The sequence below is a fragment of the Capricornis sumatraensis genome, chromosome 2 (assembly GCF_032405125.1).
Source record: "Capricornis sumatraensis isolate serow.1 chromosome 2, serow.2, whole genome shotgun sequence".
NCBI lineage: Eukaryota > Metazoa > Chordata > Mammalia > Artiodactyla > Bovidae > Capricornis > Capricornis sumatraensis.
The window spans coordinates 191781716-192027969 of NC_091070.1; the positions used below are offsets into that span (position 1 = coordinate 191781716).

General features: G+C 43.4%; 3 protein-coding genes and 1 non-coding gene across 4 annotated transcripts; 1 reads left to right on the forward strand and 3 right to left on the reverse strand.

Moving 5' to 3' along the window:
• Positions 1 to 13208: 13208 nt before the first annotated feature.
• Positions 13209 to 176706, forward strand: USP24 (ubiquitin specific peptidase 24). The gene is made up of 68 exons (XM_068966782.1): positions 13209 to 13529; positions 49517 to 49682; positions 53189 to 53256; positions 59730 to 59873; positions 60700 to 60822; positions 66027 to 66062; positions 66391 to 66456; positions 68850 to 68915; positions 71076 to 71150; positions 71730 to 71888; positions 73026 to 73140; positions 73381 to 73484; positions 73988 to 74095; positions 74279 to 74374; positions 74462 to 74623; positions 74827 to 74874; positions 79999 to 80106; positions 80767 to 80916; positions 81552 to 81683; positions 85859 to 85970; positions 87228 to 87304; positions 88272 to 88412; positions 88576 to 88629; positions 89680 to 89795; positions 91654 to 91720; positions 91844 to 91954; positions 92629 to 92727; positions 92822 to 92995; positions 98389 to 98474; positions 98646 to 98739; positions 99773 to 99928; positions 102687 to 102784; positions 106047 to 106142; positions 106259 to 106487; positions 107167 to 107326; positions 108188 to 108343; positions 110743 to 110813; positions 111685 to 111845; positions 129162 to 129223; positions 131361 to 131552; positions 132511 to 132628; positions 134785 to 134929; positions 137868 to 137987; positions 138613 to 138738; positions 139373 to 139471; positions 140437 to 140519; positions 140901 to 141042; positions 141257 to 141376; positions 141789 to 142009; positions 142486 to 142610; positions 143649 to 143790; positions 144217 to 144367; positions 145326 to 145421; positions 146297 to 146400; positions 146838 to 146951; positions 151278 to 151374; positions 153684 to 153800; positions 154186 to 154278; positions 156043 to 156145; positions 157266 to 157387; positions 158214 to 158327; positions 160245 to 160310; positions 163423 to 163489; positions 164912 to 164990; positions 172334 to 172409; positions 172822 to 172908; positions 173229 to 173339; positions 174248 to 176706. The coding sequence occupies exons 1-68, from the start codon at positions 13209 to 13211 to the stop codon at positions 174308 to 174310; spliced, it is 7860 nt and encodes a 2619-aa protein (XP_068822883.1). The 3' UTR covers positions 174311 to 176706.
• Positions 110075 to 110146, reverse strand: TRNAW-CCA (transfer RNA tryptophan (anticodon CCA)). Its single transcript has one exon. It is a non-coding gene; the product is annotated as a tRNA-Trp (tRNA).
• Positions 176707 to 202886: 26180 nt separating the features above from the next.
• Positions 202887 to 212667, reverse strand: BSND (barttin CLCNK type accessory subunit beta). The gene is made up of 4 exons (XM_068992094.1): positions 212491 to 212667; positions 206572 to 206672; positions 204179 to 204432; positions 202887 to 203347 (listed from the first exon to the last, which is right to left on the reverse strand). Exons 1-4 carry the CDS (start codon positions 212665 to 212667, stop codon positions 202887 to 202889), a joined length of 993 nt encoding a protein of 330 aa, XP_068848195.1.
• A 7810-nt stretch (positions 212668 to 220477) lies between these two features.
• Positions 220478 to 232971, reverse strand: TMEM61 (transmembrane protein 61). Its single transcript, XM_068991950.1, has 3 exons — positions 232957 to 232971; positions 226369 to 226712; positions 220478 to 220745 (listed from the first exon to the last, which is right to left on the reverse strand). The coding sequence occupies exons 1-3, from the start codon at positions 232969 to 232971 to the stop codon at positions 220478 to 220480; spliced, it is 627 nt and encodes a 208-aa protein (XP_068848051.1).
• Between the last annotated feature and the right edge of the window lie 13283 nt (positions 232972 to 246254).

Here is a 246254-nt window from a genome sequence, read left to right on the forward strand (position 1 = left end):
CTCTAAGAGCTGGAAATAGAATAAGAGGAAAGGCAACTGATAGGCCAAGCATGGTGCTGGCTGGTTTTCATACTTCATTCTCTTTAAGTTTCACAACAACACTATGAGAGATGACATTTATAAATATGTGTAATTTATCAGGGTTAGTCATACTTTAAAGGAAGTGTGTTTTAAAGGAAGATTTGACAAAGCCGTGGTCACGTGGACCTTGAAGAGTTAATTTCAGTGTGAATTTGCAAAGGTTTGAACACGTATTCTTCTTCAGTAAATGAAAAGTACATCACACAAACATTTCCTTTGGATTAATTAGATACAAACTGCCTGAGAGACATAGCATCCACACTACCTTCTGCCAAGTAACTAAGGACATTTGGTTTGACTAATAAAGAGTGGGGAACACTTTTCCTTTTATCAAAGCTGGCTTGGGTTTCAAGGAAATTTAGAAAAGATCTATCTCCCTTTTGACATCCATTAATGAAGAGGAGGAAGTGGTACTTTCTGTGGGGTGGACTGGTCAGAGGAGCTTTCCCCGGGGATCTAGAACTCTCTCAGTGAGAGTTAGGAGGGAAGTGGAGGTGAGCACTGCATTTCTACTGCTCCATCAATCAGCCAGGAGTTAGAAGTCCCTGTGCCTTCATAATGTACGAAGGAAACCCTGGGATGAGACAGGAGCACTGGGAAATTGCAGAAGGTGCCAAGGGAGAAAAATGAGGGTGGAGTGACAGAAACCACATCAGAAATTACTAAAAGAGCAGGGGATGTATTATTCCACCTCAAGGAATGGAATTCCTACTGTCCCGTCACTCGTTAGTCATTCAGAGGAGAGAGGTATTTACTGGGTTTCTCCAATGAGCTAGGTCCTGGGGATGGAGCAGTAAATTAATAAGTAAATGTAGCTTCTGCTGTCATGGAGTTCACGGTCTAGTCGAGAAAACAAAAGGTTAAAACAAGTTATAATAAAGTAGCAGGAGAGTTATAATTAGTGAATGCTGAGATTTATATTCATTGTCTTCCCTATTCATGGCGTGATTATGTGGTGACATGGAATGAGGAGAGAGCACTGGTGAGCTCTGTTTAGTTCAGTTCCAGATCTTCTCCAGCTGTGTGTCCTTCGGTAAATCTCTTTACCCTCTCCATCTTTCTTTTCCTTTAAAATGAAGTCAAATTAGTTGGTTATGATTCTATTATTTATACCAAAATATAGTAGCAGTAACTTTTTAAAAATTATTATTTATTTTTGGCTGCACTGGGTCTTCGTTGCTGCGTGTGGGCTTCCTCTAACTGTGGTGAGCAGGGGCTACTCAGCGGTATACTGCAGTGGTGCACTGCCTTCTCACTGCAGTGGCTTTTCTTATCGTTGGGCGTGGGCTCTAGAGCAAACAGTCTCAGCAGTTGTGGCACACAGGTGTAGCTGCTCCACGGCATGTGGGATCATCCCAGATCAGGGATTGAACTCATGTCTCCTATATTGGCAGACGGATTCTCTACTACAGAGCCACCTGGGAAGCCCTTTCACCCTGCTTGGGACAGGCCCTTCTCAACAAGTACTATTTATTTATTCTTCAATGTATTCAAAGGAGCACCAATTACACAGGCTGTTTCTAGGTTTTGAGTTAGAAAAAAATAATGAAATAATTTGAGAAGTGCTTGATTAAACAAAATTCTCTCCCACGAGACTTCCCAGAGTCTTCATATTTGCCTTATGAATTTCCAGCTGGGTAAAGTAACATGACCATAGGACCCTGTGTCAAGGAGCAACTGTGAAGACATCCTGGGAACTGCTCTCTGTCTGGCTGATTCGCCAGTTCACTGTGGCCAACACAGCTTCAGCGAGATTGTGACTATCATCATTGGTTCCTTTTCTAGCCGAGCAAATGTCTGCAAGGTGTTCACTTCACTTCTGACGACTACTGGCTGTGGGACTTGCAAAAGTCACGCCAGTTCTGAGTCTCAGCTTCTTCATCGGTAAGGTGATGATGTTAGACTCCATGACCTTTTGGAACCCATCCAATTGTTGAATTCTCTGCTTGCAGGACTGTACAAGGTTCTGGGAGACTGAATGTGGAGTATTTGGACACTGGGCCTGTGAAGGCCAGGAAAGGCCCAGGCTGGTGTGTGGGGAATGGGAGGGGAGCTGGGGCACTACAATCACGGTTCACGGCAGCCACTGGAATCACCTCCACTTTTTGGAGATTTTCTTCCAGCATTCTGGCATAACAATATCTGGATCATCTCATCTTTTTAAAATTAAGGTCTCTCATGCCACTAAACTCATCTACCTTTCAGATTTTGATGGAACAAAACTAGAGACTCAAAAACCAAAAGGTTAATGTAACTGAATGTTTGCCCTGTGGATCCTCAAATGCCAAGAAAACCTAACAGAAAGAGTGAAGACTGTATGACTCAAACTCTGGGATCCTGAGCAACAACTTTGTCCTCCTTATTCAAATTTAACCAAGACAGCTGTTAACGAGCTGTCAATCCCTTCTCTTGTGCTCTCCTCAAACTAACCAACAGGAAATCTTCTTAGGGGTGCTTAGAAAGTGTTAAATGAAATGACAAGAGAATGAAAGGAAACCTTTTGAAAACTGCAAATGCTCCACAAATATATTATTTTTATCATTATTCATAACGTTTATTGTAAAGTAATTAACCTCCAATTAAAATAAATAAATTTATATTAAAAAATTAACATGTCCAAATAGGGGAAAAAAATAAAAAAGAAGATATTCAGAAAAAAAAAAAAAGTATAATTTTGCTTTACCACAGACATTTCTTCAGGCAAGTAATTTATCAGCTCCACCCTCCACATAAAACGGATGTGGTAATAGATGGGAAAGGTTAACTAGAAAATGATGGTGGACGCCTTTGAAAATTGAGGGTCACTGTAATACTTCTTAATTAGTAGTAACCATACAATTGTGAAGTTATAAACAGATCTGCATCTGAGCAGACCCAGAGCCTCTGCTACTTTCTCACTTGTTGCCATTTTGATTTAGTCCATTAGTTCCACTAGCCTATAATTAGCACAACACCCTAGAAAATTAATCCACACTGGGGAGTCAGCATTAGGGAAATGAAACAAACTTCTAAATCGTGTTGAAATCCATGTTGAAATGATGCTAAAGCCTGACAGCCAGGTCCTCCTGGTTTCAGAGGAACTAAAAGCCTCAAATCCTGGGTTTTCACCTACAGAGAGGGGTGTCCATGTTTCTCTTTTGAACAACTGAGTTTCAACACTACTATCAAGGCAAACATGTTCCTTATTCAAAATTTTAATCAGAGAGCTGTAAGCTGTTATATAATGACTGTACGTTTTTCAGAAAATATAATTGAGATAAACTGCCCAATTCTTATCTCCTGATAGAAATTCTGGGGTCAGCCTGAGCAGGAGGGTTCTGAAGGGCTGAGCTAGCAGAGGAAGTCTTGTACTGGCAATTGTGAGATTACTGAAATCTGAACCCATGGACAGAGGGCTCCAACGTGCAGGAAGGGGTACTAAACATTACTGTGGTCAAGAGGCCACAGGTAGATTAGCCACAATATGGAAAGCTGGAGTACAGGACCCGCTAAGCAAGAATAGGGAGATGGAAATGAGGACCAGTAGGAGAAGGCGATGGCACCCACTCCAGTCCTCTTGCCTGGGAAATCCCACGGATGGAGGAGCCGCATAGGCTACTGTCCATGGGGTTGCTAAGAGTCGGACATGACTGAGCGACTTCACTTTCACTTTCCACTTTCCTGCATTGGAGAAGGAAATGGCAACCCACTCCAGTGTTCTTGCCTGGAGAATCCCAGGGACAGAGGAGCCTGGTGGGCTTCCATCTATGGGGTCGCACAGAGTCGGACACGACTGATGCGACTTAGCAGCAGCAGCAGCAGCAGCAGCAGAATAAAAATGGGAGGGTGTGCTTGGGGCACCTCTGCCTGAACAGGCTTTGCTTTCTTGAGCTGCCATGTAATGTCATGTGCAGGTGGGTATGCTGAGCTAAAGGCCAGGAACGAAGTCATCAGAGAAATAAATGACTCCTTTCATCTTTCTCTTTTTGTAAAATCTTTTAACTTTCCAAATTAAATAGCTCTAGTCTCCTTGCCCAGAGAAGGAAATGGCAACCCACTCCAGTACTCTTGCTTGGAAAATCCCATGGACGGAGGAGCCTGGTAGGCTGCAGTCCATGGGGTCGCTAGGAGTCAGACACGACTGAGCGACTTCACTATCATTTTCATGCATTGGAGAAGGAAATGGCAACCCACTCCAGTATTCTTGCCTAGAGAATCCCAGGGATGGAGGAGCCTGGTGGGCTGCTGTCTATGGGGTCGCACAGAGTCAGACACGACTGAAGCGACTTAGCAGCAGTCTCCTTGCCTTATAAAAGCTTATCAGCTGTAACTGCTTTATTCCCAATTGTATGCATGTGATATGATTGGTGAAGTCTGCGGCCAAACTTTCCTAATTAATTGTCAATTCATCTAAAGCCTAAGTTATCACCTACCCTTCTGGTTGAATCCTGACTTCAGATCATCCATTCTTAAAATCGAGGAGTCTTTTCTTGTTCCTGATTATAAAATCCAATTGCCAAATCTTAAAGACTCTATCTTCTACGTACTTCTTTTCATTCTCACCTCATAGCTGTTTATTTGATCTCTTACATTCAATACACTAATGCCAGTTTAATCTTAAAGTACATCTTCCATCACGTTATTCCCAGACTCACAATATTTAATAGCTGTTTAGTGCCTAACAAATTCAGGAGAAGGCAGTTTGGCAGTCAAAACCTTGGCCCTATCTCCCACTCAAACCACAATCCGATAGCATGCATTTCCTCATGCTGTGGACTGCTGGATTCCTAGCTCATCCCCTACAGGTGAAAAGCTTCCCAAAGAGAGGGCAGTGGAATCAATGTGCACACACAGGGGATACATCTGCCCATTAGTCATGGGGGCTCAGGAAAACCAATTGCTGCTGCTGGAAAACTATCCAAAAGCTAAGCTGGACTGCCATCAGGTCAGTTGCATCATCTTCTGGATGGAAAGACATCATATTAACTTTTCAATGACACCTCATTTGGAAATATACTTTCTTTACTAAAGGGTGGGAGGAAGCTTGAACTTAAAAATTACCTCTTCCTCTTTCTTCTTTTAGCTTTCTCCATTTTTACATACCGATTTTTTTTTTCAGGAAATAATCAGAATCTAGATTCCTCTAAGAGTTCCTCTAAAAGTAATTGCTCTTTTCCTCCAATATTGTGTTAGTTGCTCAGTTGTGTCTGACTCTTTGCAACTTCATGGACTATAGACTGTCAGGCTCCTCTATCCAAGGGATTCTCCAGGCAAGAATACTGAAGTGGGTAGCCATTCCCTCCTCCAGGGGATCTTCCCAACTCAGGGACTGAACCCTGGTCTCCTGCATTGCAGGCCGATTCTTTACTGTTTGAACCACCATCACTGTGTTGTTACACAAAATATTAGCAAACTAAATTCAGTTACATATATAAAGTAGTACCATCATGATTAAGTGGGATTTATCCCAGAATGCCAAGATTGGTGTAACATCTGAAAATCAATTAAGGCAATGCCCTAGATCAACAGAATAAAAAACAAACCACATAATTATCTCAAGATACAAAGAAGAAGTATTTGACAAAATCTAATACCCTTTTATGATAAAACACTCAACAAACTAGGAATAGAAGGAAACTATCTCAACGTAAATAAAAGCTATATATGAAAAAGCCACAGTGAATATCATACTTAACGGTGAAAGACTGCATGCTTTTCTCCTAAGATCAAGAACAGGACAAGGATGGCTGCTACTGCTATCTCTATTCGACACCGACTGACTAGAGGTTCTAGCCAGGGCAATTAGGCAAGAAAAATAAACAAAAGGCATCCATCTTCTGGAAAAGAAAGAAATTAAACTGTCTTTATTCACAGAAAACATGATCTTGTATATAAAAAGTCCTAAGACAAATGTTAGGAAACTGTGTAATTAATAAGTTCAGCAAGCAAGGTTGTAGTTTACAAGACTAACATACTAAATTCAATCGTATAATTGCATTCAAATAATCCAAAATGAAGTTAATAAAACAACTCCATTTATAGTAGCATCAAAAAAGAGTAAAACATTTAGGTATAAATCTGTCTAAAGGAGTATAAGACTTATACTCTGGAAAGTAGAAAACAGTGCTGAAAAAAATTAAAGATGATCTAAATAAATGAAAACAGTCTACGTTCATAGATTGAAACAGTGTCGTTAACATGGTGAAAGTGAAGTCACTCAGTTGCTCAGTCGTGTCCAACTCTGCGACCCCATGGACTATAGCCTACTAAGCTCCTCTGTCCATGGGATTTTCCAAGCAAGAGTAGTGGAGTGGGTTGCCATTTCCTTCTCCAGGGGATCTTCCTGACCCAGGGATTGAACCCAGGTCTTCCGCCTTGCAGGCAGACGCTTTACCATCTGAGCCACCAGGGAAGTTCCAGAAGTTCCAGTTAACATGGTAATACTCCCCAAATTTGTCTACAGATTCAGTGCACTCCCTATTATAATCCCAGCTGACTTTTTGTAGAAATTGACAAACTGATTCTAAAATTAATTTATAATTGCAGGGAACCTGGAATGGCCAAAATAATTTTGAAAAAGAAGAACCAGTTGGAGGACTCACACTTGATTATAAAATTTACTAGTTAGAAACAGTAATCAAGAGAGTGTAGTACAGGCATAAAGATAAACATATAGATCAATGGAATAGAAATGAGATTCCAGAAATAAACACATGTGTTTATGTTTGATTTTTGACAGGGATGCAATACCATTCAATGGGGAAAGAACAGTCTTTTCATCAAAGAGAATTGGGACTACTAGATACCCAAATGAAAAGAATGAAACTGGACCTTTACCTCACATCATAGATTAATACAAAAATTAAGTCAAAGACCTAAATGTAAGAGCCAAAAATATAAAATTCTTAGAAGAAAATATCAATGCAAAACTTCATAACATTGGATTTGGCAATGATTTCTTGGATATGAAATCAAAAGCATAGCAACAAAAGAAAAAATATAAACTGGACTTCATCAAAATTTAAAACTTGTGCTTCAAAGGATACTACCAAAAAAGTGAAAAGACATCCACAGAATGGGGAGAAAATACTTACAAATCATAAAGCTGGTAAGGGATTTAGATTTAGAATATAAAAGAACTCTTGCAACTTAATAATAAAGATAACTCGATTCAAAAAGGAACAAAGGACCTGGAATAGACCTTTCTCCAAAGAAGATATACAAATGCCAAATAAACCCATGAATAAATGCTCAGCATAATTAGTCATCAGGCAACAGCAAATTGAAACCATAACACTTCATGCCCACTAGGATGGCTATAATCAAACAGTCAGATTATAATAACTAGTAGAGAAAATGTGGAGAAATTGAACTCTCATATACTGCTGGTGAGACTATAAATTGGTTAGGCTACTTTGGAAACAATTTGGCAATTCCTCAAAAAGTTAAACACTAAGTTAACATTTGACCCAGAAATTCTGCTCTTAGGTATACACCCAAGAGAGATGAAAACGTCTGACCACACAAAAACTTTCACATAGGTGGTTACAGAAACATTATTCATAATACCCTAACAGTAGAAACAACTCAAATGTTCATTATGAAGGGATATACAAAATGTTGTATGTCCATATAATGAAATATTACTCAGCCATAAAAGGAACAAAGTACTAATGTATGCTATAAATACAGATAAAGCTTGAAAACACTAAACTAAGCAAAAGAAGCCAGACAAAAAAACCACATATTGTTAAGACTCCACTTACATGAATTTTATAGAATAGGTGAAATCTATAGAGAATGAAAGTCGATTTGTATTTGCTCAGCACTGGGGAAAATAAAGTGAGTGAAGTCGCTCAGTCATGTCCAACTCTTTGCAACCCCATGCACTGTAGCATACCAGGCTCCTCTGTCCATGGGATTTTCCAGGAAAGAGTACTGGAGTGGGTTGCCATTTCCTTCTCCAGGGGATCTTCCCAATCCAGCGATCAAACCTGGGTCTCCCGTATTGTAGGCAGATGCTTTACCATCTGAGCCACCAGGGAAGTCCTGGGGAGAATAAGGAGATATAATAAGGACAGCTAACGAACGGGTACAGTTTCTTTGTTATCATTGTTGGCTGTCACTAAGTCATGTCCAACTCTGCCACCCCATGGACTGTAGCATGCCAGGCTCCTCTGTCCTCCACCATCTCCCAGAGTTTGCTCAAATTCATGTTCATTGAGTCCCTGATGCTATCTAACCATCTCATCCTCTGCCGCCCCTTCTCCTTTTGCCTTCAATCTTTCCCAGCATCAGATTCTTTTTCAATGAGTCGGCTCTTTGCATGAAGTGGTCAAAGTATTGGAGCTTCAGCATCAGTCCTTCCAATGAATATTCAGCGTTGATTTCCTTTAGAATTGACTGGTTTGACCTCCTTGCTGTCCAAGAGACTCTCAAGAGTCTTCCTCCAGCACCACGATTCGAAAGCATCGATTCTTTGGCGCTCAGCCTTCCTTACGGTCCAACTCTCACATCTATACATGACTGCTGGAAAAACCATAGAGTTGCCTATATGGACCTTTGTCAGCAAACTGATGTCTCTGCTTTTGAATACACTGTCTAGGTGTGTAGCTGAAGAGAGAATTTGTGAACTAGAGGAAAGGACAGAAAAAAAAAATCTAGACTCAGGCACAGAGTTAAAAGAATAAAAAATACAGAAACAAGCAGAAGAGACAGATATGATTCAATGAAAAGAGCCTCGTGTTTATTTAACTGAAGTCCCAGGAGGAGAAGAGAGAGAAGGAAACAGAAGTAACATAAAGAAACAATAGCCAAGAATTTTCCAAGCTATGAAAGATCTCAGACCACATATTCAAAAATCCCTACAAACTCCACTGAAAACAAGTATAAAGAAAACCACCCCTCGACACAACCAAGAACAAAAAGATCAGTATCATAGATGGAATAAGAAAACTCTTACTTTTTCATTTCAAAGGTCACCTAGGAAGGCTAAATGGTCTTGTCTCCTAAATAAAATCCCCATCTTCACTCTTCCTCTCTTCTACACCATTCTCTACACTTCAGTTAGGTTGATCTTAAATTTTTAAATAGCATCCATCACCTCTCTTCTCTACATAAACATTTCAGTGACTTCTCACTCCCTCAGAATAAAGTTCAAACTCCTTGTCACAGCTTAGGTGGCCCTCTCAGATCTGGTGTCTGTTTACATTTGCTTCTAGATTCCTTTCTCACTGCTACCTCTCTAGAACTCTACACTCCAGCCACTTTCCACTGACTTTTTCTCATGCATGTGTGTGTGCTCAATCATGTGCAACTCTCTGCAACCCCATGGACTGCAGCCCACCAAGTTCCTCTGTCCATGGAATTCTCCAGGCAAGGATACTGGAGTGGGTTGCCGTTTTCTACTCCAGGGGATCTTCCTGATCCAGGGATTGAACCCTCGTCTCCTATGTTGCCTGCATTGGCAGGAGGATTCTTTATCACTGAGCCACCTGGAAAATCTCCACTCAAAAAAAAACAATTTTTTTTTTATTGAAGGATAATTGCTTTATAGAATTTTGTGGTTTACTGTCAAATCTCAACATGAATCAGCCATAGGTTCCCCCAAATTGTTTCCCTCTTAAGTACTCCAGGTCCTTTCCATATGCTGTTCCTATTCCTTTGAACTCTCTCATCTTACACTCCTTTTCCTGGCTTTCCTACTTTCTATCGCATTATTGTTCAAATAACATTTCCTTTGGAAAACTTTCTAGATTTCCTAGATTTGGTAATTTATGCCCATAGAGGGCAAGAAATTTGTTCCTTACTTTCTGAAATTCTCCAATCAAAGCACCTATCACATTTTATGATTACTGTTTCTCTCTCTGTAAAGCCTTTAAAGTTTGAAACAGGCAGAAACTATGTGTATTTGCTCACATCTGTCTCCCTAAGTCCTTGGCCTGGCTCAAAACTGACATTCAATAACTTTTTAAAAAATTACTTATTAATTATTACAAGAAACCTCTCATATATTATCTTCAAGACAGTCCATTATACTTCTCTTCCAGACCAAGCTATTTCTTTTTCTTCTAAAAGTTTCTAAATAAGGATAAATGTGAATTAAATATTTATCTTGGAGGGTCCTTTAACATTTTCAAGATATTACTGTAATAAAAATAAAAATGTAAGTGAAGGTATGAATATTCATACCACAGGTCCCTCTCCTCCTATCCTAATTCAACAGAGTTTAATGTTTTTACTTGCTTTCTTACATGCAAAAAAAGTGTGATTATACTACCAGCATCCTCAAATGACACTCCGGCTTTTCACTCACTCCAAAATTGGGTTCAAAAATGGCCTTCCTTGTTTCTCGTAGCCTGCTATGGCTTCTTTCCAGTTTCTATCAGACTTTTTCTCTGCTTCCTCTTCTCAGTTCGGCACAGCTTCCTCTGTCATGTTCTATAAACCTGCCACTGTTGATGAGTCTTTTTATGTGCCATCTGAATTGGTCGGCTCTGTCTCATTACCTCTTGAGTTCTATTTTGAATTTCAGTGGCAAACAATTTTTTTCTTTACCTGCTACTTTCTCTTCCGTTATAACTTATTTCTTAATTTGGTCATTGATTTAACTCTTTAAACATAGGGCAAAATTGAATATGATCCCCTTGCCATCTTCATATTTTATGTACTGTTTAAAACCAAGAACAGTACCTGCTGCTGCTGCTGCTAAGTCACTTCAGTCGTGTCCAACTCTGTGCAACCCCATAGACAACAGCCCACCGGACTCCCCCGTCCCTGGGATTCTCCAGGCAAGAACACTGGAGTGGGTTGCTATTTCCTTCTCCAATGCAGGAAAGTGAAAAGTGAAAGTGAAGTCGCTCAGTCATGTCTGACTCTTAGCAACCCCATGGACTGCAGGCTACCAGGCTCCTCTGTCCATGGGATTTTCCAGGCAAAAGTACTGGAGTGGGCTACCGTTGCCTTCTCCTAGCACCTGACAAATACTAAATATATATTTGTTGCAAAATTAAACACCTTTGGCAGGTACTCTATGACAGGTTGATTAGGTTGATTCAGATTACTTTTGTTCTTCATATACCACAGATAAATATCTAAAATGTCATTGAATACCTAGAAGTTGATAACACTTAATAACATTTTATTTCAATATACACATTGTGATCTGCTCCAATTATAAGCTTTCTTCCTTAGCAAGTTCTTTTTTGTTGTTGCTCAGAAATGGAAGAGAGTGTTATTTTCATTAACACATTTAGAAAACTTTACTTCCTTTGCATATCAGTCCTAGTCTTTGGTCTATAATCTAGTCTTTAACCAGTACAAGAAACACAGTTACTTCATTTACATGTTAACTAACAATGACAAATTCACCCTGTAAATCAATTTGCTGGTGTTTAAAAATGTAGACAGCAAGTAAGGCTCATGGTCCAGGGAAAAGGATACCAATAGACTGCAGAGAAAATTTCTGGGTACCACCCTTAATTTAAGATTTGGGGTAAATGGGGATTTTAGTGAGTGCCTGGGTTGGCAACAGAAGGATTTGATAGAAAGACAAAGGTTAGATAGACGATGGACTTCATGATTCAGGAAGAAACCAGGGTGAGGGTATTAGGAGATGGACTAATTTAGCACGTAATGAGATAAGGGGAAAGCATCAGGATCTTGGGAGAGGGTAGGGAAATAACTTAGGAGAAGCATGAATTAAAGGAAATTGAAGCGGGGAAATAGGAAGAACCAGGGCTTAGATGGTAAAGTCAGTGGCCCAAAGATATGCCCCCTGGGTAATAATGCTAAAAGTGGAAAGAGAGAGCAAAGGAAGCAGTCTCTGAAGGGGAAGGGGAATGCTCAAAGGTGGAAATCAACAGGGGTGCGGTTGCCTCCCGCAACGGATATAGAAAAGAGGGGACACAGCCCCCCCTCAAAAGGCAGAAACAGCCGGAATCCTGAGTTAGAGTGCAGTAAAACGTGGGTGGGTGGGTATCAGGAGGGGAACAGAGGTCCAAGGTGCTGGGGTGAGTCAGAGGAGGAAGGAAGGAGATGCAGTCTGGAGTTTTGGGAGGTTTACACAGAGAGCACTGGGATTTAGAGTTCGGATTGTAAAAATATGTTTCAGACTCTCAGGGGGCTCTGGCATGTGTTTGGTAGAGTCCACTCAGGTTAGCCGGGGGTACGTAGGTGGTGGTCAGTCAAGGATGGAAAGCAAATTCAACAAGCTCTGGGAATTCACTTAAACCAGTTAAGGGTGATTTCAGCGAAAGTTGGGAGGATTTAGGTCAAGAGTATGGTGCATTTCAGCCCGAGTGGGTCGATTTGCCCGGTTTGCGGCATGAATTAAAGTGGGCGCTGAAGGGTATTTCAGGCAGCGTGGCTGAAGGACTTCCTTCAGGACTGCGGTCCCTGTCAGACCGGGTTGGGGGTGGGTTACAGCAGCGGCCAAGCGCACTACGTTTAGGAAGGAGTGCGTTCCGGGCCGCGCCGGGGCGAGCGAGTCCGGGAGCGGGACTGCAGCGGGGACTCCGGGGAGGTTCGGAGGGAACAGCCGTCAGCGCAGGGCAAGATCGCCGGCTCGGGGATGTTCCGCGCCGCGAGCTGTGCTTCACTCCCGCCCCTCCCGATCCCGGGGGAACCTGTTGCTGGAGGAATGGGCGGGCGGCGGCGGCGGCGGCGGCGGCGAACCCTCCATCGCCTCCGCCTGGCCCTCATGGCGGCCCTTTCGACCTAGACGCTGCGCGGCGCGGCCCCTCCCTTGTTGCCTCTGTTTTTTAAATAAAAAAAAAAACGAACGAAAGAAAAATCAGCCCCCAACCCTCACCCGTGACCTGCGGGGCCCGCGGCGGCTCGTGCGGCTTCCGGGAGCGGAGGCGCGGCCCCGCGGGCCGGAGGAGGCGGAGGCGGAGGAGGAGGCCAACATGGCGGCGCGCAGGGCTGGGCCGGGCCGCCGCCGCTCCTGAGCGCCCCACTGCCGTAGCTCGGCTCGCGGTGCCCACGCCCGCGCCCAACCTGGCCCGGCGGCCGCGGAGCGCGCAGCCCAGGAGCGCAAGGGCCCGCCCGGGCGCGGGGACGGCGCAGAGGCAGCGCCGCTGGGCCCGCCAGGCCCCGGACCCGCAGCTTCGCTGCTCGCCGGCCGGCGGGGCCCGGAGGCCGGAGCCATGGAATCGGAGGAGGAGCAGCACATGACCACGCTTCTGTGCATGGGCTTCTCGGACCCCGCCACCATCCGCAAGGCCCTGCGCCTGGCCAAGAACGACATCAACGAAGCCGTGGCGCTGCTCACCAACGAGCGGCCGGGCCTCGACTACGGCGGCTACGAGCCGATGGACAGCGGTGGCGGCCCCAGCCCCGGGCCCGGCGGGGGCTCGCGGGGCGACGGCGGCGGCGGCGGCGGCGACGGCCCCTCCCGCGGCGGGAGCACCGGAGGCGGCGGCGGGTTCGACCCCCCGCCCGCGTACCACGAGGTGGTGGATGCCGAGGTGAGGAGGGGCGACCCGTGACCCCCGTGGGAGAGGCCAGCGGGCTGGAGTTCCGTGGGGAGGGGACACACCCCACTGGGCTTGAAGTGCGGAGGGCGTGTGGAGCAGGGGAGGCACGGAGAAAGGGCAAATGGAGCAACGGGTTCGTCAGGACGGAGGCCACCGGGCTGCGGTCAGGTGGGGAATGGAGTACATAGGGTAAGGGCTGATGAAATTGAATTGGGGATGCGGGGCAGGGCTGCGCGGCAGGGTGGGGAGGGGTCTCTCGGGCTTTGAGCTGAGGTCACCAACGGGGCAGGCCTGGGAAGGGGATGAGGAGGAGGGTCCAAAGCTGGCATCCCCGAGATGGGGGAAGATGACACATTGGCCTGGAGAGTGTGATGGGGGATGGCGCGTGTTATCAGGCGGTCAGAAATGGGGTACTAGTAGACCAGGCAAGGACCCGAGATTTCGTGGCCCAGGGTTTCAGTGAAGGAGTCGGGGAAGGCACCAGGTTCAGAGTCAGAGAAAAAGTGGGATGGGCCAGCGAGAGTAAAGGCCTTTGCTGGGTCAGAGGAGGACTTGAGGTTACGATGGGATTTGGGTTTTAGCCAAGGACCAGAAAAAAGAGATTGTTTGGGGTCTAAAATGAAGAGGGACTGGGCAGAGGCCAGGAATGACAATAATTAATATGAGATGTGGGTTGGGGCGTCATCGATAAAATCAGGTATTAAAGCCATGGGGATTAGACTGAGAAAGGTTAGAGATAAGAGGCCAGGACAGGAGTCAGAGCTGAGGAGGGGCTCGGCAGTGTTGGGACTGGAGTTGGAAGATGAAGCTGGGACCAAGTCTGGGTACTGGCCATCGATTAAGTCAGAAATGAGGGAAAGCTAGACTGGAGAAAGGGGTTGTAGCAATGAGGGTGCTCTGCAGAGGGACAGGGACAGGGTGGGAAATAAAGGGACTGGAGGAGTCTGTTAAGGAGAAAGGGCCGTCTTAGGTGAATGGCTTTGATCAGAGATCTCAAGTCTGGGTGGAGACGATTCCTTCTGTTTAGTTTGAGATGTGAGCAAAGAACATGAGGGAGAAAACAAACTTTACCTCTCATTTTGTTTTTTAAAAAAAAGGATCAACCAGAAGCAACAGTGTTGGTGAATAATTCCTTTGCAGAAAAATGACAGCTCATGATAGGGATTTTGGTCCGATTTGCTGCATAGTACATTTCAAAGGTCCAGTAGAGCAGGTTGGCTTACTCTAGTGGTTTGGGTTTTTAAGTAGAGATGTGAATTTCGATAATTCTTAATGAAGCTAAGCCTCCTGAAAGGATTTTTTCATAAATAATATTCTGTCTTTTTAGTCACATGCTTTGGCAGCATGGGGTGAAGTAGCTTGGGAAAGAAAGTAGCACTTCAAAAAACTAGATTTCTTCACAAGATCTCTTTGGTTTCCAGACTTCCGCACACTTGACTGATTGCCCTCTGTTACCCAGTAACTCAGCTGTATCACTGACTAGTGTATGGAAGTAAAGGTTGTAATTATTCCTACTTTGGGGGAAAGGTCCCATATAATTAAATAACTGTACTTAAATCACTTTAAGAAATGAGCTTCTGTTTGCAAGCCCCCATCACTCTTTTCCTTGTTCCTTTTAGTTTTGACCCAGTTTTGAAATCAAGAAGAAAGCCACTGCTTTTTCTGAAGCTGCTTTTATAGTTCTTCAAAGTTCAGTGTATCCTCATTTTGTGAAAAAATTTACTCTTAATTTTTCTTTTATCACACTTTTTAATTTCCTGGAATTGCAAAATCAAACTAAATTATAATGCTTGGTGGTACTTTAACATTAACTGTACTAATGTATGTTTAAATACTAACATTAGCTGCCCTGCCTGAATATTTAAACACTGAGAATTGGAACTGGCTTCCTTTCACATGAATGACAGGCTGAGGAGTTTGCTTTCACGTAAAATCTAGAGAATCTATGACTTTCTGAAGACCCGTGTTAAGTTTTCATTTCCTCTTGACTTGTGGATTTGGTTCTACCATTTAATTTTGCAGGGTCACACAGTGGGAGGTGGGGGGTGCTACTGGTGACTGAGGATGCTTTACCCAGAAGACTGACAAGGTTACAGGCACATGGGAACCTGGTGAGAATATTTAATCCAGTTGTTGCCTCTGTAGTTTTACAAATCTACTTGCCTGCCACTTGTGCAGCTTGTTGGTCATCCTTGTCGACAGTGGGAACCTGAGGCATTTGATCTTGGGAAATAGGGAGGAGCACTGATCATTTTTGAACATCTATACGGTGTCAGGTGCTGTTAGGTGCTTTATACATTGTACTTAATCCCCAGTGAGGTAGTTAATAACATCACTATTTTAGAGCTGTGCTTAGCTAGTGGCAAAATCTGAATTTGAAACTGGTCTCTCTGACTTCAAAGACAGTATGTTTTTCATTCTACTCAACTCATGGCTTAAGATTGAATTCATTTTAAGATAAAAAAGAAAAATAAAGAAAGAGACAAATTTGAGGTTCCTGTACAAGCTAGGAAAGCTGTGGCTTGCAAGGGCTGAATCAAGGCACTGGGAATAAGATAATAGAATGAAGGGAGAATACTACCTTTTTAAAGAAGACTTCAGAAATTAATGCTTAGTTTGTCTCCTTGGTTTTACATACACAAGCGGGCAAGCCCCAAAGGGGAAGTGACATGTCCCCACAGAGTCAGTTCATGAAAGAGATGGGACTAGGATCCAGGCCCACTCACTGCAAGTCCAGTGCTCTCTCTCCCTACCAGCTGCCTGCCTTTCAAATGAAAAAAGGACAGGACACAGTAGAACGTTGGAGAAAAGAAAGTGTCATAAACAAGGTGAAGATTGTCAGTTCTTGTATAATCTACTTGTTTTATTTTTTTAAAATGAGGTCCTGGTCTGAAATTACATAAATTTGTATTGGCCCAATAGGAAATTTCAGCTTCAGTGTCCTCTGAAAAATGTTTGGGAATATACAGATCAAAATCCAATTGTTAAAAAAGAAAAAAAATGATTGCATTTATTTTGTATTTGTCATTTGGTAACAGGAGCAGTCCTCTCATTTGGTAAGCATTTAATCCTTCCAGGTTCCGGGGCTGGGAACAGAATGTGGAGGTTACATTCTGGTGGATCTTAGTGCAAGCCTCTAGTTTTACAAGAAGTGACTTCCCAAGGTCATGCAGTTAGGTAAATCAGTTTAGTGATTTGGGCTCGTGCTATAATTAGGATTTGGTTTAAAAATTAAAATTTGGAAAGTAAAAGCAGTTAACTTCTGGTTCAGTAGCACCAAGGAGAATGCAGGTAGAAAAGACTCAGATATCTAGTAGAATACATAACACTGCACAGAAAGCCACTTTTTAAGATAATCTTCCAGTGACGTAAAGGTACTGCTTTGCAGAAAGTTGTGCTGGGTGTAGATGTGTTTTAATTCTCGGTGTCTTGGTCTGGATGGGATTTTGAAAAGTTCACCAGTTTTGATTTTGAATAGCTTTACTTCACAACCTTTCCACAGCAGGTAGGAGTCTGTTCTATTATTAAAGAGTGAGATCTCACAGCTGCTCCAAATAACTTATCCAGATGTTTAATACCCCCACTGTTAGAATTCTTCAGTGTTTCTTTTATGGTTAATGTCAGCCCCCTTGACCACTGTTCAGGGCGTGCCCCCTGGTTCTGCCCTCCTAGAGGTGGGACAGAGTTGGTCCTTTTAAGAACTGTGATCCTATCCAGAGAGTTAGAACTTAGAAGCAGGAACCCTTTTAGGCACATTTTAAAATTTAACACTTGTGCAATATACCTTACTTGTTAGTAAGTTTCCTTGTTTTGTCTTTAGAAAATACTAAAATGGAATTTTTTTTGCAAGGAGACTTTTAACAGAAATACCTTACTGTTGCGTTTCATGTTAATTCTTATCCCTAGAAGTGACATTTAATGCTCTGATCTCACTAATATTGTGAACTCCTTGTTTTGTTCCGTTTCATTGTGGATAGTCTTCTGGAAATACTTTGTCAGAAGTATTTGCATGATTTCATTGCTTTTTTGTTAAAGAGCCCCAAAGTTGGTCCTGCTAGACTATATATAAATCACATAAAAATCACATTAATTTGTAACTCCTTAACTTATTTTTGCCTTTTTTTTTTCTTTTGGTATTAAGTGGATAGTTATACATGAATTAAAATTATACATTATATATTACATAATATTCTAAGGTTTATATTAAAACTCGTGTCCTTTTTTTCCTCTAAAATACACAATCCTACCTCCTTTGAATGTGGTGTAAATACCTTATAAATAAATGTTAGTTATTTGTGATTTGAGTATATGATTTACAGTTTCTGATCTACTGTGACTTGTTAAATTAGAAAATGTGGAATCTATTTATAAGTTTTAGAGTTAAAAAACTAAAATAATTCGCAGGACTTCCGTGGCAATCCAGTGGTTAAGACTCTGTACCCCCAGTACAAGGGGCAGCAGTTCCATCCCTGGGCTGGGAACTAAGATTCTGCATACCACGGGGCAAGACCAAAAAAAGGGAAAAAAGAATTCCAAAATTCAGTTGAAAGTACGTGATAAATAGGGACTCTGAAAGATTAATTTTGAAATAAGAATTTCTTTATTATCTTGTATATATGTGTCTCCTTTGTGAACTAGGCATATGAGTTCATCTGACTTGTAATTACCTGACCATTTGCTATTAGAATGAATGTAATTTGGCATGAAAGAAGTACCTTTTGTGTATCAGTGAGGTGTATTCTAGTGAAATCATAGTAGGTAGGGACAGCTTTATGCAACATAATAATCCTGTTAGCTTAAAATTTGAAACCAGTAACAATATTAGAAAAGTAAATGTTGTTTTGATAATTTGAGGAAAGAATTTCAACCGTAATATAACCTAAATAGCAGACATCAAGGTATTCCAGAGCTTCATGCTTACTGCTCAAAAAGCATATAACGTGGATTTTATTTGAATTTGAGTGCAAAGATGAAAAATTGTTGCTTATAAGAATTAACATATTTAGGAAGATTTGGTTCAGTAATAATTTTCCTGTCTGTGGAGTTCAGTTTTCTCCAGAAGTTTTTCTTATTTGAAATACCAAAGAGAAATCAGAAGTAAAATATGTAAGATTAAACCATTTCAAAACACCCTCATATTCTGCATGCACTCAAGATCATGCGCTTCACTTGTTTATGTTTTAGTTTGTTTTTATTTTATTTGTTTAATTGCTTTTATTTTTGACTGTTCTGGGTCTTTTTTTGACCCAGAAAAGCTCATACTTTTCTCTAGTTGCGGCGAGTTGGGCTACTCTAAAGTTGCAGTACACTAGCTTCTCATTGCGGTGGCTTCTCCTGCTTTGTAGCTCGGGCTCTGGAGAATGAGGGCTTCAGTAGCTGAGGCGTGTGAGGTCAGTAGTTGTGGTTCACATGCTCTAGAGCACAGACTCAGTAAGTGGCGCATGGGCTTAGTTGCTCCGCAGCATGTGGGATCCTCCCGGATCAGAGGTCAAACCTGTGTCTCCTGCATTGGCAGGTGGATTCTCTACCACTGAGCCACCAGGGAAGTCCTAGCTGTTTTGTCTTTTTTTAAAAAAACATAGTTCAAATAAGCTTTAATATTAGGTTTCCTGTCAAATTAGAAGTGTTTTGCAGGAGTCCAGACATGAGGTGATGAGCTGCTGTAGGCAGACACAGTAGTGAGAAGTGACAAGTAGCTCAGGGCTGAAGGAGGGGACAGGAAGCTTTGAAAGCAAGGCAGTGTGTGTGGAGTGATGTACGGCAGCTCGGTGTGCTGCATGCCCCCGGGAGGCTGTTTCTACTGATGCCGCACTCTAGAAAAGGTTACAGTCTGTTCAGTTTGAGAAAGTTCTGGAGTGTGTAATACATTTTACCACGGTTTTGATTTCAAAAATAAGAAAATAAGAAGAAAGTTGGGTGTATAAAGAAGCAAGCATTCAGGTACCTGGAAAATTGAGATACAAGGGACATATCAGCCTGAGACTTTTGCATTGTGGAGGCATTGCTAAGAAAGTTGTACTTCACTTTCAAGAGTAGATGTTTTTTCTCACCTTCCTTCCAGGGAGTTTTAGTTTCTTTTCTAAGTTTGTATTTCTCATTCTCATTATTATAGTAGGAATTTTTATTATTCAGTATTGAAATATATTTCAGTCACAATTGAGTAGTAAAAATTTTTTCTTAAGCTCATATTAGTAGTAGGTGACATTAGATTCGGTGTATGCTTATTTGTTCTGAAGAAAAGAGCTAACACAATTAAGTTGGCATTTCATTTTGATAATCTTTACCAAAATTGAAATATTTTAGCCATGAAGTAGGAATCTTTAGCCATGAAGGTGAATCTTTTTCTGGGGCTAAGTTGAAAATTTTATTTTTCTTCTTGGAAATAAGTAATATATTCAGTGCCTACCAAAGTCTTCTCACTTCTTAAGTTCCAGTATAGTTTGCTTTCTTGTAGTATCTTAAGTTGTTTCAGTTATGTGCATTGTGAAATTCACTTGACAGCATTTGATATACTTTCACTTAAGATGTTTATGTTAGAAATATTTTATTAAAAAATAAATATGATACATTCTTTATCAGTAGGCTTCCAAAATGGTTTCTGAAGTTAAAATCTTTTCCAGAAAGATTTGTTAGTCGCTGTTGCCAGTGCTTTTCAATTTCTACTTTGTCTTCTTTTAGAATCTAGCTTTCATAAACAGATCAAAATTTTTAGGCTTTTTTTCCCTCTTCTTTCCATTCCTCACTCATATTGGCAGTTTTGGTTGAAAATTGAATTGCTTTCTGCAACTTACCATTAGAAGCCTACCGTGTAGCATTTTAGTAGCAATTTAAATTATAGCAATTTAAAATACAGATCCTAAAAAATATGAAGGTATTCCATACTGCCAGTGGCAACACCATCTGTCAATTATTTAATTTATTTAAGACTCCTTACTTGGTCTTCTTATCAAGTAGCCTGTTAATTCTAACCATAAATATCTCTCCTGCCCCCTCTGTTACTGCTCTGGTTTTGTTCATGTCCCTTTCTTACTGTTTCTCTGTGCCACTCATGGGTACCAGAATGATCTTTGTAAAATATAAATTTTAGTTATGAGATAACCTTTCTTAAAAATGTTTGGTGGCTCTTTAATTCCTGTAGGTAAAATCTGAACTCCTTTCTTCCAAGGTCTCCATCCTTCTCTACCCCACCATGCCTCCTGCCTTCCAGTGCTGTGTTCAGGGGCTGTCTGTCCCCTCACTCTCCTCCCCAAACCTCAGTAAGCATCTCTCTGGCTAACATGGATTTATTCTTCGAGATTACCTTAAATGCCGTTTCTCTTCAAGGCACTCTTGTCTCACGTGGCCACATTCTCCCAGTGGCATTTTGTAGGTACACCAAGTAAAGAAATGACCATATTTTAGCTAACAAAAAGGTGTATTTACGTGTATGTATCTGTATTTCCACTGGACTTGAGGAGCAGTAATATTTCTTTTTTATCTCTGTGTCCCTCAGACCCCTGGCTCACAGTGTTTGACTGGGTAAATAAATGAATGGAGAAGGAATACCTTAGGGAAATAAAAAATCAAATGGTGTTTGAAAGAATATTAAACCAGGAATTTGGGAGATAGTACATTTCTCTTCAGGGTTCTGTTGATTGCTAACTATTAAGTTTATTGGGCAAGTCAGTTTGCCTCTCTGAGCCTCAGTTTTCTCCTCCATGAAATGGGCATCTTACACTAAATCTATGGTTAATTTTCATTCTTTAATCTCTTTGAGAAGTTAAAAGCTATGAGGCCTTTGAGAAAATAGCATGTGTAAATATACGCACTTGGTTTTCTAAATACACTGATGCTAAACACTAATGGCTGTTATTTTGGGGTGATAGGGTACACAGGTAATTCTTTTCTGTTTTACTGAATTAAAAAAAGATTAAGTTTTTAAAAAGTACATAAACTCTGTTAAATGAAGACAAACCAAACTCTGGTGTCCATTAAAAATGAAAATAGCTTTAAAAAATGATTAAAGTATTTCATGATTCTTAGGAAAATTTTGCCTAGATTCTAAAATTGTTTTAAAACTTTGCAACTGAGGAAAGTTAAATATAGGAAGGTTTTGTGTTTTATGTAACTGAAAAACTGGAAAAAGTATATTACTTCCTAACATAAAATTGGGAACTTTTTTTTTTCAATCTAAATTTCATATTTGATTATATACTTACTAGATAGTTCCTAATTCTGGCTATAGGAAAACTGGCTCAGAAGATATGGTTCAGCAGGACTTTTCGAATTTGAGTCACATTTTGAGCTTTAATGGAGCTTCTGTTTAGTTGCTTTTCCTGCCTTTCTCCTTTTCTCCTTGTTCCCCCATTCCTCACCTAATATCTCCGAGCATTTTGCCTTGTTGACTGATTTTAGAACTTTGTTATCTATGACTCAGGTATGTTTGGACTCACCTTTAGATTAACCCACCAGAATTTAGAGACTCTCTGAGATCTATGACTCTGTCTTGGAAACAGCTGTTTTTAAAGCATAGATTTTTTTTGTTTAGCTTTGCATTGCCAAAGGGGTGGAATAGAGATGCATACCTGGCCAGCACGGCCTTCCCTGGTCACCTGTGATTTCTGGGACTTGTAGCACTGCTACAGGGAGGCCTGGTATGCTGTGGTCCATGGGCTTGCAGAGTCAGACACGACTGAGTAACTGAACTGAGCTGGGCACTGCTACTCCTGACTGTTGGGCTCTTGGTGGCTCCAGACTTAGCCTCATCTGCTGTTTTCAAGAAGACATGACTGACGTGACTTAGCAGCAGCAGCTGTTTTCGAGAAACAGTCCACTCACTTGACTCTTTTCGGTCATTTGTTCACCTTAATGTACTCTTTCACGTCTACTTACTTATTTCTAAGAGGGCAAGACTGCTGTTTCTGGAATTTTTATTAAAATACAGGAAAAAGGTAGAGAGTTCTTAGAAGAGTTCTCTGATTTACATTAAATAAAGATAGAAATCAAATTCCAATGATAAAAACAGGCATTATACCCAAAATGTCAGAGCAGCAAGACAGGTAATAGTCCATTCAATAAAACACTTAAATCTACCTTCATTCAGTAAGTTTTTATTGAGCACTGAATGTATGCTCGGCCCTAAGTAGATGTTGGGAATACAAGAGTGAACCAATCACAGAGTCCCTTCCCTGTTAGAGTTTCAAGGCTGATGGGTTTCCTCTGCTCTGTGTCCAATAAATTATAATGTTATAATTCAGAAAAGTAAGGCCTTGAAGAGTTGTGGGTTAAGTATGAAGAGATTAGATCTCTCCAAGGCATTTGAGTAGTGCCTCAAGAATTTTTTTGTGATGTAATTTGATCTATAGTGGTATCCATTGCCCGGAAACCAAGTGATACTATTTTTTCAAGTGATATTTCTTTTAGTGCCATGGAATGTACAGAATTTGTATTTATGTACTTGTTGCATGTTTAATATTAGGTTAATGATTCTCTCAACCAGCACCTCTTTTAAGAATGGTGCTAATTATTTCAGCTAAATGTCATTATGTTTTGTCCTAAAATCGTATTTGTGCATTTCTCCCCCCAGGAAAGAGAAATTGCTCTAGAAATTGGCCTTTTTTTAGGCTAAAAATCTCTTATAATTGTTGATAATACCCCCCAAAAAAGATTGTTTTTAAAGCTAAATGAAAAACTTGTCTGTTATTAATAACATTAGGAATTAGGAATCCTTAGTTTATTATTAACATTTGTGTGTGTGTGTGGGGGGGAGTGTTTAGTTTTATGTTGGAGTGTTTTATGTTTACTAAAATACTATAATACTTTAAAAATGTTAGTACTTTTCATTTTGTAAGATTTCCTTCTGCTTCATTTGAAATGTTTTTAAATGAAACATTTAAACAACAGTAGCAGCAGATCATCCTATATTTCACTAGTTTGTATATCATATTTGGTTTTGAGAAGATATCTGTTGTCTGTTGAGCAATCATTATTCAGTTATACCAGGCAAAAAATGTATGTGTGATATATAAAACTTGTACCATAAAAAACAATTGGTTCATGAGATGTGTGCAGACATACTGACATCTGTAGAGAATAACAAGCAAGTCCTGTTTGCTTTTCATTACTTTGGGGTTTTTATGGTTGGAGTATAAAACATGTCTGTGATAAAGAAGTTCCAAGTATTTGTTAAGGAGGATCAACTATCAGAATCCATGCTGAGTTACCTTGGATTCACCCAGTTCACAGTAATTTTAACATGGGAGAGAAATATCAAGAATACTTGGCAAGATACACTTTGTAAAACAAAGCAGTTATCTGTAGAAGTGAGAATATTTTCTGTCCTCTCCTCTCTCTGTTCCAATAAAAATGTTAAAAGTTATAAATTTAAAGATTAAGGTTGAAGATGTGTTTCAAAGCTGGAAGAGACCATCGGGGTCTTGTGATGTTATATCTCGTCAGTTTAGGGCTAAGGACCTTGACTCGGATCATTAGCAAAGTCAGGAAGGGAACTAGCTTTCCGCTTCTCAAGAAGCATTTTGTGTACTTGACCAAACTGTCTTTCTGACATGAGGAAGTCTTTCACTGTCTTATCTTTAGTATATCCTTCCTCATAAGCTTGCTGTATCTTCATCACCACCATTTCCTTTGTTAGATTCTAGTTTCAGTTAGGGGGCAAAAAGTTGACACTTGATTCACTTTTTTCCCCTTTGAAGATATTTATCTTGTTTACCTTGCTTTCTCATTCAGCACTTTCTAATGTCAGCAGCTGTTGGTAAGTTTATAAAAGGCGGTGAGGAGGGGCAACATAGGCGTAAGGGATTAAGAGGCATAAACTATTAGGTATAAAATAAGTTGCAAGGATATATTGTACAACATGGGAGTATAGCAGATATTTTATAATAACTATAAATGAAATATAACCTTTAAAAAAATCATATGATAAAGTACTAGGCCCCATATTAAGCACTTCAGATGTATCCTTGTGTTGGAAAAAAATACAGGATTGAATAAAAAATTATGCATTGCATTTGGTTATCATATCCCTTTAATATAGATTCTAGAATAGTCTTTATATTTTTTTAGTCATTTGATATTGACATTTTCACAAATAACCCAATTATCTTCTCATATTTTTAAAAGATTTTATAATTGAATCATTTTAAATATACAAGAAAGTTTTATCATTTTGGGGGGCTCCAGAATCACTGCAGATGGTGACTGCAGCCATGAAATTAAAAGACGCTTAAACTCCTTGGAAGAAAAGTTATGACCAACCTAGATAGCATATTCAAAAGCAGAGACATTACTTTGCCGACTAAGGTCCGTCTAGTCAACACTATGGTTTTTCCTGTGGTCGTGTATGGATATGAGAGTTGGACTGTGAAGAAGGCTGAGTGCTGAAGAATTGTTGCTTTTGAACTGTGGTGTTGGAGAAGACTCTTGAGAGTCCATTGGACTGCAAGGAGATCCAACCAGTCCATTCTGAAGGAGATCAGCCCTGGGATTTCTTTGGAAGGAATGATGCTTAAAGCTGAAATTCCAGTACTTTGGCCACCTCATGCAAAGAGTTGACTCACTGGAAAAGATTCTGATGCTGGGAGGGATTGGGGGCAGGAGGAGAAGGGGACGACAGAGGATGAGATGGCTGAATGGCATCACTGACTTGATGGAGGTGAATCTGAGTGAACTCTGGGAGTTGGTGATGGACAGGGAGGCCTGGCATACTGCGATTCATGGGGTCGCAAAGAGTCAGACACGACTGAGCGACTGAACTGAACTGATTAAGGTAATAAGGAAAACTGAACAAAAATATTAACTTCCTTCATGACATAACTTATTTCTCTTTAATAAGACTGCTGCTGCTGCTAAGTCACTTCAGTCGTGTCCGACTCTGTGCGACCCCATAGACGGCAGCCCACCAGGCTCCCCAGTCCCTGGGATTCTCCAGGCAAGAACACTGGAGTGGGTTGCCATTTCCTTCTCCAATGAATGAAAGTAAAAAGTGAAAGTGAAGTTGCACTTAACAGTCATCTTTGTTTTGATCTTTTATAGAATTTTAGCATTTTTAGAGCCAAAGAGGGATCTTAGATCTATGGGTAAATGCTTTCATTTCAAAGATGATCTAAAATTAAGTATGAAGATAACAAGTCTTACATAAGATTGTGGTTCCCAGCCAGGGGATACTTAGTAATGTCTGGAGACCTTTTTGGTTGTCACGAGAGGGGAACTACTGGCACATAGTGGGTAGAGGCCTGGGATATTGCATACATCCCACAATGCATAGAACAGCCCCCCTTAGCAAAGAATTATCCACCCGAAAATATCAGTAATGCCAGGGTTAAGAAACCCTGGTCTAAAATCATACAGCTAGTGGTGAGCTTAAACCAGTGTGTCTTTACCCTCAGTTCTGTGTTCTTTCCACACACAAAACATACAGTGCCTTACTTTCACTCCCTTTTGTTCTCCTTGGCTTCATTCTCCGTTTCTGCACTTTGAACCTTTTTTGTTAAGCCTAATGTATTTCTTTATGCCTGTAAGGATTAAGGTGAATTAGAGCATGTTACCAGAAGAACATGGAATATCTTTTTAAAAGAGAAATATAAAAGTGTTTTCAGTGGAGTTTTATTCCTGTAAGCAAAGGTGTGTGCAAAATAACCACAAAATAACCTTTTAAGAGCAGTTTAGATAACTATAACAGATCTTTACTTTATTTGATGTTTGCATTTACAGAGCATTTTTACATACATTACCTTAGTTAGTACTCACAAAGCCCATTTGTAGTTAGAAGCAAGCAAATGTCAGTCTCCTTTTCACAAGTGTAGAAATGAAAGGTGACAGAAAATACTATATCCTATCTGACTGTGGTCTGGTAGGTATTAGTTAAAATTACATGGAAAGAGATTTCAGTTGAACTTCTATCTGTGCGAAAAAAGGGACAGGCAGCCTTAAAGTGTCATAGGCTTTTGGTTCAGTTCAGTCAGTTCAGTTCAGTCGCTCAGTTGTGTCCGACTCTTTGCAACCCCATGAATCGCAGCATGCCAGGCCTCCCTGTCCATCACCAACTCCCAGAGTTCACTCAGACTCACGTCCATCGAGTCAGTGATGCCATCCAGCATCTCATCCCCTGTCGTCCCCTTCTCCTCCTGCCCCCAATCCCTCTCAACATCAGAGTCTTTTCCAGTGAGTCAACTCTTTGCATGAGGTGGCCAAAGTACTGGAGTTTCAGCTTTAGCATCATTCCTTCCAAAGAAATCCCAGGGCTGATCTCCTTCAGAATAGACTGGTTGCATCTCCTTCCAGTCCGAGGGACTCGCAAGAGTCTTCTCCAACACCACAGTTCAAAAGCATCAATTCTTCGGTGCTCAGCTTTCTTGAGAGTCCAACTCTCACATCCATACATGACCACAGGAAAAACCATAGCCTTGACTAGACGGACCTTAGTCGGCAAAGAAATGTCTCTGCTTTTGAATATGCTATCTAGTTTGGTCATAACTTTTCTTCCAAGGAGTAAGTGTCTTTTAATTTCATGGCTGTAGTCACCATCTGCAGTGATTTTGGAGCCCCCAAAAATAAAGCCTGACACTGTTTCCACTGTTTCTCCATCTATTTCCCAAGAAGTGATGGGACCGGATGCCATGATCTTAGTTTTCTGAATGTTGAGCTTTCAGCCAACTTTTTCACTTTCACTTTCATCAAGAGGCTTTTTAGTTCCTCTTCACTTTCTGCCATAAGGATGGTGTCATCTGCATATCTGAGGTTATTGATATTTCTCCTGGCAATCTTGATTCCAGCTTGTGCTTCTTTCAGCCCAGCGTTTCTCTGCATAGAAGTTAAATAAGCAGGGTGACAATATACAGCCTTGACGTACTCCTTTTCCTATTTGGAACCAGTCTGTTGTTCCATGTCCCGTTCTAACTGTTGCTTCCTGACCTGCATACAGATTTCTCAAGAGGCAGGTCAGGTGGTCTGGTATTCCCATCTCTTGAACAGTTTTCCACAGTTGATTGTGATCCACACAGTCAAAGGCTTTGGCATAGTCAATAAAGCAGAAATAGATGTTTTTCTGGAGCTCTCTTGCTTTTTCCATGATCCAGCAGATGTTGTCAATTTGATCTCTGGTTCCTCTGCCTTTTCTAAACAGCTTGAACATCAGGAAGTTCACGGTTCACGTACTGCTGAAGACTGGCTTGGAGAATTTTGAGCATTACTTTACTAGCAGGCAGAAGCTCTGGAACATTTCTGAGGCTGTGGAAGGCAGATTCTGTATTGTATGAGCCACCAGGGAAGCCCAATAATACTAGTGGGTAGCCTATCCATTCTCCAGGGGAGCTTCTGTACCCAGGAATTGAACCAGGGCTTCCTGCATTGCACCTAGATTCTTTACCAGCTGAGCTACAAGGAAGCCCCCAGCTTGTTGAGTAACACAGTCCAATTAGGGCCCCACAGCTGTAAAAAGGTAAAGTTTAATACAACTCAGTATTTGTTGTTATGGAGATAGAAGAATGTGCTTTAAATATGCCACACTCTCTCTGGTGGTAGACTCACACATACAATTCTCTAGGCCTAGAATCCTTTCCCCTTCTCTTTCATTTCCTAAGTATTTATTAGATGCTTAACATTCATTCATTCATTCACCAAATGTTTATTGAGCACCTGCTGTGTATCAAGGGCTGCTGATGCAACAGACAAAGCAAAAATTCTGCCCTGGAGGAGCTTATATTCTGGCCGAGGGAAGACAGACAGCAAACAATTAAGTATAGAATGTTAGATGGTGAGTGCTATAGAAGAAGATGAAGCAAGGAATGGGGCCTAGAGCATGCTGGCCTAGGGGGTGGGTATGCCTTTTAGATGAGATTCAGAAGTGAAGCAGAGGGCAGCTCCTCACTAGAGCCCTGGAGGCCACTGAAACGGCCTTTTGGTCAGAATGGAGTCGAGCATTGAGGGTTCTGAGCAGGGAGGTAATCTGATCTTACAGGAAAGATCCAGAGCTTGTTTTCAGATGTGTTTCTTTAAGATGCCTAGTAAATATTCCTAGTGTAGATGTCAGAGGAGGCATTGGATACGTGCCTGGTGTTTAGGAAGAGGTCCATGCTGGAGATAAACTGTAAGGGCCTTCAGCTTGGGGATAGTATTTAAGACCGTTACACTGTGCATTCTCAGCAGGGCCAGCAGCCCTCCAAAGGAGCAAAAATTGGTTTCTCAGGGTTGACAGATATCTTAGATATTAAACAGTGGTTTGGTCCAAAGCTCAGCCCTACCCAACACAGTCTTACTCTTTAGTATTTCAGTGAGACCACCCAGGCAGTGCGTCTGTCTAACGTAGATTTCTGAGGACTAGGTTCCTGGGAACTCTAGTGTTTAGGGACTGGGGTGACAAGAGAGGAACCAGCTGAGCAGAGTGAGGAGTGGCTAGTGAAGTAAGAGGACCCAGGGAGTGATCTCTCCTGGAAGCCACATGGAGGAGGTGTTTCAGGAATGATGGAGCAGTCAGCAGTGTGAACTGTGGCTGGAGGGTGAGCTCAGATGAGGACTGAGCAGTAAGCCTGTGCGCGAGGCTGAAGATGCTGGACTCTTACTTAGGCCTCAGCCTAAATGTCAGTTCATTGTTAGGCTCTCTTTGATCATGATAGGCTGGGTCCCCTTCTTATTCCTTTCTGTTTGAAAAGGATATTGAAATTATTCAATATGAAATTGAAAAATTATGAAAAACACAAAACATAAAATTTACCATCTTAGCCATTTTTGAGTGCATAATTATACTTACCTTTTGTGAAGCAGATCTCCAGAACTTTTTCATCTTGTAAAACTGAAACTGTATACCAGTTAAACTACAGTTCCTCTTTTTTCCCCTCACCCCAGCTCCTGCTAACCACCTTTCTTTTTGTTTCTATGAATTTGACTATCTCAGATACCTCATGTAAGTGGAATAGCGCAGTGTACTCAAGGTTCATTCATGTTATTGCATATAACAGGATTTCCTTCCTTTTTAAGGCGAAATAATATCCCACGGGTTCCTCTTATACACTTTCATAATACTCTGGTTATTATACCCGCTCCTTATAAGAAATTATAATCCCTTATGTAATTGTCTTTTCTGATAGGTAGTGTTCAAAGCCTCAAAGGCAGAATGTGTTTGTCTTATTCATTGATATATTCACAGCTGCTAGATAGTACTGAATGACAATTCAGTATAAAAACAGAAGACGGAATACCTTAGTCTGGTGGAATCTTGAAAAATTTATTAAAGAAATGATACTTGAACTGATTTTAAAGACTGTCTTAGTCTATTCAGGGTCCTTCAGTTCAGTTCAGTTCAGTCGCTCATTCGTATCTGACTCTTTGCGACCCCATGAATCACAGCACGCCAGGCGTCCCTGTCCATCACCAACTCCCGGAGTTCACTCAGACTCACGTCCATTGAGTCAGTGATACCATCCAGCCATCTCATCCTCTGTCGACCCCTTCTCCTCCTGCCCCCAATCCCTCCCAGCATCAGAGTCTTTTCCAATGAGTCAACTCTTTGCATGAGGTGGCCAAAGTACTGGAGTTTCAGCTTTAGCATCATTCCTTCCAAAGAAATCCCAGGGCTGATCTCCTTCAGAATGGACTGGTTGGATCACCTTGCAGTCCAGGGGACTCTCAAGAGTCTTCTCCAACACCACAGTTCAAAAGCATCAATTGTTCGGCGCTCAGCCTTCTTCACAGTCCAACTCTCATATCCATACATGACCACAGGAAAAACCATAGCCTTGACTAGACGAACCTTTGTTGGCAAAGTAATGTCTCTGCTTCTGAATGTACTATCTAGGTTGGTCATAACTTTTCTTCCAAGGAGTAAGTGTCTTTTAATTTCATGGCTGTAGTCACCATCTGCAGTGATTTTGGAGCCCCAAAAAATAAAGTCTGACACTGTTTCCACTGTTTCCCCATCTATTTCCCATGAAGTGATGGGACCAGATGCTGTGATCTTCGTCTTCTGAATGTTGAGCTTTAAGCCAACTTTTTCACTCTCGTCTTTCACTTTCATCAAGAGGCTTTTTAGTTCCTCTTCACTTTCTGCCATAAGGGTGGTGTCATCTGCATATCTGAGGTTATTGATATTTCTCCCGGCAATCTTAATTCCAGCTTGTGCTTCTTTCAGCCCAGCGTTTCTCTGCATAGAAGTTAAATAAGCAGGGTGACAATATACAGCCTTGACATACTCCTTTTCCTATTTGGAACCAGCCTGTTGTTCCATGTCCCGTTCTAACTGTTGCTTCCTGACCTGCATATAGGTTTCTCAAGAGGCAGGTCAGGTGGCCTGGTATTCCCATCTCTTGAACAGTTTTCCACAGCTTATTGTGATCCACACAGTCAAAGGCTTTGGCATAGTCAATAAAGCAGAAATAGATGTTTTTCTGGAACTCTCTTGCTTTTTCCATGATCCAGCAGATGTTGTCAATTTGATCTCTTGTTCCTCTGCCTTTTCTAAAACCAGCTTGAACATCAGGAAGTTCACGGTTCACATATTGCTGAAGCCTGGCTTGGAGAATTTTGAGCATTACTTTACTAGCATGGGAGATGAGTGCAATTGTGTGGTAGTTTGAGCATTCTTTGGCCTTGCCTTTGTTTGGGATTGGAATGAACACTGACCTTTTCCAGTCTTGTGGCCACTGCTGAGTTTTCCAAATTTGCTGGCATATTGAGTGCAGCACTTTCACAGCATCATCTTTTCAGGATTTGAAATAGCTCAACTGGAATTCCATCACCTCCACTAGCTTTGTTCGTAGTGATGCTTTCTAAGGCCCACTTGACTTCACATTCCAGGAGGTCTGGCTCTAGGTGAATGATCACACCATTATGATTATCTGGGTCATGAAGATCTTTTCTGTACAGTTCTTCTGTGTATTCCTGCCACCTCTTCTTAATATCTTCTGCTTCTGTTAGGTCCATACCATTTCTGTCCTTTATTGAGCCCATCTTTGCGTGAAATGTTCCCTTGATATCTCTAATTTTCTTGAAGAGATCTCTAGTCTTTCCCATTCTGTTGTTTTCCTCCATTTCTTTGCATTGATCGCTGAGGAAGGCTTTCTTATCTCTTCTTGCTATTCTTTGGAACTCTGCATTCAGATGCTTTTATCTTTCCTTTTCTCCTTTGCTTTTCGCTTCTCTTCTTTTCACAGCTATTTGTAAGGCCTCCCCAGACAGCCATTTTGCTTTTTTGCATTTCTTTTCCATGGATATGGTCTTGATCCCTGTCTCCTGTACAATGTCACGAACCTCCATCCATATTTCATCAGGTACTCTATCTATCAGATCTAGGCCCTTAAATCTATGTCTCACTTCCACTGTATAATCATAAGGGATTTGATTTAGGTCATACTTGAATGGTCTAGTGATTTTCCTTACTTTGTTCAATTTTAGTCTGAATTTGGCAATAAGGAGTTCATGATCTGAGCCACAGTCAGCTCCTGGTCTTGTTTTTGTTGACTGTATAGAGCTTCTCCGTCTTTGGCTGCAAGGAATATAATCAGTCTGATTTCGGTGTTGACCATCTGGTGATGTCCATGTGTAGAGTCTTCTCTTGTGTTGTTGGAAGAATGTGTTTGCTATGACCAGTGCATGTTCTTGGCAAAACTCTAATCTTTGCCCTGCTTCATTCCGTATTCCAAGGCCAAATTTGCCTGTTACTCCAGGTGTTTCTTGACTTCCTATTTAGGGTACTATATTAAAGTACTATAGAATGGATGGCTTTAAAGAACAGAAATTAATTTCTTATAGTTCTGGAGGTTGGGAAGTCCAGGGACAAGGTGCCCTCAGCTTTGGTGTCTGGTGAGGACCTGCTTCCAGATTCATGGACAACTGTCTCCTTGCTTTAACCTCACATGGTGAAAGGGCTGAGGGAACACCCTGTGGTCTCTTTGAAAAGAACAGAGCTCTCATGACTCTCTTCCTAAAGGCCCCATCTCCAAATACCATCACATCAGGGATTCAGTTTCAGCATATGAACTTTAAAGGGACACAAAGATGCAGCCTATAGCAAAATAAAAGTAGTAATTTATTGTGTTGGAGAAAAAGCACTCTAGGCAGAGGAAAGAGCTTCGAGGTAGCATGGCATCACGGCAAGTCCTGTGTGCTCAAGCGCCTAGGAGTTCAGTGTGGTTAGAGCAGAAGGGTTTAGGAAAGAAGCAGATGAGGTCTGTGTGTAGGTTGTGGTCAGCTGGTGAAGAGCTTCGCATGCCAGTCAGTGCTGGAGACCTGCTTTTACTTTCTAGGTACTTAAGGCAGCGGGGGTCTAAAGGAGGTTTATGAGCAAGTAAGTGATGGGATCAGATCCTTTTCTTGGTTCAGTTTAGTTTTTGTTTTGTTAAGAAAGATCACTGGCATTTTGAAGAGGACAGAAGAGTGGGGCTAGAGCAGCAGTAGGGACGCAGTCCTGATTATGAGTGTCGGCTGCAGTCCGAGCAGCGTGCAGCAAGGGCCTCAGCCACAGTGGTGGTCAGCCAGGGGAGACTATTGAGGAGAAGCTTCTGAGGAAGAATCACTGTGGTATGAGGACCGACTGGTTGGGAAGATGACACTAAGTTTCAGAGACTTGGAATAGTTTCTTCAGAGAAGAAACATATTCAAATTAGAACAGCTTCATGGAAGCTGAGGAACCTGACGGGTATAGAAACACTCATCTGAAGCTTGTAGAGCGGTCTGGGCCACTGGGTAGGATGTGCCTGTTTGTGGTAGTTGGTCTTCTATAAGGATGCTCTCCCATCTGCGTAATAATCCTGCAAGGCAGGCACTGTTCTTGCTTTCTCTTGAGAAAACTACGGCACATAGAGAGGTTAAGAAGCTTATTCAAGGTCACACAGCAAGCAGATGGTGGTGACAGAATCAGCATTTAGATCTGCCAGTTCAGTTCAGTCGCTCAGTCGTGTCTGACTCTTTGCGACCCCATGAATCGCAGTATGCCAGGCCTCCCTGTCCATCACCAACTCCAGGAGTTCACTCAGACTCAACGTCCATCAAGTCCGTGATGCCATCCAGCCATCTTATCCTGGGTCGTCCCCTTCTCCTCCTGCCCCCAATCCCTCCCAGCATCAGAGTCTTTTCCAATGAGTCAACTCTTCGCATGAGGTGGCCAAAGTACTGGAGCTTCAGCTTTAGCATCGTTCCTTCCAAAGAAATCCCAGGGCTAATCTCCTTCAGAATGGACTGGTTGGATCTCCTTGCAGTCCATGGGATTCTCAAGAGTCTTCTCCAACACCACAGTTCAAAAGCATCAATTGTTCGGCGCTCAGCCTTCTTCACAGTCCAACTCTCACATCCATACATGACCACAGGAAAAACCATAGCTTTGACTAGACGGACCTTAGTCGGCAAAGTAATGTCTCTGCTTTTGAATATACTATCTAGGCTGGTCATAACTTTTCTTCCAAGGAGTAAGTGTCTTTTAATTTCTTGGCTGCAGTCACCATCTGCAGTGATTCTGGAGCCCAAAAAAATAAAGTCTGACACTGTTTCTACTGTTTCACATCTATTTCCCATGAAGTGATGGGACCGGATGCCATGATCTTCGTTTTCTGAATGGTGAGCTTTAAGCCAACTTTTTCACTCTCGTCTTTCACTTTCATCAAGAGGCTTTTTAGCTCCTCTTCACTTTCTGCCCTAAGGGTGGTGTCATCTGCATATCTGAGGTTATTGATATTTCTCCCGGCAATCTTGATTCCACCTTGTGTTTCTTCCAGTCCAGCGTTTCTCATGATGTACTCTGCATAGAAGTTAAATAAGCAGGGTGACAATATACAGCCTTGACGTACTCCTTTTCCTATTTGGAACCAGTCTGTTGTTCCATGTCCAGTTCTAACTGTTGCTTCCTGACCTGCATACAGATTTCTCAAGAGGCAGGTCAGGTGGTCTGGTATTCCTATCTCTTTCAGAATTTTCCACAGTTTATTGTGATCCACACAGTCAAAGGCTTTGGCATAGTCAATAAAGCAGAAATAGATGTTTTTCTGGAACTGTCTTGCTTTTTCGATGATCGAGCGGATGTTGTCAATTTGATCTCTTGTTCCTCTGCCTTTTCTAAAACCAGCTTGAACATCAGGGAGTTCACGGTTCATGTATTGCTGAAGTCTGGCTTGGAGAATTTTGAGCATTACTTTACTAGCATGTGAGATGAGTGCAGTTGTGTGGTAGTTTGAGCATTCTTTGGCCTTGCCTTTCTTTGGGATTGGAATGAAAACTGACCTTTTCCAGTACTGTGGCCACTGCTGAGTTTTCCAAACTTGGATGGGAATATATAGTAAAGGAACTTTCAACAGAATTTAAGAATAAAAGGTACTTGTTTATCCTAGAAAACCTCTTACCTAAAACTTTAGGGATATCAGTGTATTAAGAAATATGAGTGCTTTGGGAGAAAAGCAGTTGAGAATCAATTCTCTTTTACCATGTCAACTCTTAGCTTAGGGTACATTATATAAAATTTTTGTTAGGTTGTTTTTTAATAACAATTTACCTCCGTTCTGGAGTGATGCCTTTAGGAACTGAGCCCTCCTACCAGTTTTAGGGGCAACTGGAATACCTCCAGAGTGCTCAGTCTAGGACACGAGATTTGGAGAAACCTTGATCTGAATTCTCATCCCATTCTGAGTCCATGAGTGACTGTTAGCATTAGGCAAGAGACCATAAGAAATAGATTTGAGTAACTTGTCTTATTTGAGCCTCAGTTTTGCCCGTGACAGATATTGGGCACAATGACAGGTTTTGCCTCGTTGGGTTGGGCACCATCCCTGACACAGAGTAGCTAAGTCGTCAGGAGACATGCTAGTTCTCCTTTGCCTCGCACTTATTTTTCTCTGCATATATCTAAATCCCCCTTTACCATCTCACTCCTTCTTCCTGCTGTCTGTTAAAACAAGATCTAACTACAGCTACCAGCTTTTTTGTTCCTGAGATCAACGACATATAAATCTCAGACCTTAAATCTAAAGGATAAAGGATAAATCCTATGTGTTGCTCAGTAGTATCCAACTCTTTGTGACCGCACAGACTGTAACTCAACCAAGCTCCTCTGTTCGTGGGATTCTCCAGGCAAGAATACTGGAGTAATTACCCATTGTCCACTCCAGGGGGATCTGTCTGACCGTGGGCTCAAACCCGGGTCTCCTGCATTGCAGGTGAATTCCTTACCATCTGAGCCGCCAGGGAAGCCCATATGTAAGATACCACCTTTGAATTCAAAGACAACTTCTCATGAAAACCTTGTTTCTATGTATTGAATCAACACCAAGGGTTATGAAGGAAAGGGACCCCGAGAAATGTCTGCTTTTGTAGAACAGTTAGGAAATTCTCTGCTGCTTATAATATGGAATGAAAATGAATTTTAAGAAAGCAGTTTGCTGACAGACAGGTATATTAGTGACTTGGGAACCGCCTGCACTTGTCCATCATCTCTTTCTTCAGTAAGCAGTATTTTAGGAAACATCTAGTCCAGAATAACAGATCATATTATTAGTAGATTTGCATAGAACTAACTCTGAATTGTTTTGAAAATATTAAATAAGACTGACGAGCCTGAGGTCTCAGCTTTCATTAGAAAGTTGTTTAAGTTAGTGATTTGGAATCAAATGTTCATGTTTTCATCTTTTTTTCCTTAAGCACTTGACACATATGGTGCTAATTATTGTTTATTTTAGGCAATGGACAAATGCGTTTTTAAAAATCATGGGAAAATGATTTGGCATCAGTTTGGCATCTTCATTTTTCTGTACATTAATCAAACATTTGGAAGTTCTTTTGACTACATTGTTGGCTAACAAAATAGTTCAGTAATCAAATTTAGCATTAGCATAAACTTAAAGCAATATTGGAGAAGGCAGTGACACCCCACTCCAGTACTCTTGCCTGGAAAATCCCATGGACGGAGGAGCCTGGTAGGCTGCAGTCCATGGGGTCGCCATGAGTCAGACATGACTGAGCAACTTCACTTTGACTTTTCACTTTCATACATTGGAGAGGGAAATGGCAGCCCACTCCAGTGTTCTTGCTTGGAGAATCCCAGGGACGGGGGAGCCTGGTGGGCTGCCGTCTATGAGGTCGCACAGAGTCGGACATGACTGAAGTGACTTAGCAGTAGCAAAGCAATATTGGCAATCTTCTATCCCTTAAGTTTTTTTTTTTTTTTTCTGTATTTATTGGGTTAGTGGCTATACCGGAGCAGAGCTTATGTCTGAACAGCAGGCGGTATTTACTCCAGTAAGTTCCACTTCTTTAATCAAAGAAGGTTTAAATTGAGTTTAAGAGCAGAAGGTTTGTTAATTTCTTTGAATTTGAAGATGGTTTTCTAAGTAAATATTAAAATGCTGTTATTAACCTTAATGCTTATACAATAATATTTTGCCAGTTGCAAAGGCTGAGTAAATCATACTGTTTTGTGTAGGCAGCCCTCATATAGTTAGCGCCTGTACAATGTTTATGTTGGTTCATCTGCATTTTTCAAACAGGCAAGTTTCTAGATATGGATAGTGACATATATGCTCATGTCTAACTGTAAATATAGAAGATTTCATGCAAAGAAATATTTTTGTCAAGATAATCTACATGTTAAATCTAAAGATCTCTACCTCTGTGGAGGTAGATTTACACTATGCAGAGACAGCATTTATCAATTCTGTGAAAAACTATTTCCAGTAGGTGCTAAGCCCATTTATAGATAAACAGTAAGCCTTATAATGAACCATTTACCAGTAATGAGGTTATAATCACAACTATATGAATTTCTAGTATGTTTATGACATTATCAAATATCATGGGAGTTACAGAGATGTTGTTTATACTTGTATTAATTTATATTTATGGGCATAAGTAAAATTACTTCTTTAGGAAATAGCCTAAATTATGTTTCTAGCAATTGTTTTGGTTCTAATCTTAAAATGTCTAGTTTAGGAATCATAATGTAGGGCATTAACTCATTTGTTATTTTTCTTGGATGACCAGATACACAAGATTCAATGTTATTAGAAATTTTTCAGGTTAAAAGTGATAATCAAGAATTTTTTGTGAGCTCATTTCTGCCTTAGTGACAGAATTGTGTATCCCTAACATGCTAAATTTACATAAATATTGTAAAGCATTTTCAAAACTTAAATGTCTTTCAATTTTAAATAAAATTGGTGGGCTATCATAATAAAAAGAAAAGACATTGCCTCAGATGGTCAAAAAAGCTGAAAATGTTGAAGTTTTATCACTTATTATACTTGAAAAATAAAGTAATACCAGTCTTGAAATATGAAAGCTCTGTAACCCTCTGCGTATAATACTGTTTCCCTTAAACATCAGCTGTTGGCATGCGTGTACACCGCCACCCACAGTGTGGTTTGCATCCAGCCTTTCTCTTCTTGCACATTGTCCTGGTCTCTGAAGATGAGGACTGTGTCTTCCTCTCTGTCCCCGAAGCTCAGCACCTTGTCTGGAACATAGTGAACTTTTGATGAGTGTAGTGGTAGTGGTTTAGTGGCTCAGTTGTGTCTGACCCTTGTGACCCTGTGGCCTGTAGCCTGCCAGGCTCCTCTGTCTGTGGAATTTCCCAGGCAAAAATATTGGAGTGGGTTGCCATTTCCTTCTTCAAGGTAAATTCCTCACCCAGGGATCGAACCCAGGTCTCCTGCATTGCAGGTGGATTCTTTCCCAACTGAGCCAGGGAAGCCCATTGACAAGTGTATTTATTATCAATTTAGGTTAAGTGCTCATTAACTGTTACTTGGGTATCACTTGCATTAGACATCTAATGAGAAAATAAGATATTACATTCCAGAGTTCTTATTAAAAGCCCTATACCTTATGTCTGTTGGGAGCTATTTTGCAATAGGACAATTCCAAGCTGCTTTGCATGTGTTCTCTTGTTTAGTATGTAATTTTTGCCAGGGACAGGCTCTACTCAAAATGATGACTCAGAATATTAAAGCAACCTAAATGTGGGTTCCTGTCACTGTTTCCTCCTCCTGTGATTCTGTCTCTCGTCTGTGTTGGTAGTACCCTCCTCAGAACACAGTGCTGCTCTGTATCGCTTGCTAACTCTGATGTGTACCTTGTATGTTCCCCCCTTTTAAAGACCAAGGATGTTAACTGCTTAGAAGGCAACGTGAGATTTTTCCACCTATTATGTCTTAAATATATTATTTTTAAAATTATTTTTAAAAACTAGCATATTTATTTTTATTATAGATCATTAGATACAGCTGGGTTTTGAAATTCTTAGATGAGATTTTAAGCTCATTTATATTTAATAACTATCATCTTTGAATTCGTATTTGTTAATCAAGTTTTTCAAATAGCAGCTTTATGAAGATATAATTCACACACGCCAAAGTTTACCCTTTTTTAGTGTACATTCTTAGAGTTGTACAGCCATCACCACTCTTTTAGAGAGTTTTCTCATCACCCCCAATAAGAAACCTTGCATGCATTTTTCCCCTTTGGTTATTTTTACGTTTTCTGTCATATTAGTGTAAGATTGAAGCAGATGGCTACAGCAACATTTGAGAATCCACAGAGAGAACTACTCTTTGTTGCTGTGCACAGGCTTCTCATTGCAGCAGCTCCTCTTGTGGAGCACAGGCCCTAGGGCACGCAAGCTCAGTGGTTGCTGGCACAACGGGCTCTAGTTGCTCGGTGGCGTGTAGAATCTTCCCAGACCAGGGACTGAACCCGTGTCCCCTGCATTGGCAGGCAGATGCCTATCAACTGTACCACCAGGGAAGTAAAAAAGGTTTTACTTTCGAGAAGTTCAAAATTTATCTTTTCTTTTTTGTCATTGTGGGTTTTTTGTGTCCTATTTAAGAAATATTATCTAAACCAAGATTATGTGGGTTCACTCCTGTGTTACATTTTAAGTTAATTTTTTTATATGGTGTGAAAGAGGGGTTCAGTTTTATTCTTTTGCCTGAGTCTTAACAGTTGTCTCAGTTTCATTTGTTAAAAAAGCTAACCTTCCTCCACTGAGTTGCTTTTATGCCTTTGTCAGAGATTCAATTGTATTCTCTCTCTTGTTGAGGGAGAATTGGCCACATATATAAGGGCTTATATATGGAATTTCAATTTTATTCCATTTTCTGTATGTGTGCCTTTTCATATTTTTGGCTGTGCCTTGTAGGATCTTAGCTCCCCAATCAGAGGTTGAACTTGCTCCATCAGCAGTGAAAGCATGGACTCCTAACTACTGGACCTCCAGGGAATTCCCTGTATGTGTATCTTTATGCCAGTACCACATGATCTTGATTACTGTAGCTTTATAGTAAATTTTGAAAGTTGAAAGTGTGAATCCTCAAACTTTATTCTTTTTCAAGATTATTTTGGTAATACAGGGTTCTTTGCATTCCTGTGTAAGTTTTAGAGTCAGCCTGTCAATTTTTGCAAAATAAGCTGAAATTTTGATGCTGACTGAGTTGAATCTGTAGACTAATTTGGGGATTATTGCCCTCTTAACAATATTAAATTTCAATCCATGAACATGAACTCTTTCCATTTATTTAATTCTTTAGTTTCTCTCCATAATGTTCTGTAGTTTTCAGTGTATAAATCTTGTACTTCTTAAGTATTTTGTTTCTTTCGATGTTATTGTAAATGGAATTGTTTTTTTAATTTTAAGATTGTTCATTAGTGTATAGAAATATAATTGAATTTTTGATACTGATGTTTTATTTTGCAACCTTGCTGAACTCAGTTATTGGTTCTAATGGTTTCTTTCTTCATGAATTCCTTAGAATTTTCTACCTACAGGATCATGTAATGAGTGAATAGAAATAGTTTTACTTCATCCTTTTCAATCTGAATGAATGCCTTTGATTTCTCGTCTTGCCTAATTGCCCTAGCTAGAATCTTAGAATCTCTAGTACAATGTTAAATGAAAGCTGGTGAACAGGCATCCTTGTTTCTGATTTTAGAGGAAAACATTCAGCCTTTCACAGTTAAGTATGATGTTAATTGTAGGGTTTTTGTAGATGCCTTTCATCAAGTTGAAGAAATTCCATTTTATTTATTTGTTGATTTTTTTTCTGTTAACTGTTATGACAAGGTGATGGATTTTGTGAATATTTTTTCTGCATTTATTGAAATGATTGTGTTTTTTTTAATCTTTATTCTGTGACTGTTTACAACATTGTTATTGGTTTACTATTGTATGCTGAACCAACCTCGTGTGCATACTTCATCATGGTGTACAATCCTTTTTATGATTCGGTTTGCTAGTTTATTATTAAGGATTTTTGTGTTTATATTCATAGGATCATTGGGCTATAGTTTTATTTTTCTTGGGATGTCTTTGTCCATTTTATATATATTATTTAATTTTCACATGTTTTTGGATTTTCTTCTGCTATTGATTTTTAAGTTCATTCCATTGTGGTCAGAGAACATATGTTGTATGATTTTAATCCCTCCAAATAGACTGAGACTTGTTTTATAACCTAACACGTACTCTATCCTAGAGAATGTTTCATGTGCACTTAAAATGAATGTACATCCTGCAGCTGTTATGGAGTGGAGCATTCTGTAAATGTCTTTTAGGTATACTTGGTTTGTAGTAGTATTTTTTTCGTTGACCTCTGCCTAGTTCTAGCTATTATTGAAAGTGAAAGTCTCCAACTCTCTTGTTGAATTGTGTATTTCGCTTGAGTTTGGTCAGTTTTTACTTCCTGAATTTGGGGTCTCTGTCATGAGATGCATATTTGTTTAGAACTGTTACGGCCATCCTTCCTTATCTTTAGTAATAAATTTTCACATAACTTCTATTTTTTTCCGATGTTAGTATAGTCACTTCAGCTCTCTTTTGGTTTCTGTTTTCATAGTGTGTCTTTTTCCATTCTTTTATCTCCTGTTCTTATTGACCTTTGTTTTTGTCATATGAAGTGTCCTTCTTTGTCTCTAGTAATATATTTCTTATCTTAACATCTGTAGGCGTACCTTGGAGATACTGTGGTTTTAGTTCCACACCACTGAAGTAAAGCAAATACCACAATAGAGTGAGTCACATGAACTTTTTGGTTTCCCAGTACCTAGAAAAGATGTTTATATTATACTGTCATCAGTAAATACACAGTAGCATTATGTCCAATACTCTGGCCACTTGATGTGAAGAACCACCCCTTTGAAAAAGATCCTGATGCTGGGAAAGATTGAAGGCAAAATGTGAAGGGGGCAGCAGGGGTTGAGATGGTTAGAGAGTATCATCAACTCAATGGACATGAATTTGAGCAAACTCAGGGATAGTGGAGGACAGAGGAGCCTGGCATGCTGTATATAATCCATGGGGTTGCAAAGATTCAGACACAACTTAGTGACTAACCAAGAACAACAGCATTATTCTAAAAAAATGTACATACCTCAGTTACAATACTGTATTGCTTGAAAATACTCACCATTATCTGAGCCTTCAGTAAGTTGTAATACATATATATAATTTTTTTTGCCTCCTTGTGAATAACTGCTTACTGATGAGGGTGGTGGTTATTGAAGGTAGGGGTAGCAGTGGCATTTTCTTAAAATAAGAACAATGAAGTTTGCTCCATCAGTTGACCCTGTGTTTCATGAATGGATTCTCTGTAACGTGCAGTGCTGATTGATAGCATTTTATTAGAACTTCTTGCAAAACTGGAATCAATCTTCTCAAACCCTGCCACTGCTTTTTTATCAAAGTTTATAAATATTCTGACTCTTGTTGACATCTCAACAGTCTTCACAGGATCTTTACCAGGAGCAGATTCCATCAAGAAACTATTCTCTTTGCTCATCCATTAGAAGTAACTCTTCATCTGTTCAGCTTTTATCATGAGATTGCAACAATTTAGTCACATCTTCAACTCAACTTCTAATTCTAGTTTCTCTTGCTATTTCCATCACATCTGCGATGACTTCCTCCACTGAAGTCTTGAACCCCTCAAAGTCATGCATGAGGGCTGAAGTCAACTTCTTCCTAACTCTTGTTAGTGTTGATATTTTGGCCTCTTCCCATGAATTATGAATGTTCTTAATGGCATGTAGAATGGTGAATCCTTCCCAAATGATTTTCAGTTTCTTTTGCCCAGATCTATCAGAGGAATCACTATCTATGGCACTAAAGCCTTACAGAAGGTATTTCTCAAATAAGATGACTTGAAAGGTAAGATTACTCCTTGATCCATGGGCTGCAGAATGGATACTCTATTCACAGGCATGAAAACAACATTAATCTCATTGTATATCTCCAGCAGAGCTTTTTGGTGACCAAGTGCCTTGTCGGTGAGCAGTAATATTTTGAAAGGAATTTTTTCCTGAGTAGTAGGTCTCAACAGTGGGTTTTAAATATTCAGTGAACCATGTTGTTAACAGATGTCCTGTCACTAGGCTTTGTTGTTCCATTGGTAGAGCGCAGACAGAGTAGATTTAGCATAATTCTTAAGGGCCCTGTGATCTTTGGAATCACAAATGAGCATTGGCTTCTATTTCACATCACCAGCTTCATTAGTCCCTCACAAGAGAGTCAGCTCATCTTTTCTTTTTTTTCTTTTTTTGGTGGTGGAAGAGAGGTATATTTGCTTGTTTAATTAACCATTAATTTTTTTTTCTTCTTTTTTGCTTTTATTTTTTTAATTATGAAAATATGATAACATGTTTACAGGAGACTTGGAAAATACAGAACAAGGTAACATATAGTTCCACTATATATTAGATTTTTTATCTTTTTAAATAGATGAATTTTTAGTAGATTTTTAGTTGGAATTTCAACATCAAGCTCTCAAAAATTAATAGACTATACAGAGAAGTAGAATGATATAGTAGACCTGAAAAGCCCTGTGACCCAATTCCACATAACTGAGATTTATACAGTCTTCCCACAACAGTAGGATACAGATTCTATTCAAGGTCACTTTTCATTTGCAGTTATTGGCTCTGTTCCCTGTGGTGTGCAGTACGTCTTTGAGCCAGTCTTTCACTCAGGAGTTTGTTCCTCACTCTCCGCACCCTTGCATTCTCTGTCCCCTACACCGGTAACCACTGCTTTGTTCTCTGTGTCTGTGAGGCAGTTTGTCTTTTGAAGCTCGAATGCCAGGCGTTGACTTCTCCTCTCTAGATCTCCTAGACTGACATCTGGCGTTGACATCTCCTCCTGGATGTCATCTTCTTCCGATATGCAGCTATTTTGTCTGCACTGAAAATCTGTTGTTTAGTGTAGCCACCTTCTTTAATTACCTTAGTTAGATATTCCGGATAGTTTGTTGTAGCTTCCACATCACCACTTGCTTCTTCACCTTTCACTTTCGTATTATGGGGATATGGCTTCTTTCCTTCAGCCTCACAAAGCAACCTCTGCTAGCCTCAAACTTCCACAGCTTTCTCATCTCTCTCAGCCTTTATAGAACTGAATAGAGTTAGGGCCTTGCTCTAGTTTAGGCTTTGGCTTACAGGAATGTTGTGGCCACTTTGATCTTCTACCTGGACTGCGGAAACTTTCTCCCTGTCAGCAATAAGGCTGTTTGGCTTTCTTAGCATTTGTGTGTGCACTGGAGTAACACTTTTAATTTCCTTCAACAACTTTTCCTTTGCATTCACAGCTTGGCTAACAGTTTGGTCCAAGACACCTAACTTTCAGCCTGTCTTGGCTTTCAACTTGCCTTCCTCACTCAGCTTAATCACTTCCAGCTTTTGATTTAAAGTGAGAGATGTGCTACTCACTCTTCTTTTCACTTGACCATGTGGAGGCCATTGCAGGGCTGTTAGTTGGCTTAATTTTAATACTCTTATATCTCAGGGAAAGGCTAGCCTGGGGAGTGGGAGAGAAACCAGAGATAACCAGTTGGTGAAGCAGGCAGAACACATACGTTTATTGTTTGCTATTCTAAATAGGCACAGTTCATGGTGCCCTAAAGCAATTACAATAGTAATATCAAAGGTAACTGATCACAGATCACCATAACAAATGTAACAGTAATGAAAAAGTTTGAAATATTGTGAGAGTTGCCAAAATGTCACAGGTGGTAAAGAACCTGCCTGCCAGTACAGAAGACATAAGAGACACTGGTTCGATCCCTGAGTTGGGAAGATCCCTGGAGGAGGAAATGGCAACCCCCTCCAGTGTGTTTGCCTGGAGAATCCCATGGACAGAGGAGCCTGGCGGGCTACAGTCCACGGGGTCTCGCAGAGTCAGTCACGACTGAAGCAGTAGCATGAACACAACACATGGATATGATTGAGCAGATGCTCTCGGGAGAACAGTGCTGATAGACTTGCTATCTGCAGGGTTGCCACAAACCTTCAATTTGTAAAAAGCGCAAAGTCTGCCAAGCACAACAAAGCAAAGCAGTGTAAAACAAGGTATGCCTAGATTCTGTCTGATACTAATACAGCCGCTTCAGCGCCTTTGTGTGTGCATATCTTTTTCCATCCTTTTATTTCAACCTCTTTGTGTCTTTAAATCTAAAGGGTATCTGTTGTAGACAGCATAGAGTTCAGTCCATTTTAAAAATCCATTCTGCAAATCTCTGCCTTTTGGCTCGAGCCTTTAGTCCATATTCGTTTAATATATTACTGGTAACTATAACTTAATATAATTATTTCATAAAACAAGGTTTACAGCTGCCATTTTGCTATTTGTCTTCTGTTTTATGCCTTTTTGATCCTCTAATCCTCCATTATCACTCTGTTTGGTGTTAAGTAGATATTTTCCAGTGTGCTGTTTTAATTCCCTTGTTTTTTCTTTCACTGTGTAATTTTTAAAGTTACTTTATCAGTGGTTGCCCCATAGATTACATTTAACATCTTAATCTATGACAGTGTAATTTGGGTTAATACCAACTTAATTTCTGTAGCATACAAAACATTCCTGCCATATAACTGTGTTCTCTCACCCCTCCTTTGTGCTGTTATTATCATATAGGTCACATGTAGTCATTATAAGCGCATTAACACAGTTTTGCAATTATTGCTTTATGCATCTATCTTTTGAATCAAGATAGAAGAAAGACTCCATTAATACTGTCTCTAATGAGAGGAGGATGATGGGCCATGGAGGTGATGAAAATAGAGTTAATTTCACATTTCTGAATTTTTAAGAAAAAAATCCATAAAGAAAAGGCTTTTACTGGAAAAATATTTATTAAAATGTCAGTGTGATTAATTTTTAAATGGTGAAATTAATGGTGGGTTTTGTTTTTTGCTACTCATATTTTCTGTATTTTCTGCAATGAATATATATTACTTATTTGGTAATTTAAGACAAAAGCCTAAAGGTATTTACAAACCAAATTATGTTACCAAGTGGAATGGAGTTCTTCGGTAGAACATACACCCATTTTTTTTTAACCCCTACAGGTGAATCCCTACCTCTCTAATTTATTAGGTTCTTCAAAAATCTGTATTTTAATAGATATCATAGTAAATTATTTTACTTCTAAAATAATTCCAGGCTTACAAAAATGTTGTAAGAATAGCACAAAACTATTTTTGCAACTTTTCTGTAAATCTTTATAAATAGCCATAATAAATCTGAAATTCTTATATAAACTTTATTCAAGTTCTTAAAATGTTAACATTTTATCACATTCTTTTTATTAGTCTTTCTTTTCTGTATATGTAAATACCCATGTATGTATAATGTACATGTGTATATCAAAGTATTAATATATGTGTTTTGTTGTTTTTTTCTGAAATGTTTGAGAGTAAAGACATTATACACCTTTACCCTTAAATACCTCAGTGTGTATTTCCTACAAATGGATATTCTGTTATGTGACCATAGTATATTATCAAAATCAGGATATTGACACTGATCAGGTACTAACATCCTTTAAACCCAAGAAGTAAAAACAAATGAAAATTCCTATTTCACAACCTAATCCAGGATCCCATGTTGTATTTCTCTAGTCTGCCTCAATCTTTAATGTCGTTGTCATTTTTGAAGAATACAGGCTAGTTATTTTTTAGACTGTTCCTCATTTTGAGTTTCCCTGAAAGTGAAAGAGGAGAGTGAAAAAGTTGGCTTAAAACTCAACATTCAGAAAAATAAGATCATGGCATCTGGTCCCATCGCTTCATGGCAAATAGATGGGGAAACAGTGGAAACAGTGGCTGACTTTATTTGAGGGGGCTCCAAAATGACTGCAGATGGTGATTGCAGCCATGAAATTATAAGATGCTTACTCCTTGGAAGAAAAGTTATGACCAACCTAGACAGCATATTAAAAAGCAGAGACATTACTTTGCCAACAAAGGTCGGTCTAGTCAAGGCTATGGTTTTTCCTGTGGTCAGGTATGGATGTGAGAGTTGGACTATAAAGAAAGCTGAACACTGAAGAATTGATGTTTTTGAACTGTGGTATTGTAGAAGACTCTTGAGAGTCCCTTGGATTGCAAGGAGATTCAACCAGTCCATCCCAAAGGAGATCAGTCCTGGGTGTTCAATGGAAGGACTGATGTTGAAGCTGAAACTCCAATACTTTGGCCACCTCATGCAAAGAGCTGACTCATTTGAAAAGACTCTGATTCTGGGAAAGATTGAGGGCAGGAGGAGAAGGGGACGACAGAGGATGAGATGGCTGGATGGCATCACCAACTCGATGGACATGAGTTTGAGTGCGCTCCAGGAGTTGGTGATGGACAGGGAGGCCTGGCATGCTGCGGTTCATGGGGTTGCAGAGAGTTGGATGCGACTGAACTGAACTGAACTGTGCCTCGAGTCAGGGGATGCATATTTGGCATTTCTGTCACAGAAATGATGCTGTGCTGTTTATAGTGTGTCCATTGAGGAGGTACACGATGTCTGTGTCGTTACTGCTGATGTTAAAGGTCTCCCTCCACCTTCACCTAAGGAAGCGCTTCGCTTAGGGTGGGTTTTGTTGTTTTATTGATTTGTAAACAACAGAAGTTTACTTTTCACAGTTCTTGAGGCTGGGAGTCTGAGATCAGGATCCCAGCATGGTTGAGTCCTAGTGTGGCCCTCCTCTGGGTCCCAGGCTGCTGTCTGACAGTGTGAAGAGCAGAGAGGGGATACAGGCTCCTCTGTATCACAGGGGCACTGATCCCATTTGGAAGCTCTTAGTTTTGATAGCTGCTAGGTACATCAGATACTTCATACATGATTTGATCTGGTAACTTCCTGTGGCAATTAATGGTAGACATCTCATAGTAATGACATATTCCCATCATCCAACTGAGTTCTGTTTTTACATACCTTAATCCTACTTTGATCTTAGGTTCATAAACTGAAGCATTCAACAAGTGTATAATTTTAATACTGTCTTAAACTCTTTATACATTTGGTCCTTCTCAATTCCTTTAAGTACAATTGGTTTATTTACAGAATTTATTAATTAAAAGTATTTCTTAAAGATGTTGTGCTTTAAAACCTGAATTATCCCCAGGTATCATAATTCTAAATTTACTTCATCCACCACCCCTCACTCTTCACCTCCAATTTATATCATCTTCTACTCCATTTTTATTTTTATCACCTTCCTGGTTTTTGTCTTGTTTTCATCCTAATTTAGCCTTGAACCTGAAAAAAAATTGTTACATTCCTTTAGATAGCATTTGTATGGGTTTGAAAATTCTTTTTTAATGTGCTTTTAAATCATTCTGTTTTATATTTATGCTCCTTTGCTTCATTGAGGCTCAAGGTGAATTTTTTAATGAAATTGTTTTATTTTTAATGATTCAGTTATAGAGTGGATTGTGAAAATGGATAGGTTTTCAAAGAAACTAGATACTGGGCCATTTGGGAGGAGATGTTCTGTTTGATTCATTACAGATTATCATAGTAAGAACTGATGAAAAGTCTGACAGTTACTCCATTGATAGTTTCAACTTTGTGTGAATTATTTTCCATTTAAAAATATGTTTTAAATACCTGCTTTGTGCTAGGCACTAGGTTTTAGAGATATAGAAATTGTCAGAAACAGGGTCTTTGTGCTTATGGCTCACTTGTTTTAATGGGGACAAACAGAATAAATCACAAATATTATAAATGTAAAATTGTATCTGTGAGTTATGTTATCAAGGATGGTAAGGTTATAAAAAAATTAATGGAATTTGGTGATGTTCAGTAATTCTTTAAAGGCTTTTCTCTGAAAGAGTTTAGAGTGTATAAGAGTTAAGTAGATTGCAAAGGACAGAAAGATGAGTTCAGAAATAGAAGCATCCCTATGGAGAAGGACGGATATAGATGGGTTTGAGAGAAATATAGGGAGTCTGATCACTTAGTCTTAGTGGTGGAGGTGGGAGACTAGGGTTTTAAGAATGTGATCCTGATTTCTGTCTGTGCTGCCAAATGAATATGGTACCTACCATTCACTGAGTGGAAAGAAGGGAGAGCAGCTCTGAGGTTTGAGAAACTCCAATGTTTGATGGCTAGGAAGGGGAGGATATACAAGAATAGGAGATAGCAGGAACAGCAGACCCCAGAGGAAAGGAAGGAAACAGGCTATCCTGGGAGGTTAGGGGAGTGAATCTGGCATACCAGGAAGAGGAAACCTGCAGGTCAGACACTCCTGCAAAGTGAGATGAGGACTGAAACATGTCCGTTGGACCGAATGGTACAGCATTCAGTGTGGTGACCTTAACAACTGCCACCTTGGGAGAGCAGGGACTCTGGAGTCTATATTGGTGTAATACCAGGAGTGAGTCAGTGTGAGGAGATGGAGATAGCAGGTGTAGATAATACCTCTAAGGAGAAATTTATGCCCTTGGTGAAAAAAGGGAAAGAAGAAATAGAATGGCTGTAGGTAAAGGTAGATTGGGTACTCTAGTGACATAAAGAGAGTTCATTTTTGAAGACTGAGATGAGTTCACTTTCTGAGGGAGTAAGGATTCCACATTGATAAAAGCTGAGAATATTCCAGGTAGTCTTGGTATAAGATGTGATGATGAGAGACAAATGTGGAATCCACACTCTTGGCATTAATGGCTACCATCAAGGGTCTACTTTGTGTTAAACTGGAAAAATTTTAAGTAGTCACTAATTAGTTTGTTTTTTTCTTTAAACCATAATCCCTTTTTGTCAGAAGAATGATGAAAATGGAAACTGCTCAGGGGAAAGAATTGAATTCCCTACAACAAATTTATATGAACTGGAAAGCCGCGTTTTGACAGATCACTGGTCCATACCTTACAAGCGGGAAGAGTCACTAGGCAAATGCTTGTTGGCGTCTACCTACCTAGCAAGACTTGGTAAGTTCATACCCCAGGACACAGGGGGAGATTTCTGTTTTGAAAGGAGGCCCGGCTTTAATCTTAGCGCCTGTTGTTGCCCATCTCTATTATCTTAGATTGTGCATTCTCTTAGTCTTTCTTAGTGAAAGCGTTAGTTGCTCAATCGAGTCTGACTCTTTACTATTGGACTGTAGCCTGCCAAGTTCCTTTGTCCATGGGATTTTCCAGGCCCAAATACTGGAGTGGGTTGCCATTTCTTTCTCCAGGGGTCTTCCTGATCCAGGGATTGAACCTAGGTCTCCCACATTGCAGGCAGATTCTTTACCATCTGAGCCACGAGGGAACCCCTGTGAAATAAAAATGTTGTATGAAATCAGCTGCTTTCTTCTAGCTCCAATAGAGTATAAGATTAATTAAATATACTTGAAAATTGATATTATGGAAATTGAAATTAACGTATTCTAAAGAGGAGTTCAGCAATACGTGAACCATGAACTTCCTGATGTTCAAGCTGGTTTTAGAAAAGGCAGAGGAACCAGAGATCAAATTGACAACATCCACTGGATCATCGAAAAAGCAAGAGAATTCCAGAAAAACATCTATTTCTGCTTTATTGACTATGCCAAAGCCTTTGACTGTGTGGATCACAATAAACTGTGGAAAATTCTGCAAGAGATGGGAGTACCTGACCACCTGACCTGCCTCTTGAGAAATCTGTATGCAGGTCAGGAAGCAACAGTTAGAACTGGACATGGAACAACAGACTGGTTCCAAATAGGAAAAGGAGTACGTCAAGGCTGTGTATTGTCACCCTGCTTATTTAACTTATAGGCAGAGTATATCATGAGAAACGCTGGGCTGGAAGAAACACAAGATGGAATCAAGATTGCCAGGAGAAATATCAATAACCTCAGATATGCAGGTGACACCACCTTTATGGCAGAAAGTGAAGAGGAACTAAAAACCCTCTTGATGAAAGTGAAAGTGGAGAGTGAAAAAGTTGGCTTAAAGCTCAACATTCAGAAAACGAAGATCATGGCATCCGGTCCCATCACTTCATGGGAAATAGATGGGGAAACAGTGGAAACAGTGTCAGACTTTAATTTGGGGGGCTGCAAAATCACTGCAGGTGGTGACTGCAGCCATGAAATTAAAAGACACTTACTCCTTGGAAGAAAAGTTATGACCAACCTAGATAGCATATTCAAAAGCAGAGACATTACCTTGCCAACAAAGGTCCGTTTAGTCAAGGCTATGGTTTTTCCAGTAGTCATGTATGGATGTGAGAGTTGGACTGTGAAGAAGGCTGAGCGCCGAAGAATTGATGCTTTTGAACTGTGGTGTTGGAGAAGACTCTTGAGAGTCCCTTGGACTGCAAGGAGATGCAACCAGTCCATTCTGAAGGAGATCAGCCCTGGGATTTCTTTGGAAGGAATGATGCTAAAGCTGAAACTCCAGTACTTTGGCCACCTCGTGTGAAGAGTTGACTCATTGGAAAAGACTCTGATGCTAGGAGGGATTGGGGGCAGGAGGAGATGGGGACGGCAGAGGATGAGATGGCTGGATGGCATCACTGAATCGATGGACGTGAGTGTGAGTGAACTCTGGGAGTTGGTGATGGACAGGGAGGCCTGGCTTGCTGTGATTCATGGGGTCGCAAAGAGTCGGACATGACTGAGCGACTGAACTGAACTGAAAGAGGAGAAAGTACTGCTTATTTAACACCCATTTTATGCTTATTAAGTGCTTAGCACCGTCTTAGGTGCTTTGTGGTGGTTGTTCAGTCACCCAGTCGTGTCCTACTCTTTGTAACCCCATGGACTGCAGCATGCCAGGCTTCCCCTGTCCCTCACCATCTCCTGAAGTTTGCCCACTTTCATGTCCATTGCATCGGTGATGCCACCCTCTCATCCGCTGATGCCCTCTTCTCCCTCTGCCCTCAATCATTCCAAACATCAGAGTCTTTTGCAATGAGTCAGCTGTTCACATCAGATGACCGAAATAACTGGAGCTTCAGGATCAGTCCTTCCAACAAGTATTCAGGGTTGACTTCCCTTAAGATCGACTGTTTGATCTCCTTGCTGTCCAGGGGACCTTCAGGAGTCTTCTCCAGCACCACAGTTCAAAGGCATCAACTCTTCGGTGTTCTGCCTTCTTTACAGTCCAGCTCTCATAACGATTTGTGACCACTGGAAGACCATAGCCTTGACTATATGGACCTTTGCCTGCAGAGTAATATCTTCGCTTTTCAACACACTGTCTAGGTTTGTCATAGTTTTCCTGCCAAGAAGCAATTGTCTTCTGATTTCATGGCTGCAGTCACCATCACAGTGATTTTAGAGCCCAAGAAAAGGAAATCTTGTCACACTTCCTCCTTTAAATTATATTATTAAATAAAATATCGCTAGGTTGGAGAATATGTATCATCATAAGGAGGCTTCTATACTGTGAATATATTATATATTAAAGAGAAAAGGGGCTTCCCTGGTGTCTCGGATGGTAAAGAATCTGCCTGCAATACAGGAGACCTGGGTTTGATCTCTGAGTCAGGAAGATTCCCTGGAGAAGGAAAGTGCTACCCACTCCAGTATTCTTGCCTGGGGAATTCCATGGACAGAGGAGTCTGGTGAGCTACAATCCATAAAGTCACAAAGAGTTGGGCTCAAGTGAGCAACTGACACTTTCACTAAAGAGAAAATGATTTGTTTTTCATATTGAATTCAGTTATAAATAGAATTGGGCTGTTTTGTGAATTATTTTTTTCCTCCTTTAAAGTGCATAGTTTACCATTTTGATTAAGTAGAGGCACATCAAAAGGAAATATTTTGGCCAGCTTCCATGGTGTATTTATGACTGGCTTCTCTGCAGCAGCATTTATTGAGTGCCTGAGAGAATGCAGGTACTATGTAAATACCGGGCCTGAAAAAAGAAAATGTATGCAGCAGTCTCCCCACTGATAAGCAAAATCTGTTACTGAGGTTTTTTAAAGTGTATTCTGAAGGATAATTTTACAGTGGATTCATTCACTCACTTACCAAGTATTTATCACTGTGCCAGGCACAGCTCTGTGTGTTTTACTGCACAGAGTTCAGCTTGTTTTAGGGAAGAAGAGTGATCTTGGCATTTATTGAGAATAGTTCTGTTTTTAGTAGAGATGTTTAGAAAAATAATGACAGCTAATAAGTAGCTGCTGTCGCTGCTTGATTAGCTGTTTTGTCAGATTATTGGCATTTCCTCTGACATGGAAGCGTAAGTCCAACCATTTCAATTATAATTAGTGTTTATTATACTTAAGTAAATATATATTAATAATATAAATATATCCTGCTATTAGTAAATAATGCTGTAACTATTTCTCAGTCTGTTCCTTTATCAGAATGTATATCTTCTGCTTTTAATAATCCCTTAAGAATCAAGGTTTCTATGATAAGTAGTTCCATATGTATGAATTTGGAATGATATCTGTGATTTCTACAGCTACCTAAAATCTCAATAAAGAGTATTGTTTCATTTCCTTTACTAAGGTTTTTCCGAGTCTGATGAGAATTGTAAAAGATTTATGGATAGGTGTATGCCTGAAGCATTTAAAAAGGTAAGAAAAATGCTGGGCTGATTTTTTTTTTTTTTTTTTTTGGTGGGGGTGAAGCTGAACAGGCTTTTTATTTCAGTTTTAGCTTTTCATATGTGAGCCCAGTTTATGACTCCTGTTCAACTGAGGAATGCTCTAATATGAAAAAAGTAGCTCTGAATTTGGGGCTCAGAAATTATTTGTTTCTTCTATATTTATTGTTTGCTCATTGCTTCATTTAATATCACTTTTACTGTCTTCTATTTAACTGCTAAAGAGTAGGTTAAGGTTTATACTAGGAAATTAGACATCTTACTAAACTATGGATTGTGGCACTTAGATAATATTTATTTATGAAAATATAGGTTGTTTTGTACTCACTATTCTACTGAGACAGAAGTGGATGTTTAAACTACAGAAAGTTTAACTGGATTGAATATTGTATCTGGCAAAACGTCATGCAGACGGCAGCATCTCTTTTGGACCTAGACTGATATGCTTGCCCCCATTCTGGTCACATCTCTTATAAAGCAGTTTTTCTTAATAGTGAGAATAGAAGATCACAGGACTTGTGTTTCTGAAAGCAGTCTAACTCAGCAAGGCTGCCTTTGCAGGACCTGAGTCCTGAATCCCAGCAAGAGCAGAAACGATGTCACAGACACTGTTGTTTTTCCCAGCATATAGCCAGTGCCAAGAACAGAGAAAGAGCTCAGTAAATCTTTGTTGAATGAATAAATGAGTCTCCTGCAGTCTCAGTAGTTCTGGGTTTTGACATCTATTTTTGTCTCAAATGCAAGTAAGTTACTAAAACTACAGATGGATGAAGTTTGTATTTATCATAAAACCCAGTAAAATAAACTGTTCATTTGCAAACTATTATTCCCATCTGCATTTTGACAGAATCTCCATTGATTCAAGGCTTAAGGGAGAACAAAACTTAATTTTAGGATTGAAAACAGCTTCATCTTTGTAAAAAGGGAAAACTCTTAAAATTGTCATTTAGGCCGGGATTGTATAGAATCAGGATTTCTCTTCATTTTGGATGAATTCATCTACCATTTTGTAGTTTTGCAGTTGTAACTTTTTAAAGAATTTTGTTAAGAATTATAGTAGCTGTTAAAAATAGCAGCACTTTTATAATGTAGCACACTGGTCACAGGAGACACCCTCTCCCAACAACACGAGATGACCACCCTACACATGGGCATCACCACATGGTCAGTACCAAAGTCAGATTGATTATATTCTGTGCAGCTAAAGATGGAGAGACTATCCAATCAGCAAAAACAAGACTGGGAGCTGACTGTGGCTCAGATCATTAACTCCTTATTCAAAATTTGGGTGTAAATTGAAGACAGTAGGGAAAACCACTAGACCATTCAGGTATGACCTAAATCAAATTCCTTACAGTTATACAGTAGAGGTGACAAATAGATTTAAGGAATTAGATCTGGTAGACAAGAGTGCCTGAAGAACTTTGAATGGAGGTTTGTAATATTGTACAGGAGTCAGTGACCAAAACCATCCCCAAGAAAAAGAAATGCAAGAAGGCAAAGTGGTTGTCTGAGACAGCCTTACAAATAGCTAAGAAAAGAAGAGAAGCAAAAGGCAAAGGAGAACGGGAAAGATATACCCATATGAAAACAGAATTCCAGAGAATAGCAAGGAGAGATAAGAAGGTCTTTTTAAATGAACAATGCAAAGAAATAGAGGATAACAATAGAATGGTAAAGTCTAGAGATCTCATCAGGAAAATTGGAGATATCAAATGAACATTTTATGCCAAGATACCAGAGCACCTGACCTGCCTCTTGAGAAACCTATATGCAGGTCAGGAAGCAACAGTTAGAACTGGACATGGAGTAACAGACTTGTTCCAAATTGGGAAAGGAGTACGTCAAGGCTGTATATTGTCACCCTGCTTATTTAACTTCTATGCAGAGTACATCATGAGAAACGCTGGGCTGGATGAAGCACAAGCTGGAATCAAGATTGCTGGGAGAAATATCAATAACCTCAGATATGCAGATGACACCAACTTTATGGCAGAAAGTGAAGAGGAACTAAAAAGCCTCTTGATGAAAGTGAAAGTGGAGAGTGAAAAAGTTGGCTTAAAGCTCAACATTCAGAAAACGAAGATCATGGCATCTGGTCCCATCACTTCATGGGAAATAGATGGGGAAACAGTGGAAACAGTGTCAGACTTTAATTTGGGGGGCTGCAAAATCACTGCATATGGTGACTGCAGCCATGAAATTAAAAGACGCTTACTCCTTGGAAGAAGAGTTATGACCAACCTAGACAGCATATTCAAAAGCAGAGACATTACTTTCCCAACAAAGGTCCGTCTAGTCAAGGCTATGGTTTTTCCAGTGGTCATGTATGGATGTGAGAGTTGGACTGTGAAGAAGGCTGAGCGCTGAAGAATTGATGCTTTTGACCTGTGGTGTTGGAGAAGACTCTTGAGAGTCCCTTGGACTGCAAGGAGATCCAGCCAATCCATTCTGAAGGAGATCAGCCCTGGGATTTCTTTGGAAGGAATGATGCTAAAGCTGAAACTCCAGTACTTTGGCCACCTCATGTGAAGAGTTGACTCATTGGGAAAGACTCTGATGCTGGGAGGGACTGGGGGCAAGAGGAGATGGGGACGACCGAGGATGAGATGGCTGGATGGCATCACTGACTCGATGGACGTGAGTCTGAGTGAACTCCGGGTGTTGGTGATGGACAGGGAGGCCTGGCATGCTGCGATTCATGGGGTCACAAAGAGTCGAACACGACTGAGCAACTGAATTGAACTGTGCACAATAAAGGACAGAAATGGCAAGGACCTGACAGAAGCGGAAGAGCTTAAGAAGAGGTGGCAAGAATACACAGACCTATATAAAAAAGTCTTAATGACTCAGATAACCACAATGTTGTTACCCAATCACTCACCTAGAGCCAAGACATCCTGGAATGCAAAGTCAAATGGGTATTAGGAAGCCCTACAATAATCAAAGCTAGCAGAGGTGATGCAAGTCTAGTTGAGCTATTTCAAATCCTAAAAGATTATGCTGTTAAAGTGCTACACTCAATATGCCAACAAATTTGCAAAACTCAAAACAGTGGCTATAGAACTGGAAAAGGTCAGTTTTCATTCCATTCCCAAAGAAAGACAATGACAAACAATGTTCCAACTACCATATGATTGCACTCATTTCATATGCTAGAATGGTAATGCTCAAAACCTTCAAGGTAGGCTTCAGCAGTATGTAAACTGAGTACTTCCAGATTCACAAACTGGATTTAGAAAAGGCAGAGAAACCAGAGATCAAAGTGCCAACATCCATTGGACCATAGAAAAAGCACGGGAATTATAGAAAAACATCCATTGCTGCTTCATTGACTACACTAAAGCCTTTGACTGTGTGGATCACAACAAACTATGGAAAACTGTTTAAAGAGATGGAAATATCAGAGTCTCTTACCTGACTCCTAAGAAACCTCTATGCAGGTCAAGAAGCAACAGTTAGAACCAGACTGGTTCAAAATGGGGAAAAGAGTGCATCAAGTCTTTATATTGTCACTCTGCTTATTTATATCCAGAGTACATCATGTGAAACGCTGGGCTGAATGAATCACAAGCTGGAGTCCAGATTGCTGGGAGAAATAACAACCTGAGATATGCAGGTGATACCATTGTAAAGGTAGAAAATCAAAGGGAACTAAAGAGCTTCTTGGTGAGGGTGATAGAAAAGTGAAAAAGCTGGTTTAAAACTCAAAAAACTAAGTTTCAAAAAGCTAAGATCATGGCATCCAGTCCCATCACTTCATGGCAAATAGATGGGGAAAAATGAAAACAGTGGCAGATTTTATTTTCTTGGGCTCCATATTCACTGTGGTTGGTTACTGCAGCCACAAAATTAAAAGACACTTGCTCCTTGGAAGAAAAGCTATGACAAACCTAGACAGTGTATTAAAAAGCAGAGACATTATTTTGCTGACAAAAGTCCATATAGTCAACTGTGGTTTTTCCAGTAGTCATGTATGGGCGTCATAGTTGGACCAGAAAGAAAACTGAACACCAAAGAATTGATGCTTTCAAATTGTGGTGCTGGAAAAGACTCTTGAGAGTCCCTTGGGTAGCACAGAGATCAAACTAGTCAATTCTAAAGGAAGTCAACCCTGAATATTCATTGGAAGCACTGATGCTGAAGCTGCAATACTTTGGCCACCTAATGCAAGGAGCTGACTCATTGGGAAAGACCCTGATGCTAGAAAAGATTGAGGGCAGGAAGAGAAGGAGGTGACAGGGAATGAGATGGTTAGATAGCGTCACCAACTCAGTGCACTTGAATTTGAACAAATCCAGGGAGACAGTGAAGGACAGGGAAGCCTTGCATGTGGAGTCCATGGAATCCCAAAGAGTTGGACATGACTTAGTGAGTGAACGGCAACGACAGTGGCAAACTGTAATAGTGTAACAAATGGTCAAGTGGTTGTTGGGAGTTGTTTCCTATAAAACTCTGAGCACAAAAGTACCTTGCATTGTGTTCATTGTCATTCGATTCTTAGAATTTAGAGCTATTAAAAAGATTTCTCTACACCAGAAGAGCTACAGAATTCCATGTTTGTTTAGACCTGTGTTTCCTGATATGATAAATCTCTCCCTGCCCTCTTCCCTGGGCTTTTCTTACAAGCTGCCTGATTTTTAAAAGCAGAAAAAAAAAAAAAAAGAATTAAGAGTATAAATAATAAGCAGTTGTGTGAGTCAGGTGCAGAAAAGGAGTTCTGTTGTCATTTCTACTTACTTCACCTTTCACCTTCAGGCTAGCCTAGATTCTAGTGTATTCAGGCAGGTACAAGCATGTAAATCTGGTCATAGTGCATAGTAATGTTTAAACCTTGTATACCTTTTCCCCGCTCAGTGCTGCTTGTCTTGCCCCCCTTTCTCTGGAAGGTAGCAAAACTGAACAAATGAGATGGCAACAGAGGGAGTGGTGCTTAGCTTACATAAATTTTATTTTGTTACATGTGCTTAGTTGTTCAGTCCCTTAGTTGTTCAGCCCTGTCAAACTCTTTGCAACCCCATGGACTGTAGCCTGCCAGGCTCCTCTGTCTGTGGGCATTTTTGTTGTTACGTGGAGCTTCTTAAATCTTAATCTCTGCTTTATTTTGCTTTATTATATACATTTTAAGTACAAGAAGGATAGATAGGCAGGCAAAAGAATTCTGGCAAAAAAATTAACTCATTGGCTTATATAAAATCAGTCTTAACGGTTATTGTTCATTTGAGCAAGTGGTGCAGCTAATTGCTGTATAGAAAGTCTGAAGCTGAGGTTTTCCTTTGATGCTAAAGAAGTTTGGATTATTTCAGGATCTTAACCCTCTTGTTAAGCAGTTCTCGGTGTGGCCAAGGTGAAATTTTTATAGCGCAGTATTTTCCCTCTCAATGGAAATCTTACAAAAACATGAAACCACTGTATCCATTTGCTAGTATTTTATTAAGTGGAATCCTGTGATTTCTCATTCCCTGTTCTGGTGGTTATTCCTGAGTTAGACTTCCCTAAGTACTTAGATCAAAATTTGGGAAACTCCAAAGATGAAGATTTTAGATTCATATTTGCCTTTTCCTTCCTTCCTTTTTTTTTTTTAATCTAAGATACTGATTATAAGATGTACCATTATGTTATACTCTGTGTTATATATTTCAGAAAAATAACTGCAAAGTAAACAGTGTTATAATGCCTTATCACTTAGAGCTATTTTTGATTTACTTAAACTTTAAAAAAAATTGAATATTAACTTTTATGCACACCAGAAAGGAAAACACAATCAAAATGAATTGGCAAGGTATTCCTAAAAAATTTTTTCCCACTCAGAGCCCTGCTGCCATCTGGTCAACAGGTGGGAAGATCCATTTCTGTTTCTGAGGTATAAATAATATGAAGAGAATGTGCATGTTCAAATCATGAAATACAGCATCCATTTCTTAGATTCCAGGAATGTTGATTAATAGTGACAAAACACACCATAAAACCTTGCTAATACTTTTGCATTCATTATACCTTTTGATATTAATATTTGTAACATCTCTGTTAAGTGGGTAGGAGTTATGCCCGTTTTGAGGCAGGAGAACTGAGTCTCTGAGAATTCAGGTAAATTTGTCCAAGGCCACGCAGCCAGGAAGTAGTACCAGAAGTGAGCTCAGGTTCTTTTTTGCTCTTCACCATTTCACTTCCGCTAGTAATAATGAAAGGTAGAGAAACAATAAACATTCTCTTTAAACAAACTGTTTTAATATAAGGGAATTAAAGTTCAGAAAGCTAAGTGTTGACTGAAATAAATGAACAAGTAAATGGACTGCAGCTATGGGTCTGTTAAAGCAAGTCATCTGCATAAAAGTATTTTAATAATAATCACTTGATTATTATAAAGATTGCACTCATAACTGCAGACGTTTTTCTTTCTTTCTTTCCAAATAAGACTCTGAACTGCCCTTCCTGTTTTTATAGCTCCTGACATCAAGTGCTGTTCACAAGTGGGGTACTGAAATTCATGAAGGGATCTACAACATGCTGATGCTGCTAATAGAACTGGTTGCAGAGAGAATGAAACAAGATCCGATCCCCACTGGGCTGCTGGCTGTGCTTACAATGGTACAGGATGTCTAAAATGAAGCGCTTTGCGTTTTGGTTTTGTTTAACATACCTACTACCTTCTGACTAGTAATTAGTAATGAGTCATAGTGATATTATCATTAAAGACATTCTTCCATTTTATTTTTAAAGTAGAGCAGCCAATCTGTGCTTTCAGTTTTAAAGAAATATACAAAATAGAATGAATAAAATGATTAAATTGCTTAATGATTGATTAGAATGGTTAAATCGCTTTCCCTTTTGTCTCCCTTATTATTCACATCACAAATACCATCATATAGGGTGCGGATGTAGTTTGGTTTCCAGGCTTTCCTCTGATTAGTAACAGTAGCTGCAAGAGGAAGCGGGGCTCGTGTATTCCCTCCTAACTTGTTTTGCTGGGGCCGTCTCATGCAGCATCCAAGATCTTAGTTCCACAATCAGGTACACAGCCCATGCCCCTTGGACTGGGAGCGTGGAGTCTTAACCACTGGACTGCCGGAAGTCCCTGCCTCCTAACTTCTGTCTTCACTGCCTTATTGCCCATCTCCACTGGTGGCGGCCCTAGGACATTTGCAGCGTTGGCTTCACCTCGCCTTGGCTCAGACCTCTGGTCCTAAGCCCTCCTTCTCTTTCCCCATAGCAAACATTGAGCGAAGCAGGAGAGTAGTACTTTGGCCATTTGCTCCTCAGCACTTGCTAAGGAGTATGTTTTGTTGAGATACTTGAAAGATTCCATTAATGAGGAAGTCCAAGGTGATATTTTTATCTTCTTTTCTAATGCTAATATGTGTTGCTATAGAAATAGATAATAATAATGTTTCTCTGTTCTGTTTGAATCTAATAGGCTTTCAATCCTGATAATGAATACCATTTTAAAAACAGAATGAAAGTGTCTCAAAGGAATTGGGCAGAAGTATTTGGAGAGGGGAATATGTTTGCTATTTCACCTGTATCTACTTTCCAAAAGGTAAACATAGTTTTGTTTCATAATTTTATGTATTGAAAAAGATTTGTCTACCACAAAAATGACAGTTTACATGGAAAGATTAAAATAGCCCATGAAAAATGGCAAATACTCCATGTAGCTCTTAAAATAGCTCAATATTTCAACAGTCTTTTCAGCTATAGCGTATTTTTCCATAGCTGTTATTTAACTTCATGAGGAACTTTATAGATTTGAAATGTTTGGTGAATAAGAAATAACTGCATGACATGAAAAGTGCCCTATTTATTGAATTACCAGAACCCCTGTTTAATGGGTGTCCCAGTTTCTTAGAGACATTTGAGAAGCTAGAGCATTTGAAATTATTTGAAATGACTAGTTATTGCTAGAAAAAATAATAATTAATCTCACGTATAATTTTCTTCTAAACTCCACAAGCTTTAGAGCTTTTGTTTTTTTTCAAGCACAGGCCAATATCTTCATTTTATATTTAAAAGTCTACAATGTGCCAATAACATACCCACAAAGAGCACGTAATTCAGACAGTTTGTTGATGAAACACTGTTTTGGTTTTGGAGAAATATTTGAAAGAAGTCAACATAGTAGATAAGAAACTTGTCCATTGAGTAGAATCAGAGGTTTAGTTCCGTGATCGTTCATTGAACATTTGCTGTGTGTCTGGCATTATTCTAGATTTTGGACATATAAATAGTTCTTGCATAGATAGTTCTTGCCCTTAGTATAGAGTAATAAGACATGGTTTCTAACTTACAGCATAGTGGAGGAAATAGGAAATAAAAAAAATCACAGTGTAACAAACAACAGGTGCAATTGTAATAATAATGTGCTATTCATGGGATATAGGGAAAGGAGTTGCCACCTTGGAGGGTCAGGCAGTACTCCAGGGAGGAGGTGAGAGCTGAGTGGAAAGGACAGTGAGTATATCCTGTGAAATTTAACCTCCACAGCAACTCTGTGAGTTAGGTATTATTTTTACCCCATTCTGTAGATGAGAAATTTGAGGCACGCAGAGGTTAACTGCTTGTCCAAATTCACAAGCCTAGTTATAGCAGGGACCTATGTGAGTTAGCTCCATAGTCTGAATTCTGAATATAGCCTTGCCTCTCAAGATATGAAAATCTCATCTTCAATATGGTCATGACTATGAAATGACAAATGTATACAAAAACACTGAACACAGTGGGTCACTTTAGTAAGTACTCAGCAAATGTTCTTTCTCTCCCCTGCCCAGTTTATATATGCAGCAACAGACACCCAGAAACGTTCAGTCTCTAATTTCCTCTCATTGTCGTGAAAGGAATTCTCTCTCGTGCAAAGGCCCTGTGTACCCTCTCCTCTCCAGTGGCCTTCTCAAGCATTTTACACCTTAGCATTTCTGTTCTTTCTTTGGTATGCTCAGTTTTTCTCTTTATCAGTTACTCCCATTGTGTCTTTCATGGTCTAGTATTTTCCCGTTTTTAAAAATCCTGGCTTTGACACTGCATCCACCTCTAGCTTCAGCATTGTGCTGTGTCCCTCTTCACAACCAACCAGATGAAAGCTTCCATGTCCTTCCCTCTCAGTTACTCTTTTAGTGATTACTGTGACGTTTTAACTTATAGCCTAAACAAAGCATGCGTTTCATCACTACCCTTACCTTCCTCTGAGCAGTACATGAAGACCTTAGTATGTTCTGTGTGCCCATTCCTCACCTGACTCCTCCTTTTGTCTTTATTATGCGTTGTCCTGGTCCTCTCCTGTCTCGTTTTATTCCCCTCTAATAGGCGCCGTCCACCTGATTTTAGGCAGTGCCTTGACTCAGCCCCGTCTGCATGCTGTCTCTCTGTGTACCATTTCGTCTGTATTTCAGGCCTTCCATTGGGATAATTTTCCTTCTTCCTGGAGTACATCCTGTGAATTGTCCTCTCATAAGGGGTCCATTGGCGGCTGAGTCTTTGTTTTTGATGGCCTAACGTTGATTTTATTTCCTGTTACTTGAAGAACATTTTTTCTGGGTTTTAAATTCTAGATTGACATATGTTTTGTGTCAGAATATCACAGATATCATTTCAGTGTCTTCTGGCCTTGAGTATTGCTTTTGAAAGTCGGCTGATGGTCTGACTATTGTTTGTTTTTAAGAAGTCTCTTTTCATGGCTATTTTTTGAGATCTGTTTCTCTTAGATATTTGGCAGTTTGACTCTCACTACAGTTAACTGAGATATTCTTTTTGTTTATTTTGCCTCGGAAAAATTTCCAAAACTAAGGATGTATATCTTGTATCAGTTCTGGAAAATTCTCAGCCATTACCTTTTAAAATACTGCCTTTTCCCCAGTAGTCTCTTCTAGAACTATGGCTACATGTTCAACCTTCTCATTCTGTCCTTATGTCCCTTAACCTCTTTCATATATTTTATCTGTTTGTTTTCCTGTGCAGTGTTTGAGATGACGTTTTTCAGATCTGTGGTTCAGTTCGACTCTGCTCGTTTCTAATTATCTCATATTCTTGAGTCATATTTTCAGTCTCCTCCTTGTTTAATGCTTAACTTATATGCTATGTCTGATATCTAAAAGCTGGTCTGATTCTGCCAACTTTTACTCACTTGTTTGTTTATGTGTGTGTAGAAAAACATATTTATACTTGTTTCTTTAATTTTCTATGAACTTATGTTTCTTGGAATTTAGGGACATTTTTTGAGGCCTGAGTTGCAAGTTCTTTCCTCCAAAAAGGATTTACTTCTTCTGGGTGCCTGGGAATACTATGATTTGGGACCATTTTAGAATAAATATTCAACTCAAGGTTTTTCAGACCATAAAATCAATTTGAATTAGAGCAGCAAAGCCATGTGAGGACAATTAGATGTTTATAAATTCCTGGAGAATTTTTTTCTCCTCGCCATCCACTATCAGAGTCAAGGTAGGCTTGTTGTTTCCATTCCACAGTAAGTTTATTTCAGTTCACTCTACATTCAGGCTGTAGCGCTTTGGGTTCTTGCTTTCTGTGACAACCTCTTCTCAGTCTCTGAGCCCCATCCTGGCGTTGTGTCCTGCTTCTGAGCCACCGTAAGGCTAGGAAAACGGAAGCTAGGGATCCCCTCAGTTCCATAGATGCCTGCAGCATGATAGTTGGCCTCACGGTTTGTTTACTTCACAGGATTTCTGCTTTCTCTCTTTTTTTTTTTGGTTACACTTCTGAGGACGTTTTGCCAACTCAGTTCTATGTTTTAAAAGATTTTTTTTTAATTTAAAATTTTTTTGAAGCTGCAGTGGCTCTTTGTTGCTGTGAGCAGGCTCTCTCTAGCTACAGTGAGTGGGGACTGCTCTGCAGGCGCAGTGTGGTGGCGTCTCTTGTGGGGCACAGCTTCTAGGCGTGCAGGCTGCAGCATTTGCACACGTGGGCTCAGTAGTTGTGGTGCATGGGCTGAGTTGCTCCGCAGCATGTGGTATCTTCCTAGACCAGGGATTGAACTGGAGTCCCTTGCATCGCAAGGGAGATTCTTAACTACCGGACCACCAGGGAAGCCCTTAAATGTTTGATGTTAGTTGTTTTCAGTTGGAGAGATGTTTGAGGCAGCTAGACTGAAGTCTCCATTAGATCTTCTAGGCATTCCATTCCTCCTCCTTTTGCCACCAGTTCACTGAAACTGCTGTCATTAAGGTACTGTGCTTCTGGATCCAGAGACACCATCTCTTGCCCCAGTCAGCATCAATGGTCACAGTTTCTTCTTTCTTGAAACTTCCTTCCTACAGTCTCCTGCTTTCTGCGTGCCCCCTCAGCTACCTCTCCTTTCTTGACTCATCCAGAGCCTTCTTCTCTTCGTTCACCATACTCTCTGTAAGAAATAGCTTCCATTCTTACAGATCTAAATGTCATCTTTGTGCTGATGGCCCTCTACTTTATATCTCTGTGGCCCAGACCTCTTTTCTGAGCACAGCAGACTTGAAGAGCCAGCTGTCTCCACTTGGTTACCACAGAGACATCTCAGACTGTGCCTGAAGCAGAACTTCATTATTTTTCCCCAGCCTTCATTCTCTACCCTTTCAGTAAATGGCATCACCATCTACCTAGACACCCAAGCTGAAAACATAGGAATCTGCCATGATTCATATTCATATCCAAAGCATAAACAGGCCCTTTGATTCAGTCTCACGTAGATCTTCGGTTGGCGTCTCTGTGTCTTCTGCCACCATCCCACTCCAACACCGTCGCGTCCTGCCCAGTTACTACACTAGTCTTCCCTCTGGTATCTCTGCTCGTCACTCTTCCATTCATCCTTTCCTTTCCATTCTCCACATAATTGTAAGAGTCCCCTTAAAACATAAAATGTATCATTTTCTTGCTTTAAACACCTCTGTTGCTTTCTTTCTAATCACAATCTACAAATTTCTGCATGTTCCAGCTTTTCTTCTCTCTACAGTTTAATCTGTGCCATTCTCCCCTGCTCACCACCTCCCAGTTGGGAGAGTTGCCTCTCCGTTTTTCAAATGAAGGTAGGCTTTTCTGCCTTCCCCAAACAGGAGCTTTTCCATTTTAGCCTCTCTGCCTGGACTGTTCTTTGAATGGCTAAATCTGTCTCATCCTTTAAGTTCTAGATTAAAGACCGCCTTTTCAAAGAGATTTTCTCTGACCACCACTCTGAACAGAGTGGGCTCTTATTTCTCATTTGAGGGCCTTTTGTGGAAATGCGCAACCTGAATGAATTATGTGTTGGTTTACTTGTCTTTATCAACCCTGCTGGAATATGAATCCCATGAAAGCACGTAGCGCATCTCTTCTTCATCACTGTTCTGTATCAAGCCACTGGAACATTATGCAGCTTCTAGAACAGTGAATGCCTGAGAGAGGAAACAAAGGAAGAAAAGGAGGAGAAAAGAAGTGCTTACTCTAGCACACTAATTAATGGTACAGCTGGGACTACATCTTTAATCTCTTGATTTGCTGCTCTGAGTTAATAATTAGTTATCCTGTACCTCAGAAAGCTTAAACAACTGATCTCACCTACCCAAAATGCATAAATGCTTTGTATTGTAGCAATCCCATCAACATACAGACTTAATTCTAAAATTGTTTTCAGTAATGTCAAAGATTCACATTAAGAAACATTTGGGAAAACCTTTTGAAATAATGTTAAATTGTTTTCCAACTTTCTGATTTAGGATAAAAGAAATACGAGAGTTAGTAGGGAAGTTTTTGTATTGCCATTTCAGTTTCTGTTTTCTTTTCTCATAGGAGCCTCATGGATGGCTTGTGGATTTGGTAAATAAGGTATACAGCTTTTATTAATATGGGCATGTTTTTCATTTTCTAATGAGCTTTCCTAGAGTTTCAGGTAGATGACAGCTACAGAGAATAATCAAATATGTTTTATCATTTCTCCCTCTTTTTTATATGTGCTGTTTAAACAGATAAACATCAGCTTTAGGACTTGGTGCATCCCCTGTAGTGTATCACAGGAGCATTAGAATCATCTTTGTGGTGACTCTGAAGACCAGGGTTATTAGCACATTGATAAACTAGCATGTGAGCTGTAGTTGCTTGCTAAATTATTAAAGTATAGTATTTTAAAATTAATGTATACCTTTTTTCTTCTCAGTTTGGAGAATTAGGTGGATTTGCAGTAATCCAAGCCAAGCTCCATTCAGAAGATATAGAACTTGGGGTAAGTTAAACCGCTGTATGTACACAGTGTGGAAGTTCACTTCATTGAGCTTGCTGTGTAACCCCCGGGACATTGTCTGGACACATTAAATTAAATGTTAAAACTCAAGTTAATCTTTATAGGAGTAGCTCCCATGGTTCTGATAAGTGCAGAAATGTTTACTCTTTCTTAATCATAATAACCAAATTTTAGGGTAGAGCGTTTGGTTGTGTTTTGTTGTTTTTGTTTTTCTACCACATTCATTTCTCTTTGTAATGTTTTTCTCTTAACTCCTTACTTGTAGTGGTTATATGAAATTATCTTGCTGTTTAGGGATAATTGCTGCGTGTGGCAAGTATATATGTACATAGCAATCTTATGCCTCAGTTAAGTCACAATTTATTTATAGTACCAGAAGCAAATAAAATATTTTAAGATTGTTCAGTCAGCTTTTTGGTATTACAGAGATTCGTAGGTAATAAAGGGCTGTAACTGGAGCTTAGAATCACCACTTAGGTACAGTTACCAGTATGTTTTCATGTCAACTTCACTTTCTCAAAAAATTTAACCTTATGGTAAGGGGAATAACTTCATCTTTAATTTTTCACAGACTACTTGTTTGTAACTGAAAGCACTTCATTCTGTTCTCTAATCATTCAATTAGAAACTACTTATTATGTACTTGCCATGTAGAAGACACTGTGCCAGCTACTGCAATTGACCAGAGTAGAAAACCATGTTGTAAAATAATGTGCCTAATTGATACAAATTGTGCTTAGAGTAATACCTGTTATTTCTGTGGGACCGTGGCTGTTCAGCTAACCCCGATCGTCCATCTTTGCATGAGAGCAGTAACAGCAATCAAGGAGAGAGACTGGCGCTCTGCTTGTTAATAGACTATTGCTTGCTGCCTGCTGCTTACTCCTGAAGACCAGAGGTCAAGCAGATCATGAATACTTCTAGTGACACTGATCAGAGGCCTCTTCTCCCTCCCTGAACCTTGACTAGGTTGTTAGGCTGACGTTTTGATCCCCATTAAATGGATCAAGTATGTTAGAGAGGACTTTATTGACCTAGAAGATAATAGGTAGTGACTGGAAAAGCAAGACAAAACCTATTCAGATAGAGGGTTTTATCCAGCTTGCTTATTTCTTAAGAACTGCCTATGTAGGTCACTGGGCAATAATAGAAATAGACTTCATTTTTTTTAAAGGTTAAATGAAACACCCACTAATTTCCTGCAAAGTGTATTCAAACAAACAGAGAAGCTCGAAGTTTCTCCGCTACTTGGATGAAAATTGGCTAATGGTGGATATATAAAAATCTAGGCTTGTCCTCGTTATCAGATGTCTTGAGGCTAAAGATTTCTCTAAGATTTTTCTCTTCTTTTTTCATTTCTGCTGATGGTGTCTTTTTGTGTCAGTTTTTCCCTAATGGCTTAAAATTTTTCTAATTTGCTTGAGGGATGTTCTCGTTGCCATCTCAAAGTTTATAAAAGTACTCATTTCATTTTATACTCAAAACAATTTCATTTTTTAAACTTAGTTCTTGAGTTCATTTAGAATTTGTTTATATATGTCACATAAGATAGAAATCCAGTTTTATTTTCTTCCAAAAGGGTAACTAATTATTTTAAGATCTTCTGAAGAACATTCCTTTTTTTCCCCGACAAGGTTGTTTTTTTTTTTTTTCTCACTATTTTGATTTGTTGACTTTATAAAGTGTCTGAGTGTGTGTATACGTTATATGTGAATTGTTCCTGGACTTCTGTTGTTCACTCACTCGGTCACTGCCATTTTGATACTGTTTCTCCACTATTTTCATTCTTGGTAGTGCCAGCTTTGCTCAGCATCTTCCTTTTATCAGATTTTCTTGATCGTTCTCATGTTTCTATTTTTCTAAATATAGGCAATGTGTCAGGATCTCCTGCAGAAAGTGCCACCAAGATCATGTGTGGAATTGTGTTCTGTTTGTAGGTGTAGAGAATTGACATGTTTATAATACTAGTCCTTTCCCTTCAAGAACATGATCTTTCCTCATTTATTTGGACCATTTGTGTGTTTCTGTAAAGTTTTATAGATTTCTTAATGAAAGTCTTAAATGTTTTCTTTGTTAAAGGCACATTTCATTCCTTTCCCAACTATTCTCTCGTTTTTCAAATAAAAATTTTTATTACTCTACAATGTGAACTTTAGAATCATCTCATCCAAGCCTTGAAAGAAGTTTTATTGGCATAGTATGATTTAAGTTTACATTAAATTTCTATAATAATTTAAATGAATTGACATCTTTATATCAGCTTTTCCTGCCCAAGAGTATAAAATGTTCTCTGACATATAAAAAAGGATTTGTTTAATGTTGAAAGGAAAGAACTTGCTCACAGTTATTTCTCACATTTGCTGTCTTTTCTTCAGGCAGTCTCAGCACTAGTGCAGCCCTTAGGGGTGTGTGCAGAGTACCTCAATTCCTCAGTGGTACAGGTAAGATAAACCATTTTACGCTTATTTCAAAAGTGATCTAAGGCATACAAACAGTAAAAATTATCTTTTTATCAGGTTGTTCAGAATTGTGCCAATCAGAATAACTGCTTTTTATTAGCTATCCTTGTAGTGAAAATTTTATCAGAAGATAAATAAAAGTGATTAAAAAGTTATAGGTAACGTCTAAACATTTAAGGTTACTTTATCTTTTCAATTTACCATTTTATCACATATAATTACAGATTATAGCTTTCAACACCGCCCCCCCCCCCAACTTTCTTCCCCCTTCACAGGGTTATTTAAGGATTCAGCATTTCGTTAAACAGTGTTGAGTGGCCTGCTGGGCTCCCTCTAGCCAAGTCACTGAGAATCTGAGTAACAGTTTGACAGCACATCTTGTCTGCACGTCAGCAGGTCATAGGATAGTCAGAGCTGTGAGTGTTGAGCTTTCTGATGTTTAGGGCCCATTGCACTTTCGGGTTGCCTTTCCATTTCAGTTAACAAATTTTACTGAATAAAATGTCATGTTGAAATACCTCCATTTATTATTTTCTTTATAAAAATATGTCTGTGAAACTTAGCTGTCACAGAGATTTTTTTAAAAATCACCATGAATAGTTTTGAAAGCTTAGTGTCTTTTGGGAGCAAATAGTATGCACTGTTCCTCATTTCTAATGTCTAGGGTACATAAGGCCATTTTAACAAGGGAGATGGGATTTTTTTCCTTTAGTAGGTTCTGGAAATTTCTGTTATTTCTAAGTTTTAAGTGCCTTCTTTAGATTTCAGAGTAATTCTTCAAAATTATTTAAATGAAGCAGAGTGACTAAGTATTTCTTCATTCTGATATTAAAGTCTTTAGAGACATCTAGTGTTCTCTCACTTATAAGCATATGAATATAATCATTTGTTTTGTAGTGAAACACTGAAACATAAAGAGGCAAAATGATTTAACTTAATAATTTAATCTATATTAGCAATTTAATAATTGGCTTTGTAATAATCAAAGCCAGGATTGAATTTTTAAATGCATACTCTTTATCCATGCATTGCTCCATGGAAAGAGATTTAGTGCAAATATTCCAACTGCTACTTAATACTAAGTTCTTTAGAATTCCAGGTTTTATATATAAGACAGTGTTCTTTTAAAAAAAAGTTTATGAATTTCCAACCAAAGTATGCTTAACTTCCTGCAGTAGCAACTGAAACAGCAACACATCCAACCTTAAATTCACTTGGCAATAAATTCATGCTGTAGTTATGTACATTAATACTGTCTCTAACGCTTGCTCCTTTAGAAGACTAAAGTGACCCCTGGGACTTGGCTTCCCTATTTATCTGTAAAGTAGTAGTAATACCCATACCTGTCCCACAGAGTTGTGGTAAAAGCTAAGTAAGGCTGGCACATGCTTGACAAGAGCTATGCGACTTGCCTCTTATCCTGACAAACCTGTTTTCACTATACAGTTGGCATAAGTGTAAATAAGGGAATTCTATGTGGATGATTGCATGATGGCATTTTAATTCATTGCTGATGTGTTCTTGCTTTGACAGCCAAATATTTTCTAGTCACCAGATAAGTTTAAAACTTATTTTACTTAAAAAAAATTATTTTACTTGAAGACAAGTGATCATTTAGACCTTGCTAATTTTTCACTACTTCTCATATATTACTTAGAGTTAGTTATCTGGCTATGCTACCATTCAGGAACAAACAGTATGTTGTATGAGTCTTATCTGTAGGCCTCATTTACATATCAGCTAACAAAAGTAAGTGCATAAAGCATCATATTTTTGTGGTTTGTGCTTCTGTTTATTCTTTAAAAATCAAATGCAAAATACTTTATTCCAAATGATACATACTCATGTTTAATACTTTAAGTCAGTCTGTGTGTCTTTGGTTGTCTTTGGCTGCCCTTCAAAGGACCCTTATAAGAAAGTAAAGAGGAACTGCACCCATATGATAGTAAAGAAGCTGAGGCTCAGAATCAGTTAAAAGGGTTTACTTGGGATGGTGTTAATTAGTTAGTGGAAGTCTGATACTAGATTCAGATCTTTGCGTTGTACCTTCTCCTTTGTGAAATGTGAATGAAGAAGGATCCCCTCTCTAGTTTAAGGACAGATTCAAGGGTCCTTATTAACTTTAGCACTTTTTTCCTACAGCCCATGCTAGATCCAGTCATCCTTAATACAATCCAGGATGTGCGGAGTGTGGAGGAAAAGGACCTCAAAGACAAGGTAATGCATCCCCAGTCTCGGGATTGCAGCACATGTTGGTCCACAGAAGCAGAACCAGGACTTGGGGCAAGGTTCACATGTCATTGCTCTTTGGATTCTGGTCACATACAGCTCACATGAAATTAATTTTACATTTCCTGACCAAAAAAATGTTATTTTCTGAAGTACCAAATGGTTGGTGTTAACTTCAGTCAATAAAATGAATGGAGGGTTCTCAGTAAGTTACACCATTAAGAATTTAACTAACATGCTGGTTTTGATAGTAGTACCATTGGTATAGCATTGAAGAAGCTTTAAAATAATTTGGTACTAAAAGCTAGCCAGAGTTGTTCTAACATGATTCATTTTGTCTGCCTTGACTTTCTCTCAGACCCCTTCTCTTTTCTTTGCTCAGTCACGCACTGATTTTTGGTTAAAAGCAGAATGGAGTTCATCAACCGTGTGAAGCACCACTAGATCATGGTCACTGAATATGTCCTTTATTCCTGTGTGTGGAAGAATTGGTATCACAATGTTTTATCGGTTCCTTTTTGTTTTCTCTGTGTATGTGTGTGTGTGTGTTTTCTTTTTAAATGAAAGAGATTGGTTAGCATCCCTGAGCTCTTGTCTGCCATCAAGTTACTTTGCATGCGCTTCCAGCCGGATCTGGTGACCGTCGTGGACGACCTTCGACTAGACATCCTGCTGCGCATGCTGAAATCACCACATTTCAGTGCCAAAATGAATTCCCTCAAAGAAGTAAGTTTTGCACTTGTTTCTAGAAGACTTAAAGTATAGATACTCTTAAGTTCTTCCAAAAGTTGTTATTAATGTAAAAATGTTGGGAAATGAATAATAATTTCTTGTAATCCCACAAAAAGAGATAACAGTGATTATATATTAAATGGTCTGTGTTTACAGTTGTCTGTTAATAAAGTAATACTTTCATATGTATTATGTTCAGAATTCATCCTATGAAGTATTCAGTGTTTTAGTGAGATTTTTCTGAAACACAATTCCTCGGAATATGAAGTTTAAGGTTTACTTTTTACCCCAAGGGTATAATTACTTTTATTATATTTCAGATATGCCCTTACTTAAACCAAATCTTTTAACTGGGGTTCGGGCAAAATTTTGTTTTGTTTACAACTGGAGTGGTCTAAGCAAAATGATGGAAATAAGATCTTGCAGCTTCCTAAACTTTCCATGAGCATAGTTGGTTTTGGTGAGTGATAGGTGGGGCCAATAGAGTTCAGCCATAATTCCAATTATTTTCCTTCAGTTTTATACTAATTAGGATCCTTGGGTACAAGTAACTCTTGATTCTTGAGTGAATCACTTGATCATTTGAGTGATTCTTGAATTATTTTAAATTAAAAGAAGAATTTAATAAAAGAAGGCTGGGCTATCTCATAAAAATAGCCAAACCTCGTAAGGTCAGAGACACGGGTGGGCAACAGGACCAACAAGAATCCAAGACCAAACCACGGCCAGGACTCTGTCCAGGTCTTATCTCTGCTTTTCTTTGTTCTCTCTCTCCATGTAGAGTGGCATCTTCATAAGGTAGACATGGCCACGGATAGTTCTCATGACCGGGGAAGGACTGATGCTTTCTCTCGGGTCCCAAGTATAGAACTTGGAGACACTCTCTGATTGAAGTTTGGGTCGGATGTGCTTCCCTGAGCCAGTCAGCAGTGGCCCAGGGAATGTGAGCTCTGTGTTCTTTTTAAAGACATTAAAAATAGGTAGTCTATTAACTTCTAATAACTGGCCTTTGATACATTTAGGCTAATTATCAGACTACATTGTAATACTGTAAAAGTCACAAGATATATGTGAAGATTTTGATTATGAATATTTGCATTAGATTAAATCACAATAATCCTGTCTTTTTAGGTAACCAAACTCATAGAAGATAGCACTTTATCCAAATCTGTGAAGAATGCTATAGATACAGACAGATTGTTAGATTGGCTAGTTGAAAACTCAGTTCTGTCAATCGCATTGGAAGGTAAGTTAACTTACCTTTAAAAAATTACCTAACTCATAATAATATACTTTTGTGTTAAAAATGTATGAAATTGTTGCTTTGACTATATTAGCCTTTATTTATTTTTTCTATTGTCATCTTTATTTTGTACTAACCTTTAAATAATCTTATAGCAAGTTCCTGTTGCTTTGAATTAATAGAATCATGTTTAGAAAGTCAGCGTTCATTATCTGTCTGCCTCTCTGGTGTTTCTTCTCTTAGGCAACATAGACCAAGCACAATACTGTGATCGTATAAAGGGAATTATTGAACTCTTGGGCAGTAAACTGTCATTAGATGAGCTCACTAAAATTTGGAAGATACAGGTAAGTTGATCAGAATTGCTTTTGCCCTTTTCTGACATTTTTTAATCAGAGAAGGAGAAGGATAGTGACTTACTGTCCATGGATAAATAAGTATTAATTGAACTCAAAATATCTATGGGCAAAGCCCTCAAGATCGTTTATAAAATGTGAAAGATTAGTATGTATTTCTTATAAACTTAATCAGTATAAATTGTTTTTAAGCCAGTTGAAAATATTTTGTTCTCCTCTTAAAATGAATATGTCAGATTGAGAACTTGGTTCTCATCTTTTTTTCTTTTTAGAGATTTAATGCTTCAAGAAATTAAAATAAGGCCAACTGATAGCCACTAATAATGGTTGCTTCGTGTAGTCTTACCAGTTTTATCATGCAAGTGTATGCTGATAGTCTAGAATCAGTTTATTTTTGTTACTGTTTTACTTTTGCTTCTGTATGTCTCTGGGGAAAGACTTGTGTTTTTCCAGGTTCCAAGACTTAACTTTTTCCCCAATGTCTTCTTTTCTAGTCAGGACAATCCTCTACTGTGATTGAGAACATTCATACTATTATTGCTGCAGCAGCTGTCAAGTTTAATTCAGATCAGCTTAATCATTTGTTTGTTCTTATTCAGAAGGTATGTGCTCAAATGTGCTTTTGAATTTCTCTAGAATGAGGTCTCCTTCCTCTAGATTAGCAATATTTAACCATACTCTTCTTAAACTTTTTTAGCCCAAGTTTAAAGTTTCTGCATTTTTTGCCAGTGTGATCAAAACGGACTGGGGAGCAATTCTTATGTCTTGTCTTTTTCGTTCTACAGAGCTGGGAGACTGAGAGCGATAGAGTGAGACAGAAGCTATTGAGCCTTATTGGACGAATAGGCCGGGAAGCTCGCTTTGAGACCACTTCTGGAAAGGCAGGAGAATCCAATTTTTCCAGCTCTAAGCGCTTAAAACAGCTTTATTTGCATATGGGCTGGCTCACCACATGTGGTTTACCGTAGGTGCTGGATGTGCTCTGGGAACTGGCTCATCTCCCCACGCTGCCCAGTAGCCTTATTCAACAAGCTCTGGAGGAGCACCTGACAATCCTTAGTGACGCGTATGCAGTGAAAGAAGCAATCAAGAGGAGCTACATAATTAAATGCATAGAAGATATTAAAAGGGTTGGTTTTACCTTTGGTCTAGTTTTGTTGTCAGAGTAATAGTATTGTCTGAGTAATTAGAACCAAATAACTTTCCTCCCCTGTTGTTTAAATTAAGCTAAATGTCCTGTGTGGAATCTCTTTAATCTTAGAGTCCAAAATTGGGAAATTATAGGTACTGCTTTTACCAAGTCACTTACATTTCTATTAAAATTAATTTTCAGCCTGGAGAATGGTCAGGTCTGGATAAAAACAAGAAGGATGGATTCAAGGTAAGAATTTGCAGATGAGGTATAAGTAAAAGGTATACTAATTTAATAATTCTATTTAATAAATTGAGTTATAATTTTAAGATAATAGTAAATTATTATCGTGTTTTTTCAAGTAGTATTCAGATACAGACTGCTGTTTGAATATTTTCTTATGACCTGTGCTTTATTATTTAAAGCTTGGGGAATTATTGACTCACAAAGGGAAAAAAACCCAGAGTCCCATTCAAACAGTAGTTTTACTATATTATTTTCATAAGATGATAAGACCTTCAACTTAGTTTTTCTTTTTAAAATTAAATCCAAAATATGCACAAGTTTAATAAATACCATGCCCATTTTTCTCCCGTAAGAGAGAAATGGAGGAATTCCCAAGAGTCAGAAGAGAGAAAGAAGGGGAGAAGGAGGCTCATTCAGTGCTGGCATGTAGTCATTTTTGGATGCTTGGTTCAGACGTGGTCCTAAAGTGCTTCCTCAGAAGAGTGATTGTTCCGTGAGCACCTGCTGCTGGGACTGCATAGGGAGCCCTCCCCTCCAGGGCTTTGACCTCCAGGTGGCTGGAGGCTTCACGTCTGTCCTTGGTAAGGGGGGGCTGCAGAACCGCCAGTGATGGCTGTAGCTCTCCTGTCGGTGCGGTCCTTAAACATCAAGGCTCTCCTTAGAGAGGGCTGACCTCAGTGGCCACTCCCTGGAGCCTGCCTCCGTGGTTTCAGCAGCCCTGATTAGAGCACGTCTTCCTCCTCCACGCAGGCCCTCAGGTTGCTCAGATGAAACATGAAACCTCACAGCAAGCGGGGTTTCATTTCACTGTTGACTTAAGAAAAGACTTTAGTAAATAGCTAACCGCTTAACAGTTCTGTTGGTAAACTGTATTTCTTGATTTTCCCCATAAGTATTTGTTTAAAGGATTTTGAATACTGCTAATTTACACTGGTAAATTCAGAGACTCATGTTAAGTGCCCTAGGTAACTCATAGGCTTTTATTCTCCTGAATTATGCTTGGTCATAAAGTTCAGTTGGGGGCATTTAAGAACTTTGTGGGTTATATTTCTGACATTGAAATTTGATCAAGTGAATTTTCTACATTAAAATTATTCATAAACTGGAGCTGGTACCTCAGATTATGATTAAATTATTCCTTTAATTCAACAACATTGCTCTCTTTCTACTCAGATACAATGTGAATTTTTCCAGTTTTCTCAGCTCAGCGATTCAGATAATTTAGCACCCTCTGTCTTTATGATTGAAACTCATCCAGAGCTATTTAAGCAGTTTAAATCTTTTGATACTAATAGTAAGAAAGAAAAGGTATCTGTAGAAAATGGTCTTTTCTTCACTGTAACAGATACATTTCTTTATAGGTCTGAAGGTCAAAGCTGAAGGGACTTTTTCTTCCCTCCAGGGAAATGACTTTTGAAACCAGAAAATTCTTCCTGACCCCTGTTCCTTCCTTGTTACAGCTGAGCATTACTTTAGCCTTTCTAGCCAGTAGCATCGCTGCATCTTTATTGCTTCTCTTTGCAGTCACTTCACTCATGTCTGATGTTTTACAACAAAACTCAAAAAGTAACAGGGAGAATTTTGGAGTCATTAAGAAATATTCTTCATTTTTTATATCCCACTGCTCCCAGTAAGGAAATTCTGATGTACCATTCCTTCATTGCGAATAATAACAACTTGCATTTACATAGCACTTCTCCATTGACTGAGTGCTTTTGCAATACTCTCTTAGAGTACCCGTGGCTGAAGGGGGGCAGTGGGAAGATCAAAGCCCCCGACATGACTCCAGGCAGGGGGGTGAGTTATATACTGCCACTAAAGGTGTTTTTCTATGCTATGCCCTTTCCTGCCAGGCAGCAAGGTGGGCTGACTGGGAATTATGTCTCCCTGCCAGGCTACACAGAAACTAAGCAAAGGGTAAGACAAGATCACCCACCTCTTACTCCCCTCCCACCCCCAGCTACCTCTACTCCTCCAACTGATTGCCTTTCCCTCTGCTTTTGACACTCTTAAAATTCCAAGTTCCATTGTTGTGTTCAGAAATTCTGACCTTTATTTCTTAACTTCATTTCTGTAGATTCTGCCAGGATACCCTTGGCTTCCTTGGTCCTCTTTTCCTTTGCTTCCTTTATACCTTCCACTGTCTGCCCCCAACCCTTTCCCTCTTATTTCACTCTTTTTTACTTTAAAATTAAAAAGTTTAAATGTACGCATCCAAAAAATATTACTAAACAACAACAAAAAATCATTTTTACTTGATCAGTGGTGTTTGCATATCCTTAAGTCATTATATGAAGTCCCCTTAGCACAGTGCCCAGCAGCCTTTCAGTAAATGTTGGTTCCCTTCCTCTTACTTCCTCTGCTTCACCTGTGAAGACACTAAAATCATTTACACATACCTGAATGACCCCCACTTGACAAAATACGTAACTGAAAGCCAAAATAGCAAGGTGCCCTCAGTACAGTCTCACAATGATGTGATTGATTAGCACAGGAGGAAATATTTTTAAAAAGTGTCCACCCTTGTAAAAATTTTTACTTTGGTTCTAGATAAATGGCTAGGTCTGGAAAAACAAGGCAGATGAAGAATTGGGATATTCAGCTCTGAGAAGTGAGAATTCAAGAAAGAATGTGAAAGCTTTCTTTTAGATACTTTTAGGATTGTTAGAGACGTTTAATTCAACTTAGTTTTTATGTCTCATAAGCAGTTATGGTAAAGGCATGTTTCAGTATCATAGATCACTGAACTTTCTGGGAAGACAGTCTGACACAGAATGCACTGTCTCCTGAGTTTCTCATCACTGGAAACACCAGAAGACAACTCTTTAACAGAAATGAATAAGGAGAGTTTAGGCACAGGTTTGCAGGCTAAACTAGTTGACCTCTACAGCTTCAGCTAACGTTCAGTCTTAATTTGGATATACCATTAACTGCTACTTATGAAACCTCAGCTTCGTTATCAGACATTATCAAATATTTTTGTTTTAATTGTTCACCGTATTCTCTTGCCCCTTTTGTAAATGGAAAAGAGTAATTTAAAAATTTTATTATAGCTTAGCAGCATAATGTCATAGCATAGATATGATGGAATAAATAACATCTGTCTTGTTTGCTGAACTCTAGAAAGGCTATGTCAGAAATACCTTTCAGATTCCAAAGGATAATTTTCAGTGTCAAAAAAATAATCTAACCATAATTGACTCATAATGATACTTTCTAATATACCTGATTATTTACCAAAAGGTTTATATTTATATCCCAATGTTTATAATCCTTTCAGAAGGTATCAGTTTGGACTTAAGCCTCAGAATTTTAGTTTCTGTCATTTTGCAACTTTTATGTCTTAGCAGAAATATCCTAGCTAGTCTTGCAAGTAGTTGCCCTTTAATGTATGCCTTATTTCTCTGATTCTAAGATGCCAGTGATTGCACCATGCATCACAGGGTTAATCCCGTATGTACAGCCTCACTGTGGCATGCTGCTTTCCATTATGCAGTGTAGTGCGTTGGACTTCTTTGAGATCTTTAAGAGTATAGAATTTTGAGGCATGTTGAGAAATACGGAGTTTTGTGTCCTTGTCTTTTTTGTAAAACTCAAGCTGCTTTTTTCCTTCATTAAGTTGTTTATACTACAAGTTAAATAGTTCCTCTTGAATTAAGCTGTAACTTTGGACAGAGAGACGTTTAATGACAAATGATGTAACCCTTCACAGAGTATGAGTCTGTCACACCAGATTCTCCTGGCTTTGGAAAATGCTTTAGTCTTAAGACCACTGGCAGTTTTATTTGCTTTTAATTGAATTGATAGACATGATAGGCTAGTCAATACCACGTCATAGTATTATCCTTTGATAGCATTCAAGAAACAAATCAGTGATCTACATTTAAATTAAAAACCCATCCTTGTTTGGTGCTAACTATGCCATGTAAGAACAGAAATGATGGGTAGATGAACAGATACCTTTTTAACAGTCAAATGTGCACATCCCACATAAGGATAGCAGTATCTAAACTTACTCCTATGCCTAATGGCCAGAAAGTTTCTTTTATATAATTGTTAAGAAGTATCACTATCAGAAATGTTAAATTTTATAAAATTTGTATCTTAGAATCCAGGAAATATGGTATTTGCTGATTGATTGGCTAATCTCTAGGAAAGCCAATATTATTTTGGCAGTAGCTGTCTCACATTTACGTATTTGGTAGTACAACCGTTTTCTGCAAATGACATCAAAAGTATTTTTCTCCCCTATAGGCATCTTTATCTTACAGAAAGACTTGAAGAAGCAAGAAGGCTTTTTTAAAAAAATAAAGGTTTTAAAGTAAATGCTAACTGTTATTCAGTTTTTAGAGAGTTACTTGATCAGTTGATTAATAGTGTTAATATGACATTCTTAATGTAATCTCATAGTTTGAAAGATGTCATTTATTAAAAAGCAGTTCTTTTTTTAAAGAGTAGTGCATGAACATCAGACTTTTCAGATATGTATGTGAAGATCTGGATTGTCATGCACCAGTTTCAGAAATAACATATTTTAAAGTGTTTTGAAAAATATAAACTATAAAGTGGCTGTAATAATTAATAAAACCAGAATTCTCTCTTCTAAAATTGTTTTAACTAGGAAATACAAGCAGATCATGGATATTTTCTTTAATACTTAGACCACTGTTAGTATCTTGATCATATCATTGGTATCTTGATCATGTCATTTTAGAAAATCATATTTTTATACCATTTTACTTATCAGCCACGTCTGTATTATCCAAGTTAAGCCTGTGCCAGTGATTTATTTGATTATGTCAGCATATCCTAGCAGCCTGTGCTACTTATAATCTGTCCTCTGAAGTTGCTAATTCCTTGTTGCTGTTTTTGCTGATGTACCCCTGTACATTTACTGTCACTTCATATCCACTCCTGTTTGCAGTTCTTGGCTTTAGGATTGCATGCAGAGTAAGAAGTTGGAGACTGAATTATGAGTGCATGGAGATAAACTATAAATGAGCAATGTGAAGAGAAAAATAATAGAATGTGTAACAGTAAAACCTAATTGACTTGGAACTTTTTTATAGCTAATAAATTTAATCTGCCATTTATTTCTAAATTAATGTAACTTCTTTTTAACTCTAGTCGTCTCAGATTAATAATCCCCAGTTTGTATGGGTGGTACCAGCTTTGCGTCAGCTACATGAAATCACCCGCTCGTTCATAAAACAAACCTATCAGAAGCAAGACAAGGTAAGAGGATTGCTATACTTGATTATTATGCAGTTACTTTTGTAATGACTAAACATCAAAAGATTGCTAAGTTTTATAGTGACTGTTACAGTTTTATGGTTATTATATAATTCATTTATATTATTTAATAGTCTTGAATTTAAGCATCATTCTGCTTTCACATCTGTAGAGCTTTTCTTTTGATATATCCCTAACTCATTTATATTTTATTTCCTTAATTTACTGAAGTAAGCCAATTTTTAAAAGTTAGAATAGTATTGTAGGAATTTGAAAAGATTCGCAAGACTTGTTTTATATTGTGAAAAAACATCAGTTCACTTAAGGAACTAGAGGCTCCTCAATGTAAGAGACTTCGGAAGAAAGATCTGGAAAAGTATGCAAGAAGTGAGATAGTGCTTTTGAAAGACTTATTTTAAAAAAAAAAAATAAAACAAAAAATTCCTTTAGAACCAGAAATTTACCAGGGAAGTTTGTTAATTCTGTAGTAATTCCCAAGTAAATGTACATATCAGATTGTTTTCATTTACTTTTATGTAGGAAATGTGAGTGAAAAATTTTTATGTTTGCTGTTCTTCAACAGTATGCTCAAATAGAAGCTTGTATTAAATTGACAAAGTAGCTGCACATTCTCATACCTTTTTTTTGTTTGTTTTCACCAAGAGCATTATTCAAGACTTGAAGAAAAATTTTGAAATAGTAAAACTGGTAACAGGAAGCTTGATAGCTTGTCATCGGCTTGCAGCAGCCGTGGCTGGACCTGGAGGCTTAACTGGTTCAACACTAGTGGATGGCCGATATACCTACCGGGAGGTACCTGGCATTGTGCTGTTGTTTCATGACTTACAGCATCCATTTGACCTTTTTGCATTTGAACTATAAAAGTAATATTTATTGGAAGGAACTCTAAAGAGGAAGCATGAGGTGTCTTTGTCATGATGGAACAGTTTTTAATCTTTAATAAAACCACCTTGAAGTAAAAGGTTAGAAAATTGATATTTGTGGATATATCTTTCAGTAAATCACCTAACATAACTGCATATGATATGGTATTAAAAATAAATATCTTTTGTCTTTGATCAAAAATATAATTGTCAGTTCTGTGGCTCATGGCTTTTTGTTTCTCAAGGCTGTCAGTAATATTGTTTTCCAAAAAATAGAAAAATATCTTCACTCATCAGTTGTGTTCTGGTGTTTTACTCTGAGATTGCTTGGCATCTAAAGTCACCTGAATTTGTAATAGACACGTAGTTTCTGCTACATTGTATTGTCACCTCATAAACGGATTTTTCACATTTGCTTTACCCTAAATTACAAGAGAAAGCATTAGGTAAACTACTTTTTACTTAAAGGTAAAACTACTTTTTAATTTCAGTTGTTTTTGGTTTTTTTTTGCTTTTACGTATAAATGCCTGAAGTTGACTAATTAACATTATTTCTTTTTCCAGTATTTAGAGGCCCATCTTAAATTCCTGGCATTTTTCTTGCAAGAAGCTACTCTGTATTTGGGTTGGAATCGTGCCAAGGAAATCTGGGAGTGTCTTGTGACTGGCCCGGATGTTTGTGAATTAGATAGAGAGGTAAGAAGACGGCGTTATGGATGAAGTGAGACAAAAGTGTGACTTAATAAATAGTATTTTGCTTTATCTTGTGTATCTCACATTTTTGTGCATGTCTCATATCTTCAATTCTAAACACTTTTCAGTTTACTAAGCATACATTTATAATAAGCCAGGAGCTGAGAGTGTTGAAAAGATATTTTATATATATGTGATATACACAAGCATATGAGATCTTTGGTAATTTTGGTAACCGTTCTACATAAAACCAATTTCAGCTAAGTGAGTATAGCGAACTTAGTGTATTCTTTAGTTTTTTTTTTTTTCCCCCTCCCATGAAACTAATTTTAAGTTAACCAGCAGAAACTTTGAGTTCCTGTAATGATGTTGTATCCCAGAAACCCTAAAGAAAGAATTGCTGCCTAGACAAATCTTTAGAACTACAGTTGCACAGCTGAGGGTGGATTAAACCAAGAGCACTGCCCTGCTTCAATGTTTCCTAAAGTGAATCGCTATTTCCTCCTCTCATTTTGCAGAATAACGTTAACTACATCATAGAGTTATTGAAAGGATCAAGTATGTGACAGAGCCTAACACAGCATAAAGCTTATTAGTAAATGTCATGGAAAAACTGAAATGTAATGATTCAGTGGAGAGTATGAGTATGTATTTTCATTATCTAGAAGAAAGATTGCTGTAACTAACTGCTTCATTTAGTTCCAGAGTTCCAATCATTTTAGTTTTGAGTGGTACTAAGGCATTATACAGTATGAAAAGGCAAAATGATAGGATACTGAAAGAGGAACTCCCCAGGTCAGTAGGTGCCCAATATGCTACTGGAGATCAGTGGAGAAATAACTCCAGAAAGAATGAAGGGATGGAGCCAAAGCAAAAACAATACCCAGTTGTGGATGTGACTGGTGATAGAAGCAAGGTCCGATGCTGTAAAGAGCAATACTGCATAGGAACCTGGAATGTCAGGTCCATGAATCAAGGCAAATTGGAAGTGGTCAAACAAGAGATGGCAAGAGTGAACATTGACATTCTAGGCATCAGCGAACTAAAATGGACTGGAGTGGGTGAATTTAACTCAGATGACCATTATATCTACTACTGCGGGCAGGAATCTCTCAGAAGAAATGGAGTAGCCATCATGGTCAATAAAAGAGTCTGAAATGCAGTACTTGGATGCAATCTCAAAAATGACAGAATGATCTCTGTTCATTTCCAAGGCAAACCATTCAATATCACAGTAATCCAAGCCTATGCCCCAACCAGTAACACTGAAGAAGTTGAAGTTGAATGTTTCTATGAAGACCTATAAGACCTTTTAGAACTAACACCCAAAAAAGATATCCTTTCATTATAGGGGACTGGAAAGCAAAAGTAGGAAGTCAAGAAACATATGGGGTTATAGGCAAATTTGGCCTTGGAATGCGGAATGAAGCAGGGCAAAGACTAATAGAGTTTTGCAAAGAGAACGCACTGGTCATAGCAAACACCCTCTTCCAACAGCACAAGAAAAGACTCTACACATTGACATCACCAGATGGTCAACACCGAAATCAGGTTGATTATATTCTTTGCAGCCAAAGATGGAGAAGCTCTATACAGTCAACAAAAACAAGACCAGGTGCCGACTGTGGCTCAGATCATGAACTCCTTATTGCCAAATTCAGACTTAAATTGAAGAAAGTAGGGAAAACCACTAGACCATACAAGTATGACCTAAATCAAATCGCTTATGATTATACAGTGGAAGTGAGAAATAGATTTAAGGGCCTAGGTCTGATAGATAGAGTGCCTGATGAACTATGGACTGAGGTTTGTGACATTGTACAGGAGACAGGGATCAGGACCATCCCCATGGAAAAGAAATGCAAAAAAGCAAAATGGCTGTCTGGGGAGGCCTTACAAATAGCAGTGAAAAGAAGGGAGAAAGCGATGGCACCCCACTCCAGTCCTCTTGCCTGGAAAATACCATGGGTGGAGGAGCCTGGTGGGCTGCAGTCCATGGGGTCGCGAAGAGTAGGACACGACTGAGCGACTTCACTTTCACTTTTCACTTTCCTGCATTGGAGAAGGAAATGGCAACCCACTCCAGTGTTCTTGCCTGGAGAATCCCAGGGATGGGGGAGCCTGGTGGGCTGCCGTCTATGGGGTCGAACAGAGTCGGACACGACTGAAGCGACTCAGCAGCAGCAGCAGCAGCAGTGAAAAGAAGAGAAGCGAAAAGCAAAGGAGAAAAGGAAAGATAAAAGCATCTGAATGCAGAGTTCCAAAGAATAGCAAGAAGAGATGAGAAAGCCTTCCTCGGCGATCAGTGCAAAGAAACAGAGGAAAACAACAGAATGGGAAAGACTAGAGATCTCTTCAAGAAAATTAGAGATACCAAGGGAACATTTCATGCAAAGATGGGCTCGATAAAGGACAGAAATGGTATGGACCTAACAGAAGCAGAAGATATTAAGAAGAGGTGGCAGGAATACACAGATGAACTGTACAAAAAAGAACTTAACAACCCAGATAATCACAATGGTGTGATCACTCACCTAGAGCCCGACATCTTGGAATGTGAGGTAAAGTGGGCCTTAGAAAGCATCACTACGAACAAAGCTAGTGGAGGTGATGGAATTCCAGTTGAGCTATTTCAAATCCTGAAAGATGATGCTGTGAAAGTGCTGCACTAAACATGCCAGCAAATTTGGAAAACTCAGCAGTGGCCACAGGACTGGAAAAGGTCTGTTTTCATTCCAGTCCCAAAGAAAGGCAATGCCAAAGAATGCTCAAACTACCACACAATTGCACTCATCTCACACGCTAGTAAAGTAATGCTCAAAATTCTCCAAGCCAGGCTTCAGCAATATGTGAACTGTGAACTTCCAGATGTTCAAGCTGGTTTTAGAAAAGGCAGAGGAACCAGAGATCAAATTGCCAACATCCGCTGGGTGATCAAAAAAGCAAGAGAGTTCCAGAAAAACATCTATATCTGCTTTATTGACTATGACAAAGCCTTTGACTGTGTGGATCACAATCAACTGTGGAAGATTCTGAAAGAGATGGGAATTCCAGACCACCTGACCTGCCTCTTGAGAAACCTGTATGCAGGTCAGGAAGCAACAGTTAGAACTGGACATGGAACAACAGGCTGGTTCCAGATAGGAAAAGGAGTACGTCAAGGCTGTGTATTATCACCCTGCTTATTTAACTTATATGCAGAGTACATCATGAGAAATGCTGGCCTGGAAGAAGCACAAGCTGGAATCAAGCTTGGCAGGAGAAATATCAATAACCTCAGATATGCAGATGACACCACCGTTATGGCAGAAAGTGAAGAGGAACTAAAAAGCCTCTTGATGAAAGTGAAAGTGGAGAGTGAAAAAGTTGGCTTGAAGCTCAACAGTCAGAAAACAAAGATCATGACATCTGGTCCCATTACTTCATGGGAAATAGATGGGGAAACAGTGCAAACAGTGGCAGACTTTATTTTTCTGGGGATCCAAAATCACTGCAGATGGTGACTGCAGCCATGAAATTAAAAGATGCTTACTCCTTGGAAGAAAGGTTATGACCAACCTAGATAGCATATTGAAAAGCAGAGATATTACTTTGCCAACAAAGGTCCGTCTAGTCAAGGCTATGGTTTTTCCTGTGGTCATGTGTGGATGTGAGAGTTGGACTGTGAAGAAAGCTGAGCGCTGAAGAAAATTGATGCTTTTGAACTGTGGTGTTGGAGAAGAATCTTGAGAGACCTTTGGACTGCGAGGAGATCCAACCAGTCCATTCTGAAGGAGATCAGCCCTGGGATTTCTTTGGAAGGAATGATGCTAAAGCTGAAACTCCAATACTTTGGCCACCTCGTGTGAAGAGTTGACTCATTGGAAAAGACTGATGCTGGGAGGGATTGGGGGCAGGAGGAGAAGGGGGCGACTGAGGATGAGATGGCTGGATGGCATCACCGACTCGATGGACGTGAGTCTGAGTGAACTCCGAGAGTTGGTTTTGGACAGGGAGGCCTGGCGTGCTGTGATTCATGGGGTCGCAAAGAGTTGGACACGACTGAGCAACTGAATGAACTGAAGGCATTATAAATTTCTGAAGAATTAAAAATCATTTGTCTTTGCTTTCCTCGTTTGGATTATGTATTTGCCTGAAGTGGGTTTTAGTTACAGGGTGATATTTGTCTTGATTCACAGATGTGTTTTGAATGGTTTACAAAAGGGCAACATGATCTTGAGAGTGATGTTCAGCAGCAGCTCTTCAAGGAGAAAATTCTTAAATTGGAGTCATATGAAATCACTATGAATGGTAAGGAAAAACTTTAAAATTGTTTTTTCAGTTCTTTAAATTTTTTTCTTTTCAGCCCACTGTGAGAAACAGCTTCACAGTTTGGTATATGCTTCTGGACTTGGCCTTATACATATAAAGATACATCTATATAAACATGTTTATATAAACAAATGAATTTCTTTTTACATGAATGGTATTTTTAAATTACACAGCCTAATAACTGTCAAACTGTTTTCGTGAAATTACTTAGTATAAAAAGGATTCATTTAAGGTAAAAATTGGTCCAAGTATAAAAATCCTCTTTTCAGTTGTTTAATTGAAATTTTTCTTATTGATATGAATTTTACATGCCATAAAATTTATTTTTTTAAAGTGTGCACGAAGTGTTTTTTGTATGTTCACAATCTTTTTCAGCCTTCACCATTGTTCATCTCAGGACATTTTCATCACCCCGGAAGGAAACTAGGTAGTAGTCACGCTGCATTCTCCCCTTTCCACAGTTGCGCATCTGCTTGTTGTCCTTGTGGGTTACTCTGATCTGGACATTCTATATCAGTAGAATCTTGCAGTATGTCACCTTTTATATTTGGCTTCTTGATCATGCTGAGACATAATGTGGTCAAGGTTCACCGAGGTTTTTGCACGTGTCAAAACTTCATTCCATATGACTGGATAATACTTCATTGAATGGATATAACACATTGTATTTATCCATTCATCAATGGATAGGCATCTGGGTTGTTACCACTTTTGGTTATTGTCAATAATGCTGCTGTAAATGTCCGTGTACAAGTTTTTATCTACCTAGGAGTAAAATTGCTATATGATATAATTAACATTTGAGGAATTGTCAATCTTTTTTGCAAAGTGGCTATACCATTTTATAATCCCACCAGCAGTATATGAGGTTTTGATTTGTCCACATCTTCTCTAATAATTATAAACTGTCATTTTTATTTTAGCCATCCTAGTGGTTTTGAGATGGAATCTCATGGCCTTTAATATGCATTCCCCTGATGACTAAGGATATTCATGGGCTCTTTGGTCACTTATCCCCTTTGAAAAGATGTCCGTTAAAATCTTTCTCATCTTTAAATGGGGTTATTTGCCCTTTTAGTTTTGAGTTTTAAGGGTTGCCTAATTGACTGTCTTGAAGATTTGTGCCTGTTTTGTTCTGAAAGTTTTATCATTTTAGCTCTTGATATACTTTGTCTTTTCATTGATTATCTGTGGTACCAAGAGCACATGAATTTATCTGACGTTCTATAATTTCAGGGTTTACCTTATTTAAGACTTTCTTTGAGAATGTGAATCTGTGTGACCACCGATTGAAAAGACAAGGAGCTCAGCTGGTAAGCAGCGTTGCTTTCAGACCTAGATAACTTGGGTCATCTAGTAGAACTTGGTATTCAGCAAAGAAAAAGAAAATATTCTAATTGAGAGAAGACATGAGGTCTTTTGAAAAGAATGGGCTCCCCCTTTGACTGCAGTCTCCTGCGTCATTCAGAGAGCTCCTCAGAGTGTGAGGGCATTCCCCTTCCCATACAGGTGACTTCTCAGATTCCTCTTTGCTTTTTGCTGATCTGAGAGAGCCAGTGGCCTCCTGTGGCTGGGTGAACGCAAAGTAGGGATAGTTCTAGCCCAGCTTGTAACCTCTCAGATCCCTGCAACAGTTCACAGGTACCTGAGAACATACCAAAATCTTCAGTTCTGGGGTCTTAGCAGCAAGGATTTGGGGGAAAATTTTTAAGAACAGACAAAGCAGGAAAATGAGAATGTATACAGCTTACATTTATATTTACGTCAAGTAGCTTTAAAAAGGTGAAAAATAACTCTTTTTCCAGATCTGTTTCATTCATGGCCTAACTTCCTAGAATTTTTACGAGATCTTGTAACCCTCGATCTTGCCATTTCTAACTGAGCTTTGAGAAGACCAGATTGAGCCCCGAGGAGTCTGGCTTGACTCCCTTTCCTTTGAAGAAAAGCTCCTGCAGGGGGCGCCCACGTTACCCCTGCATGTGTGCGTCCGTGCCCCATCTGGGTAGAGCTGCAGCTTCAGTTTAGGATAACATCTGGAGAAAAATCTCCTTATCTGTCCCGATTCCGTGGAAGTTGCCCAGTGTTTCTGTTGTTGGCTGTTTTTTGTTTTAAAAAATTATTATATAAAACTGTTGTTTTATATACTAATGTTCTCGAGTATAGCTTGGTTTTTGTAGCCTTAATTCATAGTGAACTGTAAGAGGTATGGAGTTACAGTGTAGCAGAAAATAATTGTATTTTTGTGAACTTGATGTGCTATTTTTTTTTTCTTTTGAACAGTATGTCGAAAAACTGGAATTGATAGGAATGGATTTCATTTGGAAAATAGCCATGGAATCACCTGATGAAGAAATTGCTAATGAGGCTATTCAGTTAATTATAAACTACAGTTACATTAATCTAAATCCTAGGTTAAAGAAGGTAAGTAAGGAGAAAAGGTGCTCATACACAAAAAGTAATGTATTTTTAATTGATAAGTTGGTGTGCCTGAAAGTTGAGCTTCTTTATTTTGACATTTTATCCTTGATAATGATTACAACTAAATAGTAGACTCATTAATTTCCATTTACCTCTTAACTTTTAGGATTCTGTATCATTACATAAGAAATTCATTGCTGATTGCTACACAAGATTAGAAGTGAGTAGCAAATTTTATTTAACCTTTTTTTGAAATAAATGCTTTGAGTTTTCTTCCATTTATAATTTTGTATTTTGAGATCATGTATAGTTCTGATATTTCTGGCTGGGTCCCGTTGGAAGAATTTGCCAGCAGTATTGGCATAGGGAACAGGCATTTACCTTGATGCCCACAATATAGAAATAAATGTAACTTTATGGGAAATCATTCCTTCTCCCTCTACCATCTCCCTTCCCTGTTTCACCTACCCTGCCACACCTCACTCCCCACCTCCTTTTGGGGTATAAAACTGTATTCTGTACATTCTACATTTTAATAGATTCTTTTTCTCCTTTCTTGGTCCAGAAGTTTTATATACATACTTGCTTCTTTTCCCATCATTCCTCATGTGTCATTTCATTTATATCATAAATGCTGTTAAAAGCCATAGCAACACACTCAATAGTAGGTGGCATTGGCTGTCTTTGTCCATTAGTAGCCTGTGACATAATACTATCTCATGTGTATTTCCAATGCCTTATTTCTAGCATGATGGTTAGAGTATTAAGCATTCATCTTTTCATTCTTAATTTGTGCTTGTTGAAGTTTAATACCTAATAAAGAGTGTTCCAAAAGCATAAAATGCTACTGCCCTCAAAAGTTGAAAAGTTAAATTTTCTGGTAATGAATGTATGCTGGCGATGAATCTGTACAGGAGTTCCCAGGTTGTGACTTTCATCCAAATACATGGTCATAAAAACACTTAAAGTATTCAGGTACCCTAAATAAGGTGCTGTTGTAAGAAATAACACATGTAGAACAGTCGTTCTCAATTGGAGATTATTTGGCCTCCCAGGGGACATTTGGCAGTGTCTAGAGACTTTCTGGTTGTCACTAGATGGGTCCTGCCGGGTACCTGGTGGCCAGTGGGTGGTGAGTACAAGTCAGAAATGCCACTAAGCGTCCTACAAAGTCCAAGACTGTCTTCCATGACAAAACACCTTCCAGCCCAAAATGTCAGCAGAGCTGATGCTGAGAAACCCTGATGTAGAATAATTTCTTGTTACATAGGCAGCCAGTTCAGCACTTGGGGGCCCCACTCTGACACACGCTGTGACCAGAGCAACGAAAATGCTGACAGCGACTGCCATGCCAACTGTAGCCACATCAGTCCAGTCTCCTTACAGGTAAGCACTTACAGAAGTCACAGCAAGCACCCAACACACGAAGACAGGTCAGCTGTAAAATAAAATTGGGATCTTTTTTCTTCCTTGGCGATCTCTCAATTAATTGTTCATTTCCTCATTTTATTTCATGTATATTTCAAATAGTCATATCCTTGAAAATTATGTATTCCCTGTCATATATTTTATCATTTGATTCATTTTACTTTAACTCTGTGTAATATGAGTAGCCCACTCTTTATGATTGAACCAAGATATATTCTTTGTATGAAGAATAATTTTTTTCAGATTTGAAATATTTACTTAGACATAACTTTCTGAATAGACAAATCATGACACCAACAGTGTAAAAAAAATGAAGTGGCATATGATGATTAATATTGTACATTATGATATAATCATAGTTAAGATTTATGTACTTAAATTTATTTTTCAAATAATTGTGTTAAAAGTTTGAATTGACATCTCTAAATCACATTGCTGTATTGAGTGTTTTCAGATGTTGTCAGTGAAATTTGAGTTAAGCATTTTCTGTACTTCTTTGGTATAGTGAGGAGAATAGATGGATATTTAGAAAATTAAATTGAAGCAGCTAAACTACTTCTGTGGGATTTTAATAAGTCTTTCATTACTGGTGAGCAGCCCCAAATCAGTGATGCTCAGGTGCTCAAAAGAGCTCCCTCTGTGTCTCATTCTGCTGCCCTCCAGTGGTTGGTGCTGATAGAGTCTCTACTTCTGGAATCACTTTATGTGTGTATTTCTTTCTCTTTGTTTACAGTTGGGGACGTTCCTTTTCTTTTTAAAGCCTTTAAAGCAGTTTATAGCAAAGTGATTCAGTTATATATGTATACTTTTTTCTGTATTGTTTTCCATTATAGTTTATTACAAGATATTGAGTATAATTCCCTGTGCTAACCAACTCTTTTTAAAGTGAAATTTCCAGTACTGCTAATCAGCATGCCTGAGATTTAGAAATAGACCTATATGAACTATTTAGACTTTCTGGAATATCAAGTGTTTGAGGGCACTTGGATTTTCATCTGTCAGTGTTAACACATGTCGTGTTTAATAAAGTGTGGAGCTGTCACTGTATAAGCTGCTGAATATTGGAGTCCTCTTATTTCAAATGATATGTAAGATTCCTTAACTCTGACCTAAAGAGACCTCAGGTCTCATTTTTAGAGTCTGAGAGCTCCGCACTTCCTTGCTATGTGTTTTCTGTTCCAAAGATGATTATATGTCTTGATGTGTGTTGATTTCTTAACTATTTTGAAAATCCCTGGGATACCATATTCTGTTATATGTTTTAACTATACAGGGTAGTCACATAAACCAGATGAACATTTTGAGGGGGGGGGGGTCCTTTTTCTTCTGCCTCATTCTTGAGCTAATTAAACAGCAGTTCTCATTTGTGGCAAACTAAATGGTTTACGTTTGTCTTCTAAATTTCAGGCAGTTCAGAACTTTGTCAGTTCTGTGTGTTTACAGAATTATGTGGCATATTTTAGTTGTAAGATTATGAGATTCAAATTCACTGATTGTTCATTCTTGGTGAATTGATAAACAAATAAGTCTGCAGACCCAGAAGAAGCGCAGGCCTTCTATTTGCGGAACAACTATTTAAAAAAAAGAGAAAAGGACAGGAAAGGAAATGTGGGGCAGGGCCAGCTTCTCCACTGTTATTCCATCTGTGTATGACAGCTGTGACCCGTTTGAACCATCGCCCCCTTGAGTAAAAGGGAAGTTTACTTTTGCAGATTTCAGTGAGGGCTAAATGTGATTGTGGTTTTGGTTAAAGAGACTGAAATTGAGCTCATGTTAGCAATTCAAGTATGTTCAAAAAATTTTTTTTAATTCATAGATCCACTAAACTTGTAATAATTGAACGATTACTGCTTCTGGCAGAACGTTACGTGATCACTATAGAGGTAAGCCTCTCTTCTTTGTAAAACAACTTTATCATGCTATAATTAGTCTGTTAGGAGTGTTTTTTTTGTGACATTTAACTGTGGCACTGTCCTGTTTGTTTGACTTGCTGTGTCTTTTTCAAGGATTTTTACTCTGTTCCCCGAACTATTCTACCTCATGGTGCCTCATTCCATGGACATCTTTTAACTCTTAACGTTACTTATGAGTCTACCAAAGATACCTTCACTGTAGAGGTAGGTTTCCATTAAGTTCTGAAGCCATATTGTCTTGTTATTTTCATATGAACCTCATTGATTAAGATAGCAGCAAAAATGACTATTTTAAAAGCTGTTTAGTAAACAAATTTAGAATAAAGATCTGAAGTGAAAGGAAGTTGATAGGGTCTAAGCAGATACATAAGTACATGATATCAGGTGATAATGAGTGTTATAAAGATATAAGAAGAATACCACGTGACATAGTTTAGAATGGACAGGGAAGGTCTCTGAGGTGGTCACATTTGAATGGAGACTTGAATGAATTGACAGAGCAAGTTATTTCTGGGGAGGAGCTCTCCATACCAAGGGAGCAGCAGGTACAAAGGTCCTAAGGTGGGAGTCTGTTGGGTTTATTCAATGGCAAGGAAAGTGGCTGGTGTGACTAGAGCAAGGTGAGAAGGGGAAGAATGGAAAGCTCTGCAGTGGAAGGATTTGAAATTTGATTACATGCATGATGGGGAGTGACGTATGGAATAGAATGTTTAATTACTGCAGCGGGGAAGCCTCATGAGGGCAAGGGTTCTTGTCTTTGGGTTCTCTGCTATGTTCCCAGCTTCTGCAGCAGTGCCCAGTACATATAAGGTGCTCACTAGTAGCTGTTTAAATTAATTGATGAGCGAATTACAATATTGTTTCACTTCATTTTACAGGCTCACAGTAATGAAACTATAGGGAGTGTCCGGTGGAAGATAGCCAAGCAGTTGTGCTCTCCAGTGGACAGTATACAGATATTTACAAATGACAGTCTGGTAGGTGTAAATACACATTTTGTGTCACTTTAGTCTGTTGTCAATATTCTCCTCTTTTCCTTCTCAGTAATAATTAAGAAACCACTTTCTGCAGCTGACAGTGAATAAAGATCAAAAGCTACTCCACCAGCTGGGCTTCTCTGATGAACAAATCCTCACAGTGAAGACTTCTGGCAGTGGGACACCATCTGGGAGCTCCGCAGATTCCTCAACCAGCTCCAGCAGCAGCAGCAGCGGGGTGTTCAGCTCATCATACGCCATGGAACAGGTATCCAGTTATAATCTTCAAGTGCAAAACGAGAACTTAACCTCATGAAGTTTTGCCTTCAGCCCATACAGGTTTGGATGATTATGTCCTTTCCTCGTAAGTCCTGACTCTTCGGAACTGTATCACAGAAATGCTGGGATTTAGTTGGGAGAAGGAGAAGGCAATGGCACCCCACTCCAGTACTCCTGCCTGGAAAATCCCATGGACGGGGGAGCCTGGGGGGCTGTAGTCCATGGGGTCGCTGAGGGTTGGACACGACTGAGCGACTTCACTTTGACTTTTCACTTTCATGCATTGGAGAAAGAAATGGCAACCCACTCCAGTGTTCTTGCCTGGAGAATCCCAGGGACGAGGGAGCCCAGTGGGCTGCCGTCTATGGGGTCGCACAGAGTCGGACGTGACTGCAGTGACTTAGCAGCAGCAGTAGCAGTTGGGAGAAGACTGTGTACTTTGTCAGTCTTCTGAACCAGACTCCTGTGAGTCTGAGTGATTCTGCCTGGCCCCTGCTTGCTGCTGCTCTGTTACATCTCTCTTCATTGATTGTCCTCTGCTGGGTCATTACCATTCACAGTCAGATGTGCTGTTTATTTCTGCCGTCTTTTCACCCAAACTTCAGCTTCAGTTTCCTTCAGTTCTCTCCTTTTCAAATCAGCAAAGCTCCCTGAAAGAGTCTGGACTCTCTTTACCATCCTCTCTTGACTCCTCTTGAAGAGAGACTCCACATGTTTTGTCCACCTCTTAATCTTCATCTTCTTGACATCTCAGCAGACTTGTCCCTTGTGATCATTTCCCCTTGAAATACTTTCTCCACTTGTCTCCCAGAACTCAGCGGCCTCTCCATCCCTCTCTAGGTCTTCCTCTTTGGGCTCCTCTGCTGCTGCTGCTTTATCTTCCTGATCCGTATGCAGAGAAGTTCCCTGGCTCAGTCCTTTGACCTCTCCTCTGTCTACACTTATTTAGGAATCTTACTTAGGAATCTCATCCAATTTCAAAACTCTATATATTATATATACATTGATAACACCCCAACTTTTATCTTTTGCTTGAAGTGTAGGTTGTTGTGTTAGTCACTCTGTCTAGTCCAACTCTTTGCGACCCCATGGACTGTAGCCCACCAGGCTCCTCTGTCCATGGGATTTTTCAGGCAAGAATACTGGAGTGGGTTGCCATTCCCTTCTCAAGGGGATCTTCCCAACCCAGGGATCGAACTCGAGTCTCCTACACTGTAGGCGAATTCTTTACCGTCTCTACATGGAACCAACTACTCAACACAGCATCTCCTCTCAAATGTGTGATAGACACTCCATTCTAACTCTTGAAACTGAGCTGCTGCCCGCTTTCCCACCACCTCCTCCTACCCCAAACCTCTTCATCCCACAGTCTTGTCCTGTTTCAGATAATGCCTATTTCATTCTTCTAGGGATTCATGCCTGAATCTTGAGGTCCCTTCTTTCCCTTATACATCTATGTATCACCAAATCTTTGACTCTACCTTTAAAATACCTCTATATCTAGAAGCCAGCTACTCCTCTGTCTCCACAGCTTCCACACAGATCCAGGCAGCCATCACGCCCCACCCACCTGAGGGTAACCGTAGTGCTGCGTCTGGTCCCAGGGCTTCTGCCCTTATTCCAGTTCAGTCTCTCTGGTGTATAGCACCCAGCATCTCATGATCTTTTTACAGACCAGTCAGATTATGCCACTCCTCAGGTCAGAGGCTTCAGCACCTCCCACCTCACTTAGTGTTCTCCCCGGAGGTCTTCCCCCAGGACCCACCCTCCCTCTCACCGTTCCAGCTGCAGTGGCCTCGATGTTGGTCCTCAAACATAGCAGGGCCTGTGCACTTGTTCTTCCCCAATACCCAGGCATTTTCTTTGCTGATACCCAGGTTCTTTCTCACTTCCTCCTGCTCTCACTCAACTGTAGCCTTCTTGGTGAGCCTTCTTGGCGATCCCATCTAAACTTTCAGTCTGTTCCTACTCCTGCATGGCTCATTTCCCTTCCCTGCTTTATTTCCATCTCAACATACTATATAAAATATTCATTTTGTTTAATGTCCCTGTTTCTCTCCCCAGTGAAATGTAAGCTCTGTGAGAGCAGACCTCTGAATGTTTTGCTCACTACTGTATTTCCAGCACCTAAAACAACAGTGAAACGTAATAGGTAGTCAGTATTTCTTGAATGATTTTATGAATCATTCAAGGTTTTTTGTACCTTCTCTGTGGCAGGAACTGAGCTCAGCACCAGGGGTAGAAAACTGAAAAAAGACATTCTGCTCTTTATGCATTTACAGTCTACAAAGTAAGATAGTAACCAGCACTCATGTGAAGTAAAAGTATTTAAGTAATGGAGAGGATTATTATATACAGCTCTTTCATTTAATAACTTGTGAGATTGTTGTGTGGCTGTCTCTTTAAAACTTAGAGAGCATAGTCTTGCTATAGATACCACTGAAGCCTGCAGGGTTAATGTTAATATTGTGATGTTTCTTAAAAACTAACTATACTTACATGTGAAAGTGAGAGTCACTCAGTCATGTCTGACTCTTTGCAACCCCATGGACTGCCCAGTCCATGGAATTCTCTAGGCCAGAATACTGGAGTGGGTAGCCTTTCCTTTCTCCAGGGGATCTTCCCAACCCAGGGATCAAACCCAGGTCTCCCACATTGCAGGCAGATTCTTTACCAGCTGAGCCACAAGGGAAGCCCAAGAATTCTGGAATGGGTAACCTATCCATTCTCCAGCGGATCTTCCCGACCCAGGAATCAAACCGGGGTCTCCTGCATTGCAGGCGTATTCTTCATGTAGTGAGAATTTAAGAATGAAATCTCACTCAGAGCATTATTAAGACAGTTTATCAATAGCAGAAGTGATGTACATAGCATCTTCAAGTTTAACATTTTTATATTTCATCATTGTTGTTCAGTCGCTAAGTTGTGTCGGGCTCTTTGCAACCCCGTAAACTGCAACACGTCAGGCTTCCCTGTCCTTCAATATCTCCCTGAGTTTGCGCAAACTCATGTCCACTAGGTCAATGATGCCATCCAACCATCTCATATCTGTCGCCCCCTTCTCCTGCCTTCAATCTTTCCAGCATCAGGGTCTTTTCCAGGGAGTCAGCTCTTCACATCAGGTGGCCAGAGTATTTATTAGAGCTTCAGCTTTGGTGCTAGTCCTTCCAATTTAGGGTTGATTTCCTTTAATATTGACTGGTTTGATCTCATTGCAGTCCAAGGGACTCTCAAGAGTCTTCTCCAGCACCACAATTCAAAGCATCAATTCTTCGGTACTCAGCCTTCTTTATGGTACAGCTCTCAACATCAGTATGTGACTACTGGAAAAACTATGGCTTTGACTAGATGGACCTTTGTTGACAAAGTGATGTCTCTGCTTTTGAATACACTGTCTAGGTTTGTTATAGCTACTGTTCCAAGGAGCAAGTGTCTTTTATCACTTGATGTCTTTTAATTTTGTGGCTGCAGTCACCTTCTGCAGTGATTTTGGAGCATAATAAAATGAAATCTGACACTGTTTTCACATTTTCCCCATTTATTTGCCATGAAGTGATAGGACTGGATGCCATGATCTTCATTTTCTGAATGTTGAGTTTTAAGCCAGCTTTTTCACTCTCCTCTCTCACCTTCATCAGGAGGCTCTTTAGTTCCTCTTTATATTCTGCCATTAAAATGGTATCATCTGCGTATCTGAGGTTGTTGGTATTTCTCCCAGCAATCTTAACTGCAGCTTGTGATTCATCCAGCCCAGCGTTTCACATGATATACTCTGCATATAAGTTAAATAAGCAGAATGACAATATACAGCCGTGACGTACTCCTTTCCCAATTTGGAACCAGTCCATTTTTCAGTGTCTAGTTCTGTTTCCTCTTGTCCTGCCTACAGGTTTCTCAGGGGGGCAGGTCAGGTGGTGTGGTATTCCCATCTCATTAACAGTATTCCACAATTTGTTACGATCCACACGGTCAAAGGCTTTATCATAGTCAATGAAGCAGAAGTAGATGTTTTTTTTTTTTGGAATTGCCTTGCTTTTTCTGTGATCCAGCATATGTTGGCAACTTGATCTCAGGTTCCTGCTTTTTTTAAATCCAGCTTGTACTTCTGGAAATTCTCGATTCTCATACTGCTGAAGCCTAAGCTTGAAGAATTTTGAGCATATCTTGCTGGCATTTTAAATGTGTACAGTTGTACAATAATTTGAACATTCTTTGGCATTGCCTTTCTTTGGGATTAGAATAAAAACTAACCTTTTCCAGTCCTATGGCCACTGCTGAGTTTTCCAAATTTTCTGGCATAATGAGTACAGCACTTTAGTGGCAGCATCTTTCAGGATTTGAAATAGCTCAACTGGAATTCCATCACCTCCACTAGCTTGGTTTTTTGTAATGCTTCCTAAGGCCCACTTGACTTCATACTCCAGGATGTCTGGCTCTAGGTGAGTGACCACACCATCGTGGTTATCTGGGTCATTAAGAGATTTTTGAACAGTTCTTCCATTCTTGCCACCTTTTCTTAATCTCTTCTACTTCTGTTAGGTTCTTTCTGTTTTTGTCCTTTATTGAGCCCATCTTTGCATGAAATGTCCCCTTGGTATCTCCAGTTTTCTTAAAGAGATCTCTGGTCTTTCCCATTCTATTGTTTTCCTCTATTTCTTTGCATTGTTTACTTGAGAAGTCTCTCTTACCTTTCCTTGCTCTTCTCTGGAACTCTGCATTCAGTTGGGTTTATCTTTCCCTATCTCCTTTACCTTTCGCTTCTCTTTTCCCATCTGTTTGTAAGGCCTCCTCAGATAAGCACTTTGCCTTCTTATGTTTCTTTTCCTTGGGATGGTTTTGGTCACCACCTCCTGTACAGTGTTACACATTACGGACGGATTCTTTACCAGCTGAGCCACAAGGGAAGCCCGAGAATTCTGGAATGGGTAGCCTATTCCTTCTCCAGCAGATCTTCCTGACCCAGGAATTAAACCGTGGTCTCCTGCGTTCCAGACATATTCTTCATGTAGTAAGAATTTAAGAATGAAATCCTACTCAGAGCAGTATTAAGACAAAGAAGTCAAAGTGAAAGTCACTCAGTCATGTCCAGTCCTTTGCAGCCTTACGGACTATAGGCCACCAGGCTCCTCTGTCCGTGGTATTCTCCAGGCAAGAATACTGGAGTGGTTAGCCGTTCCCTTCTCCAGAGGATCTTCCAACCCAGCGGTTGAATTTGCATCTCCTGCATTGCAGGCAGATTCTTTACCACTGTGCCACCAGGGAATCCCCAAGTTTTACAGTCGCCAGTCTTTCAGAACCAGTCATTTTATTGTTTGTACCTTTGATTAGAAAAGAAGAAAATTCTTTTGTGAGTTTATATCTCTGTTTTGCTTTTTACCTCAGGAGAAATCCCTCCCTGGTGTGGTGATGGCTCTTGTGTGTAATGTATTCGACATGCTTTACCAGCTGGCCAATCTGGAGGAGCCAAGGTAAATAGAAACGTTTGTGAAGCTTGCAAGAGAGCAAGCTATTAAAGTTAGGGAACCAAATAAATGTTCTCTTAATATGTATATCACTTCACATCCCCTGCTACATTTGACTGTTTTTTATTTGAAACTGTGGCTCTTAAGAAAAAAAAATTCACATTTGAAAAATTTCAGGATAACTCTACGAGTACGAAAGCTTCTCCTCTTGATACCTACTGATCCAGCCATTCAGGAAGCCCTTGATCAACTTGATTCTTTAGGAAGAAAGGTATGAGTATCTTGGATAGTTATTTAACAGGCATGGAAATTTTATATCATGATTCAGTAAAAATGCAACATAGCATCACATAAAGGTCATATGATACCATCTTTCCCATAACAGATTTTTTTCTTTAGAAAAATACTTTTGCTCTAAATGGAAATCTGAACTTCATAATGACTTTTAAATTATCTATAGCCAATAATAACATCAAACTTTAGAACTGCAAGAACCTTTAATGTCATCTACTTCTGCCGCCTTCATGTTTTATATGAGGAAACCTAAACCCAGAGTAATGAAGTGTCTCATCTAGGGTCAGACTCTCATTCTCATTCAACTGTGATGTTTTTCTTCTGTCATGATGCCTCTCTGAGTGTGGTTGTTGCATATGTTTGAGTTGCTTGCATAAATGAGTTATCACTTAATTTTTTCTCAGTTGGTATTTAAAGTTCCTTTTGTTTAATTTTTAGAATCTTGTTCCTTAAGAGTTTATACTAAAAATGTTTTATTTATAATATTGTTTAATTGTATTTTCAGAATAAATTCATTTAGAACAAAGTTGTTAAAACTAAGCTATGAATTTTGTATTTCAGTGATTATTATTTAGATCAGGTCAGAACCTTATCACATATACATTATTTATTAATTTGAGGGGGAAGAGAACTAATGTAACTGTAAACTATATTACTAGAACTAACCCCCCAAAATTCTCAAAACTACTACTCTGCAATCTTATAATTTAATTATCAGAGTTCAGTAGTACAAATTTTAAAAACCTGGAAATAAATTAGGATGGCCTTGCTAGTGTTGCTTAGAATACAATCCCAGAGGCATTCCTGTAGAATGGAATGCTGTGGACCACTTACGGTCTGTGTGATGGAGTTCAGTGCTTCGTTAATAATTGAAGAGTGATGTGGCTTCCAGGTTAATTTTTTTAGAAAATGTCGATGATTTGAGTATATTAAAGTAGAAGATAATATTACAATATATAGTGATAATGTTTCTCCTTCATCTGTGTCCTTTTTCATTATTTTAAACTTAGAAAACATTGCTATCTGAAACAAGTTCTCAGTCTTCAAAGTCTCCATCCCTGTCTTCTAAGCAGCAGCATCAGCCAAGTGCCAGTTCAATTTTAGAAAGTCTGTTTCGATCTTTCGCTCCAGGAATGTCCACCTTCAGAGTGCTCTACAACTTAGAAGTAAGAAAGCTCATTTTTTAAAATTTAATTTTAACAGATTCATTTTGGTGTGAAAATTCATGCTTTCAGATGTCAGAAATAAGTAAATAGACTATAAATTGAAGTGTTTTATTGTTTTCGACTTTGAAAATGCTCTTTTTTTCCCCCAACTTATACCTGTGTACATTGTTATACTTGTAAAATAGCATGTAAATAAATAATTAGGAAGCCTAGTGTATAAAAATGTGTAATTAACTTCCTCTGGAAGTTTTGCAAGTGTTTATAACGTCAGTTATTAATCTTCAGCCTTGTTACTAAATGCATCCTAACTTTTTAAAAAAGCTGTTGCAATTTGTTGCCATTAATGAAGCTTTATAAGTAGTTCTCAGGAAACACATTTAACATTATTATTTTAGGGTTTTTTTAGAAAGCTATTTTATTAAAAAGCAAAAGAATATTTTTGTTGCCCTCCTTCATAACAGTAGCTTTAAATTAGTAGATTCAGTTCAGTAAACTTTACTAATTATTTAGTGTCTACAAATCATTGTGGTAGTTTTAACTACCACAGAGTTGAAAAGATGTGATAATTGCTCCAGGTTCTTATGAGTAAGACCTAGGAGAGGCTGGATAGGCCGAGTCCTGGAATCAGAACCATAGCAAAGCACTGTGGAGGTGGAAACTTCCCTGCACTTCAGGGCACATAAAGTTCTAGGGAATATAAAGCCCTGAATGATTTTGTTTTACCTTAAATTGTTCTATTTAGTTAGTTGTTTATTAAGGAATCCAGATCAGTGCCTGAGCAACCTTAATTATCAAATTACCATTTATCTTCAGTAGGTTTTGAATCACAACAAAGGTCACAATTGGCAAGAAGGTACCTACTCAGGCATGATTTCAACGTTTTATTTCATCTGACAGTCTAATTTGGAGTATAAAGTCATATTCACTCATTTTTGTGCTTAACTCATTATTTATGTTTGTATGGTGGAGCTGTGATAATGTTTCTTAGTTGCCTTAAAATAATTGTTCTTGTGTAAATGTTTGTTGGGTCCAAAAGGAAAAAATATTTAGCATGTATTTTAAAAATAAAGTATGACCTCATTTCTTGTGAACATTTAAAAATACATACAGTATTCCAAAACAGAAAATTACCTAGAAATTTTTGGCTAATTCAGTCTTATAAAATTTGTATCTTGCATTGCTGCCACATTTGTTATCTGCTTTTGAATGATTGTCTCAGAAAGTTAAGGTATAAATCTTAACACCCACATTTGAGAGCACCCTGAAAATCACAATGACCCAGCAGTGGGTCTGGTTTGTCATCAGCTACTTAGATTGCATTATCTTAGAGCCAAAGGACTGTATAAATCATCCCCAGTCTTATTTTAGAACTTCAGATTAACTGGGAATTCCTCTGATAGGTTGCCTTTTGCTCTATAAAAAATGTAGAAACCATAACACCCCCAAAGCACTTCTTTTTACTGTTACCTGAAAGGTTAATGTCCTTGCATTTCGATCTTTAACTTATGTTTGGCTTCTAGGGAAATTCAGAGTGGATATTCCAAGTACCCATTCCTTTGGGAAAACCTTTCACCCTCACTAAATTGCTGTCCATTAAGCATGGGGAGTGTGTGCCTGTGGCTGTCAACACTTAGAAAGGGTTAGGATAGCAGAAGGTTCCCATTCTCCTGAATGATGGTTGTGATCTGAAGCTGGCAAACCAGTTTCCCAAAGGGCAACTTAGGAAGAAAGCATCTTTAGACAAAAATATCACATTAAGAATCTAAGCTCCTAAAATTACTAATAAGTTCATAGAAGCAGATTTTTTTTTAAATAAAGAAAGGATCTTGAATTACATCTAGATTAAAACCTTGGGAAAACTGAGGCTATGAGCTTTAAAAAATTTAAGTCACAACTAAATAAGCAGTTGTTTCCTGGGCACTAGTCTTGTGCCAGTGCTTATACTAAGCACCTTAAGTTTGTGCTATCTTACTTACAAACAATACTCTGAGAAAAGTAATTATTGTCCTCATTTACCCAATGAGAATACTGAGGCAAAAGGGAAAATTACGTATGTGAGATCTCCCAACTAGTCGGTGGTAAAACTAGGATGTGAGCTAAATTTGTAGTCTCATACTACAGGTTATTTATGTGAAAATAGTTTCCTTTAGGTGGACACTACAGTGTCGTAAAAAGGGCATGGATGTTAGAGTGAGACCCATCTAGACTCAAATTCTAACTGTGTGACCACAGGTGGGAGGTCACATAACCTCTCAGGTCTCAGGCTTTCCCTGTAGAATAAAATACCTATGCCTTACAGAGCGAGATTAAGAGACAGAGCAAACTTAAGTACTTCATCTTATGCCTAGTACCTTGTAGACAGTTGCTGAGTAAATAGGAGTTCGAATCATTATCAGGAAACTCATCCAGCATTTATAATAAATGGACTGTTATAAAATTTCGGTTTATATACTTTTTTTAGAACATATCCGCATAACACATAATGTTACCTGCTCTTAGGCAGGTCTGGAGCCTGAGACGTTCACATTTGCTGGTTTCATGAAAGAGGAGCATACTAGCTGTCTAAAAACAGAAAGATTTTTCATGCTAAGTAAATGGAACTGTTTGTGAAACATCAGCCTCCTTATACTACTGGAGGTAGAAAGAGCAGCAGTTAAAGAGATTCTGACTCAAGGTGTCTGATTGCTTTACTTGGTTAAAGGAATAATTTCTACTGGAAATGTTGGGATGATTAATTATGCTTTATCTCTTTTCCAAGGTTCTAAGCTCCAAACTCATGCCAACAGCTGATGATGACATGGCAAGAAATTGTGCAAAATCGTTTTGTGAGAACTTCCTCAAAGCAGGAGGTTTGAGGTTAGAGTTTCAATATTGTATTATATGAATTGCAGAAAATGAATAGAGTTATTTTAGTTAATTTCTCCTGCCAGGCCTTATTTATGCCTACAAGACATGAAGTATTATAGGAGTTGTAATAAGAAGGAGTGATGTTTCTGTCTTTAGAATATTTTTAAATATTTTAATGACTTTTGATTATTTGGAAAACTGACAGAAGCATGTGTCTTTCCCCTTTGGTGGTGGGGGAAATTCTCAAGAGGAGAGGAGACTGTGCTGTTTCTGGTCACTCCCACATCAGTTTGAGATAAGGTGGATCTGATTCTTAGTAATCTATGTTGTGCAAGGCATTAGCACTGGGGGAAGATATTATCCCTGCCTTTGAGAGCCTCAGGGTTTAACAAAGAATAACAAATGGTTATTGCAGGTATTGAAACAGAGGCTTATAAAAGGTGCTTTGTGGGATAAAGTGGGGAAGAAAGCAGTGGTTAAAATGGTAAGATTTGCTTGGGGTAATACCCCACTCCAGTACTCTTGCCTGGAAAATCCCATGGATGGAAGAGCCTGGTGGGCTGCAGTCCATGGGGTCGCTGAGGGTCGGATGCGACTGAGCGACTTCACTTTCACTTTGACGTTCCCAGAAAGTGACATGAGAGCTGGAAACAGATGAGTCACCATTCTCTAGGTAATGAAGGGGGGAAGGACGTTCTCAGCCAGAGGAGAGGTGGGGATGAGGGAAAGCATGGAAGCACGGGACTGTCTTGGGAACTACAGTTGCCTGGTGAGACTAGAGCAAAGGACAAGGGAGAAAGATTGGGAATAGGGGGTCATACTGAGGAATTTCAGCATTACCTTGTAAAAACAGGAGGTGTCTAAGCCAGGAGTTAGCTAGAACAGTTACTCTGACTGCAGTAGAAACGGTGAATGCAGGTGGAAGAGACTGGAGGCAGGGAGGACTGTAAGAACTGTTACAGTGCTCCAGAGAGGAGATGACAGGCTCTAAATTTGGGACAGTGGTAGAGGGACATTTTCAAGATGAAGTAGAAAAGTCTTTATGATTAGATGCAAGATTGTTGTTGCTGTTTAGTCTCTAAGTCATGTCCAGCTTTTGCGACTCCTTAGACTGTAGCTCATCAGGCTCCTCTGGCCATAGGATTTCCCAGGCAATAATATACTGGAGTGGGTTGCCATTTCCTTCTCCAGGGGATCTTCCCAATGCAGGGATCAAACCTGTGTCTTCTGCATTGGCAGGTGGATTCTTTACCACTGAACCACCTGGGAAGCACAGATATAGAGGAAGAAACATTTTTAAAATGGCCCTATGATTTCTAGCTTGGAAGAATGAGTGAATGATAACTCTTTAGTCCATATGGGGAATGAAGATAAGATGGAGGAAACTGGGAAAGTCAAGAGAAGTGAGTTTGATTGTGCAAAAGATCTCTGTGAGTCACATGAAGGGGATGGTTTGGACATGATGCCCTTGAGAGAAGTGGAGAATGGCACTGGATGTTCAAGGAGGCATCATATATAAGGAAAGAAAGCCTTGCAGCCTGAGACCCTGGCAAGTGAAAGGCTGGGAAGCAGAATCAGTAAGTGGAAATCTCTACCATACAAGTGAGAGAAAAGGAGGTGACCGAAGTTCGAAGGATAGGATAACTGAAGAGAAAGTTTGCTTTTCCATTTTACGTTGGAGAAGCCTTGGTTCTCATTGTGAGCTGACTAAAGGCCAATGAAAAAGAAAAGAATAAAGATAAAGGGGGGCAATCAACCAGTGGGGCTAAGTTCCACTGCAGTTGGAAGACATGTTCCATAAAGAAAGTAGGCCTGCCGTCTCCTTCAGGAAAGAAAAGAGTGAAAACCAGCTTGAATTTTGAGCAGAGGGTAATTGAAGGAATTCTGTTAGAGGCCTTCAGGGAAGAGAGCTTGGGTGAGACCTTGCAGAGATCAAGGGGACTAGAAACAGAAGTGGAAATAGAGGGTGAAAACTCATTTCCAATCACTCAGCCAATTACAGAGCTATGCTAACAAAGGCATTTTAATTCTGGCTTATTTCCGAATGTCAGTGTACATGCTAGGCATCGTTCTGAGTACTAGAAACAGAGCAGTGCATTGATAAAACAATGATCCATGTCCTTGTGAAGATGATAGTCTAGAAGGGAAGACAGTAAAGAAGTAAAAGTGTATGTCAGGCGATGATAAAAGCTGTAGAGCAAAATAAGACAAAGAAGAGCGGGTGCGTAGGGCAGGTGGGTAGGGGGAGGGTTTGTTCGGTGGAGTGATCAGATGGGGGAATATTTTACAAAGACCCGAAGGAGGTGAGGGAGCAAGATCTGGAGATGCCGGGGAAAGCTGTCCAGAGGAGCATCCAACGCGAGCCCCTGTGAGGGTCGACCTGGTGTCTGTAAAGCCAGCAGGGGGCTAGTGTGGTTGGGGCTGAGTGAGGGGAAAAGGGTAGGGGGGCATGAGGCTACAGAGATACCAGAGGTCAGGGTATGCAGGATTTTACAGGCTACTGTGAAGGAAATTGGAAACCATGGGAGGATTTTGTCCAGAGGAATCCCATGGTAACCTCCATTTTTAAGGGATCATTCTAGTTGATCTTTTGAGAATAGATTTTGGAGGTGAAGCTTCAAGAGTAGAAGCAAGAAGAAGAGTTGGGGAGCTTTTACAGCAGTGTAGGTGATAGCAGATGTGAAAAACAAGCTTTGTAGAATACCAATTCTGGATATACTTTTGAATTGATAGCTCTTCTAATACCAAGATAGCAGTTGATTGAGGAACTTACACAAGTTAGTGAGAAGGAAAGCTGTCTAAACACTCTGTATTGGTTATCTTTTTGGGTAAGAAAGGAGTCTGATTTTAATTCTGAACCAGGAAGGTTATATGTACCATAAGAAATCGTTGTGATAGGAATCTGTGTGATCCATTTATATGTAAAGATCATGTAAGAATTTTAAGTAATTGATAAGCATTAAACTACTTATATGGAGAACTTCCCTAGTGGCTTAGATGGTAAAGCATCTGCCTGCAATGTGGGAGACCTGGGTTCAGTTCCTGGGTCAGGAAGATCCCCTGGAGAAGGAAATGGCAATCCCCTCCAGCGCTCTTGCCTGGAAAATCCCATGGACAGAGGAGCCTGATAGGATACAGTCCATGGGGTCGCAAAGAGTTGGGCATGACTGAGTGACTTCACTTTCACTTTCAAACTACTTATAGAAAATTGCCTGTGGAAGAAACAGAAGTCTTAAATATCCTGCCTTTTCTTTTTTCTTTTTTTTTGAAGTTTGGTTGTAAATGTCATGCAGAGGGATTCCATCCCATCAGAAGTAGACTATGAAACAAGGCAGGGCGTTTATTCCATCTGTCTACAACTGGCAAGGTACGTAAATCTATTGCTTACTCTCAGATGGCTATTCTTGACTCTTTCTTCCAGATCCCATCCTTTAAACATAGTATGAAATGACCTTGGCTTAGCCTAGCTTATTTCCTTTTAAGATTTTTACTCGTGGGACAAACATTGCCAACCTTATTGGATGAAGACCTCACCAAAGACGGCATAGAAGCACTTTCTTCTCGCCCATTCCGAAATGTCAGCCGGCAGACGAGCAGGCAAATGTCCTTATGTGGCACCCCAGAGAAGTCATCCTACCGACAGGTGTCAGTGTCTGACCGATCTTCCATCAGAGTTGAGGAGATCATTCCTGCTGCACGAGTCGCAATACAAGTAAGTGACCTGTGTTTGTTCAAGAAGTCCCAAGGGCCTCCTGTACAGAAGCCACCGCTGGTGGGGAGGGCCTATGCAGATATAAAAATTATTGATGTGAGTATCATCCTCAAGGAGCTTACAGTAAGTAAGAAAGAGATCAACTAGTGTAGAGTTCACTGTAATTCAGCTGGAAAACATAAATTGTTGTAAGAAGACTACCAAAGCAAGACATTTTACAGGGCTTAAGAGGAATGAAATAGTCATCTTCATGTGCGGCTGTTACAGGATTCTATGTAGGAGGGGCTAAGCCTTTAAGAATAGGTAGGGATTCCATATCCATGGATTCATTTAGAGAGAGGAAAGTTGTTCAGGTAAAAGGGAAGGTGGGAGCAATTAGAAAAGAAGCCTGTGTAGGAGGTCACATGGTGGTTCACATAGACCAGATGCTGTGTGTGAAGAGGGGAAATGGTGACAGCAGAATGGGTGATTTGAAGCCAGAACCTGGAGAGCAGGGTCTCTACTGTGAGTAGCAGAGAGGCAGTTGTAAGTCTTTGAACAGTACAGAAGCATGAAAAAGGCTGTCTGTCTTGTAGATGATATTGGAGGGAAACGAGACTGCAAACTGAGACCAAGAGGAGGTCACTGAAGCCAGTGGGGCGTGTTCAGGTACTCACAGTGCTCTTTCTTGCTTCCTTAGACGATGGCAGTCAGTGACTTCACGTCTACTGTGGCTTGCTTCATGCGGCTGTCATGGGCTGCAGCTGCAGGACGGCTTGATCTCGTTGGGAGTAGCCAACCGATTAAAGAAAGTAATTCTCTGTTTCCTGCTGGAATTCGAAACAGACTCAGCAGTTCAGGTACTGATTAAGAAGAATAAAATAATTAGAATATTGAACAGAAATTAGCTGTAAGAATTGTCTTTGTATAGGTTATTCAGGGTCACAGAAAGAAGAAAGCCTTTTCTCTTGCTTTTGAGCATGAACAGAAATTCATCAAGCTAAATAAACCCTCTAGATTTGCATATTCAAGTATGCATGTATGTATATACATCCTTCATTTATATATGTCATATAAAAAAGTGTATAAATGCAAAATAAATAGAGAAACCAAGCAGAGTTTTAGCTTGCTGAGTGTAAAAGTGTCATGAGGCCATAATTATGGCTATAATAAAAATTCATTTAGAATATTTACCTGGAAAAATCATTTTCTTGGTTTGACCTATTATTTTCTGTTAGGTCTTTATAAATAGCTTTATTTCTCAGCTTCATTTGGTTTCCCTGCTGTGTATATAACTCACTAATAGTATAGAGCTTTTGAACTGTTTGACATACACACAGTAAAGGGCAGAAATGTTAAATGTACAGGAGTTTTAGGGTTTTTACATAAGTGTAACCCATTAGATCAAGATAAGGAATATTTCTAATAACCCAGAAAGATTCCCACATGCCTCCAAAATTGCACTGTTTTTGCTTCCGGCACCTGAAACTAGTTTTTTGTCATAAATGTATTTTTCAGTGCTTCCAAATGTGTTTTAAGTACAAAGAAAGCAGTGGGGGTCAAAGTAAATGATTAATTTTCTCTTGTTTCTTAGACCAAAGTGTCTTCTTGAACTCTTTACCTTCACTTGAGGATTATGGACACATTAAAGGGTTATAATCTCGAGAGTCCTGTGGGATCCACAGTAACCCTTCAGTAACCTTCCTTTTGTATGTTTCCAGGAAGCAATTGCAGCTCTGGAAGTGAAGGGGACCCAGTGGCCTTGCACGCAGGCATCTGTGTACGACAGCAGTCCGTGTCCACCAAAGACTCGCTGATTGCCGGAGAGGCTTTGTCCCTTCTTGTCACCTGCCTGCAGCTTCGGAGCCAACAGCTGGGTATGCAGGAGGCCTGCTTGCCATTCGTGTTTTAGGAAATGGCCAGGTTTCTGTTGGGAGTTATCTATATCCCTTCATAGATAAGGTCATATTAATAGAAAGGGGAAAGTTGGCATGTGGAATAGGTAAGAATAGTGCTAGAGTACTTAAATTCTGAACAAGTATTTATTGAGCACCTCTGTATACACGGTTCCACAGTTGATGTTACAAAGGCAATATGTCTACTGTCCAGGAGAGCTTACCATCTGTTGGAGGAATTAAAACAAGCCAAAGTTGTAGGTCATAAGCTATAAAAGTAGAATTATGTATCAATCCCTAAACTGATAACAACTCCAGTATTAAAAATTGTGAAACTTAAGATTTATTCTTTTATCTTTATTGTTGGTTTTGACAAACTGGGGCTGTTGCTAAACATATTTTTAGCATTAGATTCCCCCGGGCTCAGTCCCTGGTCACTTTTTTCCCTCTGCCTACACTTACTGTCGTAATCACTCATTCACATAATCACATCCACGTTCACAGCCTTAAATTCCGTGTATGTGTCGGTAACACTTAAATTTGGCTCTGTGACCTGGGCGCCTCCCCTGACATCTCTACTTAGATATAATAGACTTCCTGAACTTAACATGTCCAGAACTGAACACTGATCTGGCCTACACCACCCAAGAGATTGCCCATCTTAATTAATGGCGTTCTTCGTTCTTGGAGTCATCCTATGCCAGCATTCCTCTCTTTACACCCTGCTTCTAATCTGCCCACACATCCTTCTTGAGACTCTACCTGGAGCCCACCCCTTAGACCACCCTTGCTGTTAGTGCCCTCTGCTCCTCCATCCTCTCTTACCTTGATTATAGCAGCGGTGCCCTGACTAATCTCCCTGCTTCTACCCTTGCAGTTTACTCTCCACACAGTAACCAGAGTGGACCCGCTGAAATGTAAGTCAGATCGCCTCACTCCACTATTTACAGCCTTGCAGTGGCCTCAGTTCACATCCAGTGAAAGCCAGATCTTCCCTGCGGCCTTCCAGGCCTGACACCATCCACGCCCGTGATGTCTGTGTGCCGTCGCCTCCTGCACTCCCTGCCTCACCCTCCGTGCTTCAGCCACCCTGGCTTCCTAGCTGTTCCCTGACACCCAGGCGCATGCCTGCCTCAGGGCCCTGGCACTAGCTATTGCCACTTCCCCCACCTTTTTTAGAGAAATCACAGTCCTCAGCTCTCCTAGCATTCACCTATGAACTCTTTGTTGCAGTTTTTTTCTCTATCACTTATCACTGTACAGCATACAGTACAGTTTCTCTGCTTATCATGTTTATTGTCATTATCCCCTCCCCACCTAGATGGTAAGCTCCATAAGAACAGAGACTTTTGTCCCATTTGTTTCCTAATGAATCCTTAACACCCAAACACTGTGTGGTGTGTAGTAGGCCCTCAATAAATACTTATTCGGAAATGAGGTCTTAACAACTTGACTTCTAAAAATTGTACCAATACATGGAGCCCAATTCATTACTATTATTACTGGTTCAGACTGCCTGTTACATAGAATTGGTGATCATTATGTGTTATTCAGTATAACATCCAAATTCATCATATAAGATGAAGTGAAGTCGCTCAGTCGTGTCCGACTCTTTGCGAACCTGTGGACTGTAGCCTACCAGGCTTCTCCGTCCATGGGATTCTCCAGGCAAGAATACTGGAGTGGGTTGCCATTTCCTTCTCCAGGGGAATCTTCCCAACCCAGGGATCGAACCCAGGTCTCCTGCATTGGAGGCAGATGCTTTAACCTCTGAGCCACCAGGGAAGATCCATATAAGATATTAAGATAAACGTATAGAAAAAGTTACATGTTTGTAGGACAGTAAAGTATCAAAAATTTGACAGTACAGTATCAAAAATGATTTACTTTGGTCAGATTTGCTTTTAAAGGCTTGTATATGAGAAGTCTAAGTCACTGTGAAATACTGTTGGGCATAAGCCATACTTTTAGTTCAGTTTCCTACAATTGTTTGATTACAGAAATATTTTCAGATCAGGATGAGAAAAATTATAACTTCAAGCTTTTTTATCATTTGTAAGTTTATTGTAGGGTACATTTTATAGTTCAGAGGTATTGATAGTTTATCAAAGCAAGACATATTTGTTCTGTCACTAGTAAGCACAAGAGATTGTGGGGAAAAGTGAGGGTACAAAGATGACTTGGACACAGTTCTGCTCCCGAGCACCTTAGGTGCTCATGGGGGCAGTTATGGAGGTGCTGAATTTGATTCTGTGTGGAAGAAGAGATGATGTCTACAATAGTTAAGGGTAAGAAATTATTCAAAACTTCTGAAATTTTGAAAATGCATTTCCTAACTTAGTTTCCTCCCCTGCCCCCATTCTCCTTATTCTTACCATCAGCCTCTTTCTATAACTTGCCCTGTGTTGCTGATTTTATCATTGACATTCTGCTTGGATCACCAAGTGCTGAGGTAAGGGTCCCTTTATACAAAGCCCCTTTGGCCTTACTCTGCCTGGGCCCCTGGATGCCTGTGGCAGTGTGGGGGCTGTAGATGGAGTGGTGTTAGCCCCCTTGGGGAGTCATAGCGCATGCTGCAGGCCATTAGGACAGTGACCGGTTAGACTCGCACCTTCCTTCCTTGCCTGTGGTTTTCACCGGGAATTAAGAGACTAGTGCTGTGATCAACTTGTGTTTGTTTATAACAAACAAAATCTTACAGTGTTCAACATCCATAGCTGGCCACATCAGCCAGCATTAAACATTAACTTGTTGGCCCAAATCAAGAAAGACCAACTTCAAGCCATGAACTTTCCATACATGACCTTGGAAATTAACTCTGAGACACATGAAGAAGAGGTTTTTAGGTGTTTGTTTGTTTTTTTTTTCCTAATTTTCATTTGCATTAAATTATAAGCCTGCTGATTAGAGTAGAATGTGCCGTGCTTAGACACTCCGTCATGTCTGACTCTTGGCAGCTCCATGGGCTGTAGCCTACCAGGCTCCTCTGTCCATGGGGATTTTCCAGGCAAGAATACAGGAGTGGGTTGCCATGCCCTCCTCCAGGGGATCTTCCCAACCAGGGATCAAACCCAGGTCTCCTGCATTGTAGGCAGATTCTTTACTATCTGAGTAGAATACAGTACTAGAATAATTTGGGAAATCAGTACCCAGACCACCCTTGATTTAAATTAGCCCTAGTTTATTCAATGTAAACTTTACTGACTGAAATGCTCACACCCTTATAGCATCGTTCGGAGTATGGACTTTGGAGGAAAACCATTTTTTAAGCAGTCTGTGTGTTGGTTGATGTACATCCTTGGCCACTAAAAATGTGATTTCAGATTCGCCGTGTTGCCTGTGATCAACTGTATACTCTGAGTCAGACAGATACTTCAGCCCACCCAGATGTGCAGAAGCCAAATCAGTTTCTGCTGGGTGTGATTCTCACTGCTCAGCTGCCTCTCTGGTCCCCAACCAGTATCATGCGAGGAGTCAATCAGAGGTATGTAATAAAGATGAAAACGTTCACGTCATACAGAGAGGGAGTAATGATTTGTGTACTGCTCCCCTACAGGCCACAGTGCATGACTGAGATGACAGAATCTCTCCTTCTCTCTTCCAGCATGTATACCTTGAAAGAAGGCATTTCAGGTTTTCCTCCCATTTAGGACCAAAGAGTTAGAAGAAACAATACCAGGCTTTCTATCTCTCCACCACCCCAGCTTCTACCTCCACCCTACCTGGTCCACCTACCTCAAAAAGAAGACTCACCTGGGTGGTTGAGAAACTGCATTATTCGAGCCAGATCACTGTGTAAAAAGTTCACATCTGTACATCACATTTTTAGCATACTTTATAACTCCATGTCTAGAGGTACTAGGGTATCCTTCTAACTTTATCTTGGGTTTATACATCCTGGACATGGAAGGAAGCTTGTGGTCTAGGTTCAGAGACTTGAGTAAAACCATTCTGCCTGCCCCATCTTACCTCCTGAGGCAAGCCTGCCTACAAGGGTGCCCCAGTGTAGGCTCAGGCTGGGAAGTCAGAAATCCCACATTGACCTCAAGTTTAAGCCACATTTCCAGCTCAACTTCACCAGCAAGCCCTTGCTCTGGGGCTTAGAAGACACCACAGAGATTTGTGAAATAAGTGTATATTTTCCTTTGTATATGCTTTATAAATTAGAGCCCTTAGTAGAAATGTTAGAGCTACTCCAAATACCACCAGACACATCCACAAGTGGGCGTCACTTCCACTTCGGCTCAACCTCTTCATTCCTTCTGGATCTCTGTCTCTGTTCTTCTCCAGTATCTTATTGGATATCTACCGTCCTGGGGGGTTCATCTTTCAGTGTTGTATCTCTTTGCCTTTTCATACTGTTCATGGGGTTCTCAAGGCAAGAATGCTGAAGTGGCAGAGTACAACATGTGAAATGCTGGGCTGGGTGAAGCTTAAGCTGGAATCAAGATTGCCAGGAGAAATATTAATAACCTCGATTATGCAGATGACACCATCCTAATGGCAGAAAGCAGAGTATCTAGAGTCTCTTGATAAAGGTGAAAGAGGAGAGTGGAAAAGCTGGCTTAAAACTCAGCATTCAAAAAACTAAGATCATGGCATCTGGTCCCATTGCTTCATGGCAAATAGATGGGGGAAACAATGGAAACAGTGACAGACTTTATTTTGGGGCTCCAAAATCACTATGGATGGTGATTGCAGCCATGAAATTAAAATATACTCACTCCTTGGAAGAAAAGCTATGACACACCTAGACAGTGTATTAAAAAGCAGAGACATCACTTTGCCAACAAAAGTCCATCTGGTCAAAGCTATGATTTTTCCAGTATTCATGTACGGAGAGTTGGACTATAAAGAAGGCTGAGCACTGAAGAACTGCTGCTTTTGAACTGTGGTGTTAGAGAAGACTTTTGAGAGTCCCTTGGACAGCAAGGAGATCAAACCAGTCAATCCTAAAGAAAATCAACCCTGAATATTTGTTGGCAGGACTGATGCTAAAACTCCAATACTTTGGCCACCTGATCTGAAGAGCTTATTCATGGGAAAAGATGCTGATGCTGGGCAAGAATGAGGGCAGGAGGAGAAGGGGACAACAGAGGATGAGATGATTGGAAGGCATCACCGGCTCAGTGGACATGAGTTTGAGCAAACTCTGGGAGATAGTGAAGGACAAGGAAGCCTGGCATGTTGCAGTCCATGGGGCCGCAGAGAGTCGGGCCCAACTGAGTGACTAAACAGCAACGACGACTTCAAATACCAAACTCAGTCTTTTTTTTTAAGTGTAGTAAAATGTACATAGGGGCTTCCCTGGTGGCACAGGTAGTAAAAAACCTGCCTGCAGTGTGGGAGACCCATGTTTGATCCCTGGGTCAAGAAGATCCATAACATAACATTTAACATTTTAACCAATTTTAACTGTACAGTGCAGTAACATTAAGTGTATTCACCTTGTTGTGCAGCCAAGCTCTTTAGCATTCTAAACTGCAAGTCTGTACCCAGTAAGAAATCACTAAATGCAAGACTGGTAAATTTGACTCCAAAAAATATCTATGAAAAAAAATATACCTGAGTCACAAGTCAGTTAGACTAACTATATAGACTTATAATATATGTGACAGACAGCAAGCTAATTTTGATAATACATATGAAGAGATATAAACCACAAAAGACCAACAGCTAAATAGAAAAATGGACAAAGGACATGATGAGAGAGTTCAGAGACAATCTTGTAGATGATTTTTTTTTTTGCTAGATTTTTTTTTCTTTTACTGTGGTAGAATATGCATATCATAAAATTTACAATTATATCCGTTTTAGGGGTGTAACTTAGTGAAATTAAGTACATATACATTTTTGTATAACCATCACTACTGTCTGTTTCCAGAATTTTTCCATCATCTCAAACAGAAAATCTTCTCCCATTAAACAATAATACCTCATTCGTTTTCCTCCTCCCTCCAGGCACCGGCAACTACCGTTTTACTTTCTTTCTCTATGAATTTAACTATTCTAGGTACCTCATAAAAGTGAAACCATACAGTGTTTGTCCTTTTCTGTCTAGCTTATTTCAATTACCATAATATTTTCAAGGTTCATCCATGTTACAGTGTGAGTGAGGGTTTCATTTTGATTTAAGACTGAATGATAACTCCTTTTTGTGTATATCATACTGTCTTTATCCACTCAGCATCAGTTCAGTTCACTTCAGTCGCTCAGTCATGTCCGACTCTTTGCGACCCCATGATCTGCAGCACGCCAGGCCTCCCTGTCCATCACCAACTCCCAGAGTTTACCCAAACTAAAGTCCATTGAGTCAGTGATGCCACCCAACCATCTCATTCTTTGTCATCCCCTTCTCCTCGTGCCCTTAATCTTTCCCAGCATCAGGGTCTTTTCAAATGAATCAGCTCTTTGCATCAGGTGGCCAAAGTACTGGAGTTTCAAGTTCAACATCAGTCCTTCCAATGAACACCCAGTCTCCTTGCAGTCCAGGGGATTCTCAAGAGTCTTCTCCAACACCACAGTTCAAAAGCATCAATTCTTCGGTGCTCAACTTTCTTTATAGTCCAACTCTCACATCCGTACATGACTACTGGAAAAACCATAGCCTTGATTAGATGGACCTTTGTTGGCAAAGTAATGTCTCTGCTTTTTAATATGCTGTCTAGGTTGGTCTTAACTTCTCTTCCAAGGAATAAGCATCTTTTAATTTCATGGCTGCAGTCACCATCTGCACTGATTTTGTAGCCCAAAAATGTAAAGTCAGCCACTGTTTCCACTTTCTCAAGAGGCAGGTCAGGTGGTCTGGTATTCCCATCTCTTTCAGAATCTTCCACAGTTTATTGTGATCCACACAGTCAAAGGCTTTGGCAGAGTCGATAAAGCAGAAATAGATGTTTTTCTGGAACTCTCTTGCTTTTTCGATGATCCAGCGGATGTTGGCAATTTGATCTCTGGTTCCTCTGCCTTTTCTAAAACCAGTTTGAACATCTGGAAGTTCACGGTTCACATATTGCTGAAGCCTGGCTTGGAGGATTTTGAGCATTACTTTACTAGCATGTGAGATGAGTGCAATTGTGCGGTAGTTTGAGCATTCTTTGGCATTGCCTTTCTTTGGGATTGGAATGAAAACTGACCTTTTCTGGTCCTGTGACCACTGCTGAGTTTTCAAAATTTGCTGATATATTAAGTGCAGCACTTTGACAGCATCATATTTTAGAATTTGAAATAGTTCAGTTGGAATTCTATCACCTCCACTAGCTTTGTTCGTAGTGATGCTTTCTTTGTAAAGCCCACTTGACTTCATATTCCAGGATGTCTGGCTCTAGGTGAATGATCACACCGTCTTGATTATCTGGGTCATGACGATCTTTTTTGTACAGTTCTTCTGTGTATTCTTGCCACCTCTTCTTAATATCTTCTGCTTCTGTAAGGTCCATACCATTTCTGTCCTTTATTGAGCCCATCTTTGCATAAAATGTTCCCTTGGTATCTCTAATTTTCTTGAAGATACCTCTAGTCTTTCCCATTCTATTGTTTTCCTCTATTTCTTTGCACTGATCACTGAGGAAGGCTTTCTTATCATCGCTACTTGCTATTTTTTGGAACTCTGCATTCAAATGGGTATATCATTCCTTTTCTCCTTTGTTTTTCGCTTCTCTTCTTTTCACAGCTATTTGTAAGGCCTCCTCAGACAGCCATTTTGCCTTTTTGCATTTCTTTTTCTTGGGGATGGTCTTGATCCCTATCTCCTGTACAATGTCATGAACTTCCGTCCATAGTTCATCAGGCACTCTATCAGATCTAGTCCCTTAAATCTATTTCTCACTTCCACTATATAATCATAAGGGATTTGATTTAGTTCATACCTGAATGGTCTAGTGGTTTTCCCCACTTTTTTCAATTTTAGTTTGAACTTGCCAATAAGGAATTCATGATCTGAGACACAGTCAGCTCCTGTCTTGTTTTTGGTAACTGTTTAGAGCTTCTCCATCTTTGGCTGCAAAGAATATAATCAGTCTGAGTTCAGTGTTGGCCATCTGGTGATGTCCATATGTAGAGTCTTCTCTTGTGTTGTTGGAAGAGGGTGTTTGCCATGACCAGTGCGTTCTCTTGGCAAAACTGTATTAGCCTTTGCCCTGTTTCATTCCTTACTCCAAGGCCAAATTGCCCTATTACTCCAGGTGTTTCTTGACTTCCTACTTTTGCATTCCAGTCCCCTATAATGAAAGGAACATCTTTTTTGGGTGTTAGTTCTACAAATGAAAGGTTGTTGCTGAGCCACGAAAAGATGCTGGGATTCTTGGCCTCTGAAGGAGAAGAATTCAATCCGGGGCCAGAGACGAGGCTTGATCACTCAGAGCTTCTGTGTAATAAAGTTTTATTAAAGTATAAAGAGACAGAAAAAGCTTCTGACATAGGCATCAGAACGGGGCAGAAAGAGTACCCCCTTGCTAGTGTTAGCAGTGGAGTTATATACTCTCCAGTGAATCAAAAGAATGTCTGGAGGTTGTGAAGACCTCACCAGACCTACTCCCATAATTTACATCTTAAGATAACAGGATTAGCCAGAAGGTTTAATCCAGAGCCTGTCCTCAGGCAGGATACATTATTATTATATAATCCTAAGGAATGTAGAGGAAAAAAAAATTGTCCTTCCTCCTTGAGAATTCCAGGCCTCTCTCTCCTGGGGGACCCTTAGTCTTCTTATCAACCTGCCTAGGAAATGACTCTTTCATTCCCCCCTTTTCTTTTAGGAGAAGTATCTTGCCAAGGGAAAGGGGCATCATTTTCATTCCATAACCACTTCCTGATGTTTAGGGGCATGGTCGCTAAATTGTTGAGGCAACATATTCTCCTAACCCTCGTATTGAGAGTCTCTGATCCAGGGGCCCCAAGTAATAGTTGGAGGAGGCTGTGGCACTCGTAGGAGCTTGGACAACCATTTGTAACTTAAAAGCCTTCATGCGATTAGAAACAAATCCACTTACAGTTCCAGACGCAGGCCAAAATAGTCATCAAAGTAGGTTAAAATTAAAAGTCATATTATGTCCATAGTTTCATCAGTCCATCTTAGGATTGTTAGATGTTATCAGTTTAAGAAGAGGCATCACATGCGGTTGTTGTTGAAGGTATTTGCAGACTTGGAAAAAGTCTTTTCTTTGAAGAGATGTCCACCACAGGAAGTCTTCCACTGATGCAGAGGGGAGTGCTCCACAGACCCAGCAGTTAGACTGATTGTGGAATTCAGCATAGGAATGAGCCCAGGACAGGAAGGCATTGTCTTGAGGATCAGACGGCACACTCAGGACTTTTGGAGTCAGCATAAGTAGGCTCACTAGATTATCAGGCCCATCTGAAAAGTACAAAGTCAGAGCATAGAAAGTAAAGACATAAAATGAAGTCACTTAGTTCTGGTCACCTCTTAACTCAAGTGTGATGTACCCACAGATCAATTCCTGGCACTTTGACAGCTGTGGGAGAAGAAAGAATAACCTGGTAAGGGCCTTCCCAGAGGGGCTCGAGGGATTGGCCGCCAGATCCCAATGTTTTTATGAGAACCTTGGTTCCTGGCTCAAATAAAGGCTTGCTTGACTCAGAGGTTGGGTCAGGAGTCATCTCCCAGCGTTCTGTTAATGCCTGTTGAAAAGCTGAGAGCAATTCCAAGGCTTCAGGGTCTATAACAATGTCTGTGCGTAAGAAAGGTCTTCCATAAATACATTCAAAGGGGGACAGTCCCTCCTTTTTTGGGGCAGTTTGAGCCCTCATTAAAGCTATGGGTAGGACTTTAATCCTTGAGTTAATTTGCGCAGATGTCTTTTGATAATGTCATTAGTTTTTTCAACCTTTGCTGAGCATTGGGGTCTCCAGGAGCAGTCTAAGTGATATTCTATTCCTAGAGCCTTAGACACCCGCTGAGTTACAGCAGCTTTAAAGGCGGAGTCATTGTCACTCTGAAGGCTCTGTGGTAGCCCAAACCTGGGGATAATTTCATGGATTAAAATCTTTATAACCTCCTTAGCCTGTTCACTATGACAGGGAAAAGCCTCAATCCATCCAGTAAAAGTATCTACCCAAACTTGTAAGCAAGAGTACCCATTAGCTTTTGGCATATGAATAAAATCAATTTCCCAGTCCTCTCCAGAATACTTTCCACTTCATTGCAATCCAGATTTTGCTAGCTTTTCAGTCTTTGGGTTATTTTTCTGACAAACCTCACACCTTTTGATAATCTTTAAAGCTTTTATTACATTTTTACCTTCAAACAAACGAGAAGCCATCTGGTAAGTACTCTCTGCACCCAAATGAAAACTCTGCTATAAACCCTTAAGAATTTTCCATTGAGCATTTTCAGGAATTAGTAATTGTACATCTTCTGACTGTAACCACTCTTTATCAGTAATCTTTGCTCTTTTCTCATATTTTTCTAATTCTTCCTCAGTATAGATCAAAGGCGTCTGTGAAGGGGTTTCGTAAAGTGCCGCTTTTCTGGCTTGACAGTCAACCAGCTGATTACCTTCAGCTGCTTTACTCCCATCTCTGTTGTGTCCTTTGCAATGCATAACAACTACTTCTTTAGGACAATATATAGCAGTTAAAAGTCTCTCGATCTGATCTCTCTGAAATGTTTAATAGGTTCTCCTGTTGCTGTTTTAAACTGTCTTTCTTTCCATATTGCAGCATGAGCATGTAAAGTCAAATAAGCATACTTAGAATCAGTGTAGTTGTTTATCCGCTGCCCTTTGCTTAACTCTAGAGCTCAGGTCAGAGCCACAAGCTCCGCTAACTGAGCACTGGTTCTCTGGGGGAGAGATTTTGCTTCTAAAACCTGTTCAGCAGTCACCACTGCGTAACCTGCTTTACACTTTCCATCCCGAACAAAAGAACTGCCATCTGTAAATATTTCCGTGTCAGGATTGTCTAATGGGGTATCCATTAGTTCTTCCCGAGCTGCATAGTTTAAAGTTAGGAATTCGGAACAATCGTGATCAGGTGTTTTATTTTCCTTCTCAGGAAGGAAAGTGGCAGGATTTAAATTTCCACAGACTTTAAGCTTAGCTACTGGTCCTTCTAACAACAGTGACTGGTATTTAAGAAGCTTACTGTCTGTCATCCAAATATTAACCTTAGAATTAAAGATTCCACTCACTTCATGAGAAGTCAGTACAGTAAGGTTTCATCCATTAATTATTTTTAAAGCTTCAGGTGCTAATAAAGCCGCTGCCCCAATTACTCTTAGGCAGTGGGGCCACCCACGTGAAATTACATCTAATTCTCTGCTTAGATAAGCAATAGGTTGCTGGTGAGGCCCTCGGTGTTGTGTCAAAACTCCCAAGCCCATACCTTTTCTTTCAATAACAAAAAAATTAAATTCTGACCCTGTGGGCAAGCTCAGAGCGGGAGCTTGCAGGATAGCAGTCTGAAGAAACTTAAAAGCCTTTTGAGTATCTGGAGACCAAACCAGTTTGTCAGTTTTGGCCTGCTGAGTTTTAGCTATAAGTTTATATAAAGGCCGGGCAAGTTCCCCATAACCCGGAATCAAAATGCGACAGTAGCCTGTGATTCCCCAAAATCCTCTCAATTGTCATAGGTAGGGGATGATTTAGTATAGGTTTAATTTTCTTGGGGCCTATGGCCCTAGTCCCTTCTGATATGATTAGGCCCAGATATCTAACAGATTGTTGACAAAGCTGAGCCTTTTCTCTTGATGCCTTGTAACCACAGCCTGCCAGAAAGTTTAAGAAGTCTTCTGAGACTCCTGAACAAGCTTTCTCTGTCTCAGCACAGAGCAAAATATCATCTACATATTGTAACACTACTGCTTTGGAGCTATTAAAGTTTTGTAGATCCCATGACAAACTTTGTCCAAATAAGTGAGGACTGTCACGAAATCCCTGGGGCAAAACTGTCCAGGTTAACTGAGAAGCTGGCTGCATAGGGTCCTCAAAGGCAAAGAGAAATTGACTTTCCTCCGCCGAAAGTGAAAGTGAAGTCGCTCAGTCGTGTCCGACTCTTTGCTGCCCCACGGACTGTAGCCTACCAGGCTCCTCCCTCCATGGGATTCTCCAGGCAAGAGTACTGGAGTGGGGTAGAAAGCATCTTTTAAATCAATTACTGAGAAATATTTGGCTCGTTCAGGAATTTCAGACAATAGAGTGTAAGGATTAGGCAACACTGGGTGTAAAGGAACTCCAGCCTTATTTATTATTCGTGAACCTTGAATTAGCCTCCATTTACCATTTGATTTCTTTATACCCAAAACAGGAGTGTGGCATGGACTGTTACAGGGAATTAATAGTCCCTGCTCCTTTTAAATTTTCGATGATGGGTTTTAACCCTTCCTTAACCTCAGGTTTCAGTGGCTACTGCTTCTTATGTGGAAATAAGTGTGGGTCTTTGAGCTTGACAACTACAGGAATAGCATTTTGTGCTCAACCCACAGATTTTCCATCAACCCATACTCTAGGGTTTACCTTTTGTTCAATTAAAGGGAGAGAAATGGAGGGCTCCATATTCATGAACACAGAGGCATGGACCTTGCTCAGTATATCCCTCCCCAAAAGGGGTGAGGGAGACTCTGGCACAATCAGAAACTTGTGTGAAAATAGCACAGAATCCCAGTCACAACTTACAGAAACACTGAAGTAATACCTTTTGGCTCATCCAGACAGTCACATTACGGAAGCTGATAGGGAAGAAAGTGGGCCAGGGGCTTCAGTAAGCACGGAGTAAGTTGCCCCAGTATCTAAAAGGAAATTGGCGGATTGGCCCCCCACAGTTATTAATACCTAGGGTTCCTCAGGTGTATTTAGGACGGGAGCTTGTGTGGGGACCCCCGGGCACTTTCAGCCCTGTTTGTCTTGAGAGTCCGACCCCTGAAAGCTATGCCTCTGGGGGCAGTCTCTCTTCCAGTGTGGTCCTTTGCAGACCGGACAGGGAACTGGGGGCGGCTTCGATGCCTGAGGGCAATTCAGCTTGAGGTGCCCCTCCTTTCCGCGGTAATAGCAAGCCCATCCCTTTTCACCTGGGTCCCTCTGAGAGTTTTTCTCAGGCTGTTTAAGAACTGTTCTCATAGCCATTGCCTGTTCCTTTCTCTTTTTCTGCCTTTCTTTCTTTTCCTCATATTCCCTACCACAATAGACTGTCTGAGCCAGTTGTAACAGATTATCTAAAGACTGATTTGGTCCATCAGTTCAGTCGCTCAGTCATGTCCAACTCTTTGCAACCTCATGAATCGCAGCACGCCAGGCCTCCCTGTTCATCACCAACTCCCAGAGTCCACCCAAATCCATGTGCATTGATGCCATCCAGCCGTCTCATCCTCTGTTGTCCCCTTCTCCTCCTGCCCCCAGTCCCTCCCAGCATCAGGGTCTTTTCCAATGAGTCAACTCTTCGCATGAGGTGGCCAAAGTTTTGGAGTTTCAGCCTCAGCATCAGACCTTCCAATGAACACCCAGGACTGGTCTCCTTTAGGATGGACTGGTTGGATCTCCTTGCAGTCCAAGGGACTCTCAAGAGTCTTCTCCAACACCACAGTTCAAAAGCATCAATTCTTTGGCGCTCAGCTTTCTTCACAGTCCAACTCTCACATCCATACATGACCACTGGAAAAACCATAGCCTTGACTAGATCAACCTTTGTTGGCAAAGTAATATCTGTTTTTTAATATGTTATCTAGGTTGGTCATAACTTTCCTGCCAAGGAACAAGCGTCTTTTAATTTCATGGCTGCAGTCACCATCTGCAGTGATTTTGGAGCCCCAAAAAATAAAGTCTGACACTGTTTCTACTGTTTCCCCATCTATTTCCCATGAACTGATGGGACCAGATGCCATGATCTTAGTTTTCTGAGTATTGAGCTTTAAGCCAACTTTTTGGTCCATACTCCCATTTTAATAGCTTACAGCAGATATCTGGAGCTGACTGAGTGAGAAATCTATCCTTTAAGGTCACTTCTCCCTCTTCACTTTTGGGATCAATCTCAGTGAATCTGCAAAGGGCTTCTCTCAGTCTATCTAGGAAGATACCAGGAGCTTCCTTCTCCTCCTGTTCTCTGTTTGCCAATTTGCCAGTTTAAAGGCTTAGCACGTGAGTGCCTGAGTCCTTCAAGAATACATCTGACAAAATGACTCTGATCCCATCTTCCTTTAGCCGTGTTGTAGTCCCATTCTGGTTCTGTAGTTGGGACCACCTGATTCCCAGTGGGCAGGGCAGTTATTCCGTCTTGCCTCTTCCCTACTGATTGATTACCAAGCCATTCATCTCCATAAGCAACCGCTTTTCCCAAAACGCGCGTCTTTGAGTCGGGAGTCAGCGTTTGTCCCAAGATCTACATCACATCCTTCCAAGTAAGGTCATAAAGCAGAGTAACACCTTAAAAAGCTCTAATATATTTTTGGGGGGTCCTCTAAATAGTCTCCAAGAGCCTCCTTGATTCTTTGTATTTCTTGATAAGAAAAAGGCTTATTAACTCTCATAGACTGATTATTTCTCCTGGTGGGTGCTTCATGAAGAGGCAGCAGCCTGTGTGGCTATTCCTTAGTCTCTCTGGCTACTCTGCACATATGATCCCAGGGATAGATTGGAGAAACCTGCTTTTCTTTATCTCTTTGTCTCCTGTCCTCCATCTCATCTAGCAAAGTAGGAGGGCAGGAGGGAGCTGAAGGAGTCACACCCAAATCTATACCCTTAGGACATAAGTCTGGCATATTTTTCAGAGAGAAAAAGGGCAGCACATATGCTACTTCTACCCATTTCCCCTGTTTTCTACAGAACCAGTATAATTGTAAAACAGTATTATGCTTAAGAGAGCCTCCAACCGGCCACCATTTACCATCCTCCAGTGGGTACCGCAGCCATGCAGTATCACATAGGAAGACCTTAAGCCCTGGGGATCAAATCTATTCCAGTTTTTCAAGATACAGTTCAAAGGAGTACAGCTAGAATTGTTAGCTCCCATCTGTAAGAGAGAAAAAAAGTGACCAGCGCTCTTTCTACCAGAGGCGTCCCTCCCTGCTGCAGATGGGGGTGTAGACAGACTTTGCACCAAAGCTTTTCTTTCCTTGTCAGACTTAGTCTGTCCCTTACTGATGCAGGCGACATACTCGTCCCTCCCAGTTCTACCACCGAGACGGGGTGGGCATGCATCAGGGGTAGACCTGATGGCATCCCTGACTGACGTCCAGCTCCTCACCATTAAAACCTTGCTTGCCTCTGATGCCACCTGGGGTCCAATCAGAGTAACCCTCTGGAATGCCTCCCAGGCTGAGACTGCTGGGGGAAACATTCTCATCACCTGAGTGCCTGTGCACAACCCTGAGTATATTCCTGACCACAATAAGGCTGATACAAACATAAAACAGATGTTCCTTCCAAGCGTCTCCACACCAGCATAAGAGTCTCTTCTGGTCCACTAAGAGCCAGCGTTACCAAAGGAAAAAAACCCATTGTAGTTCCAATCAGAGTAACCTTTAACCTCAGAGATGCTCTTGTAGCTAAAACTCCATCTAACTTCCAAACTTTCAGTTCCTAACGAGGCTAGGCGCTTCCTGACTACCAATCCAAATTTGGGACCCAAGTTATAGTACACAGTAACAGCATAGATCACAAGTCCCTTGAAAGTCTATGATCCGACAGATTAGGTTCATGCCTCTCATTTCCGTTCTGGGCTCCCTTGTGGTTCAGCTGGTTAAAAAATCCGCCTGCAATGTGGGAGACCTGGGTTCTATCCCTGGGTTGGGAAGATCCCCTAGAGAAGGAAATGGCAACCCACTCCAGTACTCCTGCCTGGAAAATCCCATGGATGGAGGAGCCTGGTAGGCTACAGTCCATGGGGTTGCCAAGAGTCGGACATGACTGAGCGACTTCACTTTCTTTCACTTTTCTAATTTCCAAGGAGTTATGAAATGGTCAAAGAGACTGAAAAGTTTTAACTGAGAAAGGAGAGTTCGGTCCACACGCTTTGCCCATTTCTGGTCATTGGCAGGTCGGTATAAACCCCCGACAGATTTCTACCATAAGCCATATGAGGTCACCATGGAATCGCAGAGCTGGGCTCCTCACTTGCTTTGCGCAGGGCGTTTATTTCATTCACACAAGCACACCGTAGAGTTAGTAAAGTACAGCAGAAAACGTGTTCACTAGGAGAACAAAGAACTAGAGCTCCAAGCTCCTTACCTTGTCCTGAAGAATCGGACAAGCCATCAAGATGAAAGGTTGTTGCTAAACCACGAAAAGACACTGGGATTCTTGGCCTCCGGAGGAGAAGAATTCAATTCAGGGCCAGAGACGAGGCTTGATCACTCAGAGCTTCTGTGTAATAAAGTTTTATTAAAGTATAAGGGAGATAGAGAAAGCTTCTGACATAGGGATCAGAACGGGGCAGAAAGAGTATCCCCTTGCTAGTGTTAGCAGTGAAGTTATATAGTCTCCAATGAATCAAAAGAATGTCTGGAGGTTGTGAAGACCTCACCAGACCTACTCCCATAATTTACATTTTAAGATGTAAATTAGCCAGAAGGTTTAATCCAGAGACTGTCCTCAAGCAGGATACATTATTATTATATAATCCTAAGGAAAAGGAGTACGTCTGCTTATTTAACTTATATGCAGAGTACATCATGAGAAACGCTGGACTGGAAGAAACACAAGCTGGAATCAAGATTGCCGGGAGAAATATCAATAACCTCAGATATGCAGATGACACCACCCTTATGGCAGAAAGTGAAGAGGAGCTAAAAAGCCTCTTGATGAAAGTGAAAGACGAGAGTGAAAAAGTTGGCTTAAAGCTCAACATTCAGAAAACGAAGATCATGGCATCTGGTCCCATCACTTCATGGGAAATAGATGGGGAAACAGTAGAAACAGTGTCAGACTTTATTTTGGGGGGCTCTAAAATCACTGCAGATGGTGACTGCAGCCATGAAATTAAAAGACGCTTACTCCTTGGAAGGAAAGTTATGACCAACCTAGATAGCATATTCAAAAGCAGAGACATTACTTTGCCAACTAAGGTCCGTCTGGTCAAGGCTATGGTTTTTCCTGTGGTCATGTATGGATGTGAGAGTTGGACTGTGAAGAAGGCTGAGCACCAAAGAACTGATGCGTTTGAACTGTGGTGTTGGAGAAGACTCTTGAGGGTCCCTTGGACTGCAAGGAGATCCAACCAGTCCATTCTGCAGGAGATCAGCCCTGGGATTTCTTTGGAAGGAATGATGCTAAAGCTGAAACTCCAGTACTTTGGACACCTCATGCGAAGCGTTGACTCATTGGAAAAGACTCTGATGCTGGGAGAGATTGGGGGCAGGAGAAGGGGATGACCCAGGATAAGATGGCTGGATGGCATCACTGACTCGATGGACGTGAGTCTGAGTGAACTCCAGGAGTTGGTGATGGACAGGGAGGCCTGGTGTGCTGCGATTCATGGGGTCGCAAAGAGTCGGACACGAATGAGCGACTGAACTGAACTGAACTGAAGGAATGTAGAGGGGAAAAAAAGTTTGTCCTTTCTTCCTCCTTGAGAATTCCAGACCCCTTTCTCCTTGGGGACCCCTAGACTTCTTATCAACCTGTCTAGGATATGACTCTCAGAAGGTCTTGTAGGTCTCCAAAGAACCGTTCAGCTTCAGCTTCTTCAGCATTACTGGTTGGGGCATGGACTTGGATTACCATGATATTGAATGGTTTGCCCTGGAAACAAACAGATCATTCTGTCGCTTTTGAGATTGCATCCAAGTACTGCATTTCGGACTTTTTTGTTGACTATGATGGCTACTCGATTTCTTCTAAGGGATTCCCACCCGCAGTAATAGATATAATGGTTATCTGAGTTAAACTCACCCATTCCATTCCATTTTAGTTCATTGATTCCTAGAATGTCGATGTTCACTCTTGCCATCTCGTGTTTCACCACTTCCAATTTGCCTTGATTCGTGGACCTAACATTCCAGGTTCCTATGCAATATTGCTCTTTACAGCATTAGACCTTGCTTCTAACACCAGTCACATCCACAGCTGGGTGCTGTTTTTGCTTTGGCTCCATCCCTTCATTCTTTCTGGAGTTATTCACCTATAGGTAGACGGTTGGTTTCATCTTTTAGCTAGTATAATTATTGCTACTATCAACCATGAGTCTCTGGATACCACTTTGAGTCCTGCTCTTGGTTCTTGTGTATATATGCCCAGCAGTAGAATTGCCGGGTCCTGTAATAGTCCCGATGTGATGTTTTTGAGGAGCCACCACATCATTTCCACAGTAGCTGCACCTTTTTCCTCTCCCACCAGCCATGTATAAAAGTCCAAATTCTCCACACTCTTGCCGACACTTGTTTGCTGTTTGCTTTTGATAATAACCACCCTGAGTGTGAAGTGGCAGCTTGGGGTTTTCATTTGCATGTCCCCAGTGATCAGTGATTTTCCGTATCTCATCATGTGCTTATTGGCCATTTGTATATCTTCTTTGGAGAAATGTCTGTTCAAGTCTTTTTCTTATTTTTAAATTAGGTTTTCCATTTTTGGTTGTTCTTTATGTATTCTGAATATTAATCCCTTATTGCATACATGAATTGCATATATTTTCTCTCATTCTTATTCTCCTTTGTCTAATGATTATAGCATGAAATGGCATTAAATTTTGTCATTTTTTCTGTGTTAATTGAGGTAATCATGTGGGTTTTTTTCCCCTTCATTCTGTTAATGTAGGATATTCATTGATAGGTTTTTGTATCTTGAACCATCCTTGCATTCCAGATATTAGTCTCAGTTGTTCATGGTGTTTAATTCTTTAAATGTTACTGCCAAATTATATTTGCTAGGAAGTGTTCCTTCCACTTCAATTTTTTGGGAAAAGTTTGAGAAGGGTTGGTGTTGGTTCTTCTTTAAATGTTGGATGGAATTTACCAGTGCAGCCGTTTGGTCCAAGAATTTTCTTTGTTGATAGGTTTTTGATTGATTCAGTGTTCTTGTTAGTGATAGTGTACAATCAGTGTTTCTACCTCATTCAGTCTTCTGAAGTGTTATGCTTCTAAGGATTTTCCATTCATCTAGGTTATCCAGTTCGTTGGTATACAGTTGCTCATAGTACAATCTTATAATCTCTTATAATCTCTCATATGTGGAGATTCCTGGCCCACATATCTATGTCTCAAATATTGTTTTGAAGCATTTAACCTATTTTAACTTTATAAATTTATAAATAAGGAAGAAATTAGGATTTCAGTTGCTGAGACAAGATAATTTTGAGTGACTTTAAAGTTAAAAAGTTGACTAAAATTTAGAGTTATGTTACAGCTGACCCCATTTAACCTAAGTTAGATATTAGTTGTATATTTCTGTTCAGTTCAGTTCAGTCGCTGTAATGAAAAGTAATTCTTCTTAATAGTATAAAGCCAAATTTCAGAGGATGATTTTTCCCTGACAAAGACGTGGATTAAAAGTTATAGAAATTTCTTTTTTGTGTGTGCTTGTACATTTTTTACTTTAGTGTTCCAGTTTTTCCTAGTTAAAAGTTTTCTAAAATCAGATGACCCTTTTCTTAACTAGTAAGCTCAATGAATCTGTAGTTGAAATGTGTAAGCCATTTCCAAGTAATAAGCTGTTGTGCTTAAGTATAAGGTATAGTAATGATGTTATGGCAGTTATGGGGTGATTATGTGCCTCACAGTATGCTAAATTCTTTGCATATATTTATCATTTAATCTTCACAGTAGCCAAATGAGTTTGGCAGTGTTATTATCCTCACTTTGTTAATAATCATGATTCTTGGTTCATTTGCAGTGTCATCATTAGTGCATTCTTGAGCCCTTTCTGTTTGTATATATGTTTGCACGTCTATTTCTAATACTCTGGTAAGCATTTAGAAATCAGGAAACTAAGAAAACTGAAATACATCATCCCTGGACACCCAACTATTAAGTAGTGGAAAATGAAGGTGTTAGTCACTCAGCGACCCTATGGACTGTAGCCCACCAGACTCCTCTGTCCATGGAATTCTCCAGTCAAGAATACTGGAGTTGGTAGCCATTGCCTTCTCCAGGGTGTCTTCCCAACCCAGGGGATCAAATCCAGGTCTCTCTCACTGCTGGCAGATTCTTTACTGTCTGAACCATAAGTAGTGGAGCCAGGATTAAAAGTAAGGCCCGCCTTACTCTAAAATGTAAACCTGTGCTCTTCATTACTGTAACTGCCCAAAAAAAGCTCCATTGATCATCTTAGAAAAAAGAACTTACCTTTCTCTTCCTTCTTTCGTCCGCTGCGTTTTGCCTCTTGGCTTTCTCTTTCTTCTTTGATCTGCTTTATTTTGCCTCTTGGCTCTCTCTCTCTTCTTTCGTCCACTGTGTTTTGCCTCTTGGCGCTCTCTTTCTTCTTTCGTCCGCTGCGTTTTGCCTCTTGGCTCTCATCACCAGTTGACATGTGTGTATTTTTCATCTGTCGTCTGTCTCCACTGATTCGTGGTCATTGGTCCCCAGACAGCTCCAAGCATGCAGTAGGCGCTAGTGTGTGTCAGTTACTATTTGAACAGTGAGTGTAACCAGCGGATTACGTGTGCAGGCAGTGTGTGCATCATTACAGAATGTGATGGATTTAGTAAGTTTCTTCTCTTTACACTATTATTCCTGTATTATATCTGCTTAAGTAAAGTCACTAGTGTGTGTCTTGTTGAAATACTTAAGTTGAATTAATGTAGTTATTTTATGCTTAGGAAAATTATCTTATTCATCTGTTTCATTAACTTATTCTTACAAGTAATTTTTTTGTTTTCAAATCAGCCTCTTTTTAATAATTCAAATCTATCTATTTTTTAGACTGTTATCCCAGTGCATGGAGTATTTTGATCTGAGGTGCCAGTTATTAGATGATCTGACAAGTAAGTAGATGTCTAACTGATTCATGTCAGGGAAGGGGTTGAGAAGAACTGGAAAAGAGAGCCAAACAGACATTCCTAAATCTGGCTTAATATATCTGAGCTATAAACCACTTTATGATTATTGTTTGAAGTTGAATTTTATTCTCTTGAAAATATTTTACAATAGTATGTAACCCGTGTACCAATTAGCTCTTCTCTATAATATGTCCAACCATTAACTTATTGAGATTTGTTGATATTAAAAATTGTCAAAGACTCATATTTTAATCACACTGATACAGAATTGTTAGGAAGAGTCTTTCTCTCCATTACAGTCAATTCTGACAATTTGGAAGGTTTGAAGGAAAGAAGGAAGCTCTGTTGTGATATGTTGATAGTAATAGAAGTGAGTGATTAAAGTCAAGTAATTGTTTAGTGTTAGGTGACTTGCAATATCATTGTTAGAAACACTGTCGTTAGAGTGTTTAGATTTTAATCATCTGTACTTACTCTTACATAATGCAAATACACGTTGGAATGCTCTGAATTTTAGTTGTTCCAATCAAGAGTTTGTTAATTTTATTTCCTACCCTTTACACAAAGCTTATAGGGAAGATTTATAATAAATAAAATGAAATTCAGGATCAACAAAAGCATTGATTGGAAAAGAATGTCAAGCCCAGGAGGTTAAAAAATACCTTGTGTATATGCAGAATTAGGTTGTGAGGTTCCTGGAAGACAAAGGTAAAAGGGGAATCACATTTCTTCGGTTGTTCTCCATACCCTAGAGGAAGAAACAGAATGGTTTCTCAAAAGAAACAAGAACCTAAAAGAAACTTAACACAAAGGTCTTCAGATAACGGACCCATAAAGGGAGAGCGACTAGGAAACCTCAGCAGCATGTCTAAAGCAGACACCATCCTGGGTTTCATGAATGCCCCTCAGAGGCTGAGGACAGAGTACTCTGCGCACTGTGGTGACTGGTTTTGTTGGAACTTGAGATGATGCCATCTGTGTCTTAATTCAGGAATAAGACCTATACTGTCTAGAGAAGTGAACGGACTACATGTCCATATAGCCTGGCCCTGCATATTTCAACCAAGCTTCCAGTGTGGAATTAGGCAGCAGCCTGAAAAGGTTGCTCTGTGGCTTGGGCTTACAGAGGGTATTCTGTTTTGCTGCTTGAGAACTGGACTCATGAATTGGCTGGACACATACATCCTCAGAATGCATGAACAGGTTATTAGAGGAGGCCTTTTCTGTGCCATTGAGCCATCGAGTAAAGGATCCAAGATCCCTTCATTGATACTGAGGGCAGAGTGGGAATATGTTTTGAAATGAGCAGTCTTTGCCATTTCTGCAGTATTGTCTGTATGCCAGTGTATATCCTAGGCCCTTTACGCACGGCACTCTGCAGTGTAGGTGCTAGCCCCAATTGTGAATGAGGAAACCAGGACAGAATGTCCCCTGAAGTATCTTTCCATCTCACCCCACAGGGCCCTGTGTGCCTGTGGCCCCAGTGCACCGGCAAGAGAGTTTGATCACTCCTGCTCTCCCTGCTAGTCCCAGCTTCCACTATGGAATTTTATTTTCAATCCTTGTTTGGAGGGGAAAACAAAATACTAAATTCAAAAGAGCGGAGTAGTTCTCTCAAGGCTGGCTCATTGTCTGGAAGCCTGGATCCTGCCGCCTGCTGTGGACCTCTCTTCTCCGCAGAGCTCACCATTCCCTAGGTGTAGTCAACACTCCGAGACCACTGGCTTTCCTCTCATCCCTTGACTGAGCACTTCCTGCTCTGGAAGGATTCCTTGCCTGAGACATCTGCTCACACCCACCAAACAGAAGCTTCTTTAGAACGAGGATTGTCCCCTTCAGCTTGTATCCCCAGCATGAGCACCATGACCCACAGAGGATGCACTCAGGGCCGTTTGATCTGTGACTGAGAGGAGGAGGCAGGGAAGGAACAGACATGTGTGAGCCTTCATAGTCCCCTGGGCAGTTGCTGTTCATCAGTGACGATTTCTTTAATCTGTGAGATGGAAGATTGAGACTTGTCTCTGCTTGATTATTTTAATTCAGGATTTTGACTCTATGAAAAGAAATTATTCTTTCTTCAAAAATGGGGTGTTTTTTCTTTTGTCTTGTTATTTTATCTTAGCTTCAGAAATGGAGCAATTAAGAATCAGCCCAGCTACCATGCTTGAAGATGAGATTACCTGGCTGGATAACTTTGAACCCAATCGTACAGCTGAATGTGAGACCAGTGAAGCAGACAACATCTTATTGGCAGGACACTTACGGCTCATCAAGACCCTTCTTTCACTCTGTGGGGCAGAAAAGGAAATGCTTGGTAATTATTACTTCATCTTATCATGTGACAGAGTACCTCAGTGCTCAGGTATTGGCATAGTGTTGTATGAAATTGGGAACATAAGACAGGTGCTAAGCGTTCCATAGAGAACCAGCCCTTCAGACAATAGGAGAATGTCTGGAATTTTAGTGGCTAACCAATATAAGGTGTATTTTATCTGTGTCACTAAACCATATAGAGAATTTTATAGTGTTCAAAATAGTTGGATCACGTAACAAAAAACTAATAAATCATGGATTTTTCTTTTTTTTTACAGTTACATACTTTTAAAATATAGTCCATTGTATCTACGTCTTTCACAGATTATTCTTGTCTGAGAGCCAGGCCCCAACCACCACCCCCAGGGTGGTGGGGATACATATATAATTTATAAAGGCATATTCAGTATTATAAATTATATTCAGAAAACAAATCAAAATGTTGATTATCACTTCTATCACACAAACTAAGTTCTATAAAAATTTTCTTGGCTACTGGGGATACATAGAAAAGAGTGATCCTAAGCCAGGGTGAGATTGGGCACATCATTCTTACCTGAAGATTTTTAAAGTTTTCAGACCTTTTATGTGGACTCCCCCTGTGCCCAGAGTAAAGAACATTATTCACCCAAACTATATGCCTTGTGGTGTTCTTGGCGTCTCTGTTCCTTAAGTGAAAGTGTAACTCCTTTCACGGTATTGTCAGCTCTTAAAGGAAGGTACCTGCACTTGTCTGTCTTTGTATCCTGTTCCCTGACTCTCCCACCCATCCCCACCCTGCTGCCCCACAGAGCTTTGCCAGGTACCGCAAGTGCTCGAAACATGAGCATCAAGTAGAGTGAGTGTCCTGCCGCTGGGTGGCCACAGGAGCCTTTGCTGCTCTGATATGAAAGTGCAAGACAGGATCTTTGAATTAAATGTGTGTTCATCCTCAACATGAATATTATGCTCTATTCCAGGTTCATCACTCATTAAACCATTGTTAGATGACTTCCTTTTCCGAGCTTCTAGAATTATTTTAAATAGTCATTCTCCAGCTGGCAGTGCCGCCATCAGTCAACAGGACTTTCATCCAAAGTATGGAAAATGCACGTTGTGTTCAGTTTTGGTAAAAATTCTAATTCGAAACTTTAGTCCAAAAAGATTTGCTTAACTTGGAGTCTGTCTTCCATCTTGTGAGTGTGTGTAGCTTGTAAGATATTACCCTCTGTGTAAAGAAATGCATGTAAGGGGGCTTAGGATACAGCCTACCGGCACATAGTATTGCTGAGCAAGTATGCTAGAATTGATGCTATCATCAGGATGGAAGAGTAAGAATGTTAACTTGATCAGTAACAAATTCCGAGAGAAACTGAGGTTTTAAGAATGGCTTCCAGAGTAAATCAGGCTTTGAGTCTTGAGGGATTCTGTGAGCAGAAAAGTGTTGGTGCTTCAGTGCATGAACCCTGCAACTTGCTGAGTATTGACTGTGTCCTGACATTTAAAACTGATAGTGCTTTACTACAGTGGTAATTTTAAAATCCAATTTTGTATCAGTTTTTATGGGTAGAAATTTGGAAGATCCTTTCACAGTGTTGACCCTGCATGGGTGCTCTTTATGCTCTTGGAGAGAGGAAGACGCAGCTACAAGCTGCCATCTTATTTGCTCTCAACCTAACTTACTTTGTTCTTTTCTCATGAAAACCGGAGTTAATTGAGGTAATCCTGACGAAACTGAGGATTTGGTATTTAACCAGGGAAAAAAATTCCCATACAATTTTAGTAATTATTGAAATGGGCAAGGCATAATAAGCAATATTTTATGAAATCTTAAGAGGTGTCTTATCATGTATAGATACTTCTCTATCTAGAAATTCCTTGTTAGCAAAATCTGTTTTAGGTAATTTTCATTAAAACTGTCGGGGTGCCCTTCACACTGTGACCCCAGTCCTTACCCCTGCCCTAGTCTTGTTCTGGAAGATTTGGTGCTAAGTCGCGAGAGTCCTTTGTTAAAGCAGTGGAAACACATGATTATCTCAGTTTTCAGTGAACAGAGAAAACAAATCTTCAGCAGTTTTCACTGAAATGTTTTTTTCATGAATCCTTCCATTTGTATTTATTATTATAAAAGTAATATATCCATCAACAAGGAGTTGATTTTAAATCACATACAGTACCTTGAATAGAAAAGGAGGTACTGTTTCGTCTCTCCCTGGTGTACTGAATGGCGTTCATTTATCACAGCGACTCACAGCCTTTTCCTACCTAAATTCTAAAGCCAGCAAGAGATTTAAAATACACAGAAACTCTCTTCACAAGTAATACTATTCTTGTATCATACCAACAAAATAACTTCTTAATGTATATGTAGATTTCTATAATGGTACCTTCTATTCATTCTTTACCTGTCCTTTGCAACCCAGAAATGCAGTTAAAAGCAGAGGATAGTGCCAGGTCCCTGGCCTGTATCCTCGGTGCCTGATGCAGTTCTGATCTCCATGCCCCTCAGGCCCCTCTTGAACACATCTCCTACACTCCATTCCATAATTATTTCTCTCAGAGGTTGGATGTCCTCTTTTCTGTGTATCCTTCCTAACCTGCGACCTCCTAAGAAATGCAAGGTTGACTTAGGTGACAGTGAGAAATTACTGTCCATCCCCCAAATGATTTCTGCTAAAGGGGAGTAGTAAAGAAGCCTTTGGTTTCCTGCAGAATGCTTGCAAGTTGTCTTTCACTGTCACTTTATAAACACACTGACTTGGCAAGCTATTTCTGTCTCCACATTTTCAGCAAAATAGAAAGTTGACTAGTATCCTTGATGTTTATGGGCATCTGTTCTGATTTGTATAGCTTTCTGCCATGTAGATATTTGAATTTCAGGGTAATATGTACAAAAACTTTTCTTCCTACCTATTTTGATTGAAAGATAGTTGTTTCCATGTTATTTTTTGGTAAAGTTTTCAGACTCTTTATATTCTTGCTAATCATCCCTTAGATAAGAGTCATAGTGGAAAGATTTGCTACTTTATCATCAGGCCAAGAAGATATTTAGCTCTAAATCATAATCATCCTTCCTCTGTTCATGGTCTCTTCCTTTGTTACCTGATCACCTCCCACTAGATTCCTGGGTTCTGACTTAACCCTGTTTTAGAGATTGCACCTCTTATATTTTCATTTCAAATGTTGGTTTAATTTAATGAGCGACTTAAGTAAGCTATTCACTGTTGAAATTCACTTGTGTCTTTTGTTTTTAGGTGTAGTACAGTGAACAGCCGATTGGCAGCCTACGAAGTCCTTGTCATGCTGGCTGATAGCTCACCTTCAAATCTTCAAATTATTACCAAAGAACTACTTTCTATGCATCATCAGCCTGATCCTGCTCTTACCAAGGAGTTTGATGTAAGTTTTCTAGACCTTGATGCACTTAATTCTTTTTAGAATGAGCTCTTGTTTAAACATAGTATTTTAAAACTATATTTGCATTATCCTAGTCACAAAGTCAGTGTTATTCCTTTGCTTATCATGTTCACATACTCAAATTAGCTATAAGCTATAGTGTATTATCCTAATACATTACTAAATGGTACCCTTTTAATTAAAAAAGAAGACTTTTTAATTTTTATTTTTTATTTACTTACTTATTTTTGGCTGTTCTGGGTCTTCGTTGCTACACAAAGGTTTTCTCTAGTTGCAGCCAAGTGGGGGCTGCTCTAGTTGCGGAGCACAGACTTTTCATTGCAGTGACTTCTCTTGCTACGGAGCATGGGCTATAGGCATGTGGGCTTCAGTAGTTGTGGAGCATGGGCCCAGTAGTTGCAGCTCACAGGCTCTAGAGCACTGACTTTCTAGAGCAGTAGTTGTGGCTCACGGGCCCAGTTGCCGCTAATCTTGTGGAATCTCCCCCAGACCAGGGATCAAACCCATGTCCTCTGCTTTGGCAGGCAGATGCTTCATTGCTGGGCTACAAGGGAAGTCCCAAAAAAAGGGACTTTTTGACTTTTGACTTTTGACATTTTTAAGTCAATTGATAATTATTCACAGTATAAACTAGCATTTCAGCCTATTTTTTTAGAAACTATGCTTGGTACAGTGACAGGCACTAGGGCTACAAATTCAAACAAACACTGGCTCTGACACAATCTAGTCTGTGTTCACTTGAATTCAACTAAGATTTATTGAGTTTACCATACATTGAGGCGCTATATATTCAAAAGCAGAGACATTACTTTGCCAACTAAGGTCCATCTAGTCAAGGCTATGGTTTTTCCTGTGGTCATGTATGGATGTGAGAGTTGGACTGTGAAGAAGGCTGAGTGCCGAAGAATTGATGCCTTTGAACTGTGGTGTTGGAGAAGACTCTTGAGGGTCCCTTGGACTGCAAGGAGATCCAACCAGTCCATTCTGAAGGAGATCAACCCTGGGATTTCTTTGGAAGGAATGATGCTAAAGCTGAAACTCCAGTACTTTGGACACCTCATGCAAAGAGTTGACTCATTGGAAAAGACTCTGATGGTGGGAGAGATTGAGGACAGGAGGAGAAGGGGACGACCCAGGATGAGATGGCTGGATGGCATCATGGACTCGATGGACGTGAGTCTGAGTGAACTCCAGGAGTTGGTGATGGACAGGGAGGCCTGGCGTGCTGCGATTCATGGGGTCGCAAAGAGTCAGACACGACTGAGCGACTGAACTGAACTGAACTGAACTGAGGCTTCTGGAGCTCAAAGATGAAGATATGATTCCAGCCCTTAGATAGAGGTATATCCTGAATGCTCTGGTAACAGAGGCGCTTTGACACCAGATGGTGGGTATTTCAGAGCACTTCTTAGAAATTATAGCATTTAAAACAGAGCCCTTCACAGTAGTGAGCCAATTGAGGCAAGGTGGGAAAGTCATTTCAGACAGGAGAAGCCATGTCAACATCTACAAGAGGGAAACAAGCTGCAGAAAGATGCCCTGGAGCACCAGACCAAGAGCAGGAGGACACTTAAAGCACCCTCCATGAACATGCAGAGGCAGCCCTACCCCTTTGGATGCCTGAGCTGAGCACTGTGAAGCAAGCAGGGAGAGAAGTGAGAACAGGTGTTCTAAATAGAGGAAATAGTACTTGCAAAGTGAAATGTGTGCGTAAACTGGGAGCTATTTTGGTATGAACTGTTTAGTTTATAATGCTTACTTTATGCTATGCTTTAAGTTTTACATGCATTTAATAATCAGATTAAAATGACAATCTTACTTTAGTAAGCCAGGAATTATATCAGCATAATCAAGAAAATATTTGTCATATAAATACACTTTTAGCACTGTTATCAACCAGTTTTTCCTTGTTTTGCAACTTTTTTTTTAATCTGTGCTTTGGACTACAAATAAATTACAGTGTTAATTAGATCGTAAAAATCACCTTGCTCTAAGTATATGTTGAATGTTAATGAAAAGTATATGATATTTAGCAATTCCTTTCAATCCAGAAGACCTCCAGGGTCTTTGTCACTTTGTTACATGGATGCAGGTACTTGATATATGCAGATAAAATATGGTTCTGGTCATAGCATTCGCACCAAATTCTACTGTAATCACGTTTCAGAGTGTGTCACTACAGTATCCTTTTCCACTTGGAGAAGTGCCATGTTGAACTTTATTCAGGGTGCCTTTTCTAAATTATTTCTACCTAGAAAAACACTGTACTAGAATCTGCATTATTACAAAACATCCTTAAGTAAAATGCTACAGTATTTACATTTTTTTTAATTGCATGCTTATTAGAGGAAATTCAGTAGAAGAATGTTACCTTCTCAGAAAGTAAGAGGAGTATGAGCCTTCCTTGACCATCCAGACATGTTAGGATTCTTCCTAGTAAATGCTTCACAGAACCCTTCCTACTTTTCAAAGTACTACCTCAGTTTGAAAATATGTATCTATCAATATTTTTACTTAATGTCTACCCTACTATATAATGTAAGCTCCTTGAGATCAAAGAACAAATATATTTCTGCTCTCTCATATCCCTGGCTTCAGGGTACTCTAAAGAAGTATTTGTTGAATGATAATGAAGTGACTAAATGCATGACTACGTAGTGAATATGTAAATACATGCTTCATATATGGGAGGTATTTTAGGAACTAAATGGAAACACTAAGATGGTCAGTTAGAATTGCATTGCATCTGTAGAGATGCTTTGTGGACATGGGTTTGCTACCATAGCTCATTGACACACTGGATGGATACGTTTGCAAGGTTCTCTCTTTTCCTCTGGGATATCTGACATAGCTGTGAGGAAGTCTGCTAGTGGCCAAGATACTAACTCTGTCTCTACGGTTTCTACTCCTTTTTTCCTAGTACCTTCCCCCTGTGGATAGCAGGTCCAGCTCAGGGTTTGTGGGGCTGAGGAATGGTGGTGCTACGTGTTACATGAATGCAGTCTTCCAGCAGCTGTATATGCAACCTGGTCTCCCAGAGGTGATTTCCTTCCTCTTTTCTGTTTCGTAAATGTGTGTGCCTGAGAACTGTTCCATATTCATATATTGCATTTTGGGGTTTACTAAAACTAGACCTAATTAGAGACTCTGTAGTAACTTCTGAAGTCTGTATAGATGACGTTGTTCATAGTCGTAAACTTTTTAAATCTGCTGAAGTCTCATACTGCCTGACAGATGAATTTGACCTAATGTGATTTTTTAACTCCTAAAATTATTCTCAAATTTTATCCCATAAAGCTATTAATGTTTCTTCTGTTTTAGAAATATTTACACTCTATCATTTGCACTTTGTAATAATCTACTAGTAGGTTACGATATAGCAGTAAATAGTTTTGAGAATATTCTGTGTCATTATGTCATACTTATTTCTTGTAAAGATCCTGGTATTATTGGTTTCAGTTTTTCATAACCGAACAGAAGCTCAGAGGTGATTTGTTCATTATTATAGTAGCTAGAAGTGTTGAAGCTAAACATACACAGAGTTGTAGCCACAGCTAAACACACATGTCATTCTGAAAGAACAGATGGGTACTTGGAGTATAGAAATCAAGGTTTTCTGAAAGTGGTTGAACATTTCTAATTTAATACATGTAATTTCTTTTCAGTCGTTACTTTCAGTGGATGATGACACGGACAATCCAGATGATAGTGTATTCTATCAAGTGCAGTCTCTCTTTGGGCATTTGATGGAAAGCAAACTACAGTACTATGTACCTGAGAACTTTTGGAAGGTATTTCACCCAGTAACTCTTTAGATTGAAAGATGTTAGCTATTTGGAATGTGGCTACATTCTTTATCTAGTGATAACTGTCTCTGGTTTATTAACTCTAGACTAATGCCATTGCCAAGAACCTATAAAAGAAATATCTTTACCATTCTTCTTCAAGTGATTAGAATGTTGAGAATAGTCATTTAGATAATTTCTAGAGATTTGCTAGTCTTAATTGTTTGGGCTGTTTCCCCTTATTCTTACTTATCTGTTTGAAATATTTGTTCAAATTATTCCTCTGCACATATGCCAATTTCACTAGTACCTCTAAATAAAGAATATTCTTTTAAAGCATTGCTGTATTATGGTTTGCCTTATATTTTCCCCATAGGTTGTATAGTTTCTAGGAGAGAAACTGTCTGTTCCTTGACCTTAAATCTCACCCTTTATGGTTTCATACACTTATTATTATAAAGAGACTGAGGAAAAACATAGATGGCTGAATGCAAGCTAATCTCACATCAGTAAAAACTTTTATATCCTCATAGTGAACTTGATTTTTAGAAGCATTTAAAGACTCTCTCACATTCATTTTCTACCATCTTCAGAAATTGCTATTTTTCCTTCAACAATGTATTTAATTCTTGTTACATAGATTTTCAAGATGTGGAACAAAGAACTTTATGTGAGAGAACAGCAGGATGCATATGAATTCTTCACCAGTCTCATTGATCAGATGGATGAGTATCTCAAGGTAGAAAAAACTTGCATTTTTCCCTCTCATTCTCTCAAAGTCTAGCATGAGAACAGTGCTTTAGAATTTGGGATTACAAATCAGAAAGTGATTATCTTTAACACCACAACTGTAATTCATTTCATCTGGGTTTGAATATCAAAATATACAGAACACTATAGATTATAGATTTATTTTCTTAATTCATCTGACACTTGTATATAATTCTTAACCTATATCCTATAGTAATAACTATTTATAGCTGTGCACTGTGTCTGCATTGACATAACCTTGCCTCAGAGCAGTGCAGCTGTCAGCAGTGAACCCATGGCTCCACACAGAGCTGTCTTGCTTTGTCAAAGGGAATGGACGAACCAGATTCAGAAGTTGTTTGTGGTTACGTGACCCAGAGCTTCCTACCGCTACCTGGTAAAACCTGTCACAAGCTTCCTAAGTGGTGTCGCCTTCTAAGACACAGACAGCCTCCGTCACTGCCAGCATTACCTGTCCTCTCATCAGAAGGCACACGTTACCTGTTTCTTTAAAAAAAGATAATGTACAGGGATTTCTCTGGTGATCCAGTGGTTAGGACTCTGCTTCTACTGCAGGGGGCCCAAAATAAAATAACTTACAAATTTGTAGCATTCTGTCCACAAGAAGAAAGAAGAAATCATGGTGAGTCACTGCTAGCTTGGGGACTGTGGCAAGGGGAGAAGGACTCAGGTGACCATGGAGAGTGCCGTCCTTGTCATCAGTGTGGCCGAGGGCTCTGCTCTTCCTTTTCTGATTGTTTATGTTCCTCTGACAGTGGGTCTACGGGTTGTAATTCTTTCATTAGTTCCCAGCTTAAACTACCAAGCCGACTAATTTTATTTTGTTGGTAAATTAAAACCTGTGCTTTAGCTTAGGTCTAAATAAAATTCTGTATAAACAACCTGAAAGTTCTAAAGGTGTCAACTGAAATTTTAACTCTGTTATTTCAACAGAAAATGGGGAGAGACCAAATCTTTAAGAATACTTTTCAGGGCATCTATTCTGATCAGAAAATCTGTAAAGACTGTCCTCACAGGTTAGTGAAAATAACACTGACATCAAAAAAATAACCATCATCCTTTTTGAATGATTCTTCTAATATGATGTAGATTTTTTTATTCCTTGAGAGGCTTGCAGATATATCTCCTAATAGATCTATATATGTTTTTTGAATTAAATTTCTTTGGTTTCATTTCTAAAGTTTCTTTGTTGAAATTCTTAATTTTAAGCAGTTCTAAGTGGTCAAAAGTTGGCGTTTTTATTTGGTAGTTTACTTTTAGAAGGATGAGGGAAGGTGTGTGTTAAATATTACACTGATTATGAATGTAGTTCTGGGTTTAGTCTCAATTATTATGGTAATTTCAAGATTTTTTCATTCCATTGTTGATCATGGTTTTTCTGTTGTTTGCTATTCAAGATACGAGCGTGAAGAAGCTTTCATGGCTCTCAATCTGGGAGTTACTTCCTGTCAGAGTTTGGAAATTTCTTTGGACCAGTTTGTTAGAGGAGAAGTTCTTGAGGGAAGTAATGCATATTACTGCGAAAAGTGTAAAGAAAAGGTATTACACTTGCCCTTTTAAAAAAATAGGTTTAATTTGTTATTCATGGTTTATGTAAGATCAGTTTTAACCTCCTGTTGTTACTTCCATTAGATTGTGTATAGACTTGTGTTCACACAGATGGGAAAACCCTGTACAAATCTGTGACCTCTGTGTTAATTACTTTGATGTTTTATCATCTCCATGGAAATAATTGGGTTTTGCTTCTCTTTAGAGAACAACAGTGAAAAGGACCTGTATTAAATCGTTACCTAGTGTCTTGGTCATTCACCTGATGAGATTTGGATTTGACTGGGAGAGTGGACGCTCCATTAAATACGATGAACAGATAAGGGTAACTTTTGTTTACCTAGTTTTTTTAATAGCTATTATTACTGCACTCTCTTTATTGTTTCCTTTTCTGTATTTTCAAATTTCATTTAAAATGGGAAACCTTAGCATTCTGAGAAGAACACAGCCCGTGTCTTAAGCTGCTGCTACTAGCGGCACAGGCAGATTCTGGACAATGACCTTCATATCTGGAAGGCATCCTGGTGACAGAAGAGGAAGCCATTCCTTAATGCTCCAACAGGAGACTACTTAGACTCTCCCGGACCTGCGAGCCATTCTGAGATGGTGTGCTTGAGTTGGAGGGTATTCCTTGCTTAAATTAGGAAAACACATCCCTCTTGTTTGTACAGAATTCAGTGGCTGTGGCCCTGTATGTTGCTAACCATCATCAATGTGCTTTTTTTGCTTTTAAATAGTTTCCCTGGATGCTAAACATGGAGCCTTACACAGTTTCAGGAATGGCTCGCCAAGATTCGTCTTCCGAAGTTGGTGAAAATGGGCGAAGTACAGATCAAGGAGGTGGAGGATCTCCACGGAAAAAAGTTGCCCTCACAGAAAACTATGAACTTGTTGGTGTCATTGTACACAGTGGGCAGGCGCATGCGGGCCACTACTACTCCTTCATCAAGGATAGGCGGTAAGCGGCTCTCATGCCACGCCACCCCTCCAGCAGGCTCTCCTCCTGCCCTCCTTTTCCTCTTCTCTGCTCCCCCGCCCTCCTGTGCCCCTCCCCTGCTCCCCCTCCCGCCCTCCTGTCTCTCTTCTGTGCATTCTCTTCCTCCTGTGTCCCTCCTTCACCCTTGCCCTCCTGTATCTGTCTTCTGCTCCCTCTTCCCTACTGTTACTCACACTTACCCTTATGTAGAGCAGAAGCTTTCACATTGCTCTTTGATCTTATTTCCCGTATTGGATTTTTAAAACTTGTTGCAACTGTTTTATCCCTTTATTCTGAAAAGTTGTTTAAAAAATTGAAGTAACTTTTGCTATGTTTTTCTTAGGTGTTTTCAAATGGTAATTACCTTCTGTATTTATAGACAATACATAGAGATGAATGCTGGGGGTGGAAGTTTGACTTTTTAACCTCATGTTTGTTTTATCAAATGTGCACTCTAGGGGATGTGGAAAAGGAAAGTGGTATAAATTTAATGACACAGTTATAGAAGAATTTGACCTTAATGATGAGACCCTGGAGTATGAATGCTTTGGAGGAGAATATAGACCAAAAGTTTATGATCAAAGTAAGTTTTTACAAATGTATATTTTCCATTGGTTTTATTTTTTAATATGTACTTTTCTATCACATTGAAAGCAGTATTTTTTATATAAAAATAGAACCAATTTTATTTATTTTTTTTACTTACAGCTGCTCTAGGCATATAGATCCACAAACTCCTTGATAGCCAGAGTGAAAAAGTTTAAGCTGCTTACAAAATTTTTTTAATTTTTTTGATTCTTTACAACATTCCTAGGGTAAGGAGTAAGTTAAGTGTGAGAAATGAATATTAAAGAACAACTTGAACAACTTGAAAGAATTTCAACCTTAAAAATAGTTTCAGAAGAAGTAGTTGTCCACTAAAATGTTCGAATTTCCTTTTCACTTACGTAGAGGTATATGATTAATAGAGAAGATATCTCTAGCACCTGTGTTTTTAAAGCTATATTTGTTAGTGGGGCAAACGAATCTTTCCACAGCCCCCACCCCCAGAAAAAAAAACACAAAAGTACTTGACAGAATCCCATCAGAATTTACTATTTGAAGAAACCTTGGCATTTTTTATACCTGACTTCAAAATAGTCTAGGGGCATTTAAAATTTTCCCCCTGTGTGAGATCCACAATATTAAATCTTGATACCAGACCGTGGTAGTCATGTATCTAAAGGTGGCAGCCTTTAGTGGCTGAATATAGTGTCTTTGCCAAAATTTACGTAGATTTGGCTGTTTTGTGCAGAAATGGTTAAGGGAGGCCAATTATAGCCCCAACCGGTGCCACAGAATTTACTTTCAAATGTGACTTGCCCTTTAATTGGATTTCAGCTTGCCTGGGAAAGTTTACCTTCTTTCCCTTACGTCTTTACCGTATAGCTCCCTTACTCCCTGACCCTCTGGAGCACCGTCTGAGTGATTTTAAGTCTCACTCTGAAAAGACATGCACTTTACTTATACTTTGCATTTAACGAATTTAGTAAGTACTTACTTGCTGGATTTTTGTTGTTTTAAATTGTCAAGAGAAAATTTTTTATTTACAAAGAATTATTCCTGTTGTCTCATTATGAAGCGAACCCCTACACTGATGTACGCCGAAGATACTGGAACGCATACATGCTCTTTTACCAGAGGGTGTCTGATCAGAACTCCCCCGTGTTACCAAAGAAAAGTCGAGTCAGCGTCGTACGGCAGGAAGCCGAGGACCTCTCTCTGTGAGTTTCTCCTCTGTGTAGTTTGCTGTGTGATTTCAGTAGGTGATATTGTGATCTTTAGAGCATGCTCTTTGGTTATTTAAAGGTAATTAGCTAAACTAAGGAGAAATTCTAAAAAGTAAGTAAGTAAATCCCTCTACCCCCTGTCTTTCTTCTCACTGCTGCCTTGGCAAGTTGGGAAGTAACCTTGGTGGTTACCTCCTTGGCAAGAAGTTCTTTGTATTTAGAAACATGGAGAGAAATTATTTCATTTTAGAATTGAGATTTTTTAAAAATCTCATTTATTGAGTGCACTTTATGTCCAGAACCTAGTACTGTCTGAAAGGTTTTTTAAGTCCTATTTTCTACGAATTTGCATTTTAATACATTGAATCAGGAAACTGTATAGTTTATTTTTAAATCTAACACGTTATTTATGTCTCTTAGGTCAGCACCATCTTCACCAGAGATTTCACCTCAGTCGTCTCCTCGGCCCCATAGGCCTAACAATGACCGACTGTCTATTCTAACCAAGCTGGTGAAAAAAGGTGAGAAGAAAGGACTATTTGTGGAGAAAATGCCTGTTCGAATATACCAGGTAAGAACTGTATAACAAGTTCTAAGGGAGAAAACCCAGATAAATGTCGGAATCTTATCTCATAGGTCCATAACTACTGTTGCCGGCCTTCTTGTGGACATAGTTATGTCTAGAACTTCTGACTCAGCGACAGCCTAGCACAGTGTCCTCTGACCCACCTTGTCCCAGAAGTGGCTATAGACTCAGGGTTGATGAGCACCGTCCCTGGCCTGCTATGTGCCTGTGGGTGCCCCCTGTAAGCAAGGGGGAGGGAGTGGGCAGTGCAAAAACTCATTGCTGATATTAACTTATAAAATCTGGAAAGAAAAATAAGGTTCATAACCTTTGGGTAGAACTAATAATAATGATGATCATCATCAGTTATTGAATACCTACCCTGTGCTACATGCTTAAATCCCTAATTCTTAAAATACTCTTGTGGAGTAGCAGGTTTAATTCCCATTTTTCAGGTGAAAAGGGGAAAAAGCTCAGAAGGGAGAAATAATGCTGCCAGCGTCACAGAGCCAGGATTTTAATTCAGACTATCCCATTACCCTGTCCAGACTTTATACACTAAGTAATCAAGAGCTAAGTAGCCAGAATCAAAAAATTTAAGAGAAATATGAAGTCTTTGGTAAAAAAAAAAAAAAAAAAAAGGTAAATTAAGCCATCTGATACATGGAAAGCATGGAGTTGGTTGTATTTGGAAAAACTCTGATTGTCCCTTTCCACTCAGAGTAACAGATTAGAATTGACTTGTCACATGGTGGTTTTCCTGAATTTCGTTTAGTGAATAATAATTCACCTTTTTACAACTCTTTATCTTTGAAAGTTTTTCCTCTCTCCTTTTTAAAAATTTCAAAGCTTGAGAGAAGTATTTTATGAACCTGTTTTACCCTAACTTATCACTAAAATATCTTCTACATATTGAATAATTTTACCCTGTTTCTTAAAACTAATTAACACTTTTGTTTTGTAGATGGTGAGAGACGAAAACCTCAAGTTTATGAAGAATAGAGATGTATACAGTAGTGATTATTTCAGTTTTGTTTTGTCGTTAGCATCACTGAATGCCGTAAGTACTAGTCGGAGTTTCACTAGAGACGTTAGAAAGGATCATAGTTAAAAATCTTTCCACTAACGCAGTCAGTGGGCTTCCCTTATGGCTCAGCTGGTAAAGAATCCGCCTTCAATGCAGGAACCTGGGTTCGATTCCTGGGTTGGGAAGATCCCCTGGAGAAGGGAATGGCTACCCACTCCAGTAGTCTGGCCTGGAGCAGTCCATGGACAGTCCATAGGGTTGCAGAGTCAGACACGACTGAGCGACTTTCACTCACTCAAAGCATTCAGTGACTTATCCTTATTCTTACATGTTAGCATTTAGATTGTATGCCAAAAAAAATTCTCACAAATGTGTCAGTTACTGAGTGATATTCAAATACAGGCAGTATTCAGAATGTACAGTGCAGATTGTGAATGAGTGCGGCTTTCCACTTATTGGCTTTTTTAAGTGCTTTTATTATATTTTGTAAAGAATTTAATAGCCATAAGTGACGTAAATGGATATTGTGCTGTGAGGAGACTGATCATCGTAATTTGTAGTCAGACGTGACTAGTCTCCAAGTGCTTCTTTTCCGTGAGTACCATGATCACAGTTTGCCAATAAGGGGAAGACTTTCTTAGTCTGTTAGTACATTACTTAACATCTTATGGCCTAAAGGCTCTATTTTGAGAAGGCTTCATGTAAGAAATGCAGATGATCTTTTCTTAATCTTTTTAAAATTTAACTGGAACATTTTCTATAACAAACTGGCTTTATTTTTCTTACTAGTATTTAACTTTATTATATATATTATTGTTGTTATATATCTTTTTACTCAGTTTGTAACAATGCATAGTAATCTATAAAACTGTGAAAAAAAATCTCTTTTTTTCCTCCCTCTCTCACAGACTAAATTAAAGCATCCATACTATCCTTGCATGGCAAAGGTTAGCTTACAGCTTGCCATTCAATTCCTTTTTCAAACTTACCTACGAACAAAGAAAAAACTCAGGTAAGAAATGTTATGTTCTCACAGTCTGTTCTGCAAAAGGCATTAATTAAACAAAAGTTGAATTTATAAATTCAGACACTCAAAAATTCAAAACATTCTTTTAAATATTTGAAGGCAATTACTAATACATTCTGATGCTGAAGACATGAGTTCCTATTTTTAAGGAATTTCTAATCCAGGAGGAAAGATGGAAAAAATAGAAAAAGAAATAACTGTGGTATAAGGTTTAGATGCTGTTTATCTTTAGAACCTGGGGAAAGTTATATCCAGACGTGGGGATTGAACTCACTATCTGTGTTAGTCCAGCGATCATTGAATACATACTTATCCTCCACCCTACTCCCGAGAAAAATTTTTAAAAAAATTTTTTAAGTGAAAGACACTCCATGAATTTATTTGCCAGGCTATCTAACATCACTGTCTTTGCTTTTTTAAAGGGTCGACACTGAAGAATGGATTGCCACTATTGAAGCACTACTTTCAAAAAGTTTTGATGCTTGTCAGTGGCTAGTTGAATACTTTATTAGTTCTGAAGGACGAGAATTGATAAAGTAAGTGTCAGTATCTTTTCGTTAAAAGAAATTTGTTTCTCTTCCAGTGATTTAGAGCTGAAGTTTCTTGTAACGCTTTGTTTTTCAACTTGAAATTAGTGTTCTGGTTGGAATCAATTTTAAGCAGAGAGCCAGTTGCTCAGAGGCAAGCATGTCTTGAACCCCCTGCTGTCACTCAGGGGATTCTCAAATACAAGTCTGTCCCCTCAGGGACTCACAGTCTGGTGTCAGATAAAGATCAGCAGTCCTGGGTTACTGCACAGTAATACCACAGTATTGCTGATATGTTTGGATTCTGGCAAAAACACTCTTTTTCAAAAATCTTTTGATGTGTGTTACCTGTGATAGTATATTTACTTGTGTATCTGTAGTTAAAACGTAATTTTGTTTTTCAAGATGGTCCAACCACTGTGAATGTTTATACCTTGCTCCCTCTCATTCTCTTATCCTCAGAGAGTTCAACATTCCTATGGGGATTGCAGCGAGCACCTTGATTTCTCAGTGTCCAGGCTCCTTTGTCCCCAGGGACCTCTTCCTCCCTCTGCCACAGCTGTCCTGGCTCACCACCCTAGCCAGTGGCCTTGCCTCGGGTTTCACTCAGGCACAAGTCTAGCCGATGAGCAGCGGCGCCCACCATCGCCCATCACAAGTTACACACCAGCCAGTCTCTTCCCACCTTCCCCTTCCCTCCTGATAGGATGGAAGAAGTGTCCTCTCTCCTCTCAAAATGAATCTCTCTACATGAGTAAGGCTTCTCAAGGAAGTTGGTTCTTTATCATTCCAGCATCTTTATCTTCCAGAATTTTCTATCAGGTCACTGCTGTCAGCATACAAATACGCTCTCATACCTCTTAACTTAAAGCAGACCACCGGGAATTCAGAAATGCCACTCCTTTCTCACAGGGAGTTTGTCATCCAGTGGCAAGTTAAGATCTAGAAACCCTTGATCCCATTTCCCCTTCATCTCTAGGTCTGAGCCTCTAACATTCATTTATTGGCTCGCTTAGTATCTCTACCTCCCCCTTCCTTTTAAAACTAGGTAGATCATGTTACTTCTTTGCTTAAAATTTCTTCAGTGGATTTTCACTGCTCATAATAAAACCAAAATCTTTACCATTATAGAACACAAAAGGCCTCCCTTGAATATGGGCTTTGCCTGTGTGTTTCACTTTCCTCCTATCTTAGCATTCAGCAGCTTGTTGATTCCTTGAACACACTAAGCTCTTTGTTCTGCATAAAGACCTTTTTGCCTGTTATTCCCTCTACCTAGAACAGTTTCCCCTCATCCCTGCATAGCAAACACCTTCTCATCCATCAGATGGCAAAGAGGATGCTCACTCCCGACCACCCAGTTTGAAGTAGGTCTGCCCTGTTCTTTTGTTTTGCCTGTCCCCTCTACTAGATGTCAGCTTCTTGACAAGCAGAAGCTGTGTGTGTTTGATTCCCTACTGTACACATAGAGCCTGGCAGACTTAAGTGCTCAGTATTTGTGCATATATACATGCATACAGTTCACAAAGAAAGAATAAATCAATGTGTCTTTCAAGTATTTTTGCCTGTCCTTTTAGAATTTACTTTAAGATAATTTTTCACCCATTTTTCCAGCTCAATTCCAAAATATCCTCCCGTCAGGACTCCTGAGTATTGTGTTAAGCAGTAGAACATCATAGAGCCATCCATATGAAAGGAATATGGCAAAATATTTATTTGACTCCCTTTTATGTTCAAGCAGGCTTGCTCTTAAATATCTCCAGAAAAACTCAGTAACTTCCTTTGATAGTGTGATTTGGTTTCTTAGAATTCCTACATGGTAAAAAGAATCTTGGTAAATTACCTAATCTAAAGTTTTTCTGACAGAGTTTATTATATTTTGTCCCTTTCTTTATAAAGCCCAGTTATCATTATCAATTGCTCTGATTTCATTATTTGAAGAATTAATATTTTCTATTCTCTTTTTTCTCTAATTGGGTTTCCCTGGTGGTTCAGACGGTAAAAAAAAAAAAAAAATCTGCCTGCAACATAGAGACCCAGGTTTGATCCCCGGGTCGGGAAGATTCCCTGGAGAAGGAATAGCTACCTATTCCAGTACTCTTGCCTGGAGAATCCCATGGACAGAGGAGCCTGGAGGGCTACAGTCCATGGGGTCACACAGAGTTAGTCACAAATGAGCAACTAACACTTTCACTTTCACTTTTCTCTAAATACTAATTTCTTTAGCACTTTTAATACAACTTGTCAGTGTTACAACGAATAAATATGCACTATATTAATATCTTAGTAAACTTGAAGAGGCTGTTGTCTCAGATCAGCCCCTCCATGTAGTCTTCTTCAGGGGAAATTTTTAATTGTAATTATAACTGTAAAAAATTAAACTAGAAGCAAATACTGCTTTTAAATTGATCTTAAAAATTACTAACCTGAAGGGTACTTAACATTTTTTTAAAAAATTGTTTTCCTGTGGAAATTTTTAAACATACAGCAAAGTAGACAGCCTGTACCCATCCCCAGCTCAGGTTGTCAGCATTTGGCCAGTCATGTTTACTTATTCCAACTCTACACATTCTCATACCTATATTCTCTGAGGTATTTTAAAGTAACCTTCAGACATCATTATTTCATTCTAAATTTTTCAGCATGTATCTCTAACAGGTTAAGGTTAAAAAAAAAAAAAAAAGTAAACACTTTACCATCATCACTCCAAGCAAAAATGATAATTCCTTCATATCATACCATCCTATACACAGTCATGTTCAGATTTCCCCAGATGCCTCAAAAGTGTCATTTTACCATTGAATTTGTACAAATTGGGGTCCAGATGAGCTTCTCATGTTGTATTTGGTGTGTGTGTCTCTTCCTGTTCTTTTAATCTGTAATTGTCCCATATCCCCACCACCTTTTCCGTCATGCCATGTATTTGGCGTGAGACAGGCCATTCGACCTATAGAGTTGCCCATATTCTGGGTTCCTTTGCATCCTCACAGTGCTTCCTAATGTCCGTGATAGGTAATGTGGAGCACCCCCAAAAATGTTCTTCCCAAAAGAATTGTGCCTGAACCTAATCAGACCCCTAGAGCCAAATATTACAGAAGGAATCTTTTAAACTTTTCTACCTTTCCTAACTCTAGGAAAAGAGCCTTAGTGGATGTTGAACAGCCTTTTGTGTTGGGTTCACATTAAGTAGCTAATGCTTATTAGCATTAACAGTTACTTGAAATGAGCAGAAGTGAAGCAGCCTTGGAAAGCTCCTCTCTCGTCTTCCTATGAGGAGAAGGAGGGCAGGGCTGTCAGCTCATCCTGCCCTCAAGACAGACGTGGGCAGCTTTCACTGCTGTGACCTGAAAGACTGTCTCATCTGGAAAGTTTTGACTTGGGTCATCAAAATTATGTTGTATTTAAATCTTGCTCATGAAACAGAATTTTCTGTTGAGAAATATTAGAAACAGTTAAGTTTTCACTGTGCTGATTATAATAAGGGTTGTCATGTCAGAGTGCGTGTATGAAGCAGAGAAGGGCTCACTGCATGTGGGAATGCATGCAATTACCTGGTTGCTCTAAGGTAGTTAGTTACCACTCTCACCCAGCCCCAGGGATACTGATGGTGCCCCCTCCGCCCCGCCCCACTGCCCCCACCACACCTGAGGCCGCTGCATCTACCACCTCGCTGTGCAAAGGGTTGGGTTAGGTCACGCCTTTTCAGTGGACAGTGTGGTGTCTGAGTGTAACACTGGACGCACCAAATATAATGGACATGCCTGGTAAACCTTAACTGCTCTCGTTGTCATCATCATAGGAGAAGAAAGGAAGGGAGCAGGACATTTTCAGCCTCACGTGCTTCTAGGAGGACCACGTAATAAGTCAGAGTTGGGAGAGGAAAGGAAAGGGAAGTGAAAATCAGATGGCATTGTAGGTCAAAAGAGGGTTTAGGAGGTGCTGTGTAGACTGAGAACTCTTTAACTAGTATCCTATTCTGAGAAATCGAAGGGGTGCCAGGGAAAATTACTCCTGAGTAAACAGAATTTATAAAACCTTAGGTTCTTTGCTTTTATATCTCTTGAAGTCCAAATTTACATTTATACAGCTACTCATCTTAGGGGAAGAAAGGAAGAAACAGAAAAAAAATCTAACTTCCAAGTTCAAAGGTCTCATTTTTCCTCTTTCATCTTCTTCCTCTCTCATGAGGGCCTGTGTTTGCCAACACTCTCAGGAGACTTGAACTGACATTTTGGAGTAATTTTTTTCCTTGGATAAGTAGGTGGGACCCGTGTTGGGAAGGTTGGGTTATAGAAATCTATTTTGCTTTTTTACACCTCTTTCCCTTTGTGTTAGGATTTTCTTGTTGGAGTGCAATGTGAGAGAAGTACGCGTTGCTGTGGCCACAATCCTGGAGAAAACCCTAGACAGTGCCTTGTTTTATCAGGATAAGGTTAGTCTTGTTTTCTAAATACTGTTTATACATCCTGTTTTTACCAAATGTTTTAAATTGCACATAATAAGAAAAAAAGCCTAGGATTAGAGTCTGGTAACTTACATAAAAATGCATGTTCCGTGAACTGACATCCTGATCAGTGCCAGGCTGGAAGGCGTTCTGTCCTCTCTTCCTCAGATCCCAGACATCAGGGTAGGCTCAGAATTCAGATCTGCTTTGATCTGCATCAGGGCTTTCTGTCTGGAGCTCTTCCCTCTCAGAGTCTTCGCTCAGGAGTTTGTGTTCAGTCTCTCTGCATAAAGACCAGCCTGAGTCTAGAGTCTGCAGTCTAGACCAGCGGTCATTTTGAGCACCCTGGCTTTGTCTCTTTCCTCAGCAGCTATGTTCGTGATCTGAACCTTCATTTGGCAACGGACCAGGCAGTGCCCTCCATCCAGGGGCACTGACCGCAGTAGCTCCTCCTTTGATCTCTGTTATCCCTAATCCTTGTTCCTGTTATTCTGAATTTCTTCCTCCTCCTAACCCTGTTTTCTGTAACATATTCTCTTCTAGTTCACAATTCCACACATGCTCAAACAACATGGTATTCATTACCATTCTCAGTTTCCCCCAGATTTTAAGTCTTAGGGACATAAATGACATGAGTCTGATTATTCAATCTGTTAAGTCCTAGCAAATACAGCAGTAACTTCCCAAGTTTGCTGTTTCAAACAGCTGACACTACATGGAAAACTTTGAAAAATGTTGTATTCAGAATGAATTGGCTCCTGATAAACGTTGGCTGGAGGCAGCGTCTCAGTGAGCTAAATGTAAATTCTAGAAATTGCTGCTTCAAATTCAGCTGTTGGCTTTACTGTGCAGGAGGCTGTTGCTGCAGCCCCAGTGCATGGCACCCCGGCACTTGGTTCCTTCAACATTCCTGAGCCGGGCGCTCCATTTGCAAACAAGTTTCAGTCCAGGATGGAGAAGGAGGCCAAATATACTCTTCAGGAAGGACCTAGAAGAAGAACACTGTCTGTCTCAGTTCCAAGAATCCTAAGAAAGGGGAGGGAGGTTTACTCTAAGGCAGTGGCTTTCAGTCAGCTTAAACAGCAGAAGCAGTCTTCACAAAACCTTACTTGGTTGCAGAATATTAAAAAATAGGTCCTTGGGAGCTGCCTAGGACAGCTTAGATACCGTTGCTCTGAAGTACCCTGTGGAAGTTCTCTGAGATAGTAAACGTAAGAATGTTCTCCCTCTCCTGCTTCCTCCCACATACCAACCTAGACAAAGGACAAAAGCAGAACCAATGCAGTCTAGCTACAGATGGGGTCAGGCCATAGCACGTCACCCCACCAGCCTCTAAAAGCGGGACTGCAGGGGGAAGAAAGTGAAGAGAGTGGTGGAGGACGTAAACCATTTGCCTCAGTAAATTCCACTCGATACTCAGCTGTTGTTATATTATGTCTGTTTTCCCCCTTAATGGAAATGGTGCCTCTTGCCACCCACTTTATATTGGAAAGCACTTTGAAATGGAATGCCACATACATGGTAGATTTTACTGTATTTATAATGAGTATAACAGGATGGATGGGAACATTTCAAAAGTCTACGAGAACCTTCTCCAGAGGAAAGGAGCTGGCAAGAGCAGTAAGCCTGGTCTCAGTTCTCAGGTCACACATGGATGTCCAGGGACTTGTCCAGAAACAGCTGGGGTGGGAGGGAAAGAAGAAGCAATGTGATAACCAAGATGGTTTCTAAACAAATAAAATGTTTTTCAAAGCTTTCCATGAGGCGTCAGCGGGCTTTCAAGTAAGTTCACAGTTGAGTTGATATTACCGTTGTCATTCCGTCAGGCTGTTGCTCTCCATTCGCTCCATTGGCTCGGTTCCTAGCCTCTATGCCTGTGTCTGTGTTTTTTATTCTTTGCATCTGTGATTATGTGAAGAAGTAGCAAAGTGGAGGGAGGGATTCAGAAGTGTTTCCTCTAAAACCCCTGCCTTTTTTTTAAAAGACAGAAAGAACTGGGCTTTTTAGAAAATGTGACCATTAGGCAGTGGAACCATGCCCTTGAGTCTGAAGGCGAGGAAACAAAACTAGGCTTTTCTTTCATTATTTCTACAGTTCTACCAGTCTTCCCTGGAAGATCAAATTGATAATTCTGTTTCTGCTCTCCAAAGCATAAATCCATCTCTAAATCTAAGACTCGATTGTATCAATCAGACTTTTCCTTTTGTTCTTATGGTGGTTTATTTCAGGTTAATCCTATTACAGACGTCCATCTTACCTTCTTTTTCTTTATGTAATTTCATCTTTCCTGTAACCAGTTAAAGAGCCTTCATCAGTTACTGGAGGTACTGCTTGCTCTGTTGGATAAAGATGTCCCCGAAAATTGTAAAAACTGTGCTCAGTACTTTTTCCTGTTCAACACTTTTGTGCAAAAGGTAAATGATTTTTTTTTTCCACTAGGGATTTATAGTCTAAAGGAATTTTATATATGCAAAACATTTATATTGGTCAACATAGGACGTATATGATATAATTTTACAAGTGTTCCTTTTTGAAAAAATCTTCAATTGTATATTACTTGTAAGAATCCCAGCATAGGTAGGTGGGGATGATTTCTCTTTGTTGGAGCAAGAGTCTGCATTGAAATGAGGGGCCATTGTGCAGCCCCAGAGGGCTGTTAGGTTTTCAACAAGTACTTTCTATATGTAAATTATGGCATTTAAACACTTACTACTTAAAGCTTCTCTCTTGGCTGTATTTTTGGAATAGCTTTCTATCTGGGTAAGAACATCACTTGTCATTCTCTCTTTCTTATGACAGCAAGGGATTAAGGCCGGGGATCTCCTTCTGAAGCATTCTGCCCTGCGACACATGATCAGCTTCCTCCTCGGGGCCAGCCGGCAGAGCACCCAGGTACTGCCTGCTTTTGTTTCATGCAGCCCAGTGGCCCGGCTACGGTTTTGGCCAGAGCCACAGTGTCTCTCTTTGTAAGTTTCATCTGAGTCCAGGTGCAACAAATGCTGTATAGCTTTTAAAATTCTTTGGAGTTCAGTTATTTTTACAGCCTCCTCATAGAATTTACTTTAAATGCCATAACCAGTGGGAATGACTAACTCAGACATCAGTCAAAACGTGAAGTGCCAAGTGTCCTAGGAGGAAAGATGGGTTCTGCCTGGGGGATTGGAAAGCCTTCAGAAAGAGTGACACGGGTCCTCCTCCACTCACTGTCTGGGACTGTGCGCAAGGCTTGGTCCCGGTGGAGGTGCTTACATGGGATGCTGTCACAGGCTATTATTCACATGTGAAGTTGAACCATTAAGTGCTGAGCAACATTGCTGCAGATGTAATACTCATATTCAGAAAATGAAAGGGAAATGGTTTTGGAATAGTAGAGTCAAATATATCCTCAAATGACTCTGCTGTTTGAAGTTCCTGTGTTGGTGTGTTTTTTCCAATCATTATATTTCTTCTGTTTGATAGACTTAAAATACACAAAATGTCAACATGCCGTAATGGTAAATACTATATATAGAGCAGTTATTATGTGCCAGACACAACTGGTTACTTTTCATGCTCTACCTCTGAAGTTCACAGTTCAGTAAAACAGGTAGTTTCATCCCCCTTCTTGGGCAAGAATTACAGCTGAGAGAAATTGTAACTCGTTGAGGGTCGCAGGACTTAAGCTCTAGTTTCCACTACATGTGATTCACTGCCTAGGAAAGCTTTCCTCTTTTTATTAAGGGAGACAGACTTGTCATTTAGGCCTCCTCTCAGCTCCCTGTCATACCACCTAGCCACTCTGACTCCTTAATGTGGAAAACGGGACTTCCCTGGTGGTCCAGTGGCTAAGACTCCACACTTCCACTGGAGGGGGTGGGGTACAAGTTCAGTCCCTTGTTAGGGAGCTAAGATCCTGCGTGCCACACAGTGCGGCCTAAATAAATAAACGCACTGGCAGTAGCTTGCTCTGTGTGCTGATATTATGTTGAGTATCAGTTTTTACTTCAAGCTTTGCCTTATCAGGGGCTCCATTGACACTGACGATTATTTTAAATTCATTGTAATTTAAATAATACTCAGTTTAATTAATGATGTTATATTGTGTGATTAATATTGTTTTGCATTTATGGAGCACATAAGTTTGAAAACATTCTCACTTTTAATGTTTCATTTGGTCCTCCCAACCATGAGGTGGGTGCGGAACAGGTAGCGGGTAGGTTGTCCCTGTCCTGATACAAGGAAGTCAGGCAGAGAGCTCGCCCACACCCTCACAGATCAGTGAGTGGCAGAGGGGCCAGGCCTGCAGACCTCCAGCCGCACAGGCTTTCCCCACTGTACTGGGTGCAGGAAAATTACCTAGCACGTGGTGAGAGCTCAGTGCCTAAATAGGATTGCATGATAGTATTTGTTTTAGAATAGAAATTCGTATATATCTGTGTTAAGCTGGAGGAGCCTGGTGGGCTGCTGTCTATGGGGTCACGCAGAGTCGGACACGACTGAAGTGACTTAGCAGCAAGCTGGCTGAAAACCTGTGAGTTTTTTGCACTTTGATCTCTCGTACTGTCAAACATTGGGAAAGAATGTGGCTCAGAATATCATGAACCCACACACTTTTCCTTCCTCGTCACTTGTTTCTCACCAGAGCACTAACACCCACTTTATTTTCTCTGACAACAGATACGTCGGTGGAGTTCTGCACAAGCACGAGAATTTGGGAACCTCCACAATACAGTGGCATTGCTCGTCCTGCATTCAGATGTCTCTTCCCAGAGGAATGTTGGTAAGCTTTAAAGCCTATCTTTAATATGTCAAGGAAATGGAGAGATGGTGGATTTGTCAGTAACACATAGACAGTGATAACGTTGGCAATTAAATGTATGTTAGTGGCTTCTCATTTGGCTATTTGATATTTGAGGGATGCTTTAAATTTTTTGTTTCAATTCATGTTAAGCTTCACCTTATTTTTACTAGTTTGTCACAACAGAAAGTCTTTATTTATTTGGGGTGGGATATGGAAGCATTTCAAAACACTGGGATTAAAGGCTGCATTTCTATACTGTTATCAGGCCTTCTCGTGACGGCACCAACAGCAATAGCAACGATAGTACAGTAAAGCTGCTGTAAAGCGCTCAGTGTTCCCGTGTGCTGTGCCTCTCCTGGGGCTCCCCTCAGCAGACCTGTGAGGTTGGTTCCCCCTCTGAGTGTGCAGGAGCTAAGATGGGGAGAGCGAGAGTGACTCCCACATCTCACAGCAGGTCAGAGGCGTAGCAGCCAGTGTGGAACCCAGGCCTCTGACCCCAGAGCCTATGGAAGGGTTTTCACGTCATCTGACCAGGAAGCTAGATTAAAAATCACAGTGCATCCCTCTGAGCTGGAGACGCCGTCGGCTCTCTGAGGCAATGTGGGGGAGCTCTCGTATAGTCGTGAGCTAGACTGTGCTTCCTAAATCCTGACTCACCAGTCTAAAAGATGAAGCTCCCGCCATTATGAGTTCAGACGGGTCTGCGAAAGACAATTGAGAGTGAGAGTCCTAGCTTTTCCAGCATGTAGGGCACCCCCTCCACGTGAGAGATTCTGCTCAGCATTGGCAGTTGTTTAAGCAGCAGAAGTGCCTTGTCTTCCGTCTCTTCAGAGGCACTTTGAGCCATTTTCTTTTCTCATTTTAAACTTCTTCAAAAGGATTATCTTGGCTGTGAATCACTGGGAGTCCAGGGATTTAACAGTTAGTCCAGGGCATACATTGAAAGAGAGAGGAAGCCTTTTCTCAAGTCTCATGACTGTGAGAGACGGCTGTACATGTTCAGCAGTTGGGTGTGTGAATCTTGAGGCAGTCGCCTTACCTTGTAGACGTCGGTTTCACGTGATAACATGAGGTGGCTTTTTCCTTTGATTTCCTAAAGCTCCGGGTGTATTTAAACAACGGCCGCCTATTAGCATTGCCCCCTCGAGCCCCCTGCTGCCCCTCCACGAGGAAGTCGAAGCCCTGTTGTTCTTGTCTGAAGGGAAACCTTACCTGTTAGAGGTATGTCCTTGGTCTACTAAAGCCATTTTCCTTTTATTTGTTTTTTTCTTTTTGAGGAAAAAAATGCCTTTTGTTATTAGTTGTATTTTGTTATGTTACTCTCTTAAAGGGGAGTATAGTTAAGAAGCAGTCTTTCAGATTAATTTTACTTCCTGTATGTATGTCAGAAAGAAATAGGCACCTGAAAAGAATATAATTAGTCCTCCCTGCAACTAAGAATTGGGCCTCCAGATCCCCGGAGGAGGTGTATATGGCACACACACACCACCACCACCCCCGGCCGAGTCACAGTCACTCCATTTATTATCAGACGGTTTATTCCCAATCTTGTGTGTCCTTTGTCCTGAAATACTACAGCTCTGAAGCATCCGGGTTTTCCAACCTCAGGGGTATAGAAGTGAGCCCTTCACAACCTCCTGTTGAGGTCCCTCTCCCTTCCACCCAGAGCTACTACACCTTAAGAACGTAATCTTCCAGTCCTCGTTCTGTACCTTGATGTTTATATATATGACTCGGTGAACATAATCATACTGGTTTTTATTTACATCAACAGTGCTGTGCTATATCTCTCTTTTTTTTTTTTAAGCTTAACGTCACGTATTTTTTGGACCTATCAGTGGTTATTTTAATGGGGGAGATCCCCTTTAAAATCTGATAAAAGTGAGAAAAAGGTACACATTTGCACAGATTGTGTTAACTCTCAGACTCAAACTGTTTTGAGGCAGTGTTGATGGTCCTTAATCTGAGCAGATTTCAGTGAAAGTCAGAAACAGCATTTTAACAGTGAACTGTGACAAAAGAAACACTCCTCTTCTGCCCTCACTAGGTAATGTTTGCTCTGCGAGAGCTGACGGGCTCACTGCTGGCACTCATCGAGATGGTGGTGTACTGCTGTTTCTGTAACGAGCATTTCTCCTTCACCATGCTGCATTTCATTAAGGTAGGACCTCGTCAACACCTGTGGCAGCCTGCGAGCCTTCGGTTGAGACCTAGGAAAGCATTGCTTTGGCTCCCAGGCACTTTGCTTCTTTTAATAACTTAAATTGTTTTCCTAATCATAAAAATAGTATAGGCTCATTTTTTAAATGAAGGATAAAGAATTCAGAATCTCACCATTTATGATGATTACCATGAATATTCTCTCACGTTTCCTTTTTTATTTTCTATGCGTATATTTTAACATAATTGGGATTTTATTGTCTGTATGATGTTTGTGCCCTCTTTTTTCAATTGACATTATAAGTACTTTCCATATCATTAAAAGCTAGCTGAGTGTATTTCATGTATCTCTCATGTATCACAATTTACTCAGCCATACCCTTCCCAGTGAGGCATATTTGCATTGGGTACAATTTTTAACTATTAAGAATAATACTTTATAGTTAGTGATAATGCTGTGGTGACCATTATTGTATAAAATGGTTTTAAAGTTTCAGGTTATTTCCCCAGGCCACATCTAAAAAATCAAAAGCAGATTGATTTTTCTCACCTTCTGAAGTAGTAATACATATGGTTCATTATGAAGCTCTAATCAGTGTGTAGTAATTACTTATGTTGCACTTTCTGGACGCCAAGCTCAGTTCCAAGCATATTTCATATTTAACTCACTGAATTCTCTAGTACCTAAGTCCTGTGAGGTACAGATACTGGTATTGAAGGTACTGAAGACACCAGGGTCACACAGCTAGTAAGTGGCAGAGTGGGAGTTCGAATATCAGCAGTATGGCTCCAGGGCTCTGCTCTTAACTACTGCCTTGCTAGGGATTATTAGAAAAACCTTTAAACCTATGCATACCATTTTTATTCATTTTTAATCTTTAATTTTTAATTACATGGAGAATACATGACTTCATTCTCTTTGTGAAAAAATACGCAAAGTCCATTTCGACCATCACCAGCCAGCCATGTCTCCTCTCCACCCTACCCCATGGGCCAGTATTGTCACATCGGTTATGCGTCTTTCCAGTCCTCTTTGTGTGAAATTACAAGAGATATTTTAGTTTGTCCCACACCTTGCCTGCCCCAGGATTTGTAACAGTGATACAGGTAGTGTTAACAAGTAGCTGTGATCAGTAGATCATGTCTCCAAGCTCTAATTAAAGTATGTTTTGCCCTCAGCCTTTTCTGTACAGGTCTGCCGTATCAGGGTTGATTGAGACCTCTCTTTACTGTTTACTAACTATGTAACCAAGGGCAGTTTCCTCTTCTGGAAAACAGGAGGAAGTTTGACCGGGCCTCACAGATTGTGTAGATTCAGTGAGGCATGATACATGCAGTACTTAGTATCAGACCCGGCACCTTGCACATGCCTTCTGGTCATGCCGCGTCCTTTCCCACTGCATATCATGTGTAAGGTTATTAAAATGCACATGGGTGTGAGTTTTCTCAACCTTGCTTTCTTTGTTTAGTGTGTCTTGGCAGATTTTTCTACTTCCTAAGCTGAACTTTTCTTATATTTCACTCACAGCATGTTGATCTCAGAACACTCTAATTAGCATTCTCACAGCTACTCAAGAATAGTCAACAAAACAGAATGAGTATAAATGAAATATAAGTACAAAATGAGGCCTGTTTAGTGACTAAAACTCTCTCCCTTCCTTTCTGCTGCTTTCCCTCTCCCCTTCCTAATTTCATAGTGAAACATCACGGAGGGTTATAGCAGGGAGGGTCGTGGTGTTGTTTCAGTCCCCAGACTTAGCATTTGGGGAACTGAGACCCAGAGAAGGGAATGACTTGCCCAGGGTCAGCCAGGTGATGGTAGAACTTAGGCTGGAGCCCCAGCACTGTTGATTGCCACTCAGACCTGCTTTTCGCTGAAGACTTACTGGAATCTTTGTGCTTTTAAAAAATATTTCAGAACCAACTAGAAACAGCTCCACCCCATGAGTTAAAGAATACATTCCAGCTACTTCATGAGATACTGGTAAGTCACACATGTTTTGATTCGCTGGCATTTAGGTAGTTACTAGGCAGCGTGCGTTTGCAGATAACACTGTATGTCCTTGTGTTGCTTTTGCATCCATTTGGTCTGCACTCACCAAGCCCTCTTCACATCACCCATTCTTCTTTCCTTAACTGATTCAGAGGTGGGTGGTAATAAATTTCCTTCTGTTTAGTGAGGGACGCAAGCAATTCTAGTGCAGAAAGCAAAGGCCTTACTTACCATGCACGAAAAATGGTGCTCAGCTCAAGTGTGATCTTGTGTGAACGTCGCAAGAACCAAGAGAGGTGAATGGCTGGCTCTGCAGCCTGTCCATGTGCTACTGAAAATATCTCCATGAGCCACAAAACTGAAATGTAATCCACTATAGGGTGCATCCCAGTTTGAGAAATACAAAAGGCAGGGGAAAAAATACAACTGTAGTCAGTGAAATAAGGTATTATTAGAAGCTGAACTTAGAGAAGTGGAGTGACCTGCCCAAGGACGTTATCACTAAGTGACAGTCAGGATTTGAGCCAGGTGACTGGCCGTGGAGCCTGTGCTCTCTACCAAACGCCTGGTTTGCTGAGTGACTGGAAGAGATAGGACTAAAAGGAGTGGAAACTGGTGGGGTTTGGGGAAGGAGCCCAGACCAGACCAGGAAGAGTTCCAGGTTCCAGTGCCTGTGGACTTTTTCCCTGTTGGCCAGTGGTGACACACTGGTGGCCAAGTTCCACCTACATGTCTTGTCTATTTGACCCAAATTGTTCTGTTCTTTAATTTCTGGATTCCAACCTGTCTTCAGAAATCAGGTCATCTGGCCACACTGGTCTGTTTCCTGCGTGCTCCAGCCACCCAGAGCAGTGACAGCATATCCTTTCCATGAAGCTTGTGGTCCCCAGTCCCCACTGCCCTCGGCACTGCTGTTGTCTGTCACGTGGCTCATTCATTTCTTACCATCTCGGATTCTGTAGACATTTAAGTTAGTAACCTCTGCCATCAGGGGTGGACACCATGGAAGGGTTTGAGGCAGGAAAGTGATATAACCTGATTTATGTCTTAGAAAGATTCCCCCAGCAGTTGTCTTAAAGGATGGGCTAAAGAAAGAAGCAGGGTTGGAATTGGAAAACCATATAGGAGTCTGTGGCAGTAATCGGAGTGTAAAATACCGAGGCTTATACTAAGGAGAGACCAGAGCAGAAGGGGCTAGGACCGGAACAACAGGTGTTTAGAAAGAGAATCATTCTGCACAACAAAGGAAAATATAAGCAAGGTGAAAAGACAGCCTTCTGAATGGGAGAAAATAATAGCAAATGAAGCAACTGACAAACAACTAATCTCAAAAATATACAAGCAACTTATGCAGCTCAATTCCAGAAAAATAAACGACCCAATCAAAAAATGGGCCAAAGAACTAAATAGACATTTCTCCAAAGAAGACATACGGATGGCTAACAAACACATGAAAAGATGCTCAACATCACTCATTATTAGAGAAATGCAAATCAAAACCACAATGATGTACCACTTCATACTAGTCAGAATGTCTGCGATCCAAAAATCTGCAAGCAATAAAAGCTGGAGAGGGTGTGGAGAAAAGGGAACCCTCCTACACTGTTGGTGGGAATGCAAAGTAGTACAGCCACTTTGGAGAACAGTGTGGAGATTCCTTAAGAAATTGCAAATAGAACTACCTTATGACCCAGCAATCCCACTGCTGGGCATACACACTGAGCAAACCAGAATTGAAAGAGACACATGTACCCCAGTGTTCATCGCAGCACTGTTTATAATAGCCAGGACATGGAAACAACCTAGATGTCCATCAGCAGATGAATGGATAAGAAAGCTGTGGTACATATACACAATGGAGTATTACTCAGCTGTTAAAAAGAATACATTCGAATCAGTTCTGATGAGATGGATGAAACTGGAGCCAATTATACAGAGTGAAGTAAGCCAGAAAGAAAAACACCAATACAGTATACTAACACATATATATGGAATTTAGAAAGATGGCAAAGACGACCCTGTATGCAAGACAGCAAAAAAGACACAGAGGTGTATAACGGACTTTTGGACTCAGAGGGAGAGGGAGAGGGTGGGATGATTTGGGAGAATGGCATTCTATCATGTATACTATCATGTAAGAATTGAATCGCCAGTCTATGTCTGACGCAGGATACAGCATGCTTGGGGCTGGTGCACGGGGATGACCCAGAGAGATGTTATGGGGAGGGAGGTGGGAGGGGGGTTCATGTTTGGGATCGCATGTACACCCGTGGTGGATTCATGTCAATGTATGGCAAAACCAATACAGTATTGTAAAGTAAAACAAAGTAAAAATAAAAATTAAAAAAGAAAAAAGAATCAGTGGAATTTGGTGACTGGTTGTGAACCAATGAGAGAGACTAGCCCAAGAACCATTTAAAATAAAGAGCGGGCAGTGGGATGGGGACTGGCTTCCCTTTAGGTCCCTAAGGCTTTGGCACAGGGTAAGCATTTAATAAACACTTTTGAATATGGAGATACATCATGGGTGCCATTTCTAAAATGCCTGACTCTCTGGTCCTTTGCCTCCTTTTGGTTCTAGCGCTTTTGTAAGATCATTGCTTCTCAGGAGTGGGATTGAGTGATGTTCATCTGCTCAACAGCAGACCCACTTAGTTTACTGAACTGTGCACAGCTCAGTGTCAGGCATTAGAAGTACAGCAAGAGTGTGCCATAGATCCAGCCTTGTGTGGTGTGGCATAAATCTCCACATCGACTTGTAGAGCCTGTATTATATCAAAACTTTGACAGGTTTTGCGAACCGTAAATCTCTGATCTTTGGGATCATGAAATACATGTCCTTATAACCCACAGAGAACCCTAGAGTCAGTTCTTAAGAGCATGTATTAGGAAATGTGTGGATCTTCAAATACTGCTTAATACTTTTTTTTATCTTTAGTTTGAAATTTAATATATTGTTGAAAATAGGGCAGTAACATATTTGGTTTTGGTTTTACTATGTTAGTAACTATAGTCCCTTGAACTAGTTTTTTTTAAAGGCACCAGTGTCTGTAACACAAGTTTCTTCTTTCATTTACCAGCCTTTGTTTCCTGCTTCTCACAGGTCATCGAGGATCCCATACAAGTGGAACGAGTCAAGTTTGTGTTTGAGACAGAAAATGGATTACTAGGCAAGTATGGCTGCCCTGTGAAGAAGCGCCTGCAGTAAAGGTGCAGAGAGCCCATCATTCCAGCCAGCCTCTCCTCCCCAGGGTCTGCCCGGCACACTCTGCCTGGCAAGGATCGCTGAGGAATCCAGGAGTTGTCTGGTCAGGGCTGTTAGACTCCCTCAGTCTAGTCAGGAGATTTAAAGCCAGAGGATCTTACTACCCTGAACACCCCTGCTTTTCGTAAGACAACAGTTTGAGGTCCTTTTACTGGGTCAGGTAAGATTCAGGGGTGCTGTGACTTTCTTCAGCAAGCTAAAGGTTTGCCACTTTAACAAGAAACCTTTCTTCCATTCTGTAGCCATTGAGGTGGGAAAAGACTAAAACCTTACACTCAGGATATTGTCAAGTTCATGAAATGCAATTTCTTTTTTTCTTTTAACCTGTGGTATGAATGCACCCAATATTATCTGCTCATAAAAGTTTTTTGACAGCCTTTTCTTTTTCAGAAGGCTAAAGTGGCTTTAATGAGCTATTTCTTAGAAAAAGTTTAGTTAAAAATAGTCTTATCCAACTCCCACCATCCACCTGTATTCCCAGTTAACTTGAGTCATTTTAGATATTGCTGTGTATTTAAAGGAAGTTTCAGCATCTCCTTTTATTGCAGAAAAGAAATTTATGCTTGGAATGTTCTGTAGTTACAACGTTCTAGGCCACCGCTTTGAAATGGTGCTCTCTGCTCTGAGCAGCACCCAGGCTCTCTGAAACTTACAGACCATACACGCCTCAAGGGCAGGGAGCAGGCATTGCAGTCATCCCTTGGTAGCCATAGGGCACTGGTTCCAGGACCCACTCGGACACCAAAACCCATGGATGCTCAAGTTCCATAGTCTACCCTTCATATCCATGGTTCTGCACCTGAGGATTCAACCAGCCACAGGTCGTGTAGTGTGCTATACATATTTATTGAAAAAAACTCTCGTATAAGTGGACCTGTGCAGTTCAAGCCCATGTTGCTCAAGGGTTGGCCATATTTATCTTTAAATGCCCAAAGCACTGACCAGTAAATACTTGTTGAAGTGAAAGTACCATAAGTCTCCATTTATCACACTGAAGTATTTTAACTACTCTTTGTCAGTATTGCAGTGAATGAAAAACTTTGCAAGTCTCTAGGTGAAAAATCAGCCAATATAAATTTTAGTTCCTTTCAGTTCTTCTGAAAGTCAAACCTTCACCATCTTGTATTTTTCTTGAATACTTAAAGTAGTGTTTCTGTCCATTAGAATTTGGAAAACCCTGTTAAGTCAGCACTACTATGCTTTGGTTAAGTTCTTCATCTGCTTATCAAAAGTTTGCTGTGAATTTTCAGAACAGGAGAGCTGTTGTTACCTGGGCCTACTTTCACTTCAGTGCTTTATTGTTAAAACTTCTTCCTTTATTCTTCAGCTCTGATGCACCACAGTAATCATGTGGACAGCAGCCGCTGCTACCAGTGTGTCAAGTTTCTTGTAACTCTTGCTCAAAAGTAAGTATTGACTCAAAATGCAGTTGCATAAATGATGTTTTTAGTTACAAGTCAGATATGACTCAAGGAAAAAAATTCCCTTGTTTTGGTACCTAGGGAATCTGAGTCAGTCGGGGCATACTTGCTTGGATGGTACAGACAATTATTCAAACAATCTCAAAGAGACATAAAAGGAGAGTATTAAAAGTAACAGATCTTATGGAATCCAAGGCGGGAAAAAGTGCTAAACTGACAGCTTTGTGCAGGAAGGAGAGAAGTCCAAGGCGGGTTTAGGGACCTCAACGGAAAGAATTCATGAACTATCACTCAAGATATCTTTAGTTAACTATCAGCTGTGTCAGCTTCTAGGTCCCCACTTTGAAAACAGTCTCTCAAGAGGCCAAATCATATAACAGCTACTTAAACCTATGAACCTAGGCACTGTGCTAAATATCACCTGTATTCTCATTTAACATTTTCAGCAATTTTAGGAGGTTAGGTGCTGTTACTAGTCCCATATCATGGGTGGTTTAAATGACATGCCTGCTGACAGAGCCAGGACTCGAGTACAGGCTGACTGACTTCAAGGCAAAGGTTCTTTTCTTCTTTTATTTAATTGTGCTAAAATATGTGTGTGTTAAGTCACTCAGTCATGTCCAACTCTTTGCAATCCCATGGACTGTAGCCCACCAGGCTCCTCCATCCATGGAATTCTCCAGGCAAGAGTACTGGAGTGGATTGCCATTCCCTTCTCCAGAGGATCATCCCAACCCAGGGATTGAACCCGTGTCTCTTAGGTCTCCTGCATTGGCAGGTGGGTTCTTTACCACTAGCACCACCTGCGAGGTCCCTAAAATATACATGACATAAAATTCACCATTTTAGCCATTTTTAGGTGTACAGTTCAGCGGCATTAAGTACATTTATAGCATTGTGCAGCCATCACCATCATCTATCTCTAGAACTTTTTTCATCTTCCAGAACTGAAATTCCGTAGCCGTTAAATAGTACCTCTCCATTCCTCCTCCCTCCAGCTCCCAGCAACCATCCTTCTACTTTGTTTCCATGAATTTGACTGTTGTAGATACCTCACATAAGTAGAATCATACAGTGTTTTTCCTTTCATGACTGGCTTATTTCCCATAGCATGACATCTCCCAAGGTGTATCCATATTGTAGTGTCTGTCAGAATTTCCTTTCTGTTTAAGGCTGAATGACGTTCCGTTGTACAGATAATGGATATGTGCTGCATTTTACTTATCCATCCAGCTGTCAGTAGATCCTTGGAAAGGTTCTCAATGTTAGAAGGAACCTGAGTTGTTTGCAACTTCAGCTCCCCTGTTTATTTATTATGTTGGCCCACAAAAGATCAGAGTGACTGCATGCTAATCCAAGGTTATTTTTTTTAATTGAAGTATAGTTGATTTACAATATTGTGTTAGTTTCACGTGTATAACAAAGTGATTCAGTTAATATTATTTTTTCAGGTTGTTTTCCATTATAGGTTGTTACAAGATACTGAATATAGTTCCCTGGGCTACACAGTAAATCCTTGTTTCTAACCTATTTCGTATATAGTAGTTTGTGTCTGTTAATCCCATACTCCTGTAACTTATCCCTCCTTTCACCCCTTTCCGCTGGTAACCATAAGTTTGTTTTCTGTCTGTGTGTCTGTTCCTGCTTTGTATATAGATTCTTTTGTATTATTTAAGATTCCACATATAAAGGATACTAAGTATAATATTCTCCAGGTCCATTCATGTTGCTGCAAATGGCAATATTTCATTCTTTTTATGGCCGAGTATGGAGAAGGACATGACAGCCACTCCAGTATTCTTGCCTGGGAAATCCCATGGACAGAGGAGCTTGGCGGGCTACAGTCCATAGGGTCATAAAGAGTCATACACGACTGAAGGAACTTAGCACATGCATGGCTGAGTAATATTCCTTTGTGTATATATAGATACATCACATCTTCTTAAACCAGGCTTCTGTTAGTGGACACAGAGGTTACTTCCATGTCTTGGCTGTTGCAAATAGTATTGCAGAGCAAACATTGGGGTGCACGTATCTTTACAAATTAGAGTTTTTATCTTTTCAGGATACATACCAGGAGTGTAATTAACCCAGGATTATTGAGCAGACAGCACTGCCATCACTGAGTTTTGCACTGAGCTCTCTTTAGCTTAATTTATTTTGCTCCAGATTTTTCCTGATTCTTAGCTATCCTTGGACTTATACCAGAATGAGAAATCTGTTGGGATTAATCTGCTGCATTTGAGCATCCTCAACAGTTTTAAATGAGAGCCCCATTGAAATAGCACATGAACACACATTTTCCAGATGACAATATTGTAAACACAGATGGAGATCATCCTGCCACAATTGTGGGTTCATTAATTAGGCTTCATACTGACAGCATGTCATCATAATGACATAAAAGGCTAAAAGAGTGGTATTTCCAAGTAGTGTTGGGGCCACATAGCATATCTGATGCCAGCAAACACAAAGTCCATATATTAGTAGTGTCTTCATATGTACTTCCCTATCCTGCACATATCCCATTTTGTACATATGTTAATGGCAGTCTCCCCATCAGTACTATCTTCAAATAAGGACAGCTTTCTAGGTGGGCAAATACAAATGGAAAGGGAGAGAGAGGCTCCAAAAGCAGGTTTTAAAATTGTTTTTCCCTCATATCATTCTTTCTTATTTAAATTATAAAAATTAAAGATTAGTTTGATTTTATCAAGAGGTCATTTATTGTATACCTTAAAATTACTAGAAGAGAACATAGGTAAAATATTCTGTAACATAAATCATAGCAGTGTTTTCTTAGGCGAGTCTCCCAAGGAAATAGAAATAAAAGCAAAAATAAACAAGTGGCACCTAGTCAAACTTATACATTTTTGCACAGCAGAGGAAACTATAAACAAAATGAAAAGGCAACCTACAGAATGGGAGAAAATATTTGCAATTGATGCATCCAACAAGGACTTAATTACCAAAATATATGAACAGCTCATACAACTTAATAACAACAACAACAAAAATCAAAAAGTGGGCAGAAGACCTAAATAGATATTTCTCCAAAGAAGACATACCAGATGGCCAAGTGGCACATGACAAGATGTTCAACATTGCCAGTTGTCAGAGAAGTGTAAATCAAAGTCAGAACAGAGTGAGGTATCACTTCACAACCATCAGAATGGCCATCATTAAAAGTCTACAAATACTAAATGCTAGAGGGGTTGTAAAGAAAAGGGAACCCCTCCTACACTGTTGGTGGGAGTATAAATTGGTATAGCCACTATGGAAAACAGTATGGAGGTTCCTTAAAAACTGAAAATAAAGCTACCATATGATTCAGCAATCCCACTCCTGGACATATATCCAGAAAAAACTGTTGAAAAGATGTATACACCCCAGTGTTCACTGCAGCACTATTTTACAATAGCCAAGACATGAAGCCTCCTAAATGTCCATCAACAGACGAATGGATGAAGATGTAGGACATATATACAATGGAATATTACTCAGCTCTTAAAAAAACAATGTCATTGGCAGCAACATGGATGGGCCTACAAGTCGTTATGCAAGTGAAATAGTCAGACAAAGAGGAGCGTCATATCACTTAGATGTGGAATATAAAGTATGGTACAAAAGAACTTATTTAAAAAAAAAAAAAAAGATTGAGAGACATAGGAAACAAACTTCCAGTTACCAAAGTGGAAAGGAGGTTGAGGAAGGATAAATTAGGAGTGTGAGATTAGCAGATGCAAACTACTATGTACAAAACAGAAAAACAGCAAGGGCCTACTGTATAGCACAGAGAACTGTCTTCAGTTTCTTGTAATAATCTGTAATGGCAAACAGTCAGAAAAAGTATATGTATATCTGGTTCATTTTGCTGTACACCAGAAACTAACTCAACTTTATAAATCAATTATACTTTTAATTTTTTAAAAATATTTAAGATGTTATTTATCAAATGTACAATTTCTTCTGGCTATTTTTGTTTGTTATTTTTCATTTTCCAACCTTGATTTTAGTAGAACTGATTGGATGAGTTAGAGATAGATAAGAAACTTTTCACTACATATTTACCTTTTACAGCTTTTTGGAGTTTTAAACATGTGAATGTATCCAAAGCAAAAGAAAATACAAATTCATATAAAGACAACTGAAAGTAGCATTTGTGTTTCAAAATTTTAAAGTACTCAGTTCGGTTCAGTTCAGTCGCTCAGTCGTGTCCGACTCTTTGCGACCCCATGAATCGCAGCACACCAGGCCTCCCTGTCCATCACCATCTCCCAGAGTTCACTCAGACTCACGTGCATCGAGTCAGTGATGCCATCCAGCCATCTCATCCTCGGTCCTCCCCTTCTCCTCCTGCCCCCAATCCCTCCCAGCATCAGGGTCTTTTCCAGTGAGTCAACTCTTCGCATGAGGTGGCCAAAGTACTGGAGCTTCAGCTTTAGCATCATTCCTTCCAAAGAAATCCCAGGGTTGATCTCCTTCAGAATGGACTGGTTGGATCTCCTTGCAGTCCAAGGGACTCTCAAGTCTTCTCCAACACCACAGTTCAAAAGCATCAATTCTTCGGCGCTCAGCCTTCTTCACAGTCCAACTCTCACGTCCATACATGACCACAGGAAAAACCATAGCCTTGACTAGACGGACCTTAGTCAGCAAAGTAATGTCTCTGCTTTTGAATATACTATCTAGGTTGGTCATAACTGTTCTTCCAAGAGTAAGCATCTTTAAATTCATGGCTGCAGTCACCATCTGCAGTGATTTTGGAGCCCCAAAAAATAAAGTCTGACACTGTTTCTACTGTTTCACATCTATTTCCCATGAAGTGATGGGACCGGATGCCATGATCTTTGTTTTCTGAATGTTGAGCTTTAAGCCAACTTTTTCACTCTCCTCTTTCACTTTCATCAAGAGGCTTTCTAGCTCCTCTTCACTTTCTGCCATAATGGTGGTGTCATCTGCATATCTGAGATTATTGATATTTCTCCCGGCAATCTTGATTCCATCTTGTGTTTCTTCCAGTCCAGCGTTTCTCATGATGTACTCTGCATATAAGTTAACTAAGCAGGGTGACAATATACAGCCTTAACGTACTCCTTTTCCTATTTGGAACCAGTCTGTTGTTCCATGTCCAGTTCTAACTGTTGCTTCCTGACCTGCATACAGATTTCTCAAGAGGCAGGTTAGGTGGTCTGGTATTCCCATCTCTTTCAGAATTTTCTACAGTTAATTGTGATCCACACAGTCAAAGGCTTTGGCATAATCAATAAAGCAGAAATAGAGTTTTCCTGGAACTCTCTTGCTTTTTCGATGATCCATCGGATGTTGGCAATTTGATCTGTTGTTCCTCTGCCTTTTCTAAAACCAGCTTGAACATCAGGGAGTTCACGGTTCACGTATCGCTGAAGCCTGGCTTGGGGAATTTTGAGCATGACTTTACTAGCATGTGAGATGAGTGCAATTGTGCGGTAGTTTGAGCATTCTTTGGCATTGGCTTTCTTTGAGATTGGAATGAAAACTGACCTTTTCCAGTCCTGTAGCCACTGCTGAGTTTTCCAAATTTGCTGGCATATTGAGTGCAGCACTTTCACAGCATCATCTTTCAGGATTTGAAACAAGCTAGAATTCCATCACCTCCACTCGCTTTGTTCCTAGTGATGCTTTCTAAGGCCCACTTGACTTCACATTCCAGGATGTCTGGCTCTAGATGAGTGATCAAATCATCATGATTATCTGGGTCGTGAAGATCTTTTTTGTACAGTTCTTCCGTGTATTCTTGCCACCTCTTCTTAATATCTTCTGCTTCTATTAGGTCCAGACCATTTCTTTCCTTTATGAAGCCCATCTTTGCATGAAATATTCCCTTGGTATCTCTAATTTTCTTGAAGAGATCTCTAGTCTTTCCCATTCCGTTGTTTTCCTCTATTTCTTTGCATTGATCGCTGAAGAAGGCTTTCGTATCTCTTCTTGCTATTCTTTGGAACTCTGCATTCAGATGCTTATATCTTTCCTTTTCTCCTTTGCTTTTCACCTCTCTTCTTTTCACAGCTATTTGTAAGGCCTCCCCAGACAGCCATTTTGCATTTTTGCATTTCTTTTTCTTGGGGATGGTCTTGATCCCTGTCTCCTGTACAGTGTCACGAACCTCATTCCATAGTTCATCAGGCACTCTAACTATCAGATCTAGGCCCTTAAATCTATTTCTCACTTCCACTGTATAATCATAAGGGATTTGATTTAGGTCATACCTGAATGGTGTAGCGGTTTTCCCTACTTTCTTCAATTTGAGTCTGAATTTGGTAATAAGGAGTTCATGATCTGAGCCATAGTCAGCTCCTGGTCTTGTTTTTGTTGACTGTATAGAGCTTCTCCATCTTTGACTGCAAAGAATATAATCAGTCTGATTTCGATGTTGACCATCTGGTGATGTCCATGTGTAGAGTCTTCTCTTGTGTTGTTGGAAGAGGGTGTTTGCTATGACCAGTGCATTTTCTTGGCAAAACTCTATTAGTCTTTGCCCTGCTTCATTCTGCATTCCAAGGCCAAATTTGCCTGTTACTCCAGGTGTTTCCTGACTTCCTACTTTTGTGTTCAAGTCCCCTATAATGAAAAGGACATCTTTTTGGGGTGTTAGTTCTAAAAGGTCTTGTAGGTCTTCATAAAACCGTTCAACTTCAGTTTCTTCAGCGTTACTGGTTGGGGCATAGACTTGGATTACTGTGATATTGAATGGTTTGCCTTGGAGACGAACAGAGATCATTCTGTCGTTTTTGGGATTGCATCCAAGTACTGCATTTCGGACTCTTTTGTTGATCATGATGGCTACTCCATTTCTTCTGAGGGATTCCTGCCCGCAGTAGTAGATATAATGGTCATCTGAGTTAAATTCACCCATTCCAGTCCATTTTAGTTCACTGATTCCTAGAATGTCGACGTTCACCCTTGCCATCTCTTGTTTGACCACTTCCAATTTGCCTTGATTCATGGACCTGACATTCCAGGTTCCTTTGCAGTATTGCTGTTTACAGCATTGGATCTTGCTTCTATCACCAGTCACATCCACAACTGGGTATTGTTTTTGCTTTGGCTCCATCCCTTCATTCTTTCTGGCGTATTTCTCCACTGGTCTCCAGTAGTATATTGGGCACCTAGTGACCTGGGGAGTTCCTCTTTGGGTATCCTATCATTTTGCCTTTTCATGCTGTTCATGGGCTTCTCCAGGCAAGAATACTGAAGTGGCTTGCCATTCCCTTCTCCAGTGGACCACATTCAACAAGAATATTTGCAAAGAAGGCGTTTGGCTAATAAAAATTTCCTGCAATCCCCAGGTGTCCTGCTGCTAAAGAATACTTCAAGGAGAATTCCCACCACTGGAGTTGGGCTGTGCAGTGGCTGCAGAAGAAGGTAACGGAGTTTTCACTTTTCTGGTTATTTCATAGGAATCAGTAACAACACATCTTATCAGGAAATAAAATCTCAGACTTGATTTGGAGACTGTCAGAGTATTTTCAGAGTTCACACATTTTGGGGAACAGTTAATACCTATCTTTATACATGTAATTTGTATGTTAATACATTTGTCTTAATTTTATGGATAAAAAGGTAAGGATGATTATTTAAGAGGTAGTATTTTAGTGAACTGTTAAAAGCAGAAGTGCAGTCTTATCAAAAAGAATCTCCTGATGTGGTAGAAAGTCTGGGTCAACTTATATACGATTCTATATGCTTTTTATACTGTAATATGTATTGGTAGAAATTGTAGATTCATGTGGGCTTATTTGTCATCTCTAATGGCCTTTTTGACCTTCCCTGTCAGATGTCAGAACATTATTGGACACCGCAGAGTAACGTCTCTAATGAAACATCAACTGGAAAAACCTTTCAGCGAACAATTTCAGCTCAGGTGAGAGTTGTCTTTTGGTTTTGTGTGGATTGAAATCCCTTAGTAAGGATTTTTAGTGTGTTTCTCAGAAACCACTGTCTCAGAAAAGAGGTATACATTAAAAGTGAGTAAGGACTGAAGACACAGTTGCTTTTTCTGTGAAAAAGCAGCAAGTGAGTCGTTGGCCTGGAAGGAAAGCAGTGGGGGTCACTCAGTGTGGCCCCACCTGCCACAGACATTGACGTGAAGGCACCGCCTCCAAAGGTCAAGTGAAGGGCGATCTTCCGGGTGCCGCTGCCGCTGCACACCCTGACTTCTCCTTGTGCTTCAACCTCTGGCAGGACACGCTGGCATATGCCACAGCACTGCTGAATGAGAAGGAGCAGTCAGGGAGCAGCAACGGGTCGGAGAGCAGTCCTGCGAACGGGAGTGGAGAGAGACTCTTACAGCAGGTACATCCGTAGGGCCAGTCCTGGGTGAGAGGGCAGTGCTGCCCTGAGGCTTCCCAGGGACAACCTCAGTCATCAAGAGAGAAAGGAGACCCCAGCTCCACCCCCTGGGAACCTCTGCTCAGGACTCATCCTCTGTGCTTAGAAAGCAGAGCGGCGTTGCACCGTGACATTTATCCAGGCTTTGGTCTCAGTCTGCTGTCTGTTCTACTCAGCTTGGAGAGCATCCTGATAAAGCCCCGTTTGCAGATACGGTCCTTCCAGATTGTACTTCATTCTGCTGGGTTACAAAAAATTACCGCTTTCCCCTTCTGCTCTCACCAGCCTTCCTAGAAACACATATGCTTGAAAAGAAGGGCCTCATGCCATTGGAATCTGTGTGCTTGTCAGGGGCGTCAAATTTTTAAGTATTTTTCAATACTAATCACTATAGTAGAAAAAGGAATGAATTATTTATTGAACACTTACTATGTAGAATAATGCAGCAGGTTTAGACATAATGACATGTATCATTTCTTCCCTCCAGTCCATAACTTTCTGAAAGGCCTTCTCCATAATCTTTGGGGTCCTGGTAATAACCAGTGAGGTCGCTGTTCCCCTGATTTCACAGAAGGAAACTGACACTCAGCATAGTGATTTGATTTAACTCAAGGCCACATTATGCCTCTAGGCAAGTCACTAGATTGTTCCTGTAACTCAGTAAGAACACAAAAATGGAAGCTCTGCATAATCAAGAATTGTCAAATATGAGGTCAGACATACACTTGTTATGTTTTATTGCCCTTTGATAAACATTAAGTAGTTAAATGAGGACATGTTAAACTACAGAACACAAGTCAGTCAGTCAGCATAGGAAAAATTTTTTCTCTTAACTTTATTAAGTATGTATTTATTCCTTTCATTTCCCAAAGGGTTCTGAATCACCCATGATGATCGGTGAGTTAAGAAGTGACCTGGATGATGTGGATCCCTAGGGGCCATGGCCAGCACGGGATGAGCAGTCATGTCATGGTTACTGGATGCTCAGCACCTTCTTGAAATCAGAATCTCATTCTTGAACCCTTTAGCAGAGCCCAGAGGCTGGACTGGGAGAACCTACCATGAGAGGAGGAGCCCGTGTTTTTAAGGAACGCACTCTCAGCCCCCGGGGGAAGGCCTGGGAGCTGTTTGGCAGTGGGAATACTCCAGCCTGTGGAGTTCAGCTTACCTGGGGCATGGTCCATGTGTGGACTGACAATTCTGTACAGATTTTAGGAAGTAAAGCTGGTGGCAGACTGTTTTGTTACATGAACATACAGGAGTGAGTGAAGATAAAACTGTTGCTTTCTCTATGATGCTACAAAAGAAATTCCTTTGGTTTTTATATTGAAAAAAAAAAAAGCAAGCTGCCTTTAGATATATGGGGGCGAATTTTTAATCTTGCAGTAACATTGAATAGAAATATCAAGTTTAAAATGATGTAAAAATATGTGATAAAAATTCCTTTTCACTGTAAAATAGTAGTTAAAGAATTCAATTTACACAGACCTTTGTATTTAATATGTCTCCCTATTTGTATAGAATTTCAGGTGGGTCTGGATGAGAGCCCTGGGCATAAACTTGGATCTTAATGAAATGTTACCAGGATCAAAAATTGGGAAATTAAGCTCTTTAAGGTATTTTTCTGATAAAATTGAGATTGAAAGAGCAATAAGAAAATGCTATGTTCTCTAGAAGTGTAGAGTGCATTCTTTGACATCAATCACTAATTGTTCCCAAAACAAATTTTACAAAGAGCAAAATAAAAAGCACTTTAAGATATGATTTTATTGAGTTTGACTTCATAAAATCTTTTTAATGCTTGGAGACATATTGAATAAACTGTAGTCTTAAATTATGTGACCTGCAATCATTTGCTTTTGCTGGAAACTGAATTACTAAAACCCTTAGTACTGGTTGTATATGAAGTTAAATATTTGAGTTGAGAGACACTGCTTTGTGAGTTTCTGGACATTTTACCACAGAGAAGGATTAGGAGACTTGATTTCTCCTCAGCATGATTAATTGACACTGAAAAGATAAGGATAAGAAATGACTAGCAAGCCACTGAACAGCCACCCATTTAGTTGTGTTGCCCAGGTCTTGGCACCATTCACTCATTTCAGGTTAGCTGCCAGCCCACTCCTTTTTCTGGAGTGGAGAGGGGATGCCGACATGGTTCCTGTATTGTGTACCTTTGGGGTTCTGAGTCACTGCACACATGTTCAATCCTGTTTGTCTTTAGTTGCGTGCTCTGCCTTGTTCTGTGCTCCCACGCACAGGACTAGGGGAGCCTCGGGAAGCACTGAGCGGCCCCAGTCAAGGGTCTGCAGAGTCCGAGAGGCGCAGAGGACCCATGCCAGGGCTGACAGCTGCTCCTGCCACACACCGCAGACTCTGTGGCCTCACTGCCGAGGTGCAGTTACAGTGCGGCCAGGCTGCAGTCTGTAGTGGCACGACTGGCCAGTGGTGATGTCTGTCAAAGACACCAGCTGGGTGGAGGGCCAACACCTCAGAGCAGAGCTGCACCCCAGAGAAAGGGTCAGAGGTCCTCGGCAGATTTTATGTGATTCTGATGTTCTTGCAAATTCAAATGTGATGTTTTAAAGTGGATTTTTGAGTCCATGAATACCCACGCCCTGCTGCCCCCCCCACCCTCTCTCCGCCCTCCTCCTCACAAAGCAACCCTGCGGGATGTGACCTTGAAATGCCAGCCACAAGGATATGGCGCTGGCAGCTGCACTCAGGAGCCCAGATTCAGGAGTGAAATTGCCACTTCTGTCCCTTATTTCCTATGGAAACAATGCCTTCCACAGCCCCCAGCACCTACTATCCTCACAGTAGCGTTCATCGGGACCAGGACCACCCGTCGCTGACACGAGGCACCCTGGTTGGTTTTGCTCACGTTGTTGCTGCAGTGAACATCACTTTCCCTTTGCCAGTAACCTTGATTTCCCCATGGCTGCAGTCTACCAACCTGCTGATGACTTTTTTTTAATGTCATACAACAAAGTGACAATTACGACAGGCTTACCTTGGAAGAGGTTCATTTTTACTGCCAATCTTTTTGGATGAAGATGTTTTTATAAATCTTTCAAAATGGTCTGCAAGTTGAATAGGAATTGCACAACTAAACCCAATGCTGTGTGTCCTCAAGAAGCTCCCTTCATGAGATCCTTCTTAGGATGGCCAAGTCAGTCCCTTAGAGACGTCCTGGGAAAGAAAGCAAAGGAGCCTTCGGACAGGCACCCCAGCCTGTGACTTCCCCTGGAGCCCATACTTGGGCCCAGAGCACATGTCACCAGACTCACCCTATACACCTTCCCTGCGAACATCAAGGTGTGTGCAGTTACCTTTTGAGCTTGGAACAGGCAGACTGGAATTTTCCTCTGCTACCTCTTGTGTACAAAATCTTGTTTATACAATTTCAAAAAGAAGTAGATAAACTAAGGAAGAAATTTCATTCTAAATTTGGTTCACTGAGTGGCAGAGTTCTTAGCTTCTAAAGGTATAAAATAAATTTTTCAAAAACAGAGTTGGAGGCTCACTGACATTTTTCTGTGTATACCAGAAAATGGCTATGGTTCGGGGAGGGGTGCCAGGGGCCAGTAATCTGGAAGGAAATAGGGCCGATTCCTTTCCATACTTTGTACCAATGATGTGAATAGGGTCCATTCTTTCATAATGAAGGGCAGTGGGTCTTTTTCTAAGCTTTTTACTATTTCTCCCTCTGGATATCCTGAGGATTCATTTGCAAAGCTGGATAAGGATGTGCAGAGCCCAGACCAGTGGCCTGCAGCTGTCTTCCCCTTAGCTTTCAGGCCTCCCCGTGGTCCCCAGCATAAATCACATCCCTGGTCAAGCCGGATTTCTTGTTGGACCCCACGGGTCTCAGCCTCACCCCTGATGCCCTGCCTCTGCCCACATGGTTCCCCGCTCCTGGGCTCTTTGCTGCTCCAGCTACTCTGCAGTCCACACCCATTCCTCCCCGGCTCCCATTGACCAGCTACCAACCTCTGCAAAAACCAGGTGTTCCTTTTCTCAAAGCTTAGAGCCTTCTGGGTATGAACAGCTAAGGAGCTAAACTCTGGCTCTTGGGTGATGGGGAGAGGGGTCTCTGGCATGTACCACAGACAGGGTGCCAGTGGGCCCACTTACACAGATATCCTCTGGCAGTCGGGTCCTTAGCAGCTGGCAGTCCGGCCCTTAGCAAGTGGCAGATTTTGAACACTTTCCATGACGCTAAGTTGTCCAAGTTTGAGAGGACTTCTGCCTTGCAGGTCAATTCCCTGATCACTTATAATATGAGCTGTTTAGAGCTAGGCCTTGCTCAAGACAGCAACACTCGCCACCCTCAAAATGGGGCTGGAGGATGGGGGGCCACATTGCATGGGATAATTATTCTTTTTGCAAAGTGGAAAGTTCTGAGACTGTTCTTAATTTCAAATCATGAAAAATGACCCTGGACATAATTCTCATTACAGATGCCTCAGCCACTCGTTTAAACCTTTGCCATATACATTGACTCTGTGCCAGGCCCTGGGAGAGAATGGAAAGGACACAGGGACCCTGAGCACCTAGCACGTGAGGCACAGGATGCCGAGGAGGGAGAGCCCTGGTTGCTGAGGGGACTTGGAAATTACAGGCAGACTCCAGTTTTATCCCAGGACAGGCTTAAGTACTCAAATACTTATACTCAAAATACACATACTCTTCAAAGGCTTAATTTGCTCAACCATCCCACACACTGTTACCTAGCACCTCATATAAGCAAGGTCTCATCCTAGATGGTCAAATTCGGGCAAAAGTCATGATTTAAGTTGTTTTTATTTAAAAAAGTCACCATATAATAAAACTGCTACAAAACCCAGAATAAATATCCTCAAATTACAAAAGGAAAACAGATTCAAAAAAGGTGCTTGCTGTAAAAAGGCAATAGAGGATTGATGACAAACACAGACCAAAAAGATAAATGCATGTTTCTTTGCTTGGGTAGGAGTGGGGTTGTGGGAGCCCAGAGGGAGAGTTGCGCCTCCCGCCTCCCACCTGCATCCCTCCAAAGGCCTCTCCACTCAGGCCCCAGTGCTCTCTCCTGGCTCAACGGTCTATGTTCCCCTTCGAAACCTAAGCTCTGAAGATAGGTGGCCCAAACTGGTGCAGTAAAAAGTCTTGACTTTAAGGCCAAATCTGGGTTTATATCGTGTTACTGCTTCACTTCCTGGCTCGGTGAGCTAGGTGAGCACCCACCTCCCCATCTCTGGTTCCCAGTTTCCTCCTGAATCAGGGATGACTGTGTGCTATGCAAGGTGGATGCATGGACCTGGTAAGAAGCCGGATGGAGCTGGTGGCTCTCCGCTGCAAATGCAGAGTCAGCCTTTGGGTGATATCCCCCTGCAGCCTGATGCCAGGTAGGCTGTAAACCTGAACCAGAGCAAGGTGAGGACAGCTAAGAGAATCAAAGGCATGGCCCCTGATCACCTGGGACAGATCTGGCTGCATCTGTCGTGCTGTTGGTGGTGGCTCAAGGTATGGGTAAAAGAGGATTTTTTTTTTTAATGAAACAAAGGTGAACAATTTTAATGATAAAAGATACAAGTCACAAAGATAAACATCATCATATACCATTAGACACCTTAACAAAGATAAAGCAAAAATCAGAAGAAACATAAGGGAAAGGAAAACCATAGTGAGACATACTAACATTTTTTCTGAGAATATCATATGCAGAAAAAATAGCATCTTGAATGATGTCATTAATGTAATATATTCTTATCTAATTAATCTATATTAATCATAGGCTTCCCAGGTGGTCTAGAAGTTACAGGAGATGCAGGTTCAATCCCTGGGTTGGGAGGATCTCCTGGAGAAGGAAGTGGCAACCCACTCCAGTATTCTTGTCTGAAAAATCCCACAGCCTGGAGGGCTACAGTCCATGGGGTTGCAAAAGTCGGACATGGCTGAGCACACACCACCATATTAATCGTATCCTACCCAATTACACTTAAAATTTTGTATCTCATACTATGTTAGTAGATGTCCATGGGACATTTAGAAAAACTGGCAAGATAAACATTACTAAATTTCAAAAAGTAGAATTCTTTTTTGTGCATGTGATTCAGATATACACATGTATTATTTTTGAAATTATTTTCCATTATAGGTTATTACAATATATTGACCATAATTGCCTGGAGAGTTAGGAATTTTATCAACAAAGGCTGTCTTCAGGAGCTGAGTCCTAATGGCAGAACTGAGAGTGCCCCGTGGAGATCAAACTGATGGAGGTCTCTCCAGAAAAAGAGAAAGGACTTCAGCCAAAGAGACTTGGCAGCTGACTCTGGGCTGGTGCTTTGGACCTAACATCCTTATCTATCCAGCAGGTAGCATAGGCCCTGCCTTTGCCCCAGGGCTGTTCTGAAAACCTGTGAGAAGTTGGGTGGAGAAGCCCTTTGGACATTTTGAAACACAGGCCTTTTCTGAGAAGTATCACCCTTATCAGGGCCACCCAGTACCCTCAGAGGCAGGGAAAACATCCTCCACTAATCAGGAGGCCTCCTCACGGGGCCTCCCCAAAGTGGGTAGGAAGTGAGGGGCCATCTCTACCTTTCACGACCCCCTGACTGATATTCGGCCTCTTCCAGCCTTCAAGCGCCTCACTGCCTCCCCACGGGGGGATGACCACCTCCTTCATGGAGGCCTGAGCACTGACTGACTGACTGCTCCATAAAAGGTCATTCTGCCCACAATGTTGGCATCTGCGGAGTGGCTGGCAGGAAGCTGAGCACAGCTTGGCCTGTGCTGACGGTGGCATGTGGACCCCGTCCCGCAGTGAGGGAGGGCCTGCCTGGCGCCTGCAGCCTTGCTCCATCAGCCTCCATTCAGCTCAGGCCTGGGACGGGGTGATGCAAGCTGACCTGGGGTTTTCCCAGGCAGGAGCCGGCGCACCCCAAGTGCCAGCACCAGAGCTCCAGGAGGAAGTAGCCTCTGCCCGGGCTCCAGGCTGAAGAGGGCTGAAGAGGGGGGAAGAAGGAACCAGTTCAAAGCTCAGCCAAGGCCTGGCACCACGGCATCCAGGACATGACCCCTTCCCCGTGCAAGTGTCCTGGGCAGGGCAGTCACTGGGCCTCCCAAGAGGCCTGCTCTCCCCAACGGCTGGCTCCGGCAGCAGATGGTGACAGCTACAGGAGCCTCCTCAGCAGTCCTGCCTCCTGCACCGACGTCCCAGCCCCACATCACACACGTGTTGTCCACCACGTAGGTCCTCGTGGTGTGGGAGGCCTCCAGGTGAGTCCTGCAGCCAGTCAGTGTCCAACGCTGTCCCAGGCCACGGTGACCTGCCAGGGCCCCAGGACAAAAGAAAGGGCACATGAGGCACTCTGCAAGCTAGGCCCGCAGGGCACAAGCGAATATCTGCAGGCCAACACGAGCTCCTCTTCTTCCCCTGACACCATGCCTCCCGCAGCTTTCACCATCCCCATCAGGGACAAAGCAAAAACACCTTGGCAGCCCCCCTCCACTGCCCCCGCCACAGCCAGTCCATCAGAGCTGTGGGCTCCTCTCTCAGGGCCCAGTATCCTGCACACTCCCTCCCTGGCTAAGCCCCACCACCAGGGCCAGGACAGTCACAGGAGCTGACCACTGGTGCCAGGGACCACCGCCCAGCGGGAGCTGCAGCCTGGGGCAGAGGAGGACCGGCTCAGACACTCGGATGCTCAGGGACTGTCTGTCTCTCCTCTTCCATCCTCATTAGTCTCCATCTTTTTAGGGTCTGATTCTGAAGCTGGGAAATCCAGAAACAAGTCAGGGAAGGAAAGAAGCACTAAGCTGAGTGACAGGACTCTGGCGTTCTCAGCCTTGCTGCTGGCATGCTGTGTAACCTTAGAAAAGCCATTCACCTTCTCTGAGCCTCTCAGGAAAACATCATCTCCTCTCACCCCAAGGTGGGGAGCAATGGGGAAGGGGTTCCAAGGCCTGAGATGCTAGACCAGGAGATGGGACACCCCGCCATAACCCAGCCACCAGGACAGAAGTTTAGGGGTGAGCTTGATGTCTCCCTGGGAGACTTAGGCATCCCTCCAGAGCTTGGGTACAAGACCCAAGGGTGCACACCCTGGCTACAAGGCCTCATAGAGTGGCCCTGGTCTAGAGCGAGCCTCAGTGTCCCTCTATGTGAAGTAGAAAGCGAGGCTGTAGGGGTGGGACGAGGAAAGCCGCGTGGAGCCCAGCACAGTGCCTGGCGCTGGGCAAGGGCTCGCCTCGTTTAGGGTCGTGGTCACTAGAATCCCTGGGCGCTAGCTGAGGGGCCTTGCGGAAGGCGCTCAGGGCACACTTCCCTCCACTGTAAAGTGGGACTTCAGGGCGTGCTTCACAGGTAGTGGATTCTATGGCCTTCAAAGTGGCGCGTGCCCTGGAGTTTACCTGCTGGGTGATCCGAAGAACTCACGGACTTCCCATCAGGCCAGGACCCTGATGAGCTGGCCAGCGGCCCCCTGGGCCTGTCCCAGCCGCTCCGCCTCTCTGGGCTCATCTTTCTACTGCAAAGCCATCCTGCAGCCTTCATCAGCCACTCCTACAGCCGGCTCCTAACTTGTCACTCGCCCTTGCCATCTTCTTCCTCAGCCTTCAGTGGCTCCCCAGTACAAACTCCATGGAGAATCAGCTCGAGCTAGTTATTTCAGGCCTACTACCTGCCCCCCCCTCAGCCCTCCCCAGGGCAGCCCACGTTTCCACCGAGCAGGACAGCTCAGTCCCTCCACCGGTTTGAGGGGCTCCATCCCCAGATCCCCCGCAAGGTCCCCATCTATGCCCTCCTGCTAGCTACACAGGGCATGTTTTGGACACAAGGTAATCCATCCACAGTTACCTATATGAAGAATGGATTTTAAAGCAACGGGTGATACCCATGATAGCCAGCACACTGTCCTCGCGCCAAGCTAAATGCTTAGCACCCGTCACCTTCATTCTATTGATGAGGCGCCAGAGGCACAGAGAAGTAATTTGCATGGGTCACACAGTGGATGACTTGGCAGAGCCAGGATTAAGCCAAGGCCAGGTCCACTTTCAGAGCCTCTCCCTGAACGGCCCCTCATGCACTGCGCTGCCTGTGGTTAAGTGCCTGCGAAGCTCCGGGCTTGGTGCTCTAGGTGTTATGCATTTTCCCAGCAACGCGGTGAAGCAGGAGCTACCACGGCCCCTCTTAGGGAGGAGGAAGCTGAGACTGAGACAGACGAGGTGCCTGCTCAGGGCTCCAGGGATGGAAGGGGTAGCACTGGCCTTCCCACCAGACAGTTGCACTCCAGCGTGGGACCAGCCAGATGTAAGCTGGTGCACAGGGAGCCAAGGATGCCTTCTCACCCCAGGGTGAGCCCAACCTCCTACCTGTGAACACGTAGCCCTGCTGGGGGCATCAGGCATGGGTCTGCACACCAGCTCCAGCTGGCAAAGCTGTGTGGATGCTGCAGTTGGCCCGCGGAGGCAGGCAGCATCTGGCAACAGCGCAGACACCCTTGCCCCCAAACGCATTGTGGGCCAGGCAGACGTGACTGCCCTCTCGGGCCTGAGAGCCAAAAACAGAAACCCTGTCTTAGAAAGGGCATTAAAACACAGGATGAGGGGTGGGAGGGGACAAATTCAGACACTGGGTCCCAGCCCCTCGAACCCTCTCCAATGTCCCAGCACGGGGCCAGCCAGCCCCTGAAGACAAGGAACTCACTGCTGTCCAAGACAGACTGTTCTGCAGATGGGCAGCTCTGAATATTATCAAGTTCTTCTGGACACTGAGAGTGACTTCAGAATGCAGATACAGGGAAATCATAGACCCCAGAGCCAGGACCCAGACTGCTCAGCCCCACTCCACTCTCAGCCTCTCCCGCATGCCCTAACCTGCAGGTTCAAGGGCACAGTCAAGCACACTGCTGGACACTGTCTCCTGCGCAGAAATGATTGCCCGCCCCTGTCCTCCTGGCCTAAGTGCTGCCCTTCCACCAAAAGGCCATGGCCAGATGGCATCTGTGCCAGGCTCTCTGGCCTTAACCTCAGGCCCGCTCTTTTGCTGGTTTGAGATTTCTCATCTGCCAGAACCATGGACCATCTGAGAGAAAAGGGCCCTGGAGACCACTGTGTGCAGAGGCAACGAATCCCCTGCACACGTCTGGTGCTCCCCTCCCCTAAGGCAGTGAGTCCCTGGCACACACACTGGCCCCACCCCCTCGAGGCAGGTGCTGCAATCCAGCCAGCCTCATCCTACAGAGTCTCCCAGGACCCCTCAGTGTGGCTCCTTCTAGAGTACCCAAACTAAGTGACTGAGATATGCCCCATTCAACTTTAACTTGCAGAAGGGGCACTGGAGTTCAGAGGAGGAAGGGGTCCAGGCAGATCTGGGCCTGAAAGCGGGAACCGCCCTCATACTCCTGTGGGAGGGCACAGGTCACCTCGATGCACTCGCCCCACGGCCTCCTGCCCCTGCAGAAGTTGGAGCAGCCCGGCGGCTCCTCAAGGAGGTACAGTGGGCCTCAGTCATGCCATCTGCATGGGCCCAGAGTACACCGACCACACGGTCCTACAGAGCAGCTGCCCGCCTTCAAGGAGGCCCTGGGGTGAGGAGGGATGGCTGGGGAGGGGAGCCTCCATCAGGGCTCTGCCCACGGAGGACTCCAGGTCTTGGCTCCTGGTGGAAGAGAGCAGGGCTTCCCTGGCGGCTCAGCAGTAAAGAATCTGCCGGCAATGTGGGAGTCACAGGAGACACGGGCTCCATTCCTGGATCTGGAAGATCCCCTGGAGGAGGGCATGGCAGCCTGCTCCTGTACTCTTGCCTGGAGAATCCCACAGACGGAGAAGCCTGGTGGGCTACAGTCCAGAGTCAGACACAACTAAAGAGACATCCTGCACACATGGGAGAGAGGGGCCTTAAAGAAGGTGATTAATTTTCCCACTAAAACGCATCATCGGAGCCCTGCAAAGTCCTTTCAGAGCCCATATTTGTCAATCTCTCCCAGTCCCCAGAAGCAGGCGGCTGAATCCTCCCTCCATAGGTGAGGGAGGGGCCAGATTGCCCAGTCACACAGACCACCCAAGACCTCCCAAGCCCCAGCCTGGGCTCTGCCTACCCTGCCATCCTGCTGACCTGCTCCATAGGTGTGGAGGGTTGCGGTGTGGCCACCAGGTTGGGGTTCCCGAGCTGGTCCTCAAGGAAGAACCAGGCCTTGTTGATAACATCTTTGGCAGAGAAACAGATCAGCTCTGCCTCAGCGCAGCCAGGGTGAGCTCCGGCTCGGTGGTCAGCATCACAACCACGATGCCTGGTCAGGGGGTAGGCAGTGAGAGACAGTGGTGGCCCAGCCCTCCTTCTCGATCTGGGACTCCTCACACAGACACCCCAGCACACACACATGCATGCATGCACATGGACACACCAAACTGTTCTTCAGAAATTAAACCACCTGCAATCTCATGCTTAAAAAACAGCGAGAGTGCGACTCTCTTAATCCTGTTCTCACACCTCCGAGCCTTGGCAGTTGCTGTTTTATTTGCCAGGTAAACTTTTATTCATCCACTAAGCCCAAAATGAGATGTCCCTCCTCCGGGAAAATTTCCCCGACCTTTAGTGTGGGCAGGCACCTCCTGGGGGCTCCCTTCCACACAGCCCTGGCTACTCTGTGCATCTGCCTCCCCCATCAGACTGAGTGACCCTGAGGGCACCATCTATCTGACTCATCTTTAGTCCCCACGCCCAGCACAGAGCCTGGCACAAGGGGTCCTGTTGCAGACCCTGCCTGACAAATGGGCTGTCAGAATCATGATGGCTGAGGGCAGCTACTCACCAGTCACGTGGGTGGCACGTGTGTGTTAAATGATTCAGTTTGCAGATTCTTTTTTTTACAAACCACGTCTGAGAACATGACTGCCGAGGGTCTGGTGAACAGGTGCTACGTGTGGGAGGAAGCAGGAGGCCAGCATCCCCAGGCCTTGGGTCGGTGTGCCACACCGGGCCAGGCACCCCTCCCAGAAGGGCCGCACTGCCTGTAACCTGGAGACTTCCGGCCCCCACTTTGCAGATGAACTGTGGGTTCTGAGAGACATGACTTACCATGAGCCTAGGTCACTGGACTCCAAAGCCCAAGCTCTTTCCTCCTGCCTTGTAGACATCTGACTCCCAGGGCACGGCCAACTGAACAACGACTGTGCAGCCAGTGAGCTGACGGCAACCTCTGCAGTGTCAGGATCTCGTCCACCTTGTTCTCCCATGGAATACTCCACCCTCCCTGGCGCATTGATTGTTCACTAAGAGAGGTAGCTCGTGGCTGTCAGCAGGCAGCCAGTGGTCCCTTTCCTGTCACCTAGAAAGAGACCTGTATTTGAAACATGCTTTGGGCAGCTTCCTCATCAATGGGCTCCCTCCCTCTTTGGGAGGTGGGAGCACGCTTCCCTGATGCTCCCTGGGGGACCCCGGGACCTGACCCACCAGCAGATGACCAAGCACAGGCACAGAGGGACGTGATGCTGCCAGGCTGAGGAAGGGGGCGCTGCCGAGCGTGCAGTGGGTGCTTCAGATGGAGGTGGGGAGCCAGGAAGCCCTGCAAGCACCTGGACTTTGGGACAGGTGGACCCGGAGGGCAGTCCCTTCTCATCCCACGTCCTCCGCAGCGCCCTTTGTGGGTCAGCCCCATCCAGGCCTCTTGCCACTTGGCAGGGCTTTTGTCCCTCTTTAATTACTTCTCGCCCAACACACACACGTATACACACTCACACACACACTCACACACACACTCAAATGCACACACACTCACACACATACATACACCCACTCACACTCGCAAGAGTTGCCCAAAGCAGCTGTGTCAGCTCCTCCCTCTTCTCAGATGCATCCCGCCTTTGATCTGGCCAGCTGACAACCAGCCAGCACTCACTGTGCCCCTCATCAACCCCCATCTCCACCCCAGAGATTCAGGGATCAGGGAGACAGAGCCTCTTGCACATCTTTCCCTTCATCTGAGTGATTCCTGGCCAATACCCACCCTTCCCTCCTCCCGTCCTTTCTCTTTTGGGGCAGAAGGGACCATCCTCCTGTCCACAGAGGACCTCCCCTGCTTGCCCCAGTCAGGCTTCCTCGGGGATCTCCGTGTCCACAATTTCTTTTCCCCCTCCTATCTCCAAGACCCTTACCTCCTGATATTCTTCCTCTTCACCACGTCCGATTTCTCAAGCCTTCTCCACCCCCCAAAACCTCATCCCTCCAAATGGATCCCTCTCCCCTTGACGCCCACTCAGCCTGACAATACACAGAACCCGCTCTTTGCACCTTCTGCTTCTCCAGCCTCAGAAACCTTGGAGTCTGCCGCCACTACCGCTGTGAGTGGACATTAGGTCAATTTAGCAGTGTCAGCATTTTGAACATGCACACTTTCGGAAGAGACCTATCCTTTTTGTGTGTATGTTCATTTAAAAAAAAAATGATAAGAAATGTTTGGGGTTTTTTTTAATGTGAGTAGCTCAGAACTGTATACAGTGAAAAGTTTATTTCTCTCCCATTCCTGACCACCCCCCACCTTCCCAGGGGCAATTCTTGTTACCCAGGGGCAATTCAGTTGTAGTAGGTCAAACAGTGTTCCCGTCAAAAGAGCTGTACCTGTGCGTGTGTGCACGGTCATGTTTGACCCTTTGCGACTCTATGGTTTGTAGCCAGCCAGGCTCCTCTGTCCATGGGATTCTCCAGGCAAGAATACTGGAGTGGGTTGCCATTCCTTTCTCCAGGGAATCTTCCCAGCCCAGGGATCAAACCCACGTCTCTTGCATTGGCAGGTGGATTCTTTAACACTCCTGGTACCCGTGACTATGACCTTGTTTGGAAAGAAGGTCCCTGCAGCTGTGCTTAAGATAAGGATGTCCTGAGGAGATCACCTGGGTTTAGGATGGGGCCCAAATGTGATGACCGCTGTGGGAAGACAAAAGAGAGGGGGAGTCAAGACACAGGGAGACACAGAGAAGAAGGCTGTGTGGAGATAAAGGCACACATGGAAATGTGGCACAAACCAAAGGAAACCAGGAGCCACTAGAAGCTGGAAAGGACAGGAAGAGATTCTCCTGGAGAGGCTGCAGGGCCTTCATTTCAGACTTCTGGGCCCCAGAGCTGTGAGAGAACACACATCTGTTGCTTCAAACCACCCGATTGTTTTCTTTGTACTTTGTACAAAACTGTCTAATTTGTTACAGCAGCCCTAGGGAGCTAATATACCCATTTACTGGATAACTTTTCAGGTATTATATTTTTATAAAAATACTTTAAAACAGTGTAACATTTATGACTCATTGTTAACTTTTTATTTACATGGGCAAGGTGGAGAGGGGCATCTTAGTCTTTAGATATCGGGTCTCCATCATCTTACTCCGGTCTTATTCTGGGGGTTACAACTTTGTTGGTACAGCTACCTCTGCTTTGTCGTTTCTTTCGTGGCAGATGATCCCATTATGTGTATGTTCCAGTCTCTGTTTTCTGTCTTTTGCTGCCACAAAGCAGCAATGCCTAGCCTCATCCATGCCTCTTTGCACACGTGTGAGTCTCCATGTGGCATGTTGGGATGCTTTCATCTAGTCCCCTAGAAGGTCCCACGATCACATGTAGATTCACTCAGCTCTCTCCTTCCAGCTTTTCTGCCTTCTGGAATAAAATTTTGACTTTGATCGGCCACGATGTCGCATTTTCATTCACTATTACTGAATTCTTCTGCTGGATCAGCAAAGATCCATCAATATGGACGGGCTAGTTTTAGTCTGTTCACACAGTGGAATATTTTGCAGGTGTTAAAAAGAATGAAAAAGATGCTTGTATATTGATATGGAAAGATGTCCAAAATTAATCATGCTTTTAAAGTCGATCATGCTCGTTTCCATAAGATGGTTACATGTGTATATACGATGCTTGCCTCTACATAAACAAAACAAAATCAAGGCTATAGACCCTGAGCTAATCTGAGGGAATTCTATGTGTTCTATGTTTGGAGTTGTGAAAGAAACGTGGTGTCTCCCCTAATGCCACTTAGAACGCTTCACCTTTGCCCACAGTCTCCCATCTACAAAGCATTTTCATAGTCACCATCTATTTGCCCCAATCCCATAAAGCATACTGAGCCGGGACCATTATCTGTATTTAAAAGATGAGGAATTGAATCCAGAGAGGGGAGCACTTTGTCAATGTCACACAATTACCTGTCAAAGCAAACCCAGAACCTAATTCCAGCTGCTTCTGTGACAAAGGGGACTCAGGTTCAATCTCTGGTCGAGGAACCAAGATCCCACATGCCAGACAGCATGGTTCAGTCAAAAAATAATAAATAAACAGAGTGGTCAGAGAAGACCTCAGGAAGAAAGAGACACTGGGAGGAAGGAGCTAAGGGAATGAGCCATGTTGATAGGGGGCGGGGGAAAAGCACTCCAAACAGACGGAGCCAGGCGCACAAGACCAGCGACAGAGGGCGCAGCCAGAGTGACCGGGAGGCAGCATGGCACCTGCAGGGCTGGGGTGCAGACCCAACAGGGGCGTGTAGACCGTTCTGGGAACTCTGGTTTCTGTCTTAAAAGGTGAGAAGCTAAAGGCAAATTTTGATCAGAGGAGTGAAATGCCTTGATGATTTAAAGGATTGTTTTGACTGCTAGTTAGAAAATAGATGTTAGGGGGCAGAAGACCACGAGCCACTGCTAGAGGCTTGAACCCAGGGGAGCACTGGGGCAGTGAGAGTGGCTGGACTCTGGATGTATTTTGAAGATAAAGGCTGTTGCATTTGCAGACAATTTAGATGTGCATTCGAGAGAAAGAAGAGTGAAGCTTCCGAGTTTTGGCCAAAGCTACTGGAAGGACAGAGTTGGCATTAGGCAGCAGGGAAGTCCAGGGGGAGACGCCTGGCAGGGCAGCTGCAGGATTTTGGTTGCCCCTGTTTGGAGCTTTTGCAAAACAACCAAGCTGCCATATCAATGGTGGGACATGTGACCCGAGCTCAGGGAGACACTGGCTGGAAGCTGTCAGCTTATTGATGATATCCAGGGCCACCAACTCTCAGGGATCTAAGGGAATGTTTCCAGTTGGAGGAAGGGACCATTCGGGTCAAACACAGCCCACGGGTCAAGTAAGGTGAGACCAGAAATTTGATTTAACAGTTTAAGTGATCAGACCTGAAGATCAGATTTAGCACCAGAATGGCTTGAATAAAGAGGGTTCTAGAGAGAATGGAGAAGGCAATGGCACCCCACTCCAGCACTCTTGCCTGGAAAATCCCATGGACGAAGGAGCCTGGTGGGCTGCAGTCCATGGGGTCACTAAGAGTCGGACACGACTGAGCGACTTCACTTTTCACTTTCATGCATTGGAGAAGGAAATGGCAACCCACTCCAGTATTCTTGCCTGGAGAATCCCAGGGACGAGGGAGCCTGGTGGGCTGCCATCTATGGGGTTTCACAGAGTCGGACACGACTGAAGCGACTTAGCAGCAGCAGCAGAGAGAATGCACGCTTCCCAGCTGGCGGTAGTGGTAAAGAACCTGTCTTTCAATCCAGGAGATGTAAGAGACCAAGGTTTGATTCCTGGGTTGGGGAAAATGCCCTGAAGAAAGGCATGGCGACCGACTCCAGTATTCTTAACTGGAGAATCCCATGGACAGAGGAGCCTAGTGGGTTACAGTCATAGGTTTGCACAGAGTCAGACATGACTGAAGCAACATAGCATATACTCACAGAGAGAATGTGGGAAGGGAACTGAGAAAGCCAGAGAGTATAGACAGCTCCTTTAAGGAGTGAGTGTGTGGGTGATAGTCACTCAGTCGTGTCCAACTCTTTTGCGACCCCATGGACTGTAGCCCACCAGGCTCCCCTGTCCATGACATTCTCCAGGCAAGAATACTGGAGTGGGTTGCAACTTGCCTAGAAAGGGCTCAGGAAAGCGGGTTGTGGTCAGAGAGAGTATGAGGCCAAGAAAGCTTTTTTCCTTAGATGGGAACTTGTAAAGCAAGCTTATGAGCTGACGGGAATGTTACAGCAGAGAACGGAAGGAAGCTGGCAACCAGGAGGGGGAGAATTTCGGTGGGTGAGCAGGGGTGTTTTCTGGTGTGGTGGAGACAGGGCAGAAGCACTTTATCCTAACAGGTGCGGAGGTGGAGAAGGGGGCAGAGGCACAAGCAGCCGGGTCTGTGTGGAGCGGGGGCTGCTGGGGGGGTCGGGGTCTCTCTTTACTGCATCTGTTTTCTCATGGAAATAGGAAGCACCTGCGGAATGAGCTGGGAGGAGGGATGGGAGAAGGCTTGGGGATGCGAGGAGAAAGGAGAAGGGGTGACGTCATCCAGGCAGGGTCTCTGGGGGCTGGAGGGCCTGGGGCCCTAGTGAGGCCACTTAGCTCTGCTCTGCATCCCCTCCCCCAACCAACGCTTCTGTCTCCTTATCTGTAAAATGACAGTGACTGTTAATATATTGGGCAGAGAAAGAAATGACAGCCCACTCCAGTATTCTTCCCTGAGAATTCCCATGGACAGAGGAGGCTGGTGGGCTACAGACCAAGGGGTCACAAAGAGTCAGACACAACTGAGCGACTAACCCTAACGCTTTCATGCTCAGGATGGATTTTCTAGCTTCAATTCACCCTTTGAGGAACTGCCTCATCTTGTACTGCTTTGTGTAAAAATAAAGGCTATTGTTTACTAAAGGAAACAAAAATTTCTTTTAATATATTGGGCTGGGCCTAGAGAAAGAGGCATCTCCCGAAAGTTTCCATCTCCTTGCAAGCAGTGGCTATCCCCAGATGTGCCAGCAGAGGGCTCCCAGCACCCAGCGTGAGAGCCCATGGCTAACCACCCAGGCCAGGCATAGTCCAGGCATCGCTGGCAGCCTGCTCCAGCCCCTGGGATGCAGCAGACCCTGCTCTGCCCTTGGCGAGCCCACAGCAAGGCAGGTAAGAGCTCAGGCCTCTGTGATGAGAGACAGGAGGAGACAAGTTACATAAGGGAGAGAAAAGCTAGGTTCTCTGGAACCTGGCCAATGGACACTGAATCTAGGCAGGCTTCCTGGAGGAGATGACTCTGGATTTTTGTTCCATTTGTAATGGGGTGACATGTCTAGTGAGCAGTGCATGGCCTAGTTGGGGACGTTGGGAAGGAGGCTAGCTCTTAATGATTCCCTTGAGGCCAAGGAAGGGTATGACCCCTTCTGGAGGGTGGAGGGGTCCTGGGAGGTTCTGAACAAAAGAGAGAGGTGATCAGAGTGTCAGCCCCAGTGAGGCTTTCACTTGCTCCCCAGGGAATCCCCCTCAGGAACTCCTCTAGGCTCATCTCCATCCATGAACCTCCCCACCCTTCCCCCTCTTCCTGCACGCAGGTCATGGAGGAAATGAGGCCAGTGTCGCCCATCTCCTGCACCGCCTCCCCATCACACTCTGTCCCTGCAGGTTTGAAGCGAGATGTCCAGCGGGTTGAGGGGCCCGTCCTTTCCCCTAGCTTCCTCCAGGAACTGTGCTCTGATGTTCTGTCCCCATCTTGTGCGCACCAAGGCTTGTGAGCCTCTGAGGATGCTCCGAGATCATCCACTGTGAAGACATATGAAATAATCAAAACAGAACACAGCCTCCTCTACCACCTTACATGTGCCAGCTACTGCTCCAGGCGCTGGGGCATCAGTGAACAAGATAGACACAACTCCTGCCCTCATGTTGCCCTCCATCTTGGAGAGTAAAACACAAGAAACTACTAAGTCAAGTGTGCAGTATGTGAGGGGGCGACGAGAGCCACGGAGAGGAGAGAAAAGGGAAGGGTGGAGGTGCATTTTCAAACAGGAGGTCCAAGACGGTCTGCTCCAGCGCTGTTCCTATGACTCGCCGCACACCCACAGCCTCCCCCGGACCCCTGCCCACTGCTCTGCTCGTCTCTGCAGCCCTGCTGTGCTTCTCCACGGACCCAAGGACCGCCGCTTTGGAGCAGTGGGAGCCCCAGTCTGTGAGAAGTGCAGGTTCCTCAGACTGACCCTGAATCTCTAGGAACATGCCCAGGAACCTGCATGTCATGAGCTCTCCAGGAGAGTCTGAGGTAGCCCCGAAGCATGCAGCCACAGATTTACTCCTTGAAGACGCAGCACTGCTTAGCATGGTCCGGATTGCCCAGCTCCACTCTGCAGCCACCAGGCAGTTCCATGCCTCCGTGCAATGCCGTTCCCTTCTGCAACGCCCCGCCCAGCGTTCCTCAGGTGATAACTCTTACACGGCCTTTAAGACTCACTCAGAGTCACCTCCTCCAGCCAGCACTCCCAGAACAGGCAGGCCTGGACAGCAGGTGGGGCAGGACCTGGGGCACCATTTTAATTCCAGCTCTGCCACTAAACTCATGGTGTGACCCTGGGTGGGTCATTGCTCCTCACCAAGCTCCAGTGGATTCATCAGTAAAATGATGACAATAATTTCAACCTTACCAGGGAGATGTGAGGCCAAAAGAGATGACAGATCTGAAAGTGCTTTATAGCCTCATCACATTTTAGACACACATAGAGGGAGAAGGTGGATGGGAGGTATAAATGGTTGGATGGCAGATCCCTCCCAACCCCCCCACCCCCCACTCCATACAAACACCCAACTGTATCAAGGACTGGCAATTTGATTCTAAAGACCCCAAGGGCATGCACTCAATTGGCATCAAGTGTCCAGAGGTCTGCGGTGAAAGAATCCGAGGCAGCCCCAGGGCCCCAGGGCCAGGAGTGGAGACCAGGAGGAATGTGCTGCTGGCAGCTTCCCGGCCATTAACCCTCACCCCCAGGCCAAAATATCTCCATCATCTGCTGCTCAGGGTGTTAATGGGGCAGGGAAGGCAGCCATCTGAGGCAGGAGGAGGGCCAGAAGCCCTGAAGCCCAGCCAAGCAGTAACCTCCTTAATCCCTCCTGGGCCTTATATCAGCCACATGGCGCTGCTGATCCATTATGGGATGAGGAAACTGAGGCAAGGGCAGATCCTACAGGGAATAAGGGGTGGGGTCTGGCTGCCCTTCTCCAGACAGGGAAGATCAAAATGTTCCCTGAGAGAAGATTCCTGGCGGTCTCGTGGTTAGGATTCCGTGCTTTCACTGCTCTGGTCCAGGTTCAGCCCCTGGTCAGGGAACTGAGATCCTGCAAGCCTCACGGTGTGGCCAAAATTTTTAAATATATATATTTTTTGGTGGCCTTGTAGTTAGGATTCCAGACTCTAAACTGTCAGGGCCCAGGTTTAATCCTTGATGGGGGAACTGAGACCCTGCAAGATGCACAGTGCAGCCAAAAAAAAAAAAAAAGTTCCCTGGGAAGAGGTGGGCGGCATTGGCCAGCTCCCCATCATTTCACTGGGAAAAACCGAGGCTCATGCAGATGGCTGAACATCAGAACTCAGAGGGTAAAAGAGGCAAGAGGAAAGAGGAGGCTGGGAGGAAAGAGGAGGCTGGAAGGAAAGAGAGGTAAGGAAACTGGGGTTACTGGGATGGCAAGCTGCTCCAGACTGGTCTACATTCTAAAGGAGATGGTGGGGACAGAGCTGGTACCCAGGTTCCTCACCCGAGGGGATGCTGGCATGAAGCACCCTGACGGCCCAGCCTCCTCCTATCCCAGGATAAAAGCCTGCTGCCCTTAAGTGTCCCTGGTGCTCTCTCTGCCCTCGCTTCTCCAGGACAGTTTCCTCTGACTCATCTCTGAAGGCACTGCTCCCGGGTGAAGATCTGATGAGCCAGCACGTGTGCATGGCTGAGGAGGCACCGTCGGGCACACAGAACAATGCTGGCGGTTGTCCGGACAACCATGTCCCTGGCGGCACAGCGGCGACCCTGGGGACGTTTGCCAAGTAGAGTGTCAACAGTGCTCCTTTAGTGTGATTTCCTCTTTGTCCCAGGGTCACTTTCACAGAGATCATCTGGGTTTGTTGTGGGAAGAGATGATGGCGCTGCTCGGGTAAATGTGTTTACAGCCAATACAGGTGCTGCCTGACCATCAGTCCCATCTGCAGCCCCCATGGCCGCTCCATCTTCCTGGGGCCTCGGGCCCAGGTGGGTCCCAGAGGGGCACTTCCTCCCAGTTATCCGGGCTGAGAACCTGCGTGGCAGGCCGATCAGCAGAGAAGGCCTGGGGGGCCAATCTCAGGGTGTTTCTCTTAGCATTTCCTTCATGGTTGCAAGACAACTGCTGCAGCTCCAACCATTGCATCTGTATTCAAGGCCAGCAAAGCCAATCACTTCTGCCTTGGTAATGAAAAAAGTAAAAGTTTTTTTCAGGGTTGACTCCAACAAATTCCTTTTTAGGTCTCATTGGCGAGAATTGTCGATAGAGAATAGGATTGCCATGACTGACTTTGGGTCAATCATAGTTTATCACTTGGCTACAGATATGTGATCCCTCCAAACAAAATCAAGGAAGGAGGGAATTAGCAATGTTTGCTGATTTCTACTTTATAATCTCTATTTTTATTAATTATATATCATAAACATCTTTCTGCATCAATAAATACAGACTCAGGGGGACAGGGATAAAGGGGGAAATTGAAAGAAAGTAGAATGGTGGTTGCTGGAGAGCAAGAAGGGAAGAATGGGAGGTTACTGTTAAATGGGTTCAGTTTCAGTCTGAGCAGATGAATAAGGAGACGGGTGGTGGCGACAGTTGCACAGCCACATGAATGCACTAAATAGCACTGAACTGTACACTTGAAAATGCTTAAGATGGTAAGTTTTATGTTGTGGGTATTTTACCACACTAAAAATAAGTACAGACTTAGTCATTTGATAGCTACTGAAGTCAGTTCCAAGGACACAATATTAAACATAATAAAGAACTGGCCTTCATGGGGCTTAGCATCAGACGGGAAATGCAGAAAGTCATCCTCGAAATTCACAAGTACAACGATCCCACATGCTACCAAGGAGAGGCTGGGGAAAGGGGTGTGAGTCAACCAGGAGGGTTCCCATTTTAACGGCCGTGCACCATTCCCTCGCAGAGCTGTAGCCTCATTATTGCAACATTTCTCCTATTGCTGGAGGTTTAGATTCTTTCCATGTTTGAGCTATAATAAACACTGCCACTGTAAACACCTCCCTAAGTACATCTTGGTGCGTCTATTTCCTTTGGATAAGTTCCCTCCTGTGGAAGTGCAGAATCTCAGACACCCATGTGCTGAGGCTCTTAGCACGGGCTGCCACATTCCTCCCCAAACCTTTTATCATTTCTGTTCCCACCAGGGATGTAAGAAATTGCCCTGTTTCTCCACATCTTCTGTTATTGTCTTTGTAAAATGTCGCCAGTGTTATAGGGTGAAACATGGTTTCTTGATGTTTTAAAGTGCATTCCCTTGATTCTTTCTGAGGTTGACATGTTTCCATTTGTCTCTTTTACATGGTCACAGATCTTTCCTGTGAGTGAGCTCCTTTTCTTTTCCTGTCTGATTTGTGGTGCTCTCTCTCTGTTGAAGGATTGTGAGCTCTGTCTGTAAGATGTTGCCACCACTCTTTGGGCACCTCTGCGTGTTACAAGGTCTTCCTCCCGTGGAGCCTCTATTTGTGTGCTTGTCCTCCAGCCCCCTGGGGCTCTCCCACTTGCTTCGGGGTGGCATCCACAGCCCTTCCTGATCAATTCCCCACCCACCCACCAGTGTCCTCTCCAGCCATCCTCTCCATCCTAAGCTCCATTCGCATCTACCCCTGGTCACTCCTCAGCTGACTTGGGGTGATTTAGGGCTTCCAGCCTCTGTCCAGGCTACTCTCCCTGAGTGAACCCTTAGGGTGTAGCTCAGGACAAATCTGAGACGATTTTACTGATTCTCCAGGTGGGATCAGACCCCGCTGTGCCTCCCTCTGCCCAGCACTAACAACTTTGACCTGTCACAGTTCATTCTGCAGCTACCTCAGGGAAGTGGGGGCTCTAGCGGGATGGGCCTGGGTCACACACATCTCTCTGCCCGTACTGCCTGGCACAGAGGGTGGCACCAAGCAAGTGATTAGAGTGTGCTTATGAGTGAATGAAGTAACAAATGGATGACTGAATGAAGTTGACCCCTCTCTGACTCCAGGCCGGCAGAACAGGCTCTAAAGCATGCAGTTGCCCACTTACCCACCACCCTAGCTAGGTCTGCTCTCTTCAGGGTTAACGTGAGGATGCGCAGGTGCCTTGGGAGTTTTCTCCATCTGCAGACTCTCCTGTGGAGCTCGTTATCTGACCTGGGCACTGCCTGCGTCACTCAGACCCTCGCCCGCCCTTCCCCTGGGCTCTCTCTGAACTGAGCACTGTCTTGAACAGGGCTCTGGAGACTTGGATTAAAGGTCCAGCCTCTGCCACATGGTGTCCTGTTCTGCTGGGCTGGGCTTGTAGTCAGCAACGAGGAATCTGGGGCGTTGGCTCCACCAAGCTTCAGTCTTGACCTACCATCCACTCAGTTCTCCCTTCACGGTGGAAAAAACCTTTCACAGGTCAGGTTAGGCACTGAAACCCTGCCACAGGCCACAAGCTAGCTTTCTTGCCACTGATATGCGCTCTTCCATCCTCTTTTGCACCTACTAACTAGAATATGTCCTAACGATTCCCTTCTTCACGTCTCTCCTCTGCTCAAGAACCATCAGTGGATTCCGCTTGTCCATCACATGGAATCTGAGCTCTGCAGTAGGAATTCAAGATGCCCCACAACCAAGCTCCAGCTTCATTCTCTGACCCCGTCTGCCATCACTCTAGCCAGGCTAGTCTCCTTCAGGTTCCTGGGACCATCCCTCCTCCTTCCCTCCTATGGACCTTTGCATGTACCGTGCCTTCTGCCTGAGATACACCTGCCCCTTCATCCAACCTATTTAATTTCTGACTTGCCACCCCCACCTTCTGTGGGTCTTCTTCCAACCATTTCAGTCCTTGATAATCTGTTTAAAAACAAAAGACTAAGCCCTTCTCCCCTGTGGAATTACCTGGCTTGCCTATTCGCATTTCAGACCACCCCAAACCTCTGTGGGGGTTCTGGGGCACTGGGCCTTTAAAGACTCCCAGGAGTGTCTGATGCCACCAGCCCGGCTGGGTCCATCGCCCTGCATTTGGGAAGTGCTGATGGTATGGGGCTTGGATGCCAACTCCAAGTCTACTCTGGCTCCTGATGCCTACACACTGTGCACAGTCCCCTCTTCTCTGCAAATGATAGCTACCGTTTACTGAGGGCTCACCAGATACACTCTGAGCACTCGACATGCATGATCCCGTCTAACCTTCATATGCAATTAGGTAGATATTGTTAGAGAAGGCAATGGCACCCCACTCCAGCACTCTTGCCTGGAAAATCCCATGGACAGAGGAGCCTGGAAGGCTGCAGTCCATGGGGTCGCTGAAGGCTGGACACGACTGAGCAACTTCAGTTTCACTTTCACTTTCATGCATTGGAGAAGGAAACGGCAACCCACTCCAGTGTTCCTGCCTGGAGAATCCCAGGGACAGGGGAGCCTAGTGGGCTGCCGTCTCTCTGGGGTCACACAGAGTCGGACACAGCAGTCGACTGAAGCGACACAGCAGCAGCAGATATTGTTAATCTCATTTTATTGATAAATTGAGGGCCAGAGAGGGTCAGTCTCGTAACCAAAGTCACACAGCTTTTGGGGGAAGCCCAGTCTCAAACCCAGGACTGGTTACACTTAAGCCAGAGTTCCTCATCCCTGTGATATGTAGTCTGTGCAACTGGGCCACAAGCCTTCAGAGGGGCCATGTGGTTCAGTTCAATTTGGGTCAGTTCCATCCTGTTCCACCAGCACTATTGCCGCTTGCTTTTGCTAAGTCCTGGGATAGAAACGTGGGTAGGCAGAGGTCCGTGTCCTTGAAGGACATCCCAGTCCAGGCAAGAAGACTGGCACACTCACAACTAGGGGCACAGAGACCAGAGCAGTGCACACCCTTTGGGAAGGACGCAGAGGACAGGGTGGGATTCTGCCCCAAGAGGGAGCGCAAGCCAGCTCAGGCTTCAAGCAACAGCCTGCAAGGACGACAGAGAAGGAGAGGAAGGGCATAAAGCAGATGGGGTGGACAGACAGGTTTCCAGCAGCTGCCGAACTGGAGGAAGTGGTGGGCAAATTGGCTAAAAAGGGCTCAGCTCCAGGCCGAGGAGTCTGGCCTTATCCTGTGGGCGTAGGGACCATGGGAGGTGGGGGAGCTGGGATGTGCCTGTCCTGAGGGCCAGCACAGGTAGACACTCCGGGCAACCTTGCCGCCTGGACTGTTGGGGTGTGTCTCCTGTCCTCACCAGGGCTGGGATCACTTGGGACTAAAACTGGATGACTCCTGCCAGGAATGGAAGGCCCTGCAGCAACACCTCCTCTCCTCCACTGACTCCTGCCCTGGGAGGATGGGCATACTCTTCAGCCTCTCGGAGTCTATTTCCTCGTATGTAACCTGGGGACGCACGCCAACCTTGCAGGCTGTGAGGGTGAAATGAAGGTGAGCACAGCATAGGCAATTATGGGTCTGGTTACATGTGTGCACCCAGTGGCACTGAAGAAGAGCACATTCTCCAGTCCCCTGGGATGCCCATCTCTCAGGGCTGGTGGGAGGGTCCCATTCAGGCAGCACGCGACACGTTGCACATGCGCAGTAACTTTGTGGGCTGCCCCGCCTGCCCAGGCACAAGCAGTCCTGCTCACCTCACCCCTGCTCCTGGGACCCTGCCACTTTCTCAGCACGCGGCTCTCCTCCCGACGCTTAGCTCCCTGTTGCCTGCCGTCAGCTCCCCTGCCCCGAGCACCTGGCACACTGGGCGTGTTCTGTACCCTTTGCAAAGAGCTTTCACATGCACGTTCTCCCTGGCAAATCCACTCACCTTCTGCCCTGTTTATTAGGGGGATAGAGTTAATCCCCACTATGCAGATGAGGAGAGAGAAGGACACGGACACTATTCAGGCACCTATGATGTGTCGGAGGCGTCATACCCGTTAATTCTTCACAACGTCCTGAGAGGCTGGTAGTATCTTCCCCACTGCATAAACGCAGACGCTGAAGCTCAGAGAAGGGCAGTGAGTTATTCAAGTTCACACAACAAGGAACTGGCAGAGGCTGAGTGCAGACCCAGGTCCTTCTGACTTGAGAGTCTGGGATTTAGAGCAAACATTTGCAATGTAGGGCTGACAGATCTGTCCCTCAGGGCCGTTGCAGGGACTGAATGGGGAAATTGGTGTGAGAGTGTCTGGCATCATGCTTAAGGACCAAGAGTAGAAGAGGAATCTTGTCCACCTCCATCTAATCATATAGAACACAGGGAGAGATGTCCAGGGAGGGTCACCACATGCCCAAGGTCACAGCGGGCAATCACAGAGCCCAAGCTCACCGTCCCTCGGATCACTCTTCCCCAGTAAAGGGCAGGGGCTACCCCTCTCCAGAGAATGGAAACTTCCAAAAGTGCCTCTGAGCTGATGAGGGGTGGAAAGAGCAGGAATGCTGCCATGGTACGCCAATTCGGAGCCTGAGGCTGAGAGAGGGAAGCCCAGGGTTTGCCAAGGTCACTCCTTTCGGCTCTACCCCCACCCCCAGGGACCTGCATGAAGACCTTGCCTTCCCAGTTAATCAGCCAATGAGAGGGCCCATTCCAGAGGCCCTCACACCTGGGCCCCAATGGTCTGATGAACTTGAATAATTTCACAGAATGTCAGAATCAGATAAACACTCTGTGACTGTGATGGGTCGTGACACGTCCAGACCCCTCAGTAGCCATGGCCGAGCACAGCAAACAGGAACACTGTCCAAGTTACATCAGCGACTACACAGCCTCTCCTGGCTGGAGCCTGACTTCTGCTTCTTTGTCAGCTACATCCTTAGCTTGGTCTTCCATGTACGATCTTAATCAAGACGCCCCATCATGGGATCAGCCCCACTCCCCAGTGGCATCCAGTCTAGAGCAGAGACCCACTTCCATAGACCCTCCCCTCAGTCACCTCGGAAAAGCCCATATCCCTTAAGTCCCTTCTCACAAATGTACACGTGCTCAGCCATACCCAACTCTTGCAACCGCATGGACTGTAGCCCACCAGGCTCCTCTGTCCGTGGGATTTTCCAACCAAGAATACTGGAATGGGTTGCCATTTCCTACTCCAGGGGATCTTCCCGAACCAGAGATCAAACCCAAATCTTCTATGTCTCCTGCATTGGCAGGTGGGTTCTTTACCACTGAGCCACCTGCAAAGCCCGCAATGAGTAACAAACCCAACAAGTAACCACAGGTGGAACAGTGGTAAAGAATCCCCCTGCCAGTGCAGGAGAGGCAGGAGATGCAGGTTTGACCCCTGGGTCAGGAAAATCCCCTGGAGAAGGAAATGAAGACCCACTCCAGTATTCTGGCCTGGGAAATTCCATGGAGGTCGCCAAAGAGTTGACACGACTTAGCGACTAAACAATAAACAACCACAGGTGAGCTCCTGGTGGCCCTCTCCTGCAGGGCACTGGCAGAAGGATCCCATCAAACTCCCACCCCCTCACCCACCCTGCAAAACGCAAACACAAGGATCCATCACCTCCCTCTTGCAGGTGAGGAAAGTGAGGTCCAAGCCCAAGGTCACAGATTAGGGTGAATGTGTAATTTATCATCCTGAGGGGATAATTTGGGGGTGAAAGGTCTAACTAGGCAGGGACAGTGGGCCGGAACAAGGGCTGCCAGGGCAGGCCAGGCATGTGGTCTCCCAGTCACGCAGCAGGATGAAGGGAGATCTGGTCTGGAGTGGAAGCCCGGCCCGGCCATCTGTGTTCCTGCCTCAGTCCCCAGCCCCTCCTTGGGACAGGTTTCTCTCTGTGAGCTGGGCTGGCAGCCAGACGCTCGGCTCTCTGCTGAGGTCTGGGGTGCCCTGCAGTGTGATGTGGAGGCAGGGGCCACTCTCGAGTTTCCACCCTCACAGCTGTCCCACCGGCCACACTGCTGCGTCTCGTGTTCACTTTCCAGAGAGTCCCCTCACTGATCCTACTTGGTTACCCTGCCCAGAGGGGGACAGTGGAAGCAGCGTTGGGTGGGAAGAGGGTTCACATAAAAGAATTTGCAGGTGAATGAAGGTAACCATTCTAGACACTGAGAACTTTTTATTTGAACCTCCCACGGGTGTTCTCTCTGATGCAGGTCGCCCCGCCCCTGCGTGAATGAGCAGAGCAGAGGAACAGCTGTTACGGCAGAGGCTTTCCTACTGGAGGTGGCGATGACCCAGAAAGGAGAGGGAGGGGGTGCCAGGGGCATGCCCTTCCCTCGGCCATGACCCCAGTCCCGACCCAGAGGCATGGCCCAGGTGAAGGTCAGCCCTCCTAAGAGGCCCAGGGTGCCCGCTCTGATTGTGGGGCCGGGGCTGAGGTGGTACCACCCATGCTGGGGCCCAGAGGGGCTTTGCAGAGATCAGCCTAAGAAAGCATCACTCAGTGATGCTGCCATACCTTCAGGGGCTGCTCAGACAGCCAGAGCCGTTTGTTCCTGGGCTCCGTGGCCGCAGTGGTTGTGGGTGTCACTCTGCTGGGACAGTTTTTAACTCCTCTGTTCCCACCTCAGTTTCTGCTCTGCACTCTGTGTCTAACCTACAAGATGCCAGGCTCAGAGTATTGTGAGCCCCTTGAGGGTGAGAACTGTCATCAGTTCATGTCTCTTTCCGCCTAAAGATCCCAGCTTACCATCTGGCACACAGTAGATGCTCCATAAATGCCACCGGGACCAAATGAGTGAAGTCGGGAGTCTGAGAGTCAGTGGAATGAGGGATGGGGCATTCCCTGCAAAAGCCTTCTGGGTTCTGGTCACTCCTGTACAACCTCAGGGACCACCAGTTGAGCAAAGGAGAGACCAAGGCAAGTGAAGCAAAGGTACTGGTCTTGAGCAGGCAGCCACACTCCAAGATAAATGTGGAAGGGCCAGGACTAACTCGGTCCAAAAGCAGCGACATCAGGAAGAGACTTCAGAAGAGGGAGGTCTGTGCAGAGGTTTGAAAGATGCGCCTGAATGTGCCAGGCAGACAGGGACAAAGGGCATCCTGGTGGAGAAGACAGCTTGGCAAGGGCATAAGGCACAGGGTGAGTGTGGGGTGGGCTGACCAGGAGAAAGTCGGAAGGTCAGCAGAGGTCACTCATGGGAGGTTTTGGATCCCAGGACAACAGAAGCTACAGGAAGGATGTAGGACCAGATGTCAGCTCTGAATGAAGACCCATTTCGCCATCCATCAAGTGGACCAAAAGACTCATCAGGAATGAGAGCCCTGAGGGCCTTTCACAGGGGATGAGGGACCCAGGGGCAGCACCAAGGAGGGTTCCTGGTCAGAAGCTAGCTTTGAGGTGAGGCTATAAAGGCATTTGAGGGCCCTGGCTGCTGCGAAATTTCTCAACAAATCCTATTACCTTCAAAGCTCCCCCCAAAAAGTATTAATCGAAACAGCAATGGCCCAGTAATGTAATCATCTCCTCTCTGTGTGGTTCTCAAAGTGCTCTCAGCCCACTGAGAGTCTGCAAAATCAAACCCCATTTTGCAGTTAGTGAAATGGAAGCCCTGTGAGGTCACACGGAGATTGGTGGTGGAGCCAGATTGAATCCCCAGGAGCAGTTCCATGTCAGCCCTGGGCCTCAGGTTCAAAGCCCAGTTCCTTGTCTGGGAGGGGATCCCCGGGGCTGTCGGGAAGCCCATAGTACAGGTCTTCCTCTTCCTGTGCCGGCCCCTCTGTGCCTGTGTCTGAAGCCTCTTCCTCCTCTTTTGTCCTTGGGGACCTCTGCTGGGAGCTAGGCACGGCTGCCTCTCGTCGCTGCTTCTCTGGAGGCACATCCTCTGGCGTGGGGGCATCAATCAGGGCAAAGTCGTGGAAGCGGTCCCGCTGGCACCTGCAGGTCCAGGACTCTGGAGGCCGGGGCTGAGGTTCCGCTTCCTCAGGTGGAGATGGGCTGGGGCTGCTCTCCTCACTGGAGTCCACGTCCAGGTCATCTTGGAAGGAAGCCAAGGGTGCAGGACCCTGGGGACAGGTCGGGGGGCTGCAGGGGTAAAGGCAGAGAGGGTGAGGGTAGCCCTGAGTCAGACTGCCTGGGTCCGAAACCCAGCCACGAGCTGCAAGGCCTGGGGTAGGTGAGTTCACCTGTCTGGGCCTGAGTTTCCTCCCCTGTAAAATGAGAGAAATACCAGCATTCGCTCCTATGGCTCTCCCTGAGGTTTATAGCAAATAATGAGTGCAAAGCACTTTGCATGAGGCCTGGCACATAGTAGGTGCTCAAGAAATGGACCATCATTATGTTATCCAAACCAGGTCACTCCTCTGCCTCTCCAACCACTCAGGGACTCCTCTGGGCCTACTGCCCCTCTCACACTGGGCGTCACCTTCCATTCCTTCGTCTTCCCCCCACTGGACAAGGGGCTTCCTCAGGGTGGGGCTGTCAAGGCCTGGCAGGGAGTAGGCGCCCAGGGATGCTGGTGGGTGAGTGACTACAAGCTTGAATGAGGAATATTCATGTTCCCGTTCATGAATGGCTGCGGACAGGGTGGGGTGTTGGGGCGGGGATGGAGTGACCTGCCCGAGGCCAAGAGCATGTCAGCAGCAGAGTCTGGATTTGAACTCAGGTCCTCTGGCTCCCCGCCTGGCTCCTCATGGTGAGAGTTCAAACTACTCTGAGATAGGAGTGATTATCCCCATGTGAGGAAACTGAGGCTTGGCAAGGTGAGGAGCATTTGAAGGTTACACAGAAGAGGAGCTGGGGTTTGAACCAGGCCCAGGTGACTAAGCCCAGACCCACGTGTCTCCTCAGGGTGTCCCCAGCCTCTCTCCTGCCCAGGGTCCCCATCACCCTCAGTGGCCCACACCCCCTCCTCTTTCACGCCAGAACCCCTCTGCTCTGCACACTCACCTGTGTCTGCCCTGACTTGGGTCTCTTTCTCCCTCATCCTGGTCCGAGCCCCTGTGGATGACCACGGTGGCTTCCAACCAGCCCTGAGGGTCACGAGGGCCACTTTCTCCTCCATCGCTGGCTCCTGGCTGCCGCTGTCCGGGTTCCGGGGCCAGGAGGGGGCGGGGGTCCTCACTGTAGCTCATGACCTTCATCTGGATGTGGCTGAAGTCAGGCAGGCTCTGGTCGTAGGCAGCTGCCTCCCACAGCCTGACGTAGGGGGGCTGGGGGCTGAATGGGGGTGCAGGAGACAGCAGGAGAGAGAATAGGCATGTAGGCAAAGATTCGCTCTGTGTTGTCCCCTGGCCCACCTGTTCTGAGCAGCGGGTCTCCCCTAATCTCCAAGAAGCCTCTGGGAGCAATTACTATACCCAATTCATGGATGAGGAGACTGAGGCCCAGCAAGGCAAGCTGAGTGGCAGAGCTCAGATACTCAGGCCAGTGTTCCTTTCACCCCGTGTCTCCAAAGTGAACCCCAAGGCTGCAACTACCAAATGAAGGTCGGTTTGGATTAACCGGGAGTTTGCTGGGTTCCAGACTGTGGCCTGAAGGCTTTATGCTGTTTATTCTGAACAACCCCTTGAAGCCGAGTGGTCGTTCCCATTTTTCAGATGAGGACACAGCAGCAAGGGCCCAGAGACTGAGTGGTCCTTGCGGGCCAGGCTCTATGGGTTAGCTCATCGAGTCCTTGCCGGAACTCTGGGAGCTGCTGGGGGAGGCTGAGGCACAGACACTGGCTGGCTTGCCTGGGTGACGCAGACCCAGGGAAGGTGCTGGGGCTCCAAGCACCGCCTTCTCCACTGCTCTACGATCCAGGGCTGGGGAGTGACAGGGAGAAGCCCAGGCTCAGGGCGACCTGAGCCCCAGCTCTATTTCAGCAGCTCTCTCCGTGTGACCAGTCCTGAGGCTGGTCCCAATACCCACCCAGGGTCTATCTGCCTCCATCCCCTGGGACACTTGGTCACCTGGGTGCCAGGGACAGAAAATACCATCACCACCTCCTTCCCCAAGCTAAACAGCAAATCCCAGAGCCCTGGCCACAGATCCTGGATCTGCAGCCTGGACTTCTGAGCACAATCATCACGGCTTCAGGGGTGGGGAGGGGGCACCAAGTCAGGTCACCCCTCCAGGGCTGCCGTGTTTCGGCAAGACAGCACTTGGCACTTCCAAGGATGAAGGCAGGTATGGTCTGGTATTGACTGTAAGGTTTGGCCTTGTGATTGCACTTCTTGAGCCTCAGTTTCCACATCTGTATAAAGGGCCCGACACCACCACCCCTTTCATAGATTTCTATGAAGACCAAAAGAGGTCATGGGCGCAAAATGCCTGAGTTGGTCTCTGGTGCTTTTGGAAGCGCTTCCTACCAATGATGGCAAAGGCTTACAGAGGGCCTGCTATGGTCCAGGCTCTGTTCTTAGCGCTTGGTTTATAAAGTCTGCCATCCATATCACAGGTTCCACATTCGTGGATTCAACTAACTGTGGTTTGAAGATATTCAGGAAAAAAATTCTAGAAAGCCCCAAATAGCAAAACTTGAATTTGTCACACACCAGCTACTATTTACATAGCATTTACATTATATTATACAATCCTAGAGAATTCCAAGGACTGTATAGTCCATGGGGTTGCAAAGAGTCAGACAGGACTGAGAGACTTTCACTTTCACTTTCATTATATTTACAAGTATTGACATAGCATTTACATGCTATGTATTAGAAGTAATCTAGAGATGATTTAAAGTATATGGGAGAATGTCTTCTGTTATAAACAAATATGCTATTTTATATAAGGGACTTGAGCATCTGCAGATTTTGATGTCTGAGGGGGATCTGGAGACAGTTTCCCACAGATGCCAAGAGACGATTATTATCTCATTTAGCCCCTCCACTGAAGCTGTATTTGAAATACACCGTATCTGTATTTCAAAGATGGGGCCAAGAGAGGCAGGTCAAGTTCCCAAAGTCACTCAGCCAAAAAGTGGCAGGGCCCCAGGGCTGTGCCTTGGCCATCATTATGCCTCTTGTTTGCTAGCATAGTAGTCATCACCATTGTGTGGGATTTAGGGTCACACCTATCTGGCTGCCACTAATTCGCTGTAAGGCAGGACAAAAATCCCCAAGCCTCAGTTTCCTCATCTGTAAAATGGGAACAATAATGGCCACCTCATAGAATTGAGAGGCCAAAACGATGTATGATTTCTGAGCGTCTGTTCTCGGTAAGTAAGAAAGTAAAGCCAGAGCCTGCAGCAGAGGGGAGACACTGCCCCTCTGCTCATGCCCCACTCCGTCACTCTCCTCAGCAGGGGGAGACTGGCCTGAGGGTCACTAACCCTCCCCTCCCTCCGCTCCACCCAGAGGGCTCAGCACCCACCTCTTCATCTCGGCAGCAAGCCCACTCTCCAGAAGGCCCAGTGTCTTCGCCTTGGTGGATAGGACACCTTGGAAGTCAGAGTCAGCAGGTACGAAGGTGATCTGCAGGGCAAAGGGGAGAAGGCTTCTCTGTAGCTGCCCACACACATTCATCCTTGCTGCTCCCCCAGAGCAGGGGCCTAACCTCTCCAGATACCCTGGGACAGAGACCTCACGAGGGAGCGCACCCTGTTTGACAGGAGGGCCCAGCACTGTTGGCTATCTGGATCTCTGGGCTCCTGCTCCCACTGGCCCTTCATTCACCCAGCAAACACTCCTGGAGCATCAGCTGTGTGCCAGGCACTCCTCTAGGCAGTAGGGGGCAGCAGTGAGTGAATGAGCCAGGCACCCCTTCCCTGGGGGAGGTCATATCTTGAGAAGCAGGTCATTGTCAGGTGTTTCCTGGCACCAACAGAGGCTGCGACAGAGGACAGAGAAGGGGGCGGCCAGGGTGGTGCCCAGCCCCGACCCCTGAACTCTCCAGGATCTCGAGGTCTCTGCAGGTGCCACACCACAGGTGGGCACGGGGCAGTGGAGGGGAGGCAGGTCACAAAGGAGGCAGTGGGATGGGGCAGAAGGCGCCCTGCCTTTGGGGTCTGAGAGGCTGGGTGAGCAGCCTTCCTTGAGCAGGTCATCACTCCTCCCAGAGCCTGTCTGTGATCCTCTGTAAAATGGGGTTCGCCTCGAAGGGATATTTGCAGCGCTGTTCACAATGGCCAAAAGGTGGAAGCACCCTAAGTACCCATTGATGGAGGACTAGATAAACAAAATGTGGTGTATACACACAAAGGAAGATTATTCAGCGTTTAAAAGAAAAAAAATGAAGTTCTGACACGTGCTACAACATGGATGAACCTTGAGGAAATAAGCCAGTCACGAAACAAATTCCACAGGATTCCACTTTCATGAAGTATCTGCTGCTGCTGCTGCTGCTGCTAAGTTGCTTCAGTCGTGTCCGACTCTGTGCGACCCCAAAGACAGCAACCCACCAGGCTTCTCCGTCCCTGGGATTCTCCAGGCAAAATACTGGAGTGGGTTGCCATTTCCTTCTCCAATGCATGAAAGTGAAAAGTGAAAGTGAAGTCGCTCAGTCGTGTCCAACTCTCCGGGACCCCATGGACTGCAGCCCACCAGGCTCCTCCATCCATAGCATTTTCCAGGCAAGAGTACTGGAGTGGGGTGCCATCTCCTTCTCCAATGAAGTATCTAGAATAGTCAAATTCACAGAGACAGAAGGGAGAATGGTGGTTGCCACAGATAGGAGCAGGGAGGATGGGGAGTTATCGTTTATTGGGTATAGAGTTTCAGTTTTACAAGATGAAAAGCATTCTGGAAATCGGTTCCATAACAATGTGAATGTAATCAACACTGAAAGGTCACTTTAAAATGTTCAGATGGTAAATTTTAGGTTATGTATATTTCACAGTTTAAAAAAGCAGGATTAGTATTGCCTGTCTCCTGGCTGTGAGGATTCCATGAGATACTACATAAGGGGTCCCTCACCACAGTGTCTGGCACATAGTAGCTGCTCTATAAATCATAGTTTGATGCTATTGAAGATGAAATTACCTGACTTGTCTGAGTCTTGTTCTCCTCAACTGAAAATTTCCTCAACAAATATTTTATAAGACCCTTGGGCTTCCCTGGTGGCTTAGAGGGTAAAGAATCTGCCTGCAATGGGGGAGATCTGGGTTCGATCCCAGGTGGGGAAGATGCCCTGGTGAGAAGCGAATGGTTACCCACTCCAGTATTCTTGCCTGGAGAATCCCATGGACAGAGGAGCCCCAGAGGAGCCTGGTGTGCTACAGTCTGTGGGGTCACAAAGAGTTGGACACAACTGAGCAACTAACACTTTCACTTCACTTTACAGTGTTACACCAGCTTCATAGGCAGCAACCTCCTTTCTCCCTTCCCACAGAGTACAGTGAGTGAAAGTCACTTGTCTGCACCATCAAAGCCCGATCCTGATGGGGAGAAGGGAATGATAGCTGGAGGGGTTCTTAGAACACCTGTGAGTAGTAAGCTTCCCCCCAAATGTCTGGAAATGAGGGAGGGCCCTGGGTATCTTCCACAGCCACTAAGTATGTCCTGCGCTTGCCAGATGGTTCTGTATTTCCTAGAAGCTTCCCCTTCCCCCAGTCATCCTCCTCTTCATCATCATAGTCACCACCATTATCTCCACCAACATCATAATCGTATCATCACCATCAGCACCAGCACCTGCATCAACAGCAGCATTATCACCCTAGAGCATCATTGCCATTGCCACCGTGAAAGCCTGGAGGAGAAGGAAAGTCCTGAGCATCTTACAACACAAAATCTTTTAAGTGAGGGAGACAGGCAGAGTTAAAGCTGGGAAGGGGAGATGAGACCATGAAGACAGCAAAGCATCAGGCTAAGGAATTCAGCCTTTATCCATGAGCAGAGGGAGCCCTGGAGGAGTTCTTAGCTGAAGAGTACACGACAGATCTGTGTTTGGGCAGAGTTCTGGGCAGTTCCCAGAGAGGGAGAACGGAGGGATGATGGAGGGAGGCCCATGGAGAGGTCAGTCCATCAGTCGCCAATCAGGGGTCTGGTCCTGGGCTCCAGCAGAGCAGGCAGGAGTGGGGAGTAGGCAGTGCGGAACTTGGGGGTAGAAGCAGAAGCCAGGCAAAGAGGTCCAGCTTTCCCAGCCAATCCTTCCCCTTGCCCCATCTCAGCTAACAAGCACAGCATCCTTGACTGTCCCACCGGCTAGATTTGTCCCAATTCCTCCTCCTCTCAAGCCCAAAACCCTGCTGACCACTAAATCTGAGCAAGTCTTACTTCAGAAATTCAATAAGGTAAGCAAGCTGGAAGTACCGGGGGCCACACCTAGCCACAGCAGGTACTGTGTGTTTGATGAACTGGAAATGTCTTCTCTGCTCCTACAGCCTTGGGTTCAAGCTCTGCCTTAATCTAGGAGATGATCATCTCTCACCTGGACCAGAGGAGTCCCCCCACCACTGGCCAGTTGCTCTTGAAACTTCCTCCTCCCAGATGTCAGCCTGATAACTCTGCTGAACTGCAAAGCTGCCCATGTCCCCCTCTTGTCCCATCAACTACAATGTAAGGTCCGAATTCCTCAGCATGGCATCCAGGCCCCGCGGGCGCAAGCCCCACGCCCTCTCCACCTTCCCTTGCTCCCCACACCCTCTAGTCACCATGTCGACCCACTTGCCTTGCTTCTTTTCATGTCTTTGTTCACCCTATTCCTTCTGCCTGAAATGTCTTTCCTCATCTTTTCTGCCTGGTGAACTTCTACTTTACCTACAAACCCCAAATCATCTTCTCTGTGAAACCCATTCCCTCCCCAGCAGGCAGAAAATTGTCTCCTCCATGAGACCCCCAGTCCCCTAAAGACAGACAGCTTAATTCACACTGGTATTGGCTACCCCTTACCCCCATATTGGGCTTCCCTTGTGGCTCTGCAATGCGGGAGACCTGGGTTCAGTCCCAGGGTTGAGAAGATCCCCTGGAGAAGGGAAAGGCTACCCACGCCAGCATTTTGGCCTGGAGAATTCCATGGACTACATAGTTCATGGTGTTGCAAAGAGTGGGACAGGACTGAGCAACTTTACTTACTTATGAGCCCCCATATCATAATTGTCTAATTCTATTCCCTTATATTTCTTTCAGTCCAGAAAACTCCCATTTGTCAGGCTCTGAGGCAGGAGAGGATCTGGCAGGGAAGATGGGCATCAATATTTGCTGAGAGCTCCAGTGGCCCAGGCTCCAGTGGGACGACGCGGGAGAGGGGACCCTCGTCTAGCACACCTCCCTGGTTTACGACACACTTGCCTTCTCTCCCTTAGTGTGCCACCCTGACAGCCTGCGTCCCTGAAACACACATCCACTTCTGTGCTCGCATACCTGCACATACATACTAAGACTCGCTCAAAGCCACAACACTGATCCTGAGACGGCTGCCTTCGAATAAACTCCGGGCCAGGCATGATGCCAAGTCCCCACATACAAGACCGTATTCGTTCCTCCCACCCGGCCATGTAAGTCTCAGGGAGGAGGGGGATTCTTCTGCGAGGGTCACAGGAGTGGAGCACAGGGAGGAGAGATCTGAGCCTGGGCCTGGCGGACACTGAAAGCCGTGCTCTTTCTACCCCACCATGCAGCCTCTGCAGCACAGGAGCACGTGAATCCGTCAACAGTTATTCATTAATACCCGAGAATATTCCCTGTCCCCGATCTCTCTCCCTCATCCCCACGGCCACTCTGCCCCCCTCCCCTTCCCCGCCCACAGCCAGCTCTGTGAAGGAGGCCAGGGCAAGAAGGACCCTTCCCCCACATTCCCCCACAGCCGTTGCCTTGCCATCCCCCAAGGCCCAGGCTCCTCATTGGGAGGATGGTGATGAAGGTGGTAGTGACGTGGGCGGCTCGGCCCCAAGGCCTTCTTCTCCCGGTGACCTCTGCTCAGGGCATTGCACAGAGTCGAGTTGACTGTAAACTGCTCAGTAAATGACTACAAACCAGCCTGGACTGCCCCAGCGCTGAATAAACGCTCTGACAGCCAGGGGCTGCCCACGGAGGAAGCAGGGCTAGGAGAGCCTAACCCAGGCCCCAGCAGCCTCCTCCCTCCTTCAAACTCCAGCATAGCCACCCAGGCGAGAGGTGAGGAGGGGGCTGCGGGGGGAGGGGTGGGGAGGAAGGGGGAGGGGGTGGCTGCCCGGGGACTGGAGCCCCAGATGGCAGGACCAGCGGGGTCCTTAAGATAAACCCTCTTTCCCAACCCCTCTTCCTGACTCACACATTCTACAAATGTGGGAACTGAGACTCAGAGAGGGAAGGAGCTTAACCAAAGTCTCCCAGGTAATCAGAGGCAGAGTGCAAGTTAGAATCCATGCTTCTTTCCTTGTCTCCCTGGATCTAGCTCACCAGCTGCTGCGTGACCTTGGAAAAGCCACTCAACCTCTCTGGGCGCCAAAAGGTTACACTTGATATGCCCATTCCACACGTTTGTTAGGAGGATCAATAACAGTAAGGGTGACAGCCTTTCACCTAAATATTATACTCGACAGTTCACCAAACTGTTCATCTCTTCTCTGTTCTCCATAAAAACTGTGAGGCTGGGAGAAATAGGAGCCTCATTTTGCAGATAAATGAAACTGAGGCTCAGAAAGACAAAGGTCACATGGAGACTTTGGAACAGACCTAGAACTAGAAGAACTCAAGACTCTCAAACCAGTGCTCTTCCCATCACTAAGTCACTCATTAGAAGAACATTAAAACCCCCAAAGATAGAGCAGTGCCCAAGCCAGGAGGTTCCAGCTGACTCACTCAGAACTCTCAGCAGCTCTGGGACACAGGGACCATCCTCCCGAGGAAGGTTATGCTTTAGACACCACACATCTGAGCTCTGATCCCAACTCTGATACCCAGGAGCTGAAGGAACCTCACTTTCTGAGCCTCAGGCTTCTCCACTATAAAATAGAACTTCAAAGGTACCAAAAAGCTCAGGATGGATGCTGAACTTCACCAGAGATACAGGTGTGCCTGGCAGGCAGCAAGCCCTCAAGAACTCTGGTTTCAAGAACCTGGATTGTGTCTCCCCCGTGATACCTAGTTCTCCTGGGTACCTAGACATGGTACCTAGTGTCTCCCGCACGGTACCTAGTTCAGGGCTCCAGATTCAGGGGACTTCTGATTAATCTTTATGCTAAGGGATGGATGGATGGATGGATGGATGCTCAGGAGAGTGGAGATAAGAAAAGAAATGGTAAAGGGGAGAGGATGACAAGATGATTGAAGGATGGGGGACTGATGCCTGGAATAGAGGCACAGCCCCAGACCCTCCTGGGCCCTGGCCCCCAGCCCACCTGTTCCCACTGTTGCCACTGTTCCCACCTACCTTGGGGTAGCATTGGCACATGCTCCAGATGACGCCCCCGATCACCATGATGCCTCCCATGGCGTAGAAGGTGCCATAGACCTGGGGCCGGTCGTGGCTCATGAGGAACGTGCCAAGGGCCAGCAGAAAGAGCCCCAGCATGATGAAGCCGATGCGGAAGGCCTTCTCATCAGTCATGGCTGCCTGGCCTGTGAGCCACCTGCAGAGGGGCACCAGGAAAGCAGCCAGCGACCTACACACGCACTCACACTTGAGGAGTGACACTCCGGGATCGCTGCCGATCAGGACTTAAGCCGAGAGGGAGGCAGGCTCCCTGCAGGCCCAGCCCAGCCACCGGGCACACCCCGTGCTCCAGGCTGGAGGAGTTACGCGCAGGTGGCCGCGTGCCCCCACCTTCACTCCTCTCCCCTTCCCTCTGGGCCCTCTGGAGCGTGTGGGAATCCGAGTGAGGGAGACACGAGGGAGGGAAGGGGAGGTTCCAGGGGCTGGGCCCCAGCCCGGGCTTTGACATCACCTCATTTCCCTGTGTGGGGCTGAGCTGGGCAGACAGGCAGCCTGCACCATCCAGCCAGGGGACAATACTGCAGCCCAAAAGCATCAGAATGCCACTGGGGGTTCCAGGATCCCGCAGGCTGGCAGTTTAGAATCCTGAAGAATTTCAGACTCTTCAAGTTCATGGGCCCACCTGGCCACTAGTTATGAACGGTACCTGCTTGCAGGGCTCTATTTTAAACATGTGATTAGTATGAACTCATTTAGGGAACCCCATAAGGTAGGCACTACTATCCCTACTTTCTAAATGAAAAAATAGCTTGCCCAAGGTCACACAGCCAGAAAGGACAGGGCAGTTGGCATTTGAACCTAGTATTGTCCCCAGGTGAAACTGCCTAACTGTAGCACAAGGGTTCAAAGTGCAGGCTCTGATGGTCAAACAGGCTTCCTGGCTTGGCTTCTGGCTCCTCTACTGGGGGGCAGTGTGGTCCTGTTACCGCCTGTGCCGCAGTCTTCCTCCTCTCTACAATGGGGATAATGATAGCAACTCGCAGGACTAGGTCTGTCTCCAGGCCTGGCCTCCCGGGGTGCCTCTGCCCCCTTCCCATGCTCTGCGATCCTTCCAGTCCTACTGGCCATGAGCTGGCCAGGAAAGGCTCTAGTGGGCAATGCCCCTCTAGGGTGTGATTGGTTGAGAGTGAGTTCCTTGCCTCCTAACCTAGGAAGATGCCCTCATTCTAAGATTGACATTCTAATGGTGGAATTTCAGTCCTGCAGCAGGCTGATGGGAAAAATCAGATCCTCATAGAGGATTATAGGAAAATGATGGTCAATAGTATCTGCCAAAAAAAAAAAAGCGTTAACTTGTTTGTACAGGCTTGAACAGGCTCTGAATTGGCGTTGCAGGATAAAAGGCTTTCACTTGACATTCTGATTTCATAGGCTTGGGGAATCTTCCTGTTTGTCACTGCCACCCTCTCCCTCCCCCCCAACGCAAGCTGTACTGGTTCCCAACACCACAACTATGTTCACATGATACACTCTGGTGTCACTGCCCACAGCGCCTTGGAGTTTCATTATGAAGCTGTTTCTCCTTCACCAGCCCTCAGATCCAGCACTTTACAGTTTGCAGAGGAGGTGTCCTGTAGCAGAACTCAGATGACCCTTCCAGTGAGAGGTGACTGAGCGATCAGAAGGGGCTGAAAGACACCGGGTGACATCTATGTTTGTTGTTTTCCGGGGTGACCTTGGCCTAATGGCTCTGCTCTGGGCTTGAGTTTGTCATCTTTGATTGAATGTGGTGTCAAGTTACCTCCCAGGGGTTGTGGAGGGACGTGATATGATAGAGGGGAAAAACATTTTGCAAATTGGGATTATTTACAGGGCAGAACCCCAGATGGCTCAGTGGTAAAGAATCCACCTGCCAATGCAGGAGACACAGCAGGCACAGGTTCGATCCTTGGGTCGGGAAGATCCCCTGGAGGAGGAAGTGGTAACCCACTCCAGTATTCTTAACTGTAAAATCCCATGGACAGAGGAGACTGGTGGGGTCGCAGAGTCGGACACTACTGAGCACACACCCTCCAGGGAAACACTATTATCATAATTTTATACAGGCTCAGAGAAGGGAGGCTACACGCCTCTCCCAGAAAATGAATCCGGGGCCCAGAGGGGCTTCAGCCTGCCCTTTCTTGTCCTGGAGGCCGGGTCCACCGCGCGGGAATAGATCTTGGTCGCAATCCAGCAGGAGCCTCTCGCGCCCCCTGGTGGCCATAGTAGCACGCGCTTGGCTAGGTGCTTTCACATCTCCTAGGTCGTGCCAGAGTCCCGCAACCCCGTAAGGCTACCGGAAGAGGTTAGCCTGCCTATTTCACAGGCAAGAAAACTGAGTCCGGGGACATCTCTCCAAAGATCTCCCCAAACTGACCTGGGGGCTGAACGCGGACCTGGATCCACGCAGCCCCAGTCCCATTGTAGATGAATCTGGTCCTTAGGGCTTCCTGAGAAGCCTCCTGGTCACCCCAGCACTCTCCTTGTTTCCCCATCTTTTCTTTCCTCTCCACTACTCACCCACTTTCTGCCTTTTTTCTCCTTAAAACAGGTTGGGGGCTGGGAGTGACAAGAGTAAGAAGCTCTGGGACAAGAAGGTGCTCTGTAAAATGGGTCTAATCTAACCTCTTTCCCAGAGCCGTGGTGAGGGTGAAATGGGGACACATGTGTACAGAGCATTGGAAGTATTGGGTGATCCTGGTTCCCACTCGCCTCTCACCTGCCTCTGACTTCTGCCTTCCACCCCTGCAAAGCGGGGTGAGCCTGAGGAGCAGTTGCAGATTCTACCATCTTGCAGCAGAGGGCGCGCTAACCACTGTTTTCTTCCGCGTTTACAGAATTCAGCGTCCCTGCAAGATCTTAAGAGCTGCGTCTGCAGGTAGGTGAAATATCACACCCATTTGACAGAAACTGAGGCTCTCAAAGACAGGATAAGCGGCCCAAGATGGCAGAGCCTGTAAAGAGCAGAGCCAGGGTTCAAACGAGGCCCCAGGTCAGTCCTTGTTGAGTTCCCGCTATATGTAGCTCACTCAGAGGTGCGGGTGTCTGAGAACATGGTTATTCAGCGTGATGGCTGGTGGCGGCTCAGATGGCAAAGAGTCTGCCTGCAGTGTGCGACATCCGGGTTCGATTCCTGGGTCAGGAAGATCCCCTGGAGAAGGAAATGGCAAACCACTCCACTTATTCTTACCTGGAAAATCCCGTGGACGGAGGAGCCTGCAGCCTACAGCCCACGGGGTCCCAAAGGGTTGGACACGACTGAGCGACTTCACTTTCACTTTCTTTTCTGTTTCGCGGGACACAACACGGTAAAGGCTCTGAGATGTCTGAGGTACAGCAAGTGCACAAGGCAGCCAGAGGCAGAGACTGGGGAGGGGGTGGCCCAAGGGAGGAATGAAAGTCAGAGTCCCAGGAGGGATTCTTGAGAAGCCAGTTGGCATTCTTCTGTCAGGGCAGGAAAAGCACTTCAGGCAAAGAGATCAACATGCGCAAAGGCCCAGAGGCAGGTAAGCACTGACGCACGGCTGGAGGTAAAACGAAATGCTGTGCACATACCACCCCACACTGCATAATCCTCCCCCTCTTCCCCTACCTGCACCTCCATGTCAGCTCCACCCTTCTACCACCTGGATATCCTGGCCGCCATCCTCACCTCCTCTCGCTCATCCACATGCTATTGGCCCTGCCTTTGGGACGGAGGGCTTCCCCGAGAGCTCAGTTGGTAGAGAATCCGCCTGCAATGCAGGAGACCCCGGTTCGATTCCTGGCTCGGGAAGATCCCCTGGAGAAGGGATAGGCTACCCACTCCAGTATTCTCTGGCTTTCTTTGTGGCTCAGCTGATAAAGAATCTACCTGTAATGCGGGAGACCTGGGTTCGATCCCTGGATTGGGAAGATCCCCTGGAGAAGAGAAAGGCTATCCACTCTAATATTCTGTCCCGGAGAATTCCATGGACTGTACAGTCCATGGGGTTGCAAAGAGTCAGACACCACTGAGAGACTTTCACTTCCATGAGACAGAACCGAATCACTTCTCACTCCCAGTGCGGCTCATCACTCTGGTCTGAGGCCCATCATGTCTGTCCTTCCAAGTGGTCTCTGCTTCTACCCTTGCTGGCTGCAGTGTCTTTCCAACCCAAATGCCAGGTTAGACCATGTCACTTCTCTCCTCAGAGCCCTGGAAGCGTTCTCTTCCCTATCAGAGTAACACTCAAGACTTAAAATGGCCTATAAAACCCTAGATAATCTGCCACCCTATCACTGCTCTGAGACAGACTCCTGCCACACCTCCCCTCACTCACTCCACCCTACTCACCCTGGCTGTATGCTTTTCTGGGAACACACAAGCACCCCAGGGCCTTTGCACCTGTTCATCCTTCCACCTCGAAGGCTCTTCCTCCAGGCATCTGCACAACTCCCTCCCTTGCCGCCTTCAAGTGTGCATCCAGATGTCAGCTTCTCTGGTGTGGCATCCAAAACTGTCGAACCCCTCCCCGCGGTGTTCCCTGCCCTCCTTTCCTAATTTACTTTTCTCCGCAGCGCTCAGCACCATAGATTACTCTGTACACATAAGTTATGAATCTCACCGCTTGTCTGAATTCCCCCACTAGAACTCGAGCTCCTACAGGCTCGGGGCTTTGTTTTGTTCATTGTTGGTCTCCAGGGGTTAGACCTGGTCGACTCTCAGTCCACACTTGGGAATGGAGGGATGGCTGTCAGCTCCAGAGCAGAGGGAGGCCGGAGAGGAAGCGCAGGCAGGAAACCTGGGGTCAGGCCAGGGGAGCCAGCATCTTTCAGAGGCCAGTGGGGAGTCTCCAAGGGAGGTATGTGGGGAGTGACACGGGTTGGATTTTCCTTTTGTTCCCATCCTCTGGTTCTGAGATCAGGTTGGAAGAAGCACAAGGAGATGCTGGAAGTGAGGGGCAGTCACCAGACCCTAGCAGAAACCTAGGGCCATAAAGATTAAAATGAACACTTTTTAAACAATTCATTAGCTGCTGAGGGGATGGAGAGCGAGGGAATTGTCCAACTGATTTGAGGTGGTGAGCTCCAGGGGGAAAACAGGGCAAAGGAGGAGCCCAGTGCAAGCAGGGGAGAGGCCTGAGCCCAGAGTGTCCCTGACGCCCCAGGCCTGGGGACAGGCATCAGAGATGAGCTTTGAGTGATGGATGAATAAACTGGTCAGCCGGGCCCGGGAGGAAAGAGGCCAGAAAGAGAACCAGTGCCTCCTGGGGGCTGAGTTGACAGACCTAGCCTCATGGGGCTGCTCAGCCCAAGTCCTTCCCAGTTCACAGTCGAGGGCACTGCTCAGAAAGGACCCTGGCTTGCCAGGAGACTGGCTGCATGGCCCTGGTTTGGCCTCCAAGGAGCTGGTGACCTTGAGCAAACCACTGCCCCTCCCGGGGACTTTCAGTTGGGACGCAAATGACTTAGGACTATAGAAAAAGTTTTTCCAGTCTTCCAGCCCTCCCCAACCCCTGCCTCTTCCAGCTCCTGCTTGGCAAAGGTGGTGCCTCCAACTCACACCTGCAACTCATTAACTCACCTGCCTGGGGGAAATTCCTCAGCTTGGAGGTAGGACGGACGGAAGCTGGGCTTTGCTTCCCAGCCTGGAACCCCTTTAACCCCTTAGGAATTGCAGAGGTCCTGATAAATCCCTTGCACCTCCCCCAGCCAAATCCCCAAGGTACACAGTGAAAGCAGGTGTGTGTGCGTGTATGCACACATGTGCCTGCACCTGTGCATCTCAGGGTTCCACAGAAAGGTCAGGGCCAAGGCAGAATTCAAACCTGCATCTCCATCTCAGCAGGAAGTACAAGGCACACACAAGGAAGAGAGAGAGTAGGAGTACAGGACAGGGGTCCGGGATCTGCTGATGGGGAAGGAAGAAGAGCCACAAGCCCTGGCTCAGGTGGCCGAGAGAGGGCCCAGGAATGACCGAGACAGCGGACCTTTTTTGTTTCATTTTCAGTAAACAAATATCTGCTGAGCATCTTCCAGGGGCCAGGCACTGTTTCTAAGCTTTAGGTAAAGAACTTGTATACATTGTATGCATATAATAGTAAAGGAAAGAAGCGAGAATACCCCTGCTCTTGGAGAGCTTGCTGGGGTAGAAACATAATAAACTAACAATTTTTTATATATTTTTAATTTTAAATATTAAATGATGACAGGTGTTCTTTAAAAAGTAGAGCAGGAAGGAGGCTGGGAGTGCAGGGTGCTGGGTGGGATAACAATTTTAACAGATTGGCTCAGGATAGCATCTCGAAGAGAGGTTCAGACAAAGATGTGAGGGGCATGAGAAGTAAGCCTGGAGGAGAACTTCCAGAGAGAGAAGACAGGAGCCAAGGCCCGTAGGAGGGACGAATGCCGCAGAGAGCAAGGGTGGGGACCCAGACCCACCCACACCATCCTCATTAGAGGTTTCATTACTCAGAGTGACTGGGAGCCACTCAGGCTTTTGAGCCCAGGAAGGGTGTCACGGATTCGAGTTTGATCAGGCTCATTCTCTCCAGTGGGCTTCCCCAGTGGCTCAGACAGTAGAGAATCTGCCTGCAATGGAGACCGGGTTTGATCTCTGGGTCAGGAAGATCCCCTGGAGAAGGGAATGGCTATCCACTCCAGCATTCTTGCCTGGAGAATTCCATGGGTGAGTGGCCTGGTGGGCCATAAGTCCATGGGTTTGCAAAGAGTCAGCACAACTGAATGACTAACACTTTCCTCTAAACTTTGAAGAGACGTCAGGGGACCCTGGCAGAACAGGGAGATGGGATGGCAGGTAACGAGCTGGTCCAGGCCTAAATGGGAGGATCCAAGGACTGGAACCAAACCAGGCCTGAATGAAAACACATTTATTTATATGAAAACCTTTGATTCTCTGTGATTTTACCTCTCTTAGACTCAGTTTCCACACCTGTTAAATGGGGACACTGCCTGTAGCAAAGAGCTTGAGGATGTGAAAGAACTGCAGGGAGCCTGGCCTGGTAAATGGGAAGCTCCTCGGGGAATGCTGTACCTACACAGTTGACTGAGCCCCAGGACTTTGAACTCCTGCTTGCAGAGTGACCCTGGGAAGGTTACTTAACCTCTCTGGGCTAGTTTTCTCATCTGTGAATGGGGTATGACATTCTGGAAGCAGACATCTCTATCATATCTGGAATACAGAAGAGGTGTGGAGCTCCCTGTCACAGGAGGTCTAGGAGCAGAGGCGCCTAGTGGGGCGGCAGGGGGAGGGAGTAGTTACCTCTACTAACAAAATCCGACAATCACTGCATGCTTAAGAGACGCTGCTGCTGAGCTCAGAAGTCTGCATTTATTGTTTGCTACATTAACACTAAGCCTGCAGGTTCAGTGTGATCTCATAATGTCACCTGCTATCATCTCATTTAATGCTCAAAACTCAGCTCACTCAGGTAGGGGCTGGGGCCTCTGTAATTCCCATTTAACAGATGAGGAAACTGAGGCAGAGAGAGGTATAGTCACTTGTCCAAAGTCACTCAGCGGGTACCTGGCGGAACTCATGCACAGATTGTCTGAATTCAGAGTTCATGTCTTTTTGGTATAACTGAAACTCAATGTATTATTTGGGCCAGTCCTGGCTCTGCCTCTTGGCCCCAATTTCCTCATCAGCACAAGAATATTTCCCAGCTGACAGCCAACAGTAACTGCCATGTGAAAGTGCCATCTTGGGCATACTGGGCCCCATGGACTGCAGCTCCACCAACATCACAAGGGGCAGTAGAACCACCCAGCTGGGCCCAGGCAATCCACAGAATCATGAGAGATGATAAAATGGATTTATTTTCAGCCATTTGTTACACAGCAATAGAAGAAACAAAACAGCTTTCAGCAGTATTTGTTGACTGCCTGTGTGTACCAGCCACTGGACCAGACACTTAGAAGAGGCCCATCACTGGTCTCCAGCTTCCAGGCCTGCTAGAAGACTTTAACTTCCACCCTCTGCAATCTGAACAGGGCCCGTGAGGGAGCGTGCAGCCCCAGGTGCTGTCTCTCTAGGGATGCCACCAGCAGCGAAGATGAGGCTCTCATAGCTAGGTGGAGGCAAGGGGGGCTGGGCCCCAGGCAGGGCATCCCCTGAGGCACTGCACTCCAGGTCTTCCTCCACAGGGGATGCAGGTGGTGTCGAGAGTTCCCCAGCCAGAGGGCAGCGCACAGCTTCCTCGTAAGTGGGGACAATAATCACCTTTGGGGTCCTAGAGGAATAGAAGAGAGGCTGTCAACAGGGGTGGGGTAAAACCCGACTGCACACCAGGGAGAGGGGGAGGGAGGCTACAGGCTTCCCTGGGCCCTGCAAACACTGCTGGAGCTTGACAGCCACCACCCCTTGCCCACCTCAGCTCCTCAACTGCTCTCCCTCCCTTGTAGTCAGTTCTCCATTCAGTTGGCTCTCCACCCGGGCTCGTCACACCCTCTGTCTCCTCAATTCTCTCTGCAGGGCAAGTCCTTCCCACCTCCCTCAACCCTTCCCTGCTTCCCTGTCAGCTCCCACTTGTCCTTGGAGTCTCCTCTGGGGAGCTCTGCTGACCTCCCCTCACCAAGCTCCCACTCCCTGCTCTGCGCCCCCACAGGACTCTCCCCTCTGTCACTGCGTTGACCCCACCTGGTGGTCCCCTAGGGCAGGAACTGACTTTAAGTGTCCAGGGATTGATGCTGGGGCAGGGGGGTTGTTTGGTGAAAAACTAAATGATGATCCATGGGGAGAAAAACCCCCATCTTACTGTAACCTCCCTTACAAGGTCTAGAGTTGCAGCTGCTCAGGGAAAGATGGGAGACCTTAATTCCCCTGCCCATCTGAATGCTTGAGGCCCTGATATGGTAAGCCTGCTAAGTGACTACCTCTGCTTGCATACCTCCAGAGACAGAGAGCTCACTATCTACCCAGTCAACCATATCTATCACTGAGCAGCTTGGCTTTCTTGTGACTTTCCCCCACCTCCCCTAGATGAACCACCCTGGAGGGACTTGAGATCCATCCAGGCTCTTCTGACCAGGCTCTGCCCTCTAGATTCCAAGAACAGGTCACTTGCATCCCAGCCACACCAAAGCTGATGGAAACGAGGCTGACCCTCCATCCTCTCAGGGCCCTGGAGAATCACCTGTGGGGAGTCAGTGCTCCTTCCCTTCCCAGGACCTTGGGGGTAAGAATGTCACTGATCCTATGTCTGGGCTGCTTCTGCTTTGGGAAGATACTGCCACATACAGGGGCTGACAGGTGATTCTGGAGGTCCCTTCCCACCCCAAGCGTCTCTAAGGTTGATTATGAGTCACAGCGTTGGCTGGTCCAGCTCCCTGCTCAGCTACATTCTCGGTGGGAGATTGTGGGTCAGTGTTAGGGAAATTAAATGAATAGTCTTGTTTAGGCTTCAGAGACAAAGCAGAGCAGGCCTCTGACCTTGCTTCTAACCTGCCTGGGCACTGCCCTGACTGTGAGTGACCGTCTGCCGTGAGTGCAAGACTTGCAGCACCAGAGATAAGATGCGGGAGAGATCTGGAGATTGTTGAGCCGCTAGAGGGGGCCTGGCCAACCACGCCCCAGGCTTAACGACATTCCAAGTTTTACAAGACAAAATAAACAGCAATTAACACGAAGCCAGCAATGGCACACCACTCCAGTACTCTTGCCTGGAAAATCCCACGGACGGAGGAGCCTGGTGGGCTGTAGTCCATGGGATTGCTAAGAGTTGGACACGACTGAGCGACTTCATTTTCACGTTTCACTTTCATGCATTGGAGAAGGAAATGGCAACCCACTCCAGTGTTCTTGCCTGGAGAATCCCAGGGACAGGGGAGCCTAGTGGACTGCCGTCTATCGGGTCGCACAGAGTCGGACATGACTGAAGCGACTTAGCAGCAGCAGCAACAAGAAGCCAGAGCTGCAGTTTGGTCACAGATTGATGATGATGTCAGTTTGCCACCATCCTGGGATTATAAATGGGAACCCCAAACTGCAGCCTTTGAAGTCTCACCCACAGAGCCAACACACTGCCTGCGACCCTTCCCCAACTGGGACTCTAGATGTACTGTGACCCGGGACGTCCCAGCGCTCTTTAAGTCTGGATGTTGGTCAAAACCCAACTTGGTGATGTATTCTCTGGTCTAGTTCTCTTTTCTTTTAATGTTAGTATGTTGAAAATAAGTTAGACAATTCTCTAATAAATATCTGTATTATTTACTTGTATATAACGAGTGGCTTATTTTGTTAACAAATCCTTTAAACCTGAGATGAAAGTGAAAACTTTTGCAAACAGTCAGTAACTCTATTAACCTGAGCCCCAGTTTCCCCATCTGTAAACAGGGATGATACAGGCACTGACCTCACAGGACCATGTGAAGATTAAATGAGGTAATACAAGGCACTTCAGACAAGGAAGCTGATAAGGGGTCCCACCCGCCTCTGACTCACAGTGTCATTTGAAGTGAGGGCAGACAAAGAATATTGCTCCTGGAGGCAGGCAAGCTAGGTTCAATTGCTACGTGACCTAGGCTATGTTCATACCCAATCTGAGCCTCTTTCTTCTCATCCATAAAATGAGGATAACAATTACTATTTTATAGATTCAGGAAAAGGGAAAATGCTTTAACAACACTCAGGAAAATATGGGTGATTAGGCTTCCAAAAGCCCACATCTCCTGCCCTGCTCACCTCCTGGCCATGCCCCAGCCACTCCCTACTTCTCCAAGCCTGGGAGACACAAGGCAGGCTTTGGGTACCCTGGCACTGCTTCGGCAGGCAACAGCTGGCAAGGCAGGGCACAGCTGCCGGGTGAGACCAGCCCACAGCAGGAAGTTTGCTCAAAGGGCAGATACAGTAGCCCTCACACCATCTCACCTAGCCAGCTGGGCCCACCCAGCCCCGGTTCACCACCGGCATGGTCCCGGAAGCCAGAAGCTTGGCAAACATGAAGCCCGAGGCAGGGGGACCGCATCGCACACTCGAGGGGGAAACCCATTCTTGGAGCATTCTGGACATGGCTCCCTGCAGCTGGCTGGGTCAGGCAGGCTGCTGTGGTCCCTGTGCTCAGGAAGCTTCACTGAGCCTGGAGGCGACAGGAGATCTGAGCCTAGCACCAGCTTCTCCACCATTCAGCTGAGTCAGACAAACATAGTAGGGAAAGGGGAAAGGGGCCAGGGGTGAAGCACTATTTGCCCTACACTCAAGCTCTCTAATCTCATTTCACGTTCGTGACAAGCCTGGTCAGTCATCGCACAGGTAAGCTAGGGCCACACATCAACTAAGCGGCAAAGCCCCAGCCAACACCAACCATCACACCTCCCCAACCCAATCCCTAATCTCTCCATACCTCAGCTTTCTCATCTGTAAAATGGACCTTACATTGCCTTTTAACCAGTGAGGCTTAAATCAGTGGGCATGAAAGTATATCATCAAATGAAAGCAAAGAAGAGGACTGAGTTTTGCAATAAATTCACCTCCCCATCTATCATCTCATTTGAGCCTAACAGCAATCCTAGGGAAAATTCCAGGATTGACAGGAAAAGCTAGATGAGTCTCAGAGAGTCTAAGTCAAGAACACACAGCTTAGGAAAGAGTAGACACTGACAGCCTTATGTCCGACTAGACCCATGCCTTTTTCTGCTGTTCTCACTGTGGTTGGGAGTGGGGAATCCCAGAGGCCTCCCACCCAGGCACTGTATCTAGGGCTCACATTTCATATGGGAGCGGTTTTGTACCTGCAGAATTAGGTACTCAGTAAATGTTGGTGAAATGCATGAAAGAATAAGCAGATGAATAAATATGGACTCTGAGGCCCCAAGAGGGAAACGGGCCCACCCAAGTCATCAGCCTAGATGGCCTTTGTCTTGAACCTGGAGTTACCCACAGAGAGCAAGGTGCCTGGAGGCAGGGACAGCTAAGTGACCTTCCCATGGGGCCCAGATGCTGGGCTTTCAGTAGGAGGGCCAGGATGGCTCAGCCCCAGGGACAAGAAAGAACCATTAGCAGAAGCAGCCTCACCAACATGAAACCATCCCAGCTCTGAGTCTAAGACATGATCTCTGAACTTGATGGACCATGAGTACCCTGCAGTGGGTGAGTTCCTCCCTGGCTCAGCTGGGAAAGAAGACTGAGTTCCTCCACCTGACATGCAGCTGTGGCCTAGACCCTGTTGGATCAACATGACTGTGTGTATTGACAACACCCATTCTCTGTCCTCAGGTCAGGCTGGGTGGGGAAGGACAGGTACCCTGAGGCATAATCTGGTTCCAACCAATAACTCACTGTGTAACCAGGTAGGTCACTGGTCTCTCTGAGACCCAGGTTTCTCATCTGAGAAGTGAAGAGGCCCCAAGGTCCTGCCCTTCCCTCTAAAGTCAAATCAAGGCCTGACCACTGGACTAAGGGACTTCCATTGAACATGCTATTGTCTGTGACCTCAGGGAGTCACAGGCCAGTAGCAGGGACTAATCTGTTACCTTCTTTAACTCAGGATGCATTTTCCTCTCTCACTCAGGGAAGAAGAGTGCCCAGGTCCCCTCATCTGGTTTAGCCCTCAGTGCATGCAAATCCAGTGCTTACAGAGTGGTGTAGGGGAACACACACCTCACAGCCAGCAGGCTCTGTCACTTTCTAGCTGTATAACCCTACCCTCTTTTTCTGTAAATAGTCATTCTTACCTTCCAGGTGGGCTGGACTGGGTGCATGCAGGCCCCTGATATATGCAGGCACAGCAGACACTTGGTGAAAGAGTAAGTACATAATAAGAGCATGTAAGACACATGCATTCTCAACAGGGCAAAAATTGGTTCTGGGAGTCTTGCTGATACTGTGCTTATGTATGAAGCACAGAGATACATGCAGACCAAATATACAGTATATCTGTGGTATTAACATTCCATGAGGGAGGATTAAGGGAAAAAGGCCTAAACAGTCTCCTGGGAGGGAGTGATTTAGAAAAATATGAGAAATATTATGTCAATGTAAGATTTTTTCTCCATTCCCTACCTCATCCCTGGGCTTTTGCACATGCTCCTCTGCCTGCTTAAGACACCTCTCTCCACCTTATCCACTTGAGGAAAAGTTGACATTTTCTGTGCATCTATTGTGTGCCAGGCTCTGGGCTGAGTTCTTCATATACATCATCTCAGGTAAGTACTATGAGCCGACTCATTGGAGAAGACCCTGATGCTGGGAAAGACAGAGGGCAGGAGGAGAAGGGGGAGCCAGAGGATAAGGTGTTTAGATTGCAAGGCATCGCTGACTGAAGGGACGTGAGTTTGAAAAACTCCAGGAGATAGTGAAGGACAGGGAAGCCTGGTGTGCTGCAGTCCATGAGGTCGCAAAGAGTGAGATAGGACTTAGCGACTCAACAACAACGTGCAACTGCTATACAGGAATTTGCTACATTTGTCATTTTTATGACTCCTGTTTCATTTCTGATGAGATGTTGAGGTTCAGTGGGGTTGCATAATCTCCTGAAGTCCCACAGCTAGTTAGTGACAGAACCAGGAGAGGATCCCTATGGGTCTGACTCCTGTGGGTAAGTTCTTAACCCCTACACTACTCTGCCCCATACCATGCTAATCTCTACTGCCACTTCCTCCAGGAAGCCTTCCTGGATTTTTCATGTCCCACAGGACCACATCTGCCCTCTTTCACAGCTTTAACCACTCTGATTTGTCAAAGCCTGCCTCTGTCAAGGGACTTAAAACACTTCCAGAAGTGATGATCAGCCTCCATGATCCCAAAGCATAGCTAAAGCCTAGACCAGAGGAGAAACCCCATGGGAGTTGGTTGAGTAAATGCCTAATGGTGTGACTGAGCCCTACCTGTGGCCCCCACTCCCCACAGCTGCACTAGACCTGCAGCTCTCCTTCTCTGAGGACTCCACAGTGAGGTAGTACAGGTCCCTGGAGAGGTGGTATGGGTCCCATCGAGGCAGCTTCTGGGTTCTGGCCTTGACCGACCACAGCAGGCCGAAGACCAGCAGCAGGCCACCGGCGCCGCAGCAGAAGAAGCTGACCGACCTGAGCAGGGCACCAGGGGCCTCAGGCTCAGGGCATCCAGTGGGCGGGGCCGACTGCGGGGGCCCTGCGTCCCCTTCACTCCACCAGGCGAAGCAGAGGGTCCCAGCCACTAGCACCACCATGCCGCTGGCCATCATGCAGTAGCTCAGGGTGGAGGCCACGCGGGCCCTGTCACAAGCCTGGACAGGAAAGGAGAGAAAAGAGGAAACAAGCGCTGTGAGAGGCCTGCTGGGTACCAGACGTGGGTTTTAGTCCTGCCTGAGATCCCTGCGCGCTCTCGGAGGGGCCGCTTGACTCCTCTGTGCCTCCGCTTCCTCATCTGTGGAATGGAGGTGATGCTCGCAGCCCTCCAGGGCTGCTCTGAAGGCCACAGACCGTGTGCCCCAAGGTCCTGGCACCACACCTGGGACCTGGCAGGACTCAGTGTGGCTCCTTCCTGCCCGGCCTTCCCCCAGGACTCAGAGGCCTCATCTGCTTGGTGGGTCCTCTCTGCATCTCCTGCAGGCTGGGAGGGAGGAGAGTGAACCCTGTGGGGTCCGCCAGGCCTGCCAGGAGAGGGGCTTGCTGCTTATGCGTTGTCTCACTTCACCCAGGTCACAATCTCAAAAGGGTGATGCTCTTATCTCCATTTAATAGGCTTTCCAGGTGGCTCAGCTGGTAAAGAATTTGTCTGCAATGCAGGAGACCTGGGCTCCATCCCTGGGTTGGGAAGATTCCCTGGAGGAGGAAACGGCAGCCCATTCCAGTATTCTTGCCTGGGAAATTCCATGGACAGAGGAGCCTGGTGGGCTACAGTCCATGGAACTGCAAAAGAGTAGGATATGACTGAGTGACTAAACAACAACTCCAAATCTCCATCTGACAGAGGAAGACACTGAAACTGGGGGCAGGTACCGGCGCCAGTGGGGAAAGGGCATTGAGAAGCCTGGAGCTGAGATTCACAGCACAAAGCAAAATTTCATGCAGAAAGATGGTTTTGTGGCCTTATTTTTAATGGTCATAATTTGGAAAGAGACTAAATGTCCAACTATAGGGAAAGGGTGAATAAACCATGGCATAAAATCTAGATGGACTATTCATGACTGATTTAAAAAAAAAAATCAAGCTCAGCACAGATATTTAACAACAGGGGGAAATTCTTATGATATCTGACTTTTTCCAACTTAGGTGCCAAATTAAGCAAACAGTGTTAACTCAGTGAGGAAAAACAAAATGCCCAGGGGGTGGAAAAAAAACACCTGGGAGGAACCCTGGCTCCAGATTATACAGACAGGAAAGGATTTCTCCAAAACCAACATCCAGGTCATTGTACACGCTGTTCCCTCTCCCTGGTAACTTGCTATCATCAATGTCTTCTCCACGCCCAGCTTGACTCTCACCTGAGAAGCCTTCAAAGGGGACACTTTAAACTCAGAGTCCCCTGGCCTTCATTGACCAAGCTGTTATCTGTCTGTTTGACTTCTCTTTGTGTCTTGTCCTCACCAGACAGCAAGCTCCCTGAGGGCAGGGTCCGTATCTGCCTTGTTTACAGCTCTATCCCCTAGTGCCTAGCACATAGTAGCTGCTCCATAAACAGGTGTTGAAGAAAATCTCCTAAATGAGAAAGAGTGTTGCTGAATAAACCTTGTTGGGTGAAAAGCCCCTCTCCTAGCTGGGAGGGACTGGGAGAGGGGAGGGAATACTGCCGCAGCACCCAGCCTTGGAGTCTGGTTTTGGCCCCTACTCTGCAGCTCGCCAGCCGTGTCCTGGGATAAGCCTCCCAACTGCGCCTGACCTGTCTCCTCATCCATACAGATAGATGGATGGGGATGCGTGCTCTCCAGGAAAACTTACAGAATCCCCCTCTCCTCGTCCACAAGTTGAGCCAGTGAAGGAGAGGGCCAGGGACTCATAGACCTCAGGAAGACTAATGGTCAGCCTTCCAAATGGGGCTTGCCCAGCCTAACAGGGTACATCTGAACGATGCCCTGCTGTGCAGTCATTCAAAGACACACTCCTCAGGGAGCTGAAAGTGAAGTCACTCAGTCGTGTCTGACTCTTAGCGACCCCGTGGACTGGAGCCCACCAGGCTCCTCCATCCACGGGATTCTCCAGGCAAGAATGCTGGAGTGGGTTGCCATTTCCTTCTCCAGGGTATCTTCCTGAACCCAGGTCTCCCACATTGCAGGCAGACGCCCTAACCTCTGAGCCACCAGGGAAGCATGCTCGGGGAGCTGAAGAGCATGGCAAAGTGTTCAAGATCTAGTAGGCGAGACTTTAGATTTCAAAAGGGCATGTTTCCAGATGTGTTTAAAAACATATGTATGCATATATACGGAATCTAGAAAAATGGTACTGAAGAATTTATTTACAGGGCAACAGTGGAGAAACAGACATAGAGAATAGACTTATGGACATGGGGAGAGGGGAGGAGAGGGTGAGAGGTATGGAAAGAGTGACATGGAAACTTACATTACCAAATGTAAAACAGATAGCCAACAGGAATTTGCTGTATGGCTCGGGAAACTCAAACAGGGGCTCTGTATCAACCTAGAGGGATGAGGTGGGGAGGGAGATGGGAGGGAGGTTCAAAAGGGAGGGGATATACCTATGGCTGATTCATGTTGAGGTTTGACAGAAAACAGCAAAATTCTGTAAAGCAATTATCCTTCAATTAAAAAATAAAAATTTTTTAAAAAGTGTGTATGTGTGTCTATGTACACATGTGAGCGAGAAAGATAAAATGTATACATGAAATGAGGTGCTCAAGGAGTGGACCCCAATCTTCCTGAGCCTCCAGGCCACCAGAAGCATATAGAAACATGCCATTTGTAAATTACCTTTGGTTCTGTTCCTGTGAATCTGTCAATGGGGCAAGTGGCTCCTATCTCCAGCTCAAGGCGTTTTCTCTGGGGGAGAAAAAGAACCTCACTACACTCTCTCCAAAGACAGCGAGGAAAGGCTGTCAGAAGGAAAAACTGAAAGAAAAAAACCCCAGCAAATCGGTAACAGTTTAACCCCTCACCTATATGTTGACACTTGACAGTTCCCCTTCACACCTGGCATCTCATCTGACCACAACTGAGGCAGATTGTCAGGGCAGGGAAAGAAATTCTTGTTTTGCAAATGACTAGACTGAGTCCACCCTTATGGCAGATAACACCACCTTTATGGCAGAAAGCGAAGAGGAACTGGAGGAGAGTGAAAAAGCTGGCTTAAAGCTCAACATTCAGAAAACGAAGATCATGGCATCTGGTCCCACCACTTCATGGGAAATAGATGGGGAAACAGTGGAAACAGTGACACACTTTATTTTGGGGGGCTCCAAAATCACTACAGATGGTGACTGCAGCCATGAAATTAAAAGATGCTTGCTCCTTGGAAGAAAAGTTATGACCAACCTGGACAGCTTATTAAAAAACAGAGACACTACTTTGCCAGCAAAGGTCCATCTAGTCAAAGCTATGATTTTTCCAGTAGTCATGTATGGATGTGCGAGTTGGACTATAAAGAAAGCTGAGCACTGAAGAATTGATGTTTTTGAACTGTGGTATTAGAAAAGACTCTTGAGAGTCCCTTGGACAGCAAGGAGATCCAACCAGTCTATCCTAAGGAAATCAGTCCTGAATATTCACTGGAAGGACTGATGCTGAAGCTGAAACTCCAACACTTTGGCCACCTGATGTGAAGAACTGGGTCATAGGAAAAGACCTTGAGGCTGGGAAAGATTGAAGGCAGGAGGAGAAGGGGATGACAAAGGATGAGATGGTTGGATGGCATCACTGATTCGATGGACGTGAGTTTGAACAACCTCCAGGAGTTGGTGATGTAAAGCATCACCAACTGTAAAGCAACTGTAAAGCATCACCAATTCTGTAAAGCAATTATCCTTCCATTAAAAAATAAAATTTTTAAAAGTGTGTATGTGTGTATGCTGCAGTCCATGGGGTCTCAGAGTCAGACACAACTGAGCAACTGAACTGAGAGTGAGTCCAGGAAGATGAGAGATTTTACCAAAGCAGCATACAGCTTGTATGTCAACCCCTGAATTGTAAGGTAACTTATGATGCTTTTAAATTTCTATAAAAGCAATAGTTCCTCATTGTGGATAAGAGAATAAAAATGCAAATATCATTAATGCTGCCCATCAGAGATGAGCACGATCCACAGTGGACGCTTCCTTTTGGGTCCTCCTCCCTTGGCCTGCATACCTGATGATAGTGGCAGCAGGTGTGTACTGGGCATTTACAGGGGCTGGGAACCACAGCCAGCAACTTACAGGTGTCCCCCATCTTAATCCTAGCAACAGCACTAGGTTCCGAAGACACTGGAGCTGCAAGGGTGACAGCTTGTCTGAGGTCAATGCCAAATCTGAACCAGGTCTACTCTGACTCCCTGGTGGCTCACATGGTAAAGAATCTGCCTGCAATGCAGGATGCCCAGGTTTGATCCCTGGGCTGGGAAGATCCCCTGGAGAAGGAATGGCTACTCACTCCAGTATCCTTGCCTGGAGAATTCCATGGACAGAGGAGCCTGGTGGGCTACAATCCATGGGGTTGCAAAGAGTCAGACACAACTGAGCAACTAACACACACACACGTCTAACTCAAATATCTGTGAGTGCACAGCTAGATAGATCTGTATTTTTCAGTATATAAAGTCTAGACCATGCTGTGAATAGATGCATTTGTAAGTCTTTAGCTCAGTCAGTTCCCACTTTCTAAAATGCCCTGCCCTCCTTCCTGACTCGAATGCTTCCAAACCTCAGAGAAGCCCCTGGATCACCCCTAGCATGGTCTCACTGGAGGCCATGTCATCTCCTTCTGTGTGAGTCAACCCCTCTGCATGTGGATTCCCCCGCTCCATGGGCAGGCAAAGCACACAATGACCTGCCACCCCTGGGCAGTGGAAGCTGTCAGTGTCTGCTGGATGAAGGACAGACTGCTCTGTTGTGCGGTAGTTTTCATTATTTTTACAGATCGGGGCTCTGATGGATTATCAGCAGGATGTGCTCACCTTCAAGATTCCCCTGGTCCATTTCAGAGAGGTGGTCTTCAGGCAGTTTACTCACCCTTCACAGGAGTGCCCCCTGGACCCTGATCAGGGGGAGGAAGGAAGGGCTCCCTGCCCTGGAGGGCATGACCCCAGTCCAGCCCCAGAGAAGTGCCATTCTCAATCCAGCACTCAGGCTGCCAGGCTGGCCGCCTCCTTCCAGCTCCCTCCTATTCCAATCCATGCAACCAAGTTCCTGCCACCTGGGTTCCTGTATACCTGTTGCTCCCTCGGCCTAGGGAGCCCTCTGTCCCCATACAGGGCCCTCATTTCACAACCCCCTTTGAGACCCATGCCAAACACCACATCCTTGCAGAAGTCTTTCTGCTGCTACCACGCACACCTCCCACCAGCTAAAGTTATCACTCCCTCTATCAGTTCAGTCGCTTAGTTGTGTCCAACACTTTGCGACCTCATGAACTGGAGCATGCCAGGCTTCTCTGTCCATCACCAACTCCCAGAGCTCACTCAAACTCATGTCCATCGAGTCGGTGATGCCATCCAATCATCTCATCCTCTGTCATCCCCTTCTCCTCCTGCCTTCAATCTTTCCCAGCCTCAGGGTCTTTTCCTATGAGCCAGTTCTTCACATCAGGTGGCCAAAGTATTGGAGTTTCAGCTTCAGCGCCAGTCCTTCCAGTGAATATTCAGGACTGATTTCCTTTAGGATGGACTGGCTTGATTTCCCTGCAGTCCAAGGGACTCTCAAGAATCTTCTCCAACACCACAGTTCAAAAGCATCAATTCTGTGGCCCTCAGCTTTCTTTATGGTGCAACTCTCACATCCGTACATGACTATGGGAAAAACCATAGTTTTGACTAGACGACCTTTGTTGGTGAAGTAATGTCGCTTTGACTGTGGCCACTCTTGTTTGCTCTGTGATCTTGATCAGGGTGCTCAACATCTCTGAGCTCAAGTTACTGCCTCCCCGGGGAGGAGCAGGTTGTGAAGATGAAATGGGAGGCTGGCAAGCAGTGGCACAGCTGGACAGAGGAGGAAGCCTGGCTCTGACACTGGGTGAGTTGCCTAGATCCTCCATGCCTCCGTTTCCTCCTTTGTGAAATGAGCACAATGATATCCTACTGTCCCCACTACCAACCAGAAAACTTTAGGTGGCAGTTTTCTGTAAAGAACTAAACCGTCTGAACCAGAAGTGTTCTGAACTATCTTCACCATAACCCCGGGGCAAACTGAGGCTCCAAGCGCCGATGGTCCAAGGCCACCCAGCGAGTCACAAGACAGATAGGAGGAGGCTTGGGTGTCCAAACTCTGCGCACTAAACCACTGAGGTCAGGGAGAAGGGAAGGGGACCAGGCGGGGTTGGCTTAGGAGGAGCTGCTCCTGAAGACGGGGGCGGGGCGGGGGGCGCGGTTAAGGAAGTTTATACCCACCTTGGGCGCAGTCATCGCGCCGTAGGGTCAGGCGTGGTCCTGGCGCGAGGAGCCCGACGAATCCACCGGGGGTGAAGACATGGTGGCTGTCGAGCCCGAGGGCAGCGCGAATCTGGGAAAGGCGGTCCCTCCGGCCTGCTGGGGGCGCCTAGCGTTAGGGGCGGCCCTGGCGACCGTCCCCCAGCCCTGCTCTCCACGCCCCCGCAGAAACGCTAACGTCCGGCGGGGGGTCTAGTTCAAGGGTCCCGTCCCGGTCCCGGTGGGAGCGGTGCCAAGCCCCCTTCACCGCGCAGGGGCTCGGCCACCGGGTGGGGGCTTTGAGGGGCGCACGGAGTCCTGCTTGGCTGTCGACTCCGGTGATGACCAGCCCCACTCCTGCCCCAGGCTTAGCAGACGGCTGCGGGGAACCTGCGCTTGGGCTCCGGGACGCGGCCCGCCCCACCTCTCCTCGGATCCGCGTCCTCCCGGCTGGCAGCTGGACGGGCGGAGACTCCCGGGTGGAGCGGCTCCGGGTGGCTCCAGGTGCCGCGCCCGACCTTAAAGGAACAGCGAGACGGCTGGCTGGGGATGGGGTTTCCCAGGGCGAACGGGGTCGGGGGAGCGGCAAGACCCCTATTAACTGCTACCTCCCTGAACTGTCGGCAATCCGCAGTCCTCAGGGGCCATCCCGTCCCTACTGCTCCACGAAGCGGGCTTGGGAAGGGGACACGAAACTCCTCCAAGAGCCATCGCGCTCAGTCTGAAAGGGCTGTGGCATCCTGAGCAAGTCACAGGTCTTTCGAACCCTAACATCCCCAGGAGATGAGCGTTCTCAGAAATAACTGCCTGCCTTTAAGCTCTTCCCCAGCCTCTACAGGAATCAAGTCACTGCCCCAGCCAGTGAGAGGCCAGGAGATTGGAGTTGGAGAACAAGGCCTCCCATCTACTGTGTGACCTAAATTCTCTGAACTTATCCACTCCTGCATCAAAGGAGGGCTGGGACCCCACCCCACAGGTCTTCAGGTCACCCTTTCACAGGTGCAAGCTGGAGGCAGGTGTTGTGGACAAGTGATTCAGGAGCCTGGAGGAAGGGTCAGCACGGGTGAGGCGTGTATGTGAAAACTTCTGCTGGGGACTGCTGAGTTGTGAAGGGTAGGAATGGGGGGAGAGCCTCCAGGCTGCAGGAGCAGCATGTGCAGAAGGTGGGCCAAGTCATAGGCAGGTTAGACCTCAACAAGTTCACCTGGGTCAGAGGGAGGCAGTTCTGGACTAACTGGCGTCTGGGTTTTGTTTGTGTCTTTTCCAGCTGCTCCAACGAGCCCGGTGGGCTGGTCAGATTCCCTTCAGCCGTGGCCTAGGACTCCCCACCTAACTGATGGAAACCAATTCCCTTTCCAGCCCAGGGACACAGGAGGCTAGAGCAGGCTGCCCAGTGGAGATCTGAAGCTCGGAGAGGGGAAACTACTGTCTCAGAGTCACAGAGCAGGTCAGCGGCAGGGTCCAGGCCCCTCATTCTTAAACTCCTTTGTCTGCAAGGAAATATGCTACCTTTAGCTTTAGCATTCTCTGCGCACTGACTCCTCTGACTGGTGAGGTCCTTCTACATGTTATCTCATTTCATTTTCACGGTGTGTGTGGTCTGTGTAAGTGTTCCCATTTTACAGACAGAAAGCTGAGGCTCAGAGAGGGGCAAAGGCCTGTGCAAGTCTAAAGAGTTCACAAGAGGCTGAGCTGAGACAAGGGAACAGTTAGACCTCAAACCAAGACCTCCTTCACCTTTGCTTTACTTAACCTAGAGGTGGGGACAAGCACCCCTATTGCTGTCCTTGTGGGCCTGCCCATGGAGGGTATGAGTGAACAGCTGGAGGCCATGAAGCTATGCAGGTGTGGGCCCTTCGCTGATCCAGACTCTCCTTTTCCTCCCTGCTGGGAGGCCCAGGGTCACAACTCACAGGTTGATAATGTTGAGATCAAGTCCTGGCACAACCCTGACCTTGCTGAAACCCGAGTCCCCTGGCCCAGGCTGGCCACTCAGGTCCTGGAGGTGGCAGGTTGTGATTTCTGTGCTGACTCAGTCACTTCCAGGCTGGATGACTCCGGTCCTATCCTTCTCTTTAATCTGCTATTTCCTTATTTATAAAGTGGACACCATGGTACTTCCTTCCCAAGGTAGCTATGAGGGCTCAGTGGTTTAGTAAGACCTTGCCCATGAGGAGCTGGCTTGGGTATGCTCTTGCATTACACAATGGCCCAGTCTGTGAATCTCCCTTAGTTGATGGTGACCTCCTTGAGGACAAGGAGCAGATGTGACTTGGAGCAGAGCCCAGCCAGACCCAGTAGGGCCAGGACTAGAGAGGACTGGGACTGGGTGGTGACTCAAACCCAAGGATCTGGTCCAGTTCTTTTAGCTCCGTTTTCCTCTCCCCCACTTTTGAAGGCTCTGATCCTAGCCCCCAGGTCTGTCGTGATGCCCAGGCACTGTGGGGACCATGCAGGCTTGGGAATACTTGCACGTCCTTTCTGAACAATCAGACCCAGGCTTTCCCTGGCACCCCTGGGCGGCTCAGAGCAGAAAAATCAGTCACCAACTTCTGCCTCCAGGTATGGGGGAGGAGACTCACACTTACCAGACCACCAGTCAGGGCTTTTCCCTTTTAGCTGCCTCTTCAGCTAATTCATCAAGGCTGAGAGAGAAATATTAATACCTTCTCAGGGAACTGACTCATTTGAAAAGATCCTGATGCTGGGAAAGATTGAAGGTGGGAAGAGAAGGGGACGACAGAGGATGAGATGGTTGGATGGCATCACCAACTGAATGGACATGAGTTTGAGTAAACTCCAAGAGTTGGTGATGGACAGGGAGGCCTGGCATGCTGCAGTCCATGGGGTCGCAAAGAGTCGGACACGACTGAGCGACTGAACTGAACTGAACTGAACTGAAATGAGGGTCACACAACTAATAAGTGGGGGGCTTGGAGTTGGGAGTGGCAGAGGAAGTGCTGAAGTCCGCATCTGTCTGAGTGTCCCACACCCACATGTATTTTTCCTTTTTTGCCACTTTGGCCTCTCCTCAGTGGAGAGGAGGCCTGGGCTGCTGCCCCGCACCTCTCACTGGCCTCTCTGCCCCCAGGCTGTCTGCCCTCTGTCATGCACCAGCTTGAGGTTCCAGACAGCACCCCCATCAGTGTGACTCATGTCCCTAAACCTTTCAGTGCCTCCCACTGCCCTCAGAATAATGACACCAGCTTCATTGCCTGCACTCCACTCATGCCTCTCCTGAACTACTGTCCCCCGTGTCCCAAGCACAATACCACGTTTTTGCTACAAAGGCCCTCCTGCTTTACCAGCTTCACCTGGTGAACTCACACACTTCCCCTAAGACAGCTCACAGGTTCCCTTCTCTGGGTGATGTCTCCTCAGTGTTCCAAAGGAGAATTATATGGTGCCTCTCCCAAGCCCCTGCAGGACTTTTTATCTTTTTGTCTCCACTTTATTTTTTTAATATAAATTTGTTTATTTTAATTGGAGGCTAATTACTTTATATATATATATAAAACACCAAAGCCTCTGGATATATATTATATACATATAATTATATGTACTAATATTTTTATTATTTATATAACTATATAATGATATATAATATTTATTATATGTTTATATGGTATAATTATTATATATAATAAATATATATCTAGAAGCAGGATATATATTATATAATTATATATTATATAAATTTATTATATATATTATATAATATGATATGTATTATATAATATAGGGCTTCCCTGGTGGCTCAGGTGATAAAGAATCTGCCTGCAATGTGGGAGACCCAGGTTCGGTCACTGGTTGGAAAGATTCCCTGGAGAACGAAATGACTACCCACACCAGTATTCTTGTCTGGAAAATTCCATGGAAAGAGGAGTCCATGGGGTCGCAAAGAGTTGAACACAACTGAGCAATTAACACACACACATATTATATATATATACATATATATATATACATATATATATATCCAGAGGCAGGAGAGATAGAGAACTTTGGTGGTGGATGGACCTGAGTTTAAAGCTGCTCTGTTTATATTTAAGCCTACTTTGTATGTATATATTATAATAAATGTATATATATATATATATATGTAAAAGAATGTGCAGAGGTCTCTTTTAACCACTGCCCTCTTAAAATATGGATTTCTTGAGAGCTGGGATTTTGTCTGTTTTATCTGATATATCCAAAAAGTTTTACTTCCTCAAAGAAGCTAGCACACAGTGGGTGCTTGATACACACTTGTTGCATGAAGGGCAGAATGAATAAGTGTGGATGATTTGAGGGTAGAGGAGTGGCGTCGTGGAACATCCTCAAGATTCCTTTTGGGTCCAGAGGTGGGCCAGACTTGGTGCCAGGATGAAGTTTTCAGACCCTTGGAGCCAGCTCCAGCTACACAACAAGGGACATGCTCTCCCCCTGCAGTCAACCTTGAGAGGCCGTTGTCTCTGGTGGCCCCATGGGTTCCTGGAATTCTGTGCCTAGGAGACAGTCTATTCATGAAGAGGCAGGGAGCCACATCCTCTGAGTTCATGTTCTAAAAAAGGAAACTGCTGTCTGTGGGTAAGAAAAGCATTAGAACCTCAAGGCCTCAGCTTCCTTGGAAGGCATTTTCTGCCCAAGTGAGCCAGCCCTGGGCTATTCTGGGGCCTCTGTTGTGGGCAGGTCAAGGCTGGGCCAGCAGCCCTGAAGGGTGGGGGAGATGCACGCTGGTCAGGGGAGGAAATGTGGTCTGGGAACCCAAACAAAGGTTTGTGGATGGAGGGCTGGCAGCAGCCTTGACTCCAGGGCTGACCTCTGGGAATAAACACATAAAAGGAGGCAGATTCTGGGAAAGATCCAGCTGTTCCCTCTGTTCCCACAGATCCCAGGAAAGATACTGCAAGCTCTCTTGTAGGTGGGAAGCATGATTCTCAATGTGCTGAGATGGGGCGCGAGGGAAGAGAGCTGCCCTCACAGAGAGCAGGGGCTGCTTTGGGTCCTGACTCTGACTCATGGCCTTGGCCAAGTCTCTGTCCCCTCTCAGTCTCCATTGCCCTACCTAGAAAAGTTGGGAGTCCTTTCAAGCTCTCAACTCTATTCTGAGGCTTAATTCTCTCTTCTTCTCCTCTCTCCTCCTCTGAATTGGATTTACTAATCCCATCCAAGTCTAATAGCAATCCTAGACTCTGTTCAGCACTTTCCTTGCAGGTCTATAGAGGCTTTTTCAGAATCGTCTCCCTCTAGCCTAGCATTTCTTTCTTTTTTTTTTTTTTTTCTAGTTAGAGAATAATTACTTTACAATATTGTGGTACAAACATTGATGTAATGCCATACCTCAACATGAATCAGCCACAGGTATACATATATCCCTTCCCTCTTGAACCCCCCTCCCATCTCCCTCCCCATCCCACCCCTCTAAGTTGTCACAGACTACCGGCTTTGGGTTCCCTGCATCATACAGCAAACACCCACTGGCTTTCTATTTTAAATACAGTAATATATCTGTTTCAATGCCATTCTCTCAGATCATCCCACCCTCTCCTTCCCCGACCTTGTCTAAAAGTCTGTTCTTTATGTCTCCTTTGCTAACTGCAAGTGAGGTCATCAGTACTAAGTTTCTGGATTCCATGCTGCTGCTGCTTAGCCGCTTCAGTGTGTCCCACTCTGTGTGACCCTATGTACTGTAGCCCGCCAGGCTCCTCTGTCTGTGGGGTTCTCCAGGCAAGAGTACTGGAATGGATTGCCATGCCCTCCTCCAGGGGATCTTCCCAACCCAGGGATCAAACCCGGGTCTCCTGCATTGATGGTAGATTCTTTACCAGAGAAGAATCTTTACTGAGCCAACAGAGAAGCCCTCTAAATCCCATATATATGGGTTAATATATGATATTGGTCTTTCTCTTTCTGACTTATTTCATTTTGTATAGTAGGCTCTAGAACTGACTCAAATGCATTCCTTTTTATAGCTGAGTAATACTCCATTGTGTATATGTATCAAAACTTCCTTATCCATTCATCTATCAATAGACATCTAGGTTGCTTTCATGTCCTAACTATTGTGAATAGTGCTACAATTATGATTTCTTCAGGGTATATAGCCCAGCATTTCTGAAGAGCCCCATCTCCTGCCTCAAATCCCTCCTTCTATACCAACCCCAGTCCCACTCAACCAATGCCTGATGTCCCATACGAACCGTCCCCTCAGCCCGTTCCAACCAAAGCACCATTTACCCACTAAGAAGCCCTGTCTCCTGTGGTCAATGCTCAGTGAATTCACCCAAACGAGGACACCACCAGCAGCAAGACAATCACTACCCCTCTGGATCTAGTTTATCAACAGTTAAATAAGGGCTTGCACTTGACAGTAGCTTAGGCTGCTGATGGGCCCGAATGCTCTGATTTTACTCCAAATCTGTTATTAGCCTGTTAAGTAACCCTGGTCACGTCATTCTTCTCTTTGACCTCAGTTTCCACATCAGTAATTGAGGTGATTGGACCAGGTCAGATTAGGTCCGGCGAGGTGGATAAAAGCACCAAAGTTGGACACAGGAGATCTGACTTCCCTTAGTCATTGGTTCATCTTGCCACCCTGGGCTGGTCCCTTCCCAGGCTTAGGTCAGATGGCGAGGGTGGCTTATCTGCTCTCCCAGGACCCTCTCTCCCTGCCCTTGACATTCCTGGGACTCTGGGAACAGGTCCCTTAAATCACTTAACTAACAACTCCCAGATATGTTTGTCTCCTCTCATCACTCTGGAAGCTTCCAGATTGTTCCTCAGAACAATTGAAGGTGTCTTAATTACTGTGTCTGCCCTGATATATCCATTATTTTCAAAAGGAAAATTAATATTCAGAGCCCACCGTAAAAGACCAGTTTTCTGAATGTCACTAAAACTCTCTTGGACATCTGTTAAACAAATCGCTAGGGATTGCTACATAACATGAAGTGTATAACCTCTATTTAACTTGAAGTATTGACCTCACTGGATATTCTTAACATACAGTTCAGTTCAGTTCAGTTCAGTCGCTCAGTTGTGTCCGACTGTTTGCAACTCCATGAATCGCAGCATGCCAGGCCTCCCTGTCCATGACCATCTCCCGGAGTTCACTCAGACTCACGTCCATCGAGTCAGTGATGCCATCCAGCCATCTCATCCTCTGCCGTCCCCTTCTCCTCCTGCCCCCAATCCCTCCCAGCATCAGAGTCTTTTCCAATGAGTCAACTCTTCTCATGAGGTGGCCAAAGTACTGGAGTTTCAGCTTTAGCATCATTCCTTCCAAAGAATGACCCTGTAAAGTATTGGATAAAAATTTTGGGGCTTCCCTGGTGGCTCGGTGATAAAGAATCCACCTGCCAAGCAGGAGACTCAAGTTTGATCCCTTGGGAAGATCCCCTAGAGAAGGAAATGGCAACCTACTCCAGTATTCTTGCCTGGAAAATCTCAGGGACAGAAGAGCCTGACAGGCTACAGTCCATGGGGCCACAAAGAGTTGGAGACAGCTTAGTGACTAAACAACAACACATCAACATATTTTTCTTTCAATAAACATGTATGTAATGTAAATTATAAGGGAATTGCATATTAAAATGATTCCAGTACAAGAACCATTTAACGTAATAAGCCAGTGTGCATAACCACACTAATTGATTATTTATTTGGCTGTGTCAGGTCTTAGTTGTAGCATATGGGATATCCGTTGCGTCATGCGGGTTCAGTGGTTGCAGCGTGGGCTCAGTTGCCCCGAGGCATGTGAGATCTTAATTTCAAGACCAGGATTGAACCCGTGTCCCCTGTATCGCAAGGCAGATTCTTAACCACTGGACCACCAGGGAAGTCACACATTGATTACTGAGTTACCTGAGTGAGTTGCAAGGTGAAAGGGGGAGTAGGTGGCTGTAAGTGGTAGGTAAGGTTGCCTGAGGTCAGTGTGTATTCACATCAAAGGAATACCCTTCTTGTCTTGACACTTAAAGCTCAGAAAGTGAATGGCTGTGACCCAGTGCCTGAAGCCATAGACGAATCATTTCAATAAATCATAGTGGACATCTGCTTGCTTTTCCTTGGCTTATAGTTATACAGCTCTGGGGACTGTCTCTCTTCATTGAATTTTTAAATGTGATACATCTGCTCGTGTCATGATCACACTCACTTGCAATCACAATCACTTTGCCTGCCTGACCCAGGCACAGCTGAGAGGCCCATGGTCATAGCCACGTTCATTCCTTTTATGTGCCCCTAATCTCAACCACTGTCACTTCTGCTCTTTCTGCTAATGAAGACAGCCACTTAGGCCTACCCACTTTTGTCCCAGGTTTTTCCATTTCCTAGAAGGTATTTTCACTTTAAATGTGAGGAAGATGTTAGCAATGATGCCCAGCACATTTGAACAATGCTCTAAGGGGGTGTGCTCTATGGAGAAAAGACTTAAGCAGGACTTGAGTGCAACCACATACTCTCACTAGGGCTCACCCATGACTTAAATGCTCTCAGCAGTGCACAAGCCAAGTTATCAGATGGATATTCCATAACAGTTTTGTAGGTCATCATCACGAGTATTCAGATGGCAAAGGATATCTGAACTATTGGCTATTTGTAATTTCCTTACCTGTTCTGCAGAAAAAGCAATCATTATTCCTGCTTCATAGATGGAGAAACTCAGAGGGACGAATTAACCAGAATGCATCACAACCTGTCATTGTTTGTTCCACCCACATATGACCCCGTGCATACCTACCCTGCTCCCCTGCTTCTCTGACCCCTTTGGGCTGGGTAGGGATATTCTGCTACTTTGGATCTCTCCTTTGGCCCTGTTCTTCCACACCCTTTAAGCCCATGTCTCTGGTGCCCCCCTTTCTCTTCCCAAAAGGCACAGATCATCACTACCTGTGTGGTCCCATGCTTTTTCATCAAGTGTGCCTGGGCTTCCTCTCCACTTCCTGCAGAGGAGGGCACCACCACCCTGGAGAAGGAATATATAGCCCAGCCTCACTCCCCAAGATCCCCAGGCAAAGGTCTGTGACCCTCACCCCCTGGGTGACCAGATGTCTTCTGACCACACTGGATTGAGCAGAGCATGCCTCAGCCCTTTCTATATTGTCCTAGACAACCTGGTTTTCTGCCATGGCTTCAGTTACTACTTCCAAGCAGATAAATCTTCATATGCAGCCCAGAACCTCCCTGCTTAGCCCCAGACACCCTGCCGTGGATTTAACCACCATGTGGCCGTAACCTAATCATCCTCTTGAGGTCCCAGCACCCATCTTCATCCCCTCTTCTCCTTCACCCTCCATGGCTCATCAATAACCATGTCTGCTGATTCTGCCTTGGAAAATATGAGTCATCTCCAGTCCCACTCCTCTCCACACTGAAACTGCCAGTTCTGCCCCAGGCCTCTCATTGCTCCCCGGGACACTGTATCAGCCTCCTTGCTGGCCCTGCCTCCTCTGTCCAGTTCATCCCCCTCGTGGCAGCTAGAGTTTCCATTCAACTCTGTTCATGTCATCCCCCTCTGCTGAGATCCTTTTGTTTGTCAGAAATTCAATGTGATTTAGGTGAGGCAAGAATCAATTTAATGTTAGGACACCAGATCATCTCAAGCAAACGTGAAAAGTACACGAGTGGAGGTCATGGTGCCTCCACCATGGAGGTCAAGTATCAGTAAAATACTCACTTGAGGTTTTGTGTTTCTGCTTTTCCTGGTATTTTGATTTCATTCTCTCCTAATTACACTACTTTCCTCCACAGGATGGGCAACATGGCCGCCTGCCACTCCCGAGACTTAGCCTCTATTACCATCAACACCATCTACCACTTTTGGTTCTAGGTTAAAAAAATCCCTGGGACCATCACTTGAGTGAGTGCCCACCCCTGGACCAGTCAACTGTGGCCAGGCAGTGGGGTCATGTCGTAAAGGGCCCATCCCTGTGTATACCTACAGGTGGAAAAACTGAGCCAGGCAGGTAGCCTCCTGACCGACAGTGTCAGCTGCAATGGCTCCTCATTCATTGTAGCATTCACCTTGTTTTTAAGTTGAGGTCACATGCAACTTAGAGAATTTGACCAAAGGCATAGACATCCCTAGAAACATAAACATCCTCACAAAATTTTGCATGCAATTTCAAGAGATTTGTAGACCTTCTGAAACTCAGTTAATGGACCTTTAAGACTCTCTGCTTTGGAATAATAGTCTTCTCAGGTGGCTCAGTGGGTAAAGAATCTGCCTGCAATGCAGGAGACACAGGAGACTCGGGTTCGATCCCTGGGTCGGGAAGATCCCCTGGAGGAGAGTACGGCAACCCACTCCAGTATTCTTGCCTGGAGAATCCCCATGGATAGAGGAGTCTGGTGGGCTACAGTCCATGTGGTTGCAAAGAGTCCGACAACTGAAGCAACTGAGCATGCAAGCATGCACGCCTTGGAATGAAGTCTTCTCCCTGGTTTCCAAGGCCTCTCATGATCGAGTCTCACCTCTTCACGTTGCCAGCTTGCTCCAGCACATACTTTTAGCCATCTCTAGCTCCTCACATGTACAGGGGTGCTTCACATTGTAGTTTGTAGCCCCTCATCCCCCTACCACACTTTCAGCTCATCCTGCCAAACTCAGCTCATGGGTCATCTCCCTCAAGAAAACATTCCTGAATCCAGTCTGCTCAAGTTGAGTTTTCAGATTGCTTCTGTGCTGTGTGCTGTGCTTAAGCTTTCCCAGCTGAATTACCAGGGAAGCCCTCCCAGACTGCCTCTACATACCACCAAATATCATTACAAATCATTCTGTATAAGGTTTGAAAAAGTTTTGGAAATGTTCCAGATAGTAAGAAAAGCATGAAGAACAGACATTGATGAAAAGCAATTCTTGACCATCCATTAATGGTCTGAGTGCCACGGGGCCAATCTAGCCCACCTCTTATATTTGTACAGCTTGGGAACTAAGAATAGTTTTTACATTTGTAAATGGTTGGGAAACAAATCAAAAGCGGGGTAATATTTTGTGATAGATGAAACTTATATGAAATTGAAAAGCCAGTGTCTTGGCATTGTGTGGCACATAGTATCAAGTGTTTGATAAATGGGGGTTGTTAAGAATAAAAGGGCCTTCACATGAGGGTGACCAAGCTGATGAAAGGACTAGAGGTCAAGCCATGTGAGGACCAGTGATGAGCAGTGACCTTGCTCACCTGCAGCAGAGAGCTATAAACATCACCTTCAAGTGTAGACAGTGTGTTTTCAAGTGCCAGGACATAGGTAAAAATATTCTGGTGGCTCAAAAGGGCAGAACTGGGACCATCAAGTTTTGTCTAGGAGTTTCTAACCACCTGAGGTGAGTCACATTGGGCCAGGCTTCCTTATAATGTGATGGATCCTGTCACTGGAGGGTTTCCAGAGAACATCCATGCCATCCATCTAGAATGGATGCTTCCAGGACTTACCTGGCAGTCCATTGGTTAGACCTCAAGCTCCCAAGTCAGGGGGCATGTGTTCAATCCCTGGTCTGGGAACTAAGATCCCACATGCCACAAAGTAGAGCAAAAAAAAAAAAAAAACAGAAAGTATGCTTTTGTTGCAGGGAAAAGTCAATTCTGACAATATGTTGGAACTGTTTCTTTGACTTGTTTTCATCACTTTTGTTATTATGCATGCATGCTCAGCCGTGTCTGACTCTTTGCAACCCCATGGACTGTAGTCCACCAGGCTCCTCTGTCCATGGGATTTTCCAGGAAAAATACTGGAGTGTTTCCTTCTTCATTTGTTATTATAATCATACTGGTCTGCCTCAGTCATAATGGCTTGCCCCTCTGCCTGACTGTTAAATTAAAGTGCTTTTGTTCTGGACTCTGTCCACCTATAGATGGCAGGAAGGGAGAAATTAACCCATCCACTGCCTCAGGCTTGCCATTCTAGGAGATATTTGCAAGATTAATGAACATTTTTTCTTTGTTTCCTCCCCTCATCTCTGATCTATAAAAGAACCAGGCATCCAGACCCTGATAAACCAGTTGTTTTGAGACACTAGTCTGTCATCTCCTCAGTCAGCCAGCTTTCCAAATAAAGTTATATTCCTTGCCTCAGTACTTCAGTCTCTGATTTACTGGCCTGTTGTGCAGTGAGCAGCACAAGCTTGAACTTGGTAACAAATTTGGCTTAGCCAGCTTTTGAGTTCTGCCCCAAGGCAACAAGGCCACAGAAGTGGAGCCCAGAACCAAGGTCACTTCCAAAGTTGACTGATCCCATTTGTAACCATTGCCAAAAGCCCTCTGATCGTCACTAGCAGGCTTCTTGCCCTGAAATTAGGCAAACATGCCCACCCTCGTAGTCACCCTATAATGCCGTAACCAATCTTCTAATGCCAACCTTCCAGCAGGAATTTTCTTTGTCTTGAGGCTACAAAAACTGGCTACCAACCCATGAAAACTGTGGACTCTCCCTGGTATGTCAGGGGTTGTCAGCCCGCTGCACTCGCAGTGCCCACATTACCTCTGCTCTTTGTTCTTAATAGACTCACTCCTTTCTGCAATACTCTGTGTCTGGAAATTCTTTTCCAACTCGTGTTTAGACTACATCAACATTTGGAGGCACCTACAGGGCCTACTCTCAGGGGATTCTTCCCCACCGTCCTTTCCTCTTTCTTTTCTTCTTCATTGACCCATCTGTGGTTACCGCAGGCAAATGACTGTGGTAGCAACTGAGGAACTCTGGCCAGGGTTACTCTCTGGTGTGTCCCAAAGGCCCCACTGCCCACTGTGCCCCAGTACCTGCCACCCAAGCGGGTGAGGGCTCTCCTTTCCTCTTTTCCCTCCTTCTCCCTTAAGTTAAGGACCAGGCCAGTTAAAATTGTGTGTGCACAGGTCAGGCACTTAAAAAACCTAATTAGGTCACTGCTGTTTGAAGACTCCCATGACAGGATAAGGCAGTCCTGACTGACAGCATCTACTGCAATGGGTCCTCATTTGAGCTATTTGAGCATCTGCCAAATAGGCTACTTGAGCAGGCTATTTCAGCACCTGCCCCCACCAAGACAACTTCTGTACAACATCAGGTATATATTGGTTCAAGCGAAACACTGAGCCCACTCCCCTGGCTGCTGCCTTCCCAGCAGGACTGCAGGGCAGATTCCACAGCCCGTCTTCTCTGCTACTTTTACTTTTCCTTCCTTGGTCCGGATTAATCTACAGGAGCCTAGGAATTGCCCCTGAGTCACCCCAAAAAGGGCCTTCCGTGTTTCAGGGAATTGTCTAAAGTTGAGTCACCCATTTGGTTCTGGGAATCTCTTTCTGTTCCCTGCCCTAGCTGCC

Bases quoted from the DNA above. Each gene is read 5' to 3' on its own strand.
- BSND (XM_068992094.1), bottom strand. From the start codon at position 212,667: ATGACTGATGAGAAGGCCTTCCGCATCGGCTTCATCATGCTGGGGCTC. The intron at 206,673-212,490 runs GTAGGTGGGAAC...TTTGCCCTGCAG, and splicing joins TGTGCCAATGCTACCCCAAG to ATCACCTTCGTACCTGCTGA. The intron at 204,433-206,571 runs GTGGGTGCTGAG...ACCCCCATTCAG, and splicing joins CTTGCTGCCGAGATGAAGAG to CCCCCAGCCCCCCTACGTCA.
- TMEM61 (XM_068991950.1), bottom strand. The intron at 220,746-226,368 runs GTCTAGTGCAGC...CTATTCCTCTAG, and splicing joins TCAGAGAAGGAGAGCTGCAG to GACCCCAAAGGTGATTATTG.
- USP24 (XM_068966782.1), top strand. From the start codon at position 13,209: ATGGAATCGGAGGAGGAGCAGCACATGACCACGCTTCTGTGCATGGGC. The intron at 99,929-102,686 runs GTAAGAAAGCTC...CTCTTTTCCAAG, and splicing joins GAGTGCTCTACAACTTAGAA to GTTCTAAGCTCCAAACTCAT. The intron at 158,328-160,244 runs GTAGGACCTCGT...AAAATATTTCAG, and splicing joins CCATGCTGCATTTCATTAAG to AACCAACTAGAAACAGCTCC.